Source organism: Phyllobates terribilis, unplaced genomic scaffold, assembly GCF_046119375.1.
Source record: "Phyllobates terribilis strain yellow unplaced genomic scaffold, ASM4611937v1 Scaffold_1__5_contigs__length_1240528914, whole genome shotgun sequence".
Taxonomy (NCBI): domain Eukaryota; kingdom Metazoa; phylum Chordata; class Amphibia; order Anura; family Dendrobatidae; genus Phyllobates; species Phyllobates terribilis.
This window is the reverse complement of record NW_027362761.1, coordinates 378,473,877-378,762,234: the sequence shown is the minus strand read 5'-3', so window position 1 is coordinate 378,762,234 and position 288,358 is coordinate 378,473,877. Positions and strand designations below refer to the sequence as shown.

The 288,358-nt window shown below is 42.8% G+C and overlaps 1 protein-coding gene across 1 annotated transcript; it reads right to left on the bottom strand.

The window, feature by feature from the left end:
* Positions 1–57,215: 57,215 nt before the first annotated feature.
* SRRM4 (serine/arginine repetitive matrix 4) lies at positions 57,216–248,307 on the bottom strand. The gene is made up of 13 exons (XM_073676396.1): positions 247,536–248,307; positions 152,965–153,090; positions 148,794–148,886; positions 147,667–147,738; positions 143,743–143,769; positions 137,849–137,899; positions 119,824–119,916; positions 109,472–109,613; positions 78,264–78,580; positions 77,836–78,060; positions 77,208–77,318; positions 75,944–76,087; positions 57,216–68,544 (listed from the first exon to the last, which is right to left on the bottom strand). The coding sequence occupies exons 1-13, from the start codon at positions 247,664–247,666 to the stop codon at positions 68,289–68,291; spliced, it is 1,788 nt and encodes a 595-aa protein (XP_073532497.1). The 5' UTR covers positions 247,667–248,307; the 3' UTR covers positions 57,216–68,288.
* Between the last annotated feature and the right edge of the window lie 40,051 nt (positions 248,308–288,358).

Sequence of the window (288,358 nt, the reverse complement as noted above, 5' to 3'; positions counted from 1 at the left end):
TCCTTAAGGGGTCTAGTTTCCAAAATGGTGTCACTTGTGGGGGCTTTCCACTGTTTAGGCACATCAGGAGCTCTCCAAACGCAACATGGCGTCTGCTAATTATTCAGACAAATTTTACATTCAAAAAGTCTAATGGCGCTCCTTCCCTTCCGAACCCTGCAGTGCGCCCAAACAGTGGTTTTCCCTCACATATGGGGTATCAGCACGCTCAAGAGAAATTGCACAAAAAAATTTGGGGTCCATTTTTTCCTGTTACCCCTGTGAAAATAAAAAAAATTGGGTCTAAAGTAACATTTTTGTGAAAAAAGTTAAATGTTAATTTTTTTTCTTCCACATTCCAAAAATTCCTGCGAAGCACCTGAAGGGTTAATAAAGTTCTTGAATGTGGTTTTGAGCACCTTGAGGGGTGAAGTTTTTAGAATGGTGTCACTTTTGGGTATTTTCTGTCATAAAGACCCCTCAAAGTGACTTCAAATATGATGTGGTCCCTAAAAAAATGTTTTTGTAAATTTTGTTGGAAAAATGAGAAATCGCTGGTCAACTTTTAATCCTTATAGCTACCTAACAAAAAAAAATTTTGGTTCCAAAATTGTGCTGATGTAAAGTAGACATGTGGGAAATGTTATTTATTAACTATTTTGTGTGACATATCTCTCTGATTTAAGGGCATGAAAATTCAAAGTTTCAAAATTGCAAAATTTTCAAGATTTTCGCCAAATTTCCGATTTTTTCACAAATAAACGCAAGTTATATCGAAGAAATTTTACCACTATCATGAAGTAAAATATGTCATGAAAAAACAATCTCAGAATCAGGGGAATACGTTGAAGCGTTCCAGAGTAATTACTTCATAAACTGACAGTGGTCAGAATTGAAAAAATTGGCCCGGTCACGAAGGCAAAAACAGGCTCTGGTGCGAAGTGGTTAAAAAGCAATCCAGAGAACACCGTTTTTCTGCACCATTTGCTTGTTGGCACTGCAGAATACAGCCAGGTCCTTTCCATATTACAGCACTAGGAATCCAGCTATTTAAAACTGTGTTTTCTCCGTCAAACGGATCACATAAACGTTGTCAGAAAATACTGCCATTTCTGGCCTCCATTAAAAATTTCCTTTAGTGTGTCAGTGAAGCTATTCACAGCAGTTTGCTGTTCAAACTACTTACCTACAGGCCAGGTATTTAAAACTCTGTTTTCTCGGTCACCCGGATCACATATAAGTTCGCTCCAAACTCAGTAATTTGTAGTGAGCGTGGAAGATACTGTCCTCCATTTAAAATGGGCAAGGCACGTGGCAAGGGACGGGGAACTGGACGTGATGGTAATGGTGCATGCAGAGGCCAAGGACAAGGCCGTGGGCAAGCTGAAATTGTGCCACAACAAACACCCACATCTTCTCTCCTGACCTTCCTGTCCCAATTTCTAGGGGACCGCAGCACACCACTATTAAACCCAGAGCAGTGTGAAAAGGTTGTTGGTTGGATAGCAAATAATGCTTCCAGTCACTTAGCCACCACCACCACCACCCTGTCTTCCACACGGTCAAGTCTCAGTAGCCGTGAGTCTGGACCGCATATTCCTCACCCTGATCCTCCTTCCTCCCACCATGCCGAGTACCCAGAGACAACTGATCCCACACTTGGACACTCTGAAGAGCTGTTCACTTTTCCATTTATAGATTCGGGCCTCTCGCCCAGTCCACTTGAAGCGGGGCAAGAGGAGATCGCATGTAGCGATGCCCAAATATTTGAGCAGCCACGGTCACACGAAGGCGACGGTGGGAAAGTGTCACAAGAGGTGGACGATGATGAGACACAATTGCCAGAAAGTCAGGAGAAGGACCAGGGTGCAGAAGTGGAAGACGAGGTGGTGGATGATATAGTAACTGACCCAAACTGGCAGAAGGACATGCAGAGCGAGGACAGCAGCACACAGGGGGAGGGAGGCAGAGCAACCCAATAGGCAGGAAGAAGCAGTGTGGTGGCCGCAGACAGAAAGCAGGCAACCATTCCCCGTAATACCAACACAAAGGAAGTTGCCAGTACAACTGTTAGGTCTTCCCGAGTCTGGTTGTTTTTTAAAGACTCTGCCGATAACCCCAAAAAGGCCATTTGCACCACCTACCAGGCCAGCATCAGCAGGGGTGGAAAAACGACCAGCTTGACCACCACCAGCATGATCAGGCATATGGCAACAAAGCCGAACCCCAGGGTCCAGGAACAGTGTCTGCAGGTGGCACCATTGCTTCTTCCGCTGTTGTACATGCAAGCCAATCCCCTGTCCATGGTGCATGCGAAGATTACTCTTGCCCTGCACCTGTCGTTGCGCACTATCAAGTAGCAGCATCAGGAAGCACGTCCATGTCCTTGTCCCAGCGCAGCGTTCAGTTGTCCACACCCCAGTCCTTGGAACACAAGCGCAAATATGCAGCCAACGCCCCACAGACCACGCTACTAAATTCTCACATTTCACGACTGCTTGCGCTCGAAGTGTTGCCTTTTAGGCTCGTGGAGATGGAAGCATTCCTCAACCTGATGACGGCAGCCGTCCCTCGGTACTCGGTCCCCAGCCGCCACTATTTTTCCCGGTGTGCCGTCCCCGCATTACACAAGCACGTGTCCCAAAACATTAGCCGTGCCCTCAACATCGCAGTTCCGGGAAAGTCCACCTAACCACGGACACGTGAATAAGTGCTTGTGGGCAGGGACGGTACATCTCGCTGACGGCACACTGGGTTAACATAGTGGAAGCCGGGACCCAGTCGGATCTTGGGACGGAACACGTCCTCCTGACGCCAAGGATTGCGGGCCCTAGGTCAATCTGGGTTGCCCCCATGGTCTACAGCTCCTGCATCTCATCCTCCTCAGCCTCCTCCTCCTCTTCAGCCTCCATCTCCGAAATGACCACATCAGTCACAAGCTGGAAGCACTGCAGCACTGCCTCAGCCAAGCAGCAACAGGCTGTGCTGAAGCTAATATGCTTAGGTGACAAACCGTACAATGCTGAAGAGTTGTGGACAGTTCTGAAAGAGCAGGCAGATCTGTGGCTCACACCGCTGAACCTACAGCCAGGCATGGTCGTGTGTGACAATGGCCGGAACCTGGTGTCGGCTCTGAGGCGAGGTGAGCTTACACACATACCATGCCAGACCCATGTGCTTAACCGCGTGGTTCAGCGGTTTCTCAAATCCTACCCGCCACTGCCGGATCAACTTGTTAAAGTACGCCGCCTGTGTGCCCATTTTAGAAAGTGAGCTACAGCCTCCGCCGCCCTTGCAGTGTTTCAGCAGCGTTTGCAGCTTCCGGCTCACAGACTGGTATGTGATGTCCCCACGCGTTGGAACTCTACACTGCAGATGTTGGGAAGGATTTGTGAGCGGAAGAGGGCAGTTGTTGAGTTCCAGCATCAACAAGGCCATCGGTATTCAGTTCAGACTCCACACATAAGACCTCAGGAGTGGACATGGATGTCAGACATATGTACTATCCTCCAAAACTTTGAGGACTCCACCAAGATGGTGAGCGGCGATGACGCCATTATTAGCGTCACCATCCCACTTCTCTGTCTTCTGAAACGCTCTCTGCTCACAATCAAAGAGGATGCATTGCAGGCGGAGCAAGAAACCATACAGGGTGATTACACACAGCCAAGCCTCATCTCATCCCAACGTGGATTGGGTGACAATGAGGAAGAGGAGGAGGAGGAGCAAGGACAGGAGCTAGTTTCATGCAATATAGACGGTACTACCTGCACAGCTGTCATACCGTCTGTTCAGCGTGGATGGCCAGGGGACAGAGAGGAAGAGGAGAGCATGGTCAGTCATCCTCTTGGTGAGGACAGAGAAGTCTTGCCTGTTAGTAGTCTGGCACTCATGGCTGAGTTTATGTTACGCTGCCTTTCCCATGACCGTCGCATTCTCAAAATTTTGGGTGACAGTCATTACTGGTTGGTGATACTTCTAGAGCCATGCTACAAGGAGAACTTTATATCTCTTATTCCTGAGGCGGACAGGTCTACAAAAATGGGGCTGTACCAGAAGGCCCTTGTTGCTGAACTATTAAAAAAATTCCCATCTGAAAACGCTGGCGGCAGAGGGCACACTTCGTTGGAAAACCAAGGAGTACAGGCGAGAGAGACACAACTTCAATCCAGCAGAGGCAGGGGAACACTGTTAAAGTTCTGGGAGAGTTTTCTCAGACCCTCCCATAACACAGGCCCTGAGGCGCGGGGTACTCTCTCAAGGAGCGCAAAGTTTGAGAAGATGCTGAAGGAGTACATTGCCGACCGTACCAACGTCCTCCGTGATTCCGCTGTTCCTTATAATTATTGGATATCCAAGCTGGATACGTGGAATGAACTGGCTCTCTATGCCTTGGAGGTCCTGGCCTGCCCTGCCACCAGCGTTCTATCAGAGCGGGTTTTTAGTGCCGCTGGTGGAATTATAAGTGATAAGCTCATCCCCCTGTCAACTGAAAATGCTGACAGGCTGACTCTTATAAAAATGAACAAGGGCTGGATTGGGCCAGACTTCTCAACACCACCGAATGATAGCAGCGTAACATAAACTCAAATCCAGTGTCTTTTCTTGGGAGGTGTATTCCCATGCACCTTTTCACACCCACACATGGGTATACGCTTCCTGATTTTGGCTATTTGCTCTTGTCCTCCTCCTTCTTCTCATCCTCCACCACCATATCAACAGGGTGACCGTGGTCCGTGATGCAACACCCACATAATTTTTTTAAAGGGTGTTTATGATGCCCGTAAAAAAATGTTTTATACAGTATGTTCAAGTATACCCCCCCAGGGGTAAATTTTTGTCAGCCCATACACTTAGTGCATGGGCATTACAAGTATAGGAGGCCCGTTCCTTTCTAATGGGAACATTTTTTTATGAGGCCCTCCTCCACTTTTCTTCCAAGGGGCATTGAAGTGCTTCCAAATTTTTGGCAGCCCTTGCATTCACTGCATAGGCCAACACTATGGGGGACACTCTCCTTTTTAATGGGAATTTGTCGTTACTGTGGCCCTGCTCTATGTGTCTTTAAATTCTTAGCGGGGTTTTTCCTAAAATTGGTCAGCCGTTGGACTCACTGCATACCCTGTAACTGTATAGCAGACTCTCTCCTTTCTAAAGGGAACATGTCGTACTTGTTACTGTGGCCGTGCTCGGTATGTCTTTAAATTCTTTGTGGGGTTTTTCCTAAAATTGGTCAGCCGTTGGACTCACTGCATACCCTATAACTGTATAGCAGACTCTCTCCTTTCTAATGGGAATTTGTCGTTACTGTGGCCCTGCTCTATGTGTCTTTAAATTCTTAGTGGGTTTTTTCCTAAAATTGGTCAGCCGTTGGACTCACTGCATACCCTATAACTGTATAGCACACTTTCTCCTTTCTAATGGGAACATGTCGTACTTGTTACTGTGGTCCTGCTCTGTGTGTCTTTAAATTCTTAGTGGGGTTTTTCCTAAAATTGGTCAGCCGTTAGGCTCACTGCATACACTATAACTGTATAGCAGACTCTCTCCTTTCTAATAGGAATTTGTCGTACCTTGTTACTGTGGCCCTGCTCTATGTGTCTTTAAATTCTTAGTGGGGTTTTTCCCAAATTTTGGCAGCCCTTGCAGTCACAGCATGGGCATTACCACTATAGGAGATCCGCTCCTTTATAATGGGAACATTTTTTTTACTGAGACCCTCCTCTATGTCTCTTCAAAGGGGTATTGGGTTGCGTCCAAATTTTTGGCAGCCCTTGCAGTCACTGGATACGCAATAACAATATAGGAGACCCACTTGTTAATAATGGGAACAACAAAGCATAGCCGGCTGATGGCTCTCTAACAATAGCTAGGGCCAACTGCTGGCCTTTTAAGAACAGTAAGGGCTGTCTGATGTCCCTATAAAAATAGGCTTTATGACTTTCAGAGTCCCTCCATCATAAATAAACAGGATGTGTCTGATGATGTGTCACATACCATATTGCCAGATAAGGTTGTAAAATGTTAAAATGACATTTGCCGGTGAATGCATTTGTCTTAAAAAATAACGTAAAAAAAGCAAAACAATAGGATCTTTCTTTAGTATAAAAAACAGCGTCACCAATTTAACCTCAATGTAATCACATTGTTCAGCTCATGCACCTCCTCCTCCATCTCTGAAATGACCACATCAGTCTCAAGCTGACAGAACTGCAGCACTGCCTTGGCCAAGCGGCAACAGGCTGTGCTGAAGATAACATGCTTAATTGACAAACCGCCCAGTGCTGCAGAGTTTTTGAAAGCTGTAACACAGCAGCCTGATCTGTGGCTCTCACCGCTGAGCATACAGCCAGGCATGGTCGTGTGTGACAATGGGCGGAACCTGGTGATGGAGAAATGACAGCCGGGGTAGATACGGTTTCCCTCTATGCCAGTCCTTTCACCGAGCTAAAGAATATGGCTGTGGTGAAATACAAGTCTCACTGAGAAGCTGTTTCTGATTGAAAAACATTGTGCCCACTAGAGGATTTGATTCTGAGGGCTAACCTTTCTCACCCGCTCAAGAGCCCCATAGCAGCTGCAAAGTTAGCGCTATCATGAACTCTCCTGAGGTAGAAGCCAAGGCACACCAGGATTCTCTGGTGGGACCGTCCAACCCTGCAGAGAAGCTGTCCTGGCTAAGAAAAGTGTTTGGGAAGGTTCCCGGACACTCTATGGCTGCTTTTTTACTGAGGAGGAAACACACACAAACATGGGGAGAACATACAAAGTCCTTGCAGATGCTGTCCTTCCTGGGATTTGAACCCAGGATCCCAGCGCTGCAAGGCTTCAGTGCTAACCACTGATCCAATGTACTGCCATTCACCCTCTAATATCTAACAGGCTGGAGAAACTTGCACCTACTGCCACTCTATCTTCATCTCCTTTGTGAGAAAATGTATTTTGGCAGCCACTCAGTCTACCAAATAAAATTCCTGAGAAGGAAATTGGGGATGGCTTCACTACTGGTACTGGGGGCAGTGCTAATACCATGGCGTCGTACCATAGTTTGCTGGAAATATTCCAGGCTGGTAGGAGGCAAGCAAATTCCCACAGAAAAGTACCAGCAGTAATGTTCAGGCCACATTTCAAGTGCAAGCAGCTTTAGAGTACTTCCTGGGAGAAATGACATGCAGGGTAGATACGGTTTCCCTCTACGCCAGTCATTTCACCGAGCTAAATACAACTCTCAGCAAAAAAAGTTGTGGACTGGCTCCGTACCGTCCCTGGCCACATTCACCTGTCCACGTGTTTGTGGTTAGGCGATCCTTGCCAGTAGGTGCACTGGGGAGGGCACGGGTAATGTTGTGGGACCCGTCCTTGTGGAAGGCGGAGGCGATACCGAGAAAAATAATGGCGGCTGGGGACCGAGTATGGATACCCGGTCGCCACCGCCATAAGATTGTGGACAGCTTCTGCCTCCACGAGCCTAAAAGGCCATATTTCAAGTGCAAGCAGCTGCCCAGAAATCTGGCTGTATAGTGTTGCGGCCTGTGGGTGGATGGGTGGCTGGCTGCATATTTGCGCTTGCATTCCAAGTAACAGAAAACTAAGAAGATGGTGGCCTCTATCATCATCATGGCCTCACCTCGGCACTATGAACTCTCCTGAAGGAGAAGCCAGGGCCTGCCGGAGGAGTCTCCGGTTCTCTGGTGGGCCCGTCCAAAGCTGCCGAAAAGCAGCCCTGGCTAAGAAAAGTGTGGGGGAAGGTTCCCGGACACTCTATGGCTGCTTTTTTAATGTGGATCGGCCATGCTTATGCATGTTATTTCTCAAAAAACGCATTACATATCAGGCCATTGTCCAACTCTGTATTCAAGAAATTAAATGCGCAAAGAAAGATGTGTGTGTGTCAAAGCACCACCGACAAGTGCGAGGTCTTCCCCATGCTGTTCCCATGTCTTTTCAGCACTGTATGCATGTGTCTGATGATGTGTCACACACCACATGGCCAGATAAGGTTGTAAAATGTTAACATGACATTTCGTGGTGAATGCATTTGTCTTGGTTGAAAGCAATGCAAAAGTGGAAAAACGCATCAAAAACGCTACGTGTAAACATAGCCCAAGGTGTGGAGTAGTATTTTTATTTTTGGTTATTTATTTTGCCTTATATACATTACCCTGGAAAGGATGATCCTTAACATATTTCCCATTTTGGTTTCATGTTTGTATGCTTTATTGTGAGTCCGTAAAAGTGGCGTAATACTGACAATGTTGTTGACAGCAGTGATCTGGGAGTCAGAGATGCTTCCAGAGGTCTTCCCCATGCTGTTCCCATGTCATTTGAGCCCTGTTCCCATCTATTTGGGCAATTTTTAGGCCCTCTGCAGACCACCAGGGGGAGCTGCCTGAAAAATGCTCGAGTTTCCCATAGACTTACATTGGGCTCGTTGCTCGGGTCGAGCACCCGAGTATTCCAATTTGCTTGACCCGAGCAACGAGCACCCGAGCATTTTAGTGCTCGCTCATCACTAGTATCTATCTATCTTAATAACGCTTGTATCATTATATTACCTCTATTATGAGGTTTTTGTTTCATACATAAACATTTTTAAGTACAATACTAAACGTTAATTTTTAGTGGGTATTTTTTTGTAAGCCAATTCCCATTTTCTCAATACTCTTGTAAGTCTATTTTTGTTTTGAAGATTCAGCTGCCAGAACCAAGGGGAGAGAGGCTGAGGAAATCACGAGGGTAGGAAAGGGAGTGACCGACTAAGGGGTTTAGTGCTCATGTGAGGCTGTTGCCCGTTGTTCTCTTCTGAGGAAGAAACCGGAAACAGCTGCACCCCCACACCACCCATGTGGTTGCCAGCACCAAGGCCGAACATCAAGCAGATAACTGACTTGTTTCATCCACTTAAACTTATTGTACTACCACCTGTATTTGCATATCTGACCATTGTATGTGTATATCCATTGTGTATATAGTGTTTTGTCTATTGTGCCCTTATGGTGATAAAATATCCAACTTTACCTTGGGCTGCTCTTTTATCTCGATCCACAAATCAACACATCCGTGTTCTTGGTTTATTGTCACATGTGATTATTTCCTGAGGACGAGGTTGGATTACCTCGAAACGCGTAGATCCACACTACAGAATAAACAAATGTTTTTATCTGATTGATTCTCCGTTATCCTTTGTGGGATATTAACAGCAGCGCGGGAAAGCCATCCATCTCCTTCTACTATCCTAATGGTCTATCACCCACGGTCTGCAGCAGCTGTTCAAGAGTATTCATTGTTGCAATTGCAACAAAACAAGGTGTGCATACAATCCCTGTTTATTCACCCTTTGTATCACGGCTATCACCCTATTTGCGCTATTGCTCCCTAGTTCCTTCACCTCCTTAAGTTTATTGTGGCCCTTGTAAGTTGTAGAGTTTTACATCGTGAGAATGTGTACTTCTAGTGCAGGGGTCTCAAACTCGGCTGGGTATATGGGCCGCACATGGAAAAAATTTGAATTTGGGGGGCCGCATTCTTTGTTCAATGTGACATTTTTAGTGATACAATTTTTTTTGTATACACCTTTTGAACATTTTTGCCGTGTTTATTTTTTTATGGCTTGGGTCGTTATGGATGTGGCGATAATAAACGTGCACTTTTTTGTGTTTACTTTAGTTTACATATAAAACAGCATTTTTAGTGCCCAATATTTTTTCATGCTTTATTTTATTTTTTATTTTTTTTACAATTTTATTTCCCCCAATTGGCCACATACAGTAATATTGTCTTACAATTAGCATCATATAGTAATAATGGAAAACATCTTGTAGTAATGTTCCCCATCCAAGTCCCCATCTTGTACTAATGTGCCCCATCCAGGTCCCCATCCTGTGGCTATGTGCCCCATCCAGGTCCCCATCCTGTGGCAATGTTCCCCATCCTGGCGCCCATCTTGTACTAATGTGCCTCATCCAGGTCCCCATCTTGGGGCTATGTGCCCCATCCAGGTCCCAATCCTGTGGCAATGTTCCCCATCCAGGTCCCCATCTTGTGGCTCTGGTCCCCATCTTGTGGCTCTGTGCCCCATCCAGGTCCCCATCTTATGGCTCTGTGCCCCATCCAGGTCCCCATCTTGTGGCTATGTGCCCCATCCAGGTCCCCATCCTGTGGCAACGTTCCCCATCCTGGCGCCCATCTTGTACTAATGTGCCTCATCCAGGTCCCCATCTTGGGGCTATGTGCCCCATCCAGGTCCCCATCCTGTGGCAATGTTCCCCATCCAGGTCCCCATCTTGTGGCTATGTGCCCCATCCAGGTCCCCATCTTGAGGCTATGTGCCCCATCCAGGTCCCCATCTTGTGGCTATGTGCCCCATCCAGGTCCCCATGTTGTGGCTATGTGCCCCATCTTGTGGCTCTGTGCCCCATCCAGGTCCCCATCTTGTGGCTATGTGCCCCATCCAGGTCCCCATCTTGTGGCTATGTGCCCCATCCAGGTCCACATCTTGAGGCTATGTGCCCCATCCAGGTCCCCTCTTGTGGCTATGTGCCCCATCCAGGTCCCCTCTTGTGGCTCTGTGCCCCATCCAGGTCCCCTCTCGTGGCTCTGTGCCCCATCCCGGTCCCCATGTTGTGGCTCTGTGCCCCCTGTGCTGTTCTTCACACACATAAAATAGAAAAAAAAAAAGATGATTCTCACCTGTCCTCCGTTCCCTCGGCGGCCTTCCTGCAGATGTGGCCCGCAGGCACCACAGAGTCCGACCCCTTGACGATCCCGACCTGGTCCAGGAGGAGCCGCCGACAGCAGCGCTGCATTGCCGCACAGATACTGTCTCCCAGCACAGCATTTTCAATGTCAGCCGCCGGCCAATCAGAGGCCAGCAGCTGACATCTGCATATGGCAATGACGTCATACTCGCTGCGCCGACACGCAGATATCAGCTGCTGGCCTCTGATTGGCCAGTGGCTGGCATTGGAAATGCAGTGCTGGGAAACAGTCTCTGTGTGGCAATTCAGCGCTGCTGTCGGCGGCTCCTCCTGGACCAGGTCGGGATCGTCAAGGGGTCTGTGCCTGCGGGCCGCATAAAGCAGCCTCAGGGGCCGCATGCGGCCCGCGGGCCGCGTGTTTGAGACCCCTGTTCTAGTGTATACCATTAATGGGTTATACGCTACAGCTGCATGCAAATACCTGTTAGACGTAATCCACATTAGAATGGAGTGCCCACTGTAAAATACAAAAGACTCATGCACATATATTTGCCCACATACTGTGCTGGAACATATGAAGGGGTAACTTTTATCCCCAATTGGGCACTTTTATCTTCATTTCAAAATGGAGCAGCAGTATGTATATTCAATGGGGCTGCCAGAAAAAGCTGAACCCAGTGCTCGGCAGTTCTATAGGGAAAGAATGGTGTATCGGGCATGTGCACTGCCACTCCATTCTCATGAGGATACCGTCCGACCATGACCAGACCACATAATACCACCAAACAGTGACTGCATAATACCACCATACTGACCATTAATAAAAACACAGTTCTAATGCTAATATTCTCATTAATGGCAGTTATATACTGGAACTTTGTAGGTAGTATATAGTTTATCCAAAAGAAAAGGAAGTAGAAAACTCCCAAATATAAAAAAAGAACATAACACGTTTGGGGTCCTACTCCCCTGTGCCCTCCTATACTTATCAGGTTGTTCTTACTATATGATGATATTTGCCTCAACTTACTTGTATCTGTTTTCTAACCACCATTGGTCTTATTATTACCCCTTTGTATGGTAATTATGTGGCACCCCTGAGGGTTCGACCGCCACAGGGATGCTGCACTTCTTTAATGGAGTGTGGTGTCCCTCCTCTGAGGTAAGGCCGGTGTGATAGTCGTGACCCAACCTTTTGCATCCAACACCACACTTCTCCACCAGAGGGAGCTAGTATGCACTAGGTGCTGCTCCCCTGGTTACAGGGAGACTGGGGAGCACAAAGTGGTAGGAACCAGTTAGTGGGTGAGGGTGGAGGACTTACAAGTTAGTTACACTTTAGATTTCATATTTAATTCAAAGCCATCTTTGATCTTGGCCCTTCATCCTTTAGTCTCTCTTTTGGTGGTCGTACTGTGCTGTCAGACTACTGTGTGTAATGTGACCTCCCTCCGGGAACGCAGATCCTGTGTGGGCCTGCGCCGGCAAGGGACACAGCCCTCGTACCCTGGCCTTGGGACGAGAGGTAGGTTGCAGACAAGGAATGTCTCAACCCGGCCAAGGACCAGGATCAAGAAGGCCCGGAGCTTAAGAGTGTGGCTCCACAGCAAATGGATCCCAGGCAGGATGCAGACGGAGCGGTATACGCCACCTGTCCTCGCCATGCTGATATATTCAGAGGGACTCCGGCTGCAAGAGGGGTATTGGCCCCCGACACCCGACCTTGCTACTCTACGTCCTGGACGGGAAAGCCCGGTTAGGCCCAGAGGATCCTACCAGGTATCGGACGGAGCGGAGCTGCCACCCGTACCCTTGTTCTGAGAGGAGCTCAGAGGGAGACCCGGCCTATTTGCACACACACGGACAGGAAAGGATTCGGTCTGTAGTTCAGGAACACTCTGGTGTAGGGTCCCGACTGAATGCTGGACTTACTTGGAGGTTGTCGGACCCCCGTCCCTGGTGACCGCAGGACTCCGCGGGGAGCAGGGAGTCGCCTTCCTTTGCCAGCTATATGAGTAAAGCCTTGGAAGTACAACCCTATGACCTCCGGACTGTTATTCCTGCGCCACACCGCACGACGCGGCGTCCGTTCTTCCTCTACTACTTTCCCCCCTCCATCCTGTCCCTCTGCCCCGAGGCCTTGCTCTGCCTGTGGGGAGCAGTGAGAACTTAGGCCACCATGACACCAGGCCTCGGCGGACTGCAGCGGCGCTGGTGACCCTTCACCAGGCACCACAGGTGGCGTAGTCGTTAAATAAGCCACTCAACCCGGACGAGCCCACAACATCTTCCTTTTCATGTGAAGGCCCTGAGCACGGGTCGGGTCTGGGCCACGGCTGCACTCCATCTCTTCATCTCAGGACCAGACACCGAGTCCCCCATCACCCAGGGTAAACTCAAAACTAAAAGGGCTCCTTCGAGAATGAGGACGTCACAACCTGGCGTAGTCGGCAGGATCGCGTGCCCGCAGCAAAGGAAGAAGTGCCCATTGCTACCGGGTACTGTGTGCCTTACACCTAGAACTGTTGTTTTACACTTAAAATGGCACCCGCCCAAGAAGAACAGGCGCCATAATGCTGTGAAAAGACTGTCTTTGAACGCCTCCCATCATGGGCTGGGCTCCCGCTTGGCGCCAAAAATGTGGACTGCCCCTTCCATCAGAGACTGTCCGCGGGGTAATGCCCGTCAAATCGGATGGGCTGAACGAAGGCGGGCCTGTCAGCATTCCACCCAGGAACTGCCCCGAAAGAGGAGAAAGAAGAAAAGCAACAAGGTGCGGCCATTGCAGTCGGAGCTTGGCAATCAACAGAGGCAGACATGGACGCCTCTGGGGAGCAAGTCCACGTGTCTACTGAACCCGGTTCAGGCCCTTCACCCGGCAGAGAGCAAGGCGGCAGCGTGTTGACCTCGGGAGATTTTGCATTTCTCCTGCAGGAAGCTCCGGGACTCTTAAGAAGGCAAAGAGAGGCCCAGGAGGCGGCGACGGCTGTGTGGTGGGAGGAGATGCTGCAGCGTATCCGGGACCGCCGCCAAGGAGTTGAGGTTCCAGGACAAGCCGACGCGGTGACAGAGGTCGAGGGCGGCCCAGCGACGGGTGAGTGTGCAACCCCTGCCCCGGCTGCAGAGCCTACCGTGACTATCCTGGACCTCATGACTGAGTACCTAATTCCCCACGCGGTCACTTGGGTGCAAGCGTTGGCTCCAGAGCTGCAATCGACAGCCATGAGTGGGGACCTGCGGTGCCGCCAAAACCCTGATTCGGAGGTGCCTGAAACTGCAGAGGAAACTACCGGCTCCAACCAGGACTGGTCCACGCCTGTAGAGGACCCACAGCAACCTGTCTTGACCCCGCTATCCGCACCAGCAGTAACCTGGCACGAGGCTGAGGAGTGGGCCTGGGAAAACCAGGGGGGCGACCTAATGGGCTTCCCCCGGGAGACCCGGGCTGAAGCGCGGAGGAGGAGCCAGTGGTGCTCTGATCAAATATTCCAGCTCGCACAGGAGCAGCGTCAGCGGGAGCAGCGCTGCGAGCGCCTTGAGGTACGGGCCAAAGCTGCTAAATCTCGGGCGCGTAAGGAGGAGGCCACCCATCCCAGTCCCCGAATGGAAGGCCGAGTCGTCCGTTTTCACCAGGAGGCGGGGTGGGGGTTCATCCGATGTCCCCAGTACCAGGACGATGTCTTCGTCAGCCGGCGGGACGTTGAGCCGCGCCTCAAGAAGGGACACCCTGGTCGGAACCTCTTTCCGGGCGATACAGTGACTTTCTCTCGCCACCAGGGGGTGCGAGGGTGGTACGCCCTGGACGTGCACAAGGTGTCTGGGAGCGACGCCACCCCGCGCTCAGCCTCAGGGGATCGGCTAGCCTCCGTCGGGAGGAATGAGCCCTTTCCAAGGAGAGAGCCCGAGGTTTAAAGCAGCCCGCGGCTGTTGCAATCCGTTTACAAGTTTTAGTGTGTGTTGACTTTCTGCTATTATTGTTTAATTTCTTACCCGGTTTCTAGAGACACGTGTCCCTGCGGACTGGCAGCAGACAGACTCTTTACATTGTATATAGTTTGCATCTCTTTAGGTGCTCCATATTGATTTTATACAAAACCGTGGATATTTTCTACCTCAAGACCTCAGAAGAAAAACCTGTCAGGGTGGCTCTCTGGGAGGTCCAACTCGGGATCTTCATGCCCTGCAGCCACCCCAGGGCCCACGTTGAGGGTTTAGGACAGGTCCCTTGCACTTCTGAACTGACTCTGCGTCTTTGCACCTTAATCTGTCTGTTTGCACAAATGTCTCTTGAAAAATGCTAGCACTTTTATAATTTTATACTTTTGTACTTTTATGCTGTATACTGTGTTATGCAACGTTTAAGGATAAGTGCCTCCCATAAAGGGAAGATAGTTCATGTTATTATAAAAAAAAATTTCCTGGGTGTTGCTTCTTTTGGAGTCCGCGGACATGCTGTGTTTTACCAGGGGGGAATGTGGCGCCCCTGAGGGTTCGACCGCCACAGGGATGCTGCACTTCTTTAATGGAGTGTGGTGTCCCTCCTCTGAGGTAAGGCCGGTGTGATAGTCGTGACCCAACCTTTTGCATCCAACACCACACTTCTCCACCAGAGGGAGCTAGTATGCACTAGGTGCTGCTCCCCTGGTTACAGGGAGACTAGGGAACACAAAGTGGTAGGAACCAGTTAGTGGGTAAGGGTGGAGGACTTACAAGTTAGTTACACTTTAGATTTCATATTTAATTCAAAGCCATCTTTGATCTTGGCCCTTCGTCCTTTAGTCTCTCTTTTGGTGGTCGTACTGTGCTGTCAGACTACTGTGTGTAATGTGACCTCCCTCCGGGAGCGCAGATCCTGTGTGGGCCTGCGCCGGCAAGGGACACAGCCCTCGTACCCTGGCCTTGGGACGAGAGGTAGGTTGCAGACAAGGAATGTCTCAACCCGGCCAAGGACCAGGATCAAGAAGGCCCGGAGCTTAAGAGTGTGGCTCCACAGCAAATGAATCCCAGGCAGGATGCAGACGGAGCGGTATACGCCACCTGTCCTCGCCATGCTGATATATTCAGAGGGACTCCGGCTGCAAGAGGGGTATTGGCCCCCGACACCCGACCTTGCTACTCTACATCCTGGAAGGGAAAGCCCGGTTAGGCCCAGAGGATCCTACCAGGTATCGGACGGAGCGGAGCTGCCACCCGTACCCTTGTTCTGAGAGGAGCTCAGAGGGAGACCCGGCCTATTTGCACACACACGGACAGGAAAGGATTCGGTCTGTAGTTCAGGAACACTCTGGTGTAGGGTCCCGACTGAATGCTGGACTTACTTGGAGGTTGTCGGACCCCCGTCCCTGGTGACCTCAGGACTCCGCGGGGAGCAGGGAGTCGCCTTCCTTTGCCAGCTATGTGAGTAAAGCCATGGAAGTTCATCCCTATGGCCTCTGGACTGTTATTCCTGCGCCACACCGCACGATGCGGCGGCCGTTCTTCCTCTGCTACTTTCCCCCCTCCATCCTGTCCCTCTGCCCCGAGACCTTGCTCCGCCTGTGGGGAGCAATGAGAACTTAGGCCGCCATGACACCAGGCCTCGGTGGACTGCAGCGGCGCTGGTGACCCTTCACCAGGCACCACAGGTGGCGTAGTCGTTAAATAAGCCACTCAACCCGGACGAGCCCACAACATCTTCCTTTTCATGTGAAGGCCCTGAGCACGGGTCGGGTCCGGGCCACGGCTGCACTCCATCTCTTCATCTCAGGACCCGACACCGAGTCCCCCATCACCCAGGGTAAACTCAAAACTAAAAGGGCTCTTTCGAGAATGAGGACGTCACAATTACTTATCATATCTTTGATGCACAGACACTGTATTGATGAATTTTTATCTATCTTTGTCTGTTTTGAGGTAATAACTCTACATTCTTTCTAAGCAGTTATAGATAGACATCTGTACCACTATACTAATTTTTAATAAATTTTGAGTTTTTTCTGTGTCTTATTCTCCCTTTTTTTAAACCTTGTTTTTATTGAAAATAAAGTTTGCATACATTAATTAATGCGAATATAACTTGAAATATACATGACAAGTTTGTTATAAGATGGTAAATAGCTGAATGTACATTCCAAGCATGATTACATCAAGTCAAAAGACAAACCAAAAACTAGGAGTTAGGGAGGGAAAGAAGGAGGAGAGAAAAGAGACTGCCTAAAACAGGTACTTTCCTTATATATAGATCACCCAACAGGGGTGTATAACCTTATACTCTCCTTGAAAATTGTGCGGGACCAATCGACACTAAGATAGACCTCTGACACCTAATGTATCTCCACACTGTGGCTCTATCTAACACATTTCTACACGGGCATTTCCCCCAATAGTAGCTGCTCTTAATACCATACTGTAGGTTGGAAACAAATTTTAATATCATCTCGGATGCGTTGTGGAAGCAAAGAGATGAAACTTTCCCAAATTTTAAAGAAGGACTGTACCTTTTTCTCCTTGTATAAGGAGGCCTCAGCCCAATCCATCTGAAGCAGGAACAAAAAAAGATCTTAAAAGGAGGAGCTTAGTCATGGATCCATACCTGCAGGATGGCCTTAACACCGACATATTTTCAATCTCTTTTCAAGGAAGCGAGCTGAAGGGAGAAATTTCTGTGCTTGGTCCAGGGCTTTCAAAATTGTGCTGTATGATAAGGCAGGATCATCGATCTGCCATTTTGTTAGTGAAAGTTGAGATTTCTCATAGTCTAGGGTCGACATGGATGAATTTATAATTAGAGGCTATTTGGCCAGATGAGGTGCTAGGTTTAGTGAACCATCTAAGCTGGTATGGATCCCTCTCTTGCTCAGGAAAATGAGTTATTATCTTTGTCACATAACTCTTAGCCTGTAGGTATTGGAACGGGGGGAATGCAATAGTAGGGTACTTAGAATGCATTGCCTCTGTTAAATACATACGGCGCTCCCCGTATGTGAATACCCTAAGATGTTTAATGGATGTTATACCCTGAGAGTGCCACTGGTAAAAGACAGGATGGGCATGTCCATGCTGGAAATGGGGGTTATCAATGAGTGGAAGAAGGAGAGACATCTGAGGAGAGAGCTGAAACTGTCAGCGTATTTTCTGCCATGCTTTCCATGTAGACACTCGAAGATGGTTCGCCTTCACTTCAGTCGGCAATTCAATATAAGGGAGGTGTAGGAGGGCAGGGAGAGCCAGTCCTGGCATGAGACAGCACTCTAGACCATACTGGGCATAGCAGGAGGTCCCTCCCAACCAGTCCACCACCACCCGGTATAGGGATGCTAAATTATAGTGTCTAATATCAGGGAAGTTTATCCCCCCATTTCTCTTCAGCTGTTGGAGTAATTTATAGGCAATATGGGGCTTCTTTCCATCCCAGATAAATGAGCGGTATAAATAGTTACTCCGTTTCTCCTCTTTGGGAGTTAAGTAAATTGGTAGAGTGTGAAAAAGATAGAGAAGACGTGGGAATTCTGTCATTTTAATTAAGTTGGCTCTACCTAGGTACGATAGATTAAAGTCTTTCTATTTAGCTAAAGTGGATTCTAAGTTGTTGAGGTATAGGTTGATGTTGGTTTTATACAATTTAGCTGGATGTCTTGTCACTTGCACTCCCAGCTATTCTAGTGAGATAGTCCATTGACAGGGGAACCCCGAGGTCCACGACGGTTTGGAGGGACCGCGTAACATCATCACTTCTGTTTTATCCCTGTTAATATTATAGCCCAATAGGCCTCCCACGTCCTCTAGCTCTCGTATAAGAGAGTGTTGAACTTGTTTGGGGTTAGTTATTACCAGGAGGATATCATCCACAAATGAGGCGACCTTAAGCTCCCCAGAACCCACCACGAGTTCACTAAAAGTAGGGGTCTGCAATAAATGACGCAGTAAGGAGTCAATAGAAAGATTAAATAGAAGGGGTGGTAGAGGGCATCCCTGTTTGACTCCTCGGAAGAGGTCTATGGTTGGTGCACTGCATCCATTGACCGCCACACAGGTACTTGCATTCATATGAAGGTATTGAGTATATTGCAAAAACCTTGGGCCAAAATTCCCCCTGCCCAGAACTTCATACAAAAAAGGCTATGCCACTTTGTCAAAGGCCTTTTCGGCATCTAGACATTGCAGCTGGTCTCGATGTGTCTTGGGCCAAGACCGTAGCAGCGACTGCCAAGCATATGTTTGCCACACTGCTCCGTCCCTGAGTAAAGCCCGTTTGAGCCTCACACAGTAGACCGGGCAGTAGTGGTTGTAGATGGTTTGCTAAGATCTTTGCCAAAAGTTTGTAGTCCTGGTTGAGGAGTGAGATTGGAAGGTATGATTGTGGTAGTAATGGGTCTCTATTAGGTTTAGGGATAACTATAGTGCGTGAGTCAGTAAATCGATCGATGGGGACCCCCTGAAGGAAAGCTGTGTTGAAAAGGTTAGTCAGAATAGGTATTAAGTCAGGGGATAAAATCTTATTATATTCAGCAGAGAAACCATCAGGCCCTGGGGTCTTACCACTGGATGCGCCTGCTATAGCTTGTCTCACTTCATCTTCTGTTATCTCTGAGTCCAGCGTCACTTGTTGTTCAGTGGTCAGGGATGGGAGATTAAGTAGGTTTAAGAAGACATTCTCCCTTTTTACGTTTTTATATTGACTGTTCTGATTTAAATAATAAAACTTATGTTTTTTTTATATTTGGGCGTTTTCTACTTCCTTTTTTTGGGTATCTTATCTTTTGGAAGTGCCCTGTCTTATTTTGTCCTCTGATAGGTATTTTTTTACTATGTATTGTATAATGTAAGTGTACAGGTAAATCCAGTGACTCACTTGTGACGTCTTCAACACTGAAGTCGCTATGGCTTCTTTCAGTCAGGACTAGTATCTTCAGAATGTAATACACAAACATCTGTGGCAGATCACTTCTATAGCACCTTCTTCAATGTTTTCCCCAATCATATACTTATTTCTCAGCACAGTAACAGTATTTCCAAAAATAAAATATTTTACAGTAGTTATATTCCCCTTTGTGACCCACTAACAGCAGAAATGTCTTTCCCTATTGCCCGATACAGTATTATGCATATGTACCCTTTTTATGTCTAAAATTAGTAAAATTCCCCATTATGCCCTCATACACTAGTAATGTATGTCTTTGTGTTCAAATGCAGCAATAATGCCCCACTCCCCAGTGACACCCATACATTAGTAACTTACACCTTTTCTGCCACCATACAGTAACCATGAATGCTTTAATACAGTTGGAACATCCCTAATTGTGGCCTTATAAACTAATAATCAATAATGTATGAGGCCACAAGGTGGGCATTGTTAATGCATGGAGCCACAACGGGGTACATTATTAATGTTCCCAATTGTGGCCCTATACATTAATAAAATCCCCCCTTGGGCCCTATATAAAGTTAATGTCCTATTCTGGCTTTTATATAGTCACACAATTCCCCGATTTGCCCATATAGTATAATGTTTCACATTCTCACTCCTGTACACTAAAAATGTCCCCTATTCTGGTCCCAATATAGTAAAAAAGTCCCTTATTCTGACCCAAATATAGTAATAATGTCCCCTTTTGTGGCTCCTATATAGTATAATGTCCCTCTATGTGGCCCCATACATTAAACGTTATCCCTCTGTGGCCACCATATAATATAATGTCCCCCCTCTCTGGTCACCATACAATAAAATGTCCCCCTCTGTGGCACCCATTCAGTATTATGTCCTTGCTCTGTAACCCCCATTCAGAATAATGGCCCCCATTCTAGCCCCCATGCTGTATAATGTCCATCTTTTGTGGCCCGCATATACTGTAGGCATAATGTTGCCCTCTGTGGCTTCCATGCAATATAATATCCCTCATTACTACTCCCATACAGTATAATGTTCCTCAGTGTTGCTCCATACAGTCTAATGTCCCCCTTTGTGTCCCAAATACAGTATAATGTCCCGCTCTCTAGCGCTCTTTACATGTCCTCTTACCTGTCCTCATTCTCACGACGAGCAGCTCCTTCTTCCTTCTCCATTGTCCAGCGCAGGCGCAATTACGTCACTGCATTGCGCTGGCTGTGATGGCCTGAAGTCACCTGATGCCGCTGGCCTCTTATAGGCATGTATAGTTAATGAAGGGCTGGGTGGCGGGTCTTTGCTCTGCAATAGTTTTCAACTAGTTTCCAAGGAAGAACATAAAACTGAAATAGCACTGACAACGGTGGCCCCCCCTCCACTCAAGGCCCAGTTACATTCTCTGCAATTGCAATTGTTATGCCCCAATAGCTCATCGGGGGATTCCCAGATCCCTAAATAGGCCAGTACTAGTCTGAGCAGTTTAGCAGATAGAAGATTCTGATGTGTGTAGACATCGTTCCTGCTGGGTGATAAGGAATCAAAACGTATCACTCTGCCAAAAATTATGACAACTTTTTATAGATTAAAAAAAGTAGTTTATTATGGCCATAAAATCACTGATCAATGTTAGAACTGAATTGACTCCATTATGACAGTTACAGTTTCTTATAGTAAATTCCAATAAAGCGTACAATCAGGCATTCATTACAAAGCCAATCAAAGTTATACAAGTGGTTACATAAAAACATGCTTATGCTGATTATAACTAATTAGGAGAAGCTACTGTTTATTTATGTGGAAAGTGAAATAACTGAACAATATGACCCTCTAAGACTAAAGTGACCCAGAAGTTAAATGTTGATTTTGCTTCAGTAAATGTTGATTCTTTTCCTTCATCTTGCATAGTGGAAAATCAATAGCCTTACCAGATCATACCATCATGAGTAACATATTTTCTTATGTCCTGATGTCCTAATGATTTCACGTTTAACCCCTCCTGATTTTGGCCCACTCCTCCATACAGATCTTCTCCAGATCTTTCAGCTTCGGGGCTGTCACTGGGCAACATTGAGTTTGAGCTCTCTCCAAAGATTTTCTATTCAGGTTCCACAACCTTAAAATGCTTTTTACGGAGCCACTCCTTAGTTGCCCTGGCTGTGTGTTTCGGGTCATTGTCATGCTGGAAGACCCAGCCACAACCCATCTTCAATGCTCTTACTGAGGGATGGAGATTGTTGGCCAAAATCTTGCGATACATAACCCCATACATCCTCCCTTCAATACGGTGCAGTCGTCCTTTCCCCTTTGAAGAAAAGCACCACCAAAGTATGATGTTTCCCCCTCCATGCTCCACGGTTGGGACAGTGTTCTTGGGGTTCTACTCATCCTTCTTCTTCCTCCAAACACGGCAAGTGGAGTTGATACCAAAAAGTTATATTTTGGTCTCATCTGACCACATGACCTTTTCTCATGCCTCCTCTGGATCATCCAGATGGTCATTGGTGAACTTCAAACGGGCATGGACATGCGCTGGCGTGAGTAGGGGGACCTTCCATGCCCTTCAGGATTTTAATGGTAATTTTGAGACTATGGTTCCAGCTCTCTTCAGGTCATTGACCAGGTTCTCCCTTGTAGGTCTGGACTGATTCCTGACCTTTCTCAGAATCATCCTTACCCCACGAGGTGAGATCATGCATGGAGCCCCAAACCGAGGAAGATTGACAATCATCTTATGATTCTTCCATTTTCTAATAATTGTGCCAACAGTTGTTGCTTTCTCTCCAAGCTGCTTGTCTATTGTCCTGTAGCCCATCCCGGCCTTGTGCAGGTCTACAGTTTTGTCCCTGGAGTCCTTAAACAGCTCTTTAGTCTTGGCCATGGTGGAGAGGTAAGAGTGTGATTGAGTGTGTGGACAGGTATCTTTTATACAGGTAACGAGTTCAAACAGGTGCACTTAATACAGGTAATGAATGCAGAGTAGGAGGGGTTCATAAAGAAAAACCAACAGGTCTGTGAGAGACAGAATTCTTGCTGGTTGGTAGGTGATCAAATACTTATTTCATGCAATAAAATGCTACCTAATTTCTTAAAAATCATACAATGTGATTTTCTGTTTTTTATTTTTAGATTCTGTCTCTCACAGTTGAAGTGTACTTACGATAAAAATTACAGACCTCTCCATTCTTTGCAGGTGGGAAAGCTTGCAAAATCGGCAGTGTATCAAATACTTATTTTCCGCACTGTACTCCAAAAATGTAACCAATAAAAACCTTAATTTATCCCACACACAAAACGAGCCCCCAATCAAGTCTGTCATCTGTCACTAGAAATCTAGGGGTTTCCATATTACTGGTTGCACAAAGACTCTGGAATAGTGACACGTCTCCAACACCCTCTTAAAATAAAATCCAGTGAAATCGGTGCTCCCAAATCCAATTGCCCCCTCCTTCTGAGCCCCACTGTGCCTAAACCACAGTAAGCGGCCACATATTTGGCATTATTGTAGCACGGAAAGCCCAATTGACATTTTACGGGGTGCATGCAGCCGGAAGCACAAGCTGGGCACAATGTATGGGGGCGCTACAATATATGGGGGCACTACACTTTATACGGGCACAATGTATGGGCACTAAACTGGCATATTTGCAATTCTCCAGAATAAAGCATGGCGTGGATGTTACAAAATAGTCACTGCAACTGTAGATTCATTCATTAACAGGTGCAATTTTTTCAATGGGGTCACTTTTGTATTTTTTCTGCTGTTCTGGCACCTCTAAAAGCCAAATAGAGCTCCTTCCTTCTCAGCCCTGACGTGTGGCCTAACAGTAGTTTCCGATGACATATTGGGCATCAACGAGTTTGGGAGAAATTGCGCAATAAATTGTGGGGTCCAGTTGCACCTATTAACCTTGGGGGAATTTACAAGTTTGCAGCAAATACAAATATTTAATTTTTACCACTAAAATGTCATATTTCCACTTCCAAATGTTATAAAATTCTGTGATGCACCTGTGGGTTCAAATACTCCCTACACCTCCAGATGAAATACTTAAGCAGTGAAGTTTCTATTATGGGGTCACCTGAGGGGATTTCTGCTGTTTTGGCACCTCGGGGGCTCAGTTAATGGAGTCCACAGTCTTTTCAAATGGAATCTTCATTCTAAAAGACAAGTAGCGCTCCTTCCCATGCAATCCCTGCCATGTGCTAAAACAGCAACAGTGTACAACCACATATGGGGTACTGCCACGTACAGTAAAAAATTGCATAACAAATTAATATTATGGGGTCCATTTTCTCCTATTACCCCTCGTGTAAATTTTTTATTTGGTACTAAAACAGTATTTTAGTGGAAAAATTTAATTATTTGTTCTCACATCTAAATGTTCTAAAGTTTTGTGAATCACCTGTAGGTTAAAAATGCTGACTACACCCGTAGATGACTTCCTTTAGGGATCTAGTTTCCAAAATGGGGTCACTTGTGGAGGGTTTCTGCTGTTTTGGCACATCAGGGTCTCTCCAAATGCCACATGGCATTCACAATCTATTCTAGACAAATTTACGCTCCAAAAATCGAATAGCGCTCTTTCCTTTCCGAGCCCTGCCATGTGCCCAAACAGCAGTTTTTGAGCACATATGGGGTATCCTCATGTTCTAAATAAATTGCGTAACAAATTATGGGGTCCGTTTTTTTCCTATTATCCATTGTGAAAATTACAAATTTAGGGCTAAAACAACATTTTAGCATTCACATTTTAAAATATTCTATGTAGCACCAATGGGTTCAACAAGCTTAACACACCCCTAGATGAATTCATTGATGGGTCTAGTTTCCAAAATGGGGTTACTTGTAGGGGTTTCTGCTGTTTTGTTACCTCAGAGGCTCTGCAAATCAGAAATGGTATCTGCAATCTATTCCAGCCAAATTCACATTCCAAATACCAAATGTTGCTTTTTCCCTTCTGAGACCTGCCGTGTGTCCAAACACAACTTTTTGATTACATGTGAGGTATTGCCACACTCAGAAGTAAGTGGATAACAAGCCGTTTAGTCCACTTTTTTATACTATCTCTTGCAAAAGTGAAAAATTTGGGGCTAAAGCAACATTTTTGTGCAAAAATGAAATTTTTCAATATGATGACCTAATGTTAATAAATTCTGTGTAGTACTTGTGCGTTCAAAATGCTCACTCTACCCCAGGATGAAATTCATGAGGGGTGTAGTTTTCAAAATGGGGTCACTTGTGCGGGCTTTCTGCTGTCTAGGTGCTTCAGGAGCCGTGCAAATGCACCATGGTGCCCACAATCTGTTTCAGCTGAATTTGTGTTCTAAAATTCAAATGGTGCTCATTTCGTTCCGAGCCCTGCTGTTTTTCCAAACATAGGATTTTGCACTGCACACATGTGGGGTGTCAGCGCACTATTTAAGCTAGGTATTTAAACTAGGTAACAAATTGTGGGGTCCATTTTCTTGTTCTATTCCTTGTAAAAATGGAAAAAATTAGGGCTAAAGCAACATTTTAAAGTAAAGATTACAATTATTTTTTGACTTTGCATTAATTCCTGTGTAGTACCTGAAGGGTTAAAAAAATCCTGACAGCAGTTTTGAAGTATTTAAGGGGTGCGGTTTGTAAAATAGAACACTTTTTGGGAGTTTCCAATATATAGGCCCTGTAAAGTCCATTTAAATCTGAATAAGTCCCCAAAGAAGCAAGTTTTGTGAATTTCTTGAAAAACTGAGAAAGTTCTACTAAACTTTTAACCCTTCTAACATCCTAACAAAATAAAATTATGTTTGAAAAATTATTTAGATTTAAAGTAGACATGTGGGAAATGTTATTTATTAATTATTTTGTACAGCATGACTAACTGGTTAAAGGATATAAAGACTGAAAGTTTGAAAATTGTTCAAAATTTTTGCCAAAATACCGATATTTTCACAAATAAATGCAAAACATATCGACCTAAATTCACCACTATCATAAAGTGCAATGTGTCATGAAAAAAAAACAGTCTTAGGCTGTGTGCCCACGATGCAATTCTGCTGCAGAAATGTTTAAAAAACGCTTGGTAGAAGGCCTGCCATGTTCCCCAATGATAATCCGCATGTGCTTATTATCATTGCGGAAAAAAACGCAGCACTACCAATTATTTTGCGGAAGCTGCGTTTTCGCCGCCATTGACTTGCATTGGAATGCATGGAATCCGCATCACTGGACCTGTAGATGCGCATTCCATGCATTTCAATGTGCGGATGGTACCTGGGTGTGGAGGAAAGGAGACTCTCCTCCAGACCCGGGTACCATAGAACCTGTAAAAAAAAGAATAAAATAAAAAATAAATATTATACTTACCTTCTGATGGCCCGCAGAGTGCTTGTCTTGGCTTGCCGGCAGATCGCGGTGGACTCAAGGACCTGCGGTGATGTCATTTAGTCATGTGACGAGTCACGCGACCGCTGACGTCGGCAGGTCCTTCAGTGTACCGCGAGCTGCCGGCAAGCTGAGACGCATCGAATAAAGACTCTGGGGGCCATCAGAAGGTAAGTATAATATTTATTTTTTATTTTTTGACATTCTTTTGGTCACACTATATAAATCCATGCCGTTTGCATGGATTTATATAGTGTGATCAAGTTGTCAAGCACTTTCCAAGTGATGCTAAAATCGCTTGGAAAGCGCTTGTCAACCCGCATGCGGAAATGCAAGTGAAGAACGCTTCACATCCGCATGTCCCTGGCAGAAAAACGCATGTACAATCCGCATGTACAATCCGCATGTACAATCCGCATGTACAATCCGCATGCTTTTTTTCTGCCAGGGAGATGCAGAAACCCTCAGGAAAAATCCGGAGCATTTCTGCATCGTGGGCACATAGCCTTAGAATCACCGGGATATGTTGAAGCGTTCCAGAGTTAAACCATCATAAAGTGACTGTGGTCACATTTCAAAATTTGGCCTGGTCATTAATGTTAAAATTGGCTCGGTAACTAAGGGGTTAAATCTGTATGTATTATGTGAATATTTTATTAATACTTATTGTTGTGCAATAGTAGGGTTAAAAAATTCATAAACTGAGTAGGTGGACAGGAATCATGCATGAACAACCTAGTACATTAACTAAATAAATCCAACATTCATTTCTTGTCCATAAGATATACATAATATATAGTGAATAACTGCAGTCCAAATAAGAATAATTATTCTAATGAGCAAATGACAACATAATATTCTTCATGAGGAGAAGTATAGTATTTTCACAGCACTCAACACAAATCTTGATCCATGATTTCCGTTTAATTACATAAGGTGCATACAAGATATATACCGGACACAATTTTTTTTTCTTGTGCTGGAGAACATAATATTAACTACAGTATATCTGAACATTTGTGTCCTTGTCTTGGGGGCATGTCCAAGCCATGCAGCACTTATTTATACACATGATATTTATAGCAGCCTGGGGGTGATTGCCCTCAGACATAATACCAGCAAAAATTGGAGAGGAGTCATTGGCTTTCTCAAATAGATGAATCACATGAAATATTTGCAGGAAAGCCACGTCGCAACAAATATGTGCACAATCTCTTCATATTCTAATACTTACTGATTGCTCACTTGCATATATTTCTATGGAATGGTGTGGGGAGGTGGATGGGCAGTATAATACACAATAGAAATCCCTTCTGCAGATACGCTGATATACAATAATGAGAAAAACTAAGTACACCCTCTTTGGATATCAGAACATCTAGTCCTTAGAAGGCCTTAAAATTAGGTAACTACAACTTCAGATAAACAACAACCCATGACAAGTTACACAATGTCATTATTTACCAAAAAATATTTATTTATTTAATATGCTTTGCTTATCATCACTGTCCCCATTGGGGCTCACAATCTAAATTCCCTATCAGTATGCCTTTGGAGTTCTGTGAGGAAACTAGAGAACCCAGAAGAAATCCACGCAAACCTGGGGAGAACATACAAACTCCTTGTAAATGTTGTTATTGGTGGGATCTGAACCCAGGACCCCAACACTTCAAGGCTGCAGTGTTAACCACTGAGCCACCGTGCTGTCTAAAAATAGGCCAAAATGCAGTCACTTAGTTTACTGGGTGCTTCAAGGTTATGATAGTCACAGTTTTCTCTGCTGCATTTGTAGCAGAGCTCAGTTGTTTAGCTGTGTATAAACTCACCCACACCACAGCTTTCTGTGTACATTGTATAGTGACGGAGAGCTGCTAATCAATGCTGGGGGCGTGGTTGGACTAGGATGTACCAGTCCAATTGTCCTGAAGAGATAATATCCTGCTGATAAATTACTGACTGTACTGAAACAGCAAAACACATGCCCATTAAGTGACCCATCACTGTTATCAGGCGCTCTGCTCCGACACTATGCTGCTCTTAGATTACATGGCAAAAATCTGCGGATAGATTTCATTTAATTTTCATTAGTTGGTGTAACCATCTCTATAAAAGCAGAAGTTTTGGCACTCTGCTGATTTGGCGTATGTTAATGCAATGACAAAGATTCAAGACATCAGCAGTGACACTTTAAGAAACAATTGTTGCAGCCCATCAATTGAAGGAAGAGTGATAAGGCCATTCCCGAAGAATTGGAAGTCCATTACTCTACAGTTAGAAAAATTACAACTGGAAAACATACAAGACAGTTGACAATCTTCCTAGGATTGGATGTCCTAGCAAATTCACCCCAAGTTAAGATCATGCAATGCTCAGAGAAATTGCAAAAAAAGCAAGAGCTACAGCCCAGACTCTAAAGGCCACAGTTAACATGTTAAATGTTCAAGTTCATGACATTACCATTAGAGAAAGACTGAACAGTTATGGCTTGTCTGGAAGGATAGCCATAATGCCCTATACACATTTGGCATCTCATACCAACTGTCAAGCACATGGGTGATGATTTGGGCTCGTAGCTACAGGACCTGGACGTCTTACAGTTATTGAGTCTACAATGAACTACTCTGTTTACCAAAGTATCCCTGAATCAAATGTGAGGCCATCTTTACAAAAGAAATGAAGCTGGGTCATGCAAATAAACAATGATCCCAAGCACAAAAAAGCTAAACAACTGACCAGCACCTCTGAAAAGAATATAGCAATTGAGAACATGTACATAATATACAAACAAAAGAATACAGCAGCACTCTAAGTGCTAAGATGTAGGCAAACATTGAATATATGAAATTTGAGCTGCAATATACCACTAACAGCTAACTGTCACTACATGAGTGGTTGTAACCATTGATACCTAAGCTACTGCAATGCCCTGCACATGGGGTAAGCGACATAGCGAATAAGAAGAACTATACTACATGTCTAATTGGAGGTATTTGCTAATATTATTATTACACTTACTACATATTGGAATAGGATCTTGGAGATGTGAATACCCCTTAATTAATGATAGAAATTATTACTTGTCATTGTTGAATCTTATACTATTGCACCTCAAGTTGCTATCCAATCCTACCCTTATTGTTATATAAAATGATAATGGTGTATGTAATTGTTCTTTTGACCATATACAAGTAGTTTCCAGCATGTCTGTATCCAAATGAATATTAATAATAAACTTCAAGTATTATTCAATGCATTTCTGATTATAATATCAGTAGAACACATATGTCAAACTCTGGACCGTGGGCCATATCTGACCCACAGGGTAAGTATATTGGCATCCTGGATTATACTGTATGGAGCACTATGTCGGGACATTGTATAGTATGGATGACTATGTGGGGCCATTATACTGTATGGAGCACTATGTGGGGCCTAATATTCTGTATGGAGCACTATGTGGGGTCATTTTACTGTATGAAGGACTATTTGGGGTCCATTATAATGTGTGAGTATTAGAGCTGGGGAATCATACTGTGATGGGTTCACCATACTTTACCGGTGAAATTGAGGGGGGGTACAGTAGGGTCATCATACCGAGTGTGTGGAGGCACTGCGTAGGAATTCACTGTGGGAGTATCTTATCATGTTTGGGGGCATTTTTGTTGGTGTCATACTTAACTATCTGTGTTATTCAAGGTTTTTTATCCTTATCCTATCTCGGTATCTAATGGTAGTCAGGCTACCTCTGGCGAGCACATGGAGGGCTGTGCGGCCCTCCAAAGAAATGCTACCCCACACCATTACTGACCCACTGCCAAACCGGTCATGCTGAAGGATGTTGCAGGCAGCAGATCGTTCTCCACGGCGTCTTCAGACTCTGTCACGTCTGTCACATGTGCTCAGTGTGAACCTGCTTTCATCTGTGAAGAACACAGGGCGCCAGTGGCGACTTTGCCAATCCTGGTGTTCTGTGGCATTTCTTTGGAGGGCCCCACAGCCTTCCATGTCAGAGGTAGCCTGACTGCCTGCCATTAGGTACCGAGATGAGATCCTCAGACCCCTTGTGAGACCATATGCTGATGCGGTTGGCCCTGGGTTCCTCCTAATGCAGGACAATGCCAGACCTCATGTGGCTGGAGTGTGTCAGCAGTTCCTGCAAGATGAAGGCATTGAAACTATGGACAGGCCCGCCCGTTACCCAGACCTGAATCTGATTGAGCACATCTGGGACATCATGTCTCGCTCCATCCACCAACGTCACGTTGCACCACGGACTGTCCAGGAGTTGGCAGATGCTTTAGTCCAGGACTGGGAGGAGATCCTACAGGAGACCATCCGCAACTTCATCAGGAGCATGCCCAGGCGTTGTAGGGAGGTCATACAGGCACGTGGAGGCCACACACAATACGGAGCCTCATTTTGACTTGTTTTAAGGACATTACATCAAAGTTGGATCAGCCTGTAGTGTGTTTTTCCACTTTAATTTTGGGGGTGACTCCAAATCCAGGCCTCCATTGCTTAATAAATTTGATTTCCATTGATTTTTTGTGTGATTTTGTTGTCAGCACATTCAACTTTGTACAGAACAAAGTATTCAATGAGAATATTTCATTCATTCAGATGTAGGATGTGTTATTTGAGTGTTCCCTTTATTTTTTTGAGCAGTGTATATTGCTTCCTATGGAAACCTATTTATGTGATCGAAGTAAAGCTTCTGGACAACCAGCTCATCACTCCAAACTAAAAGCTACCAGTTTTGGGCCAACAAATATAATTAAATGGGAATCCTGTACTGCAAAGAATATTTTCTGATTCTCCCTAATGAAGAACTTTATTATTACTGACACTTTTTTCCTGTCCAATCTTTGGTTGACTTCACAGGATTGCATTTCTAAATACAGTAAAATGAAAACCAGTAAGGTGCCTGGTGTGTTCTGTCTCAGCAGCACCAACACATCTTGTCTAGATAAGGCCTTTAAGCAAAATGTGCAGAAAACGCATTCCAGCCTAATCAGTGATCTGCTGCCCTAAAGGAATTGTCATGAGCCATTTCTAAGAACAACTTGAAACTGATTTTAGAACAGCGCTGATACTTATCAAAACGTATATCCCATAAAAAAGGAAATAAATCTGTGTTTTGATGGATTGTCAAGCTGTTTGCTTGAGATTGCTTCTAACAAGATGATTAAGTGTATGATGGTATGTATAAATTGTCTAAAAGCGGCACACTAAGCTTCATGGCGCATATTGCCCTGTAAATACCTTCCATTTTATGTCTTTATATACTCTACTTCTAGAACAAGTTTCTTTGGCATTTTATTATAGGAAGAGATTTAGAGTACACACAATGCAGGAAGTAAATGCCAACGAGAAAAGATTGCTTTATATGATAGCAAGTGGAATGAAAAAGAAGCTTGAAAACTTAATATTCAACCAAAATGGCAGGGGTTTTGAAGTGTAGTAAGTCCATCTGTTTGTTCAGCTCTGATATCTTTAAGTGATTTATGTGATATCATAAAATATACATATTTCAAGTGACATACAGCTGTGCTATATAGAGATGTAGCACCGCTGAGTTTTTCAATAACTTATTTATAGATATTAAAGGCAAAGGATACCTGTAATCCAAGCAATTTTCCAGTCCATAGTCAGCCGAACAGCACATTATTGAAATAGAGATGTTAGGAGGGTGACGAAGGCAGATCACTTTCGTACAACTATCACTAGTTCACCAATATAGTCAACTCGGCACTACTAAGTAGTTCCTGCGTTATATGCCATTGTTATTGTTTTTGTGCAAAGTGAAGTTATTCCACTAACATGTTTTAGTCACAGGTATTGTGTCTGTAAAAATGATGTGTGACTTAATGGTTTCTCACCACATTGGCTCCGCTATAGGGAGGAGCATAGACTATAAATTGTGCTGTACATTGATGCATCTGGCACAACAGTAAACATTAAAAGAGTGTAATATACCCTGCAGCAGAAAACTTTAAAGGGCCTGGCCTGTGAGAAGTCTATGCTGCTGTATTTATGTACTGATGTTGGCTTTAGTTTTGTATTCATGTACTAAGGCTGGTTGTGGTGCTGTATTCATGTATTAATATCAGTTCTGGTTCTGTATTTATGTACTGATACTGGTTCTGGTGCTCAATTTACATATTCATGTTGGTAATGGCACTATGTTTTTAAAATGATGATGGGTCTGTAGTAGTGATGAGCGAGCACTAAAATGCTCGGATACTCATTGCTCGAGTAGAGCAAATTGGAATGCTCGAGTTCTCGACCCAAGCAATGAGCCCAATGTAAGTGTATGGAAATCTCGAGCATTTTTCCTGCGGGCCCCCGGAGGTCTGCAGGGGGCCTAAAAACTGCCCAAATCAATGGGAACAGTGCCCAAATGACATGGGAACAGCATGGGGAAGACCCCTGGAAGCATCTCTGACTTCCAGGTCACTGCTGTTAACAATGTTGTCAGAGTATTACGCCACTTTTATGGACTCACAATAAAACATTTCAAAACGAAACCAAAATGGATTTTCCTAGGAAAAATGTTAAGGAAGATACTTTCCAGGGTAATGACTTGTATATAAGGTAAAATAAATAACCAAAAACAAAAATGCTCCTCCACACCTTGGGCTATGTTCACACGTAACGTTTTTGATGCATTTTTGCAATTTTGCATTGCTTTCAACAGTGAAAGATAAATTTACCAGTAAATGTCATTTTAACATTATACCACCTTATCTTCCAATGTGGTGTGTGAGCCATGATCAGACACACCCTGTTTCATTTATGAAGGACGGACTCTGAAAGTCCCAAAGCCTATTTTTATACGGCCATCAGGCGGCCCTTACTATTCTTAAAGGGCCAGCTATGCTTTGTTATTCCCATTATTAAAGAGTGGGTCTCCTATACTGTTATTGTGTATGCAGTGACTGCAAGAGCTGCCAAAAATTTGGATGCACCCCAATACTCCTTTGAAGAGACATAGAGGAGAGCCTCAGTAAAAAAAAATGTTCCCATTATAAAGGAATGGGTTTCCTATAGTGGTAATGCCCATGCAGTGACTGCAAGGGCTGTCTAAATTTGGGAAAACCCCCAATGCCAATTTAAAGACACATAGAGGAGGGCCTCCGTAACAAAATGTTCCCATTAGAAAGGAGCGGTCCTGCTATACAGTTATTGCGTATGCAGTGAGTACAATGGCTGCCTAAATTTGGGAAATACCCCAATAACAATTTGAAGACACATAGAGATGGGCCTCCGTAACATGTTCCCATTAGAAAGGAGCTGTTCTGCTATACAGGTATTGCGTATGCAGTGAGTACAATGGCTGCTTAAATTTTGAAAAAAAAACAATACCAATTTAAAGACACATAGAGAAGGGCCTCCGTAACTACATGTTCCCATTAGAAAGGAGCGATTCTGCTATACAGTTATTGCATATGCAGTGAGTACAACGGCAGCCTAAATTTGGGAAATACCCCAATAACAATTTGAAGACACATAGAGGTGGGCCTCAATAACAAAATGTTCCCATTATAAATGAGCAGGTGTCCCATACTGTTCTTGCATATGCAGTGAAAGAAAGGGCTGCCAAAAATTTGGATGCACTCCAATGCCCCTTGGAAGAGACGTAGAGGAGGGCCTCATGACATTTTTTTTCCCATTATTAGGAAATGGGTCTCCCATACTGTTATTGCCTATGCAGTGAATGCAAGGGCTGCCAAAAATTTGGAGGCACCCTAATGCCCCTTGCAAGAGACGTAGATATGGTGATATGGTAGATGTGGTGGTGATATGGTAGTGGAGGATGAGGATGAGGAGAAGGAGGAGGACAATAGCAAATAGACAAACTCAGGAAGAGTATACCCATGTCTGGGTGTAAATGCAAAGGTAGAGAAACACATCAGGGTAAATATAACTTCAAATAGATTCAAAATCAGAATCCAAAGTAGGACCAGTATAAGTGTATAGAGGATCAATGAAGGAGAACAAATACAGTGGTGGCCAAAAGTATTGGCACCCCTGCAATTCTGTCAGATAATACTCAGTTTCTTCCTGAAAATCATTGCAATCTCAAATTCTTTGGTATTATTATCTTCATTTAATTTGTCTTCAATGAAAAAACACAAAAATAATTGTCCTAAAGCCAAATTGGATACAATTCCACACCAAACCTAAAAAAGGGGGTGGACAAAAGTATTGGCACTGTTTGAAAAATCATGTGATGCTTCTCTAATTCGTGTTATTAACAGCACCTGTAACTTACCTGTGGCACCTAACAGGTGTTGGCAATAACTAAATCACACTTGCAGCCAGTTAACATGGATTAAAGTTGACTCAACCTCTTACCTGTGTCTTTGTGTGTACCGCATTGAGCATGGAGAAAAGAAAGAAGACCAAAGAACTGTTTGAGGACTTGAGAAACCAAATTGTGAGGAAGCATGAGCAATCTCAAGGCTACAAGTCCATCTCCAAAGACCTGAATGTTCCTGTGTCTTCCGTGCGCAGTGTCATCAAGAAGTTTAAAACCCATGGCACTGTGGCTAACCTCCCTAGATGTGGACGGAAAAGAAAAATTGACAAGAGATTTCAACGCAAGATTGTGCAGATGGTGGATAAAGAACCTCGACTAACATCCAAACAAGTTCAAGCTGCCCTGCAGTCCGAGGGTACAACAGTGTCAACCCGTACTATCCGACGGCGTCTGAATGAAAAGGGACTGTATGGTAGAATACCCAGGAAGACCCCACTTCTTACCCCAAGACATAAAAAAGCCAGGCTGGAGTTTGCCAAAACTTACCTGAGAAATCCTAAAATGTTTTGGAAGAATGTTCTCTGGTCAGATGAGACAAAAGTAGAGCTTTTTGGGAGAAAGCATCAACATAGAATGTACAGGAAAAAAAAGAGGCATTCAAAGAAAAGAACACGGTCCCTACAGTCAAACATGGCGGAGGTTCCCTGTTGTTTTGGGGTTGCTTTGCTGCCTCTGGCACTGGACTGCTTGACCGTGTGCATGGCATTATGAAGTCTGAAGACTACCAACAAATTTTGCAGCATAATGTAGGGCCCAGTGTGAGAAAGCTGGGTCTCCCTCAGAGGTCATGGGTCTTCCAGCAGGACAATGACCCAAAACACACTTCCAAAAGCACTATAAAATGGTTTGAGAGAAAGCACTGGAGACTTCTAAGGTGGCCAGCAATGAGTCCAGACCTGAATCCCATAGAACAGTGGTCCCCAACCTTTTTTGCACCAGGGACCGGCTTGAAGCAAGATCATTTTTCCATGGCCCAGCAAGGAGGGGGTGGGGTGGGCGGGGCTTTGGTCATATGGGGGCGGGGTAATGGAGGGATTTGGAGTTTAGTGCATACTTATCATATAGTGTAGACCAGGTCCCCGCCAGGAGCTATGCCAGGAGCCCCACATAATGTGCTGTGCCAGGAGCCGCATCACTGAGGCCCCATCACGCCCTGCAGCAGGACAGGGCAGCTGTCCTGACAGCTGCTGTTCTGCTGCATTTACTTCATCCCAGGGGCGGACACAGACTGTAGTGGGCCCCTGTGCAAGAAATTTTTGGGGGCCCCCCCCGCCCTTCATAAGGCAACAAAGTTATGTAAACATAACCCCCCCATGTGCATCTCTCACCCCCCCATGTGCAGCTCACCCCCGTGCATCTCTCATCCCCCTCCGTGCATCTCTCATCCCCCTCCGTGCATCTCTCATCCCCCCCGTGCATCTCTCACCCTCCGTGCATCTCTCATCCACCCCCCGTGCATCTCTCATCCACCCCCGTGCATCTCTCATCTCTCCCCTCCCTCCCATGTGCATCTCTCATCTCTCCCCTCCCCCCATGTGCATCTCTCATCTCTCCCCTCCCCCCCATGTGGATCTCTCATCTCTCCCCTCCCCCATGTGCATCTCTCATCTCTCCCCTCCCCCCATGTGCATCTCCCATTCCCCCCACTCCTAGTTAATTGTATTTAAAAAAAAATAAAACTTGTTATACTTAACCCCATGCGATCCCTGCAGAATCCTGGCGCTCGTCCAAATCGCTGACACCAGGTTCTCCTGACTTCCGGCCATGTGACGGCGCCGTCGCATGACCGGAAGTCAGGGGAATCATGAAGGTGCTGCCGCAGCAGCGCAGCGCTAAGATGTCCCGGACCCGGCGCTTAGCATGCGGCCGGGGGCCCCATGAGGAGAGAGACGCACAAGAGGGGGGCTCCGAGGGGGCTCCTACCGGCCGGGCCCCATACTGGAGTCAGGGCAGTCATGCCCTGATGGCGGCCCTGCTGGAGGCTGGAGGGGCCCCCTCTCCCCGCGGACCGGCTGAAAAACCCCAACGGCCCGGTCCTGGTCCGCGGACCGGCGGTTGGGGACCTCTGCCATAGAACACCTGTGGAGAGATCTCAAAATGGCAGTTTGGAGAAGGCACCCTTCAAATATCAGGGACCTGGAGCAGTTTGCCAAAGAAGAATGGTCTACAATTCCAGCAGAGCATTGTAAGAAACTCATTGATGGTTACCGGAAGCGGTTATTCGCAGTTATTTTGGCTAAAGGTTGTGCAACCAAGTATTAGGCTGAGGGTGCCAATACTTTTGTCTGGCCCATTTTTGGAGTTTTGTGTGAAATGATCAATGATTTGATTTTTGCTTCATTCTCTTTTGTGTTTTTTCCTTGCAAGCAAATTAAATGAAGATAATAATACCAAAGAATTTGTGATTGCAATCATTTTCAGGAAGAAACTGAGTATTATCTGACAGAATTGCAGGGGTGCCAATACTTTTGGCCACCACTGTATAGCAACAAACCAGAGAAATAGAGCTTCGAATAAAGATCCACAAAATTGTCTAACACAGATACATTTTTATTAATTCATGATCATACATAGAAAGAGGAAGAAATGCATAGTAACAGGAGACAATATTCAATAAAACAACAAAAAAGCAGAACAAACAAACAGGGGCCCGAACAAGGAACATGATACTGTAAAATCCACATTAGAAAATATCAGTCAAGCTGCCAATCAATGATCTAGAATTGATCCACGGATAGTATATAAAGTGCAAATGCTTGGAAGACCAATAAAGACTACAAGATAATGTAATTTAAAGTCATACTCATTATATTATATATAGATAGTAGTCAGTGTGTAAATAGGAGAACAACTGAGTATAATGGCATGATAAACTTTATTTCATAAATAGTTCATTTAAAAATCAATGCATCACATCAACAGTTTAAGATTTAAATATAAACTAGGACATACGGACAAATAGTCCCTTGGTTTTTTGTTGTTATTTGCAGACCTCTATGGAGGGATAATCTCAAGGGTCATAGGGAGTACTTGTGCAGGGACAAAGGGGTAAATACATAATCAAATAGCTTAGAGTCAATAATGCTGAATACTGATGCCCACTCTGACCAGATACAACATTATATCTCACTCACCCAGTATAGAAAAGCCCAACAAATGAGAGGAGCGGCACAGGGACAGGACACAGGCAAGGAAAAGCTTTTCCTCTAAGACTCTAAGCTATTTGATTATGTATTTACCCCTTTGTCCCTGCCAAGTACTCCCTATAACCCTTGAGATTATCCCTCCATAGAGGTCTGCAAATAACAACAAAAAAACAAGGGACTATTTGTCCGTATGTCCTAGTTTATATTTAAATCTTAAACTGTTGATGTGATGCATTGATTTTTAAATTAACTATTTATGAAATAAAGTTTATCATGCCATTATACTCAGTTGTTCTCCTATTTACATGTTTGTTTTGAGTAGGCAAGTCGCTGTGGAGATGGGGGTTTAATCCCTTCTTTCTGGATCCCTCACCCACATGTGATATTATGCAGGCCGCAGTTTGTAGATAGTAGTCAGTGTAGCTGAGAAATATCAGGTGCTAAGTCTCATAAAGTGCATTTGTAAGACTAGTCCTAATGGGCAGACAAGGAAAAAGAGAGATAGGCTAAGAAGTTATAATAGATCTCACATGGTTACTTACACCTAAAGTATGTGGCGTTTCTTGCTAGCGCTCACCCCGACGCGCGTTTCAGCACGGCTGCCTTTGTCAGGGGGTGTCGTTTAAAAAGATAGGTGGGGTTTATAAAGGCCATACAGCCTATAGACATGAGGGGGTGTGAACCATGAACCAATAGGAGTGAAAGAGGTGTGGCGTGACGCATGGCCATCACCGCCCCACCGCCGCAACCACGGCAACCGCGTCACATGGTCCATGACGCCGCAATCACGTGGGGATCACATGATCGGGTTCCAGGGAGCACGGAGAGACATGGGTGCAGAGGGCGCAGCCTTGAGTCGAGAGGCCTTGCGTATCACATCTCACACAAGCATACCAAAAAAGCAATCAAATCAAAGGACCTCAGCAGAGGAGGATCCATTAGAAACAGTACCGCCACTGAAAATATTTTATATAATAAATAGCATATAAATGTCAATGCAAGCATAAAAATTAAGAATAGAAATTGGCCCAACTACGATAACTACAGTTTGATATGAAATTACAAATTATAATGAAAAAACAATACCCCAGAAAATTACTAAATAGATGAAGAGAGAGAATTACTAAATAAATAAAGATAAATATAACAAAATAATAAAAAAATATAATAAAGAAACAAACAAATTACATTATACAAATAAATAACCAAAAAACCATATAGAAAAAAATTGATAAACAATGGTAACAAATTAAGAAAAAATAATGACATCCGAGGCCTCAGCAGAATAGAGTAGAAGAAAAGAGCACCATAATATATTCTTCATGTGACGGTATCCTGTTCATCAAGGAGAGGTAAGTAGTTATGCGCCAAGAAATACTATAAAAGTAGAAATTAAAATTAAAAACACGAAAACAGAAAGACACACCCACAAACCTATCTAACAGATATAAAATGGCTGTATGACAAACAATGAAATAAATAGAAAATAAAATATTGGCATAAAAATACATTTGACCATAGATCCAAGAGCGATCAGAGAAATGGAGCATAGCTAATATTTTTATTCAGACCAGATGGATGCAAAGTTTTTAATGTCCAAATCCATCTGCTCTCCTTCTGGGCTAGTAGTCGGCTTTCCCCGCACCCTGAAACCAGATGCATCACAATTGTGATGCAGTCTGAAATGTTTGGGAATAGTTTTCAAGGTGGAAATATCAGTGTCATCTGCTGCTGCTGCTTCGATCCCCAAGACGTGTTCACGAACTCTCAGCTTCAACTGCCTAGTCGTAAGTAGTGTTGAGCCACCCCCGTAGTGTTCGGGTTCGGTTCGGTTCGTCGAACACCGGGATGTTCGAGGAACTGTTCGTCGAACTGTTCGTCGAACACCTTAGAACACCGTCGAACACCGTTAAAACCAATGGCAGGCAAACAAAAACACATAGAAACACATAGAAAACACCTTCAAAGGTGTCCAAAAGCTGACAAACTGCTCAGAAGACGCTCTCCTTAAAAAAGCCGGCCGGCAATTCAGCAGCGGCGTACACCGGTACCCGACAATTTAGACAAGAAGGAATAGAGCATCACACATAGATTAGATAGATAGAAACATGTCAGTCACATATATATGAAGTACAGTGACAGTGTTGCTTACTGTACTTGTCATTTAGTGTAAAGCATTTATTTAAAAAAATAATAGTGTTTTCATGCACCGTCTCTTTAAAAAAGCCGGCCGGCAATTCAGCAGCGGTACCCGACAATTTATAACAGAAAGAATAGAGCTTCACACATAGATAGATATAAACATGCCAATCACATATATAATAAGTACAGTGACAGTGTTGGTTACTGTACTTGTCATTTAGTGTAAAGGATTTATTTAAAAAAATAATAGTGTTTTCATGCACTGTCTCTTTAAAAAAGCCGGCCGGCAATTCAGCATCTGTACCCGACAATTTAGAACAGAAAGATAGAGCATCACACATAGATTAGATAGATAGAAACATGTCAGTCACATATATAAGAAGTACAGTGACAGTGTTGGTTACTGTACTTGTCATTTAGTGTTAAAATAAAGGATTTATTAAAAAAAAAATTGGCGTGGGGGTCCCCGTAATTTTAGGCTCTAGCGGAGGTTAAGCAGACGGCTGGGGCAGATGTTTGAAGCCTGGGAAGGGGGTAATACCCACGGAGCTTCCCAGGCTACTAATATCAGCCCCCAGCTGAATACCTAGCCTTTACTAGCTATATAAATGGGGGACCCCCCCAAAAAAATGACGTGGGGTCCCCCCTTTTTTAATAGCTAGCAAAGGCTAGGCAGACAGCTGGGGGCTGATATTAATAGCCCAGGAAGGGTGCCATGAATATTGGCCCCCTCCCAGGCTAGAAACACCAGCCGTCAGCCGCCCCAGAAATGGCGCATCCATAGGATGCGCCAATTCTGGCACTTAGCCTCGCTCTTCCACGCTGCCCTGATGCGGTGGCAGGGGGTAATAGGGCTGGGGTTGATGTCAGCTTATAATGCCAGCTGACATCAAGCCCAGGTTAGTAATGAAGAGGCGTCTATAAGACACCCCCATTACTAACCCCATAGTGAAAGTTTAAAAAAAACCACAAACACCCAGAATAAAGTCCTTTAATTGAAATAAACACACAATTCTTTATTGTTCTAAATTAAACTCTACTTACCATCACGCCCATTCCAGCTGAAGCCAACGATCTCCTGCAATAAAAGAAAAATAATAAAGCAACCTCATCCTTACCTTTCCATGGTTCCCACAATGGCTCCAGCTCTGCTACATCGAGATGACAGGCTGGACCGCAGCAGAACGCTGCCATCCAGCCTGTCATCCCGCAGACACTGAGAAGCGCAGGCATGCTTGCGCTCCTCAGTGTCTCTCTGTGACGGCATAAAGATGAGCCGAGTTCATGTCCAATGAACTCGGCGCATCTCATGCACGTCACTGACAGCGTGGGAGAATTCTCCTGCACTCAGCGCTTCAGCGTGAGAATTCTCCCACGCTGTCAGTGACGTGCATGAGGTGAGCTCATGTCCAATGAACTCAGCTCACCTCATGTACGTCACTGACAGCGTGGGAGAATTCTCACGCTGAAGCGCTGAGTGCAGGAGAATTTTCCCACGCTGTCAGTGACGTGCATGAGGCTGATATTTAAATTTGGCGCACAAATCGGTGATTGGTCGCGGGCAGTGTCCGCGACCAATCAGCACGGTAGTGTTTAACTTTGGCGGCAAGATCAGTGATTGGTCGCGCGCCAAGACCGCGACCAATCACCGATTTGGGCGCCACATTTAAATATCGGCCGCGACCAATCAGCACAGCGTTGTTTAAATGTGGATCCAAGATCGGTGATTGGTCGCGGCCTATATTTAAATTTGGCGCACAAATCTGTGATTGGTCGCGGGCAGCGTCCGCGACCAATCAGCACAGTAGTGTTTAACTTTGGCGGCAAGATCAGTGATTGGTCGCGGTCAAGACGGCGACCAATCACCGATTTGTGCGGCACATTTAAATAGCGGCCGCGACCAATTGGATGTCAGCGCCGCTCCCCGGTCCTCCCTTCACACCCTAGCCACTGATGTCCCCACAGTATCCACATGGTGTTACAAAAGTCCGGACATTTGTGTTAAAAATCGCTGATTGGTCGCTGGCGCTGCCCGCGACCAATCACCGATTTGGGCGCCAAATTTAAATATCCTCCGCGACCAATCACCCATCTTAGCTCCACATTTAAACACCGCTGTTCTGATTGGTCGCTTACGCTATTTAAATGTGGCACAGCACAGCGGTGTTTAAATGTGGAGCCAAGATTGGTGATTGGTTGCGGCCGATATTTAAATTTGGCGCCCAAATCGGTGATTGGTCGCGGGCAGCGCCAGCGACCAATCAGCGATTTTTAACACAAATGTCCGGATCTTTGTAACACCATGCGGATACTGTGGGGACATCAGCGGCTAGGGTGTCAAGGGAGGACCGGGGAGCGGCGCTGCGGGTCGAGATACTTCTGCTGCGAGCAGTCGCTCATCTCCCGGCTTCTCGCAACGGAAGTATCCGACCAGGCAGCGGCGCTCCCCGGTCCTCACCAATACGATTAGCTGATTGGTCGCGCTCTCCACACGCGACCCATCAGTGATCTTGGCGCTAAAGTTAAACACCGCTCTGCTGATTGGTCGCGGACGCTGCCCGCGACCAATCACCGATTTGGGCGCCACATTTAAATAGCGGCCGCGACCAATCAGCGAGCTTGGCGCCAAATTTAAACAACGCTCTGCTAATTGGTCGCGGACGCCAGACGCGTCCTATCAGTGAGATTGGCGCCAAATTTAAACAACGCTCTGCTGATTGGCGCCAAATTTAAACCCCGCTCTGCTGATTGATCGCGGTCGCCGTCCGCGACCAATCAGTAGTATTGGCGCCAAATTTAAACCCTGCTCGGCTGATTGGTCACGGTTGCCGGCCGCGACCAATCAGCAGTATTGGCGCCAAATTTAAACCCCGCTCTGCTGATTGGTCACAGTTGCCTTCCGCGACCAATCAGCGATTTTGACACCAAATTTAAACACCGCTCTGCTGATTGGTCGCGGCCGGCGATTGCGACCAATCAGCATTATTGGCGCCAAATTTAAACCCCGCTCTGCTGATTGGTCGCGATGCCGGCCGCGACTAATCAACATTGTTGCCGCCAAATTTAAACACCGCTCTGCTGAATGGTCGAGGTCGTGACCAATCACCATTATTGGCGCCAAATTTAAACACCGCTTTGCTGATTGGTCGCGACCACAACCTATCAGCATTATTGGTGCAAAATTTAAACCCTGCTCTGCTGATTAGTCGCGACCGCCGGCCGTGACCAATCAGTGATATAGTTGCCAAATTTCAACACCGCTTTGCTGATTGGTCGCGGTTGCTGGCCGCGACCAGTCAGCGATTTTGGCGCCAAATTTAAACACCGCTCTGCTGATTGCGCCGGGTCTGCCGCATACATATTCTAGAATACCCGATGCGTTAGAATCGGGCCACCATCTAGGTTCATGAAATAATTAAAAAAAAAATTGACGTGGGGCTTCGCACTATATTTGTGTCCAGCCAGGTACAGCAGGCAGGAACGGGCTGCCCCCAACCACCAGCTGCCTATTTGTACCTGGCCGGACACAACAATATAGGGAAGCCCTTTTTTTCTTAATTATTTCATGAATTTCATGAAATAATTAAAAAAAAAAATACGTGGGGCTTCGCCCTATTTTTGTGTCCAGCCAGGTACAACTAGGCAGCTGGGGGCTGGAATCTGCAGCGCAGGGAGGCCCAAACTTTCTGGGTCCCCCCAGCTGCAAATTGCAGTCCGCAGCCACCCCGGAAAATGGCGCATTCATAGAAGCGCCATCTTCTGGCGCTGTACCCAACTCATCCAGGGCCCTGGTGCGGTGGCTCACTGGGTAATAAAGGGGTTAGGGCCAGCTTGGCATTATCAGATGGCCCTAAGCCCGAAATTCATGGGGTCACGCCAATATTAGATATGACCACCATGAATTTCTAGTAAAGTATTTAAAAAAAACACAACACCCAGAATAAAGTCCTTTAATTGAAATAAACACACAATTCTTTATTGTTCTAAATTAAACCATACTTACCATCACGCCCATTCCAGCTGAAGCCAACGATCTCCTGCAATAAAAGTAAAATAATAAAGCAACCTCATCCTTACCTTTCCATGGTTCCCAGGACAGCTTCAGCTCTGCTACATCGAGATGACAGGCTGGACCGCAGCAGAACGCTGCCATCCAGCCTGTCATCCCGCAGACACTGAGAAGCGCAGGCATGCTTGCGCTCCTCAGTGTCTGGCTGTGACGGCATCCAGATGAGCCGAGGTCATGTCCAATGAACTCAGCTCACCTCATGTACGTCACTGACAGCGTGGAAGAATTCTCCTGCACTCAGCGCTTCAGCGTGAGAATTCTCCCACGCTGTCAGTGACGTACATGAGGTCAGCTGAGTTCAATGGACATGAATGAGCTCACCTCATGCACGTCACTGACAGCGTGGGAAAATTCTCCTGCACTCAGCGCTTCAGCGTGAGAATTTTCCCACGCTGTCAGTGACGTGCATGAGGTGAGCTCATTCATGTTCAATGAACTCGGCTCACCTCATGCACGTCACTGACAGCGTGGGAAAATTCTCACGCTGAAGCGCTGAGTGCAGGAGAATTCTCCCACGCTGTCAGTGACGTGCATGAGGTGAGCCGAGTTCATTGTCGGCTCATCTGGATGCCGTCACAGCGAGACACTGAGGAGCGCAAGCATGCCTGCGCTTCTCAGTGTCTACGGGATGACAGGCTGGATGGCAGCGTTCTGCTGCGGTCCAGCCTGTCATCTCGATGTAGCAGAGCTGAAGCTGTCCTGGGAACCATGGAAAGGTAAGGATGAGGTTGCTTTATTATTTTACTTTTATTGCAGGAGATCGTTGGCTTCAGCTGGAATGGGCGTGGTGGTAAGTATGGTTTAATTTAGAACAATAAAGGATTGTGTCTTTATTTCAATTAAAGGACTTTATTCTGGGTGTTTGTGTTTTCTTTTAACTTTGACTATGGGGTTAGTAATGGGGGTGTCTTATAAACGCCTCTCCATTACTAACCTGGGCTTGATGTCAGCTGGCATTATAAGCTGACATCAACCCCAGCCCTATTACCCCACTGCCACCGCTACAGGGTAGTGGGAAGAGCGAGGCTAAGTGCCAGAATTGGCGCATCCTATGGATGCGCCATTTCTGGGGCGGCTGACGACTGGTGTTTCTAGCCTGGGAGGGGGCCAATATTCATGGCACCCTTCCTGGGCTATTAATATCAGCCCCCAGCTGTCTGCCTAGCCTTTGCTAGCTATTAAAATAGGGGGGACCCACGTCATTTTTTTTGGGGGGGTCCCCCATTTTAATAGCTAGTAAAGGCTAGGTATTCCGCTGGGGGCTGATATTAGTAGCCTGGGAAGCTCCGTGGGTATTACCCCCTTCCCAGGCTTCAAACATCTGCCCCAGCCGTCTGCTTAACCTCCGCGAGAGCCTAAAATTACGGGGAACCCCACGCCAATTTTTTTTTAAATAAATCCTTTATTTTAACACTAAATGACAAGTACAGTAATCAACACTATCACTGTACTTATTATATATGTGACTGACATGTTTCTATCTATCTAATCTATGTGTGATGCTCTATTCCTTCTATTCTAAATTGTCGGGTACAGATGCTGAAATGCTGGTCGGCTTTTTTAAAGAGACAGTGCATGAAAACACTATTATTTTTTTTAATAAATCCTTTACACTAAATGACAAGCACAGTAAGCAACACTGTCACTGTACTTCATATATATGTGACTGACATGTTTCTATCTATCTAATCTATGTGTGATTCTCTATTCTTTCTATTCCAAATTGTCGGGTACCGCTGCTGAATTGCCGGCCGGCTTTTTTAAAGAGACAGTGCATGAAAACACTATTATTTTTTTTGATAAATCCTTTACACTAAATGACAAGTACAGTAAGCAACACTGTCACTGTACTTCATATATATGTGGCTGACATGTTTCTATCTATCTAATCTATGTGTGAAGCTCTATTCTTTCGTTCTAAATTGTCGGGTACCGGTGTATGCCGCTGCTGAATTGCCGGCTTTTCATGTTTCACTGTGAGCACTGTTCCCATCGATTTGGGGAATCACTGTAATGCCACAACCACCATGGCTGTGGCATTACAGTGAGTGGCAGACAATCCCTGCATGATTGGTGCTCTAAATAGCGCCAGACATGCAGGACACGCTTTTGGTGCACGAACAGTTATCGAACATAACCTCGAACAGCCGAATTTTTGCAAATCGTTCGGGTTCGTCGAACAACTCGAACACCGCCCAAAACAGCTCGAATTTGAGATTGGCGAACAGTTCTAGTCGAACACCGCTCATCTCTAGTCGTAAGTCCCACATAAATTTTGGGACAGGGACACACTGCATAGTAGACAACTGCTTTTGTAGTACACGTTATGGATTTTTTAATGTGATAAGTCCTGGAACTATGAGAATCAGTGAAATAGTTAGTATGTTCCACATTAGGACAAATCACGCATTTACCCCAAGGTGTACATCCTCCTACCAGGAGTGGTCTCTCTAAGAAGGTGGGAGACGAAATGGGAAGGTAGTGGCTTCTAGAGAGTAGATCGCAAAGGTTTCTGGCTTTTTTTAAAAGTGATTAGAGGTCTTTCTGGTAGATATTTAGATAAGATAGGGTCAGCTAGAAGAATGGGCCATGATTTATTAAGGCAATCCCTCAATTTCGCAGACCTGGAGCTATATATAGTAATAAACCGCAACGTCCGTCCATCCTTATGGGTTTTTGTCGCATAGAGGGAGTCATGCCTTGTGGTATGTTTAGCCCTATGGAAAGCTTTTTTCAAAGAGCGATGACTGTATCCCCTCTCTCTAAATCTAGTAGTAAGATCCTGTGCTTGCGTCAGAAATTCCGTATCTGTGGAGCACAGTCTTCTCAATCGGAGAAACTGTCCCACTGGAACAGCCTTAACCATGTGTTTAGGATGTGCTGATGATGCATGCAGTAAAGAATTAACTGCCAACGGTTTCCGATAGATTGAACTTTGTAAAATGTCAGTCTCATCTCGCATAATTCTAACATCCAAAAACTCAGTGGTAGACATATGCGCCTGAAATGTCAGGCGAATATTCAAGTCATTGTCATTAAGATCACCCATAAAGGACTCCAAAGATTCAAATGAACCCTGCCAGATCATGAAGATGTCGTCGATGTACCATGCCCAAAAGAGGACACGGTCCATCGACGCCATCTGATCTGACAGGAAGAGGTCTCTTTCCCACAGCCCCAGGAACAGGTTGGCATAAGACGGGGCAAATGGAGCACCCATCGCTGTTCCCTGGAGCTGTTGGAAGAAGGACCCCTTAAATACAAAAAAATTATGCGTAAGAATGAATTCCAATAGGTCAGTGATAAATGTAACCATATCGCTGGAGTGATTGGTAGTCTGTAAGAAGAAACGGGTTGCCTTAATCCCATCCGTGTGGTGTATGTTCCTATAGAGTGACTCTATATCACAGGTAACCAGTAAGGTATCAGTCCCAATATGAAGGCCATCATTTTTTCTGAGAAAGTCGCCTGTATCTTTTATAAAGGAGGGGAGGCATTCAACTAGCGGTTTTAATTTGCTGTCAATAAATCTCCCAGCATTTTCCAGGTAGTTACCACATCTAGAGAGGATGGGTCTCCCTGGTGGACAAGTGCTGTTTTTGTGAATTTTGGGCAATAAATAAGGGCAGAGTGTAAAGGTTTGGAAATAATCCCTACACTGGAAGCTCTTGTAAGAAATCTATCATACTTGCAATAGAAGTTAATTGAGGCGTTAAAAGTGAGTTTTTTGTAATATACTTCATTATTAAGTTGGCGAAAAGCCTCACTTTCATAGCTCTGTTTAGGCCAGATCACAATGTTTCTGCCCTTGTCTGCCTGTTTAATTTCAACATCCTTTAATTCCCTGAGTTTTTTCAGTGAATCTCTTTCACCTTTGGTGAGATTGTCACCCACCATTTTCTTAGAGATTTTTTCAAGGTCACTAGAAACAGCTTGTACAAACAGATCAACGTTGGAGCAGGCAGACAAGGCCGGAAACTTCTTAGACCTAGGTGCAATAGAGGGAGGGATTATGTTACCTTCACCAATCTCACTCCATAGCCAATTAGTCCAATTCTCTTAATGACTTCTGTTTGATTTCAGTTGGAAACATATCAGATAAAGTACTATCATGAAAATGTCTTTTAAAGAGCAGTTTATGTGCGAACAAATTCAGATCTTTGATGGCTGTAAAATTATCAAACAGAGCACTAGGGGCGAAGGTCAATCCTTTTTTGGGTACTCTCATGTCAAGATCTGAAAAGACATGGGTGCTAAGATTAATTACCTTAGGGTCTCTTCTATTTGTCTCAGGAGAATGGTCAAAGTTCCGTTTATAAGGATGTTGATGCGTAGAGTAGTTATGTTTAGATCTATCTCCATATGTTGTTTTTATTGAAGAGGATGATGTCAAGGAAGCATCACTATTAGAATTGATAGAAGAAATGGATGCAGTTCTACTAGGTCGGCCCCTCTGTACAAATCTGATCCATCTATAGATTGTCTTAGACTGAAGATCATTTAGATCTCTATTATATTTGCCCACTTGATTCTCTTGTATGTTTTTAACAAGAGTTTCCACTTGTTTTTCCATTTCAATGTTCAATATTTGAAGCCCTCCTGAGGATAACTCAGATTTGACACTTAAATATAGTTCATCAAGTTTTTTATCAATATCATTTAATGTACCGACATTAAGGCCAGTCAAGAGTTCCATAAACCTTCTAGAAGCCACATTGCAAGTGTCTTCCCAAGAGTTCATGAAGACATCGTCTTCAATGAGAAATGAGGGCATTACTTTAATTCATAAGCCCCTAGGGATTAAATTTTTACGCAGATAGTTCTCCAAAAAGTCTTATTCCACTATAATCTTGTTTGTTTAAAAAGGAGTTGTTTGATAGAGTAAGCCAACTGTCCAGATCTCTGATCACCCTGTCCCTGTGCCATGGAACCACCCTTTCCAAATACTTGATCTATTTTACCAAGCCAGGCCAATTCACTAGCTTTATAGTCCATTTCTCCAATGAAAAACCTGTGCAAAACACAGCAAAATAAAATAAATGCAAAGGTAGAGAAACACATCAGGGTAAATATAACTTCAAATAGATTCAAAATCAGAACCCAAAGTAGGAACAGTATAAGTGTATAGAGGATCAATGAAGCAGAACAAATATAGCAACAAACCAGAGAAATAGAACTTCGAATAAAGATCCACAAAATTGTCTAATACAGATACATTTTTATTCATTCATGATCATACATAGAAAGAGGAAGGAATGCATAGTAACAGGGGACAATAGTCAATAAAATAACAAAAAAAAACAGAACAAACAAACAGGGGCACGAACAAGGAACATGATAGTGTAAAATCCACATTAGAAAATATCAGTCAAGCTGCCAATCAATGATCTAGAATTGATCCACTGATAGTTTAGAAAGTGCAAATGCTTGGAAGACCAATAAAGACTACAAGATAATGTAATTTAAAGTCATACTCATAGTTGGACCAATTTCTATTCTTAATTTTTATGCTTGCATTGGCATTTATATGCTATTTATTATATAAAATATTTTCAGTGGCAGTACTGTTTCTAATGGATCCTCCTCTGCTGAGGTCCTTTGATTTGATTGCTTTTTTGGTATGCTTGTGTGAGAGGTGGTACGCATGGCCTCTCGACTCAGCGCTGCGTCCTCTGCACCCGCGTCTCTCTGTGCTCCCTGGAGCCCGATCATGTGATCCCCACGTGATCGCGGCATCATGGACCAGGTGACGCGGTTGCCGTGGTTGCAGCAGTGGGGCGGTGACGGCCATGCATCGCGCCACACCTCTTTCACTCCTATTGGTTCATGGTTCACACGCCCTCATGTCTATAGGCTGCACGGCCTTTATAAACCCCACCTATCTTTTTAAATGCCACCCCCTGACGAAGGCAGCCGTGCCGAAACGCACTTCGGGGTGAGCGCTAGCAAGGAACGCCACATACTTTAGGTGTAAGTAACCATGTAAGATCCATTATGACTTCTTAGCCTATCTCTCTTTTTCTTTGTCTGCCCATTAGGACTAGTCTTACAAATGCACTTTATGAGACTTAGCACCTGATACTTCTCGGCTACACTGACTACTATCTACACTGTGTGCAGAATTATTAGGCAAATGAGTATTTTGATCACATGATACTTTTTATACATGTTGTCCTACTCCAAGCTGCATAGGCTTGAGAGCCAACTACCAATTAAGTAAATCTGGTGATGTGCATCTCTGTAATGAGAAGGGGTGTTGATTAATGACATCAACACCCTATATAAGGTGTGCTTAATTATTAGGCACATTCCTTTCCTTTGGCAAAATGGGTCAGAAGAGAGATTTGACGGGCTCTGAAAAGTCCAAAATTGTGAGATGTCTTGCAGAGGGATGCAGCAGTCTTGAAATTTCCAAACTTTTGAAGCGTGATCACCGAACAATCAAGCGTTTCATGGCAAATAGCCAACAGGGTCGCAAGAAGTGTGCTGGCCAAAAAAGGCACAAAATAACTGCCCAGGAATTGAGGAAAATCAAGCGTGAAGCTGCCAAGATGCCATTCGCCACCACTTTTGCCATATTTCAGAGCTGCAACGTTACTGGAGTATCAAAAAGCACAAGGTGTGTGATACTCAGGGACATGGCCAAGGTAAGGAAGGCTGAAAAACGACCACCTTTGAACAAGAAACATAAGATAAAACATCAAGAATGGGCCAAGAAATATCTTAAGACTGATTTTTCAAATGTTTTATGGACTGATAAAATGAGAGTGACTCTTCATGGGTCAGATGGATGGGCCAGAGGCTGGATCAGTAAAGGGCAGAGAGCTCCACTCCGACTCAGACGCCAGCAAGGTGGAGGTGGGGTACTGGTATGGGCTGGTATCATCAAAGATGAACTTGTGGGACCTTTTCGGGTTGAGGATGGAGTGAAGCTCAACTCCCAGACTGACTGCCAGTTTCTGGAAGACAACTTCTTCAAGCAGTGGTACAGGAAGAAGTCGGTATCGTTCAAGAAAAACATGATTTTCATGCAGGACAATGCTCCATCACATGCATCCAAATACTCCACAGTGTGGCTGGCCAGTAAAGGTCTTAAAGAAGAAAAAATAATGACATGGCCCCCTTGTTCACCTGATCTGAACCCCATAGAGAACCTGTGGCCCATCATAAAATGTGAGATCTACAGGGAGGGAAAACAGTACACCTCTTGGAACAGTGTCTGGGAGGCTGTGGTGGCTGCTGATTGAAAACAGATCAAGCAACTGATTGAATCTATGGATGGAAGGCTGTTGAGTGTCATCATAAAGAAAGGTGGCTATATTGATCACTATTTTTTTTGGTTTTTGTTTTTGCATGTCAGAAATGTTTATTTTTAAATTTTGTGCACTGATATTGGTTTACCTGGTGAAAATAAACAAGTGAGATGGGATTATATTTGGTTTTTATTAAGTTGCCTAATAATTCTGCACAGTAATAGTTACCTGCACAAACAGATATCCTCCTAAGATAGCCAAATCTAAAAAAAACCCACTCCAACTTCCAAAAATATTAAGCTTGGATATTTATGAGTCTTTTGGGTTGATTGAGAACATAGTTCTTGATCAATAATAAAAATAATTCTCTAAAATACAACTTAATTCTGCACACAGTGTATATATAATATAATATAATGAGTATGACTTTAAGTTACATTATCTTGTAGTCTTTATTGGTCTTTCAAGCATTTGCACTTTATATACTATCCGTGGATCAATTCTAGATCATTGATTGGAAGCTTGACTGATATTTCCTAATGTGGATTTTACACTATCATGTTCCTTGTTCGTGCCCGTTTGTTTGTTCTGTTTTTTTTGTTATTTTATTGAATATGGTCCCCTGTTACTATGCATTCCTTCATCTTTCTATGTATGATCATGAATTAATAAAAATTTATCTGTATTAGACAATTTTGTGGATCTTTATTTGAAGCTCTATTTCTCTGGTTTGTTGCCATGTCTGTGTGTGGAGAGGTGCATGGGAATAGACCTCCCAAAAAAAAGACACTGGATTTGAGTATATGTTACGCTGCTATCATTTGGCGGTGTTGAGAAGTCTGGCCCAATCCAGCCCTTGTTCATTTTGATAACAGTCAGCCTGTCAGCATTGTCAGTTGATAGGCGGATGCTCCTATCAGTTATAATTCCCCTGGTGGCACTAAAAACCCGCTCTGACAAAACACTAGCGGCAGGGTAGGCCAGGACCTCCAAGGTGTAGAGAGCCAGTTCATACCACGTGTCCAACTTGGATGCCCAATAATTATAAGGCACAGAGGAATCATGGAGGACATTGGTAAGGTCGGCAAGGTACTCCTTCAGCATCTTCGTAAAATTATACTTCCTTGTGAATCTACCCCGCGCATCAGGGCCTGTGCGATGAGAGGGTCTGAGAAAACTGTCCCAGAACCTTGACAGTGTTCCCCTGCTTCTGCTGGATCGTATTTGTGTCTCTCTTGCCTGTACTCCTTGGTTTTCCAAGGAAGTGCGATCACTGCCGCTAGCGTTTTTAGATGGGAATTTTTTTAATAAGTCCGCAACAAGGGCCTTCTGGTACTGCCCCATTTTAGTAGACCTGTATGCCATGGGAATAAGAGATAAAAAGTTCTCCTTGTATCGTGGGTCTAGAAGTGTCACCAACCAATAATGACTAACACCCAAAATTTGAAGAACGCGAGGGTCATGAGAAAGGCAGAGTAACATAAATTCAGCCATGTATTCTAGACTGCTAACAGACAAGACTTCTGTGTCCTCACCAAGAGGACAATTGACCATGCGTTCTCCTCCTCCTCCCTCTCCTCAGACCATCCACGCTGAACAGACGGTATGACAGTTGTGCGGGTAGTACCGTCTATAGCACAGGAAACTAGCTCCTGTTCTTCCTCCTCCTCCTCTTCCTCAGTGTCACCCAATCCACGTTGGGATGAGATGAGGCTGGGCTGTGTGGAATCACCCTGTATAGTTCCTTGCTCCATCTCATCGTGCTCCACCTGCAATGCCTCCTCTTTAATTGTGAGCAGCGATCATTTCAGAAGACAGAGAAGCGGGATGGTGATGCTAGTTATGGCGTCATCGCCGCTCACCATCTTGGTGGAGTCCTCAAAGTTTTGGAGGACGGCACAGATGTCTGACATCCATGCCCACTCCTCAGCTCTTATGTGTGGAGGATGACCTGAATACCGACGGACGTTTTGAAGCTGGTACTGAACAACTGCCCTGTGCTGCTCAAAAATCCTTCCCAACATCTGCAAGGTTGAGTTCCAATACGTGGGGACTTCGCACACCAGTCGGTGAGCTGGAAGCTGCAAACGCTTCTGAATCATGGCAAAGGCAGCAGAAGTTGGAGCTGGCTTTTTAAAATGGGCACACACATGGCGTACTTTGAAAAGCAGATCTGGGTACGTTTTGAGAAACCGCTGAACCACGAGGTTAAGCACATGGGCCAGGCATGGTACGTGTGTGAGCCCGCCTTGCTTCAGAGCCGCCTCCAGGTTCCAGCCATTGTCACATATGACTATGCCTGGCTGTAGATTCAGCGGTGACAGCCACAATTTTGCCTGCTCTTTCAGAGCTGTCCACAACTCTTCAGCATTGTGTGGTTTGTCACCTAAGCATATTAGCTTCAGCACATCCTGTTGCCGCTTGGCCGAGGCAGTGCTGCAGTGCTTCCAGCTTGTGACTGATGTGGTAATTTCGGAGATAGAGGCTGAAGAGGAGGAGGAGGTGCAGGAGCTGTAGAATGTGGGGGCAACCCTGATTGACCCAGAGCCTGCAATCCTCGGCGTTGGGAGGACGTGTTCTGTCTCAAGGTCTGACTGGATCCCGGCTTCCACTATTATAACCCACCGTCGCCTTCTTGTGACCGTGGCTGCTCCAATATTTGGGCATCGCTACACGCATTCTCCTCTTGAATCGCTTGAAGCTGGCCGGGCGAGAGGCCTGAATCTACAAATGGAAAAGTGAACAGCTCTTCTGAGTGTCCAAGTGTGGGATCAGTTGTCTCCAGGCACTCGGCATGGTGGGAGGAAGGAGTATCAGGGTGAGGAATATGCGGTCCAGACTCACGGCTACTGAGACTTGACGGTGTGGAAGACAGGGTGGTTGTGGCAAAGTGACTGAAAGCATTGTCTGCTATCCAACCAACAACCTTTTGACACTGCTCTGGGTTCAATAGTGGTGTACTGCGGTCCCCTAGTAATTTGGATAGGAAGGTCGAGCGACAAGATGTGGGTGTTTGTTGTGGCACAATTTCAGCTTGCCCACAGCCACGTCCTCGACCTCGGCCTCTGCATGCACCATCACCATCACGTCCACTTCTCCGTCCTTTGCCACCACCTTGCCCATTTTTAATGGAGGACAATATTTTCCACGTTCACGAGAAATGGCTGATTTTGGAACTCAGTTATATGTGATACGTCTGACAGAGAACCACAATTTTAAATAGCAGGCCTGTAATTTACTAATATTATTCCACACATTTATTTTCATTTATTTTTCAACAGGACAATGACCCCAAACACACCTCCAGGCTGTGTAAGGGAGAGTGATGGGGTGCTACGCCAGATGACCTGGCCTCCACAGTCACCAGACCTGAACCCAATTGAGATGGTTTGGGGTGAGCTGGACCGCAGAGTGAAGGCAAAAGGGCCAACAAGTGCTAAGCTCATCAAGAGAATGCCAAGAGTGTGCAAAGCAGTCATCAAAGCAAAAGGTGGCTACTTTTAAGAAACAAGAATATACGACATATTTTCAGTTGTTTCACACTTTTTTGTTAAGTATATAATTCCACATGTGTTAATTCATAGTTTTGATGCCTTCAGTGTGAATGTACAATTTTCATAGTCATGAAAATACAGAAAAATCTTTAAATGAGAAGGTGTGTCCAAACTTTTGGTCTGTACTGTATATATATGTTGTGGAATACCTATACTAACAGGACGTTCAGTGGACCCTCTTGCACTATATGCACTGCAGTCTGCCACATACACTGCTTGCCTGCCTAACTCCTGCTATCACCACTGAATATATGCAGCTGGATTAGTCCGAAGCAGGACTGTTAGTTCAGATGGATATATACTGTATATATGTTGTGGAATATCTACAGTGAGTACGGAAAGTATTCAGACCCCTTTAAATTTTTCATTCTTTGGTTCATTGCAGTCATTTGGTAAATTCTAAAAAGTTCATTTTTTTTCCTCACTAAAGTACACTCTGCACCCCATTTTGACTGAAAAAAAACAGAAATGTAGAAATTTTTGCAAATTTATTAAAAAAGAAAAACTGAAATATCACATGGTCATAAGTATTCAGACCCTTTGCTCAGTATTGAGTAGAAGCACCCTTTTGAGATAGTGCAGCCATGAGTCTTCTTGGGAATGATGCAACAAGTTTTTCACACCTGGATTTGGGGATCCTCTGGCATTCTTCCCTGCAGATCCTCTCCAGTTCCGTCAGGTTGGATGGTGAACATTGGTGGACAGCCATTTTTAGGTCTCTCCAGAGATGCTCAATTGGGTTTAGGTCAGGGCTCTGGCTGGGCCAGCCAAGAATGGTCACAGAGTTGTTCTGAAGCCACTCCTTTGTTATTTTAGCTGTGTGCTTAGGGTCAATGTCTTGTTGGAATGTGAACCTTCGGCCAAGTCTGAGGTCCTGAGCACTCTGGAAGAGGTTTTTATCCAGGATATCTCTGTACTTGGCCGCATTCATGTTTCCTTCAATTGCAACCAGTCGTCCTGTCCCTGCAGCTGAAAAACACCCCCATAGCATGATGCTGCCACTACAATGTTTCACTCTTGGGATTGTATTGGGCAGGTGATGAGCAGTGCCTGGTTTTCTCCACACATACCGCTTAGAATTATCACCAAACAGTTCTATCTTTGTCTCATCAGACCAGAGAATTGTATTTCTCATAGTCTGGGAGTCCTTCATGTGTTTTTGAGCAAACGCTATGCGGACTTTCATATGTCTTGTACTGAGGAGAGGCTTCCGTCGGGCCACTCTGCCATAAAGGCCCGACTGGTGGAGGGCTGCAGTGATAGTTGACTTTGTAGAACTTTCTCCCATCTCCCTACTGCATCTCTGGAGCTCAGTCACAGTGATCTTGGGGTTCTTCTTTACCTCTCTCACCAAGGCTCTTCTCCCACGATTGATCAGTTTGGCTGGATGACCAGGTCTAGGAAGACTTCTGGTGGTCCCAAACTTCTTCCATTTAAGAATTATTGAGGCCACTGTGCTCTTAGGAACCTTGAGTAATGCATAAATTCTTTTGTAACCTTGGCCCGATCTGTGCCTTGCCACAATTCTGTCTCTGAGCTCCTTGGGCAGTTCCTTTGATCACATGATTCTCATTCGGTTTGACATGCACTGTGAGCTGTGAGGTCTTATACAGACAGGTGTGTGCCTTTCCAAATCAAGTCCTATCATTATAATTAAACACAGTTGGACTCCAATGAAGGAGTAGAACCATCTCAAGGAGGATCACAAGGAAATGGACAGCATGTGACTTAAATATGAGTGTCTGAGCAAAGGGTCTTAGTACTTATAACCATGTGATATTTCAGTTTTTCTTTTTTTAAAAATTTGCAAAAATTTCTACATTTCTGTTTTTTTTCAGTCAAGATGGGGTGCAGAGTGTACTTTAATGAGAAAAAAAAGGAACTTTTTAGAATTTACCAAATGTTTGCAATGAAACAAAGAGTGAAAAATGTAAAGGGGTCTGAATACTTTCCGTACCCACTGTATACTAACTATAAAGAAGCAAATCTCTCCCTGATGCAGCAGCACCTCTCCCTACGTTGCCTGATTCCGGGGTAGACTGTGATGAGCATAGCGGCACCAGGTCTTATATAAACCTGATGACGCTGTGCGGCCAGCCAATCATTGTAATGCCACAACCAACATGGCTACGGCATTACCATGCTTGGCAGGCAATCCCTGCATGTTCATTGGCTCTCTATAGAGCAGCAAACATGCAGGGAGAGGACCCGAGTTCCCACCCGAGCAACCCGGAAATACTCGCCGAGCGCTGAACTCGTCGGCCACAGTGGTGCTCAGGCGAGTACTGAGCAGTGGGAGTACGTTCGCTCATCACTAGAAATGATCCTTTTGTAGAATTATTAGCTTTCAACTTCCAACTGCAGATGAAAAGGTGTTTGCATAGCTAGTATGCAAAAATTACAAAAACAATCTGCAATTCCCTCCTACATACAGCTATTCATATGTATATCCAGACTCATAAGACTGTTACATAATGGTTCTTTTTAATAGTGTCAACATAGAGGTGCCACACAGGTACCTCAGTGCTTCTGAGAAAGTGGTACCTTTACAGATAAGATCATAAAAAGTTACTCATAGAATTCACAAAGGTAATCATGGTAGAAAATGTAAAGTAAAGCAAGAAAAATCCCATTTATGCTGCTTCAAGGCATCACATTGAGACATACTGTACTCATCAAGGTACCATAGTCACAAAATCCATTATCATTTTATAAGATAACTGTTTTCTCTGGCATATGTTATGTATATGCTTATTGTAAATGTTCATTCACAAACTTATTTTGTTACATTTTTTGGTAAAAAAAAATGTGAGTCCAATTTATTTTTGTAGGGTTTTTTTTGCATTTTTTGTCAAAATAATGTGATTTTTTTTAGAATTTTCATGATAAGATTGATTTTATATTTCATAGAATAACGAGTTGTATTGTCAAATATACCATAAAAACAATTAAATAGATCTGACTTTTACGGCTGCAGCGATTTCACATGTCTATTTTGTTATTTTTTTTAGAGCTTTATTTTTAATGGGAAAAAGTTGGTGATTTTCTCATATCTTTTAATATTTTTCATTTTTTTGTTTATATTTTTCACTCTTATTTTTGAGTCCCGTCAGGAGACTTTAACCAGTGATTGCCTGATCGCTTATACTATATACTGTAACACCACAGCATTGAAGTATATAGTGAAAATCTCAGTGTCCTTTGAAGCTCAGCATGTGTCTGAGCTTCATAGGAGTACTAAAATGGAAACCACGAGGGACTTGAGCATGTCCCCACTTCCATGATAACCCATTGATTCCTTGTCCAGATTCCCGATGGGAGCCCGTGAGAGGAGTTGAAGTGGTTAACATCAGACTGACCTCAGCTATGTCCACAGCTGTTAGATATAGATGCCTGGTATTTAGTTTAGCCGTCATACGCCGTTAATTGGTTAAACATTTCTGTATTCACAATTTTATCGGAATGCAATAAACTAGACAAAAGGAACTCTTATCATACGAATGCTTTATTTCCAGTGCTGTGGACATATTAACAAATGGAATACTACAGAAGGTCTTGGAACACAACATGGATTTTAGCTTTGTACAGTGACACAAAGTTAAAAATAAAAGCTCCGATAGCTGTACGAACATTTGTTCATTATTCTGAAGAATTGTGTAGTCCTACAGCATACAGGATATACTGTATCCAGCACATCCATTCCCATCCACATAGGATCCATTCCATCTGTATTATTATACAGTTACATTATGCCAATTGGCAGCAGACCGCTTAACCAGTAAGTACGTAACTTTAGTTGGAGTGTTAAATATGGATTCTTTCAATATACACTTCCATATCATTTTAGGCAAAGTAATTCAAAAGCGGGGACACTCTTTAAAGTTATACAGGATCAGAATAGCATGGCTGCTTTCTTTAAATCCATCGTCATACCGGCTCATTCCTTGCATTATGCATTGCAGCTCACTTCTTTTGAAATGAATGGATAGAGCAGCAATGCTACATGCAACAATTGGACTTTTGCAGCATTACTTTTGGAAGAAAGCATCTATGTTTTTTTTCAATCCTGTACAACATCTAAGATGATTATCAAGAATAGCTTTCCAGTACAGTATGGAAAAATGTGGTGGTAAATTCACTCAGCATAATGCCTAGGTATCATATTATCTGAGCTGTTTTTGAACATTTCAGTTAATTTGGTCTTTTAATAAATCATGACCATTTTCATTTTGGGCAACACAAATGGAACGTGTAAGAATTAGGCTACAGTACGTTCCCATGCTGAGTATTTGGTGAGCTTTTGATACAGATTTTCTGCTGCATTTCTGTACCTATTAGCTAAATTCAATTACTTAGTTTTTTTCCCATTGCATTTTTATTGCATTTTTGATGCTGTAGTGTTTGTCTCATTTTGGTATGTTGTATTTTACATGAAGCTGCTTCTTTTGGATATTGTTTCGCATATGAATTTTTTGTGCACTTGTGATATGGAATTGCATTTTAAGTGCAATTGCATACCACAAGTGCACTAAAAATGTATATGCGATTTTAACATGTGTATTTATATGATTTCTATGGGGAATATCCACACATAAAACTCAGTGTACCCGCAAGAGAAAACACACCGCAGGTCAGTTTACGCAGCATAAAATAAAAGCGCAGTGGGCTTAATTGTTCTATGAATCCCATCCTCTTTTCTGGAAATGTAATAAGCAAAAATATGCAGCGTCGAAAACTCACCAAAAATTCACTGTGGGAACTTATCGTTAGACGCAGTCTTTGCCTGACCTAGTAAACCCTCAGCTCAAATTGTTCTATAGCTGGTGGGAAAGTAAATGGGATCCTTGTCGTTTTCATGATCTATCTGTTATACGCATAATATAAACCTATACAATTACCAGAACACTATTCCATAAATACATGAAATAAATATTAAATACTCTCCTTTCACCTCTCCTTATATACAATGCATAGCAAAATTATATTGGTCCAGAAAGGCAACACACATAGTAACAAATAAAAACAGCACATGAAGAAAATCAACATGAGATGTTCATGATGTCCAGTATCTCTGAGCACACAAACAAGGTACAGAAACCATCAATAGGTTTATCACCGAGGAGAGACTTATCATCAAGGCCTTGACTCACAGAGACTGGGATATGATATACAATGGTCCATGACAGTAACAGATGTTCATATACAACATGGTTTAATTGCCTCTTTCTTTACAGTGTCTTTGTAGCGATGGTATGCATCATTAAAAGTAAATGCATGGTTATGCTCCTAAGTAACTATCAATGTTCATATGAAGCTCTGCCATGGATATCTATTAAGAAGGATTATATGAAAGTAGAAAAAAACCCTCGCTCTTGTCTGGGGGCTGTGTTATTTTGAGTGGCTAAGCTCTAATACAGGGCATGACCCATAGATAAGAGTGGCATGTTTTTTTTTCTAATCGCATACAATCATATTAATGTACAGTAGGGAAAATAAGTATTTGATACACTGCTGATTTTGCAAGTTTTCCAACCTACAAAGAATGGAGAGGTCTGTAATTTTTATCGTAGGTACACTTCATCTGTGACAGAATCTAAAAATAAAAACCATAAAATCATGTTGTATGATTTTTACATAATTAATTTGCATTGTATTGCATGAAATAAGTATTTGATACAATAGAAATACAGAACTTAATATTTGGTACAGAAACCTTTGTTTGCAATTACAGAGGTCAGACGTTTTCTGTAGTTCTTGACCAAGTTTGCACACACTGCAGCAGGGATTTTGGCCCACTCCTCCATACAGATCTTCACCAAATATTTCAGGTTTTGGGGCTGTTGCTGGGCAACATTGAGTTTGAGCTCCCTCCAAAGATTTTCTATTGGATTCAGGTCTGGAGACTATCTAGGCCATTCCAGGACCTTGAAATGCTTCTTACAGAGCCACTCCTTAATTTCCCTGGCTATGTGTTTTAGGTCAGTGTCATGCTGGAAGACCCAGCCACGACCTATTCTCAATGCTGTTACTGAGGGAAGGAGGTTGTTGGCCAAAATTTTGCGATATATGACCCCATCCTCCTCCCTTCAATACGGTGCAGTCATTCTGTCCTTTGCAGAAAAGCAACAAAAAAGTATGATGTTTCCCTCACCATGCTCCACGATTGGGACGGGGTTCTTGGGATTGTACTCATCCTTCTTCTTCCTTCAAAGACAGTGAGTGAAGTTGATATCAAACAGTTCTATTTTGGTCTCATCTGCAGGATTTTAAGCCATGATGGCGTTGTGTGTTACTAATGATAATGTTTGAGACTATGGTCCCAGCTGACTTCAGGTCATTGACCAGGTCCTCCCATGTAGTTGTGGGCCAATTCCTCATCTTTCTCAGAATCATCCTTACCCCATGAGGCAAGATCTTGCATGGAGCCCCAGACCGAGGAAGATTGACAGTCATATTGTGTTTTTTCCATTTTCTAATAATTGTGCCAACAGTTCTTGCCTTCTCACCAAGCTGCTTGCCTATTGTCTTGTAGCCCATTCAGGCATTCTGCAGGTCTACAATTTTGTCCCTGGTGTCCCTTGACAGTTCTTTGGTCTTGGCTATGGTGGAGAGGTTGGAGTGTGATCGATTGAGTGTGTTGACAGGAGTCTTTTATACAGGTAACGAGTTCAAACTGATGCAGTTAATATAGGTAATGAGTGTAGAGTAGAATGTCTTCTTAAAGAAAAACTAACAGGTCTGTAAGAGACAGAATTCTTGCTGGTTGGTAGGTGATCAAATACTTATTTCATGCAATAAAAAGCAATTTAATAATTTAAAAATCATACAATATGATTTTCTGGATTCTCTTTTAGATTCTGTCTTACAGTTGTAGTGTACCTACAATAAAAATTACAGATCTCTCCATTCTTTGTAAATGGGAAAACTTGCAAAATCAGCAGTGAATCAAATACTTATTTCCCCACTGTTGTTTAACAAATAAATGTTACACTTGCTTGAATATTATTTTAATACAAGAATAGCATAAAAATAAATAGATAAAATAAATACAGAAATAAATAGATACTACCTAATTATTACCTACTGCATGGCTCTCAAAGTCTTGACAGACAAAATGATCTAACAAAAGATTTGTAACGAAACAGGTTTGAAGCTAAAGAGGTCAGCCATTTTCTCTTGTTAGTGCAGCTTTCCTCACAGAGGACCAGCACTTCTGTCCATAACATGGCAGCAGGTAGACGAGTATGAGACCAGACCTGCCCATCAGACTTCTCTAATAGTACAACATCTCACATGGGAAAGCTGCTTTTCCATTGGAGGAGCTGATGGACAGGTCTGGTCACATACTCTTCCATCAGCAGCCATTTATGGACAGAAGTTCTGGTCAGTTTGTGAGTAAAGCTGTACTAACAAAAGAAAGTGGCCAATTTTTATAACAGCAAAGTTCCTAACTGTTCATGCATCTTTTTTTATTTGTAAGCATAGTAAAAATGAATGTGAAACAAATAGGAAATTAGGAAAATTTTAGCCCAGTCTATTGTGTGACATGACCCCCCCCACTCATATTTGTAAAATCTGTTATTGTGATGCCATGCTTGTCAAATAACACATCCCACTTTCAGCCATGTCAAGGATCTAGAACAATGGACTATTGAGATATAAGGATTCAAACTGTAAACATAAAATGTAACATAAAATAGGAAAATCCATGAGACCCTTAAGCCACCAACAAAATCAACTTTGTACATTGTTTAAGGTAACACATAAATATAAAGCAGCCAAAGGGTTAGCATATAAATAATACCAGTGTCATTCAAGTGTGAAGCAATCAGGGAGAGGTTGGTTCTCACCCAGATCATTATGAATAAATACAAAGAGCAAAAATATACAACAAAAAAATCCAATAAATATCTTAAAGCAGCATCAATAAAATATCAGGAACATGGAGGTACATCATATAAAAGATACAAATTATACGTTGGAACACATTGTCAATGAAAATAATGACTTAGTAGAGAAGGCTGTCCCACAGTATTTCCTTGTAAGAGTCCACTACATCCCAGACAGATTTTACATTACATTTCTAGCGGATCCATTATATTTCTGAACAGAATTGGATGGAATATTTAATACAACATATCATTCTATTGATTCTGTAAAATTCTCCCAGTGTGAAAAGTCCTTCCCCATAATACAATGTGGAACAGAAACAAATATTCCATCATATGGGCTGATCTGAATCTCCATTACTAATGGTTTCCTATGCTGAACCAGAGTGAGCAACGTAACTTGAAGGAATAACATGGGAATGAAAAATATTATTTATTGCATTATGTGCAAAAAATATATAAATAAATAAATAAACACATAAATATTAAGAATAAATTTTGAAAAGTAACACCATTGCCTTGGAGTTAAGGGGAACCTGTCATTATTATTTTATACCCCAAACTAATGGCATGTATGAAAAGGCACTGTAATGCTGATTAAATCCTTGCCTTACTTGTAGAAATCCAGCTGACTGTTTTAGAGAAATCTTTTGCTGAAATTCTATGTCAATGACCCGAAAGTGCAGCAAGGCAGGACAATGCGCGTACCTCTCCTGCCTCTCTCCCTATTCCCTGCTCACCACCTGCCTCCTGTCTGTCACTGACAGATATCGGGCAGGGGAGACACTGAAACAGGAGTGCCTCGTCAGTCAGAGACAGGAGGCAAGCGGCAGGCGTTGAGTAGAGAGAAAGGCAGGGGAGCCGCAAGTGCATTGTCCTGCCCCGCTGCACTAGTGAATCATTAGCATACAATTTCAACCAGGGATTTCTTTAAAATTGAAAAAAGTATTTCTACAACAAAGGTAAGAATTTAATCAGCATTAAAGTGCCTTTACATACATGCCCTTAGTAAGAGGTCTAAAATCCTGATGACAGGTTGACAACCCCAAAACAATCCAGGTTTATAGTTTTTTTTATGATAATTCAGGCAATCTGATACAGAGAATAATTTTTTTCACTCACTGACGTTCCAACTATTAAACAATCACATCATTTTGCAGAGAAACTGCTGTATATCCCCTAAAAGTGTGCAGCCAATCGTGATGGCTGCAGTGTGTGAATGCAGCCAGAGATGTGGGAAATTATTTGATTTATTCCTTGATCATTTACAACATGACTAGAAACTTTGTAGTTAGACCAAAAATTAGTTTTGGGTGCATTCACACATTGCGGTGATTTTACGGTTTGCAGCCATAACAGTCCTGCACCACTGAGGTCTTTTCACTCTTTCCCAGCACAATCATTTAAATTTGCAGGGAAACAGCTGTAAATAAAAAGTAATTATGCAGAAAAACAGTGAAAAGACTATAGCCATACAGGGCCATTGTGGCTAAAAGATGCAAAATGAATGCAACTCATGGACTATTTTGATGCAGGGCTGTGATTCAGATTTTCTTAAAGGGAACCTTTTAGCTGACACATGCTGCCCAAACCGTAGGCAGCATGTATCAGGCACTCATTGTACGATCACAGCCAGGTATGTTTGTCTCTGAAACGACGTTGGCCTGCATGCACGTATAGGCAAGACACTGTCAGCGGGTGGGAGGAGCCACTGGGGATCCGCCTGTACGACTGATCAATCCTGAGGTTCAGTTCCCGGTGGCTATTAAAAGTATGTTTTTCTCTGAAACGCCACAGCATTACACAGACAAACATAGATGGCTGTGAGTGTACAACCAGTGCCGAGCTGCTCTGTCTACTAATAGTAGCCGGGACTTGGTACTGCACATCCGCCTCTTATTCAAATCAATAGGAGGCGGATGTGCAGTACCCTGCAGCGACCTCAGCAAGTGAGTACTTCCGGCCGGCGGCCGCTGCTGCTGACACTGATAACAGCTGATCGGCGGGGGTCATGGATACCGGAAGAACAGATATTGATGACCTATCAAGGATCAATGTAAAACTAGTGGACAACTTCTTTAAGTCAACAGTGCTTTGTTTCTTTTGGACAACAATGCTTTGGCCTGTACAATAGAGCTTTGTGTTTAACATCTTATTATTTTGCAACTAACCTTATTGGGATGAGTAATAACAAAATATGTTTACTATAAAGGCCCCCATGAATATTGTGGTTAGTTAATCCTGCTGATTTCAATGGGATTGACCTACCATCTAATGTGTATGGGCACCTACCTACACCTGGTCGTTCTTTTCTTTCTAGATATTAGCCATCACCTGAATTACATGGCAATGTCCTACTCTTCTCCCTCCATACAGAGTACATGCACACTCAGTGTGCATGTGTATGGGAAAATTGGGAAACGTAGCACATGGCTATCCGGTGTGTATGGCCAACTTTTGGTACGGTCTACATGGCAATTGTAAATGCAACCAACGAAATGACTGAAATATCTATGGGATAGACAATTTTGCACAATTTTAACTCGTACACATGAGTGAAATTCAAGTAAAGAAAGCAGATGCCTTGTATTGTGTGAAGGCTGCATTGTATACCTCACATCTATTGAAATTTTTCACATTCATTTTTTTTTGGGGGGGGGGGGAGGGATCATGTTACAAATTGAAGGAGTGGATGTCGTAAAGTGAAAAATAAAGCTTTTCAAGGAAGACCTTCATAAATTTAGCCAATTTTACAACATGAAGGTACTATACTTGTGCGACATGTCATATATTGCCGTTCTATTTATTTCATTTTTACAAAACATGTAATTATAAAAAAAATATTGTTAAAAGCTAGCCAGATAATTGAAAGCAGCTTAGAGGAATATAGAACATAAGATAATGTGTTATGATGTGATGACATCCGGTGAATGGAGTTATACAGTAGGAGTCATGCAGATGACAATGATATCTATTTGATTGATATCAAACGTCACTATCAGGAATGAAGGGTAGTATTAAAAAAAAATAATGGTCATCTCTTACAGCTGCAACTTCTATTTTTGCATGTAGGGATCGTATATAATTTATACTTTCCGGGTAAACTCAGTCAGCACAGAGTTAAAGCTGATAAAAGACGGAAAGAGCAGACATATGCATGAATTGACCCGGGCTCAGTATGGCTCTGGTTAGAGTTAAGCTGAACAATAGACATATACAAGGTCACTGAACATTAATTAATTACTGCATGTACCGAACACAGAGCTGATAAACATGTACACTGTCAGGATGATGAATGTTTAGATTAACTACAAGGGGAACGATAGGGCATGAAGGCATGAATTGAATGTTCTTTGCTCTGTGTGATTTTGAAATGAGCACATAATGGTAGATTTACCAGGACTATGGCAGAACCAAGGACTGTTTATGCAAAAAGATGAATTTTAATGATGCTTAAGTAATTTTATAAGTCAAAACACGATAAATGTCATTGTGAACCTGGTTATAAAACAGGTAGAAGGTATTCAATGGGTGTGACCTGCCATATTTGCATTCTGTCGTTAGATATTGATAATTGCCATGCCGCGTGGTTTTAAAACGTGTTTCTTCGACATTGTTAATGCAATGAAGAAACAAATGAGTTAATTCTGCGCTGCCATGTTGGAAGGATGAGGGATGCCAATCGGAGTGTAAGTGGTTTATTTAGTCAACGCGTTAAGAAGTATACAAACTTCTTCCTCAGGACAACCACGTTTTTTTTATTTAAGTGGTGGATAGAAAATAATGTTGCTTGTGGTGCCATTTTCTGAGACCCATAGCATTTTCATTTTTAGGGATCTGGGGCTGTTTGAGGGCTTGTTTTTTGCGCCCTGAGCAGATGTTTTTACTGATACCATTTTGGGGTAGATACGATGGTATGATAGCCTCTTATTGCATTTTATTGCAATGTTGCAGCGGCCATAAAAACTTAATTCTGGCGTTTTGATTTTTTTTTCTCATTACATCGTTTACCTGTCAAATTAATTTATTTTATATTGTGAAAGATCAGACTTTTACGAATGCACTGATAATAAGCACATGTATTTTTATTATGTATTTTTATTGGGGCAAAAGTGGGTGATTTGAACTTTTGTGTTTTTTATGTTTTTCATATTTTTTAAAACTTTTTTCTCACTTTTTACTGCATTTGATAGTCCCTTTAGGGGACGTGAAGCTGCGATCGTCCGATCGCTTGTGCTATACATAGCAGTGCATTAGCACTGCTATGCATAGCTAAAATTATGATCTCATATGAACTACCACCATTGACTGGCTTTAACAAGAGGATCGCAATGACAGTCACAGGGATCTTCAGCAGATGCCAGGCTGTCGTGGCAACCCATTGGCGCCCTGCAATCACGTCACAGGTGTGCCGATGAGAGCGTGGAATAACGCGCCCTCTGCGCGTGTGTTAAGTGCCACTGTCAGAGATTGACAGCGGGATTTAACAGGTTAACATTCGAGGGCTCCGATCTTCCTGCAGCTGTTAAAAGCACATGATGGCTGATTAAATCATCATCAAATGCAGAGACACGACTTTTGATGGACAAGTATGTCAAAGGTCGTGAAGGGGTTAAAGTAAAAAGCAGTAAACTATGTCCTACCTTATTGCGTTTATTTTGTTGAACACTTCCCTCAACTTAGAAAATAGTTATCTGACAGTCCGACACAATGAAAATCCTTCCTGTGTCTCCTACAGTAAGTAAAATGATTCATTAACCATAATTCCTGTGTTCTGGGAGGTTCTGTACAATGAGGTCGTTGGTGGTAGACTGGTTTGTACTTTCCAGTCTTCTGGCTCAGATAGTAAATTCATTCACTCGTTAATAATTATGATTAATAACTTAACATTAATACAATGACTTTAACAAAATATGACAAAATATGACAAATTCCACACTCTGCGCGCCATGTATAAATATAGAAAGAAATGTGCCAAATGCATAAATTACAGCTTTGTTTTAAAGGAACAATGACAATCTTCTCATAAGCAACAAATTATTCATATAGGGAGACAGTTCTGCAAACCTCGAAATATAATTATAAAATAAATATGACAAATTTTATATATGACCCTGTGTGTTTCTATGCACCGTTCAATAACCTTGGGGAAAAAATGCACAGATTGTAAGCTCTTTAGGCAGGGAATCGCACATTTCCGATTTTCTATATGCTTGTCCTAATATAAATAAAAAATATAAATAATAAATAAGTAATTAAATAACAATACAACAAATGGCTTATGAAGTGCAGAGCTGACTGAGCCTTATTTCGATTCTTCATTAAGGTACAATAATTATTGTTCTTACTATTGTTGGAATGATTAGAATAGGGAGGATGCCAGCACATTCTTAATCTGTACCATGTTTTTGGGAACAATGAGATGCTGGATTATTGCAGCTCAGATGGATACTCACAATAAAGTCCCATGTCTAAAAACTACACCTCATTTCAAGCTTTCATGGTATACGACTTACATGGGAAAATTACTTTCACACTCTTAATAGCTGCCTGGAAATGGATATATTTAAACCCTGTCATTACTAGATTGAAATAAGTGACTCAAAGAAACCAATGTTCATTAGGAATGTCTTATGCTTACACATGGTATCGGCATTTGTGGCTCTGGTGTGTCTGTAAGCTGATTTTATATTTAGCCTCTGAGTGGCTACTTTACAAGATGCTTGCCATCAATGGGGTGTATAAGAGTCATTAAGACCTCAAGTTTTAGACTTAGTGATAAATACGTTAACAATGATAGGACAGGTGATGACTCTGCTTGTAACAGGGTACTTCTTCACGTGTTCCTATGGAGCCTCAGAACAGTTCTGTTTAGCATTGTAGAGGGAATTTGCCACATGTATGATTATCAGAAGCATACCAGTGGACATGGATGTTTAAGATAAATATTTCATTAGCCGTGCTGCAGAGTTTCGTCTGATTAACATGGAAACCCAGGCAGGAGAATCAGCGTCTGATGCTATCACAAGAGTCAGAACTTCGGCTCCAGCTTCTACTACGACTTCTGCTGTGTTCCCGTGAGCTTCTGTTCCAGTCCCTGCTGCGACTTCGACTGCTGTGGCTTCTGCTGCGACTACTTCTGTGGCTAAAGTAACTGCGACTTCTGGACCTGCTTCTTGGACTATACCAAGAAGGGGTGCTGCTGTCACTGCTGGATGACGAAGGGCTAGGCCGGTAATATGGGATCGGACGCTTTCGAGCACTGTGAGGAGAAGAATGACAGACACGTTAGCACAGCTTGTGATGGATTTCTAAAGCTGAGATGCCAAGTTGCTTTAGGTCACAAGTGCCATGTAAGGACAGGAGAGGTTATGAGAGATCCTGCCTATTTTTAGAGTATACAATGCTGCTGCTCTCTGCTGGAAATTCATATGAAATATTACTGAACTGAATTTTTTTTTTGCGATTTGATGGTTATTTCAAACACATATCTGTTTGAAGCCTCTTATTTTTATGTCTTGTGCTACTGATCTCCGGAAAATAATTTAAAAACACACAAAAAAGACATGTGGAATTGCCATTAATTACATTTAAATGAACTGTTTCATGAAATCACATGTAGACTTATGAGAAATGCATGTATGTCAAATATAAACTTAGATGAGGAAATAAATATATTTAGGACAATATGATTTACAGGAGTTAGCTCATACAGTAGTTGTGAACCAAATGTGTCTACTTAAAGTCTCTTGTCTTCGTATTATATGCAAATTTATGCAAATGTGCTAAATCAGACATAAACAGTCTCATTAGAATCAGGACATCCATGTAGCATGAAACCTGATTTGTTCATAACAACTATCCTTTATCATACCAACTACAAAAATATAAACATGTTAACCCCTTCCTACCAGTTTTGGCATTCTTTATCAATTCTCATTTTACAAATCTGATATGTGTCACTGAATGTTAGAATAACATTGGAATGGTTTCGCTCTTCACACTGTGTCTGCATATGAACTGCAGTGGCAAAAATACTTTTTTGCAAGGGTTATTTATGAAAGTGGTATGCTCTGTTAGATGCAGTATTAGGAATGCATTGTCAGTATTTTTTATGTGGTGGTTATGGTGGGGTGGAGGATACCTATTTAAGACAGTTTTTTTTAAAAAAGAATGTGGTCAACTGCCACAGCTATATAGTTAGCAGCAGACTGCAAAGCCCTAATCCCTGCCTAGAGACTGTATTCAGCTACTTTCCCTGCTCCTGCAACTCTCTCTCCCTCCCTTGGCTAAATGCAGAATGTATCTGATACAAATCACAAAATTAGCCCTTACAGGGACTGTTAGTGTAATGGTTCAGCTTCAGCACCAGTATCAACACTACTGATTCATTAAACTGTGCACACACAGGCCTGGACAAGCAATCTCTCCCTCCAATAACAACTGTACCTGTGCAATGGCATCAGTTTGCTGATTGTCTGTCCTTTTATAACCCCTGATGATATCATACGGCCAGCCAATCACAGTAATGCCACTACCAAGATGGCTATGGTATTACAGTGACTCGCAGGCAATCCCCGCATGCTTTTTGGCTGTGTAACAGGCGCCAAACATGCGTGGCCAGGATTTGAGTTTGAAATTGAGCACCGGCTAATGCTCACCGAGTGCCGAGCACATCTGAGCACCCAGATACTTGAGTGATGTTCAAGTGTCACCGACCACGTTCGCTCATCTCTGCTAACCATCATTTTTACTAGTTGTAGGAAACCACTGCATCTTGGCTACTACAACCCCTGGCAAAAATTATGGAATCACCGGGCTTGGAGGATGTTCATTCAGTTGTTTAATGTTGTTGAAAAAAAGCAGATCACAGACATGGCACAAAACTAAAGTCATTTCAAATGGCAACTTTAGGGCTTTAACCCCTTTAAAGCCCAAGACGTATTAATACGCCTCTGTGCCGTGGGCTTTAAGAGCCTGACCCGTATTAATACGTCATTGCGATCGCGCGTACACAGGCTGTCACAGCTGACACCCGGTAATATGTGCAGGGAGCGGTCCCGCACCGCTCCCGGCACATTAACCCTGGCATTTCTGCGATCGAAGTCGATCGTAGCATTGCGGTGGCTAAGGGGAGGTGATCGCAATACTCACCTCCTCTTCCGGCCTCCAGCGCTGTCTGCCGCGGCTTCCCGGATGTTGCCATGACGACCCAATGTCGTCATGACAACATCCGGGTCACCAGACAGCAGGAAGATTTTTTCGTCATGCGCAGTGCATGACCAAACTATCTTCTCCCTGTGCAGCGCTGACAGCCGGCATAGCACAGGAATGGTGCTCCATTCCTGAGCTTTGCAGGCGATCAGAATAAAAACTATGAAAGTCCCATAGTGGGACAAAGTATAAAAGTAAAAAAAACTGTCAGAAAGTGAAAAAAAAAATAATAAAAAATGTGTAAAAATATATATAAAAAAATAAAAAATAACAAATAATCCACCAAAAATAAAAATATAATGTACCCATCAATAAATATTATTATGAAAAAAAACAAAACAAAAAAAAACAATAAAAGTATACATATTTGGTATCGCCGCGTCTAGAACAACCTGACCTATAAAATTGTCCCACTAGTTAACCGCTTCAGTGAACACGGTAAAAAAAATAAATAAAAAACGAAGGAAAAAACAATGCTTTATCATCATACCGCTAAACAAAAAATGGAATAACACACAATCAAAAAGACGAATATAAATAAAAATGGCACAGCTGAAAACGTCATCTCGTCCAGCTCCATCAGCCGAAAAATAAAAAAGTCATAGCTCTCAGAATAAAGCGATGCAAAAAAATATTTTTTTCTATAAAATTGCTTTTATTATGTAAAAGCGCCAAAACATAGAAAAACGATATAAGTGTTGTACCGCTGTAAATGTACTGACCCGAAGAATAAAGCTACCTTATCAATTTTACCACACGCGGAGCAGAATAAAAAAATAATAAAAAAAACAATTCCTGAATTGTTGTTTTTTGTTTATTCTGCCTCCCAAAAATCAGAATAGAATGCGATCAAAAAATGTCACATGCCTGAAAATGGCACCAATAAAAACGTCAACTCATCCCGAAAAAAACAAGCCGTCACATGACTCTGTCGGCCAAAATATGGAAAAATTATAGTTCTCAAAATATGGTGATGCAAAAACTAGATTTTACAAAAAAAAGTGCCTTTTAGTGTGTGACAGCTGTCAATTATAAAAACCCGAAATGATTCTGGCATCACTGTAGTCGCACTGATCTGAAGAATAAAGTTGTCTAATCACTTATACCACACGAGGAACGGCGTAAAAAATAAACTCTCGGGTTATGGTTCTGCTAGGGTTAGGGTTGTGCTAGGGTTAGGGTTGGGGTTGGGGTTAGGGTTGTGCTAGGGTTAGGGTGGGGGTTAGGATTGGGCTAGGGTTAGGGTTGGGCTAGGGTTATGGTTGGGCTAGGGTTGTGCTAGGGTTAGGGTAGGGGTTAGGGCTAGGGTTGGGCTAGGGTTGGGGTTAGGGTTGGGTTTAGGGTTGGGCTAGGGTTAGGGTTGGGGTTAGAGTTGGGGTTAGGGCTGGGCTAGGGTTAGGGTTGGGGTTGGGGTTAGGGTTGGGCTAAGGTTAGGGTTGGGATTTTTTTCAAAAGTAAAAAAAAAAAAAAGATGACGATATGGCAACTAGTGTTGAGCACAAGTGCTCGCTACTTGAGTTTGCATCAGGTGCTTGGGTATGCATTGAGTATCGCGGGTGCTCGAGTCTCCGCCCCATATGCTTCGCGGCCAAAAAAACCTTGCGGGGATTGCCTGCCATGCACGAGCGATCGCCGCATGTTTTTTTTGAGGAGTCTAATAACCGTGAAACATGCGGGCGGGGACTCGAGCATGTCACTCGAGCACCCTTGATACATGGTGCATACCTGAGTAACTGATGCAAACTCAAGTAGCCATTACTTATGCTCAAGACTAATGACAACTTATTCAATATGATGACCTAATGTTATCAAATTCTGTGTCGTACCTCTGGGTTCAAAATGTTCACTATACCCCTTGCTAAACTCCATGAGGGGTGTAGTTTCCAAAATGAGGTCACTTGTGGGGGGTTTCCACTGTTTAGGCACATCAGGGGCTCTCCAAACGCGACATGGTGTCCACTCTCGATTCCAGCCGATTTTGCGTTCAAAAAGACACACAGTGCTCCTTCCCTTCTGAACTCTGCCCAAACACTGTATTTTCCTTACATATGGGGTATTGGCGTACTGAGGAGAAATTGCACAAAACTATTTGGGGTCCATTTTCTCCTCTTATCCTTGTGAAAATAAAAAAATTGAGGCTAAAACATAATTTTTGTCGAAAAAGTTTGATTTTTTTATTTTCACGGCTCCATGTTATAAACTTCTGTAAAGGACTTGGGGGTTCAGGGTACTCGCCACACATCTAGATATGTTCCCTGAGGGGTCTAATTTCCAGAATGGTGTCACTTTTGGGGGGTTTCCACTGTTTAGGCACATCAGGGGCTCCCCAAAAGCAACATGGCGTCCGCCAATTATTCAAGCAAATTTTACAATCAAAAAGTCAAATGGCGCTCCTTCCCTTCCGAAACCTGCCGTGCACCCAAACAATGGTTTTCCCCCACATATGGGGTATCTGCTTACTCAGGAGAAATTTCACAACAAACTGCATGGTGCATTTTCTCCTGTTACCCTTATGAAAATGCAAAAGTGGGGGCTAAAAAAAAATTTTTGTGGGAAAAAATGTGAAAATTTTATTTTTATGGCTCAATGTTATAAACTTCTGTGAAGCACCTGGAGGTTCAAGGTGCTCACCACACATCTAGATAAGTTCCCTGAGGGGTCTAGTTTCCAAAATGGTGTCAATTGTGGGGAGTTTCCACTGTTTAGGCACATCAGGGGCTCCCCAAATGCAACAAGGCGTCCGCTAATTATTCAAGCAAATTTGACATTCAAAAAGTCAAATGGCGCTCCTTCCCTTCCGAACCCTGCCGTGCGCCCAAACAGTGTTTTTTCCCCACATATGGGGTATCTGCGTGCCCAGGGGAAATTGAAGAACAAATTTTGGGGTCCATTTTTTCCTGTTACCCCTGCGAAAATAAAAAAATTGGGTCTCAAGTAACATTTTTGTGAAAAAAGTTAAATGTTAATTTTTTTCTTCCACATTCCAAAAATTCCTGTGAAGCACCTGAAGGGTTAGTAAAGTTCTTGAATGTGGTTTTGAGCACCTTGAGGGGTGCAGTTTTTTGAATGGTGTCACTTTGGGATATTTTTTGTCATAAAGACCCCTCAAAGTGACTTCAAATATGATATGGTCCCTAAAAAAATGGTTTTGTAAATTTTGCTGGAAAAATGAGAAATCGCTGGTCAACTTTTAACCCTTATAGCTCCCTAATAAAAAAAAAATTTGGTTCCAAAATTGTGCTGATGTAAAGTAGACATGTGGGAAATGTTATTTATTAACTATTTTGTGTGACATATCTCTCTGATTTAAGGGCATAAAAATTCAAATTTTGAAAATTGCAAAATTTTCTAAATTTTTGCCAAATTTCCATTTTTTCACAAATAAACGCAAGTGATATTGAAGAAATTTTACCACAGTCATGAAGTACAATATGTCACAAAAAACATTCTCAGAATCAGGGGGATCCGTTGAAGCGTTCCAGAGTAATTACCTCATAAAGTGACAGTGGTCAGAATTATAAAAATTGGCCTGGTAATTAACGTGCAAACCACCTTGGGTTATAAAGGGGTTAAGAAACACTAAAAGAAATCAAGATTAAAAATGTGGTACTCAGTAAGGGTAATTTTTTTTGGACCAAGCAGAGGGAAAAAAATATGGAATCACTCAATTCTGAGGAAAAAATTATGGAATCACCCTGTAAATTTTCATTTCCAAAACTAACACCTGCATCAAATTAGATCTGCTCGTTAGTCTGCATATAAAAAGGAGTGATTACACCTTGGAGAGCTGTTTCACCAAGTGGACTGACATGAATCATGGCTCCAACACGAGAGATGTCAATTGAAACAAAGGTGAGGATTATCAGACTCTTAAAAGAAGGTAAATCATCACGCAATGTTGCAAAAGATGTTGGTTGTTCACAGTCAGCTGTGTCTAAAATCTGGACCAAATACAAACAACATGGGAAGGTTGTTAAAGGCAAACATACTGGTAGACCAAGGAAGACATCAAAGCGTCAAGACCGGAAACTTAAACCAATATGTTTCCAAAATAGGAAATGCACAACAAAACAAATGAGGAACGAATGGGAGGAAACTGGAGTCAATGTCTGTGACCGAACTGTAAGAAGCCGCCTAAAGGAAATGGGATTTACATACAGAAAAGCTAAACATAAGCCATCGTTAACACCTAAACAGAAAAACAAGGTTACAATGGGCTAAGGAAAAGCAATCGTGGACTGTGGATGACTGGATGAAATTCATATTCAGTGATGAATCGCGAATCTGCATTGGGCAAGGTGATGATGCTGCAACTTTTGTTTGGTGCCGTTCCCATGAAATTTAAAAAGATGACTGCATGAAGAGAACATGCAAATTTTGACAGTCATTGATGATATGGGGCTGCATGTCAGGTAAAGTCACTGGGGAGATGGCTGTCATTACATCTTCAACAAATGCCCAAGTTTACATTGATATTTTGGACAGTTTTCTTATCCCATCAATTGAAAGGATGTTTGGGGATGATGACATCATTTTTCAAGCTGATAATGCATCCTGCCAGAGAGCAAAAACTGTGAAAACATTCCTTGAAAGAAGAAACATAAGGTCAATGTCATGGCCTGCAAATAGTCCGGATTTCAATCCAATTTAAAATCTTTGGTGGAAGTTGAAGAAAATGGTCCCTGACAAGGCTCCAACCTGCAAAGTTGATCTGGCAACAGCAATCAGAGAAAGTTGGAGCCAGATTGATGAAAAGTACTGTTTGTCACTCATTAAGTCCATGCCTCAGAGACTGCAAGCTGTTATTAAAGCCAGAGGTGGTGCAACAAAATACTAGTGAATTATTGGAGTGTTCTTTTGTGTGTTTGTTTTTCATGATTCCATATTTTTTTCCTCAGAATTGAGTGATTCCATATTTTTTTCCCTCTATTTGGTCTGAAAAAAATTACCCTTACTGAGTACCACATTTTTTATCTTGATTTCTTTTAGTGTTTCTTAAAGCCCTAAAGTTGCCATTTGAAATGACCTTAGTTTTGTGCCATGTCTGTGATCTGCTTTTTTTCAACAACATTAAACAACTGAATGAACATCCTCCGAGCCCGGTGATTCCATAATTTTTGCCAGGGGTTGTAACTCAATCCTCACAATAATAATTGAAGATACTGTATATAGCTCACATATTCATGTCTATTCTAACTCACTGTCCCTTGAGAAAGACAGCAAGGATTATTAATAGTATATTCTTTGACAGCTAGCTTCTTGGAGCTCTTCACAGTTGAACTTCTCTGTTGATGAGAAGGTCATTTTATCTTACTTTAATATTAATGCAGGCAGACAGGTATAGGGTCTTGGCAACCAACGTTTATTCAAAATGAAAAGGAACTATGACTTCACTTGTATTCAGCCTAATTGTTACTCTACTTTTATATTTTTATCATGTCCATTACCTAGTAATCCTTCTTGCTTCCAGGTGACTTGGAGAATCCCTTCTGCGCTTTTTCATAGGTGAATAAGAGCTGCGCCTTGTCCTTTGACCTCCTTTACGAGTTTCCTTTTCAGCAGAATTATACTTTCCGCTTCTCTCTCGAACTCTGTTGGAAATAATTTAGAATTGTGATATCAAAAAGAATAAACTTTTCATAATGAAGACAGTAAAATTCATACTGTAATTGAATCTGTTCTTTTACTTCAATATCGATTTTTATATCTGTTTTCATTGGAGAATAGATTGCGTAAAGGATGTTCATACAATAAACTCAATAATTTAATACCAATTAGAAGCAAAGTAGTGAAGGTTTAGGTTGACAAAGGATAGGAATTGAGATTTGTGCAAAATATCTTAATAAGCACAAATCTCACACTAAACACTGCTACATTTTGAACTCTTTTTTTTTTACCTACTATCAGCAGATATCATATTTGCACATACTTTTTCCATAATTAATCATTGCTACACACACCAATGAATACATTGGAGAGAGCAGACTGTACCACTTTTCTTGAGTATATTTGATGTCCATTCTAATATCACTTTTTAAAGTCATGTTTTACTCCAAAAATGTATATACTGTACACATATTGAGCATTGTAGGACTCCACCAATCTGTAATATTTCCCTTTTAGCACTCACATTTTAAATAAACAAGTAATATTAAAGCTAGGATTGGGTAAAGGTGTCCACATTAGAGCTAAGTGATCTGAAACTGCTGATTTCAGAAGACTGCTCAATGTTCCAATGAGTATGGGTCATCCCAACTCTTCTGACAATTGAGGTCAGAGAAATTGAAAGATTGGACATGCTGAATTGTAACACCCAATCTTTTAGTTTTTAGGGGCGATAATTGGCAGTCAAAGTATGCTTGACCAAACAGAAAGGGGGTTGGGATTGATATTGGTCAACCAAACTACTTATGGGCAACTTAAGTAAACACTTGCTGGTCAGCTTATTACAATCAGTAGCATATTGTATGCAAAGTGGGGGTTGAGTTGCCAGACTTGTACAGGAAAACATAAAATAGATAATCTGACTCAGAAAGATCTCAGCAGTGGAACACAGCAACATATGGACATGAGCACAATATGGCCCAACAAAGTATCAGGTTGGTATTATCTACTGTAACTCCATAACCTAATAAAAGTATAAATATTATTAAACTTCAATGAATAAATCATGGTTGTGAATTTTATTGTCAGTTCATTTTAACAAAGTACCTGCTGGGACTGTAGCGAGAATAACTAGGGCTTCTTCTTGTTCTTGAACTTCTACTTCCAGTGCTCTTCCGGGCTAATTTAGAGGAATAGCTGGGAGATCTTGAGTATGATCTGCAATGATTTATCCAGATTATGTTAAAGAGCAGGGCAGGATGAAGAATGCTACCAGAACTAAACATTTATCACCTACAGCAATTTATAGATGGAAACTGGGGCAGACACAGACAGCAAAGAGTCCTTAGCAAGAAAAAATATGGGCCCCATGCTCTCCAAACTCTCTCTTAACAGAGCACACTTTTATGTATCTCTAATAACAATAGACATGATTGAATATTTGACAATCAAATTCGCTAGATTTGATACATTTTTCACCAAAATTTGCTGAATAAATTTCTAGGACCAGGAGCGATAAATCTGATAATCTAGGTTCTTATCTAAAGAGATTGCCATGTTACTGCAAGTGGGCTCACACAAATTCATCAAACTGATTTGTAAGTATACTCAATACAGCATAATGCAGTTCAAAATTCATATTTTGATAGTTCATTTATAACTTAGCACTCTCATATGGCAGTTGTATTTGTTAGTATGCTAGAGCGTATAGTAGGCCGTACTTTTGTGAACATACCTTCTACCTGAAGAAATGGACCTGCTTCTAGACTTTTGGTCTGAAGATGACCTATAATAAGAGGAATAAGAGCTGATGGAGTGACTTGAGCTACGGGAGTAAGACCTTCTGGTGCTTTTGTATGAAGAGCTCCGTGATCGATGTCTGTCCACAGATGTTCTGTCAGGTGAGATGTCAGATACACTTTTGTATTCCTTAAGGCAGCCAAGACAAGAGGACAAATCTCTGAAGGAAAAATAGACCCAACTCTTATTTTATACATAGCAAAGAATCAAACCCTGTTGAAAAATGTGGTAAGTTGTAAATATGGACAATAATTGACTTTAGCAAAGCTCTGTTTCAATAGAAAAGCATTTTTATAAGAATCCCTGACAGCTAGTACACCTAGTATATCAATGTAGCCTTCAACAGTTTTCACATTTGTTCACCTTTTTGCCGGTGTCCTCGACTCTTCCAAATGATGTGATGAAGCTTTACTAAAGGAAAAACAACTGGCAGATGAATTCCCTGAATCAGAGATGTTGTCACTGTGACCATTTGGAGTCTTCGAAGATGAAGGGACATGTCCATAACCCTGATGAATAGGACTCTCTTTGTCCTGGTTAATCTTCAACACAGAGGAACTTGTCTGCATCGAGGGAGGGGTGCATATATCATTCCCCGAGTCATAATCGTTTGAGACATCCTTCTGACAACCTCCATCATTTTCTGCTGTGACCAAAAGGCCAGGGACTGATTGGGAAATCTGAAAACACAAAAAAGTGTTGACATAGGTGGAACCGAACACTGTAAAGCAACTTGTCACTGAGTGTCACAGTCACTTTCCAGAATTAATTTATTTTAAATTCTCCATATACTGTATATTTTATTAACTGGAAAAAAAAAGAGAGAACAAAAACAGAAGAGAGGGCTGTAGAAAAATGAAAAAGAAATAGGAGAGAAAAAAAATATCTGTACAGAAATTAAACAGAGGTACCTGCAGAAAGTGAGAGCTGCAATGATACTGACACCATGCACGATTTTGGCATGCACCCATAGAGAGAGAATGAGACTCAGAGTGAGAAAGAAAAAAGGTACTGCTGTAAATGTAATGAGCTTTTTCTCTGATTAAACATTGGCAGGGTAAATGGGACACAGGCTTCAGAGGAGAATTGCTACATTTAATGTAGCTGTTATCAAGTACAATTGTGAACAATGTGTCCTACAGATTTAATTAGAGTATTGAAAGAGACAAAGCCGCACCTTCCTGTGTAGTAGAGGCTTAGCAGTCAGACAGATTGGGGAAAGTGCTAAGGTCACGTCATTTTTCTTTTCACATTTTTTTTAATACAGACTTTAAGAATTTATGATACTTGAAGGTAACTTTCTGTAAAATTACTGATAGACGGACAAAATCATTAAGAATAAGTAAAGTTGGAGTTCGTTCTTTATAGAACAATGTTGGACACGGTAATTTTGATGCACTGGTAGCAAATTATTAAAATATTGCCTCACTACCTTTTCCCAGCCTAAATCCATGCTTGTGCCTTAAATAAGTATTAGCTTCTTGTCACTATGGCACTTTCCCTGTAGCTTGTACTATAATATATCTTATGCATTTTCTTCAGCGTTTCAGTATCTTAAAGTGACTGTACAGTCAGAAATTCAAAAATAATATGTTAGTACTCACAAAGGATAGTAATTTATTATATCTATTCTATAGATCTTGAGTTTCAGCTCTGCTCTTCTGGAGCAGAGATGTCTTCTGAAAATGTGGCTTAGTCTGTTTTCCCTTATGTATTGGAGGTACGTTGAAGATTTAGTCAAATTTGCTGGAAAAATTAGCCCAGCAGAGAATACAAAACTAATTTGTCTGACACAAATGTGAACAGAGCCTTACAACTGGTGTAATCTGAGACACACCTCCTATCTCATCATTGGTCAGGGATGCTGTTTTCCATTCTCCTGTCACTTGACCTATGTTGATAGACTTGCGTTATACACAGCAGTCAAGCACTGGCTACCAGCAAAGTCAGTGAATAGAGAGTTGATTTGCAGTACAAGGCAGAATGATTATAAAGTAAAGATTACTAGACCACTAGTGAAAAAAATGAACATCAAGCAATTGCCATGCATATACTGAGGCAAATGAGACTTAGTTTAAAAGAATTCCTCAAGAATGTAATAAAATTACCCACATCACGTAATTCAAATGGCAGCTATCCTATTCATGTGTCAGGACAGGTTGCAGCTTTAAGATTCAAAGTTTCCCTGATCTGTGTCACAACTGACAGATTATCCCATATACCACAGTTGCCAGAGTAGAGCTGTGAAAGAAGAAATAAACCTTCTCTTGGAATGGCTCCGCACAGAGGACTAAGGCTGAAGAAAAAATCCTTTGTGATCATTCAATCGAGGAGAATATTTATTTCACAGCCATTCTCCTCAGCTCACTAAGTTATATGTTACAAGCTTACGATACTGGTCTTCTGTCATTGAGACATAGGTCTCAGAAGCTGTGTATTTTAAGACTGTAACCCATTTTGACACAAGAGTAGAACAAACTACCATTTGAATTGCGTGATTAGGGACATTTTTTTACATTCTTGGAGAACCCCCTGTAAGAGAAATTGCCAAAATTATTTTGCATAAGAAGCCCAAAATTGAGCCAAATTTATTTTTCCAATTATCATCTATTTTAATTGCCTTAGTCATAACACTCAAATGTACATGAGATGCCATCATGGTAGCACATAGTATTTGCTTACTTTTTACTTCCTAATTATCAATCAGCTTTTCTAGTCTTTCAGCAACTGTTAAAGAGATTGTCCATTACTTTATCATTGATATCGTTCGTATAGGTCGTCAGTGTTTGACCGGTCAGGGTCCAACACCGGGCACCCCCGCTGATCAGCTTCTCTTGGTGTCGGCGGCCGCCGCCCAAAATTCCTCAATTGCGGAGTTGCTCGTCTTCTGATAATGCCTTGGCTGGGTACTGCACATCCGCCTTCTATTTAAATCAATATTCAAATCAGAAGATGGGGCAGCTCCGCAGTTGAGCACTTTTGGTCGGCGGCGCCGAGAATGGCTGATCAGTGGGGGTGCCGGGTGTCGGACCCAGACTGATCAGACATTGATAACCTATCCTAAGAATACGTCATTAGTGATAAAGTAGTGGACAACCTCTTTATGTATAAGCTGTTGTTGTAAATCTAAGACTATGATAAGCTACTATAGATTCAGTGTCTCTGTATATTAAAAAAATCCTGCTTATGTAGCAATAATTAAGATTCATTTTCCATTTTTCTCTAAAAAGTTAATTGATCATACTACTATCTCAGGTTAAAATCTGCATATATTTATGCGCTATGGGATGCCTATAACCCTACACCTTATATTATGAATGTTGATGAACATGTTTTGACCACATCAAAACTAGGCTGTGCCATTTGTAGCGCAAGTTCTACTTCCAATCACTTCAATGTTCATGTAAGCCCAGATAAAATGATAAATTTGCAAATAAATGCAAAATCTTATCAATTTTACAGTAATACTCATATAATAATATACAATCTGAGCATTGCATTTCTTTATGGATTTTTATGGACTATAGAAATGTGGTAAAATCTCCATAACTACCTGCCTACATTAACAATGTCAGCCTATATTCGCATATGGATATCTGACTACAAACTGCTATAAAACTTTCAGTTTATGAAGAAAGGAAGATAACCATTTAGAAAAAGAATATAATTAAAAATATATTAGAGAGGTAATTTTCCAAAGTGAGATCCTAATAGCTGTAACACAATAATGTTTTCTAGTCTCTCCAGCTTTCTTCTTAGTATTTTAATTTTTCTTATTTCGTTAGAATTATCTACATGATTTATTCACGAAATGTATTCAGTGAGATATCGTGAACGCTAAATATCCAGCAAATACTAACGTTAAACTTGTTAGGCAGTGTGTTATGTTAAGTGCTATGCTTTCCATGTCTCCATTATAAGCAGGGAACTTTTTTAAGGTTTGTAGAGGTTTCAGATTTTTAAAGAACAAGCACTTTCATGTGGTGGGGGCCATGTTTCAGTTGTGTTGTTATGTATCCGATGACCCTAAATTTGAAAATAAGAAAAATCCTTTACAACCTGTCTTAACTGTTGTACATATTTCATTGTAACTTGTTTAGTTAATTTCAGTAGTGAAGTTTTACGTGTTAACTAACACAGTGCCAATTTTCTGGTAAAATGATGAACACTATCATAAAACCTTGACACTTCCAATTAAATTAGGTCTTTTAGGCTTATTGGTGTACGAAATTTGACACATACATCGAATAATCATTTTCCGTTTCCTACTCCAATTATGGAACAGAAATCTGAAAATGTTTTTACACAGATGTGAACCAGCCTAAGATATTTGGCAATGAGTTTCCCATGTCCACAAGGACTGTAAAAATAAAAGATCTTTCTATCTATGGGACCTGCATTTCACTGGAGAATAGGGTTGTGAGTGGCTAGGAATGGAGAGGTGGATACATATTTGTGACTCTTTAAGGAGTTAAAGGGGTCATCTTATTTTGGCCATTACGGCATATCTGGCATAAATGTCCTGCTGCTAAGACCTGAGCCTGTTTGGTGAATAGGGCCCCACCTCGTGCTGCCAGGAATGGAGAGGTGACAACGCAGGTGCTCCTCTTTCCATCCACTTGGATAGGTATTCCAAAAATTGCCAAGCATAGCCATTTTTTCTTTCGTGGCAGCAAAAAACAGGTGCTGGTCTCCAGACACATTACCATGCAAATCGATGGCATGTCCAAAACACAACAACCCTTTTAAGAAACAAGAAAAGAAGGAACCAGACCAAATACCACAATGTCATTTTCTCCTCATAGTGACGGAATAAAAGGAGACAAGTGCAAGTGATAAGGTCTCTATCCTCATGTTCACTAACGATAGAAAATAGAGATCTGTCTGCTTTTGCGTACAGACAGAAAATGTTCCTTTTATGAAGGCTTTTCAGCATGGCACACAAACTGTTATATCAGTGTACTTTGCTGGAAATAATGAAAGTGAACTGACACACTGAATCTATAATTCTTGGCATAAATTAAGACAAATATATTAAGCAATAATAGGACAAAAGATGGTATCTGACTACATTTGAAAATATTTTTGAAGTATGATTTGCGAGATATTCTCCATAAAGATCCTTATCTGCCATTTTCATGTTTGATGTGATGCTGAAAGCTATTTACTACAACTACTTTGTTTTGGCATGACTCAACCATCCAATATGTAACATAAGATTGTCTCATCAAATACAGTGCGCCCTGACATGTAACATAACAGGATTGAATAATGTTTGGACACTTTCAGGACATTAGATACGTTATTTTCAGGGATGCTGGTTAAAAGATCATTTTACGATTATGTGTTCATACGAGGGTTGTTCAAAGAAGATTTCCCCTGACCTTCTTCTATTTATCAAAGGACGCTGAAACTTCACTTGTGTAATGATATAAGTCTCTATAGGTTTCCGAAGTCGCAACATGGCTTTTCGAGCAACCTGTCGACTTCTACAAGTGAGGTGTATACAGTTGCTTAAAGAGATGTGAGAAGTGTGTGTCTCTAGGTGGCACCTATGTAGAGAAGGACTAATCACTGTGTCAAGTTTCATTGCTCTCAGTCCACAGGAAGTGGGTCAGGGGAAATCTTTAATGAACGCCCCTCATATATTCAAGTTGGGAAACTCTATCTAACAATCTATCTATCTAAATAAAAAATGAAGCAGCACAAGCAAATGTACAGTTACAGGTGCCAGCTCACAGTTTACAAGCCACCAACCTAAGGGGCATAAAAAACAAAGAAAGTGGGGAGCACCAAATAGCAAATTGCATGCAAAAGCTGGTGTATTTATTGGCCAATGTGAACATATGGCAACATATCAAGATTGAAAAAGGCTCACTTGCTCTTGAGCTGAAACATTGTCATCTGTTAACACAGGCCAATACATAAAAGCGTTTTTTGCATGGAATGTTCTACTTTCTTTGCTTTTTATCTGTATATCTATCTATCAATCATCTATCTATCTATCTATCTATCTATCTATCTATCTATCTATCATAAAAAGAAGGCAGCACTCCAATATAAACATACAAAATTCAAAAAGTGGACTTTATTCAGCCTAAATGGATAATAAAGTCCACTTTTTTCAAGTTTGTATGTTTGTATTGGAGTGCTGCCTTCTTTTTATGATATCTATTAATGAACAAATTGGACACTTGTCTGAAGACCTGGCATCCACTGTGAGTAGATACTAAGTGGTCTATCTATCTATCTATCTATCTATCTATCTATCTATCTATCTATCTATCTATCTATCTATCTATCTATCATATCTATCTATTCATCTATCTATCATTTTTTTCTGATACATATGGTACCTTGAGGTAGGTAATACCAACAATAAGTTCACAAAAGATATTATTCTGGAAAGTCAGTTACTTTACCTAGCTATAATCATTGTAGAAATGTGCTTTAATCCCGCTGCATAACAAGCATGGCCTCAGTGACCGATGTTTTTTCTCAGTATCTAGATACTCTTAAAACATTGCTGACGTACAATTGGTCTTGCAAGTCCTGCGGAGAAGGCTCAAACAACTATTTGCTTTCACCATATTTATGTGTCACTTTTAATAGCTGTGTATTTAAATCTGTGCCATGACTTGAAATCTGCTCAAGGTCACAGTAATTACAAGCTTCCTACACAGCGGCTGAAAGTCACAATTAGTGTGATGTTCGATAAACACAGCCTTCAAATGATGGCAGCGACCCTGTAAGGTTGCAGTGATTAAACCAAACAAATGAATGCAGAGAGCAAATAATACAAAGCTGGCTCTTTATTAGAGGAAAGAAACAGGCTGGTATTGCTAGCATTTTCTTGTATTTTATCCCTAATACTTTTTTTAATATCAGGAGGATGAGCATTATGGATTGCCAAGTCTCGATTGAATAAAGCATTCAGTTGTCATTGATTATGTTCAATCATATAGGGCTTTAAATTACATTTATTTCACATATTGATAGATTAGAGAGGGCCATGCACATTTCCAATATATACGAGTTTAAAAAAATGGTTATGTACCTTTCTAATCTACCAGTTCAGTAGAACCTTGTTTCTGCACAGTCTACTCGTATATCGTATGCACATACCCTGGGCTAACTGAATGGGACATTATGTGACCTCCCATATGTCATTTAAAGTCGAGGATCCAGTTTAAAGGAAACTCACAGCTGATACATGTTGCCCAAACTACAGGCAGCATAGATCAGACATTGGATACATGGGCAGGTGGGTCCCCAGCGACTTTAGGGAAAGACCTGTCACTCAGAGCGAGCAGGGAGAAGTTGGCAGGACCCTCCTGTCCAGATGGCGGCAGCTTTTAAAGTATGTTATTATTTTTCTAGGGTCCCCAATTTCTAATTTTATATATTCAGAGTATTTCATCAGGCTGCAGTGCTCATCACTAGGTGTATTAGTGGCTGCTGATCGGCCGCTGTCGTGACCACTGCTGCGTATTAGTGGCTGCTGATCGGCTTCTGTCTTTAAATGTTCATCTGAGCGAAAAAACCACTGTGATTACACTAGGACGCAGGGTGAATAATGGAGGCGAGGTGGCAATCCGGGAGGTAAGCAGATTTTTTTTTATTCATGTAACACCCTGTGGCCTTTAATAGGACAAACATAAAAAACAAGAATCACGGGAATTACTTTTGGTAAGGCCAAGACTGTAGCAAAACTGTGTAACAATTGCACCTAGGCTCTAGTGCCTCGGGAGGTCCTCTTACAGAGCTTGCATTTTGGCCCAGGTCTGATGCTGCATCTCTGAGTAAGCCATTATGTAATGTATGCAGGCATATAATAGCTCCATAAAAAAAGTTATATGGTATAGTATCCATGCATTGTAGTATAGAAAAGTGTCTATGTATGCATATAATTTCATACAAGAGGTTTATTTTACAACCTGAGATAAAGCACTACACTTTCTTTGATTTTATATTGCCCGAACTGCAAAGAAACAACAACAGGGTCCGTTTGTCCATAGATTTCATGACTGAAACTAGCACGTTGTATGCATTACTAACAATGATGATGATCTAATGAAATATGTGCTGTAGTTCGGCGGTATTCACACTGTGCAGTAATGAGGCAGTGACCCAAGTAAAGTCCAAATTAAACGGCTTTATTTGGCAAAACTCACAACTCAAAAGCAAAGGCTATCCTCCGGATCGCAGCCGGTATATCCACACAGTCCATGTAAACCTGTTGCTGTGGGAGACGGCCACGCCGTGTCACTTAGGGTGCATCAGATACGTTGCCTTTACAGGCCTGTGTTCAGCTTCACACAAGCTTGTGGAGCTTCCTGCTATGCTCCTAGCAGTCCCAACACTGACACACTCAAACCTTTACTGTAGGTTTTTAAAAGAAATCTGTGTCCATGAGCCACTTGTAAGACCCGGGCTGGAGGGAGTGGACCGCCCCACTGCCATCCTGTAGTCCACTCCAAGAATAAAAGCCCATGCCGGGTTTTCTTAAATCCAACTTAGACAAATAGCTTGGCTAAGTTCAAACTTTACTTTTACTCTGCACTGCAATCACAGCTGTGCCTCTGATAGCGATGCACTCCAGCGGGTTAAAAATGCTTCCATCCTGGGGATTGCATCCTGGGGGATACATACCGTCCCTCGCATATGATCCCTCTCACTGCCTCACATATCCCCCCCCTGTTCAAACCCGTGACAGGGCATCCGCATTTCCCTGCGACTTTCCAGCTCGATGTTCCACTGAGAAACTAAAATTTTGCAATGAAAGGAATCATTTGGTGACTCGAGCATTCCTCTGCTTGGCATTTCTCATCCCTGCCAAGGGTGAATAGTCCATCACCAAGCAAAACTGTCGCCCGAGCAAATAGCGTAAGGACTCCAAGGCCCATTTAATAGCCAAGCACTCCTTCTCCACTATGCTATAATTTTTCTCTGCCGGGGTAAGTTTCCTACTCAAGTAGGTGACCGGATGTTCCTCTCCATTCACCTCTTGTGACAGTACCACTCCTAGGCCTATCTCAGAGGCATCCGTTTACACAATGAAGACTTTCTTGAAGTTGGGGCTGGTGAGGACCGGCTATCCGCACAATGACAACTTCATGGACTGAAACGCTTCCTCCACCTGAGGGTTCCACCGAACCATGACCGACTTCTTCCCCTTTAGGAGATTGGTCTGTGGTGCCGATCTCTTAGCAAAATTAGGTATAAACCGGCGGTAGTACCCAATGATACCGAGAAACGCTCTCACCTGTTTGGTAGTCAAAGGCCTGGGCCAGTTTTGAAGGGCCTCAATCTTGTTTACTTGGGGTTTGATAACCCAACGGCCAATCACATACCCTAAGTATTGGGCTTCCTTGAGATCTATTGCACATTTTTTGAGTTCGCTGTTAACTCCGTGACTCTGAGTGAATCCAGCACCGCTTGTACCTGGCACAGGTGGGTATGCCAGTCTGTATACTTCTGATGAGGCTCTAACACTATGTCCATCAACCTATGGAAGGTGGCCGGGGCCCCATGTCATCCAAAAGGCTAGATGGCATAGTGATAGAGGCCCTCTGGTGTTACAAAGGCGGTCTTTTCTTTTGCCGATTCTGTCAGTGGCACCTGCCAGTAACCCTTGGTCAGATTGAGTGTGGTGAAGTACTGGGCCTGCCCCAGTCTCTCGATCAGCTCGTCTACCCAAGGCATTGGATAAGGATCAAATTTTGACACTTCATTCAATTTACGGAAGACATTACAAAGTCGTAATGATCCGTCTGGCTTCGCAATCAGCACAATGGGGCTAGCCCACTTACTCCTGGATTCCTCGATGACTCCTAACTGGAGCATTTGTTTTACTTCAGCCGCGATCGCTTGCCCCCGGGCCTCTGGTACACGGTACGGTTTCATCCGCACCCTCACCCGAGGCTCGGTGAAAATGTCATGTTGGATGACAGAGGTGCGGCCAGGTAGTTCGGAGAATATGTCCGTATTCTGCTGCACTAATCTCCGAGCCTCCCGCCGCTGCTGCTTAGTGAGAGCGTCACTTATCTTTACCTCTCCTGCGGCCTCCTCCCAGGCCGGCGTTGGAGGGTCCACAGACGAGACGACCGGAGTTGCCTCCGTAACCATACACTCATGGTCTTTCCAGGCTTTAAGCAGATTTACGTGATATAACTATTCGGGTTTCCTCTTTCCGTGTTGGTACACTCTGTAATTCACCTCCCCAGCCTTTTCCTGGACTTCATATGGCCCTTGCCACTTGGCCAAGAGCTTACTCTGCAGTGGGCACTAATACCAATACCCGATCCCTTTCTTTAAAGAACCTAACCGTGGCCTTTCTATTATATGCTCGGCTCTGTGCTGCCTGAGCATCCAGGAGGTGTTCCTTTACTATAGGCATGATCGCTGAGATCCGATCCTGCATATTTGCATCATGTTCTATTATACTCCTATAAGGGGTAGGCTCCTGTTCCCACGTCTCCTTGGCTACGTCTAGCAGACCCCTAGGATGCCTGCTGTACAATAGCTCAAAGGGTGAGAAGCCTGTTGTACCTCGCGGATAGCGAACATCAAATAGGACACTAACATGTTCCAATCCCTCCCATCCTTGGAAACCACTTTTTGTAGCATAGATTTAAGTGTTTTATTAACTCTCTCCACCAACCCATCGGTCTGTGCGTGGTGCACTGATGTGCGCAACTGTTTAATTCGGAGAAGCTTACATAGCTCCCCTGTCATCTTGGACGTAAAAGGAGTCCCCTGATTTGTAAGGATCTCATTTGGTAGCCCAACGCAGCAGAACATTGCAAACAGCTCGTGGGCGATAAGTTTTGCTGAAGTGTGACCAAGTGGTATTGCCTCTGGGTAATGGGTGGCATAATCTACTACCACCAAAATATGTTGGTGGCCATGGGCGGATTTTACTATAGGCCCCACCAGATCCATCACAGTCCGCTCAAATGGTACCTTTATAATGGGTAGAGGTACCAATGGACTCCGGAAATTTGCAGTGGGTGTGGTAAGTTGACACTCGGGACATGACTCACAATACCTCTGTACCTCAGCGTAAATCCCAGGCCAAAATAACCACTGCAGAATACGTTCTTGTGTTTTCTTTACCCCTAAGTGTCCACCCAGCAAGTGTGTGCGGGCCATCTCTAGCACCGCCCGACGGTACAACTGAGGCACCACTAGTTGTTCCACAACCTCATCCCGGATTTTGTCAACCCGATAGAGTAACACTTGGTTGACCGCTATGCGTGGAAAGACGGTCTCTGCACCCGGTTGCTGAGCCACCCCATTTACCTCTATTACCCTTTCCCGGGCCCAGGTCAGGGTAGGATTCTGCAGCTGAGCTGTCCCGAACGTTTCCTGGGACACTTCCAGCTTTGGGATCAATAGGGTCTCCTCGACCTCTCCTGTCAATACTTCAAGGGGAAACCTATCGGGGTTACACTCTGTTCCTAGGTTGGTGACCCCTACGGCAGGTATCCCTGGCTCGGGATCTTCGGGTTCCGCACCCGGAATGACATTTACCCTGGGAGGGTTAATTCTATTCTCCCACAGGGACTAGAACAGGGGCAAGTCTCTTCCCAAAACAGTCCCATAAGGCAGGGTCTTCACCACTCCCACCACATGTTTCACATCCCCACACGGAGTGGAAATAGTAACCTCCACAGTCGGGTATTCTCGGAGGTCCCCATGTATGCAAACAACCCTGACTTTCCATCCACTGGGGTTGTCCCCAGCAACCAGTGACCCATGGACCAGTGTCACTAGGCTCCCTGAGTCCAAGAGAGCCTCCGTCTGGAACCCGTTGACGAGTACCTGGCACAGTTGGGGTTCGTTGCATGCAGCATCTGCAGTTGTGGTACAGACTGTATGGACCCCGCAGTCCATAGGTTCCGCCGTCAGGGGGCAGTTGGCAGCCATATGTCCTGGTGCTTGGCATCGCCAGCACCTGATAGTGGAGGCACCGTTAGCCTTTGAGACCGTTTTAGGGGAAACTGGTCTCCTGCTATTCTGACTCCGGGGTACCCCTCAGTATATACTCGGTGCTGATGGTCCCCAGCAGAGGGACGTGACCTTTTCCCCGGCTCTTGGGCTTGCAGAGTCCGGCGTAACAGCCTCAATGGGGCAGAGTCCTGTTTAAAGTCCTGAGTGGCTGTGTACCACTCGATCAGGCTAACCACCTGGTCTAGAGTGCCCGGGTCCCCTTGCCCCACCCAACGCTGTATAGCGGCTGGCAGAGTTCTCACTAGCCGGTCGACCATCACCCTCTCCACCATCTGAACCAGAGTCAAGGTCTCAGGCTGGAGCCACCTTTTAACCAGCTGCAGCAAGTCATATGCCTGAGACCTGGCAGGTCGGGCCTCCACAAAGGTCCATGTTCGGCTCTCACATAGGTGTTAACTCCCAGTCAGGCAAGGACCTCACCTTTCAGCTTCCCGTACTCCTGGGCATCCTCCCGACTGAGGTCAAAGTAGGCCTTCTGTGCATCGCCCATCAGGAAAGGAGCCCCCACTTCAGCCCACTGGTCGGCTGGCAGGTTCTCCCGCTCCGCTGTGCGCTCATAGACGGTGAGGATGGCTTTCACGTTATCCTCCGGACTCAGCTTCCTCAGCGCAGAACGGACTTTATCCCAGGCCTCCCAACGTTCCGGGGTTGGTGTTGGTGGCGTCTCTTGCAGAGCCGCAATCTGCTGCAGGAACAGGTTATTAGTTTGTTGTTGTTGTTGCAGTGTGAGGACCAGCTGGCTCAGGATTTCCTCCATCTTATCAGCAGGCCTTGGCTGCAGAGTGGCAGGCCTAATGACAGACATGCAGCTGGCATTGGGGTATGCCTCAGTTCACACAGCCCGCATTCTCCACCATATTGTAGTGCAGAGGTGTTCACACTGTGCAGTAATGAGGCAGTGACCCAAGTCCAACTTAAATGGCTTTATTTGGCAAAACTCACAACTCTAAAGCAAAGGCTGTCCTTCGGATCGCAGCTGGGATAGCCACACAGTCCATGTAAACCTGTTGCTGTGGGAGACGGCCACGCCGTGTCACTTAGGGTGCGCCAGATACGTTGCCTTCAAAGGCCTGTGTTCAGCTTCACACAAGCTTGCAGAGCTTTCTCTATGCTCCTAGCAGTTCCAACACTGACACACCCAAACCTTTACTGCAGGTTTTTAAAAGGAATCTGTGGCCATGAGCCACTTGTAAGACCCGGGCTGGAGGGAGTGGACCACCCCACTCCCATCCTGTAGTCCACTCCAAGAATAAAAGCCCATGCCGTGTTACAAATAGCTTGAGTAAGTTCAAACTTTACTTTACTCTGCACTGCAATCACAGCTGTGCCTGTGATAGCAATACACTCCAGTGGGTTCAAAATGCTTCTATCCTGGGGATACATACCGTCTCTCGCATATGACCCCTCTCACTGCCTCACAGAGCATACCATTGTAAAAGAAGATGCAAAAAGAATCTTGGGAGACATTTAAAGGAGTTGTGCCATGAACAAAGCACATTTTAATCAATAGATTTTGGAATAATAATAAATTCCACAACTGGATGTGTTTAAATAAAATGTTCCTGTGCTGAGATAATCTTATAAATGTGCCCCTGCTGTGTACTGTGTAATGGTTGTGTTGGACCGTACAGGAACATGGTCTGATCCTCCTGGGCAGGGGAGAAAGCAGAAGAGAGGATACAGACAAGACAGCACAGGATCACAGCTGCTGCTTTCTGTGAGGTAAAACATGTTTTTAAACAGGCAGGGAAATGTTTTACCTCGTGTTATTCCTTGCTGTGGTATGATCAGACCATGTTCCTGTACGGTCAGACACAACCATCACACAGTACACAGCAGGGGCACATTTATAAGATTATCTCAGCACAGGAACATTTTTTTAACACATCCAATTGTGGAACTTATTTTTAATCCAAGATCTATTGATTAAAATGTGCTTTGGTTGTGCAAAAGAACTTTTAAAAATATTCTACAAATGTATGGGATTGATAAGACTGTATATTTTGATATTTTACAATAATTGTATTATATGCTATATTGAGAAAGTGAAGTATCTAGTTAATATTCCATTAAGAAGCAAAATAAAATTTGAATATGATAATCACAGTCTAATTGCAACTAGAGACTAATTATTGGACTAATGAACATAAAGCAAGAATGATGGCCGGCACTGTGAATGCTATGCTATCAGAACAAAATGGACAACTTGTGGCCACCCACATGTCTGCGCTTTTGCTGTAGCCTTGCTGCTTCTCCCTGTATAATTCCTAAAATATTTACTTTGTTTATGGGCTATACAGGGGCAGATATATCAGATATCAGGTGCCCGAGAGGTTAGGGGGACCATTAGCACCTCCATGCAGCAAGCAGCTTCTCTCATACATAGACCTATTATACTGCAATGTGCACATATGCTCTTCTTGCACTGGGGCCCTTTTCTGTTTTGGGTCCGCCGCTGGGGCTATACCTTGTACGACTTATATGCACTTGGACCGTGAGGGCAGCAGGCAACACTCCACATAGTACCTGGAAAGTGAAGTTTCATCTTTGCAGCTACTATGATGTTTAAGAGGATTTCCTAACTAATATATTTGTGATATAAAGATATAATTGAAATCATTTCTTCTATAAGTAACAATCAAAGTTAATGACTGATTCGTTTCCTGAATATTACGTGAAAGATTACCTGCAGCTATAAATAATCCACTTAAAAATAGGATCTTTGGTGCATGATCCACATGTCCTTACTCTGAGTGATCCTATAAAGGCTGCACGAGTTTGCAGATAAACAGGAGTTTATAAACAATCAGTTCGAATACCACAGCAAACAGCATGGCAGCACGGTATTTGGCAACATCGCGGAGGCATCTTGGCTGCTATATGAGGCAGTTCTCTGTGAGCATTCATTCATTTATAGTAATGCATTCCCACGTGTAGCTTGACAAGCAAAGCTACACACTATTTACCACTGTGGTTTTGCGCCGCATCCGACAGATGAAACAAGTATGTTCCAGGGAAATAGAATCAAAGGGTAGAAAAAAATTGTGTCTTTTGGCCTAGCTGGGCTGGCATATGCCACTATACCCTTTTTGTTCAGCTGTTTCACTGTTCTACACATTAAACACAACCCCTTGGCCAGATTTACTAATAGAGTAAAAATGAGTCTAAATATGAAACAAATGTATTCCAAGGAAGTTGGGTCAAAAGGAAGCAAAAAATTGTGCCTTTCGGCCTAGCCCTGGCTGGTATATGCCACTATACCCTTTTGTTCAGCTGTTTCACTGTTCTACACATTAAGCACAACCTCTTGGCCAGATTTATTAAAAGAGTAAAAATGAGCCTAAATATGAAACAAATGTGTTCCAGGAAAGTTTGGTCAAAGGAAGCAAAAAAATATGTATTTTGGCCTAGCTGGGCTGGTATATGCCACTATACCCTTTTTATTCAGCTGTTTCACTGTTCTACACATTAAACACAACCTCTTGGCCAGATTTACTAAAAGAGTAAAAATGAGTCTAAATATGATACAATAAAAGGACAAGCAAAATAATAAACAGAAAGATAGAATGGAAAGAAAGAAGTAAGCAAAAGAGTCCCATTTGCAGTAAGCAAAAGAGAGGCAGAAAATAAAGTATACAGATATTTTCACATATGTTCATTAATTGAATTCTTTGTTTTTAATTTCCCCTGTAAATCCAGATTTAGCAGGCGCCTCACTCTAAAAACACCCCTAACATCTGTCAGGAATCAGCGACTTACCAAGCGGGAACTCCTCCTTTAGTAGGTAAGGTGTAAGAAAAAGGTAACATAATTCCATCATTACATATTACAGGTCAGCAAAAACAAACATTCACTCTCCCTGACATCTGCCTAATCCTGGAATACGAGTGCTGGACAAAGCTCATGTTCTGGATACCTGATATGTGATATCTAAAATTGCACTGCTCTGTAATCTGAACAAAACTAAAATGAATTAGTACAAGAAATCCATGAGATACATTGAATATAACAAAATTTAAAAGAATTTCAGTTTTTTTTTATCTTTCAGGTGCTATAAATTTGCATTCAATCACGAGTAGGATCATTGAAAAAAAGTGTTTTCGAACTGCATATCTGCGATAAATATGCGACATGGAGGACAAGTATAAACTGGAGAAAGATTTCACTAATATTCTTATTAAAGGGACCATAAACTTTAAATACAATTACAATTGAATCCATTGCATCAAATGTTATCTGTGTGTTATATGTAGGAACCATACGTGTTATTTTTGCCACGGTACTAAGTGTGTGACTAAGCGCACATGACCATATTTTCAGTCTGAGTGCATCCAATAAAACATCGGATCGCACTCGGACCAATGTTATTTTATGGGGTGGTGCACATGTTCTATGTTTCCCTTGGACCGAGCTGGTCGGAGGAAAAAACTGCAGCATGTCCAAGTTGGATCTGATTATCGGATCGCACTCAGCCGTGCAAGTCAACAGGTCCATGGAAAAAAATCGGATTGCACTCGGATGACATCTGAATGCAGTCTGATTTTCAATGACTGACAGATTAGAGAAGATAGAGATTTTTTTTCCATCAGATCAAACTATGACCACGCGCTGATCAAACTCTGATTTTTGATCACAGTGTCAGCCCAATTCTCACGGATGAGAGAAAATACTGTCGCCTGACCCTTAGATTAAATAAGTCACTCTCTCTCTCTCCATTCCTTTCTATAATAGTTCCTATACTACCAAGTGAATGGAGAGGACTGCTTATCAGTAGCCACCTTTCTATTTCACAAGACGCAGCCCTATCCTTGACATTGGTGCAGGTCTCAGAAGCGTTGACATAAATAGGGCTCAAAAACAGCAACAACCAGATTGTAGTAATTACATATCTGATATACACTGGGTTTAAATGAGAGGACTGGAGCAATGGAGATATAATGTACATTTTGCTGCTGAGGTTTATAACCCCTTTGAAAACAAAATTGTGATTATTCTACCTTGTCTGAAAAGAAGAGATAGCTGTCAGTCACTGATAGGACCGCCCACTGGCCCAAAAATCCCAGATAGAGCAGAGATTTAAATGCATAAAACCCACGTTTTCCTGAATCTTTTCTCAAAATCTATATATAAAGCTACTCAGCTCCCCCTGATCTATAACATGGTGCCTACAGATTAGACTTCATTTTCATGGTGACAGGTTCCCTTTAATTAAGATGCCCATATAACTTAGATAACTGTCGACTGAACACTTGTTTGGCTGACAGTTATCTCTTCTGACTCCCCGATACACATGATCATTCGACATGTCCAAGTGTTCATTTTTCTACAAAGGGAAGAGCGGAGAAAACCGCTGCCAGACAGCTCTTGTGGTGACAGGAGAACAAAAGGATACTAACTCGCCTAATCCTTCTTTCACCTGAAATAACGTGTTTGAGGGAATGACATAGTTGAGCGGTCCTGCCATTTGAGGGTTCCCTCAACTTTAATCTAATTGTTAGCTTTAGACTTGGTTTACGTCATGTTTGTGATGTAGAGCTAATAACATATATACTGTTTATCGATGGGTATATATTAGCTATGAGTTAAAATCAGACATAGATATAGATTAGAGTAGGAAGCGATTACAGTCATCACTCACAGCACTATCCCTATACTGTGAGTGGCGGTTGTAAGCACGCCCCAATACTTCGATTGACAGCTCACTTTACACAGATGCACTGCAGAGCCATCTGTCAATCAATGTGCTTACAACCGCCACTCACAGTATAGTGAGAGATGACTGTAATCGCTTCCTGCACCGCCTCTTTGACTGAAAGCCGGCGGCTCCCGGGAGGGAATAAGCAGTAATCGCACTTTCAGTAACGTGGCCGGGCAGCATTGCAATGCTATTTACCTGCAGATTAACCCTTTATCTGCAGGTAAATAATGTTTTTAAAGGTCACGGGTTCCCTTTAAACAAAGGTCATAAACGAGATTGGAACAGAGCCCAATTATCTCAATTAGTTTTTGTGTCCCAGAAAGGACAAAAAAATCCTCAATATTCACGCATCTCCATATTTCATTGAGCACTGGTTAGCATGGATTCATTTCAGCACCTATGGTAATTCTTGCCATATGTACATAGGCCCTGGATGCTCTTTATAAAACGACTTGTATTTTAAGTTTAGTGTCCCTTGAATGCAATGATAAGAACGCTGGATTTATTACTTGTTCCCATCTCTGACGGAGGGCACAATATGTACGCCTTTAGGAATATTGTATTATCAAATGACATAATTCAGTTCGTTGTGTCGAATGTAGATGGGTAACTGATTAATATACTAAAACCAGGGGCAGGGATGGACCGTACTGTTCATTAGTGGCAGTACAAATATTACTGACTTACAATTAGTATTCAGTGTACTGCTTCACTACTCACAATTCCACATGTCCCCCCATAAAACAATGCGCCGTTCTATGTTCAGGTATTCGGCCTGAGTGAGGTTCATCTGGCTTGAGGGAAATGGCAGATAATGAGTTTTCCAACCGCAGGTAATTAGAAATGAATCAGACTTTAAAGAGCCATCTGTTCGGGCAAGTTTTTCTATACAAAACAGCCCTTGGCAATAAGTGGTGGATTTCCTAAATAAAAAAATGTTTTGGCACACTAAATACCAGAACTAAAAACATCCAGTAAAAAGCAGTTTGCGAAATAGATTTTTTCTGGCCTTTATAGAAATACTCCAGCTCTATCACATATATTAACCTAGCTTGTTGGAATGTGGCCGTTATCAGTAGCCCTTACAAGAACCGATGATATTTTTTATACACTGTAGCATTATATGGCTGAATTCCTTGATACTCTGCAGCTAAGACAAAGTTGTCCATTTCCCAAGGAGCACAACAGATGGTGCGCTGCCTGCACTCATAAAAGTCCAGATTTTCATCATACCCAATCAGAGCAAATACAATGTGCAGGATACATAGATGTAAGATATTGGCCCTGATTGGTAGAAAATACCTAATGTAGCAGATAAATCCCAGAATAACCATATGGTACGTCTTTCTTATCATCCATTACCTTTAAGCTGACCCATTATCCTGTCATAGCGCACGAAGATGGAAGAATTCAGTTGCAAAGTGCTGGATGGGGTTGAAAAGCATGGACCTTCTTACATATTTAATTTTTTATTAAAAATGAATTTTCATTGACTTTAAAATCAGGTATTTTGAATATTGACAGTAAATGATTTTAATATATTTAAACCAATTAATATATAATGAAAACCTACCTAGTAACTGCAGTAGGCTGCCATCCCCAGATGAAGGCTATTTACCCAAATAGACAACATCCCGAATGGTATACATAGACATATGGGCATATACCATTTGTTTCATTAATATATGATTCAGTGCACTATGTATATTGACATAGACAACAATACACGCTGGATTAAATTGGCCAGTCCCGCTAAAATTGTCAGATTTGGACTGAAGACCTAATGTGTATGGGGCCTCCCAAATCTCCCATGAAAAATGATGTTGGAGAACAGAAGGATCAGCAGTTTAAATATATAAGTCCAAGCCCTTTTCTTATCCTGGGAGATAAGCCGCTGACATCTACTTAGGCTATGTGCCCACGTTGCGGAAATGAAGCAGAAAATTTCTGCTTCATTTCCGCATGTCCTCTCCCGGAAAAACGCATGCGGAATTCCGCAAGCGTTTATCGCGCGTTTATCGCGCGTTTTTCACGCGTTTTCGACATGCGGAATTGCCTTGCGGTTTTTCATGCATTAAATAAGGCAATTCCGCATGCGGAAACGCAAAATTAATGAACATGCTGCGGATTTTTGAACGCAGCATAAACGCTGCTGAAAAATCCGCAGCATGGGCATAGAACTTGCGGATTCTCATTGGGGACCATGGGATGCAGATTACCAAGCGTTTTACAAGCGTTTCCGCTGCGGAAAATCCGCAGCAAAAACGCTTGTAATCCGCAACGTGGGCACGCAGCCTCACTCCTCTTTCCTTCTTGGCTGAAATGAGTGTTCATGTGTATGGGGGAGTCAGGAGGGATAGCTGTTGCCTGAACAAGTCAGACAGAAAATATAGAGAATCATCCATACATTCTACTACTCTAACTGCTAACATTTATTCTAGAACAATGCAATTTATACCCATACCCGAGCAGTATGCTAAAAAAGTCAAGGTCGGATAGGTGCTTGGACAAGAAAGAGTGATAAAAACAGGCGATCTCAGATCTTTCAGACAAGCCCTGCTTTTTTATTGAGACACATTGTCAGTAGGACCACCCACTGGACTTTTAAATCCAGAATGAACAGCTATTTCTATACTTAACATTTTCCAATGAATTACTTATTTCATTTTCTAAAGATCTATACCATGAAGCTTGCAGACCAGACGTTACGTTTGGTAGGTCCCTATAAGATTATCACGTTGTTGTTAGCATTTGATGTGAATAGCACTTGTGAATTACTTTCAATTAATTATTATTAAAAAAAAACAGAGAAAAAACGAGTTATACAAATTGTAAACATTACATAACATGAGGAATGCATTGTTATGGCATCTGATTTAGTAGTAGAAGGTAATAATTCCTAGGTGACATTTTTTGGTACAGCTTGCACACTGGATCTGCATGTTAAACAATCCTTAATGTATCTAATCAATTCCTCACATGAATAGTTTGATTAAAATAGCAATTTAGGCTGAGCGTAACTATGCATATATTGTGGTATCAGTGTGACACATTGCATTTTACATGTCCAGGGAATATATGTTTCACTTAGAAATGATTGTAACACCAAGTCTTTGCCTGTACATAGTTTGGGGTGTGGGGAAGGGGTAGATTGCCATAAAGCAAGATGGAGATATTTCTTAAGAACTGGCAGCAACAGGCGTCGCTTTGTTATAACAACTGGTGACATATTACAAATGGGATTTAAGTTTCTACATTTAGGTTTTAATAAATGTGCTATTACACTGTAAGGTATGAGAGCTATTAATATTATTAATAAATAGATATCATTTTAGAACTTGGGATGGCAGATATCAAATAATGACTTTTTCTAACTGGAAATCTGCACAATGCATTCGGATTAAATATTAGTACTTGAAGGGGTTTATAGTTTACCTGCGATATATAACAACTTTGACTGTGGCTCACTTAAAGGGAACCTGTTAGGCCCCCATGCCCTCCAACCCAGCAGCACTCATCTATGTATTGGCAAACTCCCTGCCTAACCAGCTGTGTATAACGATATTGAGTGAAAACAAGGTATAAAAAAAGCATTTATAATGACCCCATTTGCTATGCTAATGAGGGCTTTGACTAGTCGATGGGGCATTAGTTGCCCCAGTCTATTCAGCCTTCATACCTGTGGGAATGATAACATAACTTGCAAGAGCGGCATCATCGCCGCTCATGCAAATCTCACGCATGCACGACGCTCATTCCGATAGCGTCACTGCGTCTCTGAAACCAGGTGTACACTTCCCGACTTCAGAGGCGCACACAGCGCATGTCCGGAAGATTAGAAGATAACCTCCGGTCATGCGCAGTGTGAGCCTCTGAAGCCGGGAAGTGTACACCTGGCTTCAGAGATACAGTCATGCTGCAGGAATGAGCGGCGCGCATGCACAAGATTTGCATGAGCGGCAATGACATGCGTGATAACATGGAAAGAGGGCTGACTAGACTGGGGCAACTAACACCTCATCGACTAGTCAAAGCTGTCATAGGACATGGGGACATTATAAATGCTTTTTTATACCTCATTTTCACTCAATAACATTAAACAGGGCTGGTAAGGCAGGGAATTTACTCATACATAGGTGAATACTGCTTGGTTGAGGGCATGGGGGACCTGACAGGTTACCTTTCAGCTCTGCCTCCCTAGCAAAGGGGCATGACTTAGTAATTTATTGTCCTGTTGTCAGCGGTTTCTGACAAAACCAATGAAGCAGTCGAGGTGTTACAGTGCCCCATCACTTACCATGGCAAAATGTAGTCGTTATCATTAGTTACACTGCTGGTGCATATGCTTATGTAGGTCCTAGTCAGATATATAACACATGATATGAGTACTTAGCTATATGGTGACTGTATTTGCTGACATCTATTTGGGAAGACACATTTAGTCATCATGATGAATATTATAGTATTAAATGTTCTCTTTAAAGCTGGATATGTATCTATGATATAGCCATCCTCTTATATGTCCATACTAGATGGTGGCCCTATTCTAACGCATCGGGTATTCTAGAATATGTATGCGGCCGACCGGGCGCGACTAATCAGCGAAGCAGTGTTTAAATGGGTTGTGCACTACATCACACACTGTGACTGACAAAACATGTTCAGTACGTCATGGGCAGTTGGTGAGTCACATGACCACATGGGCGGAGTCAGCCCTGCTATCTCCCGATGGTGGCGTACTTATTTTAAAACCGGCGCCAATTGGCCGGAGAGCGTGTTTAAATTTGGCGCCAAAATCGCTGATTGGTCGCGTCCGCCGGTCCCCGTGTTAGTGAGGACTGGGGAGTGGCGCTGCCTGTGCGGGTACTTCCGCTGCAAGCAGCCGGGAGATGACTGGCTAGCACCGGTCATCTCCCGACTGCATCGCCGCTGACCTCCATGCGGCTAGGGCCGCTGATCTCCCGACCGCAAGTGTGAAGGGAGGACCGGGGAGCGAGGCCGCCGGTCGGGGTACTTCCGGCTGCGTCGTCGCTGATCTCCCGACGGTGGCCTGCGTGTTTCAAATCCGGCGCCAATTCGCGGCCGGACTGCGCTCGTTGCTGATTGGTGGCGGCCGCCGGCCGCGACCAATCACGACAGCGGTGTTTTAAATTTCGCGCCAATATCAGCGAACCATGTTAGGACCGGGGAGCGGCGCTGCCTGTGCGGGTACTTCCGCTGTGAGCAGCGCCGGTCATCTCCCGGCTGCATCGCCGCTGACCTCCATGTGGCTACCGTCGTGAGATCAGCGGCTAGGGCCTCTGATCTCCCGACAGCAAGTGTGAAGGGAGGACCGGGGAGCAGCGCCGCCTAGGCCGCCGGTCGGGGTACTTCTGCTGCGAGCAGCCAGGAGATGACCGGCTAGCGCCGGTCATCTCCCGGCTGCATCGCTGCTGACCTCCGTGCAGCAGATGAGCCGCTAACGGCCGTCATCTTGTTCTGAAATCCCGCGTCGCTGATTGGCCGCGGCCGGACCAATCAGCGACGCGGGATTTCCTGGACGGACAGACAGACGGGATAAGCCGATTATATAGTAGATATGTCATATTGATTACCTGCATGGGAATGCAGCCATTATTGTGAAGGGGTTTATTTGCACACATTTTTGATATTGTGTGTTAGGTGTCTCTCCCATACACCAACTTTCCGCGATTTGAGATCTCTTTTTTGTACTTTATTGTGCTGTAATTATTGCTATTATATTTTTATGTTTTATGGTTTATGTAATAATTTTTCAATAAAAAATGTTTTGATATCAAATTTTTGATCATTTTTTGCTCCCTCTATATCACTGTAGGTATTACATGACAGACTATTGGAAGCAGAAAGTGTGTTCTGCAGTCCGCATCTATATCACACTCATGCGGTGTTATAATCAGATAGCTCACTCTTTAGGCTGAAGTTATGTAGATAACATTAGATATAATGTAATTCCTTATCAGAATGATTAAAGTGGTTTTGAAAAATTCTACAAACTCATATATTACAGTTGTGTGCAGTTGCCTGTCACATACTTTATGGTGTTTAATGTGTTTATTATGTATAGAAAAATTGTTAGTATTCCGCATGGTGACTACACAGGTGTAGAAAAAGGATTTTATATTAAAATTTTATATTAAAATATATGCATTTCCTAATTTTGAATTTGTGATGTAGAATTGAACTGATGTATATCATGATTTTACCTGCTGAATAAAACATTGATATTTCCACTTTTGTGATGGATGAAAGAAACATGTGAATAGTAAGAAAAAGAATCAAAATTCCACAATTCTCCCCCTGTAGTCTCAAGGCTGGGGATGGCACTTTAACCAAGTGCAGATTTTTTTTTTATTAAATTGAAATGCCATTTGGTTTCTATGAGACTTTTCTTGTTTCTATAATAAAATAAAATATATGGCCCTTCAATGTAGTTCTAACATTACAAAAGTTTATGCCCAATGCTGGAAGGGTTCAGATATTTTATAGGGAATCTGCCACCCTATTTTTGCTGTCACATCTGAGAGCAGCATAATGTAGGGGCAGAGTCCCTGAGTCCAGCAATGTATCTGTGGCGCCCCTGAGGGTTCAGTCGCCACAGAGGTACTGCACCTCACTCAGAGGTGTGGTGTCTCCTTCTCTCAAGGTAAGGAGGGAGCCCGGAACCCCAACACCCGCATTCAACACTACACTACTCCAGGCCGGCTGGAAGGGCAAGATGCACTGTGTTTCTGCTGAGCCCTGTCTCTGGCTGAAGTGGGGGGAACCAAAGAGAGGGGGAACCAGTAGTGGGTGTGAGTGGAGGATGTAGAGTAGGGGAGCACCATAACTGGTCTATATAAGGGAAGCCATCTTAGGGTGGCAGAGGGTAGTAGTGCAGAGGACAGAGAGTGAGTAGCAAGGAGAGGAGGGGAGCAGAGGCTCTTTAGGAGCTCTGCTCCATAAGGGGCCTAGTAATAGAGGCCCAGGAGGGGAGCACAGGAGGAAGGCTCCGTCGACAGAAGGGATCCCAGGAGGTACGGTGAGTGCAGGATGGCACCCGTACGCCCGAGTCTGCCAAGTGTCAGAGGGATCAGGCCGCAAGAAGGGAACCGGTCCCTGGACCAGCCGTGTTACTCCAGGTCTCGGCTGGAAAACCGGAGGCTTCTACACTTCCATAGTGCAGTTGCCACAGTCTCACCCTAGTCACCGTGAAGGGCATCAAGTAGGTCCGGGAACTCCAGGTTGCCCAGAGGGACTTCAGAGCACCCGAACGGGACTGTGTGTGGGAAAGCGCAGGGCAGGAGGGAGAAGACCCGGCGCGAGTAAGGAACATAAAGAAAGTGGGGTTCCGTCAAGCGATCCTGATCTACTTGAGAAAGTGCTGGACCCCTTATCTGGTAGACGCAGTGCGACGCGGGAGGCTGACACCCGTACAGTGTACCTGAGGAACTTGAACAGAACTGTGAGTAAACTCGGATGACTGCACTCCACGGCCTCCGTCAGTTATTTCTGCTGCGCCATCTCTCCTGCACCACAAGCCCCAGCATAACATCATCTATACTACACTGCCCTGGGGCCCGCTCCACCTGTGGGGAGCCGTTGAAACTCAGGTGCCCTACCAACCGCCCCAGAGGTCTGAAACAGCGCTGGTATCTATTACCAGAAGCCACAGGTGGCGTCACGAAACAAACTATACACTAAAAACCCCTTTTTCAAGAGAATCCAGAGTACGGGCCCGGGAGCCAACTGCCGTGACATCCTAAGCAAGGTAAAAGGCACGGGTACCCAGTCCCCCATATTCCCCCTGGGTGACACATCTCTCTTCTTGGCGTCACGAACAGGATTTCGTGCTCATTGCCACAGGGTACTGTGTGCCTTATTTGAACTGTATATTTTCACTGGATGTGGTGCCCGCCCCAGAAGAACGGGCACCATTATGTGCGTGATCAAAGACAACAATATGGAACCTCCCATCGTGGGCCAGGTCCCAGAATGGCGCCAAAAGCACAACCCGCCCCTTGCAACTGTGACTGTCCGCATAGATGTGTCCGTCATGGCGGGGAGGACGTCCCAGGGAGTGACCGACAGCAGGCTGCCATGGAACCACCCCTGAAAAGGGAGGGGAGGAGGAGAGAAGGAATGGAGACAGGGTGTGGTCTTAACCAGTCTAGACAGACCGCACCCGACAGCCAGAATGGAAGGAGGTCAGGAACAACCCTCTGCCTCTGGCCTGTAGGAGCTGGCAACCCCTCTCACCCTGGAGGAGGCAATAGTGAAGCTGTCCCCGGAGGAGACCGAATTCCTCCAGGGCGAAGTAATGAAGCTGAGGCAGCAGCTGGAAAAAGCCCAGCAAGCAACGATTGCTAGGTGGAAGACGGAGCTGCTGGCGAAAATCACTGCCCGGCGGCAGTCAGCGCTGCGTGCCACCTGCAGCACTCCAGCCCCAGCGGAGCATGATGAGCGCCAGGAGGCCGCGTCCAGCACAGGAGCAGGTAGGAGAAGTTCCCCTGTCCAGGGCGCTGCAAGTGCCGACCTGCTCCTGGGCCTCCTACAGCACCCTCCGTCCCCAGCTACTTACACCCTGGAGCAGCTGCTAAGCCCGGAACCTCCACCCCCGGGCGCTGACTCCGCGGACCTCCTGCTCAGCTCCCTCCAGGAACCTCTAGCCCCGGCACCCGAGTGGGTGTACGGAGCGCCCTCGTTCGACTGGTCCGCCAAGTTTCAGGACCAGCAGCAGCGCCCTCTACTCCCAGTACCAGCGCCCCCGGCTGCCCGCCATGAAGGAGAGGAGTATAGATGGGACAACCGGGGGGGCGACCTGATGGGGTTTCTGCAAGAGACCCAGGCCCAAGCCCTGCAGAGGGAGGAATTCTGCAGACGGGAGCTCCAACAACTGTCAAAAGAGCGGCGCACCCGGCGCGTGCGCTCGGAGCAATTAGAGGACAGAAACAAGGCCGCCAAGGCACAGGTACGTCAAAACGAGACCCTTCGGCTTAGTCCCCGGCAAGAGGGACTAATAGTCAGATTCAACCAGGAAGCTGGGTGGGGCTTCATACATGATCCAGAATTTGGCCGGGACATCTTTGTGAACAGGCGGGATGTCAAGTCCCACCTAGAGCAAGGACACCCTGACCGGAACTTATATCCTGGTGACTATGTCTCCTACACCAGGCACCATGGGGAACGTGGGTGGTACGCCCTCCGAGTCCACCGCGTGTTTAAAGAGGACTAGGACATGCCCCTGCAGACTGAGGCTGATGACCCGGCTGGGTCAGTCGGCGACCACCAGGAACATCCCCAGTGGGGATACCACTACTAGTGTAAAAGTAGATGGGACTAAGAACTGTAAATAGTCACCCGCAAGGGTACAAACAGAAAAGTTGTTTTTGTGTGCATTTGGTTACCCGTTAGGGTATACAGACTTCAGGCTGAGAACTGTGAGCAGCCAAGAACTGATTTTGTATATAGTTTGCACTTATTAAAGTGCCCTCTAATGGTTTTATATTTACAACCACAGACCTCAGAACAAAAACCCGTTCGGCGTGGCCGAAGACGAGGTCCAGGACCTGGATCGTCTATGCCCTTCAGCCACGCCCAGGGCCTACGTTGAGGGTTTACGGACGGGTCCCTCATGCTGCTCGATTTGCACCGTTACCAGTGAGATGGACACCCTGTTTGGGATCTCACTACATTTGCTTGAAAAATGTTGCAAATGTTTTACATGAAAAATATGCATATTCAAGTGAAAAGTTTTATATTGTTCTTGATAATGTTAACCTGTAACGTTCAAGAAATGTGCCTCCCATAAAGGGAACAAAAAGTTTTATAATCTTCTAAGTGATGCATCTAAAAATTTTGTATGTCTAAAATACCGTGTTTTTGCTCAGTTCCAGCCCGCGGACGTGCTGTGCTTTACCAGGGGGGAGTGTGGTGCCCCTGAGGGTTCAGTCGCCACAGAGGTACTGCACCTCACCCAGAGGTGTGGTGTCTCCTTCTCTCAAGGTAAGGAGGAAGCCCGGAACCCCAACACCTGCATTCAACACTACACTACTCCAGGCCGGCTGGAAGGGCAAGATGCACTGTGTTTCTGCTGAGCCCTGTCTCTGGCTGGAGTGGGGGGAAACCAAAGAGAGGGGGAACCAGTAGTGGGTGTGGGTGGAGGATGTAGAGTAGGGGAGCATCATAACAGGTCTATATAAGGGAAGCCATCTTAGGGTGGCAGAGGGGAGTAGTGCAGAGGACAGAGAGTGAGTAGCAAGGAGAGGAGGCGAGCAGAGGCTCTTTAGGAGCTCTGCTCCATAAGGGGCCTAGTAATAGAGGCCCAGGAGGGGAGCAGAGGAAGAAGGCTCCATCAACAGAAGGGATCCCAGGGGGTACGGTGAGTGCAGGACGGCACCCGTACACCCGAGTCTGCCAATTGTCAGAGGGATCAGGCCGCAAGAAGGGAACCGGTCCCTGGACCAGCCGTGTTACTCCAGGTCTCGGCTGGAAAACCGGAGGCTTCTGCACTTCCATGGTGCAGTTGCCACAGTCTCACCCTAGTCACCGTGAAGGGCATCAAGTAGGTCCGGGAACTCCAGGTTGCCCAGAGGGACTTCAGAGCACCCGAACGGGACTGTGTGTGGGAAAGAGCAGGGCAGGAGGGAGAAGACCCGGCGCGAGAAGTCGGTCTAGTAAGGAACATAAAGAAAGTGGGGTTCCGTCAAGCGCTCCTGATCTACTTGAGAAAGTGCTGGACCCCTTATCTGGTAGACGCAGTGCGACGCGGGAGGCTGACACCCGTACAGTGTACCTGAGGAACTTGAACAGAACTGTGAGTAAACTCGGATGACTGCACTCCACGGCCTCCGTCAGTTATTTCCGCTGCGCCACCTCTCCTGCACCACAAGCCCCAGCATAACCATCATCTATATTACACTACCCTGCGGCCCGCTCCACCTGTGGGGAGCTGTTCCAACTCAGCTGCCCTACCAACCGCCCCAGAGGTCTGAAGCAGCGCTGGTATCTATTACCAGAAGCCACAGGTGGCATCACGAAACAAACTATACACTAAAAAACCCTTTTTCAAGAGAGACCCCAGAGTACGGGCCCGGGAGCCGACTGCCGTGACATCCTAAGCAAGGTAAAACGCCCTGTGTACCGAGTCCCCTATATTCCCCCTGGGTGACACATATCACTTACTGGATGCTTACTGCAGTTTTGACCAAATCACTATATTATCTGCTGCAGATCTAGCAGTTCTCTGAATGCTGAGCTCTGTATAACTCTGCCCACACCACTGATTGGCAGCTTTCTGTATACACTGTGCATAGGCAGAAATCTTCCAATCAGTGGTGGGGGCAGGGTTATGCAGGTTTACTAGTATTCTAGTGATATTCTCTTGCCCATAAAATAATGAGTTTTTAAAAAAATACAGTAAGTAACACATTGCAGGAATCATCGCCTCTATATTTTGCTGCTTTAAGATTAGGTGGCAAAAACCTGGTGATAGATGGCCCATCGGCATTGTTCGAATTGGTGGTGGACACAGAACTCATGTCTCCATGATATGTCAAGCAGTAAAGGTGGAAGATTCCTCCAATGTAAATTGAGATTACTTGTGTGTTATTATAGGGCACAGTGACATTGAATATAAAAGTAGGAAAGACCATATGATAAAAACTAGCACTGCATGTTGTAAACCCCAGTAGGAAGGTTACACACTCCAGAAAGTACATAAAGGTTTTTTCCTTCTAAACATTTGCCAGTAAAGAAGCTTAATGTGCACAATGTAAGACATTGATGGTTACATAGTGTTTAATGAAATAAACCTAATGAAAGCCACTTGGTATTTCATCCAGCTAAATTTACCCTCCGGGGAATTCTTTTATAGACACAGCCTGCAATTCATTTAATCAGGGAAAAGGAAATTGATAACCCTCGCTGGCATTTAAAGTGTCATTTATTTTTATCTCTCAAATCACCCCTAACTGCTTCAGAGTCCTGCTTAGCATTGGAGGGGAGCAGAGGAAAACTATCTCATTCGGCTGTTGAATATACATGTGTTTCACCAAGCAAGCCAGGCTGCTGTCATTGTAGAGATAACACTATTCAGCAGGTAAATCACCCTGCGTGATGCCGGCATTCAGAGCTATATGGATGATGTACTCTACCATACATTGTCTCTTGTTGCTGTGAGACGTTTTCTTAGCATTGGGCCTAGGAGTTATCTGAGAGCCTTCCATACATCTTTTCCATTATCTATAGTGAGTTTATAGAAGCATACATAAAACTGTGTGCAATTTCATCATCTGTACTATACTCTTGACATGAAAAGTGCAAGCAATAAATTAAATCATAGATATTGATGTTTCTGATAATACAGCAATGGATTTCAAATGGGTTTCTTTTTTATGAAGGTCTGCAGCCTGTATCATATCCCCAGTATGTAGTCTGTAAGCAACAGTCTGCAGTCTGCATCTAAAATGTCCTTGTGCTCAAAAAAGCAGGTAACACTACCTTTCCCCCATCGGACTCAGCCCACCACCACCAGACCTGTCAATCACAGTTAATGGCTTTACAAGTGCCTAACTATTAAAAGTCCACTTCTTCAGGACAACCTTTCACTCTGCACTATCTTTTAAACTGCACATCCAAGATCTTAGTGCTCATTCCACATTCAAACATTTTATGGCATCTACTGTCTCCTTAACTTTAAAGGGGTATTCCCATCTCCAAGATTATATGCCAATATGTAGTAGATGTAATAATAATAATAATATTAGCAAATACTTCCAACTGGAAATGTGTTATAGTTCTTTTGAATCGCTATGTCACTTACCCCATGTGCAGGGCATTGCAGTAGCTTAGGTATCCGTGGTTATTATGACCACTAACAACTAATTAATTGTCACTGTAAGGGTGTCACTATAATCCTTTGTTACTCCTTTGCTTACCCCTTTACCAAAATTATCAGCTGCCACCCTTTGTCTAGAGAATTTAGACTTACAAGGCCGCCTATAACCTGTCCCCTTCATACATTGGGTGCTACCTCCCTTGCCTACATTCAATATCTGAACCTCACAAAATCTGCTTTTTTGTTCTCCTTTTGTCTCTTCATCACACAATGGTCTCCTAAATTTCTCTCATGTGTTCCCAATACTCGGGATCTTGCTATTCCAACCTGAAAACCTACCTCTTCAGTAAGGCCTACAACCGGCAGTAATGCCTTCTGGAGCTACACGACCATATGAGCAGCTTCCGACTTTACTGGCAGTCTGGTTAGCTCGTAGATTGCAAGGGTCCTATCTCCCTCTCTTCTATCCATGTTTAATTGTACTTACAGATGTCACATCGATACATATAGTTTGTTTTTATAATATTGTGCACTGACGTATATTGTTTTTACCTATAAAGGACCTGAAATTCATGGCGCCTCACAAGAAGTGTCAAAATAAACAAAGGAGAAATTTATCCTGTCCATCTATCTATCAATCAAAATTTATGACATAGTATTTACCAGATTTGCTGATATATCCCACGCATTAAGTCGGTTTTATGACGACTTATAACCCGCGTTAGGTTTTTTGGTGGCAAGCTTGTGCACCTTTGTTATTGTCTGATAAATCCATGGACATAATGGACACTCTGTGTGTGTATTATGTTATTATGAGTCATAAAATGGACCCATCTTATAGTATAGAAATATGTGATTTTTAAAGTCAACACTATGAACTCTACTTGCATAATCAATATGTTTGTGGTTTTCAAATCCATCCAGCACTAAACCTAAACAACTGTAATAAGTCCCATCCATCCTTCTAGATAGCACATACGTGTAACAGGTTGCTGCTATTTTACAATGAAGATTTCCACTTACTGTCAGCTTGGAGGGGGAGATGCTGCTATGTGCAGATAGTGGGGTGACTTCTCTTTGCTTCTTATTTACAGACCTAGAATTGTGGTATTTGTGTTTCTTTCTTCTTGACCGATGTCTCTCTTCTTTGGATTGTTCCCTCGCTCTGAATCAGGGAAAAGAAACCATTACATTTCTGAAGACAGATAAGAGAATGAAAGCTAGAATTAATGAGAATCACAGTGTAAGATGATTTTAGGCTAATAAACCTTAAGTTGGTTCATAAATGATTTTAGTGCAACCACTCACATAATGATTTGCATTTGATTTTACATTCGTTAGTTGTGCAGTAAGTATCGTATGTAGGCAATAAGTAATGTATTTGTTTTTTTTATAAAATCTTGAAGCATTTTTATAAATTATCTGCATGGGAGGCCATTTTGGGGAGACATACAGTATTTTTGGTATGTCTATATAGACAATGTGCCATGGTATGTACACTTTATGGCGGCTGAAATGAATGGGATGAGCTAATTGGGATGAAGAGATGAAGAAATGTTTCCAAGAAGTGAGAGACTCCTAGAGATCAGGAAGTGGCAGCTTCATAAAGTATAGAGTATAGTGTAGATACTTTGTTCTATGAAGTCTTCATCAGCACAAAAATGTATTGTGCCAAAATAGAAACACATAAACTGTACAAATCGGGAATCACTGCAAACACATTGACCCACCAAACAAAGATAATGTTATTTATATTGCAAGGCAAATGATGTAACAATAAAATCCAAAAGCGCAATGCTGGAATTGTTTGTTCATTAACGCCCAGAATGCGCTTAGGGGTAAGATGCAAAATCACGCACTCTCTGCTGTCTCTGTCTCAATCTACACAGCAAAACTGATGAATTGGTGTATAGAAAACATGATTTACCAGCAGAGTTTGTTCTAATGGCCATTGTAAAAATTTGAATATTTTAGATTTTTTTTATACCGAAAAATAAATAAAAATCCCTCCCAAAGCTGTTGAAAATAATATATTTAGAATGAAATTCTAATTTTCTGATAATAAATTACTTTTTATCAGAAACTTAATTCATACCATAGTGCAGTTGAAAAAAAACATCCATTGTCAATTGGTTACAAATAAGATAATTTTTGCATTGGTTCTCTGAAACATTTTGATACTATGCAATTATTTATGTACGTACAATTATTCCAATCATCATATTTTTAATATTTTCTATTCTTCTACTGTCCTTACTAGTGATGAGCGAGCATGCTCGCTACTGCTCGGTGCTCGCCCAAGCATCTCACTGCTCGAGATGCTCGGCGCTCGCTGAGTATTTCTGGGGTTGCTCGGCGGGAGCTCGGGTCCCCTCCCTGCATGTTTGGCGCTCGTTACAGAGCCAATGAACATGCAGGGATTGCCTGCCACTCACTGTAATGCCGTAGTCATGTTGGTTGTGGCATTACAGTGATTGGCTGGCCGCACAGCTTCATCAGGTCTATATCAGACCTGGCGCCCCCATGCTCGTCACAGTCACAATCAGACATTGTAGGGAGAGGTGCTGCTGAGCTAGGAAGAGATTTGCTTGTTTCTAGTTAGTGTAGGTGTACCAAACTATATTAGAGACACATATCCATCTCAACAAACAGTCCTTCTGAGGACTAATCCATCTGCAGAGATATCAGGCAGGCAGTGTATATAGGTAGGCAGGCAGGGTATATAGCAGACTGCAGTGCACAAAGCACAAGAGGCTCCATTTCAGCTTTGTCTGCAGCTGCTGTTAGATATTTCTAGAAATAGGCCCAGGTCTCAGGGGCCAGGAATAATTTTTTTGGGATCTTAATGCTCATTATTTGCTTAAAATGCAATCCAGAGAACACCGTTGTTCTGCGCCATTTGCTTGTTGGCACTGCAGAATACAGCCAGGTCCTTTCCATATTACTGTGCTAAAAATCCAGCTATTTAAAACTGGTTTGTCCGTCACACGGATCACATATTATTACGCTGAAAATACTGCCATTTCTGGCATCTATTAAAATTTTGTTTCAGTGTATCAGTGAAGCAATTGACACTAGTTTGCTGTTCAAAATAGTTAACTACAGGCCAGGTATTTAAAACTATGGTTTGTCCGTCACACGGATCACATATATGTTTTCAGAAAATACTGTCATTTCTGGCCTCCATAAAAAATTTGCTTCAGTGTGTCAGTGAAGCAATTGACACCAGTTTGCTGTTCAAAATAGTTACCTACAGGCCAGTTATTTAAAACTGTGTTTTCTCCATCACACGGATCACATATACGTTTTCAGAAAATACTGCCATTTCTGGCCTCCATTAAAAATTTGTTTCAGTGTGTCAGTGAAGTAATTGACACCAGTTTGCTGTTCAAAGTAGCTACCTACAGGCCAGGTATTTAAAGCTGTGTTTTCTCCGTCACACGGATCACATATACGTTTTCAGAAAATACTGCCATTTCTGGCCTGCATTAAAAATTTGTTTCAGTGTGTCAGTGAAGCAATTGACACCAGTTTGCTGTTCAAAGTAGCTACCTACGGGCCAGCTATTTAAAACTGTGTTTTCTCCGTCACACGGATCACATATACGTTTTCAGAAAATACTGCCATTTCTGGCCTCCATTAAAAATTTGTTTCAGTGTGTCATTGAAGCAATTGACACCAGTTTGCTGTTAAAAATAATTACCTACAGGCCAGTTATTTAAAACTGTGTTTTCTCCGTCACACAGATCACATATACGTTTTCAGAAAATACTGCCATTTCTGGCCTCCATTAAAAATTTGTTTCAGTGTGTCAGTGAAGTATTTGACACCAGTTTGCTGTTCAAAGTAGCAACCTACAGGCCAGGTATTTAAAGCTGTGTTTTCTCCGTCACATGGATCACATATACGTTTTCAGAAAATACTGCCATTTCTGGCCTCCATTAAAAATTTGTTTCAGTGTGTCAGTGAAGCAATTGACACCAGTTTGCTGTTCACAGTAGCTACCTACGGGCCAGGTATTTAAAGCTGTGTTTTCTCCGTCACACGGATCATATATACGTTTTCAGAAAATACTGCCATTTCTGGCCTCTATTAAAAATTTGTTTCAGTGTGTCAGTGAAGCAATTGACACCAGTTTGCTGTTCAAAATAGTTACCTACAGGCCAGGTATTTAAAACTGTGTTTTCTCCGTCACACGGATTACATATAAATTTGCTCCAAATTCAGCCATTTGTAGTGAGCGTGGAAGATATTGTCCTCCATTTAAAATGGGCAAGGCGGGTGGCAATGGACGAGGAACTGGACGTGATGGTGATGGTGTATGCCGAGGCCGAGGCCGTGGGCAAGCAGAAATTGTGCCACAACAAACACCCACATCTTCTTGCCCGACCTTCCTGTCCCAATTCCTAGGGGACCGCAGCACACCACTATTGAACGCAGAGCAGTGTCAAAAGGTTGTTGGTTGGATAGCGGATAATGCTTCCAGTCACTTAGCCACCACCACAACCCTGACTTCCACACGGTCAAGTCTCGGTAGCTGTGAGTCTGGACTGCATATTCCTCACCCTGATCCTCCTTCCTCCCACCATGCCGAGTGCCCGGAGACAACTGATCCCACACTTGGACACTCCCAAGAGCTGTTCACTTTTCCATTTATAGATTCGGGCCTGTCGCCCGGTCCACTTGAAGCGGAGCAAGAGGAGATCGCATATAGCGATGCCCAAAATATTTGAGCAGCCACGGTCACATGAAGGAGACGGTGGGAAAGTGTCACAAGAGGTGGACGATGATGAGACACAATTGCCAGAAAGTCAGGAGGAGGACCAGGGTGCGAAAGTAGAAGACGAGGTGGTGGATGATATAGTAACTGACCCAACCTGGCAGCAGGACATGCAGAGTGAGGACAGCAGCACACAGGGGGAGGGAGGCAGATCACCCCAACAGGCAGGAAGAAGCAGTGTGGTGGCCGCAGACAGAAGGCAGGCAACCGTTCCCCGTAACACCAACACGAAGGAAGTTGCCAGTACAACTGTTAGGTCTTCCCAAGTCTGGTTGTTTTATAAAGACTCTGCCAATAACCTCAAAAAGGCCATTTGCACCACCTGCCAGGCCAGCATCAGCAGGGGAGGCAAAACAACCAGCCTGACCACCACCAGCATGATCAGGCACATGGCAGCAAAGCACCCGACTTTGTGGGCCTAACCCCAGGGTCCAGGAACAGTGTCTGCGGGTGGCACTACTGCTTCTTCCGCTGTTGTGCATGCAAGTCAATCCCCTGTCCATAGTGCATGCGAAGATGCCTCCTGCCCTGCACCTGTCGTTGCACACTCTCAAGTTGCAGCATCAGGAAGCACGTCCACGTCCCAGAGCAGCGTTCAGTTGTCCATACCCCAGTACTTGGAACGCAAGCGCAAATACGCAGCCAACGAACCACAGACCACACTAATAAATTCCCACATTTCACGACTGCTTGAGCTCGAAATGTTGCCTTTTAGGCTCGTGAAGACGGAAGTATTCCGCAACTTGATGGCTGCGGCCGTCCCTCGGTACTCGGTCCCCAGCCGCCACTATTTCTCCCGGTGTGCCATCCACGCATTACACAAGCACGTGTCCACCTAACCACGGACACGTGGACAAGTGCTTGTGGGCAGGGTCGGTACATCTCGCTGACGGCACACTGGGTTAACCGGGAAGCCGGGACCCAGCCGGACCTTGGGACGGAACACGTCCTCCCGACGCCAAGGATGGCGGGCCCTAGGTCAATTAGGGTTGACCCCACAGTCTACAGCTCCTGCACCTCATCCTCCTCAGCCTCCTCCTCCTCTTCAGCCTCCATCTCCGAAATGACCACATCAGTCATAAGCTGGAAGCACTTCAGCACTGCCTCGGCCAAGCAGCAACAGGCTGTGCTGAAGCTAATATGCTTAGGTGACAAACCGCACAATGCTGAAGAGTTGTGGACAGCTCTGAAAGAGCAAGCAGATCTGTGGCTCACACCGCTGAACCTACAGCCAGGCATGGTCATGTGTTACAATGGCCGGAACCTGGTGGCGGCTCTGAGGCGAGGCGAGCTCACACACGTACCATGCCTGGCCCATGTGCTTAACCTCATGGTTCAGCGGTTTATCAAATCCTACCCGGAGCTGCAGGATCTGCTTGTTAAAGTATGCCGCCTGTGTGCCCATTTTAGAAAGTCACCTACAGCTTCCGCCGCCCTTTCCGTGTTTCAGCAGCGTTTGCAGCCTCCGGCTCCCAGACTGGTGTGTGATGTCCCCATGCATTGGAACTCTACACTGCAGATGTTGGGAAGGATTTGTGAGCAGAAGAGGGCAGTTGTTCAGTACCAGCATCAACAAGGCCGTCGGTATTCAGTTCAGACTCCACACATAAAACCTCAGGAGTGGACATGGATGTCAGACATTTGTACCATCCTCCAAAACTTTGAGGACTCCACCAAGATGGTGAGCGGCGATGACGCCATAATTAGCGTCACCATCCCGCTTCTCTGTCTTTTGAAATGCTCTCTGCTCACAATCAAAAAGGATGCATTGCAGGCGGAGCACGATGAGATGGAGCAAGGAACCATACAGGGTGATTACACACAGTCCAGCCTCATCTCATCCCAACGTGGATTGGGTGACAATGAGGAAGAGGATGAGGAGGAAGAAGAACAGGAGCTAGTTTCATGCGCTATAGACGGTACTACCTGCACAACTGTCATACCGTCTGTTCAGCATGGATGGCCAGAGGACAGAGGAGGAGAGCATGGTCAGTCATCCTCTTGATGAGGACATGGAAGTCTTGCCTGTTAGCAGTCTGGCACGCATGGCTGAGTTTATGTTACCTGCCTTTCCCATGACCCTTGCGTTCTCAAAATTTTGGGTGACAGTTATTACTGGTTGGTGACCCACGCTGCAAGGTGAACTTTATATCTCTTATTCCCGAGGCGGACAGGTCTACAAAAATGGGGCAGTGCCAAAAGGTCCTTGTTGCGGAACTATTAAAAAAAATTCCCATCTGAAAATGCTGGCGGCAGAGGTCACAGTTCGTTGGACAACCAAGGAGTACAGGCGAGAGAGACACAACTTAAATCCAGCAGAGGCAGGGGAACACTGTCAAAATTCTGGGAGAATTTTCTCAGCCCCTCCCATCGCACAGGCCCTGAGGCAAGGGGTACTCTCACAAGGAGTGCAAAGTTTGGGAAGATGCTGAGGGAGTACCTTGCCGACTGTACCAACGTCCTCCATGATTCCTCTGTGCCTTATAATTATTGGATATCCAAGCTGGATACGTGGATACGTGGAATGAAGTGTCTCTCTACGCCTTTGATGTCCTGGCCTGCCCTGCCGCCAGCGTTTTATCAGAGCGGGTTTTTAGTGCCGCATTGTGGAATTATAACTGATAAGCGCATCCGCCTGTCAACTGAAAATGCTGACAGGCTGACTCTTATAAAAATTAACAAGGGCTGGATTGGGCCAGACTTCTCAACACCACCGAATGATAGCAGCGTAACATTTGGTTTCGTTTTTGTATGTTTTATTGTGAGTCCATAAAAGTGGCGTAATACCTCTGACAACATTGTTGACAGAAGTGACCTGGGAGTCAGAAATGCTTCCAGGGGTCTTCCCCATGCTGTTCCCATGTCATTTGAGCACTGTTCCCACCGATTTGGGCAATTTTTAGGCCCTCTGCAGGACGCCGGGTGGGGCCGCCTGAAAAATGCTCGAGTTTCCCATAGACTTACGTTGGGCTCATTGCTCGGGTCGAGCACCTGAGAATTCCAATGTGCTCGACCCGAGCAACGAGTACCCGAGCACTTTAGTGCTCGCCCATCACTAGTCCTTACTCAAACACATCCACAATCAGGCAAATGAAAGACATTTGTTCCACTGATCGTACTGAAGTACTGACCGTAATGAGCTCTCAATATTCTCTGTATTTAGCTCTGTTGGAAGGCTATTAGCAGATCTTTATAGTAAAAGGTGCACAAATCAGCTGCAGTATGCCAAAAAGCCTACACAATGTTCTTCAGTCAGATCCCCCTGGTTTCTGAATCTGCCCTGCATTAAGCCAATTTGACTAAGAACCATTACATTACAGTCCGCAATGCTGCAAGGCTATTGGATCCTGGAAGAAATTTGTTTAGAGTTTAATAGTCTTGTACAGCTTAAAATCCTTTAATCGATTTAATTACATAAGTGACAGCTGCCAGGTAACTGTATGAAAGGTGTAATAGATGAGTGTTCTTCTTTTCATCTTTTACATTATTTATGGTGAGTTTGTAGAAGTATACAAAGAACTGTGTGCAATTGAATCATCTGTATTGTATTCTTGATGGCCTTGTAAGTCATTGTTAATATTTTGAACTTAAATTTCTAGGCTAAAGGTAGCAAATGTACAGGGGTAAGGAGAGGAAAAACCATGGATAGAAGTGGAGAAGTCAGGCAGCAGAATTGAGGGTAGATTGAAGGAACACTTGAGTGTTATATCAAAGGCCACAGAGAAGGATGTTGCAGTAGTCTTTCAAAAGCCTAATGGAATCATGTACTACTATTTTTGCTTACTTAAAGTTAATGAGACAGCAGATTCCATAAAAATGTTTGACTTGGCTGTGACATGAGGTGCTAAGATCTTGTCCTGTACTCAATGCCCACCAACAGGTCATGTCAGGTTTTACTTGGTATTGCACATGAGATAATTCCATCACCTGCACAATACAAAGGAAATCCTGAAAACATGATCTATCAAAGCGCAATTCTAAGGAGATTCTGAAAACATGATCTGTTGGTGGCCTTGATGAGTTGGGGAACACTATAGATCTGTCATTGTAGAGGTGAAAATACTGTGAATAAATGCATATATTGAGAAATCAGGTAGTTGCACACATAAGATTGCTAATTAGTAGCCATTTGGTTCTGAGCTCCACTATGAGGGTTCAAATGATCTAGAATGCTCTGTCCTTGGCAATCAAAGACTGGTGGCTCAGTGGTTAGCATGGTTGCTTTGCAGCTGTTGAAGTCCTGGGTTCAAATCCCACCAAGAAAAACATCTGCAAGGAGTTTGCATGGGTTTCCTTCAGGTTCTCTGGTTTCCTCCCACACTCCAAAGACATACTGATAGGGAATCTAGATTGTGAGCCTCAATGAGGACAGTGATGATGATGTCTGTAAAGCGCTGCAGAATATATTGGCGCTATATAATAATAAAGATTCAATTTTTATTATTGTCTGCCAGTTAGAAACAGATAATGACAGCTCCATGTGCTCCTCTTTCTCTATTAATCTTTGCTAGCAACCGGTGTAAGCGCACATCTTGGAAACATACTCAGGGTAAGTATAATTAAGGATACATCATAAAAAAAGTAAAGGTAGGTTATGTAAGGGTGAGTTCATAAATCTGTTTGTACTGCATTTATACATCTACTGATAACCTATTATATGCTACAACATATTAATTATTTTTAAATTTATCTAAGGATTATGACCTATGGCACCAAGTTTCTGTGTTTAAAAGATCTTATAGGTGCAAAGTCTGTACCAACAATGCGCTGGTTGTGCTACATGAGCTAGTACTATGTTGTGTAAACACAGCTCCACCTAGTGGTTAAAACACTATAAAAAAACTCCCTTTCCCATATTCAAAGTTCTGCTTCACATTACTTGTCTTTTTTTCATGCACCATTCGGCTGAGTTCACACGATGCGTTTCCGCGGCGTTTTTGCAGTTGCGTAAACGCCGCGGAAACGCATGAAAAATGCATGGTAGAAGGGCAGCAATGTTCCCCAATTGAAATCCGCATGTGCTGTGCCCATGATGCGGATTTTTCCGCAGCGTAAACGCTGCGGTCAAAAATCCGCAGCATGTCAATTAATTATGTGGAAACGCTGCTCTTTTGCCGCCATTGACTTGCATTAGAACGCATGGAATCCGCATCACAGTATATGTTGATGCGCTTTTCATGCGGTCTAATGTGCGGATGGTACCCGGGTGTGGATGAGAGGACTCTCATCCAGACCCAGGTACCATTAAAAAAAAAAGAAAATAAAAAATATATATATTCTCACCTTCTGACGGCCCGCGCAGCGCTCCTGCTTGATTCCCCGCACTTCGCGGTTGAATGAAGAAGGACCTTCGCTGACGTCAGAGTCATGTGACTGGTCACGTGACGCTGACGTGAGAAGGTCCTAAAGTCTTCACTGCCGGCAGCCGGGACCGAGCGAAGCAGGACACCGGGGGCCATCAGAGGGTAAAGTATATATTTATTTTTTATTTTTTGACATTCACACACTATATAAATCCATGCCGGCTGCATGGAATTATATAGTGTGAAGTTGACAAGCACTTTCCAAGTGATGCTAAAATCGCTTGGGAAGCGCTTGTCAACCCGCATGCGGAAATGAAAGTGAAGACCGCTTCACATCCGCATGTCCCTGGCAGGAAACCGCATGTACAATCCGCATGCGTTTTTTCCTGCCAGAGAGATGCAGAAACGCTCAGGAAAAAATCCTGAGCATTTCTGCATCGTGTGCACATACCCTTCCTGTGTCCTATCGTTTACAAATATGTGACAGATAATGGGGCTTATTCATCAAAACTGTCTAACTCTTAGTGCAAACTGAGACTAGACAGTCTTAAAATGTGCAAAATTTTTAAGTGTCTCATGCTGTTTGATAACTCTGTCTAACATTAAGACGGTCTAGTTTAAGTTAACACCACCTATTTGTTGGCTTACTATGTGCCAGAAATGTGCATCAAAATTTTAGCGCATTTTTTTATTTCACTGTTTCATAGGCAATGCCCTGGGCCCTATTTTAATGAGGTCACAACTCCTATATCAAACTAGTCATAAATGTCTAAAATAAATAATAATTATGGCGCAAGTCATGACAGACAGTTTTTTTTGGTGCAGATTATGCCAGGATTCTGATATATTTAATAAGTATGCCCCATTGTGTTAAACCATGAACCATGAAGAAGATACCTAGTCTATTTGTCATCATCTTTACAGATCAAAATCTATAAACAATTTTTTTCTAAGAAAAACGCTGTCAATCATTTTTTATGTTCATAAATGTAGTGAGTCAGTGTTACGTATGTGTATAACATAAAAATTGATAATTATATAAATTATGAAAAATGCAGAATTAATAACAAATTACACTCTATGGCACTACTTAAGCCCTTTTGAAACGTAACGTGGTTGTCAATGGTGGAGCATCAGATAATTACTAATTATTTTTTCTTTAACTTTAAGAAAATTATTTTTATCATTAAATCCAAAAAAGAAAAAAAGAAACAGTAAGAAACAGTGAGACCCTGTGATTTGTTTGGCAGATATGGACAATGGATTCATGCTTAGTGCCACTTGTGTATTACCTGTTTTCACAACTTAAGGACCTGGACTCAGTGCTTGGAGAGCGAGAATGTTGGTAACGATGATGATGAGATTTTCTTGGCCTTCCACGTGAGCTGTAAGAAAAACAGAATAGAATCACATTAGTTTCAGTTATAGTGCCCAAAAAAAAATATATATACTGTACATGTATAATAGTACTGGGTCAACCAATTACAGCAGTTATTATTGTGTCAATTTCCACTAATTTGAATATAGATATTGAATATAGATCCTACAGAGAAAAACATGAAGGCATGTATCCCTTATGATGGTAAAAAAGTCAATTTTATTGGACATTGCAATTAACACAAAAAATACAAAAAAATAAAAACAATGGGTGAAGACTTGGGTAATAAGGGGGTGCTGTCATGAGCATATGACGCAAGGATGGGCAGTTATGAGATGAATTTTCAAACAGTAACCCACATATATGAAGTAATATAATATAATAGTCTAGTAAGATATAATGGAAAGATCTAAGTTATATAAAGTGCAATAATCACCAACGGTAAAAAATCCCCATGCTCCATTATAGGAATTGATATAGACACACAGATCTATAAGAATAATAATTATATTTGTATGATATTTTATATTTGCAACATACTGTTAGGTGTTTGTTGGATTTGAAATGGGCTCAGAATCATCAGTGGATCCTGTGGACTCCCATGCTGTTCCAGCCAGGACTGATGCTACTCAGCATCATTGTCAGTCCCATCGCCTAGCTGGTGCATGTGATGTACAGGTTGTCTATTGGGTCTTTGTTCCTTGCAACATGAAGGATAGGTTGCAGAGGGAAACAGGGCTGCTACAGCCTAAGTCCAGGATTCTCTGCACTAAGCATGGCCGTGACATGGTGGACCGTGATTGGTGGTTTGGGAGTCAGGTGATTGGTCGCGGGTGACGTCACCAATAGTGCGACGGTGGGCAGGGCTTAATCTTTAAAAAGGCCACCCACAAACATGGCGGTGGCTCTGATCATTGAGCAGTGATGGTGTTGTGTGAACGCTTGGTCGTTTGAGCTCCACATGTGCTTTAGCTTGATTCAGGCAGGTTTAGCAGGGGATAGGCAGCCTTGGATGGAGGGAGGCAGGTAGCTTCGTCTGACAGTCTGGCTCCGACAAAGGGGTCGCCATACACCCCGAGCAGTCTGCAGACGCCGTATTCCCGGCACCGCCTGTAAGCCACGTGGAGAGATACTCCTCAGTCCGGTAGCACGCCGGCTGGGAGCACTTTTACGCCGGCGTGTAGCACCCACGCATCCTACCGCCTGCTGTGTAGTCTCTGTGCTGTAACAGGACTACAGATACATTATTTATCGCACATCTCTCGTGCAGTTAACGTAGATAGTGCAAATTCCTATTCCCGTTCCGGTGTGCAGTAACACGGAGGGGATTGTTTTTTAAGTTGGTTGTTTTACCTTCTCACCCGGAAGGTGTTCGGCCGCAGTCCTCCAGGCTGCATCGCGGACCCCGGGTTCGGTTGCTTTCCATTATTTAATAAAGTTGTTTGCAACCGTCCCCTTAACACATACCCATTGATCCCTGAGTCAGACCGTGTCACCACTACCCCAACGCGCGTTTTGAGAGGGCTTCCTTGGGGGGTTGTCATGGATTGTGTGTCAACTAGAGATATATATATATATATTAGTCTCCACATTTATAGTTAATCTTGTCGCATGAAAGCGGTACATGGGAACTGTGTTTGTGCGCAACTGTATAAATTAATACTATATTACATTTCCCATGTAATGTACACCAAAGCAGAAAAAAAAATTTAAATGACAAAATTTCTGTTCTTGATTGCTTTGCCTCATATAAAAATAGAATAAAAAAGATCAGAAAGTTGCATGGATCACAAAATGGTACGAATAAAAAGTGCAGCTTGTATTGACAAAAAAATGAAAAAATTGTAGCTCTGGGAAGGCTATGAGGAAAAATTGATAGTGAAGACGGGTCCAATGGTCCCTGGTTGCTATAATTTGTAATGTGGGTAAAAGTGGAGGTTTCTCCTTGAAGCAGTGATACAGGTAGAGCTTCCTGTTAGATAAGACACATGGCATTTGGGAGAATTGGCCCTGATACCATGTTATTGAAGCTGCTGTCAAGGCTCCTCTATTAGGGAGTGGCCTGGTGTGACATGGTGCTGTGATACAGAAATAGCGTCACTGGGTTAGGAATAATTTTTATTAACTAAGGCTTGCAGGTGGAGTATGAGCGTGACCTCATTGCTACTACAAGCAAAAGATGGCACCTAAAGCTTCCAGGATAGCTTGGCTAAAGCGGTTATAGAAAAATTACAGTTTATGTTTGATAAGCAGGTCTAGTGCAAGTGACCCCTGTGCTAGGAGTCCAGGGAAGGTAGACAGAAAGTCTTCCTAATAGCGAGCCTGGCTGCTGGGGGTGAAACAGAATATCCGCTCATTCAGGAGAATAAGATCTGAGAGATATACACAAAAAGAATTGTTACAGTGAACCAGAGTATAACTCCCCTAAACTACAGCTGCTTTGAAGTGAAAGCCACCAGGCAGCTCCCTGTTCTGGTATAGCATTGCAGCGGCAGTGATCGGTGTGCAGTGCTACAGTTAATAGAACAGGGATCCACAGCAGAGATCTCTATGAAGAGACAGTGGGCTTATAAGCTTTGATCAAAATGAGAACATCATGTATAGTTTTGAAAATTTTGCTTAGCCGCAGTATAACATGTGGACATCTTTATTTCTACAGTTATGGTATGACTCCATCACGAAGCAGCTCACCAACCTTATACTGTTCTTACAACAGAAGCAGAATCATAGAATCGTAGAATGTTAGAGTTGGAAGGGACCTCCAGGGTCATCATGTCCAACCTTCTGCTCAATGCAGGATTCACTAACCCATCTCAGGCAGATGTCTGTCCAGCCTCATAGAATCACAGTTCTCTGGCTCTTCATGAGTTCTGCATCGAATGTGAGACTTTTTTAGTGGAATAAATGTGCTTACATATTTCATGGAAGTTTAATCACTATGATGAAATAGTTCTGGGAAGTTTATTTGAATTGACCAACAGTCTCAGCAAATTTCATTTAGCCCAACTAACCTAAGGATGATACAACCTACACTCCAATCCTTCTTGTAGCTAATAACCAGCTACCACATACATTACTATACCAGTCACTTCTGCTATGTACCATCAGCCACTATTAGACTTGTCCCCCAGTGGGTGCAACACACTGAGTGAAACTAATCAGGTGAATTGGACAAATTTACAAGTGAAGTGGAATATAGAACACGTTCCTTGTCCTATGAATAACATTTCCTTATAATGCCATTTTCACATAGACATGTAACATACAGTATGCATTTGGAAAACACATGTTATGAAATGATCAATCTTCATTCAGTAAAAATAAACAGGTAATTAATGTATTTTTAAGATGAATATTATACTAAAATATATCTATTATAACAATTATTTAATGATGTTATATTAAAGATAAGGGAAATTGGCACAGGGCATCATAACTTGCCTTGCGTAACATTACCAAAGGCATGGGTGGCACACTTTTATGTGAGTGACTGTTGTACACTGGCTTTTCAAATACTCTCTACATAGAAAAATGGGGTTATGTATGCTGAGCTATTTTATTAATTTCTAAAATAATTTATTGAGAAAATATATTTCACCAATTTGACATTTTCTCGGTATGATAAGAAATTAAAGTTTAATGTATTAAGCTGCTCAACAAAGTACATCCATAACCTCTTCCCTGGAAAACAAAGCTGTGCAACTTCAATTCTGTCTACCATCTCATGGCAGAACCTAAGTACGCCAATTTCCTGCAAACCGAGCACCTACTGCTAAGTCAGTGACTCCTAATGTTATTACTGACAGCAATAATAATCACGGCTGCTCTTCAGAAGATAGAAAGGAAGTCCCCTGTAGTTCATGTCATCCCAATATGCCTTGCAATCAGAATAGAACAGGAAAAAACAGCATGTCTCCTTTCAACTTATCTGATCTACATGAAGGAATGGAAATGGAGCAGCAATAGACAATGAGAATATTATTACTCAATGTACAATTGCGATGATAATGTCATTTTTCTTTATATCAAACAGTTATCTTGAATAGAAAAGTAACACGTTTGGATATGACACCTATCACATTTCCATAGAAATGTCAAAATTCTTGGCAACAGATTCATGTAATCCATAATTAAGGAAGGATCTTCACAAAGAAGTTAAAAATGTAATTAAACTGCATGTCTTTACCATAAAGTATCAGCTAACTTGTACTCTGTCTTCTATAAGTAGAGAAGGAGATCACAATATCATGTGGGGGACAACATATATAAAGGACAAATACCAACGTAAATCCAGTCTTGACATCATTTCAGGTACATAGTTCCAATTATGAAGAGCTGCTTCTACCATGAAGCGACGGTCTAAGGTGTCTCTCAGGAAGTGGCATTTTTCCACCTTCCTGGAGTACAAATTTACCAGTTCTACCGGTAGTTAAACTGACAGTCGGCTTGGAAAATTGGTAGCATACTGTTTGCTTGCTTTCTGCATTCAATTGTATTTGTATCTATAATTGAAGATATAAGCATTATGCCACAGGGTCAGAGGAGCACTAAGCAGTGGCATGACGAGGTCACCTCATCATGATGCTGATGTCACTGCTATGCTGCAGAGGTGGCAAGATGGCATGGGAAGGTAAGGGCTCTGTAGTGCGTTCATAGATTGCAGAGACTTTTATTATAGATGGGGTGGGGTTGTGTTAGTGTGAGGGCACAGGGTGGGGAATAGTATGGAGAGAGGAGAAAAGTGTGAGAGGGAGCACAGTATGGACAATAAGCAGTATGAATGGGGTAGAGTATGGAGAGGGGGCAGGGTGAGAAAACAGTATGGAGATGGCGCAGTGTCAGGGCACTGTATGTAGACAGGGAAGTGTGAGGGGACAGTATGAAGAGAGGGCAGCGTGAGGGCACACTATGGGGAAGGGGCAGTGTCAGGACACAGTATGGAGAGGGGGAAGCATGAGGAGACAGTGTGAAGAGAAAGAGTGTGTAGATAGGGACACCGTGACTGTAAATAGTGGAGATGGGACAGTGTGAAGTTGGGATGGTGTGGAGACTACAATTCATAAGGGATGTGCTGTAGAAGGCTGGAGAAGAGGGAATTCTGATGTGGATGTGAAAAGTCATCATGTTATATGAGCCAGAGGGAGACTGAAGGAATGATAATGACTCCAATCATAATAGACATTACCTATAAGTTAACTGGGTGCAAATATTAATTTTATTTATACTGATTTCGTCTAATCAGTACTGTGGTCTGATGATAGCTGGTAACCACAACACCCAGTATCTCTTTACCATTATTAAGGTCATACAGGAAGTTGAAGGTCTATGCAATAAAAATGTATATTCTGGGTTCTGACCGGACATTGCAGTTAATTACAGTACTAAGCTTGGTGATACATACATGTACTGATGATGATTCTGCTGATGTATTCATGTACTCATGATGGTTCTGGTGATGTATTCATGTACTGATGGTGGTTCTGGTGCCATATTAATGTACTTATGGTGGTTTTGATGATGTATTAATATACTGATGGCAGTTCTGGCGCTGTATTCATGATGGCTCTGGTGGTTCATATACAGGTGGTGGTTCTGATTCTTTAATCCAGTACTGTTATTGGTACTGATCCTGTACACAAGTATCAATCCATAATTTGCCAGATGGTGTGCTGCAAGGCTATGTCAATAAAGTAGTGTGCTGTCTGACAAAGTTAAATCACCACTCAAGCATTTTTTTTATTGTCCCCTCTGGCAGCCATCAGTAAAATGTCACAGATCTCAAAAATAACATCACAAACCCATTTTTGTATAATATAGTAAAATTTGGCATCACTATAGTCACACTAACCTGAAGAATCATGTTCACGGGTCATTTTTAGCATACAATGAATAACCTAAAAGGAAAATCCCCAAAACAATGATGGAATTAAGTTTATTCACTACAGGTTTATATTGCACTGTGGGGAGCGGTTCCATTTCAATTTCCACCTTAGACAGCAGGACAGCTAAAATTGGCCCTGCATTTATGGAGAGAAATGGAGTGTAACTACAGGTGTGGTATAGAAAGATAAGGTGTTCTTGGAATTCATGACTGTTTTTTGAATAAGGTAACACATAAATGGATTTTTATTAATTGCCATTTTATGATTAATGAGCTTACTTGACTAAGAAAAGCTGTATTAAATTAACAGTAGGCTGAACTCTTAGGGCTTATGCACAATAACACTGCACCTGCATGGCATTACATAAGGCTGTTAGCTCCCTCAGCACGGGGCCGTAAAACCTCCAAGCCGTGCCATACAGGCTCTGTCTTTCTTTGTATGTCTGGAGATATTCTCATCTACAAGCAATGCTTGTAGTGGAGAATTACTTTATATATGGAAACAGTCTCATAAACTGTAAATGGAGTAATGGTCAAGCATGCTCAGTGGCGTAGCCTGGGTTGTGGGGGCACAAGGGTGGTTGCCCCAAGCATCAAATTCTATGGGACAACACTTTGAATCCTCCCCGCTGTAGCTTATTTTTGGAGTGGCGTAGGGCCATAGTGAGTGCCTGCAAGCCAGCCAGCAAACTAAAGGAATGAAGTTGCAAAAGGCTGCTTTGACATTTGAGTTGATCCTACTTCTTATGTGGAACTCAGCAATCAAGATAAATTTGTTATTGGCTGTTGTGCAGAGCAGTAATCAGGATAACCAAGCTCTCTGTATGATGAAGTGAGCTTTGTCATCTCGATCTCTGCCTGTGCAGAGCACAACAGTCCTTCACAAACTGATCTCTATGGATGTCTCCCATGGAGAGCACAGCAAAGGTCACAAAGCTCTCAGTATAATGAAGTGGGCTTTGCTATCTCGGTCATTGCCTGCAGAGTGTGCAACAGCCGATGACAAACTCATCAAATGCTGCATTCTACATAGGCATCAACTGAAATGACAAAGGCTGCGCTGTGCTCTTCCACAGTTCACTACCTCTCCTCAACCTTGCAATTTTGTGAGAGGAGAGATAAAGACTTGCTAATGGAGCAGTTTCAAATTAAAATGTATCCACTGTAAAAACAACCCACTAACATTATAATCAACTTTATGTTTTTACATACATTTTCTAACCCTAACCAGGTTTAGGTTAGAACTTTAGGACCAAGGTTAAGCCTATTGTTAAGGTTAGAACTAGGCTTAGGAGTGGACCAGGGTTACGGTTAATGGTAGCATTAAAGTAAGGTTAAAGCTAAAATAGTTAAAAAGAAAAACACATGTAATAAAACAAAAAAATAACATTAAGTTTTACATTTATTTTCAAAATTCTATGTCTAACGGTCTATGAGATAAGGGTCACAAATATTTGCCTTGCTTCTGGCTCTGGCAACACACGCTACGTCACTGAAGCAAAGTACTGTTTTATTCACACAGGAGACTTTGGGACTCCATTCTTATGAACAATAGGTATCTCAGTGGTAGCCATCATTTATTTATTGGGAAAACTACTTTTTCATGATAAGATTTATGCTTGAGATATTCCACCATTTTTGTAGAACATTTTTTAACCTAATTTCCAGAACCTACTACAGTATTTCAGATGTAATCTCACTACCATTCTAACCAGTGGAATCACAATATCCCTCTTTAAACTGGTCAATATTCAGCCAAACATCCTACTTGCTTTTCCTATTGCCTGGTCAGACTGTGGAATTTTAAGCAGTAGTCAGAAATCGGAACCAGTAGTCCTAAATTCTTCACTTCTAAAATTTTGGCTCACACAAAAATGTCAATATGACACTCAGACAGAGGACTCCTTCTTCCAACAAGCAGTATTTTTAACCTGAAAATGTTATTTTCTGTGCTGTGAACTTGTATAAAAATTATTAGTAAAAAAAAACTCAGTATGCCATCTTTTAAAATCAGAAGAATATGGAGGTATAGTACAGAAAAGGCTTGCAAAATTGTATGGGTGCTTCGTACAACTCAGAGGTTGCCGTAGTACAATTTCAATTTAACAAGCTAATGTACTGTAAGTGGATACATTTTGTTAACCTTAATAAATGATCATATGCGTTTTCACATAAAAACAAATTACAAGAAGGTGTTTAATATCTAGAAAGAAAAGTTTACATCTGGAAGAGGAATACCAGAATAGTTTCATAGACAGATGTGTCTTACTTGCCTTACCTCTTAAGTCAAATTATGCCGACATGAGTGGCAAGAGATGACCAGCTTTGATCGATAATGCTACTTTGCCTGGTCTTCTGAGTAATGCAAACGCTTTTTTTTTTACCTCCAACATATTTTCCGTATTCTAGAGAAACTAAGGCTCCAATTCATCAAAGCGATTACGCCACAAATCAAGTGTAGAACACTTTGAAAAGTCGCAAAATTGTACATTGTGAAGTTGTGCAAAAATGTTGCTACTTTTGGCATTACTACCCCAGTTTTGGTCAGCTCTGCCAAAATGGATCAAGAGGGAGCAGGATGAGGCGATATATGCTCGTCTAATTCATGAGGAGCTTTGATGTGCTTTATGCCACAAATCTTACTCCAGTCCCTGACTGGAGTAAGATTTTTGGTGATGCACACAAAGATGCACAATTCATTTAGAGGTATGCCTCTTAATGAATCAGGCTTGTCTTACACCATCATGCTCCCTCATCAAGACTGAAGTGAACAACCTGATGAAAGGGGCCTAAGTATTTGTAGCCCACTTCTGCAATACAGGAGTTGAAAGTCCAAATTAGGCTAGGTGCACACTGCATCTGAAAGTCCAAGTTAGGCCAGGTGAAAACCAAACCTACAATATATATTGGGAGCTTTTTCTGATATCAAACTGTAATGACACCATAGGCAACCAGTCACCTGACTTAGGCCAAAAGTGTGTTCTTTTGCCTTCATTTGTATGCTCTTGCACTTTCCTATACAGAGGGCTACTACAAAGAAATGTATACAATGCAATAAAAGTCACTTTACAGTGGGTCCCTATGTTGGACAGATGCCTAAGTGACGCGCCCCTGGGCCTGTGTCGCGCTGCGTTGCGCACGCGGGAGCTTACCCGGAGCCGGATCTGTTTAGGGTTGTAGTCTCGTGGCGGTGACCCGGTCCGTGCCCAGGGAGTCAAACTGGACGGCAGTCTGTTAGCGGTAGAAAATGGTTGATGACTACGCCACCCGTTGAATGCAGCCAGGGGGCTGCTGCTGCAGGGCAGACCGCTGAGGCCGGTGGAAGGATGGTGCAGCGTGATAGTATAACCCCCAACGGGAGGGGTATGGCCTCAGGGCAGCCGACGTGGATGATGGGGGTAGCAGGAACCACTCAGAGACGGTATGGTAGCGTTCAGGGTCTTTACTGGTAACAACGATAGACCCTCCCGGAGTACTTGCTAGCGAACGGGGCCTGGTCAGTCCTTGAGCAGATGGGATCTCCCCTGGCCAGGCGTAGTTGTAGGCCTCCCAAGCTGACTGTACTCTTCTGGCTACCTTGCTAGAAGCTGATGTAAGTAGCCCACGTCCCTGAGTGTACCGTGTGGTGCTCACCCGTATGGCCGGTGACTCGGGGCCTTCTAATGGCTTCCGCTCCACGATGGCGGTGCTGGTCCCACGCGTGTGACCGGGCCTTCGGGCTTCTGGGCCAGGGGACCTGAAATCCCCTGCCTGACGGATTCTGCTGCTGGGTAGAAGTTAGTCCCCACAGCCTCGGACTCCAGGTCCGGTAAAGAATCTTCTTAGTCAGGGCGAGCTCTTTAGCTGCCAGCCCCTGACTCCTTGTGACTCTGCTGCTTCCTATGCTGCTCTTGTCTCTACTCTTCCTGGACTCACTAACCCTGCCTCAGCCCCGGGTTTATACAGGGGAAGTTCTTCCCCTCCCAAGGCTGGGCAGGAGGTGTGGCATGCACAGGATCCCTGACCAAAGGACCTCCCACCTGCTCTCAGACGTAATATCTCTATCACTGTGACAACCAGACCCCTGGGGTGTCACACTCCCCCCTAGTGAAATTTAGTACTCCGGGACTAAACACTTTTTAGAAAAATATAACAAGGTATATCAAAGAACAATAAAATACAATAAGGAAACACAATAAGATGGTCACGGATGTCCGCAACCGGGTGCAGTCTTTGAAGAAAAGCAAAGGTGTCCATTTCACCAACACAGGGAGACGTAACCAGGTAGGGGTCTGTCCTACCCCGAGTCCTTAACAGTCTCTAGTCCATCCTGGGTTACGCTCCAACTATATACAAAGGATTCCCGGTAAATCCACCGAAGACTCCTAAAAACAACTAGAAACACAAAATTACACACAAGCAACAATAAACAGGTAAACATTGTAAAACAACTTAAACATTTAGATCCTCCAACGTGCGGGTAACTGGCCTCTAGTGGCCCTAGTGGACCTACGGAGCTGACTGTCTGGCCCTGAACTACAGGGTGTAGGAGCTGTCAAGGGTAAACTGGGCAGCTGTCTACCGGCTCTTTGTCTCACTAGGGGTACGGCAGGCTCACTATAAGCAGAGGGTGGATTCTCCTGTTCCGCTTGGGTGGAGTCTTCTGCCTCCTGGACCGGCTGCTCTTCCAGCTCTACCCGTTGCTCCGTAGGTTCTTGGGATGATGGTTGGAGGAAGGTGAGTACGGGTACCACAACTGCACCATTGACTTGAGTCCAAGACCGAGGGAAGTCCCCGAGCACGGTACTAACCATATCTTCCCTTTCTTCCACGGGTCGATGGTCTTCCTGTTCCTCCTCAGGGTTCCTCAGTTGTTCGGGGCACTTCTTCAGGTGGTCCCGGGATACAATGGCTGTGGTTTCCCCTCCGTCTTTACTGATGGTACAGACCTTCGGGTTCTCGTGGCTTGAGGGCAGTACGGTGTACGGGTCCTTCTCCCACTGGTCGTCCAACTTGTGGAGCCGTCTCTTCCTCTTCAAGACCTGCTCTCCGGGTACCAGGGGAACAGCGGGAGCATACTGGTTGTAAGTCTTCTCTTGTCTTTCCCTAGCCTGACAGAGACTTCGCTCCACGCTCTCCTGTACTTTCCGGTACTGCTGCTGCCTCTCTGTGTCCCAGTCCGTTTCTGGTGAAGTGTCCTCGGGCGTCAGGACTCCCATTTCCAGGTCAACAGGTAACTTACCAGGTCTTGCCCTCATTAGGTAAGCCGGGGTACAGTTGGTGGAACCTACCGGGATGTGGTTGTATAGGTCCACCAGATCGGGCAACTTCTCAGGCCACAGACTGCGTTCTTCCAGGGGCAACGTTTTTAGAAGATCCATTACCACCTGGTTCATTTTCTCACAAAGTCCATTAGTTTGCGGATGGTAGGGTGTCGTCCTTATCTTCCGGCAGCCATACAGATTGCAGAATTCCTGGAAGACCTCCGCTTCAAAGGCAGGTCCCTGGTCCGTCAGCACTTGGTCCGGGTACCCGTGTGGACGGCAAAAGTGCTGCTGGAAGGCTCTAGCTGCTGTTCGAGCCGTTAAGTCCTTGACGGGGACGACAACCAGAAACCGGGAGTAATGATCCACGATGGTTAACGCGTAGACGTAGCCACTTCTGCTGGGGGTCAGTTTTACATGATCCAAGGCTACCAGTTCCAACGGTTGCCGGGTGACGATGGACTGCAGGGGAGTCTTCTGGCTGGCCCGGTCCTTCCTTCTCAGATTGCACGGGCCACAGTCTCTGCACCACTTCTCGATGGTTCCCCTCATGCCTACCCAGTGGAACCGCTCGCGCAGCAGGAACTCCAGCTTTTTCCACCCGAAGTGTCCAGCTCCGTCGTGGTATGCCTCCATCACCATGGCTGCGTCTCTTCGTGGCACCACTACTTGCCAGAGTAGTTCATGCGTCCTGGAGTTAACCATTCTGCGGCACAACTTCCCCTTGTAAAGGAACAGTCGACTCTTCTCTGCCCATAGTTGTTTGGCTTCCTCTGGAGCGTCTGATTCCAGGCTAGCCTCCGGGCGAGTCAGCATCTCCTTCACCAGTCGGACGGCAGGGTCGCTGTCTTGCGTTTCCGCCCAGTTGTAGTGAGGTAAGGGGTTCAACGTAGCAGCCTGCTTACTCCTTACCCGGTGGGAATACTGGATAGTCCCATGACGGTGGAACGCAGGGAGTTCAACTTCTTCCAGTCCCTCCGGATCTTCTCCTCCGTCCGGCAGGTTGGGCATCCTGGACAGGGCGTCCGCGTTGGTATTGGAGCGCCCTGCCCGGTATTTAATTGTGAACTCGTAGTTGGACAGACGGGCCATCCACCTCTGCTCCAGGGCACCGAGTCTTGCCGTGTCCAGGTGTGTCAGCGGGTTGTTATCCGTGTATACGGTGAACCGGGAAGAAGCGAGGTAATGCCTAAAGCGCTCGGTGACTGCCCATACCACGGCCAGGAACTCTAGCTTAAATGAGCTGTAATTTTCGGGGTTCCTTTCGGTGGGTCGCAGTTTTCGGCTGGCATAGGAGATTACTCGTTCTCTCCCCTGCTGAATCTGGGACAGTACGGCTCCTAGCCCGATGTTACTGGCGTCGGTGTAGAGGATGAAGGGCTGGCTATAGTCCGGGTACGCCAAGATTTCATCCCCCGTGAGGGCCATCTTCAGCTGGCGGAAGGACTCTTCTTCTAGCTTTTCCCATTTGAAGGGCGGTTTCTGGTTCTTGGCCTTCCGGGACTGGCCTATCAGGAGGTCCTGCATAGGTGCTGCCTTTTTGGTGAAACCGGGAATAAACCTTCGGTAGTAGCCTACCAACCCTAGGAACTGCCGCACTTCTTTTACGCTGGAGGGGCTTGGCCATCCCTTAATTGCGGTGATCTTATCGGGGTCGGGAGCCACTCCGTCAGCGCTCACCACGTGTCCCAGGTATTGCACCTTTGGTTTCAGGAGGTGACACTTGGAGGGTTTCACCTTTAAGCCGTAACTCGCCAGAGCTTCGCACACCTCCGCCAGGTGTTTCAGGTGGTCCTCATAAGTTTTGGAGTATACGATGACATCGTCCAGGTACAACAGGACCGTCTCGAAGTTTCTGTGGCCCAGACAGCACTCCATTAATCGTTGGAAGGTTCCTGGGGCGTTGCAGAGTCCGAACGGCATGCAGGTGAACTCGCTAAGTCCCATCGGGGTGGTGAATGCGGTCTTCTCCCGGTCCGCCTCTGCTACAGGAACCTGCCAGTACCCGCTAGTGAGATCCAAGGTAGAGAAGAAGTTAGCAGATCTTAAAGCAGCCAATGACTCCTCTATCCTTGGTAAGGGGTACGCATCCTTGTGTGTGATACGGTTGATTTTCCGGTAATCTACACACATCCTCATGGTGTTGTCTTTCTTTTTGACTAAAACTAGTGGGGCTGCCCAGGGGCTACAGCTATCCCGGATTACCCCAGCCTCCTTCATGTCTCTAAGCATCCCCTTGGCGTGTTGGTAATGTGCAGGGGGTACGGGTCGATACCTCTCTTTTATGGGAGGATGATCTCCCGTGGGGATGCGGTGTTCTACCCCCTTGACTCGCCCGAAGTCTAACGGGTGTTTACTAAACACTCTCTCATACTCTTGAACCACCCGATAGACTCCTTGTTTCTGGTGTGAGGGAGTGGAGTCAGTACCCAGATGTAGTTGCTGACACCAGTCCTCCATGTCTTTCTTAGAGCCGTTACCTTCCTCCGGGTGAGATGGAGGCAAGGGTTCCACAGATTGTATAGAATTTTGATTAGTGGTATATAATTTGGCTAGCGTGGCATACCGGGGCAGGTACACTTCCCTCTCCCCGATATTTATTATGCGAACGGGCACCCTCCCATGGCGTACATTGACCACCCCCCGTGCTGTCAAAATGGTGGGCCTACTGTCTGAGTAAACTGGTTCTACCATTGCCTGGTAATCTCTACCTCTCAGACCAATAGCTGCCCGGCACCAAATCATCATTTCACTTTTTGGGGGCATGGCAATAGGAAAAGGGTCACACATTCTTACGCTACCAATCTCACCGCCGGAGAGTTCCACTTGTTGCCGTTGCATCAGTGCCCGGATCTCTTTCTGGAGCACCCGCTGCTCGCCGGAGCTGGCATTCTTGGCAACCTGCTGTAAAAGGAAAATCACCTCTGCAAGACAATTTTCAATTACATTAGTTCCTAGAGTTATTTTTGGGTGACTCTCATGTTTGTCAATATCTACAATGATCAGTCCCTGTGCGGCCAGTTCGACTCTACCAATTTTGATGGTCACCTCTTTAAATCCGATCTGTGGCACGGGCTGACCATTGCTGGCGATGATACTCAAGTCGTCGTCAGGGTAGCGGGTAATATCCGAGTCATTCCAGTACTGCTTGAAGAGCACGTACGGGATGGTGGTGACCTGTGACCCGGTGTCCAGTAGGGCACTCATGGGAATGCCATCCAGTACCACAGGCAAGACTGGACGTCCTCCCACATATCTGTCGCGCCAGTTCGATGGGCCTGGTGATCTTTTTCCTGGGGGTTGGCCCTCTACCCCAGGTTGTGCCCGTTTAAAGAACAGTACCTTTCCATATGTCCGGGTTGATTGCAGCGGCGGCAGATGGGTCGTCCGTCCTCGCTGTATCGGTCACTGGGTCTTCCTCTGGCCGGTGGGGTCCTCCTTGGTCGACGCCACGGGATGTCCTCCGGCCCGGATGCCAGCTGGATCTTCCCTGGAGTGGAAACCTGTAAAGACTGCACAGTTCGGGTTAGCGCAGCAACGCTTTTAGCTAGCTCTTGGACCTGATGGTGTAGGTCTGGAGCCGGGTCATTGTCCAAAGCCTGCGCATCAGCTCCCACAGGCCCTGCTGACAAGGGCGCCGCCTCCTGGTAGTAAGTGGTAGTGGGGCGTCTGTGGGTCACAACGCCACCTGGTGCCGGTTCTCGGAGCACCCGGATGGCTCTGTCCTTGAACTGTGCAAATTCTAGATGAGGGTCCTGTAAGGCCATTGCCCGCAACTGGGTGCGGTGGGCATTGCAATATAAACCCTCTATAAATTGTTCGGTCAACAGCCTGTCCTCGTTTCCCACTCCATTAGGGTCGGTCTGCTTAATGGCCCTCAGGGCCTCTTGTAGGTTGAGTGCATAGTCCCTTATACTCTCATGCGCTCGCTGCTTGCACCCGTAGAATCTAAGTTTAATCTCGGCTGAGGTGCGGGTATCAAAGGTGTCCTTCAGCCGGGTTAGTATCCCTGCGACAGTCTTCCTCCCAGGTGGCCAGGATTTTACTTCCCTTTTGGCTGCCCCAGTTAGTTGGGCCACCAGGATGCTCACTTTTTGCTCTTCTGTGAGGGGGTACACCTGGAAGAGGCTATCCAGCTTTTCTCTAAAGTCATGCAGGGTATGTGACTCCCCTGAGTACTGGGGTAGCCAAGCTGCTCCCGGGATATAGGGCATGGTGAAGGGCATAACTGCAACAGCGGTAGCGCTGGCGGGGGTTGAGGCAGTGGAGCTCTCCTCCGTATCCGACATCTTCCTCCCCCCTAGTGGACCGTGGCCTACCTTGCGATGATCCTGTTCCGTAGGCCGCGGCTCCGCAGTGGATCGTCAGGGTTGAGGACCTTCCGTCGCGCTCCTGTGACGTCGGCGTCTGCTGGGCTCCTTCCAGGACCTTACGCAACGTCCGGACGTGAGGCGGGGCTTCAGTTCTCGCGCGCTTTCGGAGTCCACGCCCCTCTTCTTCCCGCGCGGCGTCCTCAAGATGGCGTCCAATGGCGGGAAAACTCCACGGATGGCGGGAAGAAGGCTGAAGTTGGCGCCGGATGGCGGGAAACTTCACCGATGGCGGGAAGAAGGCTGAAGATGGCGCCGGATGGCGGGAATCTTCACCGATGGCGGGAATCTTCACCACTGGTAAGTTTGAACAGTCTTTGCTTTTCAGGCACGCAGTACCCGGTGGTTGCGGGCACGTGATCCTGCCGACTACGCCAAAGTTGACGCGCCCCTGGGCCTGTGTCGCGCTGCGTTGCGCACGCGGGAGCTTACCCGGAGCCGGATCTGTTTAGGGTTGTAGTCTCGTGGCGGTGACCCGGTCCGTGCCCAGGGAGTCAAACTGGACGGCAGTCTGTTAGCGGTAGAAAATGGTTGATGACTACGCCACCCGTTGAATGCAGCCAGGGGGCTGCTGCTGCAGGGCAGACCGCTGAGGCCGGTGGAAGGATGGTGCAGCGTGATAGTATAACCCCCAACGGGAGGGGTATGGCCTCAGGGCAGCCGACGTGGATGATGGGGGTAGCAGGAACCACTCAGAGACGGTATGGTAGCGTTCAGGGTCTTTACTGGTAACAACGATAGACCCTCCCGGAGTACTTGCTAGCGAACGGGGCCTGGTCAGTCCTTGAGCAGATGGGATCTCCCCTGGCCAGGCGTAGTTGTAGGCCTCCCAAGCTGACTGTACTCTTCTGGCTACCTTGCTAGAAGCTGATGTAAGTAGCCCACGTCCCTGAGTGTACCGTGTGGTGCTCACCCGTATGGCCGGTGACTCGGGGCCTTCTAATGGCTTCCGCTCCACGATGGCGGTGCTGGTCCCACGCGTGTGACCGGGCCTTCGGGCTTCTGGGCCAGGGGACCTGAAATCCCCTGCCTGACGGATTCTGCTGCTGGGTAGAAGTTAGTCCCCACAGCCTCGGACTCCAGGTCCGGTAAAGAATCTTCTTAGTCAGGGCGAGCTCTTTAGCTGCCAGCCCCTGACTCCTTGTGACTCTGCTGCTTCCTATGCTGCTCTTGTCTCTACTCTTCCTGGACTCACTAACCCTGCCTCAGCCCCGGGTTTATACAGGGGAAGTTCTTCCCCTCCCAAGGCTGGGCAGGAGGTGTGGCATGCACAGGATCCCTGACCAAAGGACCTCCCACCTGCTCTCAGACGTAATATCTCTATCACTGTGACAACCAGACCCCTGGGGTGTCACATAAGCATCCACCCAGACTGTGCACTCTGTCAGGCATTGGGTACAGACACAATGTGGACTGAGCCTAACTCTAGGGTGCGGAGTCACATGTATAAAAATTCCACTTCAGAAAAAGATGTTTGACCAAGACCATTGTGTAGGTAGAAATCTACTAAGTATACTGCATGTTGGAAGCTTTTTCTTTCCTATATATACCAGTTATCTTTTCTTAGAGAACCATCCTCATAAAATACTAATTTTCAATGTAGTTTTCAGTGGGTTATCTCAAAAAGGTTTTACTGTAGTTCTTACATTTTCTAAAATCTAATTTTAGACAATTTATGTATGAAATCTGTGATTGTAGTGTTTAGTAGAGAGGAATTAATTTATCAAAATGGCGGTCAACCTGCTGCAATTTTGCTGAATTATAGAGGGCCATGAAATAAAAAATACTCACCTTGCCGCTCACCTCTCTTGCCCTACAGCCTGCTGTCCAGTGCTCGGCACGTCCTCTTCAGCTCTTCTGACATCTTCACTTGGCACTGGGGCTCCCAGTACCAAGTAAGCCTTAGTCTTCAAAATGCATGATGACTGAGGCCTAGTCCGCGCGTTCAGGTGATGCACACTGTGACATCAAACCACGAGGTGTGGCTTCTGAGGCCTACTTGGCCAAGAAAGACACTTGAAGGCTCGGAGGTGGGACTGCAGTAGCAGAACAGGCAAACAGCAAGGTAAGTAATTTTTTTAAACCCATGTTTATTATGCTTTTAAGGTCTTGAATTTGGCCAGGGAACTTGATTAATTGAATGTTCCTTATTATGCTCTTATTATGCACTAGGGTCTCATTAGACCCTAGAGCATAATAAGGAATATTCAATTTGCATCGATAACTTCTATGCAAATCAATTTTCCTTGGCAAAGTCAAGTAGACTTCTGAATTATGGCAGATTCGCTCATCAGTAGTGTTTAGGTATTTTGCTAATGTTACTTTACTTCTACTGATTTGGACTGTAAGACTGCCTCATTTCAGTGAAAATATAAAAAAATAAAATACCATTTGTAATACAGAACGGGAGCAACTATAGGTCTACAAGAGAAAGCAAATACTCACTGCTTCCGATGTTTCCTGTCTTGCTTTCTTTTACTTTTTGGACTGGATGAACTAGGAAAAGGAGCATTTTATTAACTACAGTGTTTGAGACATAAAACAAATGTATCAAGAGTCTAGAGTCAGAATTTTCATTTTATCTTTCAGCCAGGCACACATATCACAATTTAACCAGCCTATCTTCAAAACTGGTTAAGGAACACATGCAAATAGTAATATATTTTATTCATGCTACAGGAGGTCAAAATCTACTAAGGTTAGGATGTCATCAACTACGTACAGTACAGACCAAAAGTTTGGACACACATTTCTCATTTAAAGATTTTTCTGTATTTTCATGACTATGAAAATTGTACATTCACACTGAAGGCATCAAAACTATGAATTAACACATGTGGAATTATATACTTAACAAAAAAGTGTGAAACAACTGAAAATATGTCTTATATTCTAGGTTCTTCAAAGTAGCCACCTTTTGCTTTGATGACTGCTTTGCATACTCTTGGCATTCTCTTGATGAGCTTCAAGAGGTAGTCACCGGAAATGGTCTTCCAACAATCTTGAAGGAGTTCCCAAAGATGCTTAGCACTTGTTGGCCCTTTTGCCTTCACTCTGCGGTCCAGCTCACCCCAAACCATCTCAATTGGGTTCAGGTCTGGTGACTGTGGAGGCCAGGTCATTTGGCGTAGCACCCAATCACTCTCCTTCTTGGTCAAATAGCCATTACACAGCCTGGAGGTGTGTTTGGGGTCATTGTCCTTTTGAAAAATAAATGATGGTCCAACTAAACGCAAACCGGATGGAATAGCATGCCGCTGCAAGATGCTGTGGTAGCCATGCTGGCTCAGTATGCCTTCAATTTTGAATAAATCCCCAACAGTGTCACCAGCAAAGGACCCCCACACCATCACACGTCCTCCTCCATGCTTCACGGTGGGAACCAGGCATGTAGAGTCCATTCGTTCACCTTTTCTGCGTCGCACAAAGACACGGTGGTTGGAACCAAAGATCTCAAATTTGGACTCATCAGATCAAAGCACAGATTTCCACTGGTCTAATGTCCATTTCTTGTGTTCTTTAGCCCAAACAAGTCTCTTCTGCTTGTTGCCTGTCCTTAGCAGTGGTTTCCTAGCAGCTATTTTACCATGAAGGCCTGCTGCACAAAGTCTCCTCTTAACAGTTGTTGTAGAGATGTGTCTGCTGCTAGAACTCTGTGTGGCATTGACCTGGTCTCTAATCTGAGCTGCTGTTAACCTGCGATTTCTGAGGCTGGTGACTCAGATAAACTTATCCTCAGAAGCAGAGGTGACTCTTGGTCTTCCTTTCCTGGGGCGGTCCTCATGTGAGCCAGTTTCTTTGTAGCGCTTGATGGTTTCTGCAACTGCACTTGGGGACACTTTCAAAGTTTGCCCAATTTTTTGGACTGACTGACCTTCATTTCTTAAAGTAAGTAAGGCCACTCGTTTTTCTTTACTTAGTTGCTTTGTTCTTGCCAGAATACAAATTCTAACAGTCTATTCAGTAGGACTATCAGCTGTGTATCTACCAGACTTCTGCACAACACAACTGATGGTCCCAACCCCATTTATAAGGCAAGAAATCCCACTTATTAAACCTGACAGCGCACACCTTTGAAGTGAAAACCATTTCCGGTGACTACCTCTTGAAGCTCATCAAGAGAATGCCAAGAGTGTGCAAAGCATTCATTAAAGCAAAAGGTGGCTACTTTGAAGAACCTAGAATATAAGACATATTTTCAGTTGTTTCACACTTTTTTGTTAAGTATATAATTCCACATGTGTTAATTCATAGTTTTGATGCCTTCAGTGTGAATGTACAATTTTCATAGTCATGAAAATACAGAAAAATCTTTAAATGAGAAGGTGTGTCCAAACTTTTGGTCTGTACTGTATGTCTGGAAGACGCCTCCTTGGGAGAGTACAAGAAAATAATTTCATAAGGAAATGTTGAGAATATTCGTATTTCCTTTATACTAGGATCCATTCCAATATTTAAAGGGTTATTCCCATAATCAAATAATTTTTCACATTACACAGTAAATGCATATTTATTGTTAAGCCAATACATGCAGTAAATGTAAACTTATTGCAAACTTTTTGCTAAGTCAAACAGAATATCTTTCTTTTACCTTTGTGTCATTTTTCATCACTATTATGCTCTCTTAATGCATATGACAGAAGATTATCTTCTGCAATATGCATCAACAGAGCAGCATTTTCAGGTTCACATCACTGATCTATCAGCAGCAGGCAATAAATATAGCTCAACTTGTGTCTCAGCTCTGCATTGCCTAATAATTACAAGTTGTGTTGTGGAGGATTGCAGTAGACTTGTGCTCCACTAGGAACCAGTTAATAATGATGTAAAATCACACAGACATCTATACTGATATAAATGGCATGGCAGAAAATAAAAGTAGTCGGGCAGGGTACTATAGAGGAGCATATAGTGCACAGAGACATGAAGTGTATTCTAAAGGTAGAATACACTTTATGTTGATGCTGAAGGCAAAGCAGAACTATACTGGCAGAAAGCAAGGAGCTGGACTAAAGGTCCAGATATGTAAATTCAAATTGCACAACCCTTTTCTACCCAAACATCATCTGCCAATGGAAAGCCAGGATTGCTGGCCGATCCTGCTTTTAACAACTATTCTGGATAATGCGTATAGGGGCCCTTGCTCTACTTAAAGGTAAGCTGTCATCAGAAAATAACCTATTGTTTAAATCAGGTTTTTTTGTTACATGTACTGCATTTTTAAAATATTTTTGGCAATGTCTTTAATTCAGATCATGATCTTTATTAAAAAAAACAAAATTAGTAATCTTGCAGTTTTCACAGTGGCTTTTTTAGATTCATACTTTCTGTCTTCTCTAGAAGATGTATCAGCAACGATCCTTCTTAGTAGAGGCAAGAGTACAAGGGCAGACAACATCTCTATATACAGCTGATAATACATGATCCATTAATAACAATAGGTGATGTCACAGCTGACCCTACTCCCCTATTTCTTGAAACATCAAGAAGTATGAGTCTAAAAAAAAAATATTGGCCAGTGTGAAAATTGCAAGATTTCTATTTTTTATTTTTAAGACAGATTGTGATATGAAAATAAACATTGCCAGAAAATGTAGAAAAAATGCATTTAACACAAAAAATGATTTAAATAATAGATGATTATAACTTCTTTTTAAACATAATTGTACAGTTAAAACCAGAAGTTTACATATACGATATAAAAAGACACATATGCATGTTGCTCTTAATATCTGACATGGAATCAGAATAAACTTTTCCTGTTTTAGGTCAATTAGGATTACCATAATTTTTTATATTTGCCAAATGGCAGAATAATGAGAGAGAGAGAGAATTTTTTAAGGCATTTTTATTACTTACTGCAAAGTCAAAAGTTTACATACACTAAGATTACTATGCCTTTAAACAATTCTGGATTGCCCATATGATGATGTCATGTGTTTGGAAGCTTCTAATAGATTTTTTGGCAACATCTGAGTTAATTAGAGACACATCTGTGGATATATTTTAATGCACACCTGAATCACACTGCTTATTTGTGTAGCATCATGGGAAAGTCTAAAGAAATCAGCCAAGATATCAGGAAGAGAATTGTGGACTTGCACCTTTCTGGCTCATCCTTGGGTACAATTTCAAGATACCTGATGGTGCCTCCTTCATCTGTACAAACAATTATACGCAAGTACAAACAAAGATGGGAATGTCCAGCCATCATACCGCTCAGGAAGGAGACGGGTTCTGTGTCCCAGAGATGAACGTGCTTTGGTCCGACATGTGCATATCAACCCAAGAACAAAAACAAAAGACCTTGTGAAGATGGCGGAAGCTGGTAAGATTGTGTCAGTAACCACAGTGAAACGAGTACTGTATCAACATGGGCTGAAAGATCACCCTGCCAGGAAGAAGCCATTACTCCAAAAGAAACATAAAAAAGCCAGATTAATGTTTTGAAAATGTACACAGGAACAAAGACCTTAATTTTTGGAGACATGTCCTGTGGCCTGATGAAACTAAAATTGGACTTTTGGGCATAATGACCATCGTTATGTTTGGAGGAAAAAGGGAGAAGCTTGGAAGCCTAAGAACACCATCCCAGATGTGAAACACAGGGGTGGCAGCATCATGTTGTGGGGTTGTTTTGCTGCAGGAGGGACTGGTGTACTTCACAAAATAGATGGCATCATGAGAAAAGAAGATTATGTGGCAATACTGAAGCAACATCTCAAGACATCAGCCAGGAAGTTAAAGCTTGGGCAGAAATAGGTCTTCCAAATGGACAATGACCTGAAGCATACTGCCAAAATGGTAACAAAGTGGTTTAAGGATAACAAAGTCAATGTTTTGGAGTGGCCATCACAAAGCCCTGATCTCAATCCTATTGAAAATTTATGGGCAAAGCTGAAAAGGCAGGTGTGAGCAAGTCGACCTACAAACCTGGATCAGTTACACCAGTTTTATCAGGAGTAATGTGCCCAAATTCCAACCAACTATTGTGAGAAGCTTGAGGAAGGATATCCCAAACATTTGACCCAAGTCATTCAGTTTAAGGGCAATGGTACCAAATACTAATGAAATGTATGTAAACTTTTGACTTTGCAGTAATAAAAATGCCTTAAATCATTCTTTCTCTCATTATTCTGGCATTTGGCAAATATTAAAAATTATGTTAATCCTAATTGACCTAAAACGGGATAAGTTTATTCTGATTTCATGTCAGATATTGAGAAAAACATGCGTATGTGTCTTTTTATATAGTGTATGTAGACTTCTGATTTCAACTGTATATGTAGGTAAGTTTTAACTAAACACTGATCACAAATGTCTTAAAGAGATTGTCCACTACTGAATGGATATTGATGGCCTATCTTTATGATAGGTCATCAATATCAGATCACTGGTAGTCTGACGCCTGGTACCCTACTGACCAGCTATTTGCAGTTCTGGGGTGGCTGTATGCAAGCAGTGTATATAGAGCTGGAACAGCACAGGTCCATATATTATAGTGTAGTGACCATTCTTTGGTATTGCACTTAAGATCCTATTGACTTCAACAATTGCTGATCTATATGTGCGGGTCTCAGATGTTGGACCTCCACCAATGTCCTAAGGTTAGGTCATTGATTTCTAAATAGTGGACAACCAATGGAAAGGGATATTCAACATCTAAAAAAAACTACAGTAATTGTTATACAATTTATATTTTTTAGAATTCTACTGCTCCAGTGATCTAGTGTTAATGGTCTGCCGGTCCTCCCATTATTTGTATACAAGTGATCAGCAAGTGGTGCAGCAAATCAGTGGCTACAGTAGTCATGTGCCCTACTTTACTGGCATAACTGCTGAGTGCTGCACCACTGATTGGCTGCAGCTATCATGTGCCAGCCGCCAGTAAACAGAGACTGAGAAGACTGCTGGGGGAATCAATAAGTCAGTATAATTTTTTTAATGACATTTGCTACTATTTTAGGTTGAATAAGGCCTTTTCAAATGTCCAATTACTGCCACCATTTGCTAATTTTTGAGCAAATATAACAATTATGTGCCTGTTTGAGTGACTGAAATTATTAATGATAAATAAAATAACTATCATTACACTGCAGGTACAGTATAAGTGTTCGGTTATCACTAGAGCAGACACACTGACTTATCTTGATAAGTTGTCAACTTGTCGAGGTCAAGCCATTCATTTACCCATTATTCTAGAAAAGTGTTTGGCCTTGTAGGAGATATATAGTGCACATTTAGCATTATTCATTGTAAATGATTTCTGTTACAGCCGTACAGATTTCACTAAGAATATAATGTGAGTTTTATATGGGGGAAAGCAGAAAATGACTTACCTATGTCTTCTCTTCTTTGATGAAGACCTAGGGAGATCATAAAAAAAGCTTAATCTATGAATTTAATTTCTTAAAAGACACAAACTTTATGCAGTTTAGAACGAGAACCTATTGTAAAGATCATCATAAGTTCTGCTTACAATGACAATAGAGGCTATAGGGTAGATCGACAAAAGCATGAATTACGGAAATTACAACAAATAACAATTATGCCATAGGTGCACGATGGACGGACTTTTTGCTTGGTTTTATCTTTTCAAAAATTGTACTATCTTTTGGGTGATCAAAATGTTAAATAGAGGTTATAGTACTTTATCGATTTATTCTATTTTAATGTGACATGTAACATCTCCTAGTCCATTTTTAAAATCTACAGTCACTAGTTTACTTACGTTTGTACCTTCTATGTCAACATACAGGTGCTTCTCACAAAATTAGAATCTCATCAAAAAGTTAATTAATTTCAGTTCTTCAATACAAAAAGTGAAACTCACATATTATATAGAGTCATTACAAACAGAGTGATCTATTTCAAGTGTTTATTTCTGTTAATGTTGATGATTATGGCTTACAGCCAGTGAAAACACAAAAGTCATTATCTCAGTAAATTAGAATACTTCATAACACCAGCTTGAAAAATGATTTTAAAATCCGAAAAGTTGGCCTAGTGAAAAGTATGTTCAGTAAATGCACTCAATACTTGGTCGGGGCTCCTTTTGCATCAATTACTGCATCAATGCGGCGTGGCATGGAGGCGATCAGCCTGTGGCACTGCTGAGGTGTTATGGAAGCCCAGATTGCTTTGATGGCAGCCTTCAGCTTGTCTGCATTGTTGGGTCTGGTGTCTCTCATCTTCCTCTTGACAATACCCCATAGATAAGGTCAGGCGAGTTTGCTGGCCAATCAAGCACAGTGATACTGTTGTTTTTAAACCAGGTATTGGTACTTTTGGCAGTGTGGACAGGTGCCAAGTCCTGCTGGAGAAATGAAATTTCCATCTCCAAAAAGCTTGTCGGCAGAGGGAAGCATGAAGTGCTCTAAAATTTCCTAGTAGACGGCTGCGCTGACTTTGGTCTTGATAAAACACAGTGGACCTACACCAGCAGATGACATGGCTCCCCAAACCATCACTGATTTTGGAAACTTCACATTAGACTTCAAGCAGCTTGGATTGTGTGTCTCTCCACTCTTCCTCCAGACTCTGGGACCTTGATTTCCAAATGAAATGCAAAATTTACTTTCATCTGAAAACAACACCTTGGACCACTGAGCAACAGTCCAGGTCTTTTTCTCCTTGGCCCAGGTAAGATGCTTCTGGTGTTGTCTATTGGTCATGAATGGCTTGACACAAGGAATGTGACACTTGTAGCCCATGTCCTGGATACGTCTGTGTGTGGTGGCTCTTGAAGCAATGACTCCAGCAGCAGTCCACTCCTTGTGAATCTCCCCCCAATTTTTGAATGGCCTTCTCTTAACAATACTTTCAAGGCTGTGGTTATCCTGGTTGCTTGTGCACCTTTTTCTATCACACTTTTTCCTTCCACTCAACTTTTCATTAATATGCTTGGATACAGCACTCTGTGAACAGCCAGCTTCTTTAGCAATGACCTTTTGTGGCTTACCCTCCTAGTGGAGTGTGTCAATGACTGCCTTCTGGACATCTGTCAAGTCAACAGCCTTCCCCATGATCATGGAGCCTACTGAAACAGACTAAGGGACCTTTTAAAACGCATCAGAAGCCTTTGCAAGTGTTTTTTGTTAATTAGTCTAATTTACTGAGATAACGACTTTTGTGTTTTCATTGGCTGTAATCTATAATCATCAACATTAACAGAAATAAACACTTGAAATAGATCACTCTGTTTGTAATGACTATATAATATATGAGTTTCACTTTTTGTATTGAAGAACTGAAATAAATTAACTTTTTGATGATATTCTAATTTTGTGAGAGGCACTTGTATATAGAAGACTGGATTTTCATCAATAGTAGAGATTGCAGAAACCTTTTGAAATAAGCTGTTATTGTGAATCTACAGTCAGATACATGATGATCAATGAAATACAGGTCACCAGAGAGAATATTACACTTACTTGGGGGTCCACACTCTATGTTGTATAAATGCCCTTATGGGTATGTATACATGGGTTGTGTCAGTGTTCTAGTTACAGTGCTGGCCAAAAGTATTGGCACCCCTGCAATTCTGTCAGATAATACTCAGTTTCTTCCTGAAAATTATTGCAATCACAAATTCTTTGGTATTATTATCTTCATTTAATTTGTCTTCAATGAAAAAAACACAAAAAGAATTTTCCTAAAGCCAAATTGGATATAATTTCACACCAAACCTAAAAAACGGGGTGGACAAAAGTATTGGCACCCTTTGAAAAATCATGTGATGTTTCTCTAATTGGTGTAATTAACAGCACCTGTAACTTACCTGTGGCACCTAACAGGTGTTGGCAATAACTAAATCACACTTGCAGCCAGTTAACATGGATTAAAGTTGACTCAACCTCTGTCCTGTGTCCTTGTGTGTACCACATTGAGCATGGAGAAAAGAAAGAAGACCAAAGAACTGTCTGAGGACTTGAGAAACCAAATTGTGAGGAAGCATGAGCAATCTCAAGGCTACAAGTCCATCTCCAAAGACCTGAATGTTCCTGTGTCTTCCGTGCGCAGTGTCATCAAGAAGTTTAAAGCCCATGGAACTGTGGCTAACCTCCCTAGATGTGGACGGAAAAGAAAAATTGACGAGAGATTTCAACGCAAGATTGTGCGGATGGTGGATAAAGAACCTCGACTAACATCCAAACAAGTTCAAGCTGCCCTGCAGTCCGAGGGTACAACAGTGTCAACCCGTACTATCCGTCGGCGTCTGAATGAAAAGGGACTGTATGGTAGGATACCCAGGAAGACCCCACTTCTTACCCCGAGACATAAAAAAACCAGGCTGGAGTTTGCCAAAACTTACCTGAGAAAGCCTAAAACGTTTTGGAAGAATGTTCTCTGGTCAGATGAGACAAAAGTAGAGCTTTTTGGCAAAAGCATCAGCATAGAGTGTACAGGAAAAAAAAGAGGCATTCAAAGAAAAGAACACGGTCCCTACAGTCAAACATGGCGGAGGTTCCCTGATGTTTTGGGGTTGCTTTGCTGCCTCTGGCACTGGACTGCTTGACCGTGTGCATGGCATTATGAAGTCTGAAGACTACCAACAAATTTTGCAGCATAATGTAGGGCCCAGTGTGAGAAAGCTGGGTCTCCCCCAGAGGTCATGGGTCTTCCAGCAGGACAATGACCCAAAACACACTTCCAAAAGCACTATAAAATGGTTTGAGAGAAAGCACTGGAGACTTCTAAGGTGGCCAGCAATGAGTCCAGACCTGAATCCCATAGAACACCTGTGGAGAGATCTCAAAATGGCAGTTTGGAGAAGGCACCCTTCAAATATCAGGGACCTGGAGCAGTTTGCCAAAGAAGAATGGTCTACAATTCCAACAGAGCATTGTAAGAAACTCATTGATGGTTACCGGAAGCGGTTGTTCACAGTTATTTTGGCTAAAGGTTGTGCAACCAAGTATTAGGCTGAGGGTGCCAATACTTTTGTCTGGATCATTTTTGGAGTTTTGTGTGAAATGATCCATGATTTGATTTTTGCTTCATTCTCTTCTGTGTTTTTTCCTTGCAAGCAAATTAAATGAAGATAATAATACCAAAGAATTTGTGATTGCAATCATTTTCAGGAAGAAACTGAGTATTATCTGACAGAATTGCAGGGGGTGCCAATACTTTTGGCCAGCACTGTATATATAACATATACCTGTATAGTATCATCACTGAAAGTATGGCATAATGCAAAGGGATCAAAACACATGGGGTACATTTATGAAATGTCCTGCTGAAGCAGCATTGCAATCTCATACCTGTTTCTCTTCTGCTTCTTTGAACTCTTCTTCTTTTTCTTTTTTACAGGGGAAGGACTGTAAGATCGTGACCTGGAGATGAAGAGGAGATGAAGACATATGGTAAATGAAATGTTACATTTCTGTATAATAACCTAGAGAGACCATAACTACAGCTTGTTCCACCTGAATAATTAAAATACTTCTAAATCCCTCCTGTGGATAACACATTTTTGCACCTCCAAGAATCATCCAAACATCTAAACATACACTAAAAATTGCACTTGATTTAAAGGGTACCAATAAGTGGTGGAAATGGGAACCATTTATGATAAATCTAACGGATCAACTCGACTTGCTTCAAATGAATAGTGGAATTTTTGTTATATATAAGGAAATAAAAACAGCCTATGTTTGTTAAACTAGAAGGGCAGTTGAATTATAATCCTTAGGCCACGTTCACATGTTCAGTATTTGGTCAGTATTCTACATCAGTATTTGTTAGCCAAAACCAGGTGAGGAACAATCAGAGGAAAAGTATAATAGAAACACGTCACCACTTCTGCATTTATCACCCACTCCTAGTTTTGGCTTACAGATACTGATGTAAAATACTGATCAAAATACTGCTGTGTGAACGTGGTCTTAGGCTGATCTCACGCATCCGTGTAACACAGACCTTCTGGATTGGACACTCCACCAGTAGATTTTCTGACCTGCTTCATAGGCGTATATGAAGCGTTAGCTCGGGTTAGGAGAAAGGCCGGTCGAGCGAGTTATTATGATCCAACCAAAGTGTATGAAATCACCCTAATATTTATTACATTGATGTGATATTACTAACTGAGTCTGCAAATTGTGTTATACTGTAATACTAAGCAAACAAATAGATACAAACGTTTTATAATTTACAGGACTAAAATTATTAAATAATTGCAATAGTGTGGTTAATTTTTTAAAACTTTGCATTTCATTGTATAAACCACACTTACTGGGTCTGATATTATTTTTTGATGAAATCAGTGAATGTGACATAGGTATATATAAGTGTAGCCTGGTCTGTTGTGTGCAATTATTACATTACATATAGACAATAAGATGCGTGCAAGAAACCTAAATGCAGATATTTAGCTATAATTTAGACCAACCTTTTTCTCTTTTTGCGATCTGATTTTTTCTTCTTCTTTTTCCCCTTGAGAGGTCGTGAAGGGCTGAGTTGTTCTGCTTCTAGGAACTTATTACTAGACAGAAGAGAAGGACTGCCTTGAGTTCTTGATTGCAAAATGAGTCTATTTACCATGCTTCATTTGAAAATTGTACTACAGTACTATTATTAAAGGGATTGTCCACTCCTTTTGAATACTATATGAATGGGCCTTGGGCAGTGCAAAAAAATATACATACCATCCTACCGAAATATTGCTGCTCCTCTGTTTTACTGTCAGCATTCCCCACTGGGCTTCTTGCTTTCTCTTCCAGTGGGGGGTGCGACATGACCCCTGCAGCCATGATATTCTTCTAAGGCTGCAGTCAGTGGTCACTACAGGGGTCATGTGTTAACAACTTAGGGAAATGGAAGAGCAGCACTGGTTTAGTAGGGTGTTTTTTTACTTTTATTAATTATAAAAAGAATCTTTTTCAAAATCTTCAAAGCATCTGTATTGATAGTGGTGGGATAATGGTAACTCAAAGTCCACAGAGCACAGTAATACAGCAAGTTTCAGGATGCCTTTTTTCCAACTCATTAGTGCAAATAAAGACTTGGTTTATGAACTCCTCTAAAGACAGTGGAAAATATCATCATTTTTTCATCATAGAGATGGGAGAATCGATTCATGGAGCTACTATCCATCGGTTAGATGAGTAGTCTCTGGCCAATGGATGGAAGGCTCATGAATCTCACACTTTTTGGGTTTCCTGGTGGGCTGTTGAGTAACAGGGCTGACGCATCATACAAATGTAGGCACATCAGCCCGTCTAATCAAAAGTCGTGCCAGGGATCCCGGAAGGTAAAAGATCTGCAAGACTCCCATTCAGCAGAAAGAGACTACTAATCTGGTTGATGGGCTGGAGTCTCACAAATCGATCTGCCCAAATCTACTATTAAATTATGACTACGTGTATGTGCAAACATATTAAGAGTATATTATGTAATATGAATAATATTAGTCACTAAAAATCATAGCTAAAGAAATTTTGGAATGACGCTCAAGTAATGTATGGAACAGTTAAAAATGAGTCTAAGTTTGAAATCTAATTACATCAACACTTTTATAGAATGTATTAATTTCACAAAATGAAAAAAAATAATAATTTAGGCATAATGCTCTCATATAGTGAATTGTCTATAGACAGGTGTACTGAGAATCAATGACTGCATTTCTTCAGTTCAATCCTATATATAATTAAAGACTAAATATTTTTATTTTGTTTTTGCTGAACTGATGCCTAAACAGTCGTGCAGAATGAGAAAACATTGTCGGCTTTTTTCCCGAAGTAGCTTCACCAATCTTGGCTTGTTTCTGGAATTGCTTTATAGAAATGGCTAGAAAGGCAGAATCACATACAACTTGTGGAAAGGTGTGTTCCTGATTTTGGAAGACAGTAACAATGTTTGTCTAATCCTGTACAATACCCTTTAACAGTCATTTGGCTGACAGTTGTCTCTCCTGACACCCTAATACACATGAATTCTAGTGTGCATGTGTTCAGTATATTCAAAGGGGAAGATTCATTAAAAGGAATCTGTCACTAAGTTTTTGCTACTTCATCTTACAGCAGCATGATGTAGACAAAGAGACCCTGAATCCAACGATGCATCACTTAATTTATTGGGTGCAGCGGTTCTGACACTATCAGAGTTTTTAGATTTAGCAATGCAGCAGAGCTGAGAAAGCTAACCCCGCCCACACCAGGCTATGTAGGTAAATAGTCTATAGACAGTGAGGTGCTTATCACAGGAGGGGGCGGAGTCAGACTAGCATGCAAGCACTGCTGTAGTCCAGGCAATGGTAATCACCAGGTGATAAAACCTTCAGTGTAAGTAAACAACAGCACACAGCTAAAGATGTGATACATCATTGAAATCTGTGTTTTAACCCCTACCTCATGTTGTCTTCAGATTAAATAGAAAAAACCTGCTGACAGATTCTCTTTAAGACTGAAGTAGCATTTCTGATATAAGAAACACCATCAGTTTTAACTAATTTGACAGACAGGTGCAGCAAAGATGTAAAAAATGTATTTTTGAATATATGCTATTTTGTTTGTCAAGGTCACCACAAAAATGTAAAATATAGTGCCTCTAAACCACAACAGTATGTGAATAGAAGTGTATAAACTCATAACAATGTTCTACTCATTAACACTGCACATCTGGCCACAGAAGTAAAACTCTGCAACTGAAGCAAAAATAAACAGATAAAAAAACAGAAAATCAACTTCTAAGTGTGTACTTTGTACATCCAACTTAAATGCTTAAAGGGAATCTGTCAGCAAGTTTTACAGGATCTGGAGAATTTGTGGATACTTCCGGCGCTGCAGGGAGGTGTCAATTGAAGACGTCAATTCACAGAAATATATTAACTTGCTGTTTTTATTCAAAGTAGCAGGCACTTCTTCTTCAGGAAACAACCACATACAAGATTTTTGCTATTTAATCTGAGAGCAGCATTAAATGGGGACTGAGACACAGATTTCAGCAATGTGTCAGTTATTAGGCTGTGTGCTGTTGTTGCAGTTCAATGAGTGTTTTATCAGCAGGAGATTATCACTGCCAGACTAGGTGCCTGCATGCTAATACTAAGTAGGTGCCCGCATACATGCCGGTCCAACTCTGCCCTATCACTGATTAGCAGCTCACTGTCAATATACAGTGTACACAGAAAGCTGCTAATCAGGGGTGTGGGCAGGGTTAGCTTTCTGAGCGCTGCTATGTGCTATATCTAAAAACTCTAATTGTATCAGTATATATGTATAAGTGATAAATCGCTGGATTCAGGGTCTCTTTCTCTACATGATGCTGCTCTCAGATGAAGTAGCAAAAACCTGGTGACAGATTCACTTTAAGAGGATGCTATCCAATAAGCCCTTAGCACAGCCTTACCTATATGCTTACGGTGAGTAATATAAAGATGCTGTTACTTATGTCTGCTGCATTAGCTGGTGTCTATCATACATCACAAGAGCTGATAGCAGCCTACAGGGAATCAGCAAGTGTCCTGTCTGCCCCCTGCTCCTTCTAACACTCCCTCCATCCAGAGAAGAGCTTCTATCAGAGCACTGATCATTGTGATAAAACCCCGGTAGCTGGCATTACTGACATCAATGACAACCAATCATAATATGTTCTCCACATAATAACAACAAAAAATCCCTGAATTGTAGTTATAATAGTTGTAAGCCTGCAACCGGTTGCTCACATGGCAGTATCGGTGGTGTATATTGAATTCCCTGTTACATTAAACTTAGAGGTCAGCAAACAGCTGACTTTAGAGGCTTGACAAAGAAATTGTTTTATTGGGAGATTTTCTGCAAGGGTTTTAAGTGTTTTTTCTCTTTCAACAAATTTCTGCCCTCAGCCTCAGTTAGGTGTATAGAAACAAAGTAAGCTTTACTTACCCTCCCCAGGTCTAGCACTGTGTTTCAGCCTCTGCCCCGTCTCTGTTGTTTGGTTGCAGCGGTGACGCATTGCAGCCAATCACTGAGCTCAGCAGCTCATGCAGTCTACATTGAGATAGCTACTGAGCTCACTGTAGAGCTGTGGATGTGATGAAGACACAGTGGTCACAGGAAAGGTAATTTATACTCAGATTATTTTATTATTTACACCTATTTGGGCCTGTGGGCAGCAGATTGATGAAAGAGGAAAACCCCTTTAAAACTTGTATGATTTTAATTGCACTAAAGTCTAATGGTATTACATATTTCAGTGAACTATGTAATTGGGTATTTTCAGTACATGTCAGCATGGGCAGCTTGGTGACTCAGTGGTTAGCACTGTTGTTTTGCAACGCTGGGGTCCTGGGTTCAAATCCCATCAAGGAAAACATCTGTAAGGAGTTTGTATGTTCTCCCTGTGTTTATGTGGCTTCCCTCTTGGTTCTCCGGTTTCCTCCCACACTCTAAAGACATACTGATAGGGAATCTAGATTGTGAGCCCCAATGGGGACAGTGGCGATAATGTCTATAAAGTGCTGTGGAATATGATGGTGCCATATAAGCAATGCATAAAAAAATAAAGAATAGATGTCATTTCAGTCAATTTATAATTGTAAGGTTTAGATTAGATATAGTGTTATTTAGAGAGTTTACTCTTACCTATGGTGCTGGCGTGGACTGAGTTCTCTCCCGAGCCTTCCTGTAGTAACTCCATTCTCTAGATTTCCACTTAGTTTCTCTTGTCTTGTCTCTTTGTTCGGAGATGATGAGCATTTCACATTGTCACTGCATATAAAAAAGAAAGATATGATTATTTTACTATCCAATCCTTTATTAATGAAATATCAAATCTACAGTATATACCCATTGGCTGGTAAAACAGCTACTAACGTTAAAGGGAATCTGTCAGTAGGCATAACACTCCTAAACTGTCTATATTGGCATGTAGGTCATAAGAAGTAGAATAAAACGATACCTTGATATCTGTGATCCGATGTCTTATTTAAGAGAAATCTACTTGCTTTGTCATGTGTAAATGAGCAGTTCAGGACTATGAGCCGGACACTGATCTGCATGAGAATCTGCCTCCAGAGATTATTTTTAATAAAAGGGGGAGTTACCAGTGTGAGACAAGTAACTAACATAGAACAGTAGAACTGAACTCTGTCTCCTTAGAAACACATTTGCTGCAGCTCTCACCTGTCTGCTTGTGAGATGGAAGCTGGAGCTGAGAGGAACCTGTAGATGTGTCAGGTATAGTCACACACAGCTCTGCAATGAGATCAGAAGAGCAGAGAGCGGCCATTACACATCACACTGGTAATGCTCCCTTTTATTTATAATAAGCTCATAATGCAGATTCTCAGGGAGAATTTCAGCTCATTTCCATATAAGAAAAACAGTTTTTTTTCTGGAATAAGACAACGGATTGCAGATATCAAGGTATCATTTTGTTCAGCTTCCTATGACCTACATGCCCATATAGACAGCGTAGTAGGGATCCTACTGACAGATTCCCTTTAAAGACAGGAATTAAGGCTACTGCATTCTGTATGAACAGGGACATAAGATGAGCATATATATTACCATAAATCACAATAGATGCTGCTAATGGGTTTACGTTAATATTCCAACATACAGATAAACATATTATTATCAGAACACTATATGATTTATTATGGTTTCTTAAGTTTTCCAATGAAGTTGTCTAGAAAAAAAAAAAGAAATAAGCTGGTGACGCTGCTGAGACATTTGAAGAAGTGTTATGCCCCTCCGGCTCTGTTTTTTCACCTTTTTTTCTTGAACAGTTTGAATTTCTTTCAAAGGAGAGAGGAAAGCACAGATCAGCGCCAAATGGTGAAAGGGGTTGTCCAGGCTTGAGACAAAAGTCTGCAGACACTCCATGTGACTGCCGCGTGCAGAATCGTGCCGGATTGCGGTTTGCATGTTTGCAATTCCCGGGACTCCTGATGAGAACAGGAGGTCATATGTATGTGATTTGCATTCTTGTGGTCATGTTCTGACTAGATGTGTCCAATTTCTCTCAATTTGGTTCTACTGAGAGAAGACAAGCACTTCTAGTGATTGCAAACTTTTGTGCAAAGCCTGGACAACCCCTTTAAGCCAACTGGAATAACACTGATTACAATTTCTGACTGGGTATGACTAGGTAACACCCTTTACATGTCAGATATATCTTAAGCCACATTGATTAACAGACAAATAGAGCCATTTTACTTCTTCTGGCTGATGGGTAGTGTTTCCGTTAGATTCAGAGCTGGTGCAGTCTGTCTTTGCTTCCTAACCACCTGATGGGCCATAAATATGCATCTATGCAATCTGAGAATTCATGACTATGGAAGGACCCTTAAAGGGTTGGAAAAGATAAAGTATAAGAAGAGGCATTAATTGAACCTCTATGCTATTTTATACATAACCCACATTTCTCTTTAAGAAAGTCATCATGCACATCAATGTGTTACCACTCTCAGCTCCACAGAACCTTCAAGGAGTAGCGAGCCGTAAAACCGCCATATACAGCTATACAAATGTTTGGGGCCACACTGTTCCTCCATATGCTGTATTCCTATTTCATGTAGAGACTTTCAAGGTTTGTCTGTGAAAAAAAAAAGTGGCATGGTGTATCGTGTTTGCCCCTAGAAGTATTGCTTGTATGGTGTCTCCGGACTGCACTGTACGGAGGCACCTTATGGAAGTGCGGAGCAGCAGACTTTGCTGTGAGGATGCGACTGTGGCATGGTTGTTTTTGGATACAACTAGAGAGGAGAGAACCTGAACTTAAAAGTTTGGGGTTTGTACCAGTTAGTCTCCGGTACTAAACGCCGAACACAGACTTCTCCCGGAAGTCCATTGTAATGTTAAGAGTTCCGGTGGAAGTCTGTGAGAGAGATATTTTTTTTCCCAGGTCCAAAGTTCAGGTCTCCATTGTTTTCAATGGAGTTCGAATTCTAGCTCACGTTCGGGTACAGTGCTGGTAGAGGAAAAACTGAAAGGGTTCCAGCATCCGCCAATGATTAGAAGTTAATACCTGACTTTTAATGAAAATAATTAAAATTAAAAAAGTTTTTTACAAAAACATGTCAATGAAGTGGGAGAAGGAGAAGTGGTGACATGGGGGAAAGGGATAAAAAGGACATGGGTCTACGCGTATCAAGCTGTAAAGCTCTAGGCTCTGGTACCCAAACCAAACTTTAGACTAAAGTTCAGATCGGGTACCAGAACCCGAACTTGCACGGGTCCGCTCATCCCTAGATACAACAGTTACCAAAAACCAATTTTCCTTCTGTAGCTGCCATTTTACAATAAAAAATATCATTGCCTTGTTTCATAATTTCTCTCAGTAAATGTGCACTTGAAGGTCAGTGAATATACAATTTCTTGCCAGTGATCTATAACAGCCTTATTAAATCTCAAGTGGTCACACAGAGTTAAGAAAATGATTGCACTATGCATTGGCTAATTCCAGATTTACAGTGTATTGAAGAGGTAATTACAATCCAAGTTACTGAGTGGGAGTTGAGACATCCAAAGGAAAAACTATTGTTGTGAAGAAAAAAACCCATTCAATTTAAAGGTGACATATGAGAATCGTTCAGTAAAACAGAAATCAGCATTATGCTGTGAGAAGTCACAGTATGTGCCTGGAATTTGAGCAGCTAACGCTGAATAAGTCTCATCACCAGTCTATTACAGACAGATTTCAGTCTGACACCCTCCGATGTTGTTTTCTTAAGCGTCAAAACATTGACTAACAGCATCTGCTATAATTTTATGCTACAGCCAAAAACCAAGATAAAACAACAATAGCTTTTCTTGGATTTGTATACCGATTATAGCAGGTCCATTATACCAGACTTATGAAGCATCAGCTGTACCTATAATCAGGCAGTGAATGTGGGGGATATTAGTGAGCTTTCCCACTGTGGAAAGCGCTCAATAAAGCAGAGGTAGATTTTATTGCATGTTTCAAAACTCGTTATGCAAAAAATACCAACCCTTAAAGTGTATCTGTCGTTTCAGGTAACTTTTCAGAAAACGTTGTCATGTATGTGTCAGTGGCGAATAACACCATTCCTGTCCATTATGTGACTTGCATAATGCATTTTTACCACTTTTCCCCTATGAAGCGTTAAACTTTCAGTTCTTTACGAGGTGGTGGATGGAGACTGGCTGCAATGGTGTCTCCTACACACAGCACACAGAGAGAGATGGATTCCTGCGCTTATTTATCAGCACACAGAGAAAAGCAGCGGGAGCTTGGAAGACATTATAGAGCATTGCTCAGCTGTATGTCCGTGGCTAGAGTAAGGTAAAACAGTTTCTTGAAGCTACAACATGATCTGCCTGTGTCTACCTGGTCTCTCACTGTGCTGAATCTCTTACTTACTCCTCGTCCCCTCCCCTGTCCATAAAGCTAAATATCTCTGTAACCTGATAAAAAGAAAAGAGATGCGCTGCAAACCACTCATAAAATACCAAGAGAGTGATTCCTACCTGTCTAAGAGAAAATGGTAGTCCAAATGAAGATATACGCGTGCAGCTTCCAGGGGTCCTTTGAAGAAGTCACAACTGCAACTAAAGGTGATGGACAAGTGCCGGAGTCTGTAGAACAAACCGTGAGTGTTGCGGAAAATGAGTTCAAACAGCGTATTAACACCGGAGATAGAGGGCTGCAGAGACGCTCAGAGACTCGGGCTTTCAGGTACATGCAGCCGTTGTACTAGGTGGATACAGGGATGAAGATCATGATGATTCTATCTCCGGCGTTAATACGCTGTTTGAACCCATTTTCTGCAACACTCACGGTTTGTTCTACAGACTCCGGCACTTGTCCATCACCTTTAGTTGCAGTTGTGACTTCTTCAAAGGACCCCTGGGAGCTGCACGCGTATATCTTCATTTGGACTACCATTTTCTCTTAGACAGGTAGGAATCACTCTCTTGGTATTTTAAGAGTAGTTTGCAGCGCATGTCTTTTCTTTTTATCATTTCATTATTATTTGCACCAGGGCATACGGTGCTTTGAGATTGCGGCTCTTTGCCTATCTGATCGCACTATAGCAGCAGCGCTACTGCAGTTTTTTACATTTTACATCTCTGTAACCTGACTCCTCAGTGAGCTTGCAGTCTGTCTTACTTTGACCAAGATGGATTTGAGCTGTTTATCACTGTGGATGTTCAGTGACCATTTAATTTTCTGTAGAAAAACAAAATTACACAAAAAAACATATTTACAAAGACAGTAGGCTGCTCCAAAACGCAGTCAGAACATGATCACGTATGTGTGAGGTCAAGCTCCTTTTCTGCTTAATGTCTTCCATTTGCTCGACATGCTTTTTTTATCTGAACAGACCGCATTATGTAGAGTTTATACTTTGGAAATATGCATGGAGAGTATTCACATAAACACTTTGTGAATATTATAGAATTACTAAAACGCATAAGACCAAAGGCTCGGCAGAGCCGGTATAGTAATACACAGGGACACTGCAGCTACCTAGGACAGACTCAGACAGCCACCTTAGATGTCTCTGTTCGGTGCTCTTTAGAAATGTAGGAAGCAATTTTCATTACTTCTATGGAAAAAAAAGCTCCATACGGTGAATGCTCTTGAGTGGAAGCCCTGTTATGATTTCATACAAAATAGAGTCATCGCCGCAAACATAAGGTGTAAAGTTAGTTCACACCAATAACACCTATTTTGCCTAATTTAATAAAACTATGTTTGTTACCTATAGTAGTAATAAATCATAGCTCTACGTTCATGTCTAAAACTGTTGTAGGAAAATAAAAGCTGCACAGTGATTGGTTGTTATGGGCAAAAAACACTGATTTTCTTCTAGATGCTTTTTATAAATGTGCCCCATGAGTTTTTGCTATAATTTTACAGTGGTTAAAGTTTTCTAAAACCAAAATGAGCATGGGCTGTGATTGCGGGATGTGGGGCTGAAGGACCCCATGGAGGCCATCTTTGTCCTCCTGTGAAGCGCAGTCAGTAGCTGGGCTTCATAGATGCATGACATTTTATGTATATACTGCAGTACTTATACTGCTTTGTTGGCAAGAAAATTTAAAAAAATGATGGCTCTTGGAAGAAGGGTAGGGAAAAACAGAAGTGCAAGAAGAAAAGAAAAATGCCTGGTCATGAAGTAGTATAAACTGCATATGAAAAATGAGGGCTAAAGTAAGGAATTTCTTATTTAGATTTTTATGGAGTTTGAGTTTGCAAAATCCATTTATGTGTAAGTTTACTACATTTCAGGAGTTTCACATTGATGTGAAAATTGTTATGTCAATTATTATATTTCGACTGTAAGGCAAAAAAAAAGAAGAAATGAGCAAAGTTGAATACTTTTAATCAGATTAGATTAAGTACCCCAAAACAACAAAAGTAAATAGCAAGAGAAAGAGAAAACCCTAAAACGACATTATCGAATATGAAAAGAGGCACAAAAAATAGAAAAAGGGCTTAGGTATAGAACAGGATACTTCACCCCACAGAAAACAGGTAGAATACTTTGTGGCTAAATTACTTCATATTATCATTAAGGAAAGCAGCACAAATATATCAGATGGACAGAGGAAAGGCACAGAGAAAGCTGCAATAACCTTAGTCTTACATTGTAAAAATCCTGCCTGACCAAGGAGGTTTGCAATCTAAACATTTGCTTAATTCCACCACCGCATGGCAACGATTGTACCTGTATATGACCTTATTAGCCCTAAACACTCACAGTAATACAAAATTAATGATACAAATACAACAATTATTCTGCAGTAGCATAGATAGAAAAAACTAGTAGAAAAATACATTCAGAATAAAAAAGTACTATTAATGCATTACTGTAAAAACATAGTAAGTTCAAGGTCTCTAGCATTGTCCTATAAAAACCTTAAAGACCAATAATCCCACTGGCCCTTACTCCATGCATTATACCAAAGCATAGGTCACCGAACCACATTTCTTGATGTGTTCTTCGGGAATGAAGAGGTTTTTCAGTGGAAAAAGAGACCATCCAGAGCTAACACAGCAGAATGTAATCCACTCAGCTGTGACGTCCATGTTGTGGTGTACAATCCACCACAGTGCGCATGTCCTAAGAGTGAGATGTACAGGAAGTAATGTATGTAGGTGGTGACATCGCTTCCTCAACGACGTTGGTGGCCAGGACACCAGGGAAGATGACAACAACAACTCAGAGACCAGAAGTGCAGGGTAGCAGCATTGTTTCTTTGGCAACACATCTTGCAACAATAAACAATATCACGCGGTTCCCGGGAGAGAAGTTGCCAACACTGCTGGAACAGCGTCGGCACCATAGGTGAGTATAGGTATTATTATTTTATTATTATTTTACAAGGGAGAACTATAGGGATTGGGAAGGGGTTGCTTGAGTATTGGACAACCCCTTTAAAGAATATGGCGTTACTGTAACCTGCATGGACCAAATGAACATGCCGAGCAATTATAGTGTCTCTGTGGGGTCTAATGTTACCCATATGGTCTCCTATATGCTTTCACAGTTTGCATTTTGCTTTGTCCACTTTGCCTAGAGGGCAAGAACAAGTATTGAGATAACTTACACCCATAGTTTGAGTTAATGAAATATCTGTTGTAAAAAAAAAACTTTTTGGGCTGTGACACTGCTTACCAGGGGTAATGTACAGTATTTATAGAACTTACATGATGCACACTAATATATGCCCTGGAGTCTACGATCCAACCAAGTTCGCTGATTCCTAGGAGGCTCATAGTGACTGTGTGCCAAATCTGATCAAACATCCCTGGTCCTTCAGGTCAGGGTCCACACACAAGACATCACAGTATTTTTTGAGGCTACCCATTCCCTAATGAATTTGATTATCATATCTCCCAATAATATGTTTGATTATTATTATATGTGTCCCCCATAACCAAAGCATGATTATATACTCCCCTAACTATGGGATGAGGGTATCCCCTTTGTCTTGGAGTGCAAAATCCAACAACTTGTCCTAGTGGTCGGCACCAAAACACGGAGAGTCGGAGACATGTCTGATTTTGATCCGCATCTTCTATCAAACTCGCCAAAGTAAGTCTATAGGTCCATGAGAAAACTGGACCGCAATCGGATGCTGCTGGCCCAACCTGTACGATCTCTGTTGCTGCAGGTAGAGGCAGCTTTGCTTCTGCAGCATCGGAGAGGCACATATCACTAAAGCTGACTGGGATGTAAGAGTGGGTTTCCAGCTATCCTGACCAGCTTCAGGACAGTGCTTACAAGCTCTATTATACAGAGCTTGTAAGCACTGCGTAAAGTTCAGCCACCATTGCTAGACTGTGGTGGTCTCCAGTAACCTAGACTTCTAACCATGAATGATAAAATAAAAAAAATATAGCTATCTTGAGATAAGGACAAAATAGGAAGTTGTCAATAACCGAATAACTCTTCACATATGTCCTTGAAGGACTCATCCAAGGTTCTGTGGTTTTAATATATTCTACAAAAAAACTGCCATTTCCTTCAGACGATCTCCATTACTAAATGATACAGAATGAGTTAAACACTGGTATGATGCTTCAACCCTACAGCTTCTTCCAAAAGCTAAATTTAGACATTAACGTCTGGGGGGTGGAAAGCAAGATGTTTTGATTGCATTTGCTTAGAATAAATCCCTCCGACAAGGCTGATAGTGTAGAATAAATGGGGGAGTTGTGGAAGGAAGCCCCTCCATGGAGCTGTGATTAATAATCATGTGGGCTCCTGGAGTTTGTTATGGAAAATTATAATAGCAAATCAGGGAGAGTCTTTCCCTGTGATTTCACTGATTCTGAAGTGGCTCTGATTATGTCAGAAGCTTTGTGGTACATTATTGGGATGTATAACACCAGCTGCAAGACTTTGGCAGGCGCAGTTAAAAGGTGCAGTTTCATTTTCCCAGTCTAATTTGTTTGTGCTAATTTAATTCTGTCATCACTCTGGATACAGTACATATATTATGTGCCGTTGTCCCAATACTGCAGTGTTCAGCTCGTTCAGTTCATGTCTGCATAGATTAGATAAAATTACAGGGTGGTGTCTGACAAGTCTCTAATTTATGCGAAACGCAATGGGCTCTAATGGTGACGGTCGTCACTTCCCATGGAGGGAGAGCTATCAATGGAATTCTAGGTATCACTATTACAACAGAAAATTTCCAGCGTAATATAGGATGTGAAGAGTTTACTAATGTCTTCAAAGAAGAATTACATGTTTTAGCTTGACGTATATATTACATGAACAGAAAACTGTTCAGCCCCCATAGAACGACTCCAGCATGCTCAGTGCTCCTGATGTCAACCATTGTGTAAGTTACAGTCCTCCGTTATTATTTCTTTTCAGCCTCGTAGTCTATTTAACATAGTATTATAGCCTTTAATTATTCCTGCCTGGTATGTAAATTAAGCACAATTATTTCTATGTTATACTATGTTGCTTTTGGCTATTTTAATAGATCCTTTTACTGTTATATTTATGTCTGAAAGTTTTACAGATTTTAAGTATCGCTCTCAGCGATCTGCAATGATATGAGGTACGGTGTAATTTAACCTTAATTAGGTAGTTTTCCAAGACTTTAATGGAAACCATATACTTTAATGTTAAAGGTAATGTATTTTTTTTTTTAAACAAGAAGATTCTCAATATTGTATAAGCACACTGGCTGAAAGCAGATTCTTGAAGTAGAGTTTGTTCCTGACCTTAAGTGGATCTGTTGTTTTATTTATTTATTTTTTTAATAAATCAAAAGCGCACGTAAAAATAAGTAACTTTTCAATATATTTTATTCGAAATATCTACTTCTTTCTCTTCCTGGACTGAGTATTTAATTTAATCCCAAAATTCTCAATTCATAGGTAAAATGTGTCTTCAATGAAAACAGACTTTTCCATTACTGAGATAGTAGTTGACAATTGGTGCTCATAAAGTTCTAAGGAGAACTCTAACTGTAGTTTCAGAAGAACTTTCTGCAAAATGTCTGTCTCTCTCTTGATCCTCCTCCTTTTTCCCTTGCCATAGAAATTTAAAAGCATCACCTGTCATCTCCTATCTCAGTGCTGTGAAAATCTGTCTTCACTAAATACAGATTTTACTCATGAATTGAGAATAAAAGATCAATCCAGGAGGAGAAACAAGTACATTTCTCAGATAAGATACAGTCATAGTCAAGTTGGCGCCCTTAAAATTGTTCCAGAAAATGAAGTATTTATCCCAGATTATTGCAGTTACACATGTTTTATTATACACATGTTTATTTCCTTTGTGTGTATTGGAACAACACAAAACAACAGAGTAAAAAAGAGAAATTGGATATAATTTCACACAAAATCCCGAAAATGGGGCAGACAAATTTGTTGGGTAAAATTATGGGTAAATAACTTTGTTTCAAGCATGTGATGCTCATTCGAACTCACCTGTGGCAAGTAACAGGTGTGGGCAATATGAAAGTCACACCTGAAACTAGATATAAAAGGGGAGAAGTTGACTCAATCTTTGCATTGTGTGTGCCACACTAAGCATGGAGAACAGAAAGAGAAGAGAACTGTCTAAGGACTTAAGAACCAAAATTGTTAAAAAATATCAACAATCTCAAGGTTACATGTCCATTTCCAGAGATGTTTCTTTGTCCGCATTGTGCAACATAATTAAGAAGTTTACAACCCATGGCACTGTATCTAATCTCTTTAGATGTGGATGGCAGAGAAAAATTGATGAAATGTTGCAACGCAGGATAGTCCGGATGGTGAATAAGTAGCCCCAATCAAGTTTCAAAGAAATTCAAGCTGTCCTGAAGGCTCAGGATGCATCAGTGTCAGCGCAAACTATCCAACGACATTTGAATGAAATGAAATGCTTTGGCAGGTGACCCAGGAGGACCCAACTGCTGACACAGAAACATAAAAAAGCTAGACTGCAGTTTGCCAAAATGTACGTGAGTAAGCCAAAATCCTTCATGGAAAGTGTCTTCTGGACAGATGAAACAGATAGAGCTGTTAGGTAAAGCACATCATTCTACTGTTTACCGAAAACGGAATGCGGTCTACAAAGAAAAGAACACAGTACCTACAGTCAAATATGGTGGACGCTCAAAGATGTTTTGGAGTTGTTTTGCAGCCTCTCACACTGGGTGCCTTGTGTGCAAGGCATCATGAAATCTGAAGATTACCAAAGGATTTTGAGTCGCAATATAGTGCCTAGTGTCAGAAAGCTGGATTTGCATCCTAGGTCATGGGTCTTCCAGCAGGACAATGACCCCAAACATACAGTACAGTCCAAAAGTTTGGACACACCTTCTCATTTAAAGATTTTTCTGTATTTTCATGACTTTGAAAATTGTACATTCACACTGAAGGTATCAAAACTATGAATTAACACATGTGGAATTATATACTTAACAAAAAAGTGTGACACAACTGAAAATATGTCTTATATTCTAGGTTCTTCAAAGTAGCCACCTTTTGCTTTGATGACTGCTTTGCACACTCTTGGCATTCTCTTGATGAGCTTCAAGAGGTAGTCACCGGAAATGGTTTTCACTTCACATGTGTGCCCTGTCAGGTTTAATAAGTGGAATTTCTTGCCTCATAAATGGGGTTGGGACCATCAGTTGTGTTGTGCAGAAGTCAGGTGGATACACAGCTGATAGTCTTACTGAATAGACTGTTAGAATTTGTATTATCGCAAGAAAAAAGCAGCTAAGTAAAGAAAAACGAGTGGCCATCATTACTTTAAGAAATGAAGGTCAGCCAGTCCGAAAAATTGGGCAAACTTTGAATGTGTCCCCAAGGGCAGTTGCGAAAACCATCAAGCGCTACAAAGAAACTGGCTCACATGAGGACCGCCCCAGGAAAGGAAGACCAAGAGTCACCTCTGCTTCTGAGGATAAGTTTATCTGAGTCACCAGCCTCAGAAATCGCAGGTTAACAGCAGCTCAGATTAGAGACCAGGTCAATGCCACACAGAGTTCTAGCAGCAGACACATCTCTACAACAACTGTTAAGAGGAGACTTTGTGCAGCAGGCCTTCATGGTAAAATAGCTGCTAGGAAACCACTGCTAAGGACAGGCAACAAGCAGAAGAGACTTGTTTGGGCTAAAGAACACAAGGAATGGACATTAGACCAGTGGAAATCTGTGCTTTGGTCTGATGAGTCCAAATTTGAGATCTTTGGTTCCAACCACCGTGTCTTTGTGCGACGCAGAAAAGGTGAACGCATGGACTCTACATGCCTGGTTCCCACCTTGAAGCATGGAGGAGGAGGTGTGATGGTGTGGGGGTGCTTTGCTGGTGACACTGTTGGGGATTTATTCAAAATTGAAGGCATACTGAACCAGCATGGCTACCACAGCATCTTGCAGCGGCATGCTATTCCATCCGGTTTGTGTTTAGTTGGACTATCATTTATTTTTCAACAGGACAATGACACCAAACACACCTCCAGGCTGTGTAAGGGCTATTTGACCAAGAAGGAGAGTGATGGGGTGCTACGCCAGATGACCTGGCCTCCACAGTCACCAGACCTGAACCCAATCGAGATGGTTTGGGGTGAGCTGGACCGCAGAGTGAGGGCAAAAGGGCCAACAAGTGCTAAGCATCTCTGGGAACTCCTTCAAGATTGTTGGAAGACCATTTCCGGTGACTACCTCTTGAAGCTCATCAAGAGAATGCCAAGAGTGTGCAAAGCAGTCATCAAAGCAAAAGGTGGCTACTTTGAAGAACCTAGAATATAAGACATATTTTCAGTTGTTTCACACTTTTTTGTTAAGTATATAATTCCACATGTGTCAATTCATAGTTTTGATGCCTTCAGTGTGAATGTACAATTTTCATAGTCATGAAAATACATAAAAATCTTTAAATGAAAAGGTGTGTCCAAACTTTTGGTCTGTACTGTACTTATTGAAGCACCCAGAAATGGATGGAAAAAAAGTGCTGGAGAGTTCTGAAGTGGGCAGCAATGAGTCCTGATCTAAATCCCATTGAACACCTGTGGAAAGATCTTAAAATTGCTGATGGGAGAAGATATCCTTCAAATATGAGAGACCTGGAGCAGTTTCCAAAGAACAGTGGTTCAAAATTCCAGTTGAGAGGTGTAAGAAGCTTGTTGATGGTTATAGGAAGCGATTAATTGCAGTTATTTATTCTAAAGGGTGTGCAACCAAATATTAAGTTGAGGGTGCCAACAATTTTGTCATGCCAATTTTGGGGGGTTTGTGTGAAATGATGTCCAAATTATATTTTTATCTATACACACAAGGAAACGTGTATAACAAAACGTGTAATTACAATAATTTTCTGGTAAATATACATAATTTTCTAGAACAATTTCAAGGGTGCCAACATTTTTGGCTATGACTGTATGTCTGTTATTGGTGATAACCTGCAGCCTGCAGTGCTCACATCGACATGACAAAGTCATTTGGTAACTGGGGGACATGCTGGAACAGCGCTAGTCCGGAAGGTATGTATAGTTTTTATTTCAGTTGGCGCTGTGTAACATTTAAGAAGTGGTTATCCAGTAAAGGACAACCGCTTTAATTTGTAATGAAATGCATCTTGAAATAAGTCAGATTTAGACAAAAGTTAAGTAAGGATTGATTACCAGAGTTGGCCTCATTTAGTGCTCATTATATTCCACAGTTATGCCCTGGAATTAACAAAGGAAGATTATAGTAAACGATCATCGTCAGTCCATTTACTTCCTGAATCTGCTTTAAGATGGTGGTAGCTTGATTAGCCGGAAGCGCTCACGTGACATTACAATGTCTTATGAGCACTGGGAGACACGTCGCTGATGTCTCAAGGACACCAAAAGTTTGAAAGGTATGTGTTTATTTTATTTGTGCTGCTGCAGAATTTACGAAGCGGCTGTTCACATATGGCCAACCCTTGTAAACTAACTAATTAAAAAAAGTCCAATGTTTTATCTATAGGCTGCTATGTCAAAAATACAAGTGTAAACGTTTTATTGGATGACGCAGGATTGATAGCTTAACAAATTAACTCAATTAAAAAAAATATGAGTGATCACATCGATATCTCCACAGAAGGAAATCATTCTGAAGTCCCTTTTGCTACCTGTACAGAACATGTCAAGCAATTTTTGCACTGAAGTTTTTGCTGTTATTTTACACACAGGAGATATCTACTGTAAGGCCTAATATTTCCAACCCTAATGGTAAATGATTAGGTCAAAATTCATATACGAATGGTGTTGCCTTCTGCTGGACAATCCCATGTGTATCAGAACTCAGGCACACTGGGGAATCTGCCAATGTTGAGGCAGACCTCTCCTGCTGTGGTGGTATATGGGAATTTTACTTGATTCCTACAGGTCATATTTTTAGGGAGCCATTTTAATGAATAGGTATTGCCAACAGTGGGCAACCTCTTTAACTATAGTGTCTTAATGATAATGTGGAAAGTATCAGATTTTCCACTGCGCAAAGATATCTTCTGTTTGGGAAGTATTCTCAGTGCAAAAACTTTTTTCTGTCTTCTGTACCTACTGTTGTTACCCTTATGCTCTTTAATTCATTGAGTAAGATAGACATAGAGTGATTTCTTTAAAATACTTGATATTTCTCTTCATGATGTTAATGAACAAAGGAACAGATAGAATTGCATATTAAAGAGATGGAAGAAATTGACATTTACGTCCCTAAACATTAAATTACAAAAATATGACCTGGCCAAGGAAAAAGAAATACTATATTTTACAGTGAGAATAATGTTAGATATGGGGTTGTCGTTATTTATTGCATATTGTTAGTAAGGAAGGTGGGCTTGCATGATGTCACATACACACTTTTCAGCACGTGACATGAGGTGAGCTTGCAAAGGTCAATTTATCTCCTCTCATTCAATCCAGAAATCAACCTTTATTATAAGTTATAAAGTGAGCATGAATTAAACTACGACACAGTCCACAAACCCTGGCTCCACAATACGCTGCCACCACTCATCAAAGACATGGGGTGATAAGTCATCAAAATATGCTACTGTCTGACAATCAAAAAGGTCACATAGTCTCTGAAATTCTGTGGATTCCTTAGAGCATAAAAGGACCAAACTTATTAAAAATTAAGCTTCAATATGAAAAGTACAATGCTTATAAGACAAGGTATAAAAATAAAATGAAACGCAAGTATACAAAACAGTTATAACATAAAAAGAGATAAACAACAGAAATACCTAAATGTTTCCGTCTACAGTTATCTTCTGTTTTCTTGAGGGAAGGAGAAAGTAATTATGGATTGCAATCAACAACAGTTGACCCCCACATGTGAATACCTGCCTACTGTGTAATCCATCTTTTTATATGCCTGGTCCTGGGCTCAGATTTCCAGGACAGCCTAGGTTATAATACTAAAATCGCTGGTCTGTTACTGCACAGTGAGCTAATTTAGGGGCAAGCACCTTGCATTTTAAGTACTTTGTATTTCCAACTCCTTCACCCTGCTTAATATAGTAAATAGGAAATATCTAGCCTTGCTGCAATGACCATCTGCCCACTCTTTGAAGCTTGGCTTCCCAGGCTGAGGTGTTACAATTGACACCTCTGTATTCTCAGTGAAAAAAAACAAAATACCTAGAGGGTTATGTCCTTTGTGTAGAGACAGTGCTGTGATTGGAGAATTAACTTACATTACTTTACTAATGTTATACATTTCCCTTACACATGGATATACAGCTGTAGGCTTTCTTAAACTGACATAGATATCACGATGCAGAAAGATATTACTATGAAGAAAAGTGTAAGTTGACATCTAACTATACATATCCAATGGCATTGGTTAAATTTTTACTTTCTGCATCGTGATATCTGTCTTGTGTGATAGTATTATCACATTTAGTGTATGGCAACATCATTTCTTTATATACAGCTGGTGAAATAAGTATTGAATACGTCACCAATTTTCTAAGTAAATATACAGTACAGACCAAAAGTTTGGACACACCTTCTCATTTAAAGATTTTTCTGTATTTTCATGACTTTGAAAATTGTACATTCACACTGAAGGCATCAAAACTATGAATTAACACATGTGGAATTATATACTTAACAAAAAAGTGTGAAACAGCTGAAAATAAGTCTTATATTCTAGGTTCCTCAAAGTAGCCACCTTTTGCTTTGATGACTGCTTTGCACACTCTTGGCATTCTCTTGATGAGCTTCAAGAGGTAGTCACCGGAAATGGTCTTCCAACAATCTTGAAGGAGTTCCCAGAGATGCTTAGCACTTGTTGGCCCTTTTGCCTTCACTCTGCGGTCCAGCTCACCCCAAACCATCTTGATTGGGTTCAGGTCTGATGACTGTGGAAGCCAGGTCATCTGGCGTAGCACCCCATCACTCTCCTTCTTGGTCAAATAGCCCTTACACAGCCTGGAGGTGTGTTTGGGGTCATTGTCCTGTTGAAAAATAAATGATGGTTCAACTACACGTAAACCGGATGCAATAGCATGCTGCTGCAAGATGTTGTGGTAGCCATGCTGGTTCAGTATGCCTTCAATTTTGAATAAATCCCCAACAGTGTCACCAGCAAAGCACCCCCACACCATCACACCTCCTCCTCCATGCTTCACGGTGGGAACCAGGCATGTAGAGTCCATCCGTTCACCTTTTCTGCGTCGCACAAAGACACGGTGGTTGGAACCAAAAATCTCAAATTTGGACTCATCAGACCAAAGCACAGATTTGCACTGGTCTAATTTCCATTCCTTGTGTTCTTTAGCCCAAACAAGTCTCTTCTGCTTGTTGCCTGTCCTTAGCAGTGGTTTCCTAGCAGCTATTTTACCATGAAGGCCTGCTGCACAAAGTCTCCTCTTAACAGTTGTTGTAGAGATGTGTCTGCTGCTAGAACTCTGTGTGGCATTGACCTGGTCTCTAATCTGACCTGCTGTTAACCTGCGATTTCTGAGGCTGGTGACTTGGATAAACTTATCCTCAGAAGCAGAGGTGACTCTTGGTCTTCCTTTCCTGGGGCGGTCCTCATGTGAGCCAGTTTCTTTGTAGCGCTTGATGGTTTTTGCAACTGCACTTGGGGACACATTCAAAGTTTTCCCACTTTTTCGGACTGACTGACCTTCATTTCTTAAAGTAATGATGGCCACTCGTTTTTCTTTACTTAGCTGCTTTTTTCTTGCCATAATACAAATTCTAACAGTCTATTCAGTAGGCCTATCAGCTGTCTATCCACCTGACTTCTGCACAACACAACTGATGGTTCCAACCCCATTTTTAAGGCAAGAAATCCCACTTATTAAACCTGACAGGGCACACCTGTGAAGTGAAAACCATTTCCGGTGACTATCTCTTGAAGCTCATCAAGAGAATGCCAAGAGTGTGCAAAACAGTCATCAAAGCAAAAGGTGGCTACTTTGAAGAACCTAGAATATAAGACATATTTTCAGTTGTTTCACACTTTTTTGTTAATTATGTAATTCCACATGTGTTAATTCATAGTTTTGATGCCTTCAGTGTGAATGTACAATTTTCAAAGTCATGAAAATACATAAAAATCTTTAAATGAGAAGGTGTGTCCAAACTTTTGGTCTGTACTGTATTTCTAAAGGTGCATTTGACATTAAATTCTTACCAGATGTCGATAACAATCCATCCAATCCACATGAGCATAAAAATCAAACCATAGATGTCCATAAATTAAGTTAGTAATGAGAAATGACACAGGGAAAAAGTATTGAACATGCTTACTGAAATGTAATTAATATTTCGTACAAAAGCCTTTGTTGTTGATGGCTCCCGTATGGAGATACTAGTCACATGCATTGCTCAAGTGTGATTTTGGCCCTTTGTTCTACACAAACACTCTCCAAATCCTAAAGGTTCCGTGGGCTCCTTCTATGAACTCTGAGCTTTAGTTTCTTCCATAAATTTTCTATTGGATTCAGGTCAGGTTATTGGCTGGGCCATTCTAACAGCTTTATTTTCTTTCTCTGAAACCAATTGAGAATTTCCTTGGCTGTGTGTTTGGGATTATTGTCTTACTGAAATGCCCACCCGTGTTTCATCTTCATCATTCTGTGAGATAGCAGATTTTTTTTCAAGAATGTCTCTGTACATTTGTTCATTTATCCTTCCTTCAATTATATGAAGTTTGCCAGTGCTGTATGTTGAAAAACAGCCCCACACCATAATGTTCTCACCTCCAAACTTCACTGTTAGTATGATGTTTTTGAGGTTATATGCAATGTCTTTTGGCTTCCAAATATAGTGTGTATTGCGGCATCCAAAGAGTTCAATTTTGGTCTCATCTGACCAGACTATATTCTCCCAGTACTTCAAAGGCTTGTCTAAATGTTGTTGAGCAATTTTTAAAGGAGTTTGAACATGTTTTTTGCTCAGTAATACATGCCATGGAGGTTGAGTGCATTGCTTATTGTTTTCTTTGAAACACTTATACCTGTTGATTCTGGGTCTTTCTGTAACTCTCCACAGATGGTTCTTGGCTCTTGGATAACTCTTCTGATAATTCTTTTCACTCCAGTCTTAAATCTTTAGGGGGGCACCTGGTCATTGCCCTTTTATAGTGAAATTATGTTCTTTCCATTTCTAAATCATTACACCAACAGTGCACACTGGAACCTTCAGAAGTTTAGAAATTCTTCTGTAACCAATGTCATGTTTTGCAACAATAAGGTTGTGAAGGTCTTGAGACAGCTCACTGGTTTTACCCATCATAAGATGTTTCTTGTGTGGCACCTTGGTAATGAGACACCTTTTTATAGGCCATTAGTTGAACCAGTTAAATATTATTTTTCACTAAATGGCAGGATTGATTTCTAGTTACTGATAGATTTTAGCTGGTGTCATGACTTTCCTTAGCTTTTTGCACTTCTCTTTCTTCATATGTTCAATACTTTATGTCTGTGCGATTTCTTATTATTAAACATAAACATAATTTATGAACATCTATGGTTTGATTTGTTTGCTTCTGTAAACTGGATGGGTTATTACTGACATCTGGTGAGAATTTTATGTTAAAAGCACTTTTAGAATATATCTATTTACAAAATTGGGGACGTGTTCAATATTTATTTCACCCGCTGTAAGTTCAACTGTATTTTTGTTGCACAGTTCCTCTTTATTTTGCTGAACACTCCCCACTTGTGCCCAACTATTCAACAATACGTCTTATATTCTTCACAATCTATCCAGAAACTAACAGGAACTAGCTTCCTGTGCAAAAAGACCCAGTAACTCCTCCCCACCTGGGCTGGCACTAGCTGTTAACCCTGCCACAGCCTATTGTGAATTGTGATTTGGTGTATTTTAATGTTTTTCACTGTACTGTGAGGAAACTGAGTTCTGCCCAGCAACAGACAGTGAGTAGGGTAAGATAGAGTTAAGTGTTGGGACTAACCCATAGTGGGAGGGACAGAGAGAGTATCCTTCTAGAAGCTCACACAGGGCCTAGCTTGCAGCTAGAACAGACATTTGGTCTGAGTACTCAGGAAGGCCACATGCAGTGGGTAGTCTGTGGCAAGAGAGAAATGAGACCAGGACAGAGATAGTACGATCCTGAAAAACAGAACGAAACAGAGAAAGAGCGAGTTACAGAGACGCAGAGAGAAGAACAGTGCCAGCTTAGAGGACTGACCAGAGGACAGAGTAACCAAGTGAGAAGGGTCTGGAGAAGTCTTCAATGGACGTCTTCAAACAGAGGCTGGACAGACATCTGTCTGAGATGATTTAGTGAATCCTGCTTTGAGCAGGGGGTTGGACCAGATGACCCAGGAGGTCCCCTCCAACTCTACCATTCTATGATTCTATGAAGTAATGTTTAGCAGCACGGCCCCCGAGTAGCTTACAGCTCTTAAAGGTGACGGGCCAGGATTGAATAGAACGTGAGGCAAAGCAAATGCCCTGGGTGAGAACTTCCTAAGCATCAGAGAGCTTGAGTCCGGCCATATTGGCAAACCCTCTCCTCTATGAGGAGACTCAAACGCAGAACTGCAGTAAGTGGAAATTACTTTCACAGACTGTACTGTGGTGCTAAGCTGGGTTGTTGTAAAGGAAATGAGGTCAGTTGAGGCAGGAATGTGTGAGGCAGAGGAAATAAGGAGACTGTGTATTGAGATGCTTTGTATTAATGAAGAAACGTGAGAGAAGTTGTGTACCCACTATGCTGTGTACATAGTTGACACACAGTGGCTGTTTTGCAAAGCATAGTTTGTTAAGCACTGGTGTTCTCCTTTCATGAACTGATTAACATCAGGTCCTGGCCAGTCAAAGTCAACGGTATCACACACCCAGCCAGGACCTCCACCTTCATTAACATGCCGGGGCGCAAGAGAGATCAGTACCTCGCCCACGGCTACCACCCAGCACCACATTACACACACACATTGCAAGCATTCCTGTGACCAGATCGTTGGGGGGCCTGCACTGAAAGGCATAGCAGGCTACATGTGGCTCCCAAGTCGCAGGTTGTGTGTCCCTAAAATAAAGAGTGGCAAAAGAAGAAATGAACTCATGCTAAAACTAAATTTGGAGGGCATCTACACTTATTATGGTGCATGTTGCTATGAAGTATTGGACTAATCGCACTGACAAATAGTTTTACCCGAAGAACACTGTTTCCCCAGTCATGGTATTGCTATACAATACCTTAATCTTCAAAAGGGATACTTTATACAATGCAGTTAGCAATCTTTTGCCACAGTGTAGACCCGGGCTAAGAGGTGAATATAAAGAGTCATAAAACATTCCAAATATGCCCCACAGCTTTACTGCAAAACAAAATCTCAAGCATGAAGCCGAACAATACATAGCATAACGTGAACTTGTGCTTAATTGTAGATAGGATTTTATATTTTGTGCAGCTCCCCGCTTCTTTGTCCAACTTTATACAGAGTGTTCTCAGTTGTGTTCCCATTTGCTTAAAATCATCAGTGCATTGAATATAATACATCTTGCAGATACACAATAGCGGCCCACTTCATGCACATCACCGAGCTTTAGAAAAGGTAAATGCTGAATGCAGCTAGGCAACTATTATTCATACCATGACTATAATTTATTTCCTGTCATAGCCGCTGATAGACGGATGATTACTCGTTAAATATTCTCTGGCCATAAAAAAGACCGTAGTTGCTCTATGTCTTGCTATACCTGACCCTGTCACTTACATTAAGGATGAGCTAAAACATTGTATTCAGCCCTTGGCTTGTGGCCTGCGTACACATCCCATATTGTCATTTCACAAGGAGCCAACAAGCTCAGTACTTTGAACCGCTGACACTAATTAAATGAATTAGAGCTGGCACCAAACTACTGCAAAGCAAAACAATGTATCACGGCAGGAGAAGAAAGGTAAGGTCTGTGGACGAGTCTGCTGTACATGGGGAACTCTACTTTTCTCTGACATACCAAAATGCAGCAGGCTGTCAGTGTGCACTTTTGGGTCTCATGCTAAGATAGATTTGGGCCCATTACCTAAATAATTATCGTAAAATAAAATGTGTCATGATCTATCCCATGATGTAACATGGTGATGTTCTCCATCAACTCTCTTCGTTGCAGTACAATCAGGTACATAGTTATAGGAGTGTGGAGAATAAAATCGAGAGGGCTCATAGACATATCAGCATGACTGATAAGTAGGGTAACAATAAAGAAAATACAATTTAAAATTGGGTGATATTATAGTGAGGCAAAAAGAAGGGTCCTCTTCCAAAATCATAAAAGGTAAATTTTATTAAGTATGCATTAGAAAACAAAAACTGTCCATAATCATCATAAATGGAAGATATATATATCATATAAAAAAGGCAAAGGAAACAAACACGGAACAAGAAGGACAAAAATATATAACCTAAATCATCTGTGGTATTTCCTGGATATTATTGTACTCTGCCTAGACAGCGGGGGTTGGTACCCTAAGAAAATCACTACGATGCCCCAACTCCATGTTGACTTAGCTCTAAGTGACCCTAAAAAGTCCCTTGATAATAGACAATAGCAAGAGAGCAGGTACATATTCATAAACCACAATGAAATTAAAGCAAGTAAGTATAAGCATCATTTAGAATATCCCCCCCCCCCCAAACTAGCACAATAGGAATAGGGGAGGGAGTGGGTTATTTACTATGGCATATACTAGGGGACTATAGCTCCACCGAAGATAGAGATCAGCTACCATGAGTTTCTCTCTCTCCAACAAACGACTAGTTCAGATGAGAGGGTGAGGATATAATGAAACTCAGTAGCTCTAGATAAGACAAATTCCTGCTATCATTAAAACCACCTCAAACAAGCTGCCATAGGAAAAGGTAAAATAGTACATACGATGGGCCCAATTCATAAAGACCAATGTTGTTCATGCCGGTTTTGATGAGGAGATGGGCTGGAGTTCCTGATTCATAAACATACATATGCCTCTTCATGAATCAAGAGCGTCCGATGAGCAGCATAATCCTCTGTTAGCACCATGCCACAAATCCTATTACAGCCCCTGCTAGCGTAAGATTTTTGGTGTAGTGAACGCCTCCACTCGTCATGACTTTGGTGAGCGGTGGTCTCTACACCTCCTTCGCGCCCCAGCTCTGCCCAATTTGTTGGAGTTGGGAGAAACTGGTGTGGAAACATTTAGGCTGAGTGCCCACTATGCATTTTTAAGTGTTTCCGCAGAGTAATTTCCGCTGCAGAAACGCTTAAAAAACGCTTGTTAATAGGTCTGCAATGTTCCCCAATGATAATCCGCATGTGCTGTGCACGTGCTGCGGAAATTTCCGCTGTGGATTATCATTGCGGAAAAAATCCGCAGTACGTCCATTAATTTTGCGGAATCGCAGCGTTTTAGCCGCCATTGACTTGCATTGGACCACATAACATCCGCATGACTACACGTGCACATGCGGATATTATGCGGGCGGATATTATGCGGTTCAATGCGTGGATGGTACCCAGGTCTGGAGAAGAGGAGACTCTCCTCCAGACCCGGGTACCATAGTACTTGTAGTTAAAAAAGAATTAAAATAAAAAATAAACATATACTCACCTTCTGATGGCCCCCGGTCTCCTTCTCCGGTGTCTTCGGCTGCTCTCGGTGGTAAAAGGACCTTCCATGACGTCATTTAGTCATCTGACATGTCACTCGACTGCTGACATCGGCGGTCACGTGACGTGCCACATGACTAAATGACGTCATGGAAGGTCATTTTACACCACCGCGAGCCGCCGAAGGAGACCAGGGGCCATCGGAAGGTGAGTATAATGTTTTTTTTATTTTTCACCATTTTTATTCTTTTTTTTTACTATTGATGCTGCATTTGCAGCATCGTAACTTGGTCACACTATATAAATCCATGCCGGTTGCATGGATTTATATAGTGTGACCAAGTTGTCAAGCACTTTTCCAAGTGATGCTAAAATCGCTTGGAAAAGCGCTTGACAACCCGCATGCGAAATCGCATGTGCAAAACGCTTTACTTACGCTTCTACGTAGCAGAAAAACCCCATATAAAATCCACGTGTGTTTTTTCTGCCAGGGAGATGCAGAAGCGCTCAGGAAAAATCAGGAGCATTTCTGCATCGTGGGCACATAGCCTAAAAGTCGTAAATTGTTGGCACAACTCCGAGACTTTTCATACAGGCTGTCAGGTTTGCATGTGTGCCAGTTACTTGTAGACATTTTCTGGATTGACATTAAAAACAAAAATGAAGTTAATGACCCTACCAAAACATGAGGTCTCTTATCTTTATAAAATGACACTAATACATGGTGAACTGACTGATTTCTTTCTTCCACCCTGAGAACTAATGCAGAAGTTTTGCTCCTCTATTCACTCCGCCACTGGCAGCCCGCTGTGGACAGCCTACTCCGGGATCCCACTTCTTGCGGTTTGCAGGCCTTAGCTAGCCTGTAGTGATCAAGATGGACACCAACACCGGACAGTGTGATGAGATGATGTCATTGCAACAGTCAGCACCAAACTGCCAACTGCACAGGCTGGTGGAGGCTGTTCTAATCAGTTCATTGCAGAAACAGGGCTGGGTGAATATAAATGGTATTATTTTAATTAAGTATTGATGACACTAAAGGGATACTAATACTGTGAGTGGACATCAACACTGGGCGGTTGGGTTGGTTGAAAAGGACACCATTGCTTTGTGACTGACACTATGGGACTGATTCCAGTGTGGGGGGCACTAAGGAAACACCAAGACTGTGAAAGGGCACCATGGACCATCAATATTGGGATGTGAAAATAAGGGGTTATCCTGACATTATGGGGGCACTATTACTCCTAGGGGCCTTAAAGGGAGCACCATTAATGTGTAAAGCACAAAGGGGACACTATTTCTGTTTGGGGGCACTAAGAGGACACAATTATTGTGTGTGGCTAAAGAGAGGCATTATTACACTATGGGGTGCATTTTGACAGTGTGGAGACAATAAGAGGAGCTACATCTATGTGGCTCAAAATGGACATTATTACTGTGTGGGAAACTTAGGGGGAACTATGTCTGTGCGTGGCAGACAGGAAGCACTATATCTGTGTGGGGGCACTATTACTGAGGAGTAGGGCACTTAGTGCAGCAATAAATGGTGCATTATTACCACCTGGGGTACTGTTTTCTGAGGCCACTTCCTATATGCCACTATTATTGCAGCAGGAGGACAATGTTAAGGGGTGCAACAGGATGTAGAGTTTGAGTAGGGGTAAAGGTTATCCTAAAAAAGTGAAGAGACAATGATATCTGAGCAGCAAACTCGGCATAAACGAATCATAGTCAACATAACGGATTGACCCAGGGGGATGAAAATAGGAATCCGAGAAGAAGGCACCTGCAGGTTACTTTGCTGCACAGCATGATTGCTCTGCGGAATGCAAGTGTTCATCACTATGTGGTCACTGTATGGTGGTGTGATTAGTCTTTATGGTAGTTTTATGTCACGGTATGAATGTGTTATTTTTCATTATTCAGAATTATACTATTATGTTCTGTACATTAGTGTTTGTAAAGGGGCAAATTATTGGGGATAGGCTACATCAATAGATACCGGTTCTAGGACCCACAGCACTGATTTCCATTATAAAGTGACATACAGGGATATTGTACAGCTGAGCTCTATCTAAGCTTTTTGTGTTCTGGAAAAATGTCACACAGGCTATACTGTCTTTAATACGGTGGGGGTGGTTTGCATATGTCTTTCAGCTTGTCCCCTATCTTTCAGGACTCTAGTAACCAATGTGATTAATGAGTGCAATTTAAGGAACAGTAATGTAATCTAGTATTAACAAGAACTGATAGTGGCTGGATTGTCAATTTTTATCTGGAATTTTTTATATTCTTGATAAAACATTTTTTTTCCTCAGTATTAATTGTCATGGTATATTGCAGTTTATGAGCATAATGTCTTTATTCTCAGATACAAATATTATTCTTATTATAACATAATTGGAAAACTGGATGGTATCTGTAAGGACAATGACGCTGCTGTAAAATTAATGTTTCCTGACCTCTAGTGGTGAATGGTGAAAATGCCATTACCCACACACTGCTCCACATTAGATCTCCTTGTTTCACTTACACAAAACCTGACATTATACAATGATATTTCTACCAGTCTGGCATCCAAAAATCTAGAAAAATCGATAATCTAATGTTTTTTCCCCCTGCACAGGATAAATGCAGAATGTGACACATGTATGTTTATAGTACAATTTTAGTATGTGCTTTCATTCTAAAATTTTCTATCCATACAAGTGACTTTGTTCCTGTATCCAACAATACATTGGCATTGTAATTTTTAACTTTTGGCACTCTAGTTAAAAGGCCTGTCTCATTTTATTAAATGTGTAAAATTGCAAAGTGCAATGCAGTGTGACCTTTTATTAAAAATCGTCTCTGTTCTCAAGAAAGTCAGGAATGTTAAATCCATAGTTTACAGCTTGTTGCCTGTTTGGCTGGTGTCTTAGGTTAACACTGCTCTGGATCCAGCTATAGTCAGTGCCCATGCGCTTCTTTGATGCCGCTTAGCAGTATCAGAGAGTACACAGTTTGGGGCCAGTGGACCAGTCATGCCGCTGGCCCAAACTGTCAATCATCAAGAGCACACTGCCCCCGGGCAAGCAGGGAGCCATGAGGCAGGGGAGTGCTGTACTACTGAAGAAAGAAGATGAGTGCACCAATTTAAGAGCACTAGAGTGTTCCCTTCAGCTTTAATGAAATTACGATGAATTTGAAGAGGCAAAAGTGATTCTATGTACATATCTAAAATATAGGTTAATATATAAAAACCTAACCAGTGGACTAAATATAAGTGGTGCAGAGGTAGCTTTCACGCTTAGATCCTGGTGCCTGAGGAAGTTCAATGGCTCATAGTGGCATCCGAGTGGAAACAGGAAAAAATGGTCAGTTTTGCTCACTTGATGCAGTTATGAAGTATGTAAATGCTTGAAAAAGGCTGCTGCAGACCCACGATATGGAGAACAAGTGAGGCTGGAGAAGAGTAGGTTAAAGTCTGTGCTGCCGGCGTGTCAGTGATGACCAGGAGACTGATCTGCGGGAATGCGTTTTATCCGTCAACGCGTTTCGAAGTGACATACTTCTTCATCAGGACAAACCACAATCTGATGAAGTATGTCACTTCGAAACGCGTTGACGGATAAAACGCATTCCCGCAGATCAGTCTCCTGGTCATCACTGACACGCCGGCAGCACAGACTTTAACACACTCGTCCCCAGCCCTGCTTATTATACATGGCAAATCATAGGTGGGGGTGTCCGATTACAGAATTTGGATAGGGGCTCTGAAGCTTAAAGTTATTGCTACTTAATGTATGTGGTAGTATATATAAACAGAGAGAAAATTCAAGCAAGGGAAAAAGCACAGTAAGGTGCATCCAACATAAACAAGTGCACACCTCTAATGGGTTAACTACAATGCCCATAACAAGCCATAAAGTGAAGAATGGATCTCTTTAGAGTGCTGTTTCCCTTTTATACAGTACTGTCCTTAAGGCACGTGTAGAAAAACTGCTCCAAAGTAAGAATTGTTTTCAAAACTAGAAGTGTTCATATTTTATTTTCATCCATTAAGAAAATGCAAAGTGAATGAACAAAAGAGAAATCTAAATCAAATCAATATTTTGTGTGACCATACTTTGCCTTCAAAACCGCATAACTTTTTCTAAGTACTGTACATTTACGCAAAATTGGGGATTTTGTAGGATTATAGTAAGATACATGAGTAAGCAATTATACCAAACATGTAAGATATATTTACAGTATATACAGTTATATGAAAAAGTTTGGGCACCCCTATTAATCTTAAGCTTAATGTTTTATAAAAATTGGTGTTTTTGCAACAGCTATTTCAGTTTGATATATGTAATAACTGACTTATTGCACATTTTCTGTTAGTACAATAAACCTCATTTCAAGGCAGAAACATTACTGTGTCCAACAGTTATTACATATATCAAACTGAAATAGCTGTTGCAAAAACACCAATTTTTATAAAACATTAAGCTTAAGATTAATAGGGGTGCCCAAACTTTTTCATATAACTGTATATGTATATACAGTACATATGTAATAAAACCGTGTATATATAGAATAATAAAACTTGTAGTAAAAGTATAACAAAATAAATATAATATTTCATATATATATAATGTATGTGTATATATATATATATGTGTATATATATAAATATATTTATGTGTATATAGATATGTATATATATGTAAATATATATATATATATATTGTATATATATGTATATATGAAGAAAATATATATATTTATATATATATATAGGAAAATCGAATTGATCCAGTCCATAATTACTTCCAATGCAGTGTATAGAAGCACAGAAATATTCGCAGACCTTACTTTGCTAACAGAGTGTGTACTGGAGACCAAGTTCTCCTCTTTGCCACATAGAGGTTACTCATTGTGATCACAGCTGCAATTGCGAAAACTGATTTGACATTCAGGGTCCAGCATCCCCAGCTCTAGTCAGGTGAAACAGACAATGCATGAAATATCACAGCACACGCGTATAATGAAAAATGGACCATGCAGACATTTTTTTATTGCCTTTAGTGTAAAAAGGTCTAGTCCCAGAACATTTCATTAGATATAAAAATAAAAGAAAAGGTATTAAAGGGACAAGTCAACCTGTAAGAATTCCCACATATGAAATCATATGATAATATATAATCATGTAATAAGGAGAAATATCAATAAGTTGACAAAGCAGATAGATGATAATTGTAGATTATCCAAAAGCAGATCAGTGCAACAAGTGTTCCAAAAGCTCTTATAAGTACTCAACGTTCATATGTTCCGAATGGGGAAAAGGAAGTGATGGCACGTTTAGATGAGCCAATATTTGACAAATAAGCTTTCAAAAGAAAGATGCCAGCGATCTTCCAATTTACGAGCAAAACACTAGTGTGATCAGATTATCTATGCCATTGTAAAGATCACTATTATCAGGAGCTTAAAGCACCACTACAGTGTTTTTTTTTTTAATTTAGCGCGGGAGTGGATTCACTAATCTAGTTTCCAGCCCCTAACATTAAACTTACCAGCTGTTGTCTTCATCTGTTATCAGCGCTGCTCCAGTCGTCTACTGCAGGTTGTGACCTGCCGGATCGCTCCAGTGTTTGCTGGGTGAAGTGGAAGTCATGACTCAATGTATTTCTATGAAAGCCAGAACGAGACTCCAATAAACTAACATTGAGAATTTGTGACCGTAGTGGATAGGGACAGGAGCAGTGCCGGGAAGAGCTGAAGAAGCAGCTGGTAAGTTTAATACTAGGGTCAGGGAACTTTCTTTAGTGGCACCACTCCAGTGCTGAAATAAAAAAAAAACACTGGAGTGGTGCTTTAACAACTGTTCTGTTACTATCAGGTTTTTCTTCCCATGTAAACAGGTCAGTAAATGAGCGACAATCAACTTATGCATAGTTGATCGAACTGAAATTGGTGCCTCTCAGTGGCCCATACAGTGGCATGTAAAAGTTTGGGCAACCCTGGTCAAAATTACTTTTATTATGAACAATTAAGCAAATTGAAGATGAAATGAACTTTAAAAGGCGTAAAGTTAAAGATTTCCTTTGTATTTTTAGGCAAAAAATATATATATATATTTTCATCTTTTACATTTTAAAAATTACAAAAAGGAAAATGGGCCAATGCAAAAGTTTCGACAACATTGGAGATTTGCTCAGATAACTTTGATCAAGGTTTCTGACCTTAATTAGCCTATTAGGGTTATGGCTTGTTCACTATCATCGTTAGGAAAGGCCAGGTGATGCGAATACTCCGGCTTATAAAAACGCAGCTTCATTTAATCTGCCAAAAAAACAGCAGCCATTGGTTCTTCTAAGCAGCTGCCTAGCGTTCTGAAAATGGTAAAGACCCACAAAGCAGGAGAAGGCTATAAGAAGATAGCAAAGCGTTTTCAAGTTGCCCTTTCCTCAGTTCGAAATGTAATTAAAAAATTGCAGTTAACAGGAACAGCTAAGGTCAAGATAAGGTCTTGAAGACCAAGCAAAATTTCAATGAAACCTGCTCGTAGGATTGCTAGAGAGACAAATCAGAACCCCCGCTTGACTCAAAAAGATCTTCAGAAAGATTTAGCAGACTTTGGAGTTGCAGTACATTGTTCTACTGTTCAGAGACACCTGCACAAATATGGTCTTCATGGAAGAGTAATCAGAAGAAAACCTTTCTTGCATCCTCCCCATAAAATATAGTGTCAGAAGCATGCAAAAGAACATCTAAACAACCTGATGCATTTTGGAAACAAGTCCTGTGGACTCATGAGGTTAAAATAGAACTCTTTGGCCACAATGATCAAAGGTATGTGTGGAGAAAAAAGGGCACAGAATTTCAGGAAAAGAACATCTCGCCAGCCATTAAGCATGGGGGTGGATCAATCATGCTTTGGGGTTGTGTTGCAACCAATGGCATGGGGAACATTTCACAAGTAGAGGGAAGAGTAGTTTCAATGAAATTTGAACAAATCCTTGATGCAAACATAATCCCATGTGTAAAATAGCTGAAGTTGAAAAGAGGATGACTTCTACAAATGGATAATGATACTAAACACACGTCAAAATCCACAATAGATTACTTCAAAAGACGCAAGCTGAAAATTTTACAGTGGCCCCCACTGTCCCCTGATCTGAACATCATTGAAAATCTGGCTAGACCTCAAAATAGCAGTACATGCAAGAAGACCCAGGAATCTCTCAGAAGTGGAAGAATTTTCCAAGGAAGAATGGATGAAAATCCCTCAAACAAGAATTGAAGGACTCTAGGCTGGCTACAAAAAGCGTTTTCAAGCTGTGATACTTTCAAAAGGGGGTGCTACTATGTACTAACCATGCAGGGTGCCCGAACTTTTGCACTGGCCCATTTTCATTTTTGTAATTTTTAAAATGTAAAAGATGAAAATATATACATACTTTTTGCCTAAAATACAAAGGAAAAATGTCTTCTTTAACTTTAGCCCTTTTAGAGATCATTTAATCTTCAACTTGCTTAACTGTTCACAATAACAGTAATTTTGACCAGGGTGCCCAAACTTTTGCATGACACTGTAAGCACTACACCCATGTGAAAAAAAGCATCTGTATGTTCAAATAAATCTCCTGTGTGATAAATATGATTGGCAAACTGAAATTCAATTATGATAGATTTTATTGGGTGAGAGTTGAGAAGCCTCCATACACATGAGGTAGCCAGTGGGTCCTGCCAAATTGCAGAATTAAAGTTTATGGTCACAGATCTATTGTGACTGATTGTGCTACAATATTGTGATGAATCCATAGGAAAAAACATCATGTATTATATTGGGATTTTTTGGATGGATTTTGTTGCAGATCAGCAAGCGATAAAATCTACATCAAAATTAGCAAATGCATATTTCGGTCAGTGTGCTGTCCCTTTAGAAACAAACTGCACACAGGCACTCTGACTTATGTGCTCGTCCGTGTGGAAAAATTCAGAGCATGCACTAGCCTCATCCGTTTCTCAGATGAGACTGTGCATATCTCAATGGTAGGTAGCTCCTGCGCTCATCAGTGAAGATGAGGGCACACAACAGCACATAGACTCATGTCATTTCCTACTCGTCTGAACTTTGCCAAACTGTGAGCCGGGTTTATGGCTCAGTATTCATGGATATGTATTGAGGATTTTATGTCTTATGAATGGTACACCCCTCAAATTTATAATAACATCTCTGAAACTGTCTGGCAACTACAGTCATGGCCAAAAGTTTTGAGAATGACACCAAAATTATATTTTCACATGATCTGCTGGCCTCTGGTTTTTATTAGTGTTTGTCTGATGTTTATATCACATACAGAAATATAATTGCAATCATATTATGAGTACCAATAGGTTATATTGACAGTTAGAATGAGTTAATGCAGCAAGTCAATATTTGCAGTGTTGCCCCTTCTTCTTCAAGACCTCTGTAATTCTCCCTGGCAGAGTTTCCAGGCCATGGACCCAAAATCTCTATGTTTTGTTCCATGAGCCATTTAGTTATCACCTTTGCTTTATGGCAAGGTGCTCCATCATGCTGGAAAAGGCATTGTTGGGCGCCAAACTGCTCTTGGACGGTTGGGAGAAGTTGCTCTTGGAGGACATTCTGGTACCATTCTTTATTCATGGCTGTGTTTTTAGGCAAGACTGTGAGTGAGCCGATTCCCTTGGCTGAGAAGCAACCCCACACATGAATGGTTTCAGGATGCTTTACAGTTGGCATGAGACAAGACTGGTGGTAGCGCTCACCTCTTCTTCTCCGAATAAGCTGTTTTCCAGATGTCCCAAACAATCAAAAAGATGATTCATCAGAGAAAATGACTTTGCCCCAGTCCTCAGCAGTCCACTCCCTGTACCTTTTGCAGAATATCAGTCGGTCCCTGATGTTTTTTCTGGAGAGAAGTGGCTTCTTTGCTGCCCTCCTTGAAACCAGCCCTTGCTCAAAGAGTCTCCGCCTCACAGTGCGTGCAGAAGCACTCACACCAGCCTGCTGCCATTGCTGAGCAAGTTCGGCACTGCTGGTAGTCCGATCCCGCAGCTGAAACAGTTTTAAGATATGGTCCTGGCGCTTGCTGGTCTTTCTTGGGCGCCCTGGAGCCTTTTTGACAACAATGGAAGCACTCTCCTTGAAGTTCTTGATGATGCGATAGATTGTTGACTGAGGTGCAATCTTTGTAGCTGCGATACTCTTCCCTGTTAGGCCATTTTTGTGCAGTGCAATGATGACGGCAGAATCACCGGGTGCGGCTCCTAAGGTAGGCATGTGGCACTCTTTTCACTTCCTTTGCCAATACCTTGACATAGTTACTGATACTGGCATTATTTTTTTCAGTTGTCATCCTATGCCCTGCATTTACCTTTCACTTATAATTTCAAAGTCCTTGCATTACGGATCCCATGTGTGTGGTATTGATCTTCCTCCCCTCTTCCTCATATTGGGTTCTCCCTGTGCAAACATCCTTTTGGGAAGAAGATCCTTCTATGTATACTACTGGGTGATTCTATTTCTCTATATACCATTGGGTAATTTATTCATATATTATCCATTCCTGTCACTTTCTGCATTTTATGTGCATATATGTATACATCTAATGTAATCTTTTACATATATTAGTAACTCTTCTCACTTACCGTATTCTATACATATATGGGTATACATCTAATTATAATTTACTATATACAGGACCCGGGTTGCGGGTTACTGAGCCACGACACTGGCATCCTATTCAATATTTTTGAATTGAGGTACTCTTTTGATTTGTTTTTCCTTTTTTTCATTTCATGATCTATGTATATTTTCCGTTTTATTTGTTTTTTCTCATTTTTCTATGCATATTGTGAGGGACGTCTCCCTTTCTGTGTATTACTGCTATTTTGGTCGAATAAAGCATGATGAATGTTATATTTGTGCCTGTATAGATCCCAGTCCTGATGAAAATCAAATTGATTGAAACGATCGTTGGATTTTTTGAGGATCTGTCATATCAATAAACATACTTTTATTTGCATCAAACTTTCTGCCTTTTCATATGTGTGCCGGGAATATACCTTTATTATATTTAGACTACTTTTTCCTGAGCATCTATCTTATCGGTTGAGCACAGCCTTCGTTCTCTTTATACTGTATATAGACAGGCTATGTAGGGCTCACACTGTATATTGGAGGCTATGTGGGGGCTCATACTGTATATAGGGGTTATGTGGGAGCTTATACTGCATACAGAGAGGCTATGTGGGGGCTCACATTGTATATAGTGGGTTATGTGGGGGCTCATACTTTATATGGGGGTTATGTGGGTGTCTCATATTTATATAGAAATGTTATGTGGAGGCTCACACTGTATTTAGGGGGCTCATACTGTATACAGGGCGCTATGAAGGGGCTCATACTGTATGTAGGGAACTATGTGGGGGCTCATACTATATATACAGTGGCTATGTTGGGGCTCATACTGTGTATAGGGGGACTGTGTGTGGGCTTATACTCTATATAGGGGGCTATGCGGGGCTCATACTGTATCTAGAGGGGCTATGTGGGAGCTCATTCTGTATATAGGTGGGCTGTGTCTGGGGTCACACTCTATATAAGGGGGCTGTACAGGGGTTCATACTGTATATACAGGGGCTGTGTGGGGGCTTATATGGCATATAGGGGGATCTCAGCATACTTAATTTTGCTCAATATTAAGTTATGCAATTAATATTAATATAAAATAATAATTATAGTTAACATGTTAATATTAATATTTAGCAGAATTAATTTCAGCTTATTGGTTCGGCCCTCCACAACAGTCACGGTCTCTCATGTGGCCCTTCGGAAAAATTAATTGCCCACCCCTGCTCTAGACAGGCGACAGATCTAAGTAAAATATTTTTTGTGATTCCCACAAGGTGAAAGAATTCAATTTGAGCACTATAAAGCTTTCATTATTTGATTAATGCCAAGCATAGCTATGGTTTACCAGATAACGACCGAACATAATGATAATCGCTGTGTGGAAATGTAACAATGAAGATTAGAAGAATCTTTGGAAGATCTGCCTGACTTGCTTACATTTTCTATGAAGATCCCCATTGTGGGCATGACATTGTACACCTAGAGGACATCATTGTGGTATATGGTTGTATTTCTGTACAGTGGAATCAAATATTCCTGTAAAAATATGTTTTCATTAGAAATATCGCCTGATGACAAACAATAGCAATCTCATCCCTAAAACTGCCTTTGTTTGTAGTCTTCCTAGTCTTAATCCAAGGCAATTAGTCTATGAATGCATTGTAAACTACCGTCTATCCAGCTATGCAATGCCTAGCAACAGAGATCAATATAGTGTATTAGCTCAGGGGAAAACTAGCCCGGAGCAGGAGATGACCTGACATCAATGACAAATTGTCCTGCTGGGAGAAAGAAAAGCATGGAATAATGTTTTTAGGCCATGAGAGTATTTTTTTCAACGTGTCAAACAGATTGAAAAAAAAAATTGTCATTTGTTCTCAAATTTCAATAAGTGATAAATAACAAAAGCTTTTATTGAGTGTTTTCTATATTATCTTGGTTTCTCAGCTGTAGACGGTCATAAAGGGCAGTGTGGGAAAAGTTTAAATGACCTTTTTCTATTCCCTCTCAGCCACTGTCCCGCAGTCAATCAGCCCTATATCACAGGCACTCTGTTTAAACATAGCTATCTCTTACTGTGACATCCTCATCCCCGAGCCATTGTTCACGTAGTCAAGCTGGTATCATTCACGCGTTCCCGTTTTTACAGGACTCGCTGAGATACAGATTGTTTCATTTATATCATTTTAGTCACTAAGGGATAACATAAAACATGTAAAACAGTTCTTTATAGGCATTGATAAGGTATACTGCAAATACTGTAGCTTAATTCTCACTTTTTACACATTGTTATACAGACATATGGAGAAGATACAATAGGCAAAGTCTTTGAGTTCAACCCTACCAGGGGAGCACAAAGGCTTGAGCCAATTTGACCATCAATAGATATTTATGTATTGTAGATAATCTCTACATTTACGTTAGCAAAAGTCTGCTCTGTGGGTCAGACAATTTAATAGTACATATTATGAGCTCCTTTATGATGGCGACACCGATGAAGGACGCACCGAAACGCGCGACGGGGTGAGCTCCACACTAGCGGCAGGAAAGCATCCAGCCCAGGGGTTGTGCAATAATTGCTCTTCCATTAGAAAGGTACGAATACAGATACAACCCTATACATGGATGCATATGTGTATAGGAAACATATAGTATGAGTATGGATCAATAGATTGCACTGTTTGAGTAGCGTTATAAGAATCCCTTTGGAGGATATACCTTTGGCCCAGGGATAAGTGCAAGTACTTTAAGCAATCACCTCCTCACATCATAATTACCGGGTCTTAACCTCCTATTAATGATCTTTTATACATGATGCTCCTTGGTTAGAAGGAATTTACTTTTATATGCAATTTAGCTTTACTACTAGCCTATACCTATTGATTAATACTAGATATACCATACCAATATTGCACTCATAACTAGTTGTTCTTACCTTGCCCTGGTGTCTGTTCTGCACTTTATGTATCTAATTATATTTTATTCTATTTAGAACTGATGTTTTCCATTGTCTTATCATGTGTGTGTGCTCTTGTTTACGTTAATTCACATTTGACCTCTTTATCGGATTATTTCTATTGGTTGTTGTTCTCCTTCCGATTGGTCTACCCAATCTGTCAAGCAGATACACATACTTCACTATGTGGGTGATTCCTACCACTAATATTATATACAAATTGAAATGTATATCATCTGCTCGTCCTTTGCACTTTTTGTTTAGTAATGATGGCGACAAGGGTATAGCTCTCTATGAATACGTGTGGGTTTTGAGACATAACCTAGGGTGGGTCAAAGGCTTGGATGTGGTCAAAGTTTCTAATATTTGCTACACATTTCCATACTAAAATTCAGCATCTACACCTATGAGTTGTGATGGTATCATGCCACTGGGTTCTCCATCTTTGTATGCCTCTTGGAGAGGATGCGGGTGGCAGGCTCAACATTTGCTAACATTTTTAAGTCAAATTTAATAATTATGTAGCACCAACATATTCTATAGTGCTGTCCACTTGAGTTTCTTTCTTCTTAAACTAAAATGACTATCTTAGAAACACACAATGGGGCCAATTACGTAGGTGACACACTGACCTATCAGTATATTTTTGAAGGGAATCTGTCATTAGCTTTTTTCCAACTAATCTGAGAGCTGCATAATTTAATGCCCATATAATTGTAGGCTTTTAGCCCAGGAGAGGCATCATGTTAGGTTTAGGGGGTACACCATGTCGTTGGCTGATGGGCTCACACGAGTTGGCCAATTTGTGTGCTAAGTACCTTAATTTTTTAACATGTTTTCTACAGCAGTAATGCAGTTCCAATTTCATGTATTCAATGTTTACATATTGTAGCATTTCAGAGTGCAACTTTAATTTGTTAGTTTGCATAATCTAGGGTCAGAGACCCCTGACTGCAGCAATGTGTCACTTACTGGACAACTTGATGTAGTTTTGATAAAATCACTGTTTTATCAGCAGGGGAATATGAGTGGAGGACTAGGAAACCTGCTGGTATATAGTCCTCCATATTCATGAGTTTCACTAATTGGCAGCTTTCTGCCTATGAACAGCGTACACAGAAAGTTACCAATCAGTGATGTGGGTGGGGTTATTCAGAGCTCAGCATATAGAGAAGTGGTAGATCTGCAGTAGTTAAAACAGTGATTTTATCAAAACTGAAGCAAGCAGCCCTGTTTCTGATACATCACTAGAATCATGGTCTCTGCCTTTACATCATGCTTCTCTCCAAAGGGGTAGCAAAACCTTGGTGACCAATTCCACCAAAAGAAAACCAATGCAAACACAGGAAGAACATGAAGACTCCATGCAGATGTTATTTTTAGGCTCTGTTCACATCGATTCATATCTGACACCATAATGCTGTGCAGAATCTGTTATATGACAGATACCAGGGGCTTTTACAAACCCCTTAAAACAGAGTGCATTGGGTGACTAATGTGTCCGTCATTTTGAGGGGAAAAGTAGTACTGCTAATCCTAACCATAGATGTGATACTCAGCCTTGACTGGATTCCAGATCATGACTCCAGTGCTGCAAGGCAAGGAGTCAATGAAATTATCAGAAACATTTTTTCTTCATAATGTAAAGAACTTTTGTATAACGTATAGCAACCAATCAAATGTCTTTTTGAATGTTTTCATTTGTTCTTTTGTCACGTTTGCATTGGAAAAAAAATAAGCGTCTCTTAAATTTCTTGGTGTTCCAGAACATGATGGCACTACATAAATAAGTAATACTACTAATGATAAATTATTTATTCCAGCATATACATATTTATGTGTACAAAATCGCTGCAGTACTTTTAACCTTCATTTAGTAAAATTGTATCCGTTCAGATCTACTCATTATTGATTCCCAATTTCCATAATGGTATCCAGTGCATTTCTCGCCTGATGGTGATTTCAATTCATTTACATGGCTTTTCTATTATATCGTCTGCAGCTTAATCACATAAAAGAGTGGAGTTAATGAGAAAAGCTTCCCAGTTTGTAGTTTCTCTCAGTTTTACAATTTTATTTTGACATTTAGAGTGGAGAGAAATGTTATAACTTTGAAAGTGTGGTGAAATGTTCCACCTGTCTGCACATCTGATAAGGTGAGAGTGAAGTGAGTAGATAATTAGATCCAATCAAGGGAAATGCTCGGTAAGAATTAAAGCTCATTAACCTCATGTTCTGTTACCATAAAAAGTCAGTTAGCACAAACAACTCAATGACATCACATAAGATCCAAGTAGAAATATCTAATAAATAAAAGTGGGCAGTGAAGTTACCATTTATACCCTGACTATTTAGGTATCGACTTTGGTTGAGCAAAACGATTTGGAGGATCCTAGTCCAACCTCGTTAGTCTGCAGTTGCTGGACCAGCGCCCTGTGAACCTTATCCTATCTGCTGGCATGGTGCCACGATGTCCATGTCAGCGTAATGCGCATATGACGTTGTGCCAGGCTTTTGAATCAGAAGAGGCACAATGAATTCAGGCAGGTAAGAAGAGATTCACTGTGCTCTGGTCCGACGTGGCCAAAGGACCCTGGTCTTGTGAATCTATGCAGAACTCTACTGTTGACCAAGATTTTCGATCCACACAACTTTGCAAAATCTACATATACTTATTTCTTTAATTGAATGATACAATATTTTTGTGAAGTCCATATTAAGGACAATGGAAATCATGTTTTTTTCTTAAATTAGTGATTTTGCACCAAACATTTCCGGATATGTTGAGCCAGGAGTTATGACAAGAAAGGACACATCTGTATTTATGGAGTCAAGATGGCTTAGGAGCTTTTTTCAGCTTATGGCTTTTTTGAGCTGCTCATGATCCCTCAACCCTGTGAAAAGAGACCAGTCATAGATCACTTCTCTTTATAGAAACCTCCAGAGCTCAAATCTGACTGGAAAGCATGGCTCATGGGATCATTTCATTGTACATATTAGTAGAGTAGACAGAATTGTATTATGGTTGATGTTATGAGGTGTAATTTTATAGTTAATTCTGTGTGGTGAGCACAATGATATCAACAAATCTGTGTGAGTTATTACTTTGCTAACACTATTTTGCCCATAATCCTGATTAAAAACTTCAGTAGTTAATATATGCAAGTTGGTATATAATCTACATGACCCTAAAATAATTTAGGGTCTCGGGGGTGTTGGCAAGGCAATAAAGGCTTAGTATGGAGCTTATATTTGAAAAATCAGCTGCAACGTGTGTGGCGCCCCTGAGGGTTCAGTCGCCATAGAGGTATTGCACCTCACCTAGAGGTGTGGTGTCCCCTTCTCTCAGGTTAGGAGGGAGTGCTGCCCGGAACCCCGACACCCACATTCAACACTACACTGCTCCAGGCCGGCTGGAAGGGCAAGATGCAATGTGATTCCTGCTGAGCCCTGTCCCTGGCTGGAGTGGGGGGAATCAAAGGTAGGGGGAACCAGTAGTGGGAGTGGGTGGAGGAAGTAGGGTAGGGGAGCACCCTAGTAGGAGGTATATAAAGGGAGGCCATCTTAGGGTGGCAGGTTAGGTCAGTCAGTAAGATCAGTGAGTAAGGACAGTCAGTCAGGGAGCAGAGTCTCGTTAGGAGCTCTGCTCCACAAGTGGGGCCTAGGGATAGAGGCCCAGGAGGGGAGCAGAGGAGGAAGGCTCCGTTCTATAGAAGGGATCCCAGGGGTACGGCGAGTGCAGGACGGCACCCGTATGCCCCGAATCTGCCAGGTGAAGAGGGATCAGGCCGCAAGAAGGGGAACGGCCCCTGGACCAGCCGTGTTACTCCAGGTCTCGGCTGGAAAAACCAGAGGCTTCTGACTTTTATAGTGCAGTTGCCACAGCCTCATCCTAGTCACCGTGAGGGTCAAGTAGGTCCGGGAACTCCAGGTTGCCCAGAGGGACTTCAGAGCACCCGAGCGGGACTGTGTGTGGGAAAGCGCAGGGCAGGAGGGAGAAGACCCAGCGTGAAGTCGGTCAAGGAAAGGAACATAAGAAAGCGGGGTTCCGTCAAGCACTGGTTCTGGTGAATGCAGCGCGACGTGGGAGGCTGACACCCGTACAGTGTACCTGTGGAACTTACATAAGAACTGTGAGTAATAACTCGGATGACTGCACTGCACTGCCTCCGTCAATTATTTCAGCTGCGCCATCTCTCCCTCTGCACTACAAGTCCCAGCATCACCACCCACCAAACTCCACACTGCCCCGGGGGCCCGCTCCACCTGTGGGGAGCAGAAACACCTCAGCTGCCATCCCATCACCCCCCGGAGGTCTGCAGCAGCGCTGGTAAACCTTACCAGGTACCACAGGTGGCGTCATGAACTATTTACGTTATTTTTATTTTCTATCCAAGTTACAATCCCCTTTTTGGTTGACCGCCCTGGCCCACGGACCGGGCCAGCCACTGTGACATACCCCCCCCCAGCATCCATAGGCCCGGCTATCGAGTACCCCATTGCCCCGGGGGCGCGTCAACTTCTGGCGTCACGAACAGGATTTCGTGCCTGTTGCCTCCGGGTACTGTGTGCCTAATATGGACTGTTTTTCCACATTGAATGTGGCGCCCGCCCCAGAAGAACGGGCGCCATTATGTGCGTGATCAAAAACAACAATATGGAACCTCCCATCGTGGGCCGGGTCCCAGAATGGCGCCAAAAACACAACCTGCCCCTTGCAACTGTGACTGTCCGCATAGATGTGTCCGTCAAGGCAGGGAGGACATCTCAGGGAGTGACCGACAGCAGGCTGCCATGGGACCGCCCCCGAAAGGGGAGGGGAGGAGGAGAGAAGGAATGGAGACAGGGTGTGATCTTCACCAGTCTAGACAGACCGCACCCGGCAGCCAGCATGGACGGAAGCAAGGATCAAGCCTCTGCCTCTGGCCTGCAGCAGAAAGTGCTTTCCCTCACCCTGGAGGGAGCGACAAATGAACTTTCCCCGGAGGATGCGGAATTCCTTCAAAGCGAGATCCTGGAGCTGAGCCAGCAGGTGGAACGGGCCCAGCAAGCAGCGGTCGCCAGGTGGAAAAAGGAGCTGCTGGAGAAGTTAGCAGCTTGGCAGCAACCAGCCCTGGGTACCGGCAGCGGCGATCCAGCCCCGGAGGAGCCATATGAGCACCAGGAGGCCGTGTGCAGCACAGGAGCAGGTAGGAAGAGTTCCCCTGTCCCGGGCGCTGCAAGCGCTGACCTGCTCCTGGGCCTCCTACACCAGCACTCCCCGTACCCTGCCATTTACCCCCTGGAGCAGCTGCTAAGCCCGGAACCTCCACCCCCGGGCGCTGACTCCGAAGACCCATTGCTCGACTCCCTCCCGGAACCGCCACCTCCAGCACCCGAATGGGTGTACGGCGCGCCCTCCTTTGATTGGTCCGTGAGGTTTGAGGACCAGCAGCAGCACCCGCTACTGCCGACACCAGCGCCCCCGGTTGCTTGCCCCGGCGGAGAAGAGTTTAGCTGGGACAACCAGGGGGGGGACCTGATGGGGTTCCTGCAGGAGACCCAAGCCCAAGCCCTGCAGAGAAAGGAGTTCTGTAGGCGGGAGCTCCTACAGCTGGAGAAGGAGCGGCGCACCTGGAGGGCGCACTGCGAGCGGATGGAGGCTCGGAACAAGGCCGCAAAAACTCAGGTCCGTCAAGCAGAATCGGCCCATCCTAGTCCCTGCGAAGAGGGATTGATCGTGAAGTTTGATTTAAAATCGGGATGGGGCTTTATCCGCGATCCCAATTTCAGCAGGGATATCTTCGTGAACCGGCGGGATGCTGAGCCCTATCTGGGGCAGGGCCATCCAGACCAGAACTTGTACCCCGGTGACCGTGTCACCTACACTCGCCACCACGGGGAACGCGGGTGGTATGCCCTCCAGGTGTACTGCGTGATTGAGAAAGGAGAGGACACGCCCCCGCAGTGCATGGCTGATGACCCGGCTGGGTCAGCCAGCAAGAATCAAGAGTACCCCAGGCGGGGACCCCATTACTAAGTACAGTAAGTGGGACTGAACACTGTGTAAATAGTCACCCGTAAGGGTACAGAAATTTAAAAATTGTTTTATGTGTACATAATTACCCGTCAGGGTATACAGACTTCAGGCTGAGGACTGTGAGCAGCCAAAGACTGACCTTGTACATAGTTTTGCACTTCTTAAAGTGCTCTCTATTGGTTTTATAATTGCAACCAAGTGACCTCAGAACAAAAACCCATTTGGCGTGGCGGAAGACGTGGTCCAGCACCAGGATCACTTGTGCCCTGCAGCCACGCCCAGGGCCTACGTTGGGGGTTTGCGGACGGGTCCCTCATGCTGCTGATTTTGCACATTTTACCAGTAAGATGGACACCATGTTTGGGATCTTACTGAAAGATGTTTGAAAAACGTATATGCCAGTGAAAAATGTTTTATAATGTTATGATAACCTGTAACGTTCAAAGTGATGTGCCTCCCATAAAGGGAAGAAATGTTTTTGTTTATAATCTTATATGCGAATGCATTCTAAAAATTTGTATGTCTAATATACCGTGTTTTTGCTCAGTTCCAGCCCGCGGACGTACTGTGTTTTACCAGGGGGGAGTGTGGCGCCCCTGAGGGTTCAGTCGCCACAGAGGTACTGCACCTCACCCAGAGGTGTGGTGTCCCCTTCTTTCAGGTAAGGAGGGAGTGCTGCCCGGAACCCCAACACCCACATTCAACACTACACTGCTCCAGGCCGGCTGGAAGGGCAAGATGCAATGTGTTTCCTGCTGAGCCCTGTCCCTGGCTGGAGTGGGGGGAACCAAAGGTATCGGGAACCAGTAGTGGGTGTGAGTGGAGGAAGTAGGGTAGGGGAGCACCCTAGTAGGAGGTATATAAAGGGAGGCCATCTTAGGGTGGCAGGTTAGGTCAGTCAGTAAGATCAGTGAGTAAGGACAGTCAGTCAGGGAGCAGAGTCTCGTTAGGAGCTCTGCTCCACAAGTGGGGCCTAGGGATAGAGGCCCAGGAGGGGAGCAGAGGAGGAAGACTCCGTTCTATAGAAGGGATCCCAGGGGGTACGGCGAGTGCAGGACGGCACCCGTACGCCCCGAATCTGCCAGGTGTCCGAGGGATCAGGCCGCAAGAAGGGGAACGGCCCCTGGACCAGCCGTGTTACTCCAGGTCTCGGCTGGAAAAACTGGAGGCTTCTGACTTTTATAGTGCAGTTGCCACAGCCTCATCCTAGTCACCGCGAGGGTCAAGTAGGTCCGGGAACTCCAGGTTGGCCAGAGCGACTTCAGAGCACCCAAGCGGGACTGTGTGTGGGAAAGCGCAGGGCAGGAGGGAGAAGACCCAGCGTGAAGTCGGTCAAGGAAAGGAACATAAGAAAGCGGGGTTCCGTCAAGCACTCCTGACACATCTGAGGAAGAGCTGAACCCCCGTTCTGGTGAACGCAGCGCGACATGGGAGGCTGACACCCATACAGTGTACCTGTGGAACTTACATAAGAACTGTGAGTAAAAACTCGGATGACTGCACTGCACTGCCTCCGTCAATTATTTCAGCTGCGCCATCTCTGCCTCTGCACTACAAGTCCCAGCATCACCACCCACCAAACTCCACACTGCCCCAGGGGCCCGCTCCACCTGTGGGGAGCAGAAACACCTCAGCTGCCATCCCATCACCCCCCGGAGGTCTGCAGCAGCGCTGGTAAACCTTACCAGGTACCACAGGTGGCGTCATGAACTATTTACGTTATTTTTATTTTCTATCCAAGTTACAATCCCCTTTTTGGTTGACCGCCCTGGGCCACGAACCGGGCCAGCCACTGTGACATACCCCCCCCAGCATCCATAGGCCCGGCTGCCGAGTACCCCATTGCCCCGGGGGCGCGTCACGTGTTTCTTTGTTTCCACAATGGAGACTCCTGGGTGGCAATTGGCCATTTAAGTCGTTGCTGTAAGACAATCAGGAGCCTAAAAATATCAATTGTAATTGGGACAGATTTATTAGTAAGGCCCCATACAAAATAGACAGACAGATATATCGACAGGCTCATCCAACAGTCTACTATGTATGGGGACCTCCCTACTCTACCACGACAAATAATGGGAAGATAAGGATCCGGTACATCCAAGTTCAGACTGCCAATCATTTTGTTTTATGTGAGATAAGCTACCACCAGAGGAGTCTGGCATTGACTCACTCATAGTGAACACAGGAGCGGTCGCTCTCCTACTATATGGAGTTGTTGAGAGAGACAGCTGTCGTCCAAACGATCAGTCAAACTATAGTTTGACAGCTATCTATTTGCTATGGGGGGATTTACAGTTTTAGGACTCTTTCACCAGTCCTGATATTTCTGGTACTGGAGAAACCAATACTGGAGGTATCCATGTCCATGTGTCCGTGTGCACTTGTGTGGCATACGTGTGGCACACGTGTAACAACCGTGTGCCGCATAAGGATCACACGGACCTTCGCCTGGGAATCAGCGGTACAGTTCGCGCTGTTCCCAAGCGCCGGGTGCTGAACGCTGCCCTCATCATAGTCCCCTGCCGGTGCTGCGATCAGCACCAGCAGTGGATAATGATGAGAGTAGTAGTCTGCTCCCGGTGTCTCCACCTGTAAAAATAAGAATAAAATAAAAAATCCTTATACTCACCTGTCCTAAGTGTCCCCTGCTGTAAACCATGCCACCACTCACGCCGAGGAGCTGAGGAAAATGACTCCTGCAGTGAGCGAGCCCCGGAGCCACGCTCAGCGAGCAGTGTCCTGTTACTCACTAAGCTCAGCGTAGCTCCAGGGTCCACTCACTGGAGCGAGTCATTTTCCCTGGCTCCTCAACTGGATCGGTCGCATGGATTACAATGGGGGACACTTAGGACAGGTGAGTATAAAGATTTTTTATTTTATTTTTATTTTTACAGGTGGAGACACCGGGAGCAAACTACTAGTCTCATCATTATCCCATGATGGGTCTAATCACAGCGCTGGCAGGGGACTATGTTGAGGGCAGTGTTCAGCACCCGGCTTTTGGGAACAGCGCTAACTGTACCACTGATTACCAAGCAGCGGTACGTGTCACACGGATGGCATCCGTATGCAGTATGTGTTTACACGGACCCATTGACTTGAATGGATCTGTGTGATCTGTGCTGCCGGCCAAAAATGGACATGTCTATGTGTGGAGACCCATTCAAATGAGTGAGTCTACGTGTGTCAGTGTCTCCAGTACCTGTGGAAACTGTCACCACACGTACCGGAAATACTGACATGTGAAAGAGCCCTTAAACTTGAACAGCTTAATTTTAGGCCAAAAAGGGAGAAGATTTATCACAATTGCACATTTTTTGTGTTAGAACTGATGCACATTCTAGACATGTTAAATACATGTTTGTTGGCTTTTAGACTTTTATATTGTGCTAAAATGTTGGTGCAGTTTATCACATTTCATGCTATGAGCCCCTTTTTTTAAAACCACAAACTTTTTGTAGACATCTAAACACTGTATATTGTGGTACAAAAAGTATTTAAAACACATAATGAATTAAGCATGTGCATTAGTTTTTTGGCACAAAGTTAGCTTGTATTCTGACATAGTCAGCTTAGTAAATCGCCCCAAAATGTATTCTTCAGCTGTTCTACTGTATAAAACATTTTCTTGGAAATATGTGATGGGTGACAAGAAATATGGCAGCCACTTTATTTCCCATAGATGATGTCACCCAGCTATGACAGAAACTTGTGCGGCAAATCTGTTTACTTATTCAGCAGGACATTCCCCGATCCTGAATAAGTTGGCTCATTTGCCTAACCATCCAGCTTACAGTAGCAGTGTTTGCTGGAACTATTGATGTATATAACCTCATAATCAGCAATAGGTAAATGACCTTTAATGGCTATGAGAAAATTAGTCATAGAAAAAAAGTCATAATTTTGAGAACATGATTTTAATAAACACTAGAAGTAATGTTCTCTAATGAAAACAATTTTCATTTCTATGACATACTGGATAAATATCCTATTTTCTTAAAGGAATAAATTGCTTAGCCTTAGGCAAGTCTGAAATTAAAAAGAAGTGTTAATCAGTTGGCTCCTAACAGGCTTCTTTCTCTATGAAAAGGAAAACTTGCTGTTTCTATAACCTTTTAATGTGTGTTACTTTTAAATGGGTTAAATAACAGTTTCAAGCGTAGCTGCACATTAATGTGGTTCTTAATAATAAGTCATCATGTGTATATATGTGGAATATCTCTGACCATTAAAGGGGTTGTATCAAGTTTGGAGGTTATCCTCTATCCATCCTGATCTCTGGGACCTCCACTTATCCCAAAAATGGGGGCTCTAATGAGTCCCATGTGAATGGAGTGGTGTTTGATCATGCACACCTCCGCTACATTCATTCTTAATGGGAATGCTGAAGTCCAGCCGAACATTGCGCTTGACTATCTCCAGTGGTCTCAGAAACAAGTATTGACCATGAACAGAAGGTGAATGCTGCAGCCCTTCCACTCCAATCATTTCTATGACACTAGCTAAGGTAGCCAAGTGTTGCTCTCAGCTATCTTTGGGTATCTTCATTGCAATGGACCTGAATGGAGTGGTGAGGTACATCCATGGCCACCCATACCATTCAACTCCTGGAGACTCTTGGAGGACAGGGAAATAAGTTGATTGGTATGAGCAATCAACGGGACCCACACTGATCCAACATTACCTCACAAGTGGATAGATGTTGACTTGTTTAGGCTGGAATATCCTTTTATAATGATACACAGAGCAGCAGCATACTGTGTTTTTTCGTAAAAATGTTTAATCAAACTTGCTAAGTACAGTATAGACTGGATTAAAGCATGTAAGAAATGTATTTCACACTTTATGCCAATCTTTGTTCTACCCCAAGTTTTGCCCCTTTGTTTTTTCCTGGGGCTCTGGGCATCAGGGTAGCCAAATTTACTTTTTATTTTTTCTGGACAGCTTATCAAAAAATCATGGACAGACAATCTTTTTTTTGGACACATTGGAAAACTATAATAAATTATCATGATTATAGGTGATACATTTATACAGTCCATAATTCTGATATGAAGGGATCAGTTGCATTCACTGTAAACTGTAAAATACAGATTGACTGTAATTATCATCATTGGTTTCTTCAGCTTCAAATAAAATCACAAACACCTTCATTTTTTTATGGACAGGTTTTTGCTCTATTTTTATAGACTTGTCCTGGAATTTATGGGCAGTTGGCAACCCTGGTGGGCATGACCTGCCAGATCAGGTAGGGCTACAAGAACTCAGGTAAGAGACATTAGGATATTTCCCGAATGTTGGCCACTGCTGTGAATAGCAGTTGAAGATGGAAAAACCGTTAAAAGCTGTATTCAAGGAAAATGAGAGGAGTCGTCTCACTCATTCCTGGAATAGCATAGTATAAATAGCACAACTGTTAGGAAAATGTCTGCCGTCTTACAGGGTGGAAGGGTTAATAGGCATTTACTCTAAGATGCACTTCCTGACAGTTTCTTGTACTTATGGACAAAGAGAGGGACATAGGAAAGCATTGTGCTTTCAGCAAGTACCTGCTCTAAGGAATACGCCAGTCTATTCATTACTGTGTGTGCATTATTCTTTGCAGCAGGTGGACGGCCATATCATTGATTTTGATGCAGACAACTAAAGGACAAGTGAATGTTACAGTAATTTTTATGCAGAGAGCACCCAGAGGTCAGCTGAAGGGTACCAGGCAGTCGCAAAGCAAAAGCACTTGGCAAGACAATGTGTAAGACATATAGGAGGCTGTAAATACAATCGTCAGATCAAAGGCTTAAGTGTACAGCAAATGTCACAATATACTTAGTAAAATTATTACAAAATAACATAATTCCTGGATCAATGCATTTCAAGTCATTAAAGTGGCGGTTCCCTTTCAGATGTTTGGCCCCCACTCCAGTTTGTTGTAAAAGAACAAACCGGGCTGTTCTTACTTTCCCCAAACGAAAAGTGAGTCTCCGCGCTGCTTCCGGTGTCTAGTATTTGCTTTTGTGCTGATGTCACGCTGACAGCAGCCAATCAGTGAGCTCAGCGGCTCTGAGGGTGTAGATGGAACTCCCACTTCAGTGCTGCTGAGGTCACTGATTGGCTGTTGAAGTGATGTCAAAGCCACAGTCAATACCAGACACCGACAGCAGTGGAGGAAACTTGCCCCTGGTCCTGGGAAAGGTGAGTACAGTGCAGTTTGTTGTATTTCAACAAACTGCCGCTGGGACCGAACATTAGCTAAAAGAGGACAACCTATTTAAATGATATGCAAAAGATGTGGAGATCATAACATTGGCCATATTTGAGGCTGAATTATGCCATTTTCTGGACAGCCTCCAATAACCCTGATAGCTCTTTTATTGTTCCAAATGGGCAAAATTAGACAATGGTATCTACTACCTAATAAAACATACTGCCTAAGGGCTCATTCACATGTCCAATTTTTCCAAGTACAAATAAACGATGGACGGATTATTCTGATCACAGTATGGTCCGATTGTCATTCGTTTTTCTCATGTGGAGAAATGAAAATAAATTTTTTCTCCATTTTGACAGTCCGTGAAAGTGTTAGAACCTTGCTCTTAGTTTTTTTTTCCTTTGCTGGTCACATGACCTTGTTGGCCTATTTAATCCTGCTCCGCCCTTCTGGCTTTGCTGGACTTCATTGTATATCTACTTTCTAGCTAGCCTGTGCTCTGTGTCTTGCTCTGTTAGTTTGCTTGGTCTACTGACCTCTATGTTCTATATATTTTGTTTGTTCGTCTGTCTGCTACTATTTCTGTTAGGAGGTGTCCCATATTCCTCCCAGTCCTTAGTACTTGTAGGGATTCCTTCCCCACATCTATAGGTCTCCGTACAGACTAGCTTAGGACTTTAGCAGGTCTGATCGCAGGATCAGGTTCCCTGTTACATCGTAGGGATTAAGCTGAGTTCTATCGTAGGGACAGATCTCCTCTCTTTCCTTAGCTCTGGTAGCAGAGCATAACAGTAAGTCCAGCCAGCAAATTCTCTAAGGAAAGATTTTTCTGTTCCATCATGGTGTCGGTTCAGGATTTGGTTCATCGCCTGCAGGGACTCTCTCTGGAGGTGGCCGAGCTCCGTCAGCACGTGAGTAACTGTCCTGGAGCACATTTCTTGGAGCCTAAGGTATGTTTGCCGGATTTATTTTTTGGTGAACACCGAGAATTTTTTTCATTCAAAAATGCTTGCTTATTGTATTTTCGTTTGAGACCTAAGTCCTCTGGGGATGAATCCCAGCGCGTAGAGTTCATAATGTCACTTTTGCGCAAAGAGCCTCAGGAGTGGGCCTTTTCTTTGCAACCTAGTGATACATGCTTCAGATCAGTGGATAGTTTTTTTTCTGCTTTGGGACTATTATATGATGATCCTGACCGTGTCGCATCAGCTGAGACTGAGTTGAGACGTTTAAAACAAGGATCAGGTAATGTGGAAAAATATTGTACTCATTTCCGTCGTTGGTCTACTCAAACAGGGTGGAACGATTCTGCTCTGAAAAGTCTATTTCTTGCTGGGCTCAGTGAAAGGGTTAAAGACCTGCTAATTGCTTATCCTACACCTGAAGATTTGCAACAGGCTATGCAATTAGCTATACGGGTGGATAGAAGACTGCGTGCAAGGGTTAATGAGAGCAAATCCTCTGCTATGTCAGTTTCTGGTTATGAGAATGTGTGTACTAACAGTGGTGAACCGATGGAGATTGGATCGGTGGCACCTCGCTCTCAAGAAAAAGACCGTCGATTTTTTGAAGGCTTGTGTTTCTATTGCGGAAAATCTGGTCATTTGATTAAAGGCTGTGAGCTTCGTATGAAGAAAGAAAAAAAAATGGTCAGTCATGCCCGTATTGCCTGTTTAAATTCCAAGGGTGTATTTTTAGCTGCTTCCACGATTGCTCAGGAAAAATTAATGGAATTTCGGGTGTTTGTCGATTGTGGGTCTACTCTGAATGTTATTGATGGGGGATTCGTGGAAAGACTCAATATAAAACCTGAACCTTTATCATCCCCCATTGCTGTGGTTTCTGTGGATGGTTCCCCTTTGAAGAATATTACTCTCAAGGTCTGTGAATTTCCTCTCACTATTAATGGTGTTCACCATGAGAAATTGGATTTGGTAGTGTTGAATAACTTGCCTTCTCCAGTAATATTGGGATTGCCCTGGTTAAAATTTCACAATCCTGTACTGGATTGGTCTACCAGTGAAATTAAATCCTGGAGCCATCAATGTTATGACAAGTGTTGTAATGGGCGTATTGCAGCTTTGGATAGGGGAGAATTGCCTGTTCCTATTCAGGATTTTTGGAGAGTTTTTTCTGAGAAGGAATCGCAGGTTTTGCCTCCCCATAGAGACTATGATTGTTCTATTGAATTTGTCCCTGGAGCGACTCTTCCTAAAAGTCGTTTATTTAACCTTACTATTCCTGAGAGGAAGGCTTTGGAGGAATACATACAGACAAGTTTGGCCGCCGGTCACATTAGGCCCTCTAAGTCTCCTGTGGCGGTTGGATTTTTTTTTGTAAAAAAAAAGGACGGCGGTTTACGTCCTTGTCTGGATTTTCGTGAGATTAACAAAATTACTGTACGCAATCCTTACCCACTGCCATTGATTCCTGATCTGTTTAACCAGTTAATGGGGGCCAAGTGGTTCTCTAAAATTGACCTTAAGGGGGCATACAATCTGTTGCGCATGAAGGAGGGTGACGAATGGAAGACTGCTTTTAACACTCCTGTGGGTCATTTTGAGAATCTGGTTATGCCTTTTGGTCTTACTAATGCTCCTGCATTTTTTCAGAATCTGATTAATGACATCCTTAGACCTTTGATCGGTAAAAATGTGGTTGTGTATTTGGATGACATTTTGATTTATTCGCCGGATCTGGAGTCTCATTGGCGGAGCGTGCGTGAGGTATTACAGTTATTAATGGACAATTCGCTTTTTGCTAAGCTGGAGAAATGTGAGTTCGCTGTACAGAGAATTAGTTTTTTGGGCTACATTATCTCCAGCAAAGGTTTTGAGATGGATCCGGTTAAGGTTCAGGCTGTGCAGGAATGGCCTAGGCCTATTGGTTTGAAATCGATACAGAGGTTTTTGGGTTTCGCCAATTACTATAGAAAATTCATAAAAAATTTTTCTAGTATTGTCAAACCTCTGACTGATCTCACCAGGAAAGGTGCTGATGCGGTTCAGTGGTCTTCTGAGGCCATTGAAGCTTTTGTGTATCTCAAGGAGAGGTTCACCTCTGCTCCCATCCTTATGCAGCCTGATGTTACTAGGCCGTTTTTGGTTGAGGTTGATGCTTCCTCTGTGGGGGTTGGCGCAGTATTGTCTCAGGATAACGGGGATGGATTACATCCCTGTGCCTTTTTTTCAAAAAAATTTTCGGAGACTGAACTGAATTACGATATTGGTAATCGGGAATTATTGGCTATTAAACTCGCATTTGAACACTGGCGCCACTTCTTGGAAGGTGCGGAATTTCCCGTTCAGGTTCTTACGGATCATAAAAATCTGATATATCTTGATGCTGCCAAGCGCCTGAATGCCCGTCAGGCTAGGTGGGCACTGTTTTTCTCGCGGTTTAATTTCTCCGTTACTTACATCCCTGGTACTAAGAATGTTAAGGCGGATGCCTTGTCTCGCAGTTTTTCTCCCATAGTCGGTGCTGAGAAAGAGGAGAACATTTTACAAGAAGGTGTTGTGATAGCTGCTTTGGACTCCGTTTTGGAAAATGAGATTCTTAAAGCACAGGAGAATGCCCCTTCTAACACTCCTCATGGGAGGTTGTTTGTGCCTGGGACCTTTAGGAGAGATTTGTTTGTTGAGTGTCACGAATCTCGGTTGGCAGGTCATCCCGGAATCTCTGAGACCAAGAGACTGGTGGGTCGCAGTTTTTGGTGGCCTGGATGGCAGAAGGAAGTCATTAAGTGGGTGCGTCAATGTACTATATGTGCTAGATCTAAGTCCTCACATACTCCTGCTGCGGGGTTGCTTTGTCCTTTGGAGGTTCCCAGTGCTCCTTGGACACATTTGGCTATGGACTTTATAACTGACCTTCCCCCCTCTGAGGGTTTTACTGTCATCTGGGTGGTCGTGGACCGTTTTAGCAAGATGTGTCACTTGGTTCCTTTCGTCAAACTGCCCTGCGCTAAAACTCTCGCTAAGGCCTTTGTCAAGGAAATTGTCAGACTTCATGGCGTTCCTACTGACATTGTTTCTGATAGGGGTCCTCAGTTCGTGGATCGTTTTTGGCGTGCCTTTTGTGATAGGTTGGGAGTTCATTTGTCGTTCTCGTCCGGATATCATCCTGAATCTAATGGCCAAACAGAAAGGAAAAACCAGGATGTTGAGCAGTTCTTGCGTTGTTTTGTGGCAGACAATCAAGAGGGGTGGTCTGAGTTTCTGCCACTTGCTGAATTTGCTCTGAACAATCATACATCTTCTTCTGCTGGTTGTTCGCCTTTTTTTTGTTGTTCTGGGAGACATCCGTCGTTTGGGTCGTTCTCCAAGTTGGGATCTGCCGTGCCTGAGGAGGAGAATTTTTCCGGTGATTTGGAGAGAGTTTGGACGGATGTGCGTGGTAATCTTCAGGAGGCCAACAGAAAATCTAAAGAATACTTTGATAGGAAACGACAGGAGGTTTTGTTCGCTGTTGGTGACATGGTTTGGTTGTCCTCTAGGAATCTGCGGTTGAGGATTCCTTCAAAGAAATTGGGTCCCAAGTTTGTAGGGCCCTTTAAGGTGCTTCAGGTTGTCAACCAATCTGCTGTTAGGTTGGAGGTTCCTACCTCCTGGAGAATTAATCCGGTATTTCATGTCTCTCTGTTGAAAAAAGCTGTTGTATCGGATTGTGACGCCTCTGCCTCTGTTCCTCCGGTGGTGGAGGACGGGGAATATGAAATTTCTCGCATCCTTAACTCTAGACGGTATAGAGGTAGTTTGCAGTATCTTGTGGCCTGGAAAGGTTTCGGTCCCGAGGATAACTCTTGGGTGAGGTCGGATGATGTTTCCGCGTCCAGACTTATCAGAGCGTTTCACAGGAGATTTCCTGATAAGCCTGGTCCTAGGGGATCCGGAGGATCCTCTTAGAAGGGGGGGTACTGTTAGAACCTTGCTCTTAGTTTTTTTTTCCTTTGCTGGTCACATGACCTTGTTGGCCTATTTAATCCTGCTCCGCCCTTCTGGCTTTGCTGGACTTCATTGTATATCTACTTTCTAGCTAGCCTGTGCTCTGTGTCTTGCTCTGTTAGTTTGCTTGGTCTACTGACCTCTATGTTCTATATATTTTGTTTGTTCGTCTGTCTGCTACTATTTCTGTTAGGAGGTGTCCCATATTCCTCCCAGTCCTTAGTACTTGTAGGGATTCCTTCCCCACATCTATAGGTCTCCGTACAGACTAGCTTAGGACTTTAGCAGGTCTGATCGCAGGATCAGGTTCCCTGTTACATCGTAGGGATTAAGCTGAGTTCTATCGTAGGGACAGATCTCCTCTCTTTCCTTAGCTCTGGTAGCAGAGCATAACAGAAAGTTGGACCATACTCGGATTTCATCCGAGTGCGGTTCGATTTTTTTCAAGGACCCACTTACTGGCATTGCCGATTTTGATCCAACCCTTGGATCAAAATCGGACACGTGAGTGGCCCCATTGACTATCACAGGTACAAGTGCTATCCGCGAAAAACATGGATAGCATTTGTATTTGAAATTCAGAAGTCTGAATGATACCTAAAATAGCATGCCCTTTCTATGCGCCATAATAATTTTGATATCAAAACAATCTCTGTCATGGTAAAATTGAACATTAAATGTTTTATAGAATGCCTTATATTTGTTAAGTGAGTGTTAAAGGGGTTGTCTGGTACTTTTAAAAAAATGGTAGTGTTTTAATGATAAATACAACCTTCTTTCTAATTACCTTGCGCTGCTGATACTGCCTGTGAGCAGCGCTATCGGTGGCCGCTCACAGGCAGCACGTGACCCCCGGCTGCAGCCGGCTCTGACATCAGCTGACATCATGACAAGTTGCGGCTGCAGCCGAGGTCCCTCTTCCATGTTCCACCGGTGGCTGCTGAGTTGTGGGCGGGGTTATTCCCCTGCGTCACACCCGGCATCCACCGTGCACTCTCCTGTCCTCATTCACTGGGAAAGCGCGCGGTGGATACTGGGTGTGATGCAGGGGAAAAACCCCGCCCACAACCCAGCAGCCACAGCGGGGACCCCAGCGCTGAGTCACGCCTCACTTGTCGTGATGTCAGCGAGGGGTCACGTGCTGCCTGTGAGCGGCCACCGATACTGCCGCTCACAGGCAGTATCAGCAGTGCAAGGTAATTAGAAAGAAGCTTGTATTTATCATTAAAGCACACTGGCATTTTTTTTAAAAGTACCGGACAACCCCTTTAAGAAATATCATACACAGAACAACAAAAACCTACAGATTTCATCATCCCACCTATTAGTATGAAAGACAGTATTAAAGAGGTTTTCCACTTTAAGAAAATGGAGCCCCAAAGGATTGCTCACGTGCAAAACAACAAACTCAGACATTAATCGAGCTCCCCTGGTCCAGCACTGGCTCTTCGATAGCTCTACTGATGTAGACACCACGAGCTGTAGAGCTCAGTGATTGGCTGCAGCAGTGATGTGCGTTGCTGACGTGATGTCACTGTTGTAGCCAAAACACAGACATCAGATTAGATGTGGAGAGTTGATGCTGGACCCGGGGAGGGTGAGTACTATCTGGGTATGTTCTTTTAAAAGCATGCAATCCTTTGTTGAACAATTTTCTTAAAGTGAAAACCCCTTTAATAAAATACATCTCCAATTTTGTCTCCACATATGAATTATGTGTTTGTACAATGGCATCTCTGTGATTATATTGAACCTTCTCTCTGTTATACAGTAATTCCATTTCCATACAATACAAAACTGTGTCGTTGAAAACTATAAGTAACTATCGTTACCTCCATCAAGAAAATTCACAACTTTTTAGTTAAAATCTCTAAGAATGCAATTTTGGGTTAGTCCTGACTTTGAAAGATAAAACCAGTGTAAGGGAGCATGTAATCTTCTTTTTGTACCAAACCGCGAAATGATTTCTATAGTTATTTTCACATTTTATATACAGGCATACAGAGGTTCAGAAGTCTCCTAGAAGTATTCAGTCCAAGGAAGATTATCTCCATACACACAGCCACACAGGCTCCATTCATGTAAATGATCCCAATAAAACACTATAGTGACCTAAGTTTGGTTCAGAAGAGCTATTCAAGCTCCGATAGTTACAGTCGTATTAGGGACCCTAAAATGTGTTCATCTGAAATATACCCAAGACGTATTCAGAATATGGATGGCTATATTCTCACCACTGAAGATCACATAGAGTAATATCTGTATGGCATTTGTATTTGCATTTACTTTGAATATTCTTGAATGCTAATCCTGGGTGTATATTTATGTGAAATCTGTCTATATAAGGTGGACAATTTGGCTAGGGCTACGCAGCGACTTTGGCCGCAACACAAGTCGAACAGCCACAAGTTGCTGCTGCTACATCGCAGGGCAATACAAGTGAATGGGGTCACACTGCAATCTTTAGTGTACTGCGCACATGATAAGTAAGTTACAAAAAATCCAACAAGGTACAATTTTTTGCGACTTGCCACAGTAGCCTCTGGGGTCACAATGCGACGACATTCACTTGTATTGTGCTGCGATACAGCAGCGGCTCCTAGCAATCATTGGTTGCGGCTAAATTTGCAATAATTTTACTCTTCTTCTATGGTTTAATAATATGAATGTACTAATGGATCTGTCCACACTGGTATTTTGATTTTTTCTTTTTTGTTGATTGATGCACTTCATTAATTTAGGTATTGTAGATATGAATGAGATCTATAGACAGGTCCAAATCTTTTTATTTTCATTAACTTTTTATGACCATTTTCAAGAAAATGTAACAAACAGTAGTCACAGCAGAGACCATAGAGCTATCATAATACCACAATAGAGACTCATTTAGTAGAAGGCAAATCTTTTAGATTACCAGTGGTACTGCTTTTCTTTTAGTTATTTAGTAGGTGGTGATTTTAGCAAGTAATTTGAAAAAAACCCATACCTGTGTATTTTAATCTTGCAAAATCCCAGCCTTTGTACAATTATGGTCTACATAATACTAGGCTGATGCACATGATGTATAGAGATGATAATACATTGTACAAAACCTGTATGTCCCCATTGGAATAAAGTTATAAAGCCTTCATGCCAGGGGAGATATTGACAGTGAAGGGCCCCGGTGCAAGATTTGTGTTTGGGGCCCCCCCCCCAATCCGTCAGGCGTCACCCGTGTAAACACACACATTCACATTAGGCACAATAAACAAAATGTGCAAATGTGCACATAATAATACATCAGTCACACGCATTTACACATTACACATGCATATACATAGTACAAACATGCACACGCATGAATATAATACACACATACAGATAATGACATTTTAGTGATGCATTTCTTAAACTAGACAGTTTTTCTTTTGTTCATTCATTGTTGTAACAGCTATACTTTTTTTTTTACATAAATGTCACTGTATAAGGTCTTGTTTTGATGCGAGAACTACAATTTTGCCACACAGGTATGTAAGAGTTACAATTATATTCACTTTTTTCTGGATAAAATGAAGAAAAAAAAAACAATCACATCATATTTTATGCTATTTTCAATATATTGTTTTCCTGCATTGTAGAGGTTGTGACGATTTACAAGGATTGCAAATTTGTACTTGATATTTACTCATCTGTGATGTTTAATTTTCAAAGGGTAATAAAAATGTTATCATTGTAACTGTTCTTTATTGTTTTTTAGTCATTTTGTAGGGAAAATGTTTTCTTTACTATTGTTTTACTCTTTAATATACAGGTACAGTATATAGAAATGCATTAGTATACCCTGTATCTGTTTGTTATGCAATCCCTGCACGTGTCACAGGTGTATAACAGATGAGACACATGCAGCTGTGGTGACACTTACATCAATGCTGAGCACGCCGCAAATACTCGGCGAGCACCCGAGCGTGCTCGCCAAAAGGGTTAACAATTCATACTCGCTCATCACTACTATTTATACATTTTGCATCCATAGAAATAAAGATCCTAAAATGATCGATCCTTATGATTGTTTGACATAATATGTATCAAGGACAGTGAAAATTTGGAAAGTTGCACACTGATTTTATATCCCTGGCTGGTTTCGAATAGCATTTTCTATGCAGCATGCAACCAAAGCTTATTATCCATTGTCCCTGTCTCAAAGACGTTAGAACAATGAATAGATTGCCTGAGGCTGACAGATCACGCTTCACTTATTACTTAAACCTACAGGGGAGTTTGCAAAGAAAATCCCACTGTCCATCTGTTTGGGTAAGGATAAGCAGGATTCTCAATGTATTATGCCAAACATAAGCCATCATGTTAGTTGTAGTCCAATAAGGCATATTGACTTCTGTAGTCAGTTTATCTACATTTGCTGGTTACTACTATAAAGCAAACTTTATTTTTAATGTCAGTTATAGGAATAGCAAATATTGCCCCCAGTAAAAATGTTTTTTTTTTGTAAATATAACTCTAGACTAAACTACTACATTTTACTCATCGACGTATTATTTCATCCATCATACAGATATAGCAAAACTGAATGTTTAATTTGACTTTATATATTAATTTTGACTTAAGAAACTGTAGCTTGTATAAAGTCTATTATGAATTACGTATTTAGCAATTTAAAATGCAACTTTGTAAGCTCCTTTTGTAAGTCTTCAATTACTTTTAAAAATTGGCCCTAAATAACAAACTTTATCAGTTTTAATTTCAGTTCTGAAATCGGTACTCATCATATGTTAAAACACCAACAGATGTAGTAGTTCTCTGAAGCATTGGGATGTGGAAAGTGAAGATTTTGCCAGCAAAGCCACCTGGAGATCTTAATTGGGGGTTCCATCAGCCAAGTTACCTGGCAGCTTGAATTACCCCCCTCTGCCAGGCCACCTGGATGCTAATGTTGGATCCTTACTTTTGCTCTGATAATCTATACTCTTAATAGAATTGGTTCTGGGAAGATATATAAGATCAGATTTCCAGAGACAGCAAGGGAAGTAGGATAAATGTAGTGGGGAAACCAAAATAATTTCTTTCTATTGCCTTAGCTGAATACACAAGGTGAGCCGCCTCATAAAAAGTCCAATTAGTCCAATAATGTTAAGGTAATATTTTAAATATGAGGTGAGTATAAGTGTTGTTATTTTACTGGGGGCAAACATGCTGGTTAAGACGAGGTTGTCTGAGTAGTGGAGAACCCTTTTAAAATACCAATGGCAAAAGATCACTCAGTGCGCATGCGCCATTCATGCAACCAGCTACGTCTGTACGTCATTATCTAGAGAAGTCCCCTTCTTTTTATGCTGTGGTCTTCACCACTATTTAATCTCTGACACTTCCTAGACTAACACATGTCGTCTGATAATGAAACACGTGTTGTGACGTGGGGTGAGACATGAACATCAAGGGTCAATATCCAATCCACATATCTTATACAGACCTGTTATGATTTTCATCTGATTCACAAGTGAACAGTTACCTATTGGTATTACTTTAACTATTAGTCTTGTTAGTCCCCTTGTGCAGCATCTCTCTTGTAGATTTATTTAAATTAATCCCTCCAATCATAGCTTTTATCTTCTTAATATATTTCAGTCATCATATTATATAGCACTGTGTACTTACAATTGCTCATTTTGCCTTTCTACCCAGCTAATTCGTCTCTATTCCCTGCTCTATGTAGAAACAAGAAGTCTCTTGTCCCTGCATTTGTCATTCCCGTCTTCAACTCCTGACCCAGTTGCTCCCTCCTCCCCCCTGTCAGAGACTTTTGCAGTGATGACTCATGCAGGGAAAATTGACCTACTGTTTCTACATAGAGCTTAGAAGGATTCAGCAAGTCAGTTTTTAATCATGTGATGTCATAGACTTAATGGAAAAGAGAATTAGCTGGGTAGAAAGTCAAAATGAGCAATTGTAAGTACACAGTGATATATAATATGATGACTGCAATATATTAAGAAGACAAAAACTATGATAGGAGTGCTTCTCTAAGTATTTTTCAAATCATACATTTTTAGGTCAGTTTAACATCCTTGTAAAGTAAATATATAATATCTATGTAGTTAATATATTCATTTAATTATTTGATCATATCACCGACACCCCATCATCTGGATGCCTTTTAATATTATTTCTGTACAAAGAGAGAAAGTCCGCACCTGTGCAACTGGTGAACAAATGCCCTGGACCGCAATCCAAATGAGAGACAAAAGGAGTCCACAACTTCCAACAAGACCAGGTGCTTACCAATAGTAGAATGAATGTCCAAAGCAATGAAAAAAGAAAAAAAGGTAGCACTCACCAGTCTTCTTGCTAAAAAGCCATAAATTTATTATTCCATTAAAAATGGTACAGGGGTAGAATGGAAGGAAACCTCCGGACGACGGCCGTTTCGTGCCTTCTTGCGCTTCAACGGGTCCTCGTCCGAAGGTTTCCTTCCATTCTCCCCCTGTACCATTTTTAATGGAATAGTAAATTTATGGCTTTTTAACAAGAAGACCGGTGAGTGCTACCTTTTTTTCTTTTTTCATTGCTTTTAATATTATTGTTGTTTGCATTTAATAAATATTATGAATATTTTATGATCCATTTTTTCTTCTGTATTTTTTTGCTGTGATTGTTGTTTCTTAATATACAGCATGACCTGTCACTTTTAGAGTAATGATTTCAATCCACCAGTGCTAGGCATTATGAAATGCCTTATCTGCCCCTACATATGCTTTGAAGGAAGAGTGGGATTTCCTGAGATTGGAAAGAGTTTTCAGGAGTTTCTCTCTGCCAATATTAATAATAATGGCTCTCGGGCATAAAAAAAAAATCTGGATATTTATTTCCATGGCTAGCTATAATAATGTCATATACTGTATGCAACATCCTTTTCGCTGATTTCCATTTCCATTCCATAAATATTGTATTCATGATAAGAATGCTATAATACCTCTAAATGTAATAATATATATAGTCTACACACTAATGACAATACGCGATATTCCATTGATGAAACCAAGAATCTTAGAGTTCATTCCCATCCCCAAATACAAGAATAGACTTCAACTGGAGAGGCAGCAAATCTTTGCTTTTCTAATGACACTTTTTCACAAAGCAGCATGTAAGCAGTTAACCTCAAGGCAGAAATACTGTCGTAGCTTCCAACCATCTGTCACTTTGAGCCCCCCCCCATGAAAGGCCACGAAAGGGACACTAATAATATGTAATGATGGTTAATACAAAAAAGTGTGCGTGGGTGGTGTCTCCGCATTCTTGGCTGGGAGCCATTGCAATTAGTCAGACAGCTACTCCAATTTAGGGAATAAAGTATCAATAGACGCTTATATTCTTACAAGGACTTTATGAGTAGATTAGATTATGCCTATTCTCTTTCCTCTTCCTCTTCTCTTTGAAGTAATGACACTGAAATCTGTTTGGAGAATAGATAAATCGCACATTCTTTCTACTAAATAAAATATTATGAAATAGTTGAAAGATAAAATGCTAGGTTTTATTTTCCATTAGGCACACTACGTGGCTTTCTGTAGCTTTCAGCAGATGGCATACATATTAATTGAAGAAGCATCCTCCACAGGTAACTGTCTCCTGACAATACTGTCTTCATAGTAATACATCAATAAAAACTATAGTAAAATATAAAGCCAACACAAAGAAATATACAAAAAAAGCTAATAAATAAAGTAATGTACTGGCTTCTGTGTTATCAAGTATTAGACACTGCTGAATTCCCGGCACTGCGTGAAGGCTTGTCATCTTCTGGGCTCCAAAGCACCAACACTGACATTAAGTAGTAATTTGGGGACATTGATGATATATCCTTTTCATAGTAAACCTAGCTATTATTATATTACTAGATTTTATGTATTACTTGTTTATTATACTGTATGTATGTTCAAATTCCATCAAGGAGAGCATCTGCAAGACGTTTGTATGTTCTCCCGTGTTTGCGTGGGTTTCCTCCAGCTTTCCAATTTCCTCCCATACACCAAAGACATACTGACAGGGAATTTAGATTGTGAGCCCCGATGGGGACAGTGATGATGATGTCTGTAAAGCGCTGTGGAATTAATGGCGCTATATAAGTGAGTAAAATAAATTCATGTTACCAATCTTGTATCTCTATCTCTTTTTACGAATTTTATAAAATTGCACACATCTTCTAACTAATAGGGTGTAACAGCATATCAGACCTCTGTCTATCCACACTGCACATGTTATTTCATGCCGGCATCAGGTGTCCCATATTTTTATTTCAACCTATTGATCGGTAAATCTGACACTCACTCTCTGATACCACAGACCATATATTTCTAGTTATTCACGACATTGGTTATTGATTTCAATGAATATATTAGACACAGATGCAACCACAGGAAATAATACTGGAAAATACACTGGTGCCCTTGTAATAATGAAATATGTTGTGTGGGTTGTATTGACCTCTGGTGTTTTATTTAAAGGGAATCTGTCACCCCCTGGGACCTATCAGACCTCTAATATGGCCATACAGGTGATAGAAATGTGAATCTATACTTACCTGTATGTCCCATATTAGAGGTCTACTTGCTTTGTAATAGGTTTTTATTAAATTAGTTTTGGCAAGCTTTGCGTCCGGGGGATGCCAAGAAATCCCCGCCTATTAGCTTCATTTCCATATTCCCCCTCCCCTGCACGCACAGGGTCCTGTGATGTGCAGTTACCGGCTGGATCCCGCGCCTGCGCAATTTACCCTGTACAGAAGGAGCTCTTCTTCCTGCAGTCTGTTTAGCCTTGTGGTGCAGGAAACTTGTGCGCAGGAGCCAGGAAGGCAGAGTGACTCACCGGCGCCTGCGCACAAGTTTCCTGCTCCACAAGGCTACACTGACAGCAGGGAGAAGAGCACCTTCCGTACAGGGTAAATTGCGCAGGCACGGGATTCGGCCGGTAACTGCACATCACAGCGCCCTGTGATGTGCAGGGGAGGGGGGGGGGATGGAAATTAAGCTAATAGGTGTGTATTTCTTAACATCTCTCGGACACGAAGCTTGCCAGAACTAATTTAATAAAAAGCTATTACAAAGCAAGTAGACCTCTAATATGGGCCATACAGGTAAGTATAGATTCACATTTCTATCACCTGTATGGCAATATTAGAGGTTTGATAGGTCCCAGGGGGTGACAGATTCCCTTTAATTAGATAGTAAGCCTCATGCACAAAACAGTGTCCTTCTCACTGTACAGTTAGTAAATTACCATGGTGGTACTGAAGTTGACATATCGTTGAGTAGAAGAGATGGACTGACTGGTTATCGCCCCAACTTAGCTGCAGGCCTGCCAACTAACAACCCTTGACTGGAGTTTTGGACATAATTTAGAATTTTTATTATTCAGTGTGGCCTCTGCCATTTCGGGAATCACTCACTGACAAACTGTAGGTGTCTAATAAAATGTGTAGGAGACTTTCATCCACAATCTGGTGTTTCCCTAATATTGAAAGTCTTTTTCCGGTTTACATTACTGCAAGTGGGTATTTTCTTTGTACAAATACACATATGTAAGGTTATGTTTGAAGTTATGAAAATTGAAAATGTACCTAGTGATCCCACATTCAGGAGGTTAGCTTTTCCCTAGACGGCAGTATGATGATGGGATTAGACTACTTAGCCTGTAACCATGGAAATACATTGGACATTTTTAATCAAGATGTCCAATGTGTTTTTTTTATATCTAAGATGCATTAATGTAAAATATGGTTCCAATAGTGCACAAAGGCTTAAAGCGCACCTGTCAGCAGGATTGTGCTCAGTAAACTACATACACTGTCAGGTGGGCGACTTTACACTGAGTAAAATGATACCTTGGTTGGTGAAATTCGTCCTGTGGTTCTTGTGTAATCTTTACTTTCAGTTTGGAGATAATGATATGCTTGTGCTCCTGGGCGGCCTGTGGGGGGCGCTCTATTTGGTGCTCTGCTTACATATTCATCTGTATGCTCTTATGACAGATCACTGATCCTTCACTGACCTGCCTCCTATTTTACATAATGCATCTAGTAGTGCGGGGCTAGGTAAAATCGAGATTTGTTGCAATTTCAATGTTGAGGAGTGTACATTGGTCCATATGGATGGTATACAAATATGTGGTACAATCATTTTTTTAATTATTATTGGGGTTGGAACAGAATTTTTAAAGCCAGTGTATAAACTCTTCTTTTGTATATAAGTATAGATGTGTATGACGCGCCCCCTGGGCCAGTGTTGTTGGGGATACCCGGAGCCGGATCAGATGGGGGTTGTAGTCTCCGAGTGGCTGTGATCCGGTCCGTGCCCAGGGTGTCAAGCTCAGTGTGTGGCAGTCCTTATGATGTTTCTAGATGTTCTTTTGTGTCGACTACGCCACCCGTTGAATTGCGGTCACACGGCCGCCGCTGCAGCAGGGTCCGCTGAGGCTGATGGTGTTTGTGCAGCTTAGGTAGTATAACCCCCAACGGGAGGGGTATAGCCTCAGGGGGTCAGGTGCAGAGGATGGTGGTTGTGGAAGTGCAGGGATGATGGTAATGAGAGTCAGAGTCGGGTTGTGCAGTTCAGGGTTCTTTACTTACTGCAGATGTTCCGGTCACTCCGGCCTTGAGTGACCACCCGAGCCGTGCTGCGTCCACCAGGTCCTGGACTCGGCCAACCCCCAAGTAGTTCTGGAGCGTGGTTCTGAGCTCCCTTTCTGTCCTGTCCTCGTCTCTGGCCTTCCCCACCAGGGATCCACCTATGTCCGGCTCCCTCGGGCCTTCTGTTGGTAACCCTTGACTCTGGGTTCCCTGACCCTACGCGTGGTCTGCCTTCCGGGTGGATATGGTGGGTGGCCGTGGCAGATGCTGCCCACGGCCTCCGGTCTCTGGCTGAGGTATGCTGTAGCCCCCACCAGTTTGGGATCCGGTACCCTGTTGCCAACTCTTCACCCTGTGTTTGTATTTGGGTTCTCAGAGTTCCTTCTTTCTCCCCCTCTGGGTCTTTCAAACTCCTCTCTCTCTCTGGGCCTTGGAGCTGCTCTTCTCCTCTGCTCTCTTCCTCTGCTCTGCAAAGTCTGATGTCTCTCTGACTTCTCACAGACTGACTGTGGCTGACTGACTGTGGCTGACTGACCCTGATCTTAGATGGTGCCCACCTTAAATACTCCCTCTATGTGTGAGCTCAGGTGACCAGCACCCAATGAGCTCCTAACTTTACCCAGGCTGCTCCCCCTATCTGCCCCTACACTACTGGGATGTACCACCCCCCTCCCACTCCAGCCAGGAACAGACTCGGTCGTACCTGCACATTTCTAAGTGGGAGTACCGTTGGTCTGCTCCTCGGAAATGGGATGTGTGTAGTGCATGCAGCTGACTGAGCTCAGTTCCACACTCCATCCTTACCCGGGAGTGGAATATCACACCTCTGGGTTGAGGTGCAATACCCCTGTAGCAGCCGAATCCTCAGGGTGCTACATGTAGATTGGGAGAAAGAAGGCGCTATTAGGCCGCTCACTATGGTGGCTGCGAATTTGTAGACAGGGAACCGATGCCTGTCCGTATGGATGTATGTATTGTAGATTTAGAGTTTTTTAAATTTGCGCCAGCGATAGTGGAATGGATTAGGGAGACGAGGTAATTAGTTAAAATTCCTTTATTGGGTTACAAATTATTAAAATGTGTAACCCACATATACAAAATGAGCATCAAAACCTACAAAGCAACAGCATATTTAGCCAAAATCTGCTTAGAAAAGAATCAATTAGGGAAATGGTGTAATATATGTAATATTGCCGGGATTGGTACAATCATGACAGTGGTCTGGGATTGCTAGAATTGACCAGGAAACGCTGCTAAAGACTCATGACTTCCTTTTTCAGGTTTCAATTGAATTCTCCCTATTCTTTATTCCTCTAATCTCCATTTCTTTTAATTACCAGTTCTTTTCTCGTATTCACCACGGGGGTTTCTATTAAAGTCTGGCACTGTATAGAGCATGGCATTAATCCTGTATCACTTCACTGGGACTTTGACTATATTTTCAGGGAAATCAATCTGCACATTTTGCTGAAACCTCTAACTTGATCTGTCGTTACTGCTCTATTACGTCTATCTATATGAACTCTTGTATTAACCTTTACGTTCAATTCCATGCTGATTTCCTTCCCTGGTCCTGAAGCACCTGACTCTTCTTCACCTACAGTTTCATCCCGGCTCCTCTGACTCTCATTCTTCACCACCCCCACTTCTATCCCTCTCGACCAAAAAGCATGGTGCAGCTGGAGGAGCTGTGGGAGAGAGGGGGATGGAGCTGACATAAACTGTGCCTTTGTTAGTAAGGTGGATGGTGGTTAGTTACACAGAAGACGTTTCCTCTTATGGGAGCAGGAAGAGGACAGAGATACAGCAGATGGTGAGCAAGGGACCTGCTCAAAGGAGAGAGGGCGGGAGCATGGGGCACAACAATTCCAGCTCTGGCAGATGCTAACATTAACTATGAGGATGTTAGAAAACACTAGAAAAGAAGGGAAAGTTGGCAATAAAGGTGGGGATAAGAATTGTAAGACAATACGTGACAAAGCACTTAGGGACATGAATTCATCAAAGAAGGTAAATGAGAATAAAAGACTTCTAAGACTTTTATCTTGATTAAGAACTTCTGAAGCTAAAATGTTACCCTGGAAGCGGACATGCATTTTATGCATTTTTCTTTTGGGATATTTAAGTCACATTAAATAGGATCACAAATAGTTTAGATACAAAATGATATTCTAACCCACAGATCAAGAAATTATTGCAACAAGTCAGCTTTCATTACCCGCCAGAAGTTAAAGATATACCAAAAAGTTAGATTATGCATGCACATTGTACTTGTAAAGGAGAAGAAAAATATCATAGGCAAAAAATAAATAAATAAATAATAAAAATATTTGAAGAGGGTATTTGAAAACTTGAATTTTTTTAAAGTTGGAGATGAAATTGGAAGTACGTCACATCATCAGGCGTAGATAGGTAGATTGACAAAAGTTAGGGGTAGTGATGGAAGAGTAACGTTCTTATCAACATATGAATGTAATTATGAATAGTTAAAAAATATATAATTTTAAAGCATTGGCACATGCTCCAGATGGAACCAAAATTTGTCATAATGCAAGATTTACCTCACTTTATACACCATAAAGGTAAAACTGTGATTTTTAGGTTGTCTTTGTATTGTAAGATCTTAACTAACTTATTTAACCCATTTTATGACTGGGAGTTTTTTGGTCATTGTAATAAGAGCAAGCTTTCCAATTTGTAATAATACATACTGTACTAATAGAACTGTTTTTTAATCATTCCTACAGTAAGTGGGACTACTATCTTTCAATTCCACGGGTCATGAATTTGATAATTTTTCCATGTATATAAAATACAATATCAGTATATGGGATCCAAAGACTGCCTTATTTATATGGATTGTAGAACAGAACTCTCTAGTGTGTAATGTTTTAATATTTAGTTCAATGTTGACAATTGAATCCTACTGCACCAGGAGGTGACAGGCCAATCAATATGTTGCAATCCAGAAGTGGTTAACTATAGTATGATCCCTCCTATTATGACCTTCAGGGCTGCAGTGACTATTTATTCCCATGTCTGTACCGTGGTGCTGTCAGAACAATATGGTCACCACCATTTATTGCCTCCTGTGTTCTCTAAATGCCCTGCATGCAGTCTATTGGCAGAATGTAAACTGCTGCAACCTGTACTCTACTGCTATTATTGCATGCATGCATATGCAGTGGATATAAAAAGTCTACACACTCCTGTTAAAATGCCAGTCTTCTGTCATGTAAAAAAAATTATAATGGGAGGAATTATTTCAGAACTATTTCCTCCTGAAAACTGAAATAATTTTGAAGGGGGAAAATAAAATAACAAAACTAAAATAATGTGGTTGCATAAGTTTTGACACCCTCTTATAATTGGGGATGTGGTTATGTTCAGAATTAGACAATCACATTTAAACTCATGTTAAATAGTAGTCAGTACACAGCTATCATCATTTACAGTGATTCTGATTAACCTGCCATGATGATTTTCCTGACATTTTCTTAGTTGCATTTTACAGCAAAAGCCATGGTCTGTAAACAGATTACTACACAGCAAAAGAATCTCAATGTTGATATCAGTTATCAGTCAGTAAAAGGTTACAAAAACATTTCCCGGTATTAGATATACCTTGGAACATTGTGAAGATGCTCATGTGGCCTAAATTTCGTACAACAGTGACATTACCTAACACTGGACATCCCTCATAAATTGATAAAAAGGCAAGAAGCAAATTGGTCCAGGAGTCTGCTAAAAGGCCTACAGCAATATTAAAGGAGCTGCAAGAATTCATATCAAGAACTGGTTGTGTACTGCATGAGACAACAATTCCAGTATTCTTGATAAATCTGGCCTGTGGGGCAAGATGTAAACCTTTTCTTACTAAAAAAATATCCAAGCCTGGCTATGTTTTACCAAAACATATATCAAATCTGCAAAAAGCATGTGGGAAAACGTGTTATGGTCTGATGAGACCAAGGTTAAACTTTTTGGTTATAAGTCCATAAGGTATGTTTGGCACAAAGCCAACACTGCATATCACCAAAAGAACACCATGCCCAAAATGAAGCCTGGTGGAGGCAGCATTATGCTTTGGGGCTATTGTTTTTCAGCAGCTGGAACTGGGGATTTGGTTAACATAGTTACATAGTTTATAAGGCCGAAAAAAGACAAGCATCCATCCAGTTCAGCCTATTTCTTGTGCACTGCAGCTATTCCGCAGCGTTGATCCAGGGGAAGGCAAAAAAAACCCATGCGGTATAGGCCAATTTACATCATTGAGGAAAAATTCACTTCCCGACTCCAATCTGGCAGTCAGATTAAATCCCTGGATTAATTAACTATCACTAAGCATAAGATGTAATTTTATTGTTGTTCTCAAGAAAGGCGTTCAGGCCTCTCTTGAACTCATTAAGTGAGTTGGACATCACCACTTCCTCTCCCAGAGAGTTCCAGAGTCTCACGGCTCTGACCGTAAAGAATCCCCTTCTATGCTGGTGCAGGAACCTCCTTTCCTCCAGACGCATAGTGTGCCCCCTCGTCTTTGTCACCATCCTTGGTATAAACAGGTCATGGGAGAGATCTCTGTACTGCCCCCTGATGTATTTATACATGTTTATGAGGTCTCCCCTAAGCCTTCTCTTTTCCAACATAAATAGGCCTAATTTTGACAACCTCTCTGGGTATTCTAGTCCCTCCATTCCCTTTATTATCTTAGTCGCCCTCCTTTGTACCCTCTCTAGCTCCAATATGTCTTTCCTGAGCACCGGAGCACAGAACTGTGCACAATATTCTAAGTGCGGCCTTACCAGTGCTTTATACAGAGGAAGAACAATGTTCTCATCATATGCCCCTATTCCTCTTCTGATGCATGCCATGACTCTATTTGCCTTCGCAGCTGCTGCCTGACACTGGGCACTCCAATTTAATTTGCTGTTAACCAAGACGCCCAGGTCCTTCTCCATGTCAGATTTCCCCAACGGTTTCCCATTTAATATGTATGGGTGACTGCTGTTTTTCTTTCCCATGTGCATGACCTTACATTTATCGGCATTGAACCCCATCTGCCATTTTTTGGCCCAACTCCCCAATTTATCTAAATCCCCCTGTAGCTGTGCCCTATCCTCATCTGTATTAACTACTTTGCAAAGTTTAGTATCATCTGCAAATATTGCTATTTTACTATGCAACCCTTCCACTAGATCATTAATAAATATAGAGAATTAATCTTAGTCAATTTTGCAACAAAACCTTCAAGCCCCTGATAAAGACTGAAGATGAGGAGGAATTATACCTTTCAGCATGCTAACAACCACATTATTTTACTTCCTTATTTTTCTTTTTTCGCCGAAAAGATTTCAGTTTGTTTTCAATGGATTTGTACAAATTATGGACAACATAAAAGGTGAAAAAAGTTCTGAAATTATTATTTTTGGTATGATTTTTTTACATGACATAACCCTGCCATTTTAACAGAGATGTATAGACTTGTTTTATCCACTGTAGGTGTTTAGGTATTGTAAAATCTATTCATGGTTTTCAATTGCAAGTCATAGAGAATAGAAAGTCTGAAATTTAGCAGTTTATTCCCAATTTGCCAGTACAAAAGTGCATAATCTATCAAAGGCTCCTACTGAACAGATGCAATCTTCAGTGTAAGATTATTGCATTATGGTAATAACAATTGGATTGCCCCAATGGATGTTGCATTTCCCAGTGCTGGTACAGACTGTAACACAAAACAGTTTCATTATCCTCCAATTTTGTACAATCTAAAGCCTTTTCTGGACAGTATAAGCCTTTATTTCTGCTCAACATCCACATCTTGTCTGTTAAACAAGGGGATTAAGGCTTTATGCTTGAGCATTTGAATTATGATTTTCTTGTAGTTTGTGTCTCAATAATTTCTGGACGATTATTTATCAAACCAAACAAAAAGTAATTCTCCCTTAGTTTATTCACAAAATGGTGCCCTTCTATTTGAGATTAAGGGTAATGCTAATCCTGCTCATATTATTGTTTGCTGACCCATTTAGGTCTCCATCTGCTGCAGATCTAAATGCACCGAGATTGAGATTAGATTTTTAATGTTAGGACATGTTCACATTGGGGTTTCATCTTTTTATTAATACAAGATAAAAAAGTTCAATAGGTTTTTTATTTCTGGTTCTATTTTCCGGACCCCAAAAATTGTTTGTATAAAGATAAAAAACAAAGAGCAAACCGTTACGTAGGGGTGGAGAGATCTGATTCCTTTTAATAAAAGAGGAGCACATATAACGTATTATTTATTTTTTAAGCCTGGCATTTAAACTTTAAGGCATTCTATAACTGGCCAGAACTAGGGCCCCACCCCCCACTGGGCATTAGCCTTCAAACACTGCCCCAAAAGTCAGTTTTTTACATTTTTTAATCATGTTGCATTGCATATAAATTAAAGTGATTGTCCAGTGCTGCTCATTTCCGCATCAATGGGCGACGTTGCGTTAGCAGATGTCTGCCAGGAAGTGCACAACTACTGGGTATTGTGCATGCTTCCTATTCCAAAGAATATGACAGGAGCTCGATACCTTGACCATTTTTTGGCAGGTATCTAATGACACAACATCACCACTGACACTCACCTACTGATGCGACAATGACGGGCTCTGAATAACTACTTTGAGGGGATCCAACAATGGTTCTTTTTTTTAATATCCGTTTCTAAAACATATTAAAAAATAGCATTGAATGAACGTGGTCCTACCAGGGGAGTAGGTAAAAGGTAGGTAGGAATCATATCCAGCCCTGGTGTCTGAGTCAGCCCAAAGGTCGAGAATTATAAATGACAAATAGTAGTTGATGGCCCTTTAACAGATTTAGCATTGGGGTCTGGGAGCTTCAGATACCCCTTTGAGTCCTTTTGATTATACAATAGTGTATCAGCCATAACACCATGGAATACTTTTTCATTTATCCTCACTTGCCACACTACAGGACATTGAACATTGACCCCACTGCTGAGGAAGTAATTCATAAAGGAAAGTGTAGATGACAATTTACAGGAAGAAGATAAGAATGAGTTCTATATTTTACATCACAGTGACTGTTCAAATCAGTGATTTACAATAGAAAAAATGATTGTCAAGGTCTGAATTTCTTTAGCTTTATGTCTCCTTGAATACGGCCTTCACATTCCCAAGCTCAAATCAGTAATCAGGATCTGTAACATAAAAATAGTAATGTTTTATCTCTGTATGTTTGTCTATTCACACACAGTGTTCTTCTATGTACCATGGGGCAAAATAAACATTTGTCTTATTTTATTAACTGTCTGTGAGTTTACAGACAACCTCAATGTCCAATAATCCAAATAATACTATCATAATAGTTACCTAAGCTGCTACAAAACCTCTTTGAGAAGAAAAAGATATATGTCTAACAAACTGATTTGTATTCTTCACTTCGTGTTTTGAAAAACCCCATAGAAGGAAACCATCTGTGACGATGGTGCACGCTTTCCCAGAGCTGTGCTACTCACTGCGTTCGCCACTCCGCTCCTCCCCATGTCAGGCCACCATGCTGAGTCCTCTTACAACACTTCCAACTCTGCTGCATATCAATGCTGTTTCCACTTGGCTATAGGGAGGTGCAGCCAGATGCTGCAGGAATTTAACTCTGCTGTGTCCTGCATGGTTTGCCTTCCCCAGCCTATGCTCTGTCAGCAGTGGATATATTAGGCTGCTCCTCCTCCTGTTCCATGCCTGAACATTGGTTCCTGTCCGCCTCCAGCATTCAGTTAGTGTTTTTTCTTGTCTCGTCTTCCCTGTTTCTCACCCAGCTCGTTTACTCATTCTATCTGACCTCTCCACTCCTGACCCCAGCTTTGTATAGTGAACCTGTGCTGTTAGCCCCAACCTCGGACCGTCTGATTACTCTTTAGTCTCACCCTTCTGTACGTCGCATACCTGCTCTGACCCGTGGGTCAGCTGCTGCAGGTCCGGGGACCGCCCTGGAGTTACACCTGATGACTTCCTGCAGCCAGGCCTATCCTCACCACCAGAGGCTCTAGCAAAAAAGCAGGTAGTCGCGCCCCTCCACGGTAAACCTGGCCCGTGGTGCAGTGGGTCCACACCCACTGCCGTCACACCATCCCAGCAAATTTTGGCATGTATAAGTCGAAGAAAAGCTAGATTTATGTCAACCTTTTCCAAAAGTAGGCGCTTCAGGCGTTCCTCGGTAGTTTTACCAACTGAGATGTTGGCAAGTTTGGAAAATACTGAGGATTCGGTGGAGAGAAATTATAGGGATCATTGAAAAGTATGTGTTGCAGTGAAGTAATTGATTAGACAGTAAAATCGGTATAAATTCACCTAGGTATATAAAGGGGGCAGAAGTAGGTATAGAATTTAAATAACAGTTGAATTATAATCATGTTATTAAATCTACATGGTTTTATTGAATATACCTAATTTTTGATGACTCACAAAAGGAAAAGTCCACCTGACCAATGTGGCCATTCAGCCAGGCCTTGTCTACATATCTATCAAACATATACTATGAATAGACACTGTATAACTACATATGCAACCCCCTGTATATAACATATAAGACCCCTATTTTTCATCATGTACTGAAACCTTGTGCTACGATTCTAGGAATCTATGTTAGATATTGAAAAACGAGTTTAAAGCGTAAGCGCCCGAAGTGTCATAAGCGACTGAAAAAATATCCCAGAATTTCCAGAAAGTTCTCATGGCTGTCTGATGCCAGTTTTGCAGCTGCTACTTACTGTATGTACTACTATTGTATGCAGTTCACTTACACTGTGCTGTTTTAGTGGTAGATTGTATAATGTATTCCAGTTTCCAAATTACCCAGGATTCCAGGTGCTGGCTTGTCTCCTATCTATAACCAATGTTTAATAGCAGTTCATTATTGTGTTGCTACTTTTCCATCCTCTGCAGTAAAACCTCTTTATCTGGTGCACTGAAAAAAATCAACCTTTGCTAAATAGCAATGTGTGTATTTATGTAGCACTAATGGAATCGCTGTTCTTCTTACCCTGTTCAATTACATTTCAATTGAACTGGTGAGAGCTGCGATGCATGCTGACTTAGCAGATTGTGTAATGGGATAAATCAAAGTACCTTTGTACAATGTCATTCTTCTGCCATTTTTATCTAGGTGCTTCATGTAGACTTTCAGACACTGACATCTACAAGACGAAGGAGCTGCAGACACACTTCTCTCTGTGTCAGTCTCACAATAATGAACTGTACTGATGAGATTAATCACTTATCACTCCATAAAAGGCTTTATTTGCCCATGTGTTAATAAAAGATCATGTAGATTGAACGCTACAATTTGTTAATTCATTATTATCTTATTATTGCTTATTATTGACACTTAAAATGGCATGGCCAAAAATAGGAAAGCTTAAAGCAGGCACAGTAATGTCAGTCTCTTCAGTAGCAAAATTCAGCACAAATTAGATCTCTTAGCAGCACACTTCTATGCATACACAACCACAGGCTTTTCCTTCACAAGGACTCAATAGTACACAGCATTCTTTATCCTGCATGGAGATGGAGGAGGGGAGGGCTTGATCAGGGAGATGATCCCTGTGACACAATTCCTTCCAGTCCTTATCTTTCTGCCCATAATACTCTGCACTGTTAGCTCAGGGAATCTATCTGACCCGCTTTTAGCTTCCACCCTGACCTGAATTACCTGAATTCTGTTCACTTGCCTTCTGTGAGATACAGATCATACACACACACCACCTTTCTCTTCAGCTCCAGCCAGACTAATAAACAAGTTATCCACAATCCCCCTGGTGCTCTGCTAAACACTCCCTGTCTCCTGTGACTGTGTTAACCCCTCTAGTTGCTGGATGCTTCTGAAGCACAACACTTCCTGTCTCTTGTGACTGTGTTAACTCTTATAGCTGCTGAATGCTTTTGAAGCAACAGCACTACTTCAGCATGTTACACTATACTACATCTCTAATTGGAGGCATTTGCTAATATTATTATTAATACATTGACTACATATTGGAATAGAATCTAGGAGATGGGAATACACCTTTAAACCCAAAAGGGTCCCCAAAATTGGAAAGCTCCACTCCACCACTGCACCAATGAGCTCTGAGCCTATGGTTATCATTTTCTTCACTTTCTGCTATTTGACTTTGCTTAATGCAATAGGATAATGCAGAATATGATGTCCAGGAATAGTGACAAAGTAATATTATGGTATAAAGAAGGCACACATGATAGTGATACAGTAAGGAGATAATTACCTTAGACCAGCACAGGAATCATTTCCATAGTAATGCCACAGTAGAAAAACAGTGCTCATATATAGCAGAAGGTCAAATGACTTGGACAGGCCAGCTCTCCCATCCGATATGACAAATGTTAGTAGTACAGTTGACAAGGCAACAGTTGAGCCATAGAGAGTATGGGGTCAGATTAATTAGAGTAGGTCCCATGCACTACACTCTCCGGGTGCTGGGCAGCTGCCTTGGAACCTGTCCCATGCAGTGTGTGTCAGTATTTCTGGGTGCCTGATATCAGGACCGGTGGAAAAATATGCTTTGATAGCCCCTTAAAACAGATCTCAAGGATTCTCCTTATATAGGACCTATCACCAGATCAATAGTAGCTAATTTTTTACTCTCTCTCCCCCTTTTTGTTTCCGCAGCCCCCGGATATTCAGTTCAAGAGATGAGACCCTTTTTATTTAGTGCTAATTTTTATGACCTTTACCAAGGGCACGTGACTCACATGCTTCTCTGGGGGCGTGTTTTAGACTGCTCTGCATCATTACCTTGTGAGCCACGTCCCCTTGGAAAGACCATAAAAATCAGCATATTAGGTGCACTAAAAAAGGTTGGAACTGTATGTCGGATTTAATAAAAAAAATAATAATACTTTGAGGAGAAGTAGGAGTATAATAAGGGCAAAAATCTAACCACTTTTGACCGAGTGACAGCTCCTTCTTAAGTAGAGTCTAAATACACATGTGAAAATTACATGATATTCTCTATTGCTTGTAGACTACGATCACTCTGTGCTTATTGCAATGGAAATGACTCACCCATGAAATGACTTACTTTTAAGAATGTGTTGGGTTTATGCCCATTTATAGTAGCCAATCCATTTAAGCAGACCTGTAGTGTAAAGCATGGGTGCAGATCTGGCAGTTACATCACGTTTCAAAGTTAACAGACAAGATAAACTTCCCAAACTGAAGAATAAAATAGTATAATATTACAGCAATACCCATGGATATTGACTTAATCAAATCATTAACCACAACTCACTTTATGGTAATTTAGAGATATACCCATTTGGACCTAAAACTGTTCTATTGCGTTTAGTATATGTCATATGGTGAACGTTCGGCAAATATAGAACAACATCTTAGATGGCTAGATATAGTATTGTGGTAACAGACAGGTGTACAGTGCAATTTTCCATTTGCCAGGTGTGTATAGTGTTAGGATATTTACTTAGAGCTGACAGCGTAGATCGCCTGATCCTTTGTGTTATGAATGCAGAAAATAAGATATATGATATACAGTTTTCACTGGCACACTTTTTGACAGATGGTAGATAGTCTTTGTGGAGATACCATATGTGCTAAGGTGAGCCGGCTGTAAGGGCCATATGCTACTTGTGTAATTCTATTCCTGGGTTACCTCGTGGGTTACAATTTCAGGCTGCGGGGCCTGTTTTTCCGAATGTTGTCGTGTTAGAACATGTGGGGCGTAACTGTACAACCTGGAGTGGGAGATATCTTCATACTGAATCATTCTGCTATATACCGCAGTAATGAATAACCACATGCCTTCTGTATAGGGTATACACGGTTGATGCTATATACAGTCATATGAAAAAGTTTGGGCACCCCTATTAATCTTAAGCTTAATGTTTTATAAAAATTGGTGTTTTTGCAACAGCTATTTCAGTTTGATATATGTAATAACTGTTGGACACAGTAATGTTTCTGCCTTGAAATGAGGTTTATTGTGCTAACAGAAAATGTGCAATCTGCATTCAAACAAAATTTGACCGGTGCATAAGTATGGGCACCCTTATCATTTTCTTGTTTTAAATACTCCTGCCTACTTTTTACTGACTTACTAAAGCACTTTTTTTGGTTTTGTAACCTCATTGAGCTTTGAACTTTATAGCCAGGTGTATGCAATCATGAGAAAAGCTACTTAAAGTGGCCACTTGCAAGTTGTTCTCCTGTTTGAATCTCCTCTGAAGAGTGGCATCATGGGCTCCTCAAAACAACTGTCAAATGATCTGAAAACAAAGATTATTCAACATAGTTGTTCAGGGGAAGGATACAAAAAGCTGTCTCAGAGATTTAACCTGTCAGTTTCCACTGTGAGGAACATAGTAAGGAAATGGAAGAACATAGGGACAGTTCTTGTTAAGGCCAGAAGTGTCAGGACAAGAAAAACATCAGAAAGGCAGAGAAGAAGAATGGTGAGATCAGTCAAGGACAATCCTCAGACCACCTCCAGAGAGCTGCAGCATCAACTTGCTGCAGATGGTGTCACTGTGCATCGGTCAACTATACAACGCACTTTGCACAAGGAGAAGCTGTATGGGAGAGTGATGCGAAAGAAGCCGTTTCTGCAAGTACGCACAAACAGAGTCGGCTGAGGTATGCAAAAGCACATTTGGAGAAGCCAATTTCTTTTTGGAAGAAGGTCCTGTGGACTGATGAAACCAAGATTGAGTTGTTTGGTCATACAAAAAGGCGTTATGCATGGTGGCAAAAAAACACAGCATTCCAAGAAAAACACTTGCTACCCACAGTAAAATTTGGTGGAGGTTCCATCATGCTTTGGGGCTGTGTGGTCAATGCCGGCACTGGGAATCTTGTTAAAGTTGAGGGACGCATGGATTCCACTCAGTATCAGCAGATTCTTGGCAATAGTGTTCAAGAATCAGTGATAAAGTTGAAGTTACGCAGTGGATGGATCTTTCAGCAAGACAATGATCCAAAACACCGCTCCAAATCTACTCAGGCATTCATGCAGAGGAACAATTACAATGTTCTGGAATGGCCATCCCAGTCCCCAGACCTGAATATCATTGAACATCTGTGGGATCATTTGAAGAGGCTGTCCATGCTCGACGACCATCAAACTTAACTGAACTGGAATTGTTTTGTAAAGAGGAATGGCCAAAAATACCTTCATCCAGGATCCAGGAACTCATTAAAAGCTACAGGAAGCGACTAGAGGCTGTTATTTTTGCAAAAGGAGGATCTACTAAATATTAATGTCACTTTTCTGGTGAGGTGCCCATACTTATGCACCTGTCAAATTTTGTTTGAATGCAGATTGCACATTTTCTGTTAGTACAATAAACCTCATTTCAAGGCAGAAACATTACTGTATCCAACAGTTATTACATATATCAAACTGAAATAGCTGTTGCAAAAACACCAATTTTTATAAAACATTAAGCTTAAGATTAATAGGGGTGCCCAAACTTTTTCATATGACTGTATATACTATATATATTCTGCAGATTATATATTCTGCTTTTATTGCAATCCATGACTTAACTATGACGAGCAAAACAGACTAAATGGAGCACAACTCTGCCCCACGTCTATGACAACACTCCCACTGTTATCACAGACTTCATTAGGCTGTGTGATGTATGTGCTGTATAAATAGAAAATGAATATTACATAAATTATAAAGGGAGAAAACTGATAAAGTGATCTAATTTACGTGTATTAATGCTGTATGCATGTAGAGAAATCATATATATAAGTGCACTGTATGAATGATGTTGGCACTTTATGCAGAGAGGAGCATACGGCATTGGTCAGACACACAGAATGCAGGAAACTGAAAGGGACGTTTGTCATCTTCAAGCACCAAGGGTCATTGCTGCAAATGAAGCAATATCTACCTTGCCAGATCATGCATTGGAAGGCGAACTATGTGGCTGCTATGTAAGGGTGCTTTCATCCCCATGTTCAGTGATCTTGTCGGGGCTTGTGTCCGAACACTCCACAAAACGGGATTTGGGCATATGCCCAGACGGGGCATTGACTAGAATTGTGCTGACAGAGTCACCGTGTAGTCTGCCGAGCACCTTTTTCTGGCGTATACAGTATGTCTACTGAAGTGTCGCCTCCAGTAAGCGTATATGCCTGAAAATTATGCATGCAAGAGCACACATTCACTCTTTCGGCACCATTCCAGTCAATGGCCCTGTCGGTGCATACATCCGAATTCTGTTTTGTAGAGGGTCCAGATGCAAGACCCAACAGGATCACTGAGCATGGGCAAGAACGCTATGTGAATGCACCTTCAGGGGGCTTATATCTGCTTGGCCTCAGCCCCATTAGCTATTGGGGGAATGTTTGCAGATCTCCCATCACTAAAGAAATGGCACTGTTAACAAGAACATCCAAGGGTCATGAAAAGAGCATATGAAAGGGAAGGCAACACCATTACAAAACCAGGCACCACATTGAACATCTCATATTGTGCCTTTCAATGGCTCATCGTCTCTTCTATATGAGTCACTGGTATCCTGGCATATTAAGTATTTAGAAATCTGAATTAGGAAACAAACTGTACTTTATAATCCTGAAAAAAGTCATAAGTCTATCTGTGACGCCTCTTCTCGGAAGCCCTTTTCTTTACCCTGGGAGATGGGAGACTCGGAGTTGGGTCCTAAGATGGAGAGATGGGGTGCAGCTGTGGCCCGGACCCGCTCCGTGCCCAGGGCCGTCACATTAAAAAGAGCATGGTGTGGGCTTATCCGGGTTGAGTGGCTGATTACGACTACGCCACCTGTGGCACCTGGTGAAGGCCGCTGCAGTCCGCTGAGGCATGGTGGCATGGCGGCCGATGTTGTTACTACTCCCCACAGGCAGAGCAGGGCCTCAGGGCAGAGAGACAGGAAGGTGGGGGTTGTAGTCTAGAAAGTCTGCGTGGTGCGGTGTAGCGCAGAATAAAGAGTCCGGAGGCCATAGGGGTGAACTTCCAAGGCTTTACTCAGATAAGAGATGGCAGAAGGAAGGCGACTCCCTGCTCCACGCGGAGTTCTGCGCTCACCAGGAACGGGGGTCCGACAACCTCCAAGTAAGTCCAGCGTTTAATCAGGACCCTGCACCAGAGTGTTCCTAGACTTCAGACCGGGTTCTTTCCTGTCTGTGTGTGTAGATAGGCCGGGTCTCCCTCTAAACTCCTCTCAGAAAAAGGGCACGGGTGGCAGCTCTGCTACTTCCGTTACCCGGTGGGAACCTCAGGGCCTACCGGGCTTTCCCGACCAGGACGTGGAGTAGCAAGGTCAGGTGTCGGGGGCCGTTACCCCTCTTGCAGCCGGGCTCCCTCTGAATACATCAGGTGGGCGAGGACAGGTGGCGTATACCGCTCCGTCTGCATCCTCCCTGGGACCCATTTGCGGTGGAGCTACACTCTTAAGCTCCGGGCCTTCTTGGTCGTGGTCCTTGACCGGGTTGAGACCTTCCTTGTCTGCAACCTGCCCCTCGTCCCAAGGCCGGGGTACGAGGGCTGTGCCTCCATCCCCTGCAGGTCCACACAGGATCCACTTTCAGGGTAGGAGATCACAGTACATGACAGCCAGTAAACTTGAATAACAAGGACCAAGAACCAATATGGCTCTTTATTAAATATGAATTTTACAGTGTCACTAAAATGTGAGTCCTCCACCCTCACCCACTAAATGGTTCCCCTAACTCTTGGTTCCCCAGTCTCCCTGTAACCAGGAGGGCAGCACCTGGTGCATTCTAGCCCCCTCTGGTGGAGAAGTGTGGTGTTGGATGTAAAGGAAGGGTCCTGACCATCGCACTGTTCTTACCTCAGAGGAGGAACACCCCACTCCATTAAAGAAGTGCAGCATCCCTGTGGCGGACGAACCCCCAGGGGCGCCACATATCCAGTTCAGCCTATTATCCTGCAACGTTGATCCAAAGGAAGGCAACAAACCCACATGAGGAGAAAGTCATTTTAGGGAAAAATTCCTTCCTGACTTCAAATGTGGATAATAAATCCCTGGATCAATGCCCAATCTCAAGTAATGTAGCAATCAATACTTGTCATATTATTACACTCAGGCTAGAATCTAACTGACTTTACAGTATTGATTTTAATAATGTGTTAGTCCCATCATACGGGGGATGAGAGTCTAGTCTAGTTTCTAGAGGGTAGATCTTTAAAATATGAAATTGTCTTTAGAGATCATGGAATGTTAATAATAAGTAATGACATTCGTCCATACCAACTTCTATACATAATAATAGTTACATGACCTTAAACAGAAGAGCCATATACTGTATGTAACACATACACTAAGCCTTAGAAGTTATCTGGTCATGCATGTGAAGATTCTATTAAGCTTTACAGACACTTTTCAGTGACCACACAGTATTAAAGTGGCTCTCTGGTAATAAAAAAATATATATAAAATGTCAATATGAATAAATTCCTAAATACCTTTAGTAAGCAAATTACATTAATTTTGTCTAGGGAGGCAATCAGTATAAGATTAAAATGGCTGCTGTTTTGTTATACTGACATAAACCTTAGAATGTTAATATTAAAAGTGTCTGTGAACATGTGTTATAGAAGCTTCAGCCTCCTCCCTACATTTGTAGGAAGATTTGCATATTCTAATCTAATACTGGAGATACTATGGATGCTGAGATAAGAAGAGGCAGCTCACACTGCTGTCCATCCTGTCTTTCTGATCTAATACAGGTGATACCAGTATGCTGAGGTAAGAAGAGGCCAATCACACTGTTGTCCACCCTGTCTTGCTGATCTAATACAGGATATAGCAATATGCTGAGGTAAGAAGAGGCTGCTCACACTGCTGTCCACCCTGTCTGTCTGATCTAATACCAGAGATGCCATGGGTGATGAGATAAGAAGAGGCTGCTTACACTGTTGTCCACCTTTTTTTCTGATCTAATACTGGAGATATCAGAAGTGCTAAGGTAAGAAGACACTGCTCACATTGCTTTTCACCCTGTCTTTCTGATCTAACACTGGAGATACCAGGGGTGCTGAGGTAAGAAGAAGCTGCTCATATTGCTGTGCACCCTGTCTTTCTGATCTAATACTGGATATGCTATTAGTACTGAGAATAAAAGAGGCTGTTCACACTGCTACCCACCCTATCTGATTTAATACTGGCTATACTATTGGTGCTGAGGTAACAAGAGGCCCCTCGCACAGCTGTCTGCGCTGTCTATCTAATCTTATACTGGAGATACCAGATAAGAAGAGGTAAGAAGAGTCTGCTCACATTGCTGTCCACCCTGTCTTTCTGATCTAATACTAGATAAACTATTGGTTCTGAAGTTAGAAGAGGCTGCTCACACAGCTATCCACCCTGTCCAGCTGATTTAATACTGAATATACAATTGGTGCTGATGTAAGAAGAGACTGCTAACACTGCTGTCCATCTTGTCCTTCTGAATGCTGTGTGGCTGCTGTGCACTGGAGATAGCTTGACAGTATGTGGTATAGGCTGTATTCTGGACACATCAGCCACTCGGTATTCATAAGAACAAGGAGCACATCAGTGTTAGCAGCCTCTTCTTATCTCCGAACCCCTGATATCCTCAAGTATTAGAATATCCATTGAGAGGATATCTTCCCTCTCATGAAGGGAGGGGACAGAACTTCCTATTGCACATGCTCACATTCACCTGTCCTAATAACATTTTATCACAGTTTTTTACCTGTGTCACAAGATAGCAGTCATTTTCATTCTTTACTCCTGCAGCATGGGGGAAGTGCAGGGGCCCTGAGGCTGGTTGGATCCAATGATTCAGAGCAAACCTTATCACACTTTTCATTCAAATGCAAAAATAATTTCTATCAGTCAAAAGAGTTATTCTGATGTCTGCCTTTCATGGCTGAGATGAGAATAACTTCTTCTACTGTAGGTCATGGCCGCCAGAGGCAGGGGTTACAAAAACAGCGGCGTACAGATGCACTACGCAGTTTGCATAACTCCCATAAAAATAAATGGAAGATATAGAAAAAAGTAGCACAGTGAGTTTTTTCTTTTGGGAGTCACACCAACAGCATAGCTCTCTTTGTTGTTTTGTTTCCGTAATTCCCACTCACGTCTTTGGGCATTACACAAACAGCAAAGTACACATGCGCTCGGCTGTTTTTGTAACTCTGCATTTGGGGCTATGGAAGTAAAGGCAGTTATTTCCGCCTTGGCCAAGAAAGATAGAGATGGGAATAACCCTTTAAAATAGGAGTCATAAAACATATCATTTAGTTAATAGACCACTTCGGTAGAACATTTTTATATGTATAATGCCATATCAGTAAGCAGTCACAATTCAATGTTGCTATGGAAAATCTTTGCTAATACAGTTATGACTAGGACGTGAATAGGATTTGACCTTCACATGGCTTTGTGGTGCATTATCTACAACACTTGAAAATGATAGTCAATCTCTGAGCTAAGATGTTGCGCCAAGATGTGGAAAGCACTTATATTGCCTGAGAGACCTGGCTTATAATGCTTTGTATAATGGACTGGATGGATGATCTAATGTGAAACTGTGACATGTACATCAATGAGGAAAACATGCACAGTCCTTTAATTTAGAGAATTTACATAAATGCATACATTTATCTAGCCATGATTAGTTTACTGTAAGCTAGCAGAAGTTGTATGAAGCCTGTATTTCTTCCATCTCGTTATGACAATCAATTCATTAACGCAACAGGCAAGAAATTGCAGCAGGGATGAGAACTTGGTTCTATTAGAAGTTCAGTGTAGTGCCTAATAACGCTCATTTAATTGAACACTAATGAGCTGTGCATGGGAAGCCATGGCATTGCTGTTTTCACCATGGCACATCTGACTGGAGTTTGACTAACACCTTTAGGTTCTTGGTGACATTCCAAAAGTATAATGCGGTCTACTGTGCTGTTATGGAATATATGCCACTAATCAGTCTAGCAAGAAAAAACAAGTAAATAAAAGCAATAAATATTGTATATTCACTAATATGTTTTGTTTTTGGATATTGCGGGATGCATTGCAAATCTATTAAACTATTTTAAATTATGCAACAGCAGCTAAAGCAGGAGCGTGGAGCATGCATGATTGATTACATTACTACAGCTCTACTTCATATTACTAAGTTGAACTGGAGCTATAACAAGGAGCAGGAGCACTAAGAGGATTTAGCTGGAGAAGCAAACAACAATTGTCCTAATGCTTTGCTGAAATTGGATACCAGGAACAATAAGAGCCCGCAGCTTGTAGCAAAGTGACTGCAGTCCAGATGGCCCTGCCTAGGGGAATACGCAAACTGTGATCTACTTGTCTCTATCTTCTAGACTCTTTGTCCCGGTGAGTTGTGTTTTTAGATCTTGTGTGTTTCACACAGTATCATGCTGACATGCTTCATAAATCATCAGGGTTTCCTATCGTATGCCTACAGTGAATGAATGCGCATATTCCTATATATTTCTGGCTATATTTTACTGTAATGCACTATGAAATTGATAACACGGTATTGTCACTCCAGAATAGCGCGCTGGCTACCATATGTGCTCACATCCTAAGAATTGCAATATAACCCTCAACATATGACATATGATAAAACAGGCTACATTAGCTCACAACAATGTATAGTTTCAATGTAATAACAGCAATTTTCTTTAGAGGAGGGCAATACATGTAAAACGAGTCTACATGTATTTAACGCCTTCTGACAAAGCCCAGTGCTGTGAAACACGTGTCGAGGTACTTGTGCGTCCCCCTCCCTACTCCTCCTACTATACTCTACCACTGGCTTGCTATGTCTCTAGGTATTAGTGATATGATAGCCATATTACCAAATATGCTTAATTTTTTATAGAATTTCTTTATGCCCTATCTTATATATTATACCTATGAGGCTTTCCACACTCTTTAATGTTAAAACAGGCAGCATCAGCGCTCAGCAATGTATAGTATCAATGTAATAATAGCAATTTTCTTCAGGGGAGGACAATACATTAAGGCTGTGTGCCCACGTAGCATTTTTCAAGCGTATATGGTGCGGAATTTCCGCAGCGTAAACGCTTGAAAAACGCATGTATATCCGCACCCCATGTTCCCCAATGGGATTCTGCAAGTTCTATGCACATGCTGCGGATTTTTCCGCAGCGTTTATGCCGCGTTCAAAAATCCGCAGCATGTCATTTAATTTTGCGTTTCCGCAAGCGGAATTGCCTTTGTCCAATGCATAAAAAACGCAAGGCAATTCCGCATGTGGAAAACGCGTGATAAACGCGCGAAAAATGCGCGATAAACGCGTGCGGAATTCCGCATGCGTTTTTCCGGGAGAGGACTTGCATTTATGCAGCAGAAATTTTCTGCTTCATAAATGCAACGTGGGCACATAGCCTTAAAACGAGCCTACACGTATTTCACGTTTCCTGATGAAGCCCAGTGCAGTGAAACACGTGTTGAGGAGCCTGTGCACCCCCCTCCCTACTGCTCTTACTGTGCTCCACAACTGGCTCACCATGTTTCAAAGTATTAGTGATACATGATAGCCATATTACCATATATGATTCATTTTTTATAGGATTTCTTTATGCCCTATGATATATATGTATACCTATGGGGCTTTCCACACTCTTTTATGTTCAGAGATTCTACAACCTCTTGTATTACGAGTTTATTACCTTGTGATTGTCAGTAAATTTCTGATATTTTTTTGGTTGGCCAGTGTATACTATTTTTATTTATGCTATGGTCAAGTTACACATGCACTTATTTGGAGAGCAGGTTTGGGGGACACATTGCCTCTCGTATAAGGAATTCCTATATTCTTTTGTGGATAATTTCATCACTTCTCCTGATGTGTGTTTTTTTTTAGTTGATCTCTCTCTAACTTTTTGTATTTATTGTATATATTTATCTAATTAAATTTATATATTGTACTATTATTTTTCGTTGCCCTTACGTCTTTTTCCTTTATTGAGTTTGCTATTTATAATTATGTGATTATTTCAATTGGAAAATCCTTTTTCACTTCTTTATGTACTTCATCTTTGTTTCAAATACAGTCTAAATGCAACTTTCTTGCATTCCTTGCAGTTCTATCTTTGAAAATGTCTCCAATGTTAAAGCTTCACTTCTTCCAGAAGACTGGCAGGGTGCTCCTACTCCTGCTATTATCATACACTCCATTAAATTAGGCTTCATTGAATTAGGCTCAGTCATTGCAGCTGCTATCATTATAATATGACCATTAATGCAGTAGTATAAGCAAGCCCTTAGGTCCTAGAAGAACATCAGTATTTGACCTAGAGGCGAAAAGTAACATTGTTAGTCCCAAATGCCATATCTGTAACACTGTCTCCTCTCACCTAACATTTGCCACATTTCAGCAGTATTGACACATTGAACACAGCTTTATATTTATTATATTTTATGGTGCTGGATCCTTTGAACACCCTCAGGATTTGGGTGTGGTTATTACTTCTGATGACCACCCCATATGTCACTTTTGCTATGAGAGGGATATATTTCACTATTAGTCATAAAATACCCAAGGAACAAAAAAATCCTTGTACTTCCCTATATTTATAATCATAAATATAATAAGAATTATTTGGTGGAAAGCATGTTTTGTTTTTTGCCTTCAGGGCATTTAGTGAATAATAATGACAGCTACTTCTTACTGTCTATAGCTATACCGCTGAAGTGACCTCAAGGCATGTCAGATAATATGAAGAAAATAATGTAAGTGCTGATTTGCCTTATTGCTGTAGTTAGAAACTGTGCATTTGTAATGATGCAGTGGATAATGTACAACATATGCATGGCACAGCAAAAGATAATTTTAAAAATTAATCTAGGATAGGATGTAAAAACAAATAAGAACAGTTAAAACAATTTTATGTACATGGGGCGACACCAAGGACACAAAAGAAAAAAAATAGTCGGTTCCGACAATTAGAGTTTGAAAAATTGGAGTCTCTGACCAAAGTTCTCACCTACTGTCCACGGTGCTTCATAAATGACTCGTCCACATATTTTACCTGCCATTGATGTTTGATAGTAATTCATCAAGTTCCTTAACCGGACTCCTTCTGGGCACTTTCAACTGACTCATATCTTTACCAAAGTATCTTTATGCCATTGTATGACCATTTTGGAAAAATAAACAGCATCCCTCTGCTGTTTTAGATATAGAATACACTACAACATATTGGGCTCATTTATAAGATTACGATTTTCTCTAGTGTGTCTGATCTAGTATATGAGTATGCTTGGAAAACATATTATTTCTTATTACTTTTACTGCTGAATGATATTTTGTGATGTTGCTTGTCAACAGGACCCAAAGTATTTGGTTGTCAACATTTACTATACTGCAGAGGACACCTGGCACACTACCTTTCTTCCAGGCCCACCAACTGATAGACGAAGATTGGTGCTGGTGTCCAATTCTGAAGAGTGGATTTCTAAATAAGAGTATATTTTAGAAGTACAACTATGCCTGAAAACACTCACCCCATTCCACCAGCACCTTGCCAGAATGACCAAGTGCACCCCAATCCTTCGATATCCAGAAATTAACCTTAGTTATATCTTCTATATCTTTAGAGGTTACTACACATTCTTGCAATGTGACTACACAATGATATAGGTAGGGTTATTTCTCCAACTAAAAAACGTATTGATCCTTTACCCTAAATGTGTAGCTCATATAGGAAATCCGCTATCCTGTAATTGTAAAAAGTATGATTATGGAGTGTTAGATGAGTTATCCAATGCTATTGGGTTTTTACAATGTGGGTCATAAATAATGATTTTTTTAGGGAGACCTGGAATATTGCGTGTGACGCTTATGGTACTGCTACCCATTTTATTTTAACTAACATTGTGAACGTTTCTTTCCTTCCAAATTTCAATGTTTGCTGACCTATAAGAATTTTTGCATGTATTGATATTTTTCCACATCTCCTTTTATCAGATTTTCTTTTTTTTCCAGCTGCATTAATCCTTTACATACAAATCCTCTCACATGTTTAGATTTACTGGTTAGAATCTAAGTCGGTTTTTATACTATTTGCTCCTCTAGTATCTGAGTAATGCAAAAGGAATCAGTTGCTGGGGTACATAAATCAATAGGCGCAAAAGTAACAAAAAGAGGCATACAAGTTCGATGCTAAAATGGTTTGAACAATTTTCAAATACCAAAGTATACTGACATTGTCAATTCATATTATAAGGAATATCCAGCATACATCTTTATTGTAGTTTTCACGGTTCCCTGAAGAAATGATATAATTGCAAGTAATATGTACCCATAGTTTCATCCAATCTTAGTAAGCCAGCAGCAGACCTTATGAAACTGATACATGGAGCTGAGTAATGAAACAAGTAGGCAGTAGTATAAATGGACATTACACTGCACCCTAGGGAAATCAACAATGAGAAATTTTGCTCAACATAGTTACATAGATATATGACATGCTCCATACTTTATGTGGTGGAAAAATAACACAGCAAAGAAAGCTTAACATTGTGACTGTGATGTTGAATTAATAGGGTTGTCCAGGACTTACCGTATATATTGATGACATATCCTTAGGAAATATCATCATTATCAAATCAGTGGTGGTCCGAAACCATAGTTCCATATGCTATTTAGTGTCTGTTCTCAGGTACTGCCGCTTAGCGGCTATTGAAGTGAATGGTGGTTGAGCAGGGGCATCCGAGAATGGCCTCTACAGAGTGTATGGAGTCTTTCTGCTCTGTACATTGAGCATATCCAGCTGCAGTGGAAGCTGCAAACAACTGGTCAATGGGGGAGTCAAGTGTTGGACTTCCATAATCTGATATTGATGACCTATCCTCCTTGAAAAACCCTATAAGATGCTGTTTTGGCATCTGGATGCTAATCTTGTGAATGAGATAGTCCATAAACAGTCACAAGTGTCTTCAACATAATATGTCTTCTATGACCTGGCCATTTCGCACCATGCATCTTAGGATACAAAATCTCAACCAGGGCCCAACTTACCATGTGCCATAATAATACCATTTTTCTTAGATACGGCATAACTGTTTTTTAACTTTTTTAATCCCATTTACACTAGGCCCTGGGTGCGACTGCTATCCTGACCCTCCTAAAAATACAAATCTATAACTAAAATTCCCAAAGAACAGGTTGCGAAATTGCGTAATCTAGGACAGGAGTTTCGTATATTAATATGTTTTCTATTTTACATTTCCAGTGTAAAGAAGTATACTGATTCCCATAATGGTAAAATAAAAACTATAAGTTGTCCATTAATAAACATGCCCTCAATGGTGGGATTGTGAAGTAATAATTGTGAACCCTTTATTACTTTCGATGCCTGTGAGAAGAATGTAAGCCAACAGCATCAGCAATAAACTTGGCTGTGGAATAGCCATCTATTCTGAAGAAAATGGCCAACATATTCAATCTTGCTGCAGGAAGTGTTCTTTGACAAAGAAGTCACAAAGCTGTGGATATTGATCTGAAAAATCTCAGAATTAAACAAGAGCTATAGAGGTCAAACAAGACAAATTAATTGCTAACCAGCTTTAGAATGGATGGTCTCAAGACAATGGATGATAGAAGGCTAGTTATACTATGAAGGTCATAATCCTACAGTATAAGCAGGAGATGTACATAACATATACGGTAATAACTGCTGAATAGAATATGCCCGTAACACAAATGGCTTCTGAATTGTTCTCTTGTAGGGTTTAATTACTTCATGTTATTTTAATCCAAGGAAATCTCCCTGTCTTCAGGGCATTTCGTCCTCCCACCTTCCGCAGCTGTCTCTCATGTATACCCTATATGTTATTTGTTTGTTTATACCCTGTCTATCCATTTCATATTTCTCAGTCACTCTTCCTCCTAATTTCAGTCTTTGACTGACAAACACATCCTGCTTTATATTCCCAATTTCTCATCTTTTTACAGAGTGGTGTCTCTCCCACACAATCATTGTACCTGTCATTTTCCTTCTCGATATGTCTGTCTGTTTTATATATTTGGTCTATATCGGCAGAAGAAGAGATTTATTATTTATATATTAACACTCTAAAAGACAAACACTTCCGTTTCTTCTGTCTGTGACATTAAAGGGGACAGTCAAACAATTTCAAAAGAAAAGTTATGGAATGATGTGGCAATTAAAAACATATCATTTTTACCTTGAATGCTTAAAGGGGTTGTCTAGTTTGAACAACCCTTTTTCGAATTTTGCGTTTTCTGGACACCGTCAGTGACTGTTGGGTGGTCATACTACCCAATGTGATCTGCTTCCATAACTGGAGTGTAAGGGCATATTTGTACAAGCTAGCTACAGCTGTTAAATGACTCATGATCGTTTAAAAGCCTGTTATATCGTTTAATGGCCGGTTTTGATGGGCCGATGAGCATTCTATGCACATAAAACGATAATTACTATATTTTTCGGACTATAAGATGCACCGGACAATAAGATGCATCTAGGTTTTAAAGGAGGAAAATAGGAGAAAAACATTTAAGCAAAAAATGTGGTCATGATGACCTGTTATGGGGGAGGGGGTCTGCTGCTGACACTGGTATTGGGGTAATGTCCCCCAATTCTGTTAATATCCTCCATCCTGGTATGTATGGCCCCTCCTTCTGGGTATAAGTGGCCCCCATCCCATCCTGGTATACCTGTCCCTCATTCCCATCCTGGTATGCATGGTACCCCTTGATCACCCATCCTGGTATGCATGGCACCCCTTTATACCCCATCTTGGAATTCATGACACCCCTTAATTCCTCATCCTGGTATGATTGGCACCCCTTTATCCCCCATCATGGTATGCATGGCACCCTCTGAGCCCCCATCCTGGTATGCATGGCACCCCTTGAGCCCCCATCCTGGTATGCATGGCACCCTCTGAGCCCCCATCCTGGTATGTATGGCACCCCTTGAGCCCCCATCCTGGTATGCATGGCACCCCTCGATACCCCATCCTGGTATGCATGGCACCCCTTGAGCCCCCATCCTGGTATGCATGGCACCCCTTGAGCCCCCATCCTGGTATGTATGGCACCACTTGAGCCCCCATCCTGGTATGCATGGCACCCTCTGAGCCCCCATCCTCGTATGCATGGCACCCCTTGAGCACCCATCCTGGCATGCATGGCACCCTCTTAGCTTCCATCCGGGTATTCATGACACGCCTTGAGACCCCATCCTGGTATGTATGGCACCCTCTGAGCCCCCATCCTGGTATGCATGGCATCCCTTGAGCCCCCATCCTGGTATGTATGGCACCCTCAGAGCCCCCATCCTGGTATGTATGGCACCCTCAGAGCCCCCATCACGCTGCCTACAAAAAAAAATAAACAATCATACTCGCCTCCTCTCTCCTCTCTCCTCCAGCGCTGTCCTGCTCTGCTGCCGACACTCTCACTGTGTGAGCCGCGCATGGCAGGGCGCGCATGGCGTCCCTGCCATACGCCCTCATACAGTGTGAGACGTGGTGCTGGAATAGTCACTGCTCCCCACGCCGGGACTCTGTGCGTGGGGAGCAGTGACCATTCAGTCTGTTCAATAGCGCTCACACTGCACCGCAGCGCGGCTCCTGCTGCCGCGCTGCGGCTCCAGTGTGCCGGCTATTAAGAAAAATGAATATTCATTGCTCTCCACGCCCATGGGCGTGGGGAGCAGGGAATATTAATTTTCTTTAGTAGCGGGCACAGCGTAGGCGGCTGCTGCCTCCTGTGCCCCGCTCATCCCCCGCTGCCGCTTCCCCACACCCACCACCACGCACAGCCATGTTCATAGTATTCGGACTATAAGACGCACCTCCCACTTTCCTCCAAAATTGGAGGAAAAAAGTGTGTCTTATAGTCCGAAAAATATGGTAATATGATCTTTATGTGTGCATTCAACATAATTTTATTGGCAGCACATCACCTGTTTACACTGGACGATGTACTGTTGATAGCAATGATTTTTAAGTTTGCTTAAAAATGATCACACTGGATGAACAAGTGTTTTGCTCATTGGGTGGATAATTGCCAGTCTGTTTGATGGGGAGATTGTTGGGAACGAACATTCCTAAGAACACTTGTTTACCGATTATTGGACCCTCTAAATAGGGTTTCCCAACTCCAGTCCTCAAGGCCCACCAACAGGTCATGTTTTCAGGATTTCCTTAGTATTGATAATTACATCACCTGCACAGGCAATAATTCCATCACCTGTGTAATACTAAGGAAATCCTGAAAACATGATCTGCTGGTGGGCCTTGAGAACTGGAGTTGGGGAGCACTGTTCTAAATGGACCTTTAATTAAAATCAATGGGTATCTATTAATCTCAAAAGACTCTAGAGTTCTTCCAGAGCCATGTGTGATACTCTAGCTTAGTGATTTACAATTTTTTTAGGCCAAGTAGCCCCTAATCATAAAGAGGTTTTGCAAGTACTCCTATATTATTATGCTCTATGCATAGCATGAAAACTGTATAAGTACAACTGATTGATATTACCTGTTATACAGATTAGGGTGCTGGGTAACAGATGGAGAACCTGATCAATGGATTTCACCTTCCAAACATAACTTACTAGGTTATTTCAAGGAGTTATTTTACTGACTCTTGAATATATACACCAACATGAAGTCTGTGGAGTGGTATGGTGATAACGTATCTACACTATTTGTATGGTGTGCCACTCATTGAAAATGAATGCTACATATATAGTATGAAGCACCTTAATAATGTAGAATGCCTTTGTTCATGTTGGAACCTGTTAAAACAGCTGTGTACTGTTTCCTATGGGTAAGATTTGGGCTTTGTTCACATATAACACGTTCAAATGATCATTTCTATGATCCAGCTGAGAATGTTGGATAGTAGAAGTAATCACTAGACGCCAGGGGTAATAAGGATGAGAACTAAATAGAATCATAATCAGAACTGACAAACTTTCCAAACCAATCACTATGATTACTAGAATGGTAGCTTGTAACCAGTAATTTAAAAGAAATCTCCACTATCTTGAATAGCTGGTGTTTTATTATGTTCTAGGAAGGGAAGAACCCTATTTTCTTTTGCCATCCTTGTAAAATCAGTTATCAACATGACCATTTGATTGGCACATATATTGCTCTGTTTAAATTCTGCGTTATATTCCTAATGTAGATTGAGGCATGTGCCCAGTGTATGGATGCCAACAAGACATTTTGCCTTGGCCAGGGTATTTAGATACAGGGATAAGGGGCAACAAACTTAATCTTTGCTTGAATGAAAGAAAGCCTTCCTTCCCTGACTCTGCATGATATATGTAGCAGCAGTTGAATAAATTGATCTGTTTTTAATGCATTTACCTATTTTCCTAACGTACATTTACTACAATCCAGCAATGTGATGTATTGCCTTCTGCATCGCAGCTCATTTTGTTTCACTTTGTCCTCTAACACAAGCACATAACATTGCCATGCACTATACTTGATTTACTGGAGCGTGGATGAGTATGTTGCCTCTTTCAGGTCATCTTGCACTGAGATTACAGAAACTGAAAGCTAATGTAAAAGTTTCCGAGACCTCCATTTTTACATTCACAATTGTCAGTGAGCCTTTTTACTTCTGGCAAGAGTAGTACAGGTTGTGGAACTACAATGTACAGCTGCGCAGTATTCAATGACTTCACGTACTATAATGACTAAAGCCAAGAAAAAAACCAAAATGAGCATATACCCTGTAGTAAGTTAGTAAGTCATGCTACATATAATTAACACTGGGTAATTAGTTAACACTATTTTGATCAAAAAAGCATAAAAAAGCCACCCCACCACGACAAGGTGTACCCAATCGGGACAGTCCTATCCTGTCTCTAGTATTAAAACCTTACCTTGTGTCAGCCAACAAACACTTCTTAATTTCTCAAGCTCGTGCCACAGTATATGAAAGTACAGTCTATGAAGAATGATATAGGTCCAGTCTTTTACACTTAAATGCGTCTTTTATATAAAAGTTATATTTAACTAATCATATCTTCCTTTCCAGCAGCGCTTTAGAAGCATTATTGTTGTTTTAATACACTGCCCAATTATTTCATACTGTGCTAACGATTGTTATTGTGAGTGTGTATTATAGTGGAAGAAAGCCTGAGCAATTTGTGCCCACTTTCAGGTAATAATTAATGGTCAGATTTAATATTTGGTTTAGAATTAAAGAGCAGATTGGGCAGGTTCTGTTCCCATCACAATACACTGCTTCTCGAGCTGTAGATAGGGGGTACATGTTCAGTTTGCCACGTTGTAAGCACCAAGTTATTGGCATAGAGGATGGAATATAACAGTTTTGTAAGTACGTGGCATCCACTGGCTTAAATCATTATGGGGGATGAATCTTTTCGATTGGGTGTTCACCAGCTGCAAGGTCTATAGAGCTATCTAATCAGTAGTATAATCACATAACAGAATGTGCAAGACTTACTGGTAGCAAAGTATATAATTACATTTTCCAGTGTTAAAGGAAGAAAAAAGGTCACCTCGGATCGATTCACAGTCATAGCTCTTGGGTGCCCAAACTGCTGTTCGGATCAGTGGTGATCTATAATTCCCAGCATGAAGTGGAAGATTTTAGAATATTTGACCTTTTCACCTCACCTAACTCTCATTGGAAACTCTCATCTATATTGTCAATTGTGTAATGATATATATGTTATTGCGTGTTAACATTATGCCATGATGGATGCGGTTTGCTCACCGAAGGAGGTTGAATTAAAGGAATAAACCCTTTTACACTAATCTTAACCTTTTAATACAAGACTACCCTACAATATCCCAAAATGAAAGGTTTGATGGTAAGTTATGTGCTATGGAATGAACAATAGACCTACAACTATATTGGAAGGCAACATAAAAAGCAAACGTGTAGCACAGGATCCCAAGTAGATGTTGTACTAGGATGGTATTAATGTCTTAAAGTTCGGTTAAAAAGTACAAGGTATTACATCAATTTTATTTCAAGGTTCTTGTTTGTATGACTTAAAGTTCTTATATTCATCCCCGCTAATGCGGCTGCTTGCCTATTAATGGTGAATTACCATGAATGCAGAAAGTTACATGTTAGAATTGTTTCGGAACCTTTATTTCTGAGCTAAGATGCACTGAGAATACTGTAAATATTTTCCCAACATTAACAAAATGGTTTACATTTCATTACACAGTTCAAGTCCTGATTTAGGGTGATGTAGAGAGGACTGAAATAAAATTGCTTGCTTCATTGAAAATGCAAACACAAAAGAAAGTAATGAGCACTGTGCAAAGAAAGACTTGCATTTGATTTCAATAATTCATTGCTACCCAATATGCTAACTCAGTAGTACAGCTCCAGCTGCACCAGTGCACATATAGAAGGCTGTCATAAAGCGGATTTAAGGCACAAGCTCAGCACAATATAGGCACACAGACACATAGAAAGAAGGGCTGCGTTCTATTAGCAGGAACGTGAAATTATACCAGATAAAACATGATCACTGTCAGCAACAGAATGCTGAAAACCTGCATTAAGTAACATGAAAAAAAGGCATTTTAATTTTAACTCACTGTTTATAAATAAATGAATTATCTTGTTGCATACTTTCAGAGGATAGCGGTCTGCACCAACATCAGCAACTGCTAATGGCTTGCCGGTTTATTAGAAGATTTTTGCACGTCCTTCTACACAGGATACAGTAATAACTTGGGATGTTTAGGTTGCACCATGATTAGTAGTTATTTAAAGTAAAGTCCATGAAAAATGATTTCTAGATATTTCCCAGGTTTGGGATTTGCAGTAAATCAGAAGACTCATTAGAACAGAAAATTGTTGATTATTGGCTCACCTATAGAATATGGTAAAATGAATTCACCAAGTTTAAGATTTCAGTATCTCCAGAGAACCTGTGAAAAACTTGCTCATCTTTACATGCCATATTAGCTTGAATGTATGATTTACAAGGATAGGGAAACCTCTCATTAAAACTTTAATCTCAAGCTGTTGTAAATGTTCCAAGAAATGATACTGTTACTTGCTGTGAAAATAGGAGCAGAAATCACTCAGCTCAGGGCTGCTGCACTGTAGGGGCTGCTGCTGTGTATGGGCTGCTGCTCTGTAGGGGCTGTAGGGGCTACTGCTCCTGCTATGTAGGGAAGGTTATGCATGCAGCTAGCTCTAGTTTGGACAAAGAAACTGACACAGAGAAAGGAGCTGGTTACTCAGTGTGAGGGGATAATACCAAATCTGATAAACATACTCAAATACACCATTCCTTCCCCATAGAGACATATTATACAATCTTATCTTCACAATCTATACACTTTACAACCATTTATACCAAAAATCATAGAATGTATACCCACCAGGGTGGCCAACGTGACTTTTTATTTTTTCTGGATAGCTTATTAAAAAAAAATCATGGACAGAAAATATTTTTTGGAGGACACATTGGAAAACTACAATCATTATGATTATAAGTGATTCATGTCTACATCGCATAATTCTGATATAAAGACATCAGGTCCATTCACTGTAAACTGTAAAATGATGCTAATGGCAATCAAAAAAAATTACAAATTTCTTTAGCTTCAACATATCATGGACGTCTTACATTTTTTTTACAGAGCAAAAAAAAGTGCTTAATTTTTACTGACTGTCCTGGGATTTCTGAACGTATGGCAACTCTGATACCCACTGTGGGAAGCTTCAGCCCAACTACTACTATTCCTAATAGACCTACCTTGAGAGTGGCTTCCGAGAAGTGATGCTGGCAACGATGATGCTTTCTCTTCTTGGAGTGGCCACTGCTTTAAAAGTCCCCATCCAGAACTTCTCAAAAAGCTGTTTTTCCCCTTGCTGGACGCTGGCCATAGTCACTGGAGAGTGAAGAGCAGGGCAGATGTTCTGATGCCAACCCCACCGCCCAGCGAGAATAAGAGCACAGGAGCTGTCCAAATGCTGAAAGTACTGACTGCGCTCAGCCACAGGCAGGCAGCAGGGCTGCTGGAGGGGAGGAGGACTCTGTTTTCTTCACCTCCTCCCCTTAGCCAAACGTCTGGACCTGGGATTCCAGGCAATGTCAAGCTACACTGGCTTCTTCTATGGACCAGGCTGTGATTCCAGGCAATGCCAAACTACAGTGGCTTCTCCTATTAGACCAGGCTGTGATTCCAGGCAATGCCAAACTGCAGTGGCTTCTCCTATTAGACCAGGCTGTGATTCCAGGGAATGCCAAACTACAGTGGCTTCTCCTATTAGACCAGGCTGTGATTCCAGGGAATGCCAAATTACAGTGGCTTCTGCTATTAGATCCCACTCCCTCTACAGTTTCAAAGCTGGTGGAAGTATGAGGAGCATAAAACCAGGATGGAGCAATCACCTCATCTCTCCTCTTCTGCAGGATTGGATGGGCAGGGAGAGTGACAGGTGTGTGTGTGTGTCAATGTGCATGCATGTGTGGGAAAGTCTGTGCTCTTGTTTTGTCTTCTCTTCCTCTGTGACGTTTCTACAGGGGCAGGCAGTCCCTTACCCACCCCATGATTCCTTTATCCCACCTCTACCCACTGCCACCCTCCCTTCTTTTGTATCAGAAAAAAAGACAAGTGCTTCCCAGGCCTGACCTATCTGCATAACAAAAGCCCCCAGGGCGAGCGTGTGCCTGGCATAATGGTCTACGGTTCAGTTTTGCAATGACCCAGAATAAATCTTGGAGCGCAGGAGGGTGTGGAGCAGTAGAGACCTATTCAAGGAAAAAACAGCACCGCAAACTCCCCCTTACTAATAGACTTAGCTTTTATCAAAGGAAGACCTGCAGTCTGTCCGTGCATTGCAGTAACCCTTTGCACGCCGGTGTGTATACGCTGTCCTGTCTTGGATGTTATAGTAGATGTAAGCTGCACATGTTGCAAAGCAGCTATAAATTGTTGTATTACTCAGCTTCAGGCTGGCTCAGCATTTGGGAATTCCTACTGATGATTTGATTCCTTTTAATGAGACATACATGAATGTTGTTCTTAAAATATAAAAGATTTTCTTTACGTAAAATAATTAGTTTCATGGAAAAATTGTGTTTTTCCGTTCCATAAACATGGTATTTTAGCACTTTAAATGAGATAAATAATCAGGCATGATTAATAACTGTATTGACCAATGAGGCAGATTTTGCCACACGTTTAGGCTACAGTCACATATCTAAGTGACAGGTTGTAGTGCTGTCCAATTTTTTCATATAAGTGTACATTGTTATCTGTATAGCATGTGGTTTTGCACATTACAAATGTTTTATAATTTACTAGTAAAAATAGTTTCATATGTTAACCCCTTCACCCCGAGGCGATTTTCCGTTTTTTTGCTCCCCTTCTTCTCTGAGCCATAACTTTTTTATTTTTACATCAACATGGCCATATGAGGGCTTGTATTTTGTGGAATGAGTTTTACTTTTGAATAACACTGTTGATTTTACCATACAATGTACTGGAAAACCGGAAAACATTCCAAGTGTGGGGAAATTACAAAAAAAAGTGCAATTCCACAATTGTTTTTTGGGTTTTTTATTTACCATGTTCACTAAATGCTAAAACTGACCTGCCATTATGATTCTCCACGTTAGTACAAGTACACAGATACCAAACATGTATAGGTTTGGTATTCAAAAATCCAAAATTTGAAAAAAGGAAAAAAAAATCTTGCCATTTTCTGAGACCCGTAGCGTCTCCATTTTTCGGGATCTGGGGCTGGGTGAGGGCTTATTTTTTGTGTCGAGATGATGTTGTTATTGATATAATTTTGGGGTAGATCTTTTAAGAACCTGTTATTGCATTTTATTGCAATGTTGTGGTGGCCAAAAAAACATAATTCTGGCATAGATTTTTTTTTCCTATTACGCCGATTACCGATTGGATTCATTTTCTTTATATTTTGATAGATCGGACATTTCTGAAAGCAACCATACCAAATATGTGTATTTTTTATTATTTGTTTTATTTTGAATGGGGCAAAAGGGGGTAATTTGAACTGTGTTTTTTTTATATTTTTAAAAACTTTTTTTTACTGGCTTCAATAGTCTTTTTAGGAGACTTGAAGCTGCGATCATCCGATCGCCTGTGCTACATATAGCAGGGTATACAGCACTCCTATGTGTATCATAAATCATGATCTCCTATGAACACCGGCCACGGGCCGGCATTCATAACAGATTTACAATGACAGGCACAGGGGTCTTCTGCAGACCCCCAGCCATCATAATAACCCATCGGCGCCCGCGATCACGTGACACATTGGGCTGGTCTTGTGACTCGCTTCTGGCTAGTGAGTGTTAAATGCTGCTGTAAGAGATTGACAGCGGCTTTGCTGGCCTTGCTTGGCGCCTATTGTATCCCTGCAATGACTGTCCTCCTGCCCTGATTCTCGTGGATGATGCTTCTATCGTCATCCACACAGCGCCCCCACTCTCGCTCCTGTGCAGACGTACTTTGCTCTGACCTGTTGAGGGCAGAGTAGAGTCTTGTAATGCGCATGCGCCGGGAGAGGCCAAAGAGCGCCGATGACCCAGAAGTAAAGTTGGCGAATGCGTATTACAGTACTTTGCTCTGCCCTCAGCAGGAAAAAGCAAAGTACATCTGCACAAGAGTGAGACTGAGGGCTCTGTGTGGATGTAGGAAGTGTCATCCACATGAAGCAGAGCAGAAGGACGGTGACTGCAGGGATAGCGGAAGTGCTGAGGAACACCAGCGACGCCCATTACTCCAGACCGTGTCGTATGGGGATTTACAAAAGTTTTTTTTTTTGGATATGGAGAGGGGGTTGAGGACTTATATATAGACTGATAGACTGCTGCAAAAGAGACATTAAAGGTGGTGGCCTAAGTTAAAATAGGGAAAACCTGTTGACAGGTTCCATTTATCGTTATTATCACCAGTTTTACATGACACCAATCACTCTTTAGACAAGCCACGTAGTGTTTGCTGTGTTTAAAGGGAACCTGTCACCATGTTTTTTAATTTAAAGTTTTTTTTTAAAGAAACAGATGGACTCCTAATATCTCACATGTAAGACGCAATTAGGTTCACACTTGTCTTGGAGCCTCCATTAATAAGAAAAAGTGCAGCATGCCACACTATTTCTCCATTAAAATGACTGACAACTAGTGCCCGTCATGCGATGGATCCCTTTTCTTAATGAGTTCTGTTTTTCTGTTCCTATAACAGAGTAGAAAAACAGAACTTCGAACTCTAGTGTGAACTTTGCCGATGCTCTAGATTCACAATTAGTATACTAATCAGATCTGTGCAGATTTGGAACATGTAAGGTCAGCCTTTGACATATACTTGACATTATTTTAATTGAGTCTGAGTTCTTTCTTTATGTAATGTCTGCTATATGTATATGAATTCTGTATAATGACACTTATGACCTTATCTCTAAATTTAGTCACATTGCACTTCTGAATCTGAATGTAAAATAAATCTTATGAGCTGCATTCACATGTTCTTCCATCCAGTATAATGCATACAAGTCCCTTTATTACATACATACATTCATGGCCACGCACTCTGTTCCATTTCTCTACCATGAAGTCACATACACTATTCACTCATGCATTATTAACAGTTTCCTTTAGGACCAAAATGACCGTCATTGTTCATCTGACATTATCGTCTAAAGGTTTTTTTTATTAATGAAAGTAATTAAAAGATTGTTAAATGTGGAGAAATCTTGGAGTACTAACTGTGATTAATCTCTTCTGTAACTGGATGAGTCAAGCTTTTCTCTCTTGTTTGTTAAAGCAACACCTACCCCCTTGTGGCTCCTCTAAGCTCCTCATTGAATAGTTGTTTCATGCTGTACCGATTCCATCCTTAGGCTACACATGTCTAGAAGAATGCTGTGTTCATTGCATTGACATTATAGGACTTTAAGGCACTATCTTCTCTATTAAAGTAAATGCTTCATTTACGTTATATCCTTCCTGTATTTTGCTGTTAATAGAACTGTTAAAGGGGTTGTGAGGTACTTTAGACTACCCCCCATGTATCCCCCCCCCAGGTCCCTAAAACTTTTTGTAAATACCTTCTGCTGTTGATAATGCCTGTGAGCAGCGCTATCGGTGTCCGCTCACAGGCATCACGTGACCCCAGCACCAACGTCACGACAAGTGAGGCGTGACTCAGCGCTGGGGTCCCTGCGGTGGCTGCTGGGTTGTGGACGGGGTTACCCCCTGCATCACACCCAGCATCCACCGCGCGCTTTCCCACTGAATGGGGAGAGGCAGAGCGCGCGGTGGGTGCCGGGTGTGACGCAGGGGGTAACCCCGCCCGCAGCCTGGCATCCACCTGGAACCAGGAAGATCATGACCCCCGGCTGCTGCCAGCACTTGTCGTGACATCAGCAGATGTCAGAGCCGGCTGCAGCCGGGGGTTACGTGAAGCCTGTAAGTGGCCACCGATAGCGCCGCTCACAGGCATTATCAACAGCAGAAGGTATTTACAGAAAGTCTTAGGGACCTGGGGGGGATACATGGGGGGTCATCTAAAGTACCGCACAACCCCTTTAACTGTTTTTTCCTTTGGTCTTTGTGCAGCTCAGAAACAGAATCCATTATTTTTAAAAAGCCTTATTATGTGTTTGCTTTTGTATATACTTTTCCTTTCTGTAATGCAATCAAAATATTCCCTGTGATAACTGCTATGGCGAAGATTATTGGATCCATAATTTTCTTGCTATTATTGTAGCTGATGAATTCTAGTCACACCCTGTAATTCTAGAACACCCTGTAATAGCAAATACCAAGATTATATTCTGCACCAAAAGAAGTTGTATTAGTGTAGTGACCGGAGGTCCGAGAGAAATCCAGTGAGTCACAAACTGAGACAGAGACAGAAATAAACAACACTTTCTTTACTAAAACAGGGATTAGACTAAAATTCAGCATTGAATGAATCAGCCTCAGGTTCTGCCTGGGACACTGTCTCTACTAAATACACACAATCAGCAAAAGCTGAAATCAATGTGCCAATCTCAAGGTTTCCAGCTTGTGTGAATTATTCTAGAGATCTGGAACAATTTTATCTAAACACTGTGTCAGTCTAGTGAGGGAGGTCTATGGGGACCCCCTGAGATGGCACACTGCGTACAATCCTACCACTATGAACAATAATAATGAATGAAACTATATCAATTGCTCTTATACCCTTATTATCAGGATATCCGGATATCTTAAAGTTATGGTACTGTTAACCTCAGATGCAGTCTATCACAGGCCTGTGAATCACGGTGGCTGCAGCTAGTCCCGGAAAACTTTGGCGCCAAAACAAAAAAAAGTTCACAAAACAGCAAAAATTCCTTCTCTTGTCGGCCGATGCCAAGCCCACACGCCGGGGACTTTAGTCCTGTAGCCTCAGATTAAGGTCTGGGAAGATCTCTTCACAAAGTCTTGTCAATATCCTCTCAGTGGAAATGGCACCAGAAACCTTCTTTCCTCCCGAAGTCTCTCACTGTTGTCCAGTACATCAACCGCGAGCTCAGTCACAGAAATGGATTACTCAGTCCCTTCATCACTCGACACGTGACTCCTTCAGCACAAAGTCTATAATCCACTCAGCATGGACCTCCACAAAACTCCACAGAGCCACACAGCTTCCCCAGCTCAGCACTTGTCCTTAAACAGAGAAAGGGGTAAACAAACTCCACATGGAAGAGTGTAAAGACAGCGTCTTATAGCAGCTCCTTTTCACAGACTTCCTGTCTAGACTCACACATCAGACGTTCTTAGAATACACACAGTTTCTAGCACTGCCCCTCCTCTGAGCCCAGCCAGGCAAAAGTCACAGGGTCCTAGTGCTCTCCTGCTGTTATCACATTTCACTCTCTCACATTAGCTTGCATGATGCACCACATGAAGATCAAGTCTTTCTCAAGGGTTGCCATCAGAGCAGTACAAGTTGTACAGATCTCTTGGACCCAGCTAAATGAGAGGCTCACCAAGCACCATCAATCATAAATATATACTGTATATATATTTAATATTGTGCTTGCTTGTTGCTGCTGTCTAGTGCATTATGAATGAAGAAAGAAATACACAATACATTACTTTCTGGTGTATTATCAGTGTAAAATATCATCTGCATTCCTTGCATAGGCTTTTATACGGGCTATGATAGTCCATCCTGATTGGCTGTACTATACTATGTGAAGTGATAGCCACTGGGTATTATGGGGCTGGGGTCATGTCATCCTCCTGTCTAATGCAATCCTCTGCAATTTATAAATAGTTGGTGGGCATATTTTTGGTGATTTGTGCAAATCTAATCATAACTTGTTTGAATTTGCATCAAATCGATTCACTGATCTCTATTAGATATGTACACGTTTAAAAAGTCAGCGATTTCAACAGGGAGCTGTATTGGTGTGGCATGATTGAATGTCAAATTTGGCTAGTAAAGCTGATGCTACCCCAAAAAAACTTTTTTGCAGCACACACACTTTATGAGATAGACAGTTGTAGTTAAATGTCTGGATTTTGGTAAATTTTCTTTTATATTTAAAAAAACCCCAATTATTCTCTCTTCACAAAATGCAAAAACATTACATTACTAGGAGCGCAACACAAACAGGAGCATACACAGGATTACTCCCAACATATTTCATATTACTAGTATTAAAATAATAAGTTCAACCCCAATGTGCTACCAATGTATTAAAATATATAATGAATATTATTTTTTAGGCTGGATACTTAGTTAGCTATCTATATCTTCACTAACTGTCTTTACCATGTTATTTACTGTCTGAGTAGTTCTATATTCAATATGCCTATGTACACATGTGGTCAAAATTGTTGGTACCCCTCGTTTAATGAAAGAAACACCCACAATGGTCACAGAAATAACTTGAATCTGACAAAAGTAATAATAAATTAAAAATCTATGAAAATGAACAAATGAAAGTCAGACATTGCTTTTCAACCCTGCTTCCACGGAATTTAAAAAAAAATTAAACTCATGAAATAGGCCTGGACAGAAATGATGGTACTCTTAACTTAATATTTTGTTGAACAACCTTTTGAGACAATCACTGCAATCAAACGATTCCTGTAACTGTCAATGACACTTCTGCACCTCTCGACAGGTATTTTGGCCCACTCCTCATGAGCAAACTGCTCTAGTTGTCTCGTGTTTGAAGGTTGCCTTTTCCAGACGGCATGTTTCAGCTCTTTCCAAAGATGCTCAATAGAGTTTAGGTCAGGACTCATAGAAGGCCACTTCGGAATAGTCCAATGTTTTCCTCTTAGCTATTCTTGGGTGTTTTAGATGTGTGTTTTGGGTTATTATCCTGTTGCAAGACTGAGACCACGCTTTCTGACTCTGGGCAGCACATTTCTCTCTAGAATCCCTTGATAGTCTTGAGATTTCATTGTACCCTGCACAGATTCAAGACACCCTGTGCCAGATGCAGCAAAGCAGCCGCAGGACATAACAGAGCCTCCTCCATGTTTCACATTAGGGACAGTGTTCTTTTTTTGGTATTCTTCATTTTTCCGTCTGTGAAGATAAAGCTGATGTGCCTTGCCAAAAACTTCCATTTTTGTCTCATCTGTCCATAGGACATTCTCCCAGAAGCTTTTTGGCTTGTCCACATGTAGTTTGGCAAATTCCAGTTTGGCTTTTTTATGATTTTTTTCAACAACGGTGTTCTCCTTGGCTGTCTCCCATGAAGTCCACTTTAGATCAAACAACGACGGATGATGCGATCTGACATTGATGTTCCTTGAGCTTGAAGTTCACCTTTAATCTCTTTAGAAGTTTACCTGGGCTCTTTTGTTACCATTCGTATTATCCATCTCTTTGATTTGTCTTCAATTTTCTTCCTGCGGCCACATCCAGGGAGGTTGGCTACAGTCCCATGGATCTTAAAGGGAATCTGTCACCCCCCTGGGCGATATCAGACCACTACTATGCCCATACAGGTGATAGAAAAGTAAATCTGTACTTACCGTCTGGCCAATAGCAGTGGTCTGATTCCAGAGAAATCTTCTTTTATAAAGTTTCATCTCCAGAGGCTTGGCATCCGGGGGACGCCAAGAAAACCCCTCCTATCTGCTTATTATGCAGCTAAATCCCCGCCTTTTGGCTAAATTATCATCTCCCCCCCTCCCTAGCACATCACAGGGCCCTGTGGCTGCCCTGTGACGTGCCCTGCTGTCTCCCCTGCCGCGAATGCGCAAAGCGGCGCTCCCATGGAGCGCGCTTTGTTTCTACCCGGCCCGCACTGCACCGCAGCCCTTGTATTGGGAGCGGCGCTGTGCGCATGTGACTCGCCCCCTGGGCCGTGGGGCACGCGGAACCGGGCAATAGGGAGACGCTGGGAGTAGTAGTGGCGGCCCGGTCCCGCGGCTCAGGGTGGTCAGACCAATGGTAGTCTGCTACTGTACTTTAGATAATGTCCGACTACGCCACCCGTGGATTGCGGTTATTAGGAACCGCCGCTGCATGCAGACCGCTGGGGCTGATGAGGTGTGCAGCTGGGGTAGTGTGACTCCCCACGGGAAGAGTGCGGCCCCAGGGCAGTGTAGTGGATGGTGGGAGTGATGGTGGTGAGAGTCCCAGTACCGGTAGTGCCGGAGGAGCGAAAAAGCACACAGACAACGTACTGCAGTCCAGGGTCTTTACTAACGGTTAATATCCAAGTCACTTCAGCTGGCAATGACTGCCCGAGCCGTGCTGCGTCCACCAGGTGTGGGGCTCGGTTAACTCCCAGGCAGTTCAGGAATATGGCACAGGACCCCCTTCTTTCCTTTCTCTGGCCTGCCTCACCAGTGACCCACTTTTGTCCAGCTGACGCGGACCTGCGCAGGTAAACGTGGGCCCCGTTCCCCGCTATCCTATATGGTGCCTTCCTAGCAGGTTTGATGAGGAGTCGCACCAATAAATGATCACGACCTCTGGTCTTTGGCTGAGGGTAGCTTCTCCTCCACCAACTTGGGATCCGGTACCCTTAATCTGCCTGACCCTTCACCCTGTATTCTCGTGGGTTCTTAGGGTCCCTTCCACCTTCTTGTTCCTGAGCCCTTCTGTTCCTCTGTCTCTTCCTTTCTTGTTCCTTCTCCTCCTGTTCCCACTTCTCCTTCTCCTCTCAGGCTCTGGCCTCTTCTCTAGGCCTGCCTCTGGAGCAGCACTCAGCCTGAGCTGCTGCTCCCTGTCAGCTCTCCTCTCAACTTCTCCCCACAGACTGAACCCAGATCTAAGATGGCTCCTCCCTTTTATACTTCCCTCTAGCCATGAGCCCAGGTGACCAGCAACCAATGGGCTCCTACCTATGCTCAGGAACCAACCCCTATCTGCCCCTACAGCACTGGGTGTTCCAACCCCCCTCCCCACTCCAGGCAGGGACATAGTCGGTCGTGCCTGCACTTCTGTCTAGTGGGAGCACCGTTGAGCTGTCCCTCGGAAATGGGGTGTGTGTGCTGTATGCAGCTAACTGAGCCCTGGTCCATACTCCATCCTTACCTGGGAGTGGAATATCACACCTCTGGTCTGAGGTGCAATACCCCTGTAGCGGCCGAACCCTCGGGGCGCTACACATGCATGGCAGGGCACGTCACAGGGCAGTCACAGGGCCCTGTGTCATGCTGGGGAGGGGGAAGATGATAATTTAGCCTAGAGGCAGGGATTTAGCTGCATAATAAGCAGATAGGAGGAATTTGCTTTGCGTCCCCCGGACGCCAAGCCTCTGGAGAAGAAACTTTATAAAAGAATATTTTTCTGGAATCAGACCACTGCTATTGGCAATATGGATAAGTATAGATTTACTTTTCTATCACCTGTATGGCCATAGTAGTGGTCTGATATCGCCCGTGGGGGTGACACATTCACTTTAAATTTCTGAATAATATGTGCATCTGTAGTCACAGAAACATCAAGCTGCTTGGAAATGGTCTTATAACCTTTATCTTTAACATACTTGTCTATAATTTTCTTTATAATCTCTTGAGACAACTCTTCCCTTTGCTTCCTCTTGTCCATTTTAAGTGTAGTACACACCATGTAACCAAACAGCACACTGAGTATCTGTAGCCCTATATACAGGCCCACTAACTGATTACAAGATTGTAGACACCTGTGATACTAATTAGTGGACACAACTTGATTAAACATACCCCTTTTGTCACATTATTTTTAGGGGTACCATCATTTCTGTCCAGGCCTATTTCATGAGTTTAATTTTTTTTAAAATTCTGTGGAAGCAGGGTTGAAAAGCAATGCCGGACTTTCATTTGTTCATTTTCATAGAATTTTAATTTATTATTACTTTTGTCAGATTCAAGTTATTTCTGTGACCATTGTGGGTTTTTCTTTCATTAAACGAGGGGTACCAACAATTTTGACCACGTGAGTATATACATACACTATCCTACCCTATCCCTATCTAACTAGGTAGCCAGTCAGAAAATTCTAAAAAAAAACCAAGACATGCAGGTCCGATGTAGTCCACCGAATCCAACGTAGTCCACAAATGGAAACCTGAAAAACATAAAAAGAGAGAAATAACTGCAAGACACTGTCCCTTGTTCACCAATATATTGAAAAAATATATGTTCCCCGAATTTGGCCCTGGCGACTTTTTGCAGCACACACTCTATGAGATAGACAGTTGTAGTTAGAGGTAAATGTCTGGATTTTGGGGAATTTTCTTTTGTATTTCAAAAAAGCAATTATTCCCTCTTCACAAAATGCAAAAACTCAGCAGAGTCACTCATTACAAGCAAACACACCATCTCTGACACTGATTTCAGCTTTTTTTCTATAAAAAAATATTGTGCTGGCTTGTCACTTTCTAGTTCATTATGAATGAAGAAACAAAAATGTGTAATTGTAATTGAAATGCAGTATAGCAGAAGCTATCTAAACCATATCATTGATTAATCACAAGCTGGACAATGCTGCTGCTAGCACCTCTCCTATCTCCTATTTATAAATATGCTGTGAATAAACAATACACATAAATTTATATCAACAGTGAATAAAGTGTATAGACAAGTATGTACCAGAATCCAGCAGCAAAAAAACCAATATACATAAGTATGTACTAACATCCAGCAATGAATAAACCATACACACAAATATATATCAGCAGTGAAAAGACCGTCCAAATAAATATATACAAGTGTCCCACTATGCATAGAATGATCCATTACCGATATATTCTGATCATTCTGTATGCATATTAAGTGCAATCAGTCTGTCTAAACCGGTTGTTAAGTGACTGATGTCGCTTGTTTAATACCACAAGTGGGCATGTTTAGACCTTTAATTTCCCCCATTCTGTCCCCCATTCAGTAATAATGTAGACTATTGTGCCGTCATACAGTATAATGGAGAAAGGGGAAGATGGAAAGGGCTCTAAGGTCACCCAAAAATAGGAAACAAAGAAAGGTGCTATGTACCCTCCGATCCAACTTAAGGTAACAAAGATCTTTAATGAGATGAAGCAGTGATATACAAAATGGGAATATACAGTAGATGTGACAAACACAAAAAAACAAATAAAAAGCAATTTAAAATACTTAAAAATTGGGGATGACAAAATGTTTATTGACTGATACTGTCATAGGTGAGTCCATCATTCTTTTTTTTTCAAGTTTCAATAATTAATTTTTAGTTATTTATTTTAATTTGTCTTTCCATTTCTTTTACACAGTATAATATACCCCATTGTTGCTCCCATACAGTATAATGTCAACAATAGAAATCATGGAGCCCCCTAACAGAAGTGCTGATTGCTCCACTGCCCCCCCCCCCAAAAGCCCTCACAAAGTATGATACTCCCACAAAGTATGATGGTGTGACGGGTAGATACTGCAAATGATGTTGTTAAGCATCCAGCAACTAGAGGGCTTAACAGGGTGCAGCTAAGGGGAGTGGTCAGGCCTGCCCCAGTGAGACTGGGTAGTGTCAGTTCTAGGCTAGAGAGTGAGCTCGAAGGATGCAGACTTCTTCACCAGGCTGATGAGGGTTCTGGAACTCTCTTACTGTGACTGCCTGCTAGTTGCTAGGAGTATCTACAGGAGAAATAAGCAGAAGCAGGAGTTAACTGTTTAGCAGAAGCAAGGATGCAACACCACATCTGAGGACTGGACTCATCCTTCTGTTCTAAACCCCCCATACCTCACTGCACTAGAAGGTAAAGTGTGTGGCACTGTGGACAGGGACAGTTGGTGGGAGCACTGTTGTAGTTTGCCTAAGAGACTGAGAGCGTGCTTGTGCTGTAAAGAGACTGTGAATTAATGTGGCATTGAAGTAAGAAGCTGTTGCTGTTATTGAAGCCTGTTGCTTTAAGAGATTACTGTTTTGGACTGGCCGTGATGTTGCATTAAACTCTACTGTTGAACTGTTATGAAAACTCTGTCAAGTGTGTCTGGTCAGCAAGTAAATCCATCGTGTGTCTGGGAGTCAATACCCCCCTTTGTGCCTGAGAGAACTGCAGTACATGGTCGCCCCAAGTAACGGTTCCCTCAGGATTCCAAAGGATTCATTAAACTTGTCTCGCCCCTATCTAAACCTAGCGGCGTGCACGTAACATTGGTAGCTCGTACGGGGAATTATGCGCAGGAATTAGCATGTAGAGGAAGAAGAGGCAAAGTGTCAGGAAAATACAGCAGCACAGCACCTCATTCAACTCTGCTACACCAGTGAAAAGGGCAAAGGAAGAAATAGGAGATAAAGTACAGAAAACCAAGCACCTACAAAAATGCAAGACTTGGCACATGTTGCACAGCTAAAATGGCAACTGTATTTGTTAAAATGGTGCTCCACAGCATGGGGGGGAGAAGGACATCGCATCTTGTAGGAGTGTATGTTAAAAGCGCGCCAAACAGAGCCAAACCCCCTGCAGAGGGACAAGCTGGAGAAGGCGGCCCTCAGAGAAAAAACACCCCACTCACTGAAATGTTGGACCAATGGTCAGTGAGGTACTGTCCCAGAGCAGGATGAGCAAAGTTGAGCTGCAGCTCTTCTGACCAGAAGAATGCCATTCTGGTCAGGAGTGACAAAGAGAGAGGAGTGTGTGTCGCAGTGCCTGCCAGTATGTCGCAGCCAGGAACACATGCAGTGCCCCAGCAAGCTGCGACAGGAGAAACAGTGAGGGATGCAGCCCTGCGCCCTCTCTCCCGTGGCAGCAACGGACCAGGATATCTCCAGCTGGGCCCGAATGTGGCTGCCCAGCCTCACCGGAATCCAGCAGTTCCGGATGTGGTCGCCCAGTCTTACCGGGATTCAGCGGTGCCTGATATGGTCGCCCAGCCTCACCAGGATCCAGTGGTCTCTCCAGTGCCTGATGCGGCACATCCAAGTATGAGGCTGGACCCCGTGCCCATCTCCCCACTGCCCCCGAGCAAGGAGAAGATCCCCCCAGAGCCCTGACTGTCGCGGCACCCCTCACCGCAGCCATGCCCATCTCGTTGCCAGACTTACCCGGAGGAACCGCTGACCACAGGTACCCCGACTGCGGCCCTGCCCACTGCACTGGAAGTCACCAACGTGACCTCGACATCTGTGTGCGGCCACCACACTGCTTCTTTCTGTCTGTTGGGGTACTCTGCTTCCCTCCCCCTGTGTACTGGCCTAGCTCTGCGTGTCCTCCTGCCATGTTGGGTCAGTTACTAGATCATCCACCACCTCCTCCTCTTCCACTTCCACACCACGGTCCTCCTCCTCACTTTGTGGCAATTGTGTCTCGTCATCGTCCACCTCTTGTGACAAATTGCCAGCTTCACCTTCCTGTGGCCGTGGCTGTTCAAATATTTGGGCATCGCTACATGGGATCTCCTCTTCCACCACTTCAAGCGGAGCAGGCGAGGGGCCCAAATATGGAAATGGACCAGTGAACAGCTCTTCAGAGTGTCCAACTGTGGGATCAGTTGCTGTCTGACGACACTCGGCATGGTGGGAGTAAGGAGCATCAGGGTGAGGAGGAGTATGCAGTTGAGAGTCACGGCTACTAACACTTGACCGTGTGGAAGACAGACCGGCGGTGGTGGTGCCCAGGTGACTGGAAGTATTATCTGCTATCCAATTAATAACCTGTTCATACTGATCAGTTCGCAATAGTGGTGCTGTTGTGTGCTTCCCTAGTAATTCGGTCAAGAACTGGGAGCGAGAAGATGTGGCTGTTGGTTGTGGCACATTTTCACCTTGGCCACGGCCTCGTCCTCTGCATGCACCATCACCAGAACGTCCACTTCCATGTCCCTTGCCACGCGCCTTGCCCATTGTAAATGAAGTAAAATAGCTTACACTCGCACTATCAATGGCAAAAGGGTAATAAAAAGGAGATTTGAACTGTGGAAGAGGAAAACCACAGTTCTATTTCTCTGGCCTACACCAGAATCTTTTAAACAGATATATTTGTGTCTGAACAGTCAGCGAGACACTCAAACTGTTTTTTTTTATGCAAAAAGGTGGATAACACCCAGATTTGAACCGTGGAAGAGGAAAACCACAGTTCTATTTCTCTGGCCTACACCAGAATCGTTTAAACAGATATATTTGTATCTGAACAGTCAGCGAGACACTCAAACTGTTTTTTTTTATGGAACAAAGGCAAAAAGGCGGATAACACCAAGATTTGAACCGTGGAAGAGGAAAACCACAATTCTATTTCTCTGGCCTACACCAGAATCTTTTAAACAGATATATTTGTGTCTGAACTGTCAGCGAGACACTCAAACTGTTTTTTTTTTATGCAAAAAGGTGGATTACACCCAGATTTGAACCGTGGAAGAGGAAAACCACAGTTCTAGTTCTCTGGCCTACACCACAATCTTTTAAACAGAGATATTTGTGTCTGAACAGTCAGCGAGACACTCAAACTGTTTTTTTTTATGGAAGAAAGGCAAAAAGGTGGATAACACCCAGATTTGAACCGTGGAAGAGGAAATCCACAGTTCTATTTCTCTGGCCTACACCAGAATTTTTTAAACTGATATATTTGTGTCTGAACAGTCAGCGAGACACTGAAACAGTTTTTTTTTATGCAAAAAGGTGGATTACACCCAGATTTGAACCGTGGAAGAGGAAAACTACAGTTCTATTTCTCTGGCCTACACCAGAATCTTTTAAACAGATATATTTGTGTCTGAACAGTCAGCGAGACACTGAAACTGTTTTTTTTTATGCAAAAAGGTGGATAACACCAAGATTTGAACCGTGGAAGAGGAAAACCACAGTTCTAGTTCTCTGGCCTACACAAGAATCTTTTAAACAGATATATTTGTGTCTGAACAGTCAGCGAGACACTGAAACTGTTTTTTTTTATACAAAAAGGCGAATAACACCCAGATTTGAACCATGGAAGAGGAAAACCACAGTTCTATTTCTCTGGCCTACACCAGAATCTTTGAAACAGATATATTTGTGTCTGAACAGTCAGCGAGACACAGTGAAACTGTTTTATTTATGTAAAAAAGGCAAAAAGGTGGATTACACCCAGATTTGAACCGTGGAAGAGGAAAACCACAGTTCTAGTTCTCTGGCCTACACAAGAATCTTTTAAACAGATATATTTGTGTCTGAACAGTCAGCGAGACACTGAAACTGGTTTTTTTTATACAAAAAGGCGAATAACACCCAGATTTGAACCGTGGAAGAGGAAAACCACAGTTCTATTTCTCTGGCCTACACCAGAATCTTTGAAACAGATATATTTGTGTCTGAACAGTCAGCGAGACACAGTGAAACTGTTTTATTTATGTAAAAAAGGCAAAAAGGTGGATAACTCCCAGATTTGAACTGTGGAAGAGGAAAACCACAGGTCTATTTCTCTGGCCTACACCAGAATCTTTTAACCACTTCACGCCAGAGCCTGTTTTTGCCTTCGTGACCAGGCCAATTTTTTTGAATTCTGACCACTGTCACTTTATGAAGTCATTACTCTGGAACGCTTCAACGGATTTCCCTGATTCTGAAACTGTTTTTTCGTGACATATTGTACTTCATGATAGTGGTAAAATTTCTTCGATATCACTTGCGTTTATTTGTGAAAAAATTGGAAATTTGGCAAAAATGTTGGAAATTTTGCAATTTTCAAACTTTGAATTTTCATGCCCTTAAATCAGAGAGATATGTCACACAAAATAGTTAATAAATAACATTTCCCACATGTCTACTTTACATCAGCACAATTTTGTAACCAACATTTTTTTTTGTTAGGAAGCTATAAAGGTTAAAAGTTGACCAGCGATTTCTAATTTTTCCAACAAAATTTACAAAAAATTTTTTTAGGAACCACATCTTATTTAAAGTGACTTTGAGGGGCCTTTATGACAGAAAATACCCCAAAGTGACACCATTCTAAAAACTGCACCCCTCAAGGTGCTCAAAACCACATTCAAGAAGTTTATTAACCCTTCAGGTGTTTCACGGGAATTTTTGGAATGTGGAAGAAAACAATGAACATTTAACTTTTTTTCACAAAAATGTTACTTTAGACCCAATTTTTTTATTTTCACAAGGGTAACAGGAAAAAGTGGAATACACAATTTGTAGTGCAATTTCTCATTAGCGCGCTGATACCCCATATGTGAGGGAAAACCACTGTTTGGGCGCACTGCAGGGTTCGGAAGGGAAGGCGTGCCATTAGACTTTTTGAATGTAAAATTTGTTTGAATAATCAGGAGATGCCATGTTGTGTTTGGAGAGCTCCTGATGTGCCTAAACAGTGGAAACCCCCCACAAGTGACACAATTTTGGAAACTAGACCCCTTAGAGAACTTATCTAGATGTGTGATGGGCACCTTGAACCCCAAGGTGCTTCACAGAAGTTTATAATATTGAGCGTAAAAATAAAATTTTCACATTTTTCCCACAAAAACGTTTTTCATCCCTTAATTTTGCATTATCATAAGGGTAATAGGATAAATTGCACCATGAATTTGTTGTGCAATTTCTCCTGAACACGCCGATACCCCATATGTGGAGGAAAACCACTGTTTGGGCGCACGGCAGGGTTTGGAAGGGAAGGAGCTCCATTTGACTTTTTGAATGTAAAATTTGCTTGAATAATTAGCGGACGCCATGTTGCATTTGGGGAGCCCCTGATGTGCCTAAACAGTGGAAACCCCCCACACGTGACACCATTTTGGAAACTAGACCCCTTAGGGAACTTATCTAGATGTGTGGTGAGCACCTTGCACCCCCAGGTGCTTCACAGAAGTTTATAATATTGAGCCGTAAAAATAAACTTTTCACATTTTTCCCACAAAAAATGTTTTTCATCCTCTAATTTTGCATTATCATAAGGATAACAGGAGAAATTGCACCATGAAATTTGTTGTGCAATTTCTCCTGAGTACGCCGATACCCCATATGTGGGGGAAAACCACTGCTTTGGTGTACGGCAGGGTTCGGAAGAGAAAGGAGCGCTATGTTGGCTGGGATAGGTTACAGACACCATGTCACATTTGAAGATTCGCTGACATGCCGAAACAGCAGAAACCCCCACAAGTGACCCCATTTTGTAAACTATACCTCTCAAGGAATTCATCTAGGGAAGTAGTGAGCATTTTTTAATTTTTAAATTTATACCATTGGGCAGTGAAGAAAACATAATTGTATTTTTACCACAAAAAAATGTTTTACCCTCAGATTTTACATTTTCACACAGGGCAATGGGTAAAAATGGTGCCGAAATGTGTCACACAATTTCTTCTAAAAGTGGCAATACCCCATATGTGGCTGTATCATACCGCTTAGCCATACGGCAAGATCTGGGAGGGACGGAGCGCTATTTGACAATTGGAGAACAAATTATTGTAGAATATGCATTTGGGAGCACAAAATTTTCTGAATTTCTTTTGGGGGGCAAGGGCCATTTCGCTTTTCTAGAGCCTTTCTGCTACCAGTAACTTGGAAGTCCCTTATATTTTTAACAGATGACGGACCTGAATGGGGACTAGCTTTTTTTGAGGACTGAGTTGAAGCTTTTATTGGGAACATTTTACGTAACATTTATCCGGCGCTCTAGGCTGAGCCCTAACATTGGGGTTTCCATCTAAATTTCCAAGTAATGTACTTCAGATGAAACCCCTGCAGGATCCATTCACTATAATGAGGCAGCAGAGTTACTCTGGACTCCGTCTGGCCTCTGTTTAGCGGTGTCCTTTTTTTCAGAAGTGCACAAAACTGTGGCCAACCACACTTTTATGCATGCCTAAAAAACTGACACCGTGGGATCAGAGGCCAGATGTCATCCACAGTGGCCTATATCTGCCTCATTACAGGGAATCTTCCATCATGGGTTCCGTCTGAATCACGTATTTCAGAGATTTACACAGAAACTCTGGTGTAAGTGCTCAGCGCAGAGCGCAGGATAAATGTGAACAGAGCCTTACTGCGATCTTTGGGAGACATAATAAACAAATCAGTAGCAGGTGAAGAATTGGTTTTATTTATTTTTTACGCCTTTCCTCGTGCGGTATAAGTGATGAGATTACTTTATTCTTCGGGTCGGTGCAATTACAGAGATACCAGATTTATATCGGGTTTTTATGACTGACAGCTGTCACACACTAAAAGATGCTTTTTTTTGCAAAATCTAGTTTTTGCATCGCCATATTTTGAGAGCTATAATTTTTCCATATTTCGGCCGACAGAGTCATGTGATGGCTTGTTTTTTGCGGGACGAGTTGATATTTTTATTGGTACCATTTTTGGGTATGTGACATTTTTTGATCGCTTTCTATTCCGTTTTTTGGGAGGTAAAATTAACAAAAACTAAACAATTCAGGAATTGTTTTTTGAGTTTTTTTTTTATGCCGCTCTGCGTGTGGTAAAAGTGATCAGGCAGCATTATTCTTCGGGTCAGTACATTTACAGTGATACTACACTTACTGTATATTTTTTTTATGTTTTGGCGCTTTTACACAATAAAACAATTTTATAGAAAAAATATTTTTTTACATCGCTTTATTCTGAGAGCTATAACTTTTTTATTTTTCGGCTGATGGAGCTGTATGGCGGCTTTTTTTTTGCGGAACAAGATGACGTTTTCAGTGGTACCACTTTTATTTCCATTTTGCTTTTTGATCGCATTTTTTTCCACTTTTTGTTTGGCGATATGATGAAAAAGCATAGTTTTTTGCTCCGTTTTTTATTTATTTTTATTACGGTGTGCACAGAAGGAGTTAATTAGTGTGACAGTTTTATAGATTGGGTTGTTTCGGACGCGGCGATACCAAATATGTGTACTTTTTTTTTTTTTTAATAAATATACGGATTTATTGGTTTAATATTTTATTTATTTATTTTTATTTATTTTGTGATTTTTTTTAACAGTTTGAAAACATTTTTTAGACTTTTTTTTACATTTTTACTTAGTCCCTGTATGGGACATAAATTTTTGTTTTTCTAGTCACTGTTCTCATGCAATGTAATAGACATTGCATGAGAACTTTGCTGACAGTTTCACACTGTCTGTCTGCTGCTGGACTCAGCTGCAGGCTGAGCTCAGCAGGACACCATATATGGCAGATCTGGAGGCGGTCATGTGACCTCCAGCTGCCATAACAACGGCAGGTCCTGGAAGACATCAGGGGGCCGTCGGAGAGGTAAGTGGACGACCCCTCTCCTCTCACTATCTTCTATATGCCGCGATCACTATAGATCGCGGCATATGGAACATAGCAAAGGGTTAACATCATTGGGACCTGATCCAATCAGGTCCCGATGATGTCCCCTGTCAGAGCTGTCGCTCTGAACCGCAACCGTAGCACTTGCAGGACCCTGGGGGTCCTGAGGGCTGTGGGACCACTGACCGTTCATAAACGTCGGCGCTGCACAGAGCCCAGGCAGCGCCGACGTTTATGTACAGTGGGCGGTCGGGAAGCTGTTAAACCGATATATTTGTGTCTGAACAGTCAGCGAGACACTCAAACTGTTTTTTTTAATGCACTACTGGCTCTTTTAGAAGAAAAGGTGCGGGGACTGGAAGAAAGAATTGCGACATTAAAACTCATCAAGGAAAATGAAGACTTCCTGGACAGAACAGAAGCGTCCCTACTGGTCACGGAAAGTGAAGGAAGCGTCAGAGAACCTCCAGAGGCAGACAAGTGGAGGCAAGAGACCAAAAGAAGCAAGAAGACCATGGAGACACCACCAACCACACAACTGAGAAACAGATTCCAAGGACTTGTGGAGGACGAAGATGGCACACCTAAGGATGAGGCACTACCAGCAAGCAAAAAAGAAAAGAGCACCCAGAAACACCCAGAAGCAACAAGAAAATGGACAGCCAAGAAGGGAAGAAGAGTGGTGGTGGTGGGAGACTCACTACTGAGAGGAACAGAAGCAGCTATCTGCAGACCGGACATAACCGCAAGAGAAGTATGCTGCCTCCCAGGGGCGAAGATCAAGGATGTTACCGATAGGATACCGAAGCTCATCATCTGTTCCAAGGATGTCCACCCATTTCTTCTGATACATGTTGGCACCAATGACACGGCAAAGAAGGACCTACCGACAATCTGCAAGGACTTTGAAGCATTGGGGAAGAAAGTAAAAGAACTGGATGCGCAGGTAGTTTTTTCTTCTATCCTTCCAGTAGACGGGCATGGCGTCAGGAGATGGAACAGGATCCTTGATGTGAACAACTGGCTGAGACGATGGTGCAGACAACAAGGATTTGGATTCCTGGACCACGGTGTGAATTACCTCTATGACGGACTCCTTGCCAGAGACGGACTACACCTCAACAAACCCGGGAAACACACATTCGCCAGGAGACTCGCAACACTCATCAGGAGGGCGTTAAACTAGAAGAAAAGGGGATGGGAAGAAAAATGTGGGACACGAACATGAAACAAGAGAACATACTAATGAAAGATATGAAGTGTGACAAAGAAGGTCCAAGACAAGATACTTGGAAGGGAGGTAAGAAAACTTCTAATACAATCCACAGGGAGAAGATTGGAACAAAACAAAATCATGTAAACTGCGTGCTAGCAAATGCCAGAAGCCTGACAAACAAGATGGATGAACTGGAAGCAGAAATATCTACAGGAAACTATGACATAGTGGGAATAACCGAGACATGGTTAGATGAAAGCTATGACTGGGCAGTTAACTTACAGGGTTACAGTCTGTTTAGAAGGGATCGAAGAAATCGGAAAGGGGGTGGAGTCTGTCTATATGTAAAGACGTGTCTAAAGCCTACAATACGTGAGGATGTATGGGAGGGAAATGAGGAGGTCGAGTCCTTATGGGTGGAGATACATGGGGCAAAAAACAATAATAAAATTATCATAGGAGTCTGTTATAAACCAAATTTAGCAGAAGCCACGGAAAGTCTATTAATGAGACAAATAGACGAAGTAGCAAAAAATAACGAGGTGATTATTATGGGGGACTTCAACTACCCCGATATAGACTGGGAAACCGAAAGCTGTAGATCTCAGAAAGGAAACATGTTTCTGTCAATTATCAAAGACAATTATTTGTCACAACTTGTGCAGGAACCAACTAGAGGGACGGCCCTTTTAGACTTAATATTAACTAACAGGCCAGACAGAATAACTGAGGTGCAGGTCGGGGGGCACCTGGGAAATAGTGACCACAACATTATACAATTCCACATGTGCGTCAGTAGGGTGCCCAGCAAGGGAGTCACAAAAACACTGAACTTCAGGAGGGCAAAGTTTGATCAGCTAAGAGATGCCCTTCACCTTATAGACTGGAATAGTATCTTTAGTAATAGGAGCACGGATAGAAAATGGGAAATTTTCAAAACAGTCCTACATAGTCACTGTAGAAGGTACATACCTTATGGGAATAAAAGGGCTAGGAATAGGAGGAAGCCAATGTGGCTAAATAAGGAAGTCAAGAGGGCAATGAAAAACAAAAAAAGGGCTTTCGGTAAACTTAAACAAGAAGGCAGCGAGGAAGCGCTAATATCTTATAGGGAAAAAAACAAAACCTGTAAGAAACAAATAAGAATAGCAAAAGAGGAGACAGAGAGACTAATTGCCAAGGAAAGTAAAACGAATCCCAAACTGTTCTTTAACTATATAAATAGTAAAAGGATTAAAACTGATGGAGTTGGCCCATTGAAAAATAACCTGAGTAAAATCATAGAGGGCGATGAGGGTAAAGCAAACCTACTCAATAGCTTCTTCTCCACTGTTTTCACAAAAGAAAACAATTTATCAGAGGAAATGCAGAGTGATAAAGTAAACCCTCCGCTAAATATCACCCACCTAACCCAGGAGGAAGTTCAGAAACGCCTAAATAATATCAAAATAGACAAGTCACCAGGCCCAGAAGGCATACACCCCCGGGTACTAAAAGAAATAAGTAATGTGATAGACAGACCGCTGTGTCTTATATTCAAGCACTCTTTATGGACAGGGACTGTCCCACTAGACTGGCGCCAAGCAAATGTGGTACCAATATTCAAAAAGGGGTCTAAAAGTGACCCTGGGAACTATAGACCAGTAAGCTTAACGTCTGTTGTGGGTAAATTGTTTGAAGGATTTCTTAGAGATGCTATTGTAGAATATCTTAATGATAATAACTGTCTAACTCCATATCAACATGGATTCATGAGGGATCGCTCCTGCCAAACAAATCTGATCGCCTTCTACGAGGAGGTGAGCTCACAGCTGGAACGGGGAGAGTCAGTGGATGTTGTATACCTTGCCTTCTCCAAAGCATTTGATACCGTGCCACACAAAAGGTTGGTATATAAAATGAGAATGCTTGGTCTGGGGGATAATGTGTGCAAGTGGGTAAATAGCTGGCTGAGTGATAGAAAGCAGAGGGTGGTTATCAATGAAGTAAGCTCAGGGGGTGTTAGAGTTACTAGCGGGGTGCCTCAAGGGTCTGTCTTGGGCCCTATATTATTTAATATATTTATTAATGATCTAGTGGAAGGGTTGCATAGTAAAATAGCAATATTTGCAGATGATACTAAACTTTTTAAAGTAGTTAATACAGATGAGGATAGGGCACAGCTACAGGAGGATTTAGATAAATTGGGGAGTTGGGCCAAAAAATGGCAAACGGAGTTCAATGCCGATAAATGTAAGGTCATGCACATGGGAAAGAAAAACAGCAGTCACCCATACATATTAAATGGGAAACCGTTGGGGAAATCTGACATGGAGAAGGACCTGGGCGTCTTGGTTAATAGCAAATTAAATTGGAGTGCGCAGTGTCAGGCAGCAGCTGCGAAGGCAAATAGAGTCATAGCATGCATCAGAAGAGGAATAGGGGCATATGATGAGAACATTGTTCTTCCTCTGTATAAAGCGCTGGTAAGGCCGCACTTAAAATATTGTGCACAGTTCTGGGCTCCGGTGCTCAGGAAAGACATATTGGAGCTAGAGAGGGTACAAAGGAGGGCGACTAAGGTAATAAAGGGAATGGAGGGACTAGAATACCCAGAGAGGTTGTCAAAATTAGGCCTATTTACGTTGGAAAAGAGAAGGCTTAGGGGAGACCTCATAAACATGTATAAATACATCAGGGGGCAGTACAGAGATCTTTCCCATGACCTGTTTATACCAAGGATGGTGACAAAGACGAGGGGGCACACTAAGCGTCTGGAGGAAAGGAGGTTCCTGCACCAGCATAGAAGGGGATTCTTTACGGTCAGAGCCGTGAGACTCTGGAACTCTCTGGGAGAGGAAGTGGTGATGTCCAACTCACTTAATGAGTTCAAGAGAGGCCTGGACGCCTTTCTTGAGAACAATAAAATTACATCTTATGCTTAGTGATAGTTAATTAATCCAGGGATTTAATCTGACTGCCAGATTGGAGTTGGGAAGTGAATTTTTCCTCAATGATGTTAATTGGCCTATACCGCATGTTTTTTTTTTTTGCCTTCCCCTGGATCAACGCTGCGGAATAGCTGCAGTGCACAAGAAATAGGCTGAACTGGATGGACGCTTGTCTTTTTTCGGCCTTATAAACTATGTAACTTTGTAAACTATGTAAAAAGGTGGATTACACCCAGATTTGAACCGTGGAAGAGGAAAACCACAGATCTAGTTCTCTGGCATACACCAGAATCTTTTAAAGAGATAAACGGATATATTTGTGTCTGAACAGTCAGCGAGACATTCAAACTGTTTTTTTTATGGAAAAAAGGCAAAAAAGTGGATAATACAGAGATTTTAACCGTGGAACTGCAAAACCACAGTTCTAGTTATCTGGCCTACACCAGACTCTTTTAAACAGATATATTTGTGTCTGAACACTCACAGACACACTCAATTTTTTTGGGTGGGAGGGGAAATACCAAAAGGTTAATAAAACAGGTATTTTTACAGTCTGACTGAGGAAAAAAAAAGAAAGAAGAGGATTTAGATGAAAAAAAAAGCATTTTTCCTGGCCCCTGAGGCTAAGTCTAGCAATTTGAAAAGCAGCACACAGGACTGTAATGCAGTGTTTGTTGGTATAACCACTGCGTCTTTTATACAGTCTGCCTGCCTTCCTGATATCTGGGATGGATATTAGTCCTGAGAAGGACTGTTTGTTTAATTTTGCAGGCTTTAGAGACCCTACACTACCTATTTTGCAGAATAAATCTCTCCCTAGCTCAGCAGCACTCTCCCTACACTGTCTGATCCGGAGCGACTGAATCCAAGATGGCGGCGCCCGGTTTTAAATACTCGAGGTGACGCTGTGCGGCCAGCCAATCACTGTAATGCCCACAACCAACATGGCTGCGGCATTACAGTGACTGGCTGGCAATCCCTGCATGTTCATTGGCTCTGTAAAGAGTGCCAAACATGCAGGGCGGAGACCTGAGCTCCCGCCCGAGTAACCCGGAAATGCTCGGTGCTCGCCAAACATCCCGAGTAGTGAGATGCTCGGGCGAGTACCGAGCAGTGTCGAGCATGCTCGCTCAACACTACTGAAGACCCAAGAGCAATGGGTCAAGTAAGGGGGTTCTTTCCCACCCCTACTGGGCCCCGTTACGGAGTCCAACCTAACCGGGAGAGCGAACCAGCTTCACAGGCAACATCTCAGGGGGCGGCCGCCTCTGCCGGCGTGGCAAGGGAGGAATCCTCTTCAACGTCCATACAGTGTCCATTTATTGTGGGGTGGTACCAACCCCAGAAAAAAAGGAGAAAACAGATTGATGCTGCGGAACTTCACCTGTGAACCACTAAAAAAGTTGTGCTGGTTGCATGCGCAGTTCCTGGGATAGTTCCCCATCCCAAGATAGTGGTTGGGTCACAGGCTGATATTCTACTACTGTTAAGGCTGGACAAGCCGCTATCTGAGTTGCGGTAACAGGACTGTTTTGCTATATTTTTCCCTGTGAGCTGGATAGGCTCTTTTGTGAAGTGAACTACTTTAGTAGCTAGACAAGCTGCAATTTATTTTTGCTTTCCATTATTTTTATTTGCACCTGTTGTGCCCTTTTCTGTTGGATATGCAGGGACCTCAAGCGAGTTCGGAGCCTCACTCTCAACTTATGGACTGTGCCGTATCCTGTCCAGGAACTGTTTCCCAAATTGCACTTTATGGACTGTGCCTTGAATGGTTACAAGAAATGGACATTGTTTCTGCCCCTGTTTAAGGACTGTCCCTTTGCCTGTTCCAGGGTCCTTAACCAGAAGGACCGAGGACCCCGTGCCTTAAGAAACAAAGGACTGTGTCCTTGAGTTGGCACAAACATTTTCTCAGGAATATAGGCTGTGTTGATGATATGTGTTTGTTGACTGCCACCTAATTTAAAAACTGTTGCAGTTTTCAAACTTTTATACTTGAAATGTTTTAACTTGAATTTGATAAAAATGTTTAGTGGTAATTAGGGAGAGCAAGTTGAAGACAAGTGAAAAGCTCCAGCTGAAGAAGTGACTGATGGTTCATATTGTTGTTTCAATGCATATTTCTTGCAGGAGACCAACCAACAAGTGAGATAGATAGAATGACTGTGATAAAGATGTGTTGCATGTGTAAAGTGCTAAGATGGGTAACAAAGCGTCCACAGTGTACAACCACCACCTCACCTTTATTTAAAGGGGCAGTATTGGGGGAACAATGTCAGTGATAGTAGGGGAGAACAACTCCAAGAGGCTGGTTAAGGTTAACCAGGTAGAAGGCCAATGTCGAGGACGACATTCAAAAAGGAGGGAACAGTGTGACGGGTAGATTCTGCACATGATGTTAAGCATACAGCAACTAGAGGCGATAACAGGGTGCAGTTAAGGGGAGTGGTTAGGCCTGCTCCAGGGAGACTGGGTAGTGTCAGTTCTAGGCTGGAGAGCGAGCTTGAAGGGTGCAGACCTCTTCACCAGGCTGCTGAGGGTTCTGGAATTCTCTTACTGCGACTGCCTGCTAGGAGTATCTACAGGAGAAAGAAGCAGAAGCAGGAGTTAACCACGTCTGAGGACTGGACTCATCCTTCCGTTCTAACCCACCCGTACCTAACTGCACTAGAAGGTAAAGCATGTGGCACTGTGGACCAGGACTGTTGGTGGGAGCATTGTTGTAGTGGGACTTAGAGACTGAGAGAGTTGTTGTGCTGTAAAGAGACTGTGAATTAATGTGCCATTGAAGGAAGAAGCTGTTGCTGTTATTGAAGCCTGATGCTTTAAGAGATTAACGTTTTGGAGCGACCGTGCTGTTGCATTAAACTCTACTGTTCAACTGTTATGAGGACTCTCAAGTGTGTCTGGTCAGCAAGTAAATCCATCGCATGTCTGGGAGTCAATACCCCCTTTGTGCCTGAGAGAACTGCAGTATATGGTCGCCCCGGGTAACCGTTCTCCAAGGATTCCAAAGAATTCATGAAACCTGTCTTACCCCTATCTAAACCTAGCGGCGTGCACGTAACAATGGCCCCAATAGTCCCCCACACACAGCATGGTGGCCTAAACACAGCCGTCTGCACAACATGATGCCCCCCACGCAGCCCTCCATACAATAGAATGATCCTCCATACAGTATAGTGGTCCTCCATACAGTATAGTAGCCCTCAATACCAAGGGCGGGCATACCGCCGATGCAGCTATAATGGGGCCCTGAAGTACGTGAGGCCCAAACAACTACCGACGATGCTTTGTACATCATAGAGATAGCGGCAGCATGAACTCTATAAGGAGAGGCAAGGGCCTGTTCCACTGTCATTTACAGACAGAGGGGGCCCCTCTCTGCAAATGATAGTGTCAAGGGCCCCTGCCTCTCCTGTTACTGATGGAGCCGTTGCTGGCAGGAGCTCTGCAGGAGACGCGCGATGCTGCAGGGAGAGTGGTCACATTGAGCAGTACACAGTGTAAGTCTCTCTGCTACTCCTGCACAGATCTCGGTGGAGTTGAGGCTGCTCTGCTCTCCCTGGGTGGGTATCAGCCTTCATACATGCTGCAGGATGGGGGTGGTGACTTTTTGGACTCCTATCATGATCATCGGAAAAGTAAGTGAATGGCCAGTGGGGAGATATTGTGCTTGGTGAAGACATTAGCCACAGCCACTATAAAGGCAGAGACTGGAGAGGGGCCCCTTATACAGCGCTGCAGTGATACTTGTGCCTCACCCCTTGTCAGCCAATCACAGACTCTACTTTATGTGCACCCCTGTGATTGGCTGACACTTGATGGACATGTGTCTGCCTTGCCATATTTTCACCCCAGGCCGAAGTGGACAGATTCATGGTGGACCACTGATTCTGCGGACTTCCTGACCTGTTCCTGTACAGTACATACCTCCCAACTTTTTCAGAAAAGAAAGAGGGACACATCATGCGGCAAATTTTGGCCACACTCCCTGGCTACACCCCAGTCCACGCCCCATTACCATTATATTTCTCCCCCGGCAGGAGAAGCTGTCAGAGGGGCTCTGGCAGTGAGGGAAATTCAGCAGATGCCTGAGACTGCAGGGCGCAGGCCCAAATTCAGGACTGTCTGCTGTATCTGGGATGGTTGAGATGAGCGAATGGATTCCTGGGTCGCTGGTCCAGCATCCAGATCAGTGGTGCCTGACGGCTGGATAGGAGGCCGCGAATCTCTAACCATACATTGTTCCTGGTGCGGCTTTTGATCACCGGGGGCAGCGCAACATCATCTGTGCATCCTGCTCATCTCTAGTTGGGACCTGTGGGATATTTTCTGTTCCTAAATTCACAGTAAGAGCTGCCAGAACTTTCTCATCTTCATGTGACACGGGCGCCGATGGGTGGGACTAGTGACACCCTTACGCTACAGACATGTTAAATGCCGCTGTCAGAGTTTGACAGAGTCATTTAACATGTTAACAGCCACGGGTGAATCGCGATTACACCTGCAGCTGTTAAGGGCACAATGGCAGCTGATCAGATCAGCTGTCATGTCCCCAGAAAGGTATGGGCTCAGCGCCGGAGCCCGCACCAAAGGAAGAGACCCGACATGTGCCGTACATGTATGGTGCATGTCGTGAAGAGGTTAATAAACTGAATTAAAATTATGGAGGAAAAATATATATTGATGTACACACATACATTTTTCACAGGATTCGTCACCAGAAAGGTCTTGTGTGGTTTTGCACATTTTTGACTGCACCCTGTACCTGAGTCTCCATAGGAGCTGCAGTTACAAAGAGAGAAGTTACTAGCAGAACTGTAATGGGTGTGCAGCTAGGACCAATTAGATCTGCTCTGCCAGGCAGATGACCATGTCATCCACTAATCCCAATTAATGAGCAAATAAAAACTATCACCTCCAGCAGCACAGCAGCAGCTCCTTCATGCTTCCCGAGTCCCTGTGTATCTGCTTCTTCACTGCTGTGTCTGCTGCAGGCACACGGGGACCCCGAGGAGCAGACACGGTTGTATCACCGCTCCTGTCTTCTCCTGCACTCAGGCACACAGCGCTGACTGCTGATTTCTAATTACCTCACAGGACACAGGCTGGAGGCCGCATGCTCTGCAGGATGGATCACTGCTCCTGTGAAATTCATAGGTAGAGGGGGCGTGGCCCGAAGCTACAGGGGGCGTGGGGGCTACTTTTCACTGCAGTGCATGCCAAACAAGTAGATCCTGGCTGTGACAGTGGGGTAGAGTCTCAAAATCGGGACTGTCCCGCTGTAGACAGGATGGTTGGGAGTTATGTGTACAGTCCAGGTGAAATTTGTGTCCAGGCTCAGTAAAGCTTCAGTAATGATGGCTTCTCTGTGTGAGAGAAAATATCATTACGTCCAGCAGGTGGCGGCATTACAGATTGAGGGATTTGTGAGAAGTCTGCAGCTGCCGGCAGTATGGGGGTGCGGTGCAGGAAGATGCTCCAGCTCCTCAGTAAACAGGCTCCCACCTCCATGATAGCAGTGTCCATGTTTGTCCTCCCCCTCCCTCTCCAGTCATCACTAGACAGGCAGTCGGGACAGATACAGAAGGAGGAAAGGCATGGCAGCTGTGCTGTGTGCAGAGGCAGTGACAGGAGGGCTCCTGTGTCCCCAATATCCTGCTGACCATTCACCATTGCTCTGCTCACTACTGCTGTACTGGGAGCGGGCCGGTGTGTGCAGACCCCGACTGTTTCTGGAGACCGACCTCAGCTTAGGTAAGTCTGTTGTGACAGAGTCACTGGTATGATATATGAGGGGAGGTATGTGGCGCACAGGTTGCTAGCCTGTGTGAACTGAAACCAGTGGACTTTCTGCCTGCATGTTATATGCTGGTGGGTTAACTCACTTAAAGGGCATTGTTTTAGGGGAATGACATAGTGATGGGAGGGACGTCATTCCCCATACCTCCACCCACCTGAGCATCGTTTAAATGTTTAGTCCTGTTGTTTTTTTCTTTGAGTTGTGTTTGAAGAGGCAAGGACTCCAGACTGGACAGCCATAGCTCAGGAGGGAGCTGAAGGCTGGACATAACTTGTGTGTGCGACCCGCACACACATATATGGACTGTGCTATAGTTTATCTTTTGTTTTGTTGTTTAGCCAAGTAAGGCTGTATTTATTTTGCTGCAGTGCAGAGCTTTATGCTGTTAATAAAGTCTGCAAAGAAAACCCGGGTTCCTGAGTCTACTTCCGGAAGTGGCCGAGCGAGTCGTCCTACCACAGTTGGTGCGAGAGTGCGTTCAAGATTCCAGGAAAACGTGTACCTGCCACAGAGACCAGTGGATGTCCTGGGTAAAGGCCACAAGCCAGCCAGCCAGAGAAGTCCAGAAGCATGGAGGAGCTCATTAAGCACCTGGTCCAAAGCCAGCAGAGCATGCAGCAACTGCACTTGCAGAAACCAGCAGAGCTTGCAGCAGACCCAGGAGAGCATGCAGCAGCACAGAGAGCAGCTTCAGCAGCAACGGGAGCAGCAGCAGGAGACAAATAAACTCCTCATACAGCAAATCCAGCAGCAGCAACGACAGATGGAGCTCCTAGTAGGGGAGATCCGTGGCAGGACATCCGCTCCACCCCCAGATCCAAGTGAGGACGCAGACGTCAGGAAAACGGTAAGGAGAACCTTACAGAAGATGACCCTGGGGGATGACGTTGAGGCGTTCCTGACTGTTTTTGAAAGGGTGGCGGAAAGGGAGAGATTACCTCAGGAGCAGTGGGCGGAGGTTCAGGCGCCATATTTGACCGGGGAGCCTTTACAAGACGCAAAGGAGTACGCAAAATTAAAAACCGAGATATTGGCACGCTCAGGAGTGACAATGTCTGTCAGAGCGCAAAGGGTCCACCACTGGGCGTATGCTGGTGACAAACCTCCACACTTACAGATGTTCGACTTGTTACATCTAGTCAAGAAGTTGCTGCAGCCAGAGTCTTCCACTCCTGCCCAGATTGTTGAGTGTGTGGTGATGGACAGGTTCATCCATTCCCTACCCAGGCCGGTGCAGACCTGGGTTGCCTAGGGCAACACTCGGAATGCGGATGATCTTGTTGGCCTGGTAGAGAGGTACCAAGTGGTCGAAAAATCCCTAGGGAAACCCGACATAATCACCTCCCCCTACTGGAGTGTCCAAAAGGGGGCAGGTTCACCACGGAAGGGGTTCAGAGCCACAACTTGGGGGTGTCCCACTTCCACTGAAGGTGCCGCAAGGACTGTTGTTAAGGATGTGATCTGTTGGCGGTGTCGCAATCCGGGACACGAAGCTGCCCAGTGTCATACGTCTGCTTAGCCAATGGGCTGCAGCCTAGGCAGACGATGTCCATATTATGCTTACCCAGCCTGCAGTGTGGACTGTCAACCCAGCGAGGGCCCGCAGGCGTATGCCGTATCCGTTAACGGAGTGATGGTCCTGGGGCTGTTGGACTCTGGGAGTCTGGTAACCTTAATCAGTGCCACCCTTCCGCACCAGCTGATCCCTACCAAATCTGTGGGTGTCTGCTGCATACATGGCGACGCCAAGAACTACCTGGTGGCCAGAGTGACAGTCTGAACAGACTGTGGCGCCCAACCCCACGAGGTTGGGGTGGTCAGGGACCTGATACATCCCGTCATTTTGGGGCGCGATTTTCCCTTGTTCTGGGACTTGTGGGGGAAGGGATCCAGACTGAGTCCCGTGGAAAAAAGCCAGGACCCTAGAAAAATATCCCGGTCGACATCGGAAGTGGATGAGTGTCTGAGGTGGTCGACCTCCCTGAATTAGAGGTGCCTGGAGAGAACTTTGGGTCAACTCAGGTTCAGGACTTGACCTTGAAAGCGGCGTGGGATAATGTTACTGTTTGTAATGGTGTTGCTCAAGAGCCGAGGGCGGACACCAGGTACCCACACTTTGCAGTTCAGGGAGAGCTATTATACCGGGTGACCAAACTAAAAACTGAAGAGGTAGTGGAACAGCTGTTAGTTCCAGGTTCATACCGTCAGAGGATATTAAACATGGCACACTCACATATTCTTGGGGGACACCTAGGGGTTGAGAAAACCCAGGAGAAAATAATAAAGAGGTTTTATTGGCTAGGATGTTATCGGGAAATCTTAAACTATTGTAGGTCCTGCCCCACCTGCCAGATAACCGCACCCACCTCCCACTTCCGTAGTCCCTTAGTTCCACTACCTATCATATAGGTTCCCTTTGAGTGGATTGCCATGGACCTCGGGGGTAGAGATGAGCGTTGTTCGACTCGAATTGTTCGCCAATCTCAAATTCGAGCTGTTTTGGGCGGTGTTCGAGCCGTTCGGCGAACACGAACGATTTGAAAAAAATTCGGCTGTTCGAGGTTATGTTCGATAACTGTTCGTGCACCAAAATCATAACTGGATTTTTTCTCAGTAATGATGAAAATTAATGTTAATACGCAGTTTGAGTGTACAGCGGGGCGGGGGGAGGGGCAGGGGATGGATCTCTGCAGGAATAATGAAGATCTCCATTTTTTTTCCTCTTTCCCGCATTTACAGTAGGGATGTGCAATCTGTCAGCCTATCAGCAGCGCACACACGGAGCGAAGTGCTTTTTTTAACACAAGCAAGGGCATGTGTCATTGGCAGTGTATGTCACATGTCCTTGCCCTATAAGACCCAGCCATTTTCCCCGTCGCCACAATTTTCTCACTGCTGCAGCTGCATGTTAGACTGCACCGCTGTTGCTGTGTGCGCTTTACCTTGTTAATTTCAAGCCAATTTTCGCACAAATCTACAGATAGCTTGTTAGTAGGGAATAGTTGTGATTGCAGTCCTTTCAAGGACTAGGTTACAGCATTTCCTATGACTTTTATCAGGCAGCTCTGTGCTCTTAAATAGATAGGTTGGGAGTAAAGACTAATTGTAATTGCAGTCCTTTTCAGGACTAAGTTACATCAGTTCCTATCAGTTTTTGCCAGGCAGGTCTTTGCCAGTGCTGTGCAAGTTGTTTTCACAGCATTTGGCTAAATCTAGCAAAGCTAATCCTTTTTGGCCTATTGCAGAGTGTGTTAGTCAGTGGAGTAGCCTATCTGTGTTGCAAGCTACACCACCTGTGTATAGAATACCAATTTTTTTTACTGCACCTAGTGAAGTAAAACCTTTTGGGCATAGCATCATTCTATTAGTCCATCTATACTGACCTCCATCAGGTTGCAAATTGAATATAATTTTTTTCTGCATCTAGCTCTGAAAAAATATTTGGGCTTCTAGCCGTGTGTGGGACTTGTTCTATTAGTCCATCTATACTGACCTCCATCAGGTTGCAAATTAAAAATAATTTTTATCTGCATCTAGCTCTGAAAAAATATTTGGGCTTCTAGCAGTGTGTGGGACTTGTTCTATTAGTCCATCTATACTGACCTCCATCAGGTTGCAAATTCAATATAATTTTTTTCTGCATCTAGCTCTGAAAAAATATTTGGGCTTCTAGCAGTGTGTGGGACTTGGTCTATTAGTCCATCTATACTGACCTCCATCAGGTTGCAAATTAAAAATAATTTTTATCTGCATCTAGCTCTGAAAAAATATTTGGGCTTCTAGCAGTGTGTGGGACTTGGTCTATTAGTCCTTCTATAATGACCTCCATCAGGTTGCAAATTAAAAATAATTTTTATCTGCATCTAGCTCTGAAAAAATATTTGGGCTTCTAGCAGTGTGTGGGACTTGGTCTATTAGTCCATCTATACTGACCTCCATCAGGTTGCAAATTAAAAATAATTTTTATCTGCATCTAGCTCTGAAAAAATATTTGGGCTTCTAGCAGTGTGTGGGACTTGGTCTATTAGTCCATCTATACTGACCTCCATCAGGTTGCAAATTGAATATAATTTTTTTCTGCATCTAGCTCTGAAAAAATATTTGGGCTCCTAGCAGTGTGTGGGACTTGAGCTATTAGTCCATCTATACTGACCTCCATCAGGTTGCAAATTAAAAATAATTTTTATCTGCATCTAGCTCTGAAAAAATATTTGGGTTTCTAGCAGTGTGTGGGACTTGTTCTATTAGTCCATCTATACTGACCTCCATCAGGTTGCAAATTGAATATAATTTTTTTCTGCATCTAGCTCTGAAAAAATATTTGGGCTTCTAGCAGTGTGTGGGACTTGGTCTATTAGTCTATCTATACTGACCTCCATCAGGTTGCAAATTGAATATAATTTTTTTCTGCATCTAACCCAGCCAATAGTTTTGGCCTAATACCACAGTTTGGCCACTCAGCTCTGCTCGGTTCCCATCCATTGTTTTTTTGTGCAAACAACTCCAGAGTTGTGAATTAGTTAACCACCAAAATGAGTGGAAAAAGGCCTGCTGCTGGTGGAAAGGGGAATAAGCGTGTTGGGAAGGGGAAAAAAGGTTGTGTCCGTAGGGTAGGTGTTAAAGCAACAGTAACATCTGCAGAAGAAAGACCATCTTCCAGCCAAACTAAAATGTCTACTTCTTTTAGCGGACAATGTGATAAGATCCCTTTCTTACTGCCACGCCAATCACTACAAATTCCAGATGAGGCACAAAAACAGCAGGTGCTTCAACGGATATCAAGTGCTCCTTTAAGTGGGCTCTCCTCCACATCAACTTCAACATCACAAATACTCCAGTCCTCAGAGGTGTCACCCCAATCGCACTTGCTTCCTCACAGCTCCCAAATCTCCAGCTGCCCGTCTGAGTATGAGGTAGAACAGATGGTTGAGTCTGCAGAGCTGTTTACTCATACTATAGCCTGGGAATCAGAGGTCGGCTCCAGCACTTCTGTGAATCCAGACGAGGAAATGATCTGCACTGATGCCCAGAATCTTTATGAGTCGGATCCAGGACCAGACGCAGAAGGTTCTGACCATAATGTAGACCCTCATTCCCAAATTGTAATTCCTGTTGGTGGAGACAATGAGGAAGACGATGATGAGACTCAAATACCTGATTGGAGCGACAACTTTAGTTTTTTGTCAGGGCAGGAACAGGTTGGCTCTGAGGACGACGGGTGTGATAACACACAGGGTGATGATGATGAGGTTGGAGATCCCACTTACTGTCAACCCACAGTCAGCCAAGAGATGAGGTCAGCAGAGGAGGTGGAGGAGAATGCTAGTGACGACGAGGTCAGGTTGCGCCTTCCTGGACAGAGACGTAGTACTGGAAGCACGTCAACAACTGCATCCTCAAACACAACTCTGCTTCTCACTACAAGTCGTGGTGGCTCTTCAGGTCGCATTGGTGCTAAGCCTTGCATAGCCTGGGCATTTTTTCAGATCGATAAAGATGACCCAACTCGTGTTATCTGTAACATTTGTCAGCAAAAGCTAAGTAGAGGCCAAAAAATACATAGTTTGAGTACTTCATGCATGAACTGGCACATGGACATGAAGCATAAGTTGCAGTGGGAAGCTCACTGTGCTACAATGCGGCCTAGCCGGCCGGGCCAACCACCTTCTGCCACATCTTGTGCATCCGCGGCCTCTTCATCCTCTGTGACTGGGGGGACAGCAGTCACACCTGTTTTGGGACGCAGACCTGCCACCTCTTTACCCGCAACAGCCAGCGTGATTGGCAGGTCATCATTTTCTTTGGAGGTGGTAACACCAGCTGGTGTTGAGCGCTGTCCGACATCGATAGCACCACCTTTGGATCAAGGCAACCTAACATGTCCGCCTGCATCTTCCTCACAGACCGGCAGTTTGCCGGGGACACCCTTATCAACCCCGTCTAAGCACAACAGCCAGCCCTGGGTCCCTCAGATGTGGACAAGTAAAAGACCATTTCCTCCTAGCCATGAGAAAGCTAAGAGGTTGAATTTCACCATTTGCAAGTTCTTGGCTACAGAAATGCTGCCTTTCCGCTTGGTGGACACAGAGGATTTTCGAGACCTTATGTCCTTCGCAGTGCCCCAGTACCAGATGCCCAGTCGGCACTACTTCTCAAAGAAAGGTGTGCCTGCGTTCCACCAGCATGTCGCACACAACATCACCGCTTCTTTGAGAAACTCTGTGTGTGACAGGGTGCATTTCACCACAGACACTTGGACGAGTAGGCATGGACAGAGGCGTTACATGTCGCTGACTGGGCACTGGGTAACTATGGTGACAGCAGGACAAGGGGCTGCTGTCCAAGTCTTGCCGTCCCCACGAGTTGTGCGTCAATCCTCTTTATCTCAAAGTTTCTCCACTGCTTCTGCCTCCTCAACCTCCTCTCGGTCCTCCACCTGCACCCAAAGCCTGTCTGGTCATGCCACAAGCTGTCTAACTGCGTATAAGGGATCCTGCACACCTCCTTACTATGCTGGCAGTAGGGCTCAAAGTCATCAGGTGGTTTTTACTTTGAAATGTCTGGGAAAAGTGAGTCACACAGCTGAGGAGTTGTGGTCAGCTCTGGAGAACCAATTTCATGAATGGTTGTCTCCACTGGACCTGAAACCAGGGAAGGCCGTGTGCGACAATGCTGCAAACCTGGGTGCGGCCCTTCGCCGGGGCAATGTCACACGCGTGCTTTGTATGGCTCACGTGTTGAACCTGGTTGTCCAGCAATTTTAAGCCCACTATCCCGGACTAGATGGCCTTCTGCAGAGGGCACGGTCGCTGTGTGCTCACTTCCGCCGTTCGCATCCCGCAGCTCAGCGACTTACATCTCTACAGAAGTCGTTGGGCCTGCCACTTCACCGGCTAAAATGCGATATGCCTACCCGGTGGAATTCTACTCTGCACATGTTGCAGCGACTGTGGCAGCACCGACAAGCCCTGGTGCAATACGTTCTGACGTATAGCCTGGGCCAACGAGATCCAGAGGTGGGGCAAATCACGCTGGAGGAGTGGTCTCAGATCAGGGACCTATGCACCCTTCTGCACAGTTTTGAAATGGCGACGAAGATGTTTAGTGCTGACGATGCCATTATCAGAAAGACTATTCCGGTGATTTACATGCTGGAGCACATGTTAAACAGAATTCGGAGTCAGGTGGAGGCACAAGAGGAGGTGGAGGAAGTAGAGGAGGAGGAGTTGTATGCGGAAGGGCTAACATCTGCAAGGTCCAGACGGTCGGCAGCACCAATGCGGCAGGCATGTGAGGGTGGGGGAGATGGTTTTACCAGGGCACATGGTAGCAGCCAAACTAGTGAGGAAGGTGCAGGAGCCCAGGAAGAAGTGGAGGACAAACTGATGGAAGACTCATCAGATGAGGGAGACCTTGATCACATTTCTGTTGTGCGAGGTTGGGGGGAGAGGGCAGAGGAAGGAAGCATGATTGTTACCTCACCACCAACACAACAGGGACTTGGTGCTCCTGGATGCGCAAGACTCATGAGTGCCTTCTTGCTGCACTACCTGCAACATGACCCTCGAATTGTGAGAATTAGAAATAATCCTGACTACTGGGTTGCCACACTCTTAGATCCCCGGTACAAAAATAAATTTGCAGAAATTATTCCTGCCATAGAAAGGGATGCATGCATGCAGGAGTGTCAGCAGAGACTGTTGCAGAATCTTACATGTGCTTTTCCACAAAACACCAGTGGTGCACGTAGTGAATTTCACAGTTCCAACTTGCCAACCGTGGGACCGTCGAGTGTTCAGCACTCAAACCGTAACAGAAACACAGTATCTGCTGGTAACATCAATTTTGCAAAATCATTTCACCACTTTTTTAGCCCATCCTTTGCAAGGCCACAGGAGACAAGAAGTCTGACACATAGTCAACGCCTAGAGACGATGGTACAGGAGTATCTCCAAGTAAACATTGAAGCCACGACTGTGTCACTGGACCCTTGCTCTTTTTGGGCTTCCAATCTGGATAAATGGCCGGAGCTAGCCACTTACGCCTTGGAGATCTTGTCATGCCCCGCAGCCAGCGTTCTGTCTGAACGTGTGTTCAGCGCTGCTGGTGGTGTGCTGACAGATAAGCGCACGTGGCTCTCCACTGATAATGTAGACAGACTCACGTTCATAAAGATGAACAAATCATGGATCCGAAACGACTTTTCTACCCCTATGTCATCCTGGGGAGAGTAAAAGCTTGATGATTGGTTAAAATCACCTCACCAACCATTTTAAGCTTTCAAATTACTAATCATGTTTATCTGTATCTTGGCTGGAAAATAATTTGGGCTTTGTAGCAGTGTGCAGTACTGATTCTATTAGGCCATCTATACTAAGCTCCACCAGATTTAAAATTACTAATCATGTTTATCTGTACCTTGGCTGGAAAATAATTTGGGCTTTGTAGCAGTGTGCAGTACTGATTCTATTAGGCCATCTATACTAAGCTCCACCAGATTTAAAATTAGTAATAATTTTTAGATGCATCTAGCCGGGAAAATAATTTTGGGGCTCCGAGATGCGCAAGACACATAAGTGCCTTCTTGCTGCACTACCTGCAACATGACCCTCAGATTGTCAGAATTCGAAGTAATCCTGACTACTGGGTTGCCACACTCTTAGACCCCCCACACTTTTCGATCAACCTTTTCATTTTAATAAAGACCAAAAAAATTGTCATTTTAGAAATTATAAGCATTAGCAGGTTATTAGAAACTGAAATCAAACAGTTTTCAACTCAAAACTTTATTCTAGGTGATGTTACATTTGCACATAGGACCCCTTGTTCGAAAGGAGCTTCTGAACTCTCTCGTCCATTGAATTTTTCAGGTTTTGGATGGTTTCTGCTTCAATTGTTTTGCATGAGGACAGAATACCCTCCCAGAGCTGTTGCTTAGATGTGAACTGCCTCCCGCCATCATAGACACTCCTTTTGATGATGCTCCAGAGGTTCTGAATGAGGTAGAGGTCAGGGGAGCATGGGGTTCACACCATAAGTTTGTCCCCTTTTATGCCCATATCAGCCAGAGATGCAGATGTGTTATGTGCAGCATGAGACGATGCATTATCATGCATGAAAATGATCTTGCTGTGGAATACACGGTTCTTCTTCTTGAACCATGGCAGGAAGTGCTGTTTGAGAAACTCCACATACATTATGGAGTACATCTTTACCCCTTCAGGGATCCTAAAGGGGCCGACAATCTCTCTCCCCATGATTCCAGCCCAAAACATTACTCCACCTCCTCCTTGTTGGCGCTGTGGCCGTGTTTGCGTGGGGTGTCCATCAATCAGCCATCCTGCACTCCATCCATCTGGACCATCGAGCGTTGCACGGCACTCATCCGTGAACAAAACAGTTTTGAAATCAGTCTTCATGTATTGTTTGGCCCACTGGAGCCGTTTCTGCTTGTGTGCAGTGGATAGAAGAGGTCGACCGGATGGCGTACGCACAGCTGCAAACCTCTGAAGGACCCTGCATCTTGTTGTTCGGGGGACGTTGGAGGCACCAGCAGCTTCAAAAACTTGTCTGCTGCTATGACAAGGCTTTTTTGCCGCTGCTCTTTTAACCTGACGTAATTGCCTGTAGGAAAGAGTCCTCAATTTGCCCTTATCAGCACGCACAATGTTGATTGTAGTCATGCCTTGACCTAAACACTCCACAATTTGTTGCTTCTCAGCAGCCGACACATCCTTTTTCTTTCCCATTTTGGCAGAAAATGTAGGCTGCTTAATAATGTGGGACAGCCTTCTTATGTAGTCTTGCCTTTCATTGGACACACCTGCCAAACTAATTAGCACAGGTGTCTGCCATTGCTTACAGTGATATAAAGAGCCCTGACACACATCACCATCAATGAGTTTAACTGACAAACAAACAAATTCTTCCCTTATCACTCCTAAACACTTTTTGCATAATAATTTGGAACACAGTGTACATGTGCTTTTCCACAAAACACCAGTGGTTCACGTAGTGAATCTTACGGTTCTAACTTGCCAACCGTGGTCTGTATGGAGTTGTTCAATAAAGGGCCCAAAATTAAGATAACATAGACGGGAGAGGTCTCTATGAATAGGAATTCCTAAGTATTTGATACCCTGTGAGGGCCAGGCAAAGGGAAAGTTGGACTGGATGGAATCCTGTATGGATTTGAGGAGGGAGACATCGAGGGCCTCAGACTTCGCTGCATTGATTTTAAAATTTGACCATGTAACAAAGTGATCTATTTCAGCCATAACAGCAGGGATGGATATATGTGATTGAGTGATATATACTAGGACATCATCAGCAAATAGAGAGCACTTGTACTTGGTGCCTCCCACCTCAATCCACCTAATATTGGGGTTATGGCAAATTGATGAGAGCAGGGGCTCCGTCACTAGGATGTATAAGAGAGGGGACAGAGGACATCCCTGCCTTGTCCCATTGGTGATTATGAAAGGTGATGAAAATGTTCTGACGCGCCCCCTGGGCCTTGGGACACCCGGAGCCGGACCCTTTTTGGTGGATGCTGGTGGTTGTAGTCTCCGTGACGGCGACCCGATTCCGTGGCTCAGGGCGGTCAAACCAGTGGCGGAACTATTTATGTGGTTTTGATGTTTAAACGTCCGACTACGCCACCCGTGGATTGCGGTCAGAGTGAACCGCCGCTGCAGGGCAGACCGCTGAGGCTGGTGTTGTGGGTGCAGCAGAGCGTAGCATAACTCCCCACGGGAGGAGTATAGCCTCAGGGCAGTGTATGCGGAGGATGGGGGTGATGGTGCAGGGCAGCAGCAGTAACGACACAGAGTCAGTGATGCAGTCTAGGGCCTTTACTCACAGTTCTTATTATCCAGACCACTTCTGCAGGTAACGGCTGCCCACGTCGTACTGTGCTCACCAGGTGAGGGGCTCAGACAACTCCCAGATAACTTTGGAGCGCTTCACAGGACCCCCTTTGTGTGTCCTT

What these genes read in the sequence shown, in the direction of transcription:
- SRRM4 (XM_073676396.1), bottom strand. Translation starts at nt 247,666, where the DNA reads ATGGCCAGCGTCCAGCAAGGGGAAAAACAGCTTTTTGAGAAGTTCTGG. An exon ending in GACAGGAAACATCGGAAGCA is followed by an intron (nt 119,917 to 137,848) that starts GTGAGTATTTGC and finishes TTTTTCTTACAG; the next exon opens with CTCACGTGGAAGGCCAAGAA. An exon ending in TCCTTAAGTTGTGAAAACAG is followed by an intron (nt 109,614 to 119,823) that starts GTAATACACAAG and finishes TCCCTGATTCAG; the next exon opens with AGCGAGGGAACAATCCAAAG.